The 286,663-nt window shown below is 43.7% G+C and overlaps 10 protein-coding genes across 30 annotated transcripts in view; 6 read left to right on the top strand and 4 right to left on the bottom strand.

Annotated features, from left to right (window-relative positions):
- The window catches only part of DENND1A (DENN domain containing 1A), a 191,089-nt gene extending 186,213 nt beyond the window's left edge, over positions 1-4,876 (top strand). For all 6 annotated transcript variants that reach the window (XM_084298882.1, XM_084298879.1, XM_084298881.1 and 3 more), the window contains 2 exons: positions 146-401; positions 1,292-4,876. In XM_084298882.1, coding sequence (XP_084155008.1) covers positions 146-401; positions 1,292-2,614 — 1,579 coding nt within the window. In that variant the 3' untranslated portion in view covers positions 2,615-4,876. The remainder of the gene's footprint in view (positions 1-145; positions 402-1,291) is intronic.
- A 5,545-nt stretch (positions 4,877-10,421) lies between these two features.
- Positions 10,422-44,626, bottom strand: CRB2 (crumbs cell polarity complex component 2; the record flags this gene model as incomplete). Its single annotated transcript, XM_084298981.1, has 13 exons — positions 10,422-10,649; positions 13,108-13,234; positions 13,688-13,804; positions 14,932-15,799; positions 16,659-16,824; positions 18,616-19,160; positions 19,978-20,925; positions 30,315-30,428; positions 30,912-31,094; positions 31,571-31,710; positions 32,248-32,443; positions 34,746-35,447; positions 44,554-44,626. 13 exons carry the CDS (start codon positions 44,624-44,626, stop codon positions 10,422-10,424), a joined length of 4,407 nt encoding a protein of 1,468 aa, XP_084155107.1.
- A 28,005-nt stretch (positions 44,627-72,631) lies between these two features.
- On the top strand, positions 72,632-139,738 carry STRBP (spermatid perinuclear RNA binding protein). 8 transcript variants are annotated; one of them, XR_014619012.1, is made up of 20 exons: positions 72,632-72,717; positions 95,033-95,205; positions 97,941-98,155; positions 102,113-102,278; positions 104,932-105,076; positions 110,543-110,637; positions 111,073-111,168; positions 111,922-112,033; positions 112,628-112,725; positions 113,151-113,262; positions 114,126-114,218; positions 115,030-115,229; positions 117,633-117,791; positions 118,753-118,887; positions 119,261-119,401; positions 121,077-121,200; positions 123,274-123,318; positions 129,651-129,715; positions 131,108-131,179; positions 138,859-139,738. XR_014619012.1 is itself a non-coding variant. In XM_084299091.1 (19 exons), the coding sequence occupies exons 2-18, from the start codon at positions 95,203-95,205 to the stop codon at positions 129,671-129,673; spliced, it is 1,962 nt and encodes a 653-aa protein (XP_084155217.1). In that variant the 5' UTR covers positions 72,632-72,717; positions 95,033-95,202; the 3' UTR covers positions 129,674-129,715; positions 134,027-139,738. The 8 variants fall into 8 exon arrangements, 7 of the variants coding, with proteins under 7 accessions (XP_084155217.1, XP_084155216.1, XP_084155213.1 ...); XM_084299091.1 differs by lacking the exon at positions 131,108-131,179 and having other exon boundaries at positions 134,027-139,738; XM_084299090.1 differs by having other exon boundaries at positions 131,108-139,738.
- Positions 139,739-150,188: 10,450 nt separating this feature from the next.
- RABGAP1 (RAB GTPase activating protein 1) lies at positions 150,189-218,139 on the bottom strand. Its single transcript, XM_084298996.1, has 26 exons — positions 218,068-218,139; positions 211,835-212,036; positions 204,585-204,819; positions 203,860-204,064; positions 203,127-203,301; positions 202,630-202,787; positions 200,873-200,983; positions 199,676-199,742; positions 198,035-198,137; positions 197,673-197,842; positions 194,953-195,127; positions 193,071-193,164; positions 190,084-190,234; positions 169,332-169,445; positions 167,706-167,780; positions 165,661-165,786; positions 164,906-165,049; positions 163,266-163,307; positions 162,782-162,910; positions 159,057-159,149; positions 157,971-158,081; positions 154,843-154,947; positions 154,289-154,372; positions 153,452-153,523; positions 152,712-152,909; positions 150,189-151,929 (listed from the first exon to the last, which is right to left on the bottom strand). Exons 2-26 carry the CDS (start codon positions 211,982-211,984, stop codon positions 151,807-151,809), a joined length of 3,210 nt encoding a protein of 1,069 aa, XP_084155122.1. The 5' UTR covers positions 211,985-212,036; positions 218,068-218,139; the 3' UTR covers positions 150,189-151,806.
- Positions 182,437-183,483, bottom strand: GPR21 (G protein-coupled receptor 21; the record flags this gene model as incomplete). Its single annotated transcript, XM_084298933.1, has 1 exon — positions 182,437-183,483. The coding sequence occupies one exon, from the start codon at positions 183,481-183,483 to the stop codon at positions 182,437-182,439; it is 1,047 nt and encodes a 348-aa protein (XP_084155059.1).
- A 67-nt stretch (positions 218,140-218,206) lies between the features above and the next one.
- ZBTB26 (zinc finger and BTB domain containing 26) lies at positions 218,207-225,952 on the top strand. Of its 3 annotated transcripts, none has more exons than XR_014619014.1 (4): positions 218,207-218,253; positions 218,576-218,647; positions 220,578-224,816; positions 225,503-225,952. XR_014619014.1 is itself a non-coding variant. In XM_084299218.1 (4 exons), exon 4 carries the CDS (start codon positions 220,588-220,590, stop codon positions 221,902-221,904), a length of 1,317 nt encoding a protein of 438 aa, XP_084155344.1. In that variant the 5' UTR covers positions 218,239-218,253; positions 218,576-218,647; positions 219,639-219,711; positions 220,578-220,587; the 3' UTR covers positions 221,905-225,952. The 3 variants fall into 3 exon arrangements, 2 of the variants coding, with proteins under 2 accessions (XP_084155343.1, XP_084155344.1); XM_084299218.1 differs by adding an exon at positions 219,639-219,711 and having other exon boundaries at positions 218,239-218,253; positions 220,578-225,952; XM_084299217.1 differs by having other exon boundaries at positions 220,578-225,952.
- A 163-nt stretch (positions 225,953-226,115) lies between these two features.
- ZBTB6 (zinc finger and BTB domain containing 6) lies at positions 226,116-238,225 on the top strand. Its single transcript, XM_084299015.1, has 2 exons — positions 226,116-227,650; positions 238,212-238,225. Exon 1 carries the CDS (start codon positions 226,262-226,264, stop codon positions 227,546-227,548), a length of 1,287 nt encoding a protein of 428 aa, XP_084155141.1. The 5' UTR covers positions 226,116-226,261; the 3' UTR covers positions 227,549-227,650; positions 238,212-238,225.
- Positions 230,450-260,092, top strand: RC3H2 (ring finger and CCCH-type domains 2). 3 transcript variants are annotated; one of them, XM_084299012.1, is made up of 21 exons: positions 230,450-230,569; positions 238,212-238,508; positions 239,927-240,044; positions 240,498-240,731; positions 241,673-241,848; positions 242,789-242,989; positions 243,380-243,512; positions 243,751-243,869; positions 244,245-244,357; positions 244,985-245,293; positions 246,077-246,291; positions 247,399-247,826; positions 248,287-248,457; positions 249,654-249,809; positions 250,730-250,943; positions 251,149-251,233; positions 251,755-251,836; positions 252,215-252,349; positions 252,891-252,998; positions 254,029-254,177; positions 254,790-260,092. In XM_084299012.1, exons 2-21 carry the CDS (start codon positions 238,278-238,280, stop codon positions 254,986-254,988), a joined length of 3,576 nt encoding a protein of 1,191 aa, XP_084155138.1. In that variant the 5' UTR covers positions 230,450-230,569; positions 238,212-238,277; the 3' UTR covers positions 254,989-260,092. The 3 variants fall into 3 exon arrangements, with proteins under 3 accessions (XP_084155138.1, XP_084155140.1, XP_084155139.1); XM_084299014.1 differs by having other exon boundaries at positions 254,029-254,158; positions 254,790-254,967; XM_084299013.1 differs by lacking the exon at positions 249,654-249,809.
- A 215-nt stretch (positions 260,093-260,307) lies between these two features.
- Positions 260,308-267,027, top strand: PDCL (phosducin like). Of its 5 annotated transcripts, none has more exons than XM_084299355.1 (6): positions 260,308-260,334; positions 260,537-260,652; positions 260,842-260,885; positions 261,369-261,543; positions 262,676-262,857; positions 263,460-267,027. In XM_084299355.1, exons 4-6 carry the CDS (start codon positions 261,375-261,377, stop codon positions 264,009-264,011), a joined length of 903 nt encoding a protein of 300 aa, XP_084155481.1. In that variant the 5' UTR covers positions 260,308-260,334; positions 260,537-260,652; positions 260,842-260,885; positions 261,369-261,374; the 3' UTR covers positions 264,012-267,027. The 5 variants fall into 5 exon arrangements, with proteins under 5 accessions (XP_084155481.1, XP_084155478.1, XP_084155479.1 ...); XM_084299352.1 differs by having other exon boundaries at positions 260,537-260,663; XM_084299353.1 differs by lacking the exon at positions 260,308-260,334 and having other exon boundaries at positions 260,412-260,611.
- Positions 267,028-270,278: 3,251 nt separating this feature from the next.
- Positions 270,279-279,654, bottom strand: PTGS1 (prostaglandin-endoperoxide synthase 1). The gene is made up of 11 exons (XM_084298967.1): positions 279,529-279,654; positions 275,379-275,495; positions 275,131-275,271; positions 274,363-274,506; positions 273,997-274,178; positions 273,825-273,908; positions 273,435-273,681; positions 272,582-272,868; positions 271,735-271,882; positions 271,241-271,623; positions 270,279-271,164 (listed from the first exon to the last, which is right to left on the bottom strand). Exons 1-10 carry the CDS (start codon positions 279,638-279,640, stop codon positions 271,259-271,261), a joined length of 1,827 nt encoding a protein of 608 aa, XP_084155093.1. The 5' UTR covers positions 279,641-279,654; the 3' UTR covers positions 270,279-271,164; positions 271,241-271,258.
- Between the last annotated feature and the right edge of the window lie 7,009 nt (positions 279,655-286,663).

Here is a 286,663-nt window from a genome sequence, read left to right as displayed (position 1 = left end):
TGCTGTTCACAAGCCACTGTAATTTGCTACCCAAAAACTTTTTGTAAAGCCATCCAACTCCTTGCTAAATACGTGTTTTGGAAAAAAAATATATATATATGAAAAAGACAATTTTAAACTTGATTTCTGTTTTCTTGTCTCATAGGCCTCAGCCATACCGGGCCCTGAAAGAATCTGATAGTGCTGATGGGGAAGAGGCTGTCAGTCCAGAAAAGGCAAAAGAGCCTCTGCCTCCAAGTCCTCTCCTCTCAAGCAACACCACAGAAATCAACCTCCTTGAAGACATTTTCCCTAACTTAGAAGTAGAAACACAGCCTCAGCCTCTCAGCCAGGCTAAGAGCCTGGAAGACCTGCGGACTCCCAAAGAAGAGGGACATCAGCGATGCACGTTTGACTACCAGGTTTGGACAGGTTTTCATATGCCCTGGGGGAATTTGCACAGAACTAGGGCTGTCTGTTTTTGATTATTCTTTGAGAATTATTTTCTTAATATTGGTAAAATTTCCAGCCTTCTGTCCATGTGTTTTGAAATTCATTTCAGAATTAAGAAATTATTGAAATGGGCCTCAGTTATAAAACAGTAACTTTTTTCTCCTAGAACTACAGCCTTTACTTTTAAAGCAGAAAATACTTGTGTATTCCTCTGAATGTTTTTTCGTATGGCTATCACACGTTGTTATCTTTGAAGCTGATGCTCAAAAGTGAGAAGAAATAGAAGGGAATTTTCAGGTCTCCTTGAAACTGCATGTTTTTAATGACCTTATTTTGATGTGGACATTTTGGTGTAGGTATCAGCTGAACAAAATAGATTGTTGAAGAGGAATGTTCTTTATGAAGAACATCACTGAATATATGCATCTGAGAAAGTGACAAACTAAAGCAGACTAAGAGATATTCATGTGACATGAAAGAAAAGGATGTAATTTCTACCTTAAAATAATATTTAATTTTGTGTTGCATCGCTTCACGTATTTCATTTGACTGCTTTTTCTATACAACAATTAAACGTTCGCCAGTTTGGTACCTTAGATATAGCTGCATACTCCTTACGTGGCTCTCAAGAGATGCCACAAGATATCACAGCTGAACAACTCATTAGAGGCAAAGCTGGAATTAAAACTGCAGAGTCCTGCTTCTGCTTTCCTGTTTGTCCCTCTGGACTGCATGCAATTGTTCCTCTCCTTCTAGTGTTCACACTCTGCAGACAGATCCTCCTCCGCTCATAGCCTGTCGTCACTTTATGATCAGTGTTTTGAGAAGATCTGTGAAAGCTAACATTGTTTTCTTGCAGAGAATGGAACTTGGTGTTGCCGAGAGGAACAGGATTGTACCACCCATGAAGCTGTCTCACCCTTACAACAAGCTGTGGAGCATGGGTCACGATGATATGGCTATTCCTACCAAGTATTCCCAAAGCTCACCAGAACGACCCCTGACTGCACTTGGTAACATGCCGCCAATCACAAGGAGACCCCGGAGCAGAGACAGCATTCTGGCTCCTGTGGAAAAGGATGAATCAAATCCTGCCACTCGAGGGAATATCACCATTCCTAGGCCACAGGGAAGAAAGACTCCTGAACTGGGGATAGTGCCACCACCGCCAGCACCCAGGGCTTCCAAGCATCAGATTCCAGCCGGGCCAACAGAAACTCTAACCGCCCACACTACAGGACGTAGCCATTTGGTTTCAGATCTTATCCCAGAGCCCTTCGGAGCTGGTAGGGTGTCCTTAGACCCTGAAGTCCAGCAGTCTGTGAATTATTCCTCTCATTCATCTCAGCTTTTGTCCAGTGCTAGCAGCACTACAGAGATGCTCCAACCCGTCAAGGTGAAGACAGACAATACTGGTAATGAAAGTGACTACCTTCTTAACCTGCTGGATCCATTAAAAACAGCCAGCTGGCAAAGCAGTGGCCCACAGCAAGGCTCCTGCAGCCTGCAGAGCTCAGCCACTCCACCTTCTGGAGCGGGCTTTGCCTCAGTGGCAAGTGACTTTGTGCCTCCTCCAGCTGCACCATTTGTCCAGTCACTCAGTTATCCTTCCCCAGCGCTGCCACCTTTTTTACAGGCATCTCCTAATCCATTTACACAAACAGTGCCAGGAGCCCTGTCAGTGTCTCTTGTTAGACCCCCAAGGGGCTCTTTCACCCCCACCTTAGGTCATGCGTATAGCTCTAGCTTCATAACACCTAATTCTGGTTTCTACCCACCACAAAGACCTCAGCCAAACATTTCAACATTGTCCATGCCAAACTTGTTTAGCCAGGCTCCAGCTATGGCACAAGCTAGCTCCTTATTGCTGCAGAGCCACAGTGCTTCTCCAGCAAGCTCTCTACAGCCAGCATGTTTAAGTGGTCCTTCTAAATCCAGAACATTACAGGTGGGCAAGTCCAGTTCCAAGGTAGATACCAAGCAAGTACTAGCTCTTCTGTCTAATGAACCTCCTTTGATCCCTTCCAGGCCAGCTAAGGGTTTAGAGTCAATGTTACAATCCTCAAAATCTGAGGAGACAAAAGATCCATTTGAAGATTTGTTAAAAAAGACAAAGCAAGATGTGTCATCCACACCAGGTAAGGTTGAACAGCTCAGAAAGCAATGGGAAACCTTTGAGTAGTGTTCCTGATGATGGCCTTTTGATGTCCCTTTGGAATTGACAGAGATTTTGTTTTTTTGAGCCAGCATAAAACCAAGCATTTCTTTTATGGAAGTCTGAGCCAGGATGGCTGCAGGACCATCACCATGCTGCAATTCCCATGATTGCTTTTTGCCCAGAGTTTGTTTTGCTGGGGAGTTCCCACGTTGTCCTCATCCCTGCAACTGTTTTCTTACTTTCTGCCACTGAAAACCCCCATGACTTTTGCACTGACCAAAGCATGAAGGTAGTTGGGTTTTGGTTGATTTGGTTTGGTTTTCCACACGTAGCTTTTCACAATACTACTGATGCAGAAGTTACACCTGCCCTTTATTTTCAGTCCTTAGCACAGCCGGGAGCATGACATAGCACATTGTACTTGTGTTTTCTTGCTGCCTGTGTGAATGATGTTCAGTTCAGTTTTTCCTGTGTTGCTTATATGGCTGTATTTTCCTTTCACATGTAAAGTGCAGCAAACAAACCAGATTTGTGGACTGCACTGAGTTAATCCATAAGGCTTAGCCTGACCGAGTTTGTCCTCTCTTAGAAGACTGATGTTCATCTAGGTCATACTGTTGGGTGAGCTTTTGTTGCATTTTTTTTTTATTTCCCTCCCCCAGTAAACTTGACACTGAGAGGTACCAGAGACCTCTCTGGTGCAGAATTTTCGTAATTCCTTGTTGCAACAAAACCATAGCACAGAGCAGTTGCTCAGGGTTTGGTCCTGCATCTCTGTTGGGAAACCGGAAACACCAGCAATTGATTTTCTTTTATTGTTGTTTATAGTTTGTTTTCTTTTTTTGTTAAATACATCAGAAAATAGAGTCCATGAAAAGTATCCTAGTTCTTATGTATGTATATGTTAATATTATATATAAATATTATACATGGCAGTATATGAATGGGATGTAACAATATCTTACTTGATTATTAAAAAAAAAAAAAGAGAGAGAGAGAGAAAAAATGGGGTATAAAAGTCCCTGGCTCATGAATTGAAGTTAAAAGCATACTGACAGGATGTCCAAGTGCAGAGAGATTAAAGCCACAGTGCTTGTCTGCACAGACAGAAATAAGACCCCAAGTAGAGCTAAGTGATGTAATGCTGGAAGGCCAACGCATGGCAGCTGCCTGTCACTGCTGGACTTCAGAAGTGCTAACTGCTACCTTTAAGAAATGGGATTTCATTCTGGTCTGCAAGGCTCTCCACTCCTTCAGTCTGTCTTAAAACCCACGATCTTTATCCTGCTTTTGATGAGAACAGTTTTCTGGGCTAACGAGACATTAACTGGACCGTGAAATGGACTGCGAGGTCACAAAGTACAAAAATGCAACAAGAAGGTTAAAGGGTACGTTCATTCTGATTTTCTAAGACACTTCTGTGGCAATAGTATTCTCAAGAAATTTCATATTAGTCTTAGCAACTCCTTTAAAATTTGCTGTCTTTGCAGTTATCATTTTTGTTTTACTTAAGTGGTGCTTTTTTGTTTTGTTTTGTATTTTGGCACAGTCCAATTTAAAACATGTTACTTCAGAAGACATAATCACATCGCCATTAAGCCTTTGGTAAAGGAAATCATTTTGGACACACGGGGAAAATCTTGTAAAGCTTTATCTGAATTATTTCCAATGTATCTATTTTACTCATATAATCTTGGAGGTTTTCTTACTCTAGTGTATGAAAATGGCTGTCTGTGCGTTTGAGTCTGTGCAATACAAAAGAAAAATATTATCTGAAATGCCAACAGTTTGGGAAAGACCATAGTATTGCATTAATAATACTCTATTTCTGTAAAGCACTGTTACTCTTACGAGCCATTCAGTTGGATTTGTATTTTCTTTTTGTGTTGGAAGACAGATGGTTTTAGTATTGCATAGTAAAATATTTAAAGTCTAAGACAATAGCTCCATTTTATTTTATACAGTTTAGAAAATGAACATTATATATAAATGCAGTCTGTAATTTTCAGATTTCCTTCACTATGAGCTAGATGATAAAACTTTTCCAACTATAACGGATATGTACAAACACCATATAGTTCTGCATATAATGTGTAATTTGAATTTCACATACTTTTTTTCTTTTTTTGTCACACACTGAGGCTATACTCAGTAGGTGTAATACACATGCTTAACTAGATAGGAAAACACTCAGGTAATTCTGTATCACTGCAAATCATTTTCAATTGTTGATTATTTTACTCTTCCCATATTGTATAGTATAATTCCCAAATTAAATATTTTTCAAGTTGCTCTTTTTAGTCAAACAAGCACTCTTGGATTTATTTTAGGTCAGTAGTTTTAAGTGCTTCGTAACTAACGTTTAATATAAATGGCATTAATCACCTTTCATTTTATTTTGAAGGTGGGAAGGGTGGAGGTTGAACAAACCTCTGAGATCAAGGGGTACAAGGCAGCACGATGCTGGAGTTTGTGTCCTTCCTCACCTCCTTGAATAGTCGTCTGTCTTAAACTCAGGAATTCCTGGAACGATTAAGCCCTAATAGTGCCAAACATAAACAAAGTATGCCTGGGAGGGCAAGATCAGAAGTAAAACATTTTTTTTCTGTTGTAGAAGTATTTTTGATAGTTGTAGTCATCTAGTATAAGAAGTACTACTTCTTGTCTGTTATTTTTCATCAATGACTTTTAGGTCCAGCTTTATACAGTTTCCTGTACTGTCCATACTGTTTGCTTGTTTGGTACCACTTATTTACAGATGTTTTCCTCTTAGAAATAGGGGTATGTTTCTGACCCAGAGTTTAAGAACTGTTGTAAACCCGTATTTTTATTGTTTTCACTTCATTGGGTTTGGAAGCGTGTTAGACATTGGAATTGGAAGCTGTCAATCAGACCCACCTTTTATCTATTATAGTGAAGGCTACGTGTTATAACTTCTATTACTTTGAATTACTCTATAAAGAAAAAGAAAAACACTTTCCGTGCTGCAATTCAACAGGCTGCTCCCCAAGCTCTGTCCGCGTAATGCTCTCCTGCCAGGTAAGGGCTCGCAGCGTGCCCTGCAGCGGGCACATTGCTGCCTCCCACAGCTGCTGCAGCACTGCCACCAGACACTTACCAAGGTAAGAAGTCCAGCTGGTCCCAGCCCCAGCTGCTGCATCTTGCTGTACAGCTGGGGATTGCAGAAGAGGTCTTCAGACCACTGGAGGGGAGATATCTGTGTAGGCTTTTGATGTAGGAAATGGTCTTCTAAAAGCTTAAATGAGACTTGCCTTTGATATTCAGTCCTGGTTCTCTCCAGACATGCTGGGTCAGATGGGGTGGTACAGACAGGAGTGTTCATCCTCTCTGGCTTTCTCCCTTCTCTTGGAGGTTGCTGTCCCCCTTTTCTCCAGAATAGGATTTTTGCTGCTGCAGGTACCTGTCCTGACTTAGGCCAGAGATCTACGACGCTTAGGTATGTCACAGCTCTAAATGCAGTCTGACAGTGCGTCTTTGTCATAAATCCAAGGGTTAATAGTATCACGGCTAGCTTTCCTTAGCAAGTAAGTACATGTAGTATGTGTGTAATAACACCTAGTAGCACGTGCTTCAGTACAGGTGAAGAGAGAAAGCAATCACAGGTCATGATAACAAAGTCTATTTTTATCCATTTTTATTGTAAATTTCTTTTGAGGGACATTCTATTTTTTATTTATTTATTTTTTTACAACTTATAAAATTTACAATTACAAAAGATCAGGACTGTGACCATTAACTACAGCAAATCCAGTTTTGTGAAAAAATATATTTAAAAATTAAATATCAAAAGAAAGTTAAGTTCATTATTGAAAAAAACTTACTTTCATAAATTATTTTTGCAGAAATGCTCAAGACACTGACAAAAATATTTTAACACTTTTACTAGTACTGGCTTTGGGTGCTTGAAGTACAAATGTCTGCTCCTAATCCCGTAAAGTGACTGAGCAGCAGGCTTCCTGCTGACTACCCAGCAGCAGCAGGGGATGCAGACAGATTCACTGCTTGCAGTTTGCTGGGTTTTCAGGTGTCTTTACTATTGTGGGTTTTGTAGCTACTTGTTGCCTTTCAGGATAGGTCAGCAGCTTAGTAATATTCAGTTCTTCCAACACAATTCTGTTCTTCTCAAAATAACACAGGCTAGAGTAATACCGATTGATAATATTTAGATCCCATTGCTGCCTTCATTTTTCTACATTTTTATATCTATGAAAAAATGGAACAGAGCTAAAAAGTCAAAGTACACACCTCTCCTGGTAACAACCTGGAGTTTAATCAGGCCTGAGATTTGGGAAACCCAAAGCAACATACATGTATTCTAAGCTTGCTGTAGCTTTACTGTATGTCATTATGGGATAAAGAAAAACACACCTACCTTTGCATTTAAGTAAAGGTTTAGATGCAGCTGCACTCTGGCAGGACACAGGGCACTCTGCCCATGGCTGCTGGTGTGGGGTCTGAGTCCCTTCTCACCAGGAGATAACCCCAAACACCACCCTTAAGATGGGGCAGTCTCAGACCAAGAGTGAATTTTTGTTTCTCTAGAGACACAGTAACCAGCTCTGCATGTGGGGCCCTCCCCTTCAGACCTGCTCTGCCAGAAAAGCCCTTCCTGCTTCATTGCTTTAGTCCTGTTGCCCAGATGCTGCTGGGCAAAATTTTACTCATCATTTTATTAAGGTGTGCAGTTTAACTTGTTCCCCTGTAGCAAGGTTAGTGGGCAGTAGAGCTGTCTCTATTCTAAAAGTATGTTAGACCTTCCTAAATAGTATCTGGAACATACACAGAGCAAATCATCCATGTTACAAATAACAGCAGCATTACTGCTGATAAATAAATAAAAGTGATAGCAAGCTCCCTGACCTGAAATGCAGACGTGCACTAACTTATCAGTACTATGTCCAATTCCTTTCCAAACCACAGCCAGGGTGACATCACCACTTGCTCTTTTAAATTCTCCTAAATATTAGAGAAAAGTGACTTTAAAGACAAAATATTAATTGCTTCACCTCCTAATGACTTCTTGTGTTCTGCTTTTCCAAATATTTTATTCTTTACCTTACGTCCACAGTTGCACACATGCAGAAGACCTGTTCTTAATTGGACAGCCCTGATCAGTAGTTTCATCTCTTCCCTTTGCTTAGAATTACACCAAAAAAAAATGTTTACAACTACACTTTTAAAAAAATCTAAGAGCAAAAAGCATAAAACAGTATAGCATTGTCTTCCAGTGGCAATTAGCTACGGTGTGCATATTCACACCCTGCTTATTAATAGTATTTTGGAGATTAAAAAGCAGACACTGTTTTCTAAATATTTCTCACAGATATATGTAGTAATTATTCTGAGATGCTACTGATTTTAAGCCTTATTTGGCCTGCTCTGCTGTAGTTCTTTCTTCAGGCTTTGACACATTATGTTAAAGACAAACTTGCACATTCATCAGCTAAAACAGTAACAAAGGAGCAGTAAAGCCACAAAAATAAATATCCCTTTTGGAGCAAAGTGGAAAATAAATGCTGTCTCACTACAACAACAAACCAGTTTCATGTTAAAGTTCAGTATATTAATTAACTAAATTCCACTCTTCTGTATCGACAAGCCCAAACCTGGGTGTCCAGAAGGCTACAAGTCTTGAAAAATGTCTTTCACCCCCTTCTCACGCAAGTATCACTTGACATTCAAACGTTAAAGCTCTTACTAAGGACTATTGTGTGGTCCTGCTTTTTAATGTCAACGCCTGAGTCACCGCAGTCTGCTCTGTGTGGTTGGCAGATACTAGACCTAGGAACAGATTGAGGGGGGAAAAAAACAAACCACCCAGCCTGCTAATGTCAACATTGTAGTCTGATCAAAGCAAGTGATCAGTTTTTCTACATATAAGCATCCTACTTTCAAGAACATTAATACTGTAACCGGTGAGGCAGTCTTAGAAAGGCACTTAATATATTCCTATGGTTTAGTCTAGTCTTAGGAAAAAAGCTTTAGTAGAAGTGCACTATAGCATATTGGTATTTCACTGTGGTCCTCTTGTGGAAGGACAGCAGCTGCTCTAGGAGTTACCTTCCATCAGTCACCTGCCATGGCACAGGCACACTGTTTTGTAATTTCTTAATACAGTGAGTTGTTCCCCACCCTTAGACCTTCCTCACTTAGCTGCATGGTCCAGTGACCCTGACTGCCAGCAGTGACAGTTACTGCAGAAATGACGGATGGATGCAATGGGTAAGGCTGGCAGCACACAGCTGCCTCTACCAGCTCACTAGGGACCAGTGGCACTGTGTTCTGGTATGGGCCCACACACCTTACCTCTGCTGCGCCATAGCCACTACTTGCTTCCTTGCTGTCACCGCCTCCAGGGCTTTTCTTTTCTCCTCAGACTTTACTGCTCTTGCTTGCAGACCAATTTTATACAAAGCTTTTGTGGGATGAACTGGAATAACATAAAATTACCAAGTTCATTTAAGCAGTTGAATCTTACTGCCAAGGGTCCTGTAAGTAGCTTAAAGCAGTACAGACCTGTCCTACAAAACAAAAACTAAAACAAAAACGAGTTGGCCTAAGACCGAAATGCTGCAACAGTTCCATGACTGTGAAAGGACGACACCACCTGTGACCCCACTTGTTATATCAGCCTCTCAGTTGGTGGCAGCTTGATTACGTTCCACATTTCCACTCGAGCCCCGTCTTTTTCCTGCCGGCTTGGACTGTATCTTCCCTGAGTTGCTCTCCTCCTCTTCATGGCAATCACCGTGGCTGCACCAACTGCAAGGAGAAGGGCAGCCCCTGCAGCCCCGACAGCTCCCACAATGGAGGAGTTACTAAGGTGCGCCCACACTGGCTGCTGCGGTAGAACAGGGTGTTACTGAGAGCTTCCCCATGGACAGCACGGCATTCCACATCCCTCCTCCCCGTCCCCCTGCCTCACTAAACTGCATCGGTACTGTCAGGGTGATGACAGCAATGCTCGCCCTGAGTTCCCCCACCCCCTTTCCCTCACTAGGTGCCCTAGTCCCTGCTCTATCACACGAGTCCAGGCACTGCAGAAGTTTTCCTGCTCATCCCACCCACCCCCTGCCCCATGCAAGGCACAAGTTCAGTACTTGGCACCCCAAGACTGCAGCCAGCTCCAGCACTGGTTCACAAACCCACGTCATTGTGGCTGTACCTTTCTTGTATGGTACCCATGGGAATGTCTAACATTACTTCATAAAACATTGATTTGTACAATGATTTCCGTAATTAATGACAATTCCCTGAAACAGTGTCCATCACAGGACAGGAGGTCACAGCTGCTGTTGCTGTTGAAGATTGCTTTGTAAAAACCTCATATGCCTTTGAGTGTGTTCAGTTGTTAACAAAAAACAGAGCAGAGTATATAAAGCAACTGTAAATATCCTCCATCCAACTCTCCTTAAAACTACATAGAGACCTTTGGCTCTAAGTTAGTGCCCAATTTAACCCTGCCTTTTAAACAGATTTAAATGTGCCATTGCAGATTTAAACATGCCAACTTCAAAGCCGGTGCACTTCAACAGCTCCTACTGGGGTAAAAGTATGGGGGCAGCCCATGGGGCAGGACAGAAGGGGGTAAAGAGGCTCACTATGAGCCACTGGTGTGCAACTGACTCAATTAAATGAAACCAGCTGGAACAGCTATCGCATATAGAGTCTGCCTTGTACTTCTAAATCCAGGTCTTCATTACCATGCCTTAAGGAAACTGAGATAAGAGTGGATCTGCTGCTGCAAGTGCTGGAAAAAGATCAAGGTCAAAGCAGACCTCGCAGGTACATCTCCTTGTCAGGATAGTGCCTATATTAACCGCTCTTCAGGTGGCACCTTTAGGACACTGTCCATCTCCAGCCGAGCTCCTGCCACTTCTTGCTGACTTGGGCTGTAGGTTCCCTCTGACTGGCGCCTCTTCCTTGCAGTGAGAACCATGAATATGAGAGCAATACTGAGGAGCAGTAAAGAGCCACAGGCTACAGGGACAGCTACTTCAATTAGTGGGGAGGGGAAGAAAGCACCTGGAGTCCCTTTCTGTAAAAGAAATTAATGGAGAAACAATGAAACTCCAGTGGTTACAATAAAGTTGAAGAGCCCAACATGGTCAAAGTTGAGGAAGTAAAAAGAGGAAAAAAAAGCAGATGTGTACAAGGACAAGCACAAGGTTTGAGGGCACCTGCACAGAGAATGCTTGCTTAATCTCTCAGCAAAATGTCTTTTTTTTTTTTTTTTTTTTAAATGGAACACTTTTTATACAAAGAACAGCTAGTAATGACATCTGAAATTTTCTTCTAATTCAAAACTAGTGACATTCAGCAATGATATTCTTCAGCAGAAAGAAGTTGAAAACAACATGCAGCAGGAAGGGGATGATGCTAAAGTCAGTACATGGATGGGAGATGGAGAAGACTAAAGGCCCAAATACAGAGCAGAGAAATGCAGTCAAGTGAACGTTCTTCAGCTGCTGGTAGAATTAAGGATAGTATGGAGCACAACAATAAAGAATGAAAAAGAAAAAAAAAGTGGAATTTTTATCATTAAAGAAACCTTTAAAATTACAATAAGCCTAGAAATGGGAAATACTTCTTCCTGTTAAAAATAGTATCTGCCATCTCACAGATAAAAGCAACAGAATTCAAGCTCAAGCTCAATTATTCACAGCTTTTGGATGCCATGCAGTCTCTGCCCACGTCACACAGCAATACACAGAAGGAATAGCCCCAGACTACCTTCTGGGAGGTCCTTCTGCCATTTCCAGTGACTGAAGCTAAAGTCGTCTCTCTAAGACAGCCAAAATTCAAGCCATGTGCTACTGGTTAGTTCTCGTTTTGCACAAGCATGCAGATTAGTCACACAGTACCAGTGCTACAGGAGGTTTTAGAAGTCTGCTCCTACTGCCTGCTGCATGCTCCTTACTTGCTACTGTTGGTGGGAGGGAGGAAGAGCAAGAACGCAGCTGGCCCCTCTGCTTCTACAGCCACCGTTAACAGCAAACACCTGTAAGCTGCAGCGTGTCCTTCTCCCTGCCCCCCCACCACAGGAACTGTCCTATTAAGAGGGAAAGGAAAGACTGTTCTGCAAAAAGTCATGTGGATGATGAGAATGAACAGAAAGAATCTACAAGAAGTGTCTTTGGATAGAAGAAGCAGAGGTACCTGAAGGAATCTATGCACGTAAACTGGAAGTGTCAGGAGCGACCTCACGGCACATGCACTACGTGAGTCTTAGTAACAGCAACAGCAGCAGACCCCGCCTTGGTGCGCAGGCTGTTCCATGCAGTATGGGTTAGTGCATTCCCAGGTTACCAGACAAGCCACCTGTCCATGCAACATCTTTACAGAGAAAAAGTAAGCGTATGATTTAACAGCTTCCATGCAGGAAGGATTCCAGGCTCAGAAAACAATGCTTTGCTTATGGAGGAAAAGTAAAGCATCACAAAGGCTGCCCATCTGGTCAGAAGCAGACTCAGCAGAAAGAAGCATGCTACATTTTCACTTAGACTTGAATCACACTTAGCTTGATTTCACTTGACTTCCCATCTCAAACACATCTACTTCTACCCAGATGATTTTTGGAGAGACAGAGACTCTCATGCAGAAAAAATGATAAAATGCTAGCTGAAACCCCATGCTCTAGGAAACTGGGAGGCTGTGCAAGATGGTGAATGGAAAGTATTCCATTCATATTAAAAAAGTATCAGCATAAAAAAGTATTTGTAACCCTTTAACAACTGAGTATCTCACTATTGAGGCACTGTCCCTTTATTTGGTACATTACACACCTCTGTCACACCCAGTAACTCAGCTGGCCATTCCTGGTTTTCCTGCAATTTGTGCATTTTATATTACCCAACAACTTCCTATTTAATAGAACCTGCAGAAGTTTTCATTCACTGTTAACTGTTCCTCCCCACCCCTTCGTATTTTTTGTCTATTCTTACCTCCTTATTTATACTGTGAAAGTGAAAACAGCCTTAACAAGCCACAAGAATCAAATCTGCTGCCAGTCATTCCTGGCTTTGAATCAAATTTGTCTTCTTTGTTCTTATTTTAAAAATGATGTAACTAAAATCTCTAGTTTTCTTTTTGTACCACTGCTATGAGCATAAGGCAGATAAGTAATATCTCCTTTTTGTAGGTCCAACTGCAATAGTTTGATTATTGTCCAAAGTAAAAATCTAAGGGAAGTCCAAGAGACAGCCCTGGAAACCATCTGGCAGAACATGCAGATTCTGAGAAGTATTTGCTGCAATTACTTGTATGCTGAAGACTAACATACAACAGCATTGCCAAAAAATTATTTCTCTCTTCATTTTTTTGGTGCCAACTGTGCTTACCAGTGCGCTTTAGCCAAGACACATACAATACACAGGCAGTACCACTGATGTCCTACTACCAAGGATTCTGCTGAGCCTACTTCTGCTGCTTCTCACAACTCGAAGTTTGGAAGAACAGACAGGAGCTTCCAAAAGAAAAGACAAGGAAGTGCTTACGTTAATGTCACAGCGCTCTCCAGTGTAGCTGGCACTGCACAAACATTCATATTTGTTCTCAGAGTCTTGACATGTACCTCCGTTCTGGCAAGGATTTGGATCACACTCATTTATATTAATTTGACAACTGGAAAGTAAAAGTGTATTAGAATTAAATGAAATTTCTCATATATGTTTTTGTGCAATAGAACACAAGATCATACAGCCTACAAAAGCCTCATTTATTTGAAAAGCTCCTGTTGCATCGTGCTTTCTGCAGGTCCAGCATCATGGAAGTTTTACCCTTTTGCACCAATCCTCCTTTTGTCGTTTCTGGATGACTGAACCCAGTAAGGTTCTCTAGCACAGTTAACAAATCCTCGTGGGGTAAAAGAAATACTTAGAAGCATTCCATACTGTGAAATTGGTCATGTGAGCAGTATCATACCAAGCCCACCTCTTCTAGAAATAAAACCTGGTTTACAATTTTGGAGCAGTTGGCAAATGGATATATAGGAGGATGAAACATTTGAACCTTTTCAGCTATCCCATGGATGTGAGAATCAGAGCACAAGCTCCTTTGCAGAAAAATAGCACTTACTTTCTTCCAGTGAAACCTGGCTTGCAGCTGCAGTTGGCTCCCCAGGTCTCAGTGATGCACCTGCCACCATTCAGACAAGTGAAGTTCTTACCACACTGCTCAGGTGGGAACGGCCATCTGGGAAAAACAAAAAGCAGCCTTTAAAGCAGTCACTTTGGGGGAAGGTAAAAATATACTCGGATTCAGTGGAGACTGTGCTGACAAGGGTCATAAGCATAGTCATTGCTTTTTCTGGGAAGGACTTTGACATGAGTTGAGAAGGGAAAAGCGTCAGAAATAATCCATAATATCAGCATATGATTTTAAATGTGCCCAGAAACAAGTTTGTGCTGCTAGCACAATACACACAAGCATTATCAGTACTAGGACTCTTCTCACATAGTTTCCTATTCTTGCTGAGAAAAATATATGCAGAGACAGGAATACCAAACTGTAGTGCAGCTAGGCCACAAAAAGAATAATGCATGCACTAGATAATTACCTGCACCAGAAAAAAAGTAAAACAACAGGAAGTTCAACCTGGGTAGACCTGAAAACTGAAGTTCAACCATGTAAGCATCTATCTCAGTGTTCAATTTGAACAGGCATGAGTACATGGAAGTCTAAAGAATATGTTGGTTTCTGCTTCCTTTACCAATATGAGACATACCTTTGTGACTAAAATATGCTGGAGTTTTTCCAAACAAATACAAGTGCTACAAAGATAAACCTTATGTACCATTTTCAGCACAGATTAGATTGTCTCTCTCCTGCACACTGCCCAGAAACCCATCCTCTATGGAACCATTTCTAGCACTCTAGGCCACTCAGTACACCTGAAACTTCAGAACACAACCTGCCTCCATCCTCTGGGGGCCATGAGGCTCCTGTCAGTTCATAAGCATGGAAGTGGGTTGGTTTCGTTAAATCAATACAACAACATGCCAGGTGGATGTCAAATCCTGGAGAAGATGGATTTTTATAGGAATGCAAGATGGATGTGGCAACAGGCTATAGGACTTTCACTTTAAATGGCTCTGAAATGTAACATGAGACCCACATAAGAAAGAAGGCTCCTTATCCTAGGGCAAGAACCGTTCTGTGAGGATTTGGACCTGGACAGCACCTTCAAATTAACATCAGAATTTAGGTGCTTTTATCTACCAGATACCCACAGGGAAAATTTTTCCCAGAGTGTCCCAAAGCAAAAGTCCAATTTATCTGGGTGCTTCTCTATCCCCCTTCAAAACAAGCAAGGCACCTACTCGCAGCGAGGTCCTGAAAAATGGGGCAGGCACTTGCAGGAGTAGCCATAAACCCCATCAATGCAGGTGGCTCCATTTTGGCACTGGTGCCGCACACAGTCATCCACGTTGATGTCACACTTCTTCCCAATGTATCCCCGGAAGCAATCACACTGAAAATCTGCTACTGCATCAACACAGTTGCCATGAACACAAGGGTTTGGCTGGCAGTCATCAATGTTAGACTCGCAGAGCAGCCCTCCCCAGCCAGCACTGCAGGCGCAGCTGAAGGAGTTGAACAAGTCCTGGCAGGTGCCGGCATTGAGGCACGGGCTGGAAGCACAAACATCAGCCCCCGTGCAGCCCAGCGGGATGGTCCTTCTGCTCGACTGCTGGAACTGCTCTGGCTGAGGGTACGAGAGGTGGGCAGTGAACGGCAGGTAGATCCCCCCTATCTTCACTTGTCCGAGGCAGCCAGTGAAGTTTTCACCTAGAACAATCGGTGCATTGTTCTTTAAGAAGTCCAAGTTCCCAGCACTTCCCTGCAGAGTCACGTTAACAGCCCCATCCAAGTCAACCACCCATCTGGATGAAAGAGCAGACGGCTCTTCCATAGACACAGAGATTGTGTGCCAGGCACCATCCGTGACAGACTCCTTACTCAGGAAGCTGACACCTTCAATACTGTTCCCACTCCTGATGGCAACAAGGAGGGAGGAGTTCTTAATGGCTATCTGGAGGGAATCCACTTCTTCCACAGCCCGAAGCAAAACAGCATCTTTGTCCCTGGTTCTGAAATCCACGTGGAGGCTGCTCAGCGTTCTGGTCACTGATGTGTTGGTGGTAAATTCAATGGCACCGTCACTAGTAAATGTTGCATTAGCCAGACCTATAGATAAAGGGGTAGAGCATCAGGGATTTGTAAGACAGCAGGTGTAACATTAGAGACAGACCAATGGCAAACTCTTGGCAGGTTCCCTTCCTTAAGAATCATGTAAGCTTAGTGTAAGTAGGATTACAGGCCTAGCGGCTGGCATCATTAAAGCTCTTCCTGTTTACACTTACACTTCTAATAATAATATCCAGCTATTGCGTACCGATTTTTACTCATTAGTGTCACAGCACAGCACAAAAATACAACTATTGCCCTTATGCTAGTATAGAAAACTAGAATGCAAGTCAGGAAAGTAATACATCAGAGGCTGCTAAGAAGTGGCAGAGCAGGGAACACACCAACACCGAGTTCAGGACGTTTTGTAGCCTCTAACAACATTCCCTCCCCAGCAGGGAATCGTTAGCTAACTAGCTTTCTTCATTACTCATGGTTCTGTCTTAGGTGAAAACAGACACATTTGCAATACTTAATTGTGTCTTACTTGGTCAAACAACTGAGACTCTTGAAAGGGAGGAACATTACGGAAAACAAGATGGCCCTTGCATTGCAGTGATGATAAGGCAGGAGTAACAGTGAACTGGCTCCTCCCTGATACAGTCATGGCGACAGGAAAAAAAATACACCTTTGAGTACAGTCTTTGCTCTAGCACAAAGTGGTAGTAAATCCATAAAATGCATGCTGCCTGTAAGAGTGCATACTTGGGCATCATTCCCAGCTTGCTAATTGCAGCACTGTTATTGCAGCACGTGTTTGTATTTATTGCAACAGTACGAACTAGAAATACTGACTGTAGGCACTTTGCTAACACACACACAGACTTTACTAACATGTACACAGGAGAACAGTACTTACACACATATCCTGCTAGAACGTCTACACATGTGGTAGCTTCAGGACACGGGTCACTTTCACACCAGACTCTCTCTTCACAAAATTTCCCAGTGAAATTTGCTGGACAGCTACAATGGAAATCATTCCAAGTGACGATGCATCGGCCACCATTCTGACATGGCTCGGACTGAAAAACAAAACAGTGCAGTGCAGGAGCAGTGCCGTTCATGTTCAGATCTATAAGATTTTGGTGGAAGGAAACGTGACAACAGAGATTACTACAAGCAGTGAGTGAATGAGAAATAAGGGTAATTAAAATAGTGAATCAATGGTAGGAAAGGAAGCACAAGGGTCCCTATGCAAGCAATTCCTGAGACCATGCCTCTCCCCATACACACTGCTGATCGACAGAAACTCTAGGCAGAACTCCATTAGTGTGGAACAGGACAGCTGACAGGACATCTGCAGCACCCTGTACTTCAGAGAGCATCTCACCTACTGCTACTGGTCTGCACATGCTGACCTTCAAACTGTTGCAAAATCTACAGATTCAGGTGCACACACGCACAGCAGTCAGGGTTTGGGCACCAGTCCTCATCACTCTGTGAAAGAGGGGTTTTGTGCTTGCGTATCACCAGGCAGTACAATGTTACTACTGATGGTTTGTATTTAGTTATTTGAGAGAAGGAAACACATCCTTCCTTGCTACTATTTTTGTTGTTTTGGCCTCTGATACAAATTATCTACCAGAGTCTGCTATTCTTCAGGTGAGTTTTTTTGTTCATCTGTCTGTGTTCAAATCCAAGCAAACAGCTGCCCGGATCAGTAACATTACAGGACGTATGAGAGAGTTTTCCCCATAGTTTCACATTAAAGAAGTCTGCAGCTCTCAGATTTGAAAAGTTATCCTCTGAAAAAAGGATAGAGAGACAGGAGTTACATCATAAGAGTGAGGTCTAAGAGTACAGATGTCCTGTTCTGTTTTCCTTTCCCGCCTGAACAAAAAAAGGAAAAATAAAAATCAGACAGCATGGAAATAATGGTACTCTATCTACTAAGAAGCCTAATGAAGTCAGGTAATTGCTGACTAAATACATAAAATTGAGAAAAGTCATCATAAGCTAAAGGCAATTCTAAATTATTAGAAACAAACAGATCAGGCACCAATCCCTGCAGGTTCGGCCTCATTTAGTCAAAGTATTTGACATCTCATGACATCAAAACACACTCCAGCACCATTATAATCCTTAACACCCCTACAGCAACACACTGTGCAAACAGTGCCTAATTATAGCCAACTAAAGTAACCAACATTTCACAGAAGGAATGAAAACAAACACGAGACACAAGAGGAAAGGCGTGAAACAGGTGAAAGCAGCTTTAAGGCTCCTGAGAGCCTCGCAGTGTTCTGTCACTGGCAGGACACACCCAATGCCAAAGAAGTGACAACACTTCGTAGCACTACGAGCAGGAAGGACAAACACTAGGGAGCAGGGCTCCCCTGCTTTATGGTGGCATAAAGGAGAGGCACCTTCCTCTAAGGGCACAACGAGGACAGTTCCTTAAGCTGTTGGTGCTGAACTGATGAATTCTTGGTTGAAGAGGCTGTGCAACTGAAACAGGAAGAGGAGAGGAACTGGAAGGTTTACTGGTTAGAGGGTAGTGCCTGGAATGCCTGCGTGGGCTTGGCAATGGCAATACAGAGGTGGGCAGCAGGAGAGCAGAGCTGCCCAAGTTCTACAAGCTAAAAAAAATAAAAAAATAAAAAAAAAAAAGGAAAAGGAACTAGAGAATAAAACCTGGTGCTTAAACTGTGTGTAGGATATTGAGTGAAACAAGTGCATCTGGGACCATGTACCATTTCCTTCAATGCTTTAAAAAAAACTCAGTTTGCTGGTAAAAGCAGCAAACTCTTTTGTAATCACAGACCTATAATAAACTACTGCACACACGTAGAGAGAAACAAGAGACTTCTTACCTTGCAGGTGTTATCAGAGATGCATCCATTTACCAGATTCACATTTTGTTCCTGTGGGAGGCTGTAGTTCTCAACCTGAAAAAACTCTATTTCATGGTTGTTCAGCTGGATGTCTTGCAAACAGCCTTTGAAGTAGCCTCCCCACGCATCAGAGCTGCCTGGGTTCGGATGCCCACCGATATACACTTCATAGCCAGCTAAAAGAGGTGTTCCTACAAGGTGTCCCAGCTCCACGTATGTGTCTGATTGGTGGGCACCAACAATTCCTCCTTGGACAGACAGAGCTACCAAATGTCTTCTCCCATCAACTACATTTTCTGGAAATGTCACAGTATCTGTAGATAACATCTCTATCTTTAGCTTGCCATTCTTCAAGTATATCGTGAGGCAAGGGTCTGTTCCACTGCTGATCTGCAATAGCAAACCATTAGGTTTCAAACTACGAATGAAAAAGGAGATGTTGAAGTCAGCACCAAGGCTATCAGAAAGGATGAAAGAGGCAAAGCTGGTAGAATTCTCCAGGCCAAATGTTGCTGCTGGGCGCTCTAGAAGAGAAAAAGAAATGTGCATCAGCTCCATGACAAGGGCAATGCAGCTGGCACAGGGCACTGTAACCTCTGTGAATGAGACAAGACCTTTCTTCCCAACATTGTCAACATGTATCAGGGTGATTTTGCTTCCTTCCCACATAGGTCTAAAATTAGGATGTAGGTGAAAGTGTCCTTGCTTTCCCTGGAGGGGAAGAACTTAGAACACGCCAGTAGCAGAAGAGGGAAAAGCAGATCTAGCAGAGACCTTGCCACCCAGCAGATTTAGTCAAGGACTTCTAAACCACCAAGTTGCTTTTGAAACTTGTAAATTTGTTAACTGCAGAACAACTTTGTACTTGGTACGTTTAGGCTCAAGAATTAAACAAAAATGGGCAATGTTAATACAAGCCTTGCAGGAACACAACAGTGCAAATGGGTGTGGTTTTAACTGCAAATTGTCACAGAGCTTCCTTTAACGCTGTTATTTATAAAGCAATACATTCCCATTAACCCTAAAATCTCAAGCTCAGCTATTTGTAGTTCAGCAACTTCCCTGCCCTCCTACAGTCACTTAGATCTGATACAAAGTGGAAGTCAGAGCCTCTGGCTCAACAAGGAATCACGTCTGCACCACAAATCTGACAGTCCTTCCTGCAGGAGCAAGTGACAGACAAGGGATCAATGAGAATTTTATTTACAGAGGCATTTGCTTTATTCCTCTCTCTGGTCAAGTAGAAAATACTGCTTCTGGAGCTAACATCAGTGCTTATCTAGCATGTTTGAAGCCGCAGCTGACAGATGAGCTGGCAGATGTAAATCCCGTGGCACTTACCGTAGGAGCACGCAGGGCCTCCGTAAGGCCTGGAGCAGTCGCACCTGAACGTTGCCCAGAGGTCCACGCACAGCCCGCCGTGTGAGCAGGGCCCGGAGAGGCACCACTCCGTCCGCTCACAGCCCAGCCGCACCGGGGACGACTCGTTCACCGGGAGGTCCTCCGGCAGCACAGCTTCAGCATCCACCCACACGTCTTGCAGGCAGCCGACGAAGCCCTGCTGGCTGTGTGTGTTGCTGGCCATTGGATCCCCAGCACCTCCGATATACACGCTGAGGAAGGTGTGAGGGATGGAAGCCGTGCCGTGAGGGGCAGGAGAGCTCCGCAGGCAAACGCCTGCTTCACAAGAGTCATGCCAGAGCTTCAGCTGCACGGTGCTCTGCAAAACAACTTCGACTTTATGCCAATGGCCATCATCAACTCTCAGCCCCTCCAGGAGCAGCAGGTACCCAACATCCTCCCTCTTCAGTCCCACATGCAGAATGCCATCAAAGAGCTCCAGGAACAAGTATTCAGCTTCATGGCCTCGGTAAAAAAGGATGGCGCTGGGCAAGGTGGTTCGGAACCGGAGGGACACACTGGCAAGCTGATCTCCTGCTATCTCCCTCCTGCTCTGATTGTTCACGGGCAGCTCAATGAGGAGATACCCTCTGGAAGCAAAGGAAAATGTTGTTGGTGTTGAGCATGTGGCATCAGAGAAACCAGGCTGGCACTGGCACAGGTGGCCATGGCTCTCAGCTTGGTAGGTGGGGATGCACAAGGCCTCATTTTGGCAGTCATGCGTCTGGCACCCAGTGAGCTTGACAGAGCAGTTCTTCCCTCCCCATACAATGCCATCCTGGCTAGGGGCACAGTGGCAGGTATAGTCAGCAATGCCATCCTCACAGACAGCTCCATTCTTGCAGGGACCCTCCTCACACTCATTGATGTTAACAGCACATTCCACACCTGCGAAAGAGATTTAGAAACGGGATCTCACTGCAGGGGATTGTGACTCCCTTCCCCTGAGCAAGCCGGCGAGGCACAGACCGCCCTCCCCAGCACTGCCAGGCCCTGAGCTCTTCTCTTCAGGAAGCCACGAGAAGCCCTAGGGCTGCCAGTGAGAAGCGCCTGCACTCACCAGAGAGGCCTACCATTAACATGCAAGCAACAGAGATGATTCTGTGCTGCCCTTCCAGGTGCTGCGAAGAGGGTGCTGTCTGCAGAGCTTCATCCAGTCAGCCTGCCTCATCCAACAGCCCCACTGCCCTCTCCCAGAGGATCTCAGACACCACAGCTGATCAGTGTGCACAGAGAGCAAGCAGAGGATATTAAAGGGACAAGACAGCACAGATGAGGATTTTATGCCTTTCATGCACAGGTTTGGTACATTTAGATTCACATTAAGTCTACAGATCTGACTGGAGCATGTTCTGGGCACCATTGTTGCAGACAGCATCAAACTGGATCACCAGCCAAGGAAGTTATCGGGAAGCCTCAGTTAAGAAAATTCAAATTCCGTACTTTGGAAAACAATCCCAGACAACCAACCCTCCAGTTGTAAGACATTCACAAAACTCAGGTCATTACCAAACAACAAACAAAACATGCTCCACAGGCACTTAGTCATACTCGCACTGAAGCTGATTTCAGTTTCGTCCAGTCCTGCAGAAGTGAACTGGGTAAAAAGCACTGCAGTGCAGCTAGCACGTCTCCTCGAGGCACATGGATCCCAACAGGGCTGAAGTAAATTACAAGCCATTACACTCAAATCTGGTTAATGAAAATCAGCTGTCATTTTCCTGAGCATCTCCAGACTGACAGAAGAGCCCTCCTGAACCAGTTCACTGTTTATCTGGCCCATAACATCGGTTTTCACTAATCTTCAGAGACAGTCACACAGATAAGCCAAGCATGGATTATCCTGATCTAATAGTATTACACACAGAATCTACCCAGCAAGCAGAATGAGGACAGCAGAAAGAAAAAGAAGGAATTCACGCACAAAGGAGAGGAATCAAAACACAAAAGACATTTGTAAAGAAAAGCCACTAGCCAGAATGAGCATGTCAAAGAGATTAGAGAGTTGCCTGAGGGAAAAAGAGATGAGGGGAGATGGTGCAGTAGAAGTACTGGAGCTGGACTTGATGAAATGTGAAAAAAGAAATTTTAAAAGATACGAAGCTTCTTGAACCTGTATGCTGATGTTGGGAACCACCTCTCACCCCAGCAGTGACAGTCCTGCACAAACCCCTACAACCCTGCTGCCCGACCAGCTTACTCCTTTCAGAGCGAGCGTTTGGCTGCTGTTGGCACTGCAATCTGTGCAGATAGGTGAAGGCTCAGCACCAGCTCCAAAGTGTTCTTTTGTATCAGTGTAAGGCCCTAACACCTATCATGCTCTGTGAAGCATTGAAACAGAACAGGGAGGCTCTGGTAATTCTGCTCTTCCAGCTGTGCTGGAGCTGTTCTGTCACCAACATTACCTCAGATTCCTCTAGGACATGGCTGCACCTCTCTTCCTAACCTAGAAGAGAACTACTGTGTGCAGTGACTGTACAAAAGCATGGAATTTGGCCAGTAATGTCTGCCTTGAAGGGGAGCTCAGCTGATAGATAGATTCAGAGTTGTTAATACCACCTCAGCACAGCTTTTTTTCCCCAGCAATTAGTGCTCAGCGTACAGACCCTGGGGTGTGATCTTAACTGGCAAGAAAACTCTTGAGGAAACCGAGACAGTCAAGGAAGAAATAAGAGAAGAATCGAGATCCTGGGACAACATGCACTGAAGAAAATGCGTTGGAATAATGAACATACGGGATGTCTCTAGACCTGGAGAATCCCAGGGTGGGAGAAGAGGGGAAGAACTCAACTGGAATTCAGAAAAAACAGCAGAGCAGTAGAATTACAGAGAGTGGGTTTCCTGATTTATCAGTGGATTGAAGGACTCTCCAAGCTGCAAGAGGCGGATTTGCAGTCGGACTTAGGGGGAGAGGCTGTCAAATGTACTGGAGAGGCAGTTAGGTTGAGCGCAGTCCTGAGTGCTTGACATGCCGCCCGTTTGAGATCAGAGCTGTTAAAATTTACCAGGGCAAAGAGAAGAAAAGAGCATTAGACTGAGTAACAAAAGCAGAGATGCCACGAATTTTTGCCTTTCTGCGAAGGCCGGGCAGGCAGGCAGGCGCCAGCTGGCAGCAGGAGAGAGCCCCAGTGCCCCCTGTTCCCCTCCCAGCCCGACCGTGTCTCCTCTTGCCACTCTCTGCCCACGGAGCAGCAGCACAACTCCTGCCTGCGCTGCTTCCCAGGCTCCCAGCTGACACCTGTGGGTGAGCGCTGCACACCAGGTGGCAAATTAGTCCCCATGGGGAGTGCACAACCCCGGGCTGGTGGCTAATTAAACACCGAGCTCCCATGGGATGCAGCTGGTTTGATTTCTCGATTATTTGTTGGAAATGGGTGAAAAGAATGAGCTGGCACTTCAGGTCTTTACACGCTGCTGTCTAACCTCACGGCTCGCGAGCAGGCAAAGGAAACACCTAGCAGCAGAGCGAAGGGCAGCTTTTCCTAGAGAAGCAATAAACAAGCGTTGTCTTTCTTGCTGCCATTGTTCCTGCCTGCAAACAGCCAGCCTTCAGAGCGCTAAGGCAGGAGAAGGAAAAGGCCTCTAAAACAACACAACATATTCTGCCTCTCCTAGAAGCCGGTGCAGCATCAGCCTTGAGTTTGAAGCAGTTTTTAAAACAAACTGGGAACAGAGGAGACTGCACCAGAGTTCTCCAAATCTGGCTAACAACAGATTTTTCCTGGAAGCTGCCGTGAGCCCTTGCTTAGCAGTTAGCCCAGTGCTGCTTCCCTGGCTTGTTATGTGCCTGGTGATGATCAAACCCTTCGTCAGCCAGCTTTCTTGCCCTCTTTTCTCCTCTATTATCACCAATGATTTTTGTCAGATTTGTTTGAAGATCACCAGTTTGTCAAATTCTTCAGTTACACCACAGTAAGACAGAAGGAGATTTCTACTGCATATTGCTTCCTAGGTGCTAGTTTTATCTCAGCAGAGGGGTCTGTAGTTTTGGGTTTGGCTGCAGAGAACCGGGTGTAAATGAAGAAAGGGATTCCAGCAAAGTAAAGGAACTTTCCCTACTTCAGGAAAAAAACAAGATTTTGAAAAAGGAAGTTTAAAACTAATTTGCTTCTCTAAGGAAAGCCTAAGCATCTTTTTCTAAGTATATATTAAAAACAATTTACTCTTACCAAGTCTTTTATGTACCATTTACATTTCTTATCTCAAATGTTTACTATTGTTCTTACTCTTGATAGTAAGAACAAATAAGGCTGCCAACGTGATTCACTATATCATTAGATTTTAAAATATGTAATGAGTTTCTTATAAAGACTAAAAAATGCAAAATAATGGAATTCGTTATCTGAAAAATGAGACAAGTGTTAGTTAAAAGGCTGCTGCCTGGAGACAATTATTTTCAAACAGTCCAGCTAATTTAGCAGCATTCAAGCTAACAGTCCCAGTAACCACAGGGGCTGGGTCAGAAACATACAGCCACAAGTTGATGAGCTTTAACAGTCCGCATTATTTTCAAATAGGAATCTATTCTCTAAATTCCGAAGTGTTACTGATGTGGTAAGAACGGTCTTGTTCCATAGCTGTGTTCTGCAAATCCGAGTGTTCAGCACTGACTGTAGGTCAGGATTTACTGGTTGCTATCAGTGAGCAGAGATTCATTGAAGTGTGTGACTCCTGCAGTACGCTCAACAGATACATAAATTAAAAGAAAAAACTCACATAAACAGAAAGATTCTAATTTATCTGCCACGTGCCAAAAAACCTGAAGGATGAGGACTATTCATGGGCACAGCTCTTGAAACATGCGAGTTCAGCAGGGCTTCCCGGCCAGCGCTGGTGTGCCCTCTCCCCGTAAGACAACTGAATTCCTCACAACCTTTCCCTGGTGCATCCTAATTAGGGTTTGTATTATGACCAAAAGAAAAATGGGGGGGGAGGAAGGGAGAGGTGGGAGGAGAGAGAGAATTAGCAGCACCAAACAGACCCAGCCACAATTATATTTGCACAATTACTGCCATTTCCATGGCAACTCGCTGATTTGACCTCTCTCCCACCGTGCACTACTGCTCAAGGAGACAGTGGGGGAGGAGATAGAGAAGTGCACAGGGCAGTGGAGGGTTTGTCCCCTGACTTAAAACAAAAACGACTTCTCAATAGAAGAGTTTAAAAATCATTAAAAGAAAAAGGGAAATTGCAAAACGATTCTCTGCAAAGCAAATGTAATGTTTCAGAGAACGAGCAGGAGACACCGGCATGTTCACAAAGGACACCTGAGCACAACCCAGGGACCCGTGCCTCAGAACAACTCCCCGACTGACTGCTGCAGGCTCCCGGCTTTCCGAACAAGTCAGAATTGTAGCACAGATGCCTACAGAGCATGCTGGCTGCTCTGCGTTTATCTTGAGGCAACGAGGAAATTCCTGGCCTTAAAGTTTCCAAAACAAAACTTCAGGTCTCTTCAAAATAAAAACATTCTGCCTTCCTAGTGAATTCAGTCCTTCGCATGCCGCCAGCTACCACTACGCGCACGACCAGCCCCCTGCCCTGGGCAGGCACGCAAGCATTCAGGACACACTGCAATTACTGTACAGAGCTCGTTACCTGCTAGCAGAAAAACTCCCTTCAGGATCACGCCAATCAGCACAGATTTCATGGCCGGCTCCTTGTGGACATTTGTGACAGTAAAGGAAGAAAAGTGGGGGCGAACGGGGGTGGGGAATGGCAAAAAGGCTGCACTGGAACGGCAGGACGTGTGTGAGCTCCCCGATGCCAGTCAGACAAAAAGGGATTGGAGATGGAACCGGCCAATATAGCAGAGACCTGCGCCGCTGCGAGATCTAATCCAGCCCTGCTCTAAACCTCCCCAGCTGGCCTCTGTCAGTGCTGACACGAAGAATGTGTATGGCAGGGGGTGCGCGCTGCATTACGCTAATACCCTGCAGTGCCCGCAGCATTAGCGCCAGCAGCAGAGAGTCAGGAGACAATCTCCTGCCCTCACCACCCCTCAGGTGAATCTGCCAAGTTCCATCATCAAGGCCAAAGTACGGATTTTCCTTTTAACAGGCTAAGACCAAAAGCTGCGTTTCCATCCCCAAACCACACGGTACGGGGAGTTCCGAAGGCAGCGCGCAGCCCCTGCTCTGCAGTGCTTTCATTGCCAGGACCAGGGGACCAGCACTTTGTGCAGTTTTCTCCCTCCATCTGCCCCTTTCTGTGTGTCTGCGTGCACAAACATTTCCACTGGACAACAGTCACAAAGACAAGTCTCAAGGTTTAACTACCACAATCTGTGTCTCTGAAATCGAATGGAATGGAAGGAAATACCCTGCTCCATGCTGAGTGCACCAGCTCAACCATGGGACTGCAGAATCAAAGCTCGCTCTCTCCATTAGCAACCTTATCAAATCAGATGTTGCAATTTCATTTTTTCCTCTGTGGATCTGGTTTTGGAGAAAAAAAAAAAAAAAAAAAGAAAAAAAAAGTGGCTACTCTGACACTGTAAAGTTTCTAGAAGAGGAACTGCACTTCCATGTTGTGAGGAACATGGAGAAGGTTGTTATTTCTGTGAAGAGATGTTATCTGGGAGCTTCTCCCCAAACTTCAGGATTCTGTTAGTATCAATTTCAGGTCCAAACAAACACAAGCTCCCAGAAATCAGAGTATTAGCTGTATGACTTTGAGGTATTAAAAGAAAGCATTCCAAGAACTCTGGCTGTTTGTTTACTTTCTTCTGAGTGAGCTCAGTCCAAACATACCAGTCAATTTCATACATATTTGAAGTGGGAGGGATATGGTGAGTATTTGTTTGGAGTTAAAACTTCCCAGATAGTCACAGCTGGTTGTATGTATGCATCGTCCTATCCCAGCCCCAATTTTAAATGCTATTTATAACAGCTAGGATGACCCTTCTGTTCCTGTTCAAGAGAAAACAAGAGTGGTGCTTGTTCAACTGTGCTCATTCAACTGTCCACTGCAACAATAAAGTATAACAGTGTGAAGACCAGAGAACATTACACCTCTTCAGGAAGATCCAAGTTTTGATTTCTGTACACGCACAGGTATGCATTTACATACACACACAGCCTCTGTACACTGCCGATTGGAAATACAGATATTGAACTCATCCGTGTAGCACAAGGCAGCACAGGTTCTGACCCCCTACTTGTCACTGCATCTTTCTAGATACATTACATTAAATATTGCTAATTACAATCTGCAGTTCCTTCTATTCCCGGGGTCAGCTTAAGGATATGTACAGACTAGGTTCTGTTAGAGACATATCACGAGGATGGGAAAATCCACTGTCATGAAAATTCTAAATAGTACAATGATATGGAAGATAAAATACTTAAATACGATGTCTTCCAAGCCAGCTTATGATGTTCTTTGAAACAGAAGGATTCTAAAGAAATTAAAGGATCAGGTGATTCATTTTCTAGATGTTTTAATTCCCCATTCTTACACGCTGGCAATTGTGAGAGTTACAAGATTAAGTCACGCAGTTTAAATTCAGAGAATTATTTTGTACCAAATCATTTGTAAAAATTCTTGAGGAAGGTCAAAATAACGTTAAATATTTCAGAGGGTTTGTAACAGAAAAATGACAGAAAGTGGAATGCGATAGATAGAAATTTCCAGTTTTCACACATCTTCCTTCTGCTCAAGCAATTGAAATGTTTTAAAAATAGCCAAATTCTACCTAAGTGGTAACATGTTGCAGGTTAAAAGTCAGTTCTCTTTCCAAGCAGAGGCACCAGTCTTTCTTTTTGTCCTGGCCTAAACTATTATATACGATATACATGATGGACTGAAATTATTCCTACATGTAAATAACTAATTTTGTCTTTTTTTTTCCTAAAAGATTGACATTTCCTAGTATGCTTTTTCTCTTGGCCACAACTGACATAATTTCCAAGACTATGCAAGACTCTCTTCCTCCTTCTCACTTCATTTAATACCCATGAAATCTTTTAATTCACACTTCTTACATCCTCTCAGGGCACATCCTCTATAAAGCACAAACTAATGCACTGGACTCTTCAGGACCTATTACGTACTTCTCCCAAGAACAAGGCACTGCTTCTGCGACAACCACATTTCAGAGAAAGAACTTTCTCATCTCCCTCCAATGCTGTAGCCTAAGACAGCACTGAGGCAGTTAATTTGCAAAGAATGAATTTCTCCTGACTTGCATTGTTATCCCAACACCCCCCAAATTCTTCAGACTGAAGAAAAAAAATGCCGAAAGAACCTCCTGCCGCCCCAAGAAAGCATTCCTCAGAGTAGCAAGTTCACTTTAATCAGCGGAGGCAGCTTAAACCCAAGTTCATGGCAGATCTAAGCTGCCACAGAAATTTGGAGCAGAAACGTTATGGGAAGCTTCACAAAGTTGTTCTGTGATCCTAATACGAAGTAATAAGCTGTTTACCCAGCATGACTGTACTGAGATTAATTGACAAAGGAGGGGAGATTAATTGCTATTATTTCCCTGTCAGCTTCACTCCTCCACATGCACTCGCCGATCTCACAGAGGCTGCTCCCAGCCTTTCACTGTGTTAATGTGTCAGAACTACCTCAGCTGAAACAAAGTCCTTCACCAAAAGCAATATCCAGAAGAGCAACCTGCTTCTAATCCCCTTCAAGTACTAATGAACCCAAATTTTTGATGCACCAGAATGAACTCCAGCACTCCTTTGCTCACCATCCTGTTCCTGTCAGCTTTTCCGCCTATGAGCATGCTAAGAATTGGAAAGGATTAAACAGATCAGTCTGGCAAGGCAAAATGAAATTCTGAACACTCTGAGGGGTACTGGGGCACTGCAGGAAGAAAAGGGAATAGGGCATGTACGTGAGAGGGAATTTTGACAAGTAGGATGAACGTTAAGCCATCACTTTGGACAAGATCTCAGTTCACGAGTGCAGCACGGTAACTACCCAAGAAGTAGCAATGCAGAGTTTAGGTAAAAACCTATTTTCAAAAGCCTCACCTAAAAAAAGCATTTTTTTTTCTTGGCCTAACCTACATCAGGAATCCAAAGCAAACCACATACACCACAAAACCATTCAAAGAATTCAGCCCACTAACAGAATGCGATAACTACGAGTGGACTTGAGATTCTGAGAGTGAAAGCCCCTGTGTAATGGGTCTTCCCAAGAAACAACTGGACAGACTTACTCCTACACAGCTCAACCATTATGACTAGAGAGGGAAAACAGGAAACTCTCCCATGTAATAAGGACCTAAGACCCTGGAATGCTGCTACCTGCTATTCCAAGAAGTTAAAAACTTCTTTACTCAGGTTGGAAATTTTTCTTTTTTCCCCACGAGATGGCAGCCTAAGAACACCACGGAAAGGTTACATCCACATCAACGATGCACAAATGGAAGATCGTGCTAGGGGCCACCTTCTACCTTCTTATAAACTATTTTGGTGTTAAATTGTTCAAAACAGAGTACATATAGAATCTGAAGATAAAGACGACTGAGAACAACTATTCTAAACTGAGATGAGGTTTAGTATCAGTCAGCAGTGCACCTTCCCAACAAAGCTGACGTGCAGTACTCACTATCCCCTGGTTTCTCAGCTAGAAAACAGAGACCCATTAGGGTCAGGAAGGGCATTTGCGTAAGAATCCAGACTCCCCACTCCCTTGTAAACAGAGGAGGCTTCATTTGCTCACATCACAAAGACCTTTTGACCTCCTAACATTGCAAATTACTGCCTTCAACCCCAAATCCCTGGCTCTTATTATCCAGGGGTGTTAAGGAATAGATATGTTTTACAGATGTTTTATGTGCCGGTGGATCCAACCTGCTACGATCAACGATCAGTGGCTTGTGACATCCAGAGTTTTAAGTTTTGTTTTTTTTTTTCCATTTATATTTTTTTATTTGAAAGTGTTTTTTGTTCACATTCATCATGCATATATACAAAAAAAAAAAAAAATAGTTATCCTGGTGAACTTTCACTCCAGGATACAGGCCTGCTAGATCTAAGAGTCTTAGACTCTTCTACATAGTTGATGTTCTCTCTCAAAATCTAGTCCATAGTCTAATCTACTTGCTTGATCAAAATCACATGATTTTCTCGTGGCATTTGAGCCCTGAACTGCAGAATTCCCTCTGCACAACTACTGAGCCCTCCACAATTTATCTCAGTCCTGCTTAGCAGCCTGGGCTACCCAAGTCTGGAGTCCAGTCCTGCAGCCAGGCAGTAATACAGCGACTTAGCATTAAACAGACTGACCTGATTCCAGCCACCCGCCTTCGCCAGCATTACCTGAATAACCTGGTAGGCAACGGCAAAGAAAGCCATCAACAAGGTCCATGCAGTGCCCTCCATTCTGACACGGCTGGGACTCACACTCATCAATGTTCGTAAAGCAGGTCTCCCCTTTGAAGTGAAAACACAAACACCCATCTTGAGTGCATGCATGCATCAGTGAAGGAGAGGATATGAATGACACCTAACATTTTGCAGCTCTTTTTGTCACCTCAAAAGGCAGAAGAATTCCTTGAACTATAGCGTGTCTCTGCAGACACTGGTTAATAGATACCATCATTGAAACAATTCTGAAAAATTAAGTAAGGAAAGGTTGAGTGATTTGCCAGTGTCATGAAAGGGAGTGGGGCAGGATCAGAACTTCTGAACCATTTCCCTCTGCACAACTGTGGACCATACTCATTTTTTTCTTTAAAAAAAGAATGAACTATTATTGTTAGCTCCTCTTTCCAGGGAATTTCCACAGCTCTTAAATCCATGTTTTATAGTTATTTATAAACCAGGGAAATGGTGGGTAGTATTTCAGTTGAACATCATTTCTATCTACTCAAACCACAGGTGCAGTGAGGATGCAACATGTACTGCATAGTTCACCTGCAAAGCCTGGCTGGCACCAACACTGGAAACCAGCTGCTTGGCTATAGCTGAAATCACTGGGGAAGTCAGGTCGTGTTCCATAGTAGGACTGGTTGGATCGTTCGAGGCATACACCTCCGTTGTAACAGGGATCTGCTGCACACTCATCCACGTCCTCTTCACAGTGCTGTCCTGTGTAACCTGCCAGGAGACAGTGTAAACATCATGTACCACTTCACTAGAAGTGGTCACCCAATTACTGTGGTTGCCTTGAAAGTGAGAATAAAAGCCAAATGACCCTGCAGCTCATCAAGTAGGGAGTCTCAGAGTCCTCCAGTTTCTCCAGTATGTCAAAGGCAAGAGCCAGATAGCCAATTTGCAGAGAACTATTAATTATAAAATAAACATATGATGGGAAAAGGCAGAAAAGAGGAGAAGGGAAATTTTATGGTTGAGAATCAGTGTGCCTTTCTCAACAAAGGGATCAATTAGATCCTGGAATGAACTGTAAAGACAAGTGGTGGCAGCCTCACTGTTTTGGATAATCAGAAAAACAATCATGCTGGACCATGCAGTACAATTGTTCGTTCCTTACTTTGTCAACAGGACAATTTATAATGCCCTCTCCATTGCAATGTGCCTACATGCTGGCATAACAGAATAGATTTCTAACCTACCTGGCCAACAGGCACAGCTGTAGTTCTTGATTCCTTCAACACACGTGGCATTGTTCAGACAGGGCTCAGAGGCACACTCCAGGATATCCAACTCACAGTGGTCCCCTTCAAAGCCTGTGTCACTGCAGTCACACTGGTAGCTGTGGGGCAACAAAACAGCAATGCAGAAGGCTCTTCATTTTGCTGCTGAGTCCCGTGTAAGAAAAGAGCAAACAAAGCTGGAGTTCATCCTCAAACCCACTTGGGGCAGAGGAAAAAGACATTTCCATCCACACAAACAGGCCACGCTAATGAGAAAGCAGACCAACCCCAGCAGTCTGGGAGCTCACAATGTCTGTGAAAAGGCAGATTCACACACACACAGGTATGTTCTCAGCAGCTGCTTTTGCTGATCAAGATCTGCAAATCACTTCCCTTTGCATCTGATATGTCAGCTGGAAGCAATAACAGGAGCCATCTTCTACCTTTCTTTGAGCATCCTAGGAGTTTTGCTACTGGTAGGGGTCCTCTCACATATTGCTATTAATCACTCTCAGGTACTGCCACTGGAACCACTGGGAGGTATGAAAGACTAAATCCAATTCTCCCAGTGGATGTCTACTCTAATTTGACAGGCTCCACTAAGCAGAACTTTAGATCAGTACCAGTATCCGACTGTCCAAACACTGATTTCTCACCTGTTAATGAGGTCATGGCATGTCCCGTTGTGCTGGCATGGCTGGCTCTCACACTCGTTGATGTCCACCTCACACTGGATTCCTCGGTAACCGGGTGCACAGGTGCAGGTGTAGAACCCAACGTGATCTATGCACGAGGCCCCATTCTGGCAAGGGTATGAAGCACATTCATCTATTTCAGCATCACAGTTTATACCTTGGTTACAAAAGAGAGAAATAACTGTGTTAAAAATCCAGCTAAGCATATCTGTGCTGCCTCCACTTCTGAGCTGGAATCACTAAAGCCATCAATCCTAAGGTTACCAACTCTAACTGGTTACCATAATGATCTTTTCTAATTTTGCCATAAGAACATTGGGAGCTTATGAACAGTATGCGATTCTTACAAATTAAGGACCTTTAATTTTTACTTAGAAACAAAATTGTTTTGTTTACGATTTTGGATTTCAGTCTTACAACAAAACTAAGAAAAGTTTCCAGAATTTATGAAGGTTTTGTTTCTTTCATGCAGATTCATTGAAGTAGTCAATCAATCAGCACTTCACAAATGACATCCATTTGCTGAATAAGCCATAAAATCTTGATCTTACTTGCCTGCACTCCTTAAAAATCTAAGGACAGCTGTTTTGGCTGGGGATCCTTTTGGGGGAGGGAGGACAGGGATGAGGAAAGAAGAATCTCGCTGCTAGTTAGCGTTATTTAAACTTCTATATATGATATAACCCTTACACTTTTAGTTAGACATGGTACTCTTCACTTGTGTAGCGCTGCTATTAACCAGATCCAGTGTTCTACATCAGAGGCAGATGCATTTTGGGAATGGGAAAAGTGATCTCTACCTGCTTCTCCAAAACACTGTTCCATTTATTTAAATAATATTTGTAATTTGCTTTGAGATACCTGGGAAAAAAGCATTAAAGCAATGCAAAATGCTAATTACAGTGATACTAGGTAATAGTAAGCCATCTAATTATGAAACGTTACTAAAAATTAGGCATTAGCTGTTGTTACTTGTGAAGAGTATTAAGTCAGGCATTTTTGGTCCAAAACCTCAGCTTTCACTGACAGAGTAAGACCTGCCATGCACACTGCTCTGCAGCAATCTTGCCGTACTGTATTCAACCACTTCAGGCTGTCTGTGGCCTGACATCACCTCCAAACATTAGTCATCGCAGTGGCACCTGCCAATCCATCTAATCTCTCCTGCTTGGTAAAGGCTAAAAACATGGACAAGGCCATCCTAATCCTCAGGAATGTGGGCCCCCTAAGCTGCTGTTTCAAACCTGTCAATACCCATACAAAACTTCCTTCACCCAAATTCCGGCTGAGAACACCAGGAAACAACCTGCCTTGGCAGCCAGTGGTGGCAGAGCCTCTGAGTTCAGGATGAAGTACTAGATCATAGGCTCGTACACAACATCAGAGTAACTCAGAGAACAAACTCCTCCAGCTACCTGGGTTATTTTATCACTTCCCTGGCAGGGGAATCCCACAATCCTTATTTGAAGATTCAGGAAAAGGTACAGAAGAAGCTGATTTGCAAAGAGAATCACGTTTAATACTCAAAATCAGTGGTAATTGTAAGGCCTACAGAATTCTGCTTTTTTCCTCCCTTGGCTCTGTTCAGTTTTATCAGAGAGTGACTCAGCATCACTGACCGCATTCCTGATGTTGTAACTTCTCTTCATTCCACTGGTAATCAGCAGCATTCCTTCGCAGCAACCTAACTCTTGAATCACTTCAGTCTGTGTCAGTGAGGAAGGCTGAGAAAGTTCATGTGCTAAGTGGTACCAGGCAGCCACGGGCGCAGCACAGCCGCATTCCTCTCCGATAAGCAGGGCTAGAGAAAGGAGAACCCCCCGCTGCCTCCCTCACAGATAACTCACAGGTGGAGATTACTCTCTGAGTCACCATTAGCACAGATGCACATAAAAGGGATACTTATGCCACATGCCAAAAACATTCTCCAGACATCAAAGAACTGGAAAAGAAATCTCCACCTAAAAGCCACTCTCTTCCAGAAAAGCCTACTCCCCTCAGACAAGTCCTGCAGGACAGGACAAAGAACTACAAGTCAGACTCAGTCATTCCTGTTGGGACTTAGTTATAACACTAAGCGTATTCTTCCTGATACTAAATCTCTTTCCTTGTACATCTCCCGTAATTTCCTACTGAAGCTAATCACATCTCTTTGGTATCTAGCACTCCTGGCTCAGGCAGCGCCCCCACCTTCACTCTTATATCCGTGTCTCTCAACATCCACACCATCCCTGGAAATCAAATTCTCAGCTACTGCCTGGGAGCCATGAAAACAAGCACCGTGCCATCATTCACACACAGTACAAAACGCTCAAAAAATCTGAGTTGTGCATCAAAGACTCAGCTGTAGAACAACAGCTTCTCGGGACAGCTCCTACCACGACCAGGCACGTTGTGGAGCACCAAAAGCAGCGAGATGTAACCCAACCACCAGGCCAGTACATGAGCATGAAAGGTACCTGTGTAGCCAGGGATGCACTTGCACAAATAGTGATCCATCTCATTCAGGCAGGTGCCATTGTTTTTACAGGGCCGGGACGCACACTCGTTGATGTCTATTTCACAGTTGTATCCTTGGAACCCAGGCACACAGAAACAGCTATACTCATTCACCCTGTCTCGGCAGATGGCTCCATTCTGGCACGGGTTGGAGGCGCACTCATCAATGTTGTCTTTGCAGTGGGCCCCGGTGAAGCCAGGCTGGCAGATGCAGGCATAGTCCCCAGGACCCTCAACACACGTCCCGTTATTTAGGCAGGGGTGGCTAGAGCACACAGAGCTTTCTGTTTGGCAGCCTTCTCCATCCAGTCCCGTTCGGCATTTACAGGTGTATCCATTTATACTATCTACGCATTCAAAACGAGGATCTTTACAGGGGTTGCTCTCGCACTCGTTAATATTAATGTCACAATCACTACCTGTAAAGCCAGGCATACAGATGCACTCGTATTCCAGGAGTCCTTCGGTCCTGTTGCAATTGCTGTGGGCAGGGCAATCATGTTTGATGCATGCATCATAGAGAATTTCACAGTTTGTGCCTGTGTAGGCTACAGGCTGCAGGGGGCAGGTGCACTGATAACCCACTTCCAAATCCTTGCAGGTCCCTCCATTTTCACACGGGGACGATGAACAGCTGCTGTCATTTTCAGAGGATGAAGTTCCTGTTGAGAAAACGGACGCTGTATTAGTCAGCATTAAGTAGCCCTACAGAAGAAAGCCCTTCTGCTGATCACCACGTGCATCTCAGGGGTTGCCAGCCTACAACCTTACACAGCAGGAAATCCTTAGGTGTTAGAAGAGCAGAGACGGATGAGGTTCATGCTGATGGCCCTAACTATTAATATCTGCAAATTTAATTCTTATAAACAAGATTACACACGTACGTGATAGAGAAAACAACAAAAAACGTTCAATGTGTGTATTTGTCAATGGAGAATGGCAGAATAGGGGGAATCCTCATATCTTTTCCAAATGAAATTTTAAATTCACTTTGTGAAATGATCTAACTGGTCAAAGGCAAAAATGGCCCAGGGAACAAGAGCTTGCTGCCTTGGTACTGGAGTTAGGATATACACCCTGGACTCGATGACACAATGATATACTTGCAAAAGAAGAAAAATAAAACTAGCACAAAGGGAGAAAGGCAATGCAGACAGTCCCCCCTCACAAAGACAGCAGTCATTAGCTTCCCATCCCACTGCAGCTTTCTGGTATCAGGCAGCTTCTGCTTTGGTTCCCATTACAGGACGCACAGGAGAGAAGCTGAGGGGCAGACCCCAGGCTGGTTCCCTCATAGCTGTTACAAAGCATCCGACATGGAAGTAACTCTGCAAACAACTATACAGCAGGTGTTTTGGAAAAAACGCTTCTCTCTTGGAAAAATCACTTCTTTTTGCATGCCATACTCTGCCGTTTTTGCTGTCGTGTGTGTACCTGCGTGCAGCCCGTGACAGGTCCCCAGCCACTGGCAGAGCACGTGCAGTTACTCAAACCGGGCCCGCAGAGCTCTCAGCACTGCAGCTCACTGCCCCCGGCCCTTGCCACGTTTCTGCCAGCACAGAGAGGTTTCAGCACGCTGTGCTCCATGCTGAGGACGTGCCGGGGTCACACAGCAGCACCACCACCGTACCCCTTCTGGGCTGACCTTAGTCATTCTCTCATTCGTGCCATCAGCCCCCCAGCCCATTTTTGGTTCTGTTTGCCGTGCCCTGGTGCACCTCCTACACAGCCAGCAGTTAATCTGCATCAGTGACTTTCTGTCAGCTCCGGGCCCCATCAGCTCCCCGGTCCCTTTGTGCACGAAGGTGGAGGCATCCGGCTTTAGGGCCTGAAAGGGATTTAGAGGAGACTTTGGTTTACAAAAGCCTGCCCCTACCCTGACCTCCCCCTAATTCCTCCCACCGAAGGACTGCAGTGTTTCTAAGTCTTCTTTTAAGAGGCAGTGCCGATGGGGGAGGGAGGGTGCTCAGGGATTTAGCCGGCCCCTTCCCCTCCTTCCTATCATCATCCCCCCCGCCCAGCCTCCCCTTCCTCTCCCATGTGATGCCGGGGATTGCTGCTGAGCGTGCACTGTCCAGCAGGCTCATTATTCTGCCGTGAACCCTTTTATTCTCAGATTCCCAGTCAGGCAGAAAACAAGGATGACGGAATCTGCCTGGAATCCCTGTAGCAATTAGAGTGGGAACCCAGGAAACCATTCCCAAAAGCTTTCCTAGGCAGGAGATCCGAGCCTTTGTACGCTTAATGAGGAGCCAGGCCCAGCCCGTGCCTTCCAGAGGCCAGGAGCCTGTGACAAAAAGAGCCCAAGCCCACTGCGTGCTCAGGACGATTTCTCTGGTTTGCAGCACAGGAATTGACATTTCCGCAGTCACCCCAGCACTGCCGGCACAGACTGGCTGCAGTCACTGCAAGGACTACGTGCGCTGTTCTGTTCCCATTATAAGCAGACTGGCTACACGTTTATTGCAAATAAAGTTAAATAGCAAATTCCTTCGACATTTCCTGTCGTCTCCAAAGCCTTTCACAACACACGTACCTCTTGGTCCCCCCTCTGAGTTGGTTCATCACACGGCTGCAGTGCTCGCTCACCTGGGTTAGCCGCTAACGCCTGTCCGTGGCACCAGAACTGGGTGAGAACTGCACGTCCCCACCTGTGCACACTTGGAGATAAAACAGGGTCGAAGAGATACCAAGTCCAGCAAACATGAAGCTTCATTAAAAAGTCCGAAGGCCCTCCTGGCTTACCAAAAAAAGGCAGAAGAGAGGGAGAATCCCAACTCCTCTGCAGTCACTATGGTTGTGAACAGCAGCAGCAGCTACCTTGCTATGTGTACTCACAGCCAGCTGTATCTTCACGTCAGGTATGTGCAGGATTGCAGAGAGACAGGTTCACTGCACTGTTACTGGATTACCTTTAGCTACATGTGACCAAATGTTTCCTGAGTTACGTCTAACAGTGGTGACTTCAGCAGGACCTTATTCTGCAGAGAAACATTGCCTTTTTGGATTGGTTATTAATGAACGCTCTGTGTTGTCGCATTGGTCCAACGCTTCTGATTCCATCTGTCAGGGGTCTCCATGGTTAGCAAAAAAAAATTCTGCTTTCTGGATTTAATCTTCTAATTGTAAATTTAAAACATTCGTGGCCTCAGGCAGAAAAGGCAGCTGGATGCACTGAGTGCTGAGCCAAGTTGAAAGTAAAAACCCTCTTCACTACTTGATCTTCCTAACTAGTCTCAGCTCGGGCTGAACACGGCAGTGGTCATTAAAGCACCGTGGCACCTTTGGAATTTAATATCAAACAGGTAATTAGTAAAGGCTCCTTTCCACTCCACTTTAGCCCCCATGAGAACTCTGCCTGGAGATGCTTCAAGCACAGCACTGGCACCTTTCCACATCAAAAGATGAACGTTACCTGTGTGCGTCAATTAACCTCTTCCCTTAGCACCCCGCTGCTAGGCAAGGAGACAGGTAATTACCAGAGACAGCAAAGTTCTCAAAACAAGAAGGAAAACACATTTCTATTTCCATCTCTCCCCCAAAGCCTGAATTGCCCTGCAGAGCTAAGCAGCTGGCCTCTGGCAGGGATGCCCAGGCAGCCAGCCACACTACTACTGCAATATTCCTGGACAAAACATGACCCCGTGTAAATACAGCACAGCCCTAACATCCAGCCAGTGGCAATGCTAAAGTTTTGGCCAAATACTTTGTCACAGAGGAGACATTACTCTTCAGCAGAATTTATTACAAAGCAATCTCAGAAAGGGGGACTTCAGCAGTGAGAGGAGCACTTGTGGCATCACCAGAGAGCTACACACAGCCTGCAAGAATCCAGTGTCCTGAACGGGTATCAAGGATGGAGGCTGCCACCTACACTGAGAACAAGTCTGATTTTTTTAGCTCGGTTTTTGATATTTTCATCAATCAGCCCAAGGGCATACAGTAATTCCTCTAAATTTTGGAATAAATTACTACGTGAATGTGAATTGCATATGAATATGCAACAAATGCTAATGAAGCATAACAAATGAATTAGCATTTCCTGCTGCACCACATCCATGTGACTGTAAAAGCATTCAGACCATGCTGTTTTATGACAATTGTGAAAATAAAGTCAAAAGAAGTCACTGGACTTTATAGCTTTCCACAAAAAGTTTCTGTTGCTAGTTCAACAGCGACATTCAGGATTTCTCCTTTACCTTTCACAAGAACATTACAAATCAGTGATGTTTTAAAGTGGAAAAACAATGACCACTATATTGCAGTCATGCCATCCTGCAGCCCTACGCTGGAATGAAACTGGAGAAGACAGAGTTTCTTTGAAGAATATGTTCCAGGCATTTAGGGGTGGATTAAGAGGAACTTCAAAGGCTATAGAGTCAGATATAAAGCATTCCTTGAGCTCTGTCAGGATAGGTCTGGTTTTGCACTTTAAAAGAAGCTGACAAAGGTTTTCCCTAGAAGAGGGGGTTTGTGACCTTTTGTATCACTTTAAGGCAAATGAGCTGCTTTTCTGGGCTTTAATAATTGGCTTTAATAGTTTTATACTTCATATCTTTATTAAATATTCTTGTCAAAAGGCAGTTGCAACAGCCAGCTTTATATCTATAAAATAAGAAATCAGCAATTACTGAGATACAGGGCAATCTTGTTTTTAAAGCCCACAAGTTGCAGTGAAGTGACTTCTTTCACAGATTGCCCTCCGTTCTGGTATTTTGTTAGCACTACCAGCTGAAGGCACCCCTTAACTGGCACTCTAGCACGTACTCACTGACAACGATATCGTGCCTCCCTGATAACTACCTTCGAGGTGCTCTTAGCAGTCACTTAAAATTCCAGCAGGGAAGTGGCTGTGTTAGGTTATCAGCCCAGAGACCGTCTTGTCTTCTTCACACTGAAGGACAGCACTGACATGTGACTACTGTCATTTGTTTGGCTTTTAATTATATTTAATGCTTCATTCAAATGGCACAACATCATCTCAACACACACTAGAAAATTCCAAGCAGTCAGCGGCACCTCCCCAAACACCTGTGCACACATGTGCCCTGCACCCAGCACGTTTTCACCTGACGACCACCTCTTACTAATGCTCCCAATCCTAGACACAAATGCCTTATGAGTCAGGATGCCAGAAAATTATTACCTGTCCTGGCAAAAACTCGATATGAGCTTAGGCAGGCCAATTCCATTTTCCTTATCAGATTGCCCAGCTTATACAATAGATACTATTACACATTCTCACAAGTCTCCTCTAAGATTAAATTATTCCAAGCCTTTAATGTTCTACGTCAGAGGTATTACAGAATTTAAAAGTTAGATTTTTCTCCTCTCCCTGACATACTTTATTTCTGCACATAATGTAAGTATCACAGCTGCCTATCACAAGGAGAGGTGGTCACAGAAAAGGGTGCGTTTTGTTCCTGTTTCTGGGTTCATACCAACACTACCAAATGCATTTTCACTAGTTCCAGGATGTGAAACTTGCCCACTTCTACACCTGCCAGCTGTGGCTTTGAGCATTCCCAGAGGCCTGAATCACCTCCAGAAACAGACAATGCCCAGCAGAAGGTAGGCTCTGGAGCCCAGAGCAATGTCAGATTGGGTACTTTACCTGGCCTAATTATGGGAGCACTAATGATAGAAGGAATTGTCTTTCCTACCTTTGGGTCAATTTGAAGTGGGGCTTTTTGAGACAAAAGGATGAGAACCTAGCCTGCATGGCTCTAACTTTTGTCATCCCCCTCAGCCTCCCTCTCCCAGAAGGCCAGCAGGGATGTGAAATGCCATGGGGAAGCTGCAAGGCTTCTGGCAGGGAACCAGGCTCCAGGCGGCACCAACAGCCTCACCCAGGTCCCACGCCAAGCACGGGTCGGGAACGTACAGTCAGCTCCTGGAGGAGCAGGGCTCCTACAGCGGGGAGAAAAGTTTACACACTTCATCTCCTAAATTAGCACTTTTGTCTTCTATTATTCAGCTTGCATCAGATAGGATTTAGGCATATTGTCTTAATGATGTACTTTGGGAAAGGACTACTTCATGCTTACAAGTCTTACTTTCTGTTTCCAAAGTTACAATCCGTACATGGAGCACTATGTATGTTTGTGCATGGATCTGCCCTGTTGAATTCCTTGGCCTTCATGCTGTTTTACATCTTACCCCCTCTGGTTGTCATCATTCATGAAAAGCTTCGGGAGCCTTGTGGAGAAAAGGGCTTCCTTCAGGCGGATTTCACCCGCCCGCTCACTACAACTCAAAAAAAGACAGATTACAACGGAGAGGAGAGAAAAGCAGCCTTCCCAGCAGCAGCCCCTGGCTGCACCGCAACGGCTGAGCTCGAGGAACCCTCAAGAGCCTGAGGGGTGAAGGCTCAGGAGCCCACCCCGATGTGACTCCAGCAGGGCTCCCGCTGACCACCCTGGCACGTTGCCTGCTGGGGAAAGGCAGCGAGGCCGAAGGTAGAGAGGAGCCCTCCACCCCGGGTATCCGAGAGCTTAGTTAGCGGTTGTGTCACCCACTGAAGGAATGGAAAGAGTTGGGTTTCCATGCCAACGGGAAGGCATGTGCTTATATTAGTAAATCCCTGCCGACCTCTGCTGATCTTTCCCTGTCCTGGTCAGTGTTTGGGATTAGTGACAGGGCGCACACCACCGCCTGCTCCCGGGTCCCACACAGCACAAGGAGGCCTGGACAGGCTGAGGGGGGCTTTGCTGCTGCTTGCCCTCCCTCCCCCGAGGCCTGCTAACTGCAGAGGGCGAGCCTATCTGCCGGGGAAGGCAGTGACCTGACAAAACCCAGTCCTTCCCTAGGAAGAGCCTTCAGTTTACCTGCCCTGGGGGCACACCGCCCCTCTTCAGGGGATGCTTTTTGCATCCTAGGCCCTTAGAAGCCCCACGTTGTTGTTGGCACAGCAGAATGCTGCCATCCTCACTACAAGCTAAATATTGAGGTGTTTAGCATGGGGGAGAGTGAGATTAAGCCCCTTCTCCCTGGACACAGTCAAAGCACGTGCTCCTAGTAATAGGAGCCAGAAATAATAACCAGAAAGCAAGGCCCTGGCATTCTCTGAGACCACTGACAAGTTTAGGAAACGCCAGCAACTGGCACTGATTTCACTTGACCTGAAGTATTCCCTAACTGATATCCCTTGTCCTGTTTGCCGTGGAAATGGCCATCTTTCTCATGATCTGTTCAATGTTTTAGCACATCTATGAAGATGTACCTCCCACTATCTTTCTCTAGAACCTAGAGAAAGACACAGGCTATAAATAACTGGGTTTGATAGTGTTGCATATATTGCCACAGTAACTCTTTGATCTGTTCTTACAACATCCCCGTATTTCCCCTCCATAAACACTCCTCCAAGCTGACCTTCATGGCTTACACTTCTCTGATCTCTCAGCCATTTCCACAGATCAAATACTGAGACGGGGGTTTCCTGCATGGCCAGTTAAATAAAATGAGTCATAAGCTTTAATTTCCAATTCTAATTTAAATTTACTGACAATCAACAGAGTTGAAAGGATTGCATCTCTTTGTTTCCATGTTTAAAAGAGCGTAAGGCTTAAACTGGCTGGATGTCCCAGCTAATCTCAAAAGCTCGCGTTAGAGCAAACAGCAAACTGCCAGAAAAAAAGTTTTGTCTGCACGTGTTCTCTCTCAATAGGCACCCAAAGCATTTTAAAGGCCAAAGGTACATGAGTTACTGTGCTTGTTGTTGCCTGGAGTTGTGGAAACAGAGAGGAGTAGACACTTGGTTCTGCTCTCCAGAATCTACTTTCCAACACACCTTAGGCTGAGAGCCGTCCTGTCCATTAAGCAGCAAGCAGCACTAAAACTGCAGGCACATGCGGAGGCTCCTCCACTCTCCCTCCAGAGTTTATGTTAAACCACTGGAGATAGCGTGGATCTGGGAGCCGGGTGGTCTTGCAGTTACAGCTTGCAACTGGCCATTGAGATAACCAGCACCATGACTGGATAACTTGGCCATACTGTGCCTCCATGGTATTTTGACTCAGCCCATTAGAAATCACAAAAGTAGTCCTATGCCTCACGAGGGCAAGAAAAGGCATTTCCTTATGGCCTTAAGAGCTCTAGAGGTGCCACATAAATACCACCAGTCGTACAGGTAAATCCTGGCTGAACTCCCCTTGCAAAATAGAGCAGGTGTGGAAACCTGGGCTTGCCTTCAGCTTTACTGGCTACGTTGATATGTCGTCCACCATCCAAAAGAAAAGGACATTCTCAGGAAAATACTGTTCCAGAGAAGAGCTTCACCCAGAAGAGGAAAGTTATTGGTGCAGCGGCCAAACAGCACCAACCCCCAAGCCCACGCCAACTCCAGCAGCCACATACGGGGTCTGTGCAGCCCAGCCGGCCTTCCCTGCACAGCACAAAGGCTCCATGACTGCCTCCCACTTCAAACCAGTAGCTATGGTTACTAGATACAAAAGACAGTCCTGCTGCTTCCCTGTGGCCAGAGGAATTCCAGGCACTTGGAGCCAACCCACCACACAAAGAAGCTGGTAGGAGGGGAAAAAAAGAACCCAGAAACAACACAGTTCGACTTTCATATTCATGGTTGGAGGTGATCACAGAAAAGTCAATTTAGGGAGGCTTCAGAGGAAGAAAAAATAAATTGTTGGGGAATAAAAAGAAAGCTGAAAAAGGCCATAAACATCACCCACTAGTGCAAGAAACACCCAAATGCAGCATCCAGCAGGTATGAGCAGAGAGAAGGCACTTGGATTGTAGTTTTATCTTTACTTTTTCACACCCTTGTTCATCGCTGTTCTGAGTGGCAACCAAAGAGGACTTGTACATACATGTATTGGCCTGGCAGTGCTGAAAAGAGCATAAGGAGGCCTGTTCAATCCCAATCATATTTTCCAGTAAAAGGTTGGACATGTTCCTGACACAACCTTATAATCCCTAGATGACTAAAACAGATGTCTAGGCCCAGCAGATCTCCAAGCACCCAATTCCAGAAGAAACAAATATATTTTTAGGGACCATAAGGAATTATATACAAGGGTGACTTCTGAAGCCGAAAGACACATTGCTGTGGAGCTGCAGGACCCCAGTATGCTCAAGTATGTTCTGTGGCTATAAAGTAAGTTTTCAATGTGGAAGAAAATACTAAAAAAAGCAAGCAACCAACCAACAACAACAAGCAGCAATGTTGTTACCTCATCACCTCGTTAGCTCTTCTGTTACCTCATCACTTCTTGCACTTTCAGGACAGATCTACTTTCTTCAACATCTCTAAGAGAAAACTCATGCACTGTCTTCTTCCTCCACACTTTGCACCAGAGATACCTGACACTTGAACGTACTGCTGTACTCCCCTAGATACACTCCTCTCCTGCCTTGACATATTTCTAAGGATACAGACTGGGAATAAAGCTGTGTTTCTTCTGTGTGGGCACAGCTGTAAAATTTAGAACTTTTCAGTGGAGCAAGTGGTTATTACAATAGCTGAGTACTTCTTTACACGAAAGTGCACACGCTTTTAGCTCTAGTGAATAAATGCACTCACAAGTGCACAGGGAGAAGGACAAAAGGAGACAAGAAATAAATAGAAGGAAAAGCTTATCTAGAATCAAATGTCTTTTATCTTCCTGACAAGAAGTTTTCAGCCTCCCAATCTAACCATGACAGTGGCATTTCGTTCAGTTACGTCTGCAATACAAGCACAGATCACAGACCTGATCTAAAGTTACCGCACATTATTTGGGTAAGAATCAGGCACAGAAGACAAAAACTTACCCCAAAACAAGAGGAAAAGTGGCAGCAGGAGCGCAGCGCTGCACACCCTGGATGTAGTTTTCTTTAATTCCATGACAAGTCTACGCGTGGCTGTCGTGAAAGCCTCCGGGAGGACGGGAGGCTGCAGGTCAGGCGCAGCAGCTCTCCCTACATCACGGGCTCTGCGGCACCCCGTCCATGCTGTGCCGGAGCGGGCCCAGCACTATGGCTGTGGACAGAGTCCCCGTGCGCCCTGCAGCGCTCCGCTGCCTTGCCGAGCACAGGGAAAACGCTGCCTGGATCGCCTGGAGCGAACTGCCGGGGGCACAGCTCCGGCCCCACGGGCACCCCGGCGCTGCTGGAGGCCAGAAGGGGCAGGACCCCGCGGGTGGCCCCGGCTTGTGGCTCCCCTACACTCCTCCGACTGAGGAAGGACACGAAGCTGGGAGCTGCACGGCTGGGACGGAGCCCAGCGCTGGGGGTACGGCCGGGTGCGGGTGCTGTGTCAGGCACCGTCCACTGTTGCAGGTGAGGACCAACAAGGACCTTCCAGAAGGGGATGACTTGTCCAAAGAGAATATAAGCCAAAAGACACAAAAAGCTCACTAGTAATTCCAAAGAGCAGAGACATCGGTCCTTACGGCTGCCTCATGATATCTGTGAGCCCCCGAAGCACACAAACCCCTGAGACGTACACGAGCCCTCTTCTCTGGTTAGGGAACGGTCACAGAGACCAACAGACACGGCCGTGTCACACAAGCACCAGATCACACCCCCACATTTACATGCATGTGCTTAGAGTTTTACAAGCAGAAAAAATTGTCAGGGTCCATCGGTTTTTGGGAGCCCCTGGAAGCAGACAGAGCTCACGCTCAGTTGTGACCTCCTAAGTACCTCAAATCCACATCACAATTGGATTAAATTAACCCTAATGAGAATTACGTACACTGCCTCACCCCTCCAGTGACAACTAAAAATAGAAGGCAGGTAAGATGCCGTACGAGCTTAAAAAAGCAGCATGAAAGAGAGCAAGGAGTCGGCGCGGACAGACCTGTGCTGCAAATCCATTGCAGTGCTTCATCAGTTCTCTTCCTTTCCAAACTCTTAACAATACCTGTACCAGACTTGGAAAGCAAGTGCAGAAAATGATGAAAAAATAGTTCCTGTTTTGGATAAGTTCCGTACTAAAGCATGGGCTCTTTCCCACAGGTATCCTACCATTAAATACAGGTTACCAGTACCACAAATAGGTCCCAGCTGCAAACTATCAAGGTAAAGAATTCAACAACCCCCAGAGCAAGCTCAGGTTCATGCAAACCTTCACCAATTTTAACTTGAAAATGCAGGATAATGTGGAACAAAATAAACACGCTTCCAAGTTGCAGTCAGTGCTCCGTATATTCTAAAGCTAAAACTAAGAGCAAAGGTAAAACTAGGGGTCAGTCTCTGGCAGGGTCTCTGTGACGTTTGCTGTGCACAAAGGTGTATGCGAAACTACAGCAGGGGTTCAGACAGAGCTGTGAGACTGCCCCGTGCTTCTGCCATTACTGCCATGTTTGTCCACTGTGAGACCTTTTATGGCAGGAAAAAAATAAAGGCAACCCCCCGAGAATCTGATGAAAGCAACAGGAATCCTGCACTGAGCAATTTACACTGGCCAGGCTGACAGGCAGTGCGGGGCAGTGGCTGCTTACCACCTTGTTTCTACCTTCAGCGAAGGCAGAACAACAGCACGGGCGTTTTCACCAGCGGCACACCACAGTTTGGTAACAAATGCTTCACCTCACTACCCTGCCTCGGATCGCTCCACAGATGATGCATCGTGTAATCAACCTTATCTGGACCACCCTGCCCCCACTGCCAGCTCTGGTGTCTCCGCTCTGTTTTCTCAAGACCAGCCTCAGCATCGTTGTTTTTTTTTGCCAGCTACGGCAGCCATCTGGAACTCATTTCTCCCTCCTTAGATTCTCATTTTGCTGCCAGGGGACGTAACCAAGCACTCACGTGCAGAATCTTTCTGCCCAGAATTTTTTGCCTCACCTGGGTGAATGATGCTGCCAACAGCTTGCCTTGTCAAAGCAATATGTGCGAACCCACTGCACGGCCACGCTGCAAGGAGCACTGCTCTTCCTCCGCCAGACACTGCCCCTTCTCCAAGCTGAATACTGCAATGCTCCACAACTACCCACAGTAACTGCTGGTTCACGTGTCTACCTGCAGGCCATGCATTGTTCATACAACAGAGGCAGTGTAACCAACTGGTAGAGGCCTTCCCCCAAAGGCTAAGGTCTCATGTGCTGCTGCGGCTGGGTCCTGACACCCCTGTCGGAGCCACTGGCTCCTGAAGACCTGGTACCTGCCAGCTAGACTCAAAGAGCAGAACAGTTTAGCAGAGGCTGAACAATTAAAAGAACTTGAGAGGAACATTCCTGGTGTCCCTCAGTACATTTCAGACAATGTTAACTGGTAGCACATCTAAGAGGTCTGCTGGGACTTAAGGCTCATTTAGCCCAAGCTACCAAAGCCTGCATAGGTCAAGACATCTGCTTCATTATCCTAAGTAAAATACCTTAATCCGGCATCCACCTATGCGGATATTAGAATTTAATTTTTCAACAGTCACGCTTGCAATTGTATGGGATTTTGCCAGCATAAATGGCAGACCACTTCTGTGCTGGGCCCTGGGGCATACAGCAACCAGTGCAGGTATTAACCAGCTTAGTCCAATTAAAGGACTTTAATGCAACTCTTTAAGGCCCTGATTTGTTAGGCTTGACTACATTTCCAAAGAAAGAGCACAATTGGGTGGATTTGTTATCTAAAAAATAAGCTCCAAGTCCTTAGTCATCCTTGCTAAAGCCTTCCCCACACTGGCCATGGTTTGTGCTACCTCGGCACTGCTGCAGCCCAACGCCAGTATAATCTGCTCTTTAACATAGTATTAAAATTAGAGCCAAAGGACACAGCTGCTTTCGTCTGTGTAACACTCATTACGAGAGACTTAAGGACAGCGTAACAGCGAGGCTTCTATTCTCAGCAAGCAGGCAGGGAACTTTGCAAGCCGGAAATGCATGCCAGGAAAATGGGGCAGCAGCGGGCAAGCTGGATTAGGGAAAAAGGAGAGAGAAGGTCCGGGGTACCCTGCAGAACCTTGCTGTTTTCTGTATTACCTCCTTTTCTGCACACTTTACAGAAAACAATCTTACACATTTCTCCATGAACAGTTCACAATGAATGCACAGCAAAGTACCAGAGCAAAACAGCCTGTGCTTTCCATTCCAAGAACTATGCACGGTGGCATGGTTGCACTATTTTTCCTCACACAGGGCTTAAATAGTGCTAAAATTACAGACTGGATACTAGAGACTACACGAGTGAGGTGACAGTCAGTATCACAGACAGAAGCTGGTAAGAACAGGACCATCCACGCCTCCTGTCCTACGCACATCAGGTACTTGCTGCAGAGCCTCACCTTCCCTCCTTCCAGTTCTGGAACCTCACTGAACAAAAATTTCTGCTTTTCTGAACTGAACGATGCAATCTAACGGGATCAGAATCTTCTGATTTTTTTTTCATCAGCTTCCTCTGAGTGTTATTAGGCACAGCCCTCGGTGACTGCAGGCCTGGTACAAGGGAAGTTAAGCTGGTTAAGAAGCAAATGTCCAGTTCCACTCAAAACACTTGTGAGAAAAAATCACTACTTTGGTACACTCCTCTGCTCTCAATCACAGCTGAGAAGTGCCAGATATATTCAAAAAGACTTAAAGTTCTCGAATTTCAAGCTTACAGACCCACAGGCCAATTCTGTGTACGGAAGGGTTCAAAGACCTTACGGTGATGTAATGCTTGAGGGTTCTCGGGGGCCCAGTCTCTCAAAATTCGCTCTTTCTTGCAAATCACAATTACCCTTAGAATTCATGTCACCGCTTTTCCATTTGGCCACTAGATGTCCCTTCTGCACTGCATGAATTCAAGCAAAGGCCACTGTGTGAGAACGGGAGTTGAAAAGAAATTCCTGTACCAGCAGCGCTGTCAGCCCAACGCCAGCAGGCACAGGCTGCAGCGCGGCAGGACGGTGCCAAGCCGCACAGCGAACGCTCCGCGAGCCGCTGTAACACCCACACGGCAGACGAGCCAAGCTTTGTCTGCAAATCAAAACCTCGAAGATGCTACTAAAAGTTGGGAACAACCACACAAAATTTACACTCTCAAGACATACAGACATGTAGAAATATGAAGGATGGTCAGAGTTTCTGACCCAGTCTCACTTCCCTGAACACAGCAATTGATTTCAGCTAGAACTGCGGTGTTAAGGCAGAGGAGCAGACCTGTAAAACGAAGGCAGAGCAAACACGTATGGGAATTTCATCGGAAATATCTGTGTGAGTTAGGACTGAATATAGCACACATTACACGTAGGTGTGTGGTCTGCCTCCTCCCACACGTGCAGCCCTGAAAGCCCGGCCAGCAGGCGCCATCCTGTGGCAGCAGACTCTCAGTCCTGTGATGCACCAGAGACTGGCTCAAACACAGAAAGGACTCCTGGCACTCACAGCACAAAGTAGCAAGAAAGCCTCTGTGAAATCCTGCTTTAACTGAGAAACTGGGACAACACCAGGTCCTCTTAAGAGAAGTGACATCTTAAGCCTCAGTTCTTCTAATCAGCATTACCGCCCAGTTCTGGGAAGACCCCCCCGGTTTGTCTGCAGACTACGGAAGGTCTGAGGTTAGGGTGTGAGGGGACAAAATGGAAGCAGAGTGCCTGAAGCCTGGAATCACCTCCTCTGCCTTGCAGCATCAGCTGCCTGTGCAGAGATCCCCAGGACATGTCTCATTTCAGAAATGAACAAATTGGAAGAACCGGAACAAGGATATCCAGTACACACAACACTTTATGGCTTCCCCTCCAGCGTGTGAGGCCATTCACATTACGTGCAGCCTAGGCCATCATAAAGACAGAGCCAAGCTTCTGCCAAGTTATCTCCACGAGAAGTTACAGAAGTCAGGCTCTAGCCATGGACGTCTCTTTTGATCTATGTGAGACTCTGCTGGAGTGCTACAGGTCAAGTTGAAGCCCCTTTGATCCTCTTCCACTGCTTACAGCTGCATCAGTGGAGGCGAACCCCTTCCAGGAGGCCTCTCTTGGCAGACGGGGCGATGAGAACGCTGAGCAGCTAACAGGCAGCAGCTAACTGCCTGGACGCCCCTCAGGAGGATATTCTGTACGTAAAGTGCTAGAGCTGGGAGAAGCATGTGTCCAATATGCTGCCTGGATCCAAGAGGGTTTTGAAGGTTGAGTATTACAAGGACTTTTTGCTGCTGTTTTTGTCAAAATGATCCAACATGCTTGTAAATGAAATGTCTTTATGTCTTTTTTTTTTTATCACGACCAGCACTGCCCAGACAGAGCCTTTCGGGCCACGAGAGGGCAGTGCCGGGCAGCGTTCTGATCTGCCAGCCAAAATCCAGCTTTGAGAGGCACCCTCCTAGATCGATCAGCATGTTTGTTGCAACTGTCTGCATTGTTGGCAACCCTGGAGTCCCAGTGCTCCCTAGGGGCTCAGCAGGCTCCAGGGGAAGAGTTAAATGCTCAGCCAGAAGCAGCGCAACCTGCAATCAGAGCCAAAGGAAAGGAGTGAGTAAGTAACCTCTGCAGCAGAGTCTGGGGGAAAGGAACCTTTTAATGCAAAATTTAGCACTTTGTGGAGGTCAAAGCAGGGGGTGGAGAAAAGGGAACTTTGGGAAAGCTCCCAGCTGGACCTGAAAAACAACTGCATCTAGCTGCACTGTGTGAGCATGCAGAGCTGCTGTGCTCTGAGGCAGCCTGGCCTCAAAGGCCTGCTGCACTGTGTTTGACAAGTGTGTCACGGAAATTACACCTCTGAAAGCTGCATAAATCAGCAAGCACTGCCTCATTTTCCTTCCAGATGCAATCTCTGTGATCTCTCACAGCCTTCATGCACACATTATGCTCTGTAATTGGGGCTCCACAAAATGTGTGTTCTTACCACAGTCGGTAGCAAGGAGTAGAATGGATGCAGACCTCACATGTGCCAAATGCTGAGGAGTGAGTCATTTTCTCCAGGACGACAAAGATGTGGGGCTCTCTTTTGCACATTTGCATCTCAATAAACACTCCACTCAATATTCTCACCACCTCCTATTCTAACCCAGGTAACTAAACAGACATGCCTGTCGCCATGAAGACACGGGACAACTCTACTGAGAGCCATTTTTCCACTCACAAGCTGGGGACATTGCCCAGCTCTCTCAGTATCTCAGGCCTGCACACTCATGACTTTCTAGGCCATCAATATCATTATAACCACTGACTGAGCCACAGCGAGACAGAGCAGCAAACATCTCCTAAGTTACCTTCTATTTTAAGAATAGTTCACTAACTGGAGCTCCCATTTGAGTCAATTGTTTCTTCTTCCAAGCTGTCCCAGAAGAATGGCTGTACCTATACGGGGTGTGCAACAGCTGCTGGATCCACCATCGCTTGGATAAGAGAGTCTGCAAGTCTCACAAGGATTACTGCAGTATGCACTGGCACGTGGGCAGAGACATTTCATTTTGCTGAGATGCCATACCCTGTGATCTCCATCACCATCCATTTGTCAGATTGCTTAACGAATTTCAAGAACGACAAATACAGAGCTTTACACAACTGTCAACACGACAGCATTCAAGTGTGTTTTCATGATCCTCAAACGGTGCTGCATCCCAGTATCAGTAACACTGAATTTATTTTGTAATTAGAACCTGAAGAATTATCTTGTCATCACAGTGGCAATGACACTTCCAGACCTCCTCTGTACATGTACATCTCTATTTAAGTAAAAAAGAATTATCTAAGCAAAATTAACTTAATAAGGACATAAGCTTGCACTCCTGTTTTCTTCTGCTATAGAAATGTTTTGGTGATGACCAACTTGGCAGCACTGATGTCATATCAGAACAATAAGAGGTGAGAGAAAATCCCCCATTTAGTCCCTCAAATCCTTTTCTGAAAATATCTTTATTTGCTACTAGTTGCCTAACTGGACCGGAGATACAGGTAGGCTGAAGCTTTTAGGACTTCAGCACTTCTCTGTCCCAAGAGAAGCTCTAGTTTGTTCCACTTCTCTTAGGGAGCAGTTTGTGTCCATTTCCTACTCCATGCCTTCCAACAGCAGGCAAAACAAAGCCCTGCAGAGGCTCTGCTAAAAGGTGCCCGTGATCTGCTCACAGGTGTTTGAACCCTTGGCTCTGGTAACTGGTGTGCTGGATGTGCACAGGAGCCCATCTGTACGTCGGAAACAAAAACTACTTCGTGGACTGAACAAAATGAAAACAAAGCTGCAGTAGCATGCTGAATTAAAACACAATCTATAATGCTGATTTATAATTCAGAAATACAACGGTGATGTAAAGCAAGGACCCAGCACACCGCACTGCACGAAGTCATTACTGCTTTGTGCTACACTGGGCAAGTGGAGGCGCGGCAGCTAAGTGAGGCTGTGCAGTGCACCAGCGGTGCTGACAACGCACCGAATCCGAGGGAGTGCGGCAGTTCTGGGTGTCTGACTGAGCGTTTTATTAAACGGAACATTTTAAGCCGAAGGACTCTGCTGCTCATGCACCAAGAGCAATCCGATCTGTGGCTGCATTGTCAAAGGCTTCAGGCGTGGGAAGTGGAAGCAGCAGCAGCAGAGTCTGAAGCAGAAGAGTCCATCTCCATATGAATGCTCAAAAACTTCCAGTAGAAAGTGACCTCAGCAGATGGAAGCAGACACACTGGGAACCATTTTCAACTCTTCCAACATACTTCTGAACACAACCATAGGAACAGAGCCCTGGTAAATCCTTGTTAAAGCACAACGGTAGCTACATCACAAGTATGATTGCTTCAGTAAGAGCAAGAACAAGCAGCAAGACACCTCTCTTTGACAGGAGACATGGAAGGCTACTTCTGAGGTTGTATATAAAATATTCAAGAGGATGGATCCAGAATCTTCCCAAGAACTACGGCAAGAAACATGGAAAGCATTCTATCACTTTAAATCTGAACTGATGCCAGTTCAGCCTTGCCATTCACCAATGATACATGTCTCTGGAAAGAAACATGATAATTGACAGCTTATTGGAACACTATCCATTTTCTCCCTGAGAAACTCCACTGCAACTAAGTCACCCCTATATTTATCACAGCAAGAAGCAGCATCTTGTATCTTGAAAGATTTCCATGCCGAGGCCAGGTTGCCAGCATCATTTATTATGCCTGAATGCCTTAAGAGACAGAAGTCACAAACATGACAATTTAATTCTCGTTCGCTTTGGGAATGGCTGAATGCACCAGCCTGGCTCTCCTGTTTGGGCAAACGATGACTCTTTCTGCTTCCAATTCAGCCTTAGCTCCTCCTCTTTCTATTAAAGGACTTGACTTCAGAAAAATTTTGTTTCCTGTATCTGCAACCAGAAGGCAAGCCAAAGTATATATGGCTGAGCTTCCCGTAATAGCAGAACGGGTACAGAAATTTCGTTTCACTGCATGGTATTTGGATCAATCTCTGGATCTTTAGCTTGTACATTCAGTGAGTCACTGATGTTTGGTGAGGGCCCATCAATGCTTTCCAGAAAATGCCTTTGGTTGAAGATGTAAACTCCATTTGATCCCAAGTCTTTTTTAATGCATGACTGAACCAAAGGACCTTGCTTATTTCTGCTCGTCTGACTTCTGGAAGTCAGTAGGGCAACCGCTCTGGAAAAAATGGAACCTGAGAAGTAAGGACAAAACCTCCTCAGAGAAAAAGACAAAATCACTGTCACTTGGAGTACAAGAGATTAAATGAAAATTTCTTCAGTTCTGGTTCCACCTCCCTTTGCAAAGCTTGTTAAAACACATTCCCTTTGCTTCTGCATTTTCTTTGATTCAGACCAGACGATGTAACATGGGGATTAATCATTACAGAGCACCTGGGATGTCTGAGATTTCTGAGATTTCATTTGGCTTAGAAAGGTAGAAAGACAACCTGCAATACTGTCAACTGTCAGGGCTGTTACATTTCCTCTTATAACCCGGGGAATGCAGCTACTTCCCTGAAATCTTGAACGAGGTAATGATTACCGTGAGCTTTCCTTTGTCACTCAGACTTAACCCAAAGTAGCCTTCAGGAATGCATGCTTCTTGTGAATGCAGCCAACTTTCAGGAATATGTGAATGACCAAAACGCACAGGAGAAAGCTAGGAATGTCAACACATTGTTTCTCTGCCTTGGAACAGTTTCTTCTCATTCAGGAAGAGGCTATGTCCTGTAAACATGAATTTAAAATTATGAATCCACTCCTGGCCATTAGATACATCAAAACTGCTACATACTTAACTCCAATTTCCTTGTTTATTTCCCCTCACTCACTTAACTCTACTGTCAATTTCTGTTTAAACCATAAAACTGACACTTTGTATTCCCACCATCACAGGTCCCTTGGAGTTTACACTGATGTCAAAACCAAGGTTCCTCCCCTTTCTATGACTTTAAGCTCATAACCCACCATTAAACTAGCTGATTAGCTGATTCTGCCCAGCAGAGGACTTGGTCTCCTGTCTTTTTCTACTGCTTAACAGAATTGGTACTTCAATTATCAGCACATCCTCATGGGCTGATGGAATCTCCCTGTATGGTCAGAACAAGTACCTATGGTTTAGGAACCAGAAGAACTTATTGGGCATCAACACACAGGAATTGCCACAGCAGCAATAGACACAATGCCTCCTCACTCATTTATCCATCTTCAGCTGAAACTGAGCTTCCAAGAGCAAAGAAAAAAAGTCAAAACAAACTGAAGAGTGAGATGGAATCCATCCTCTCAGCAACAACCAGCCAGATGTCAGGTGTCCAACCCACAGAGCCTGACCAAGGACAAAGTGGTCATTCTCTATTAGCTGCGGTGGGATGTTGGGAATTTTGAGCAGATGTTAATAGGATGAGTACATCCTAGTTGTACAGTCTCAGAATGATAATGCCTGTGAATACCAAAAACATATTGATCTTCTGAAGTGCATAGTTAGAACATCTAATAGCTCTAGAGAGAGCAAGAGAAACACTCAAGGGAAAAAGGAAGAAAAAAAAAGCTGCTTTAAGATTGGATATTTTATCTGTCGAATCTCTGGGGCACACAGGGTATGTTAAAATGCTACAACCCAGACACGCATTGAAGTGTGCCAAGAATGAACACTTAGTACATGAGAATCAAAGAATGAATTTACAGAACTGTGAGACTAACAGGTTTAAACCATTTCTTCGAGGTATGTTAGAACCAGGAAGAACCTAAAGTTGAAAAATAATCCTCACTGTGCTGCCCTGGTGGAGCAGAACTGTATGGGGAGGAAAAAAAAAAAAAAGAAGAACCAGTTATGCAGAGAATACAGACGCTGTTCAGAAGAAAATCAAAGGGAAATTCTTTCTATTTTAATAACCTCCTCTGTTATTAGTAATGCAGATCAGGACTTTGTTCTAAAAGGAAATCTAATTTCTAACCTACAGTTTCTTTTTCAAGTGCAAGACATTTGAAAGCTTTTTTAAACAAGGGCTATATAACTGGAAAAATTAATTCATTCTCCTCGCTTTGATATCTGTTTAGATCAGCATTACACACACTGTCAGAAGGGAAATGATGTCCTCTGCTCTGCACCAGAGGGCCAAACAGTCTGACAGTGTAAGCTCTCTGCTCCATGGTACTGATCCAGTTTGTTTTCTCCATCTCACAGAACAGAGCTCGCTGAAGAAGGGTGAGACTGCAGGATGCCAGGCCTGCAGATTACCAGCTTATTCAGAGGTGTTTTCCATTTCTATTAGCTATACATCAGACTAAGCTGCACTAACAGAAAGATCACTGTAAAGCTGGCTCTCAGCAGTGCCACCATAGGAGCATATCATAACTGTAAGAACTCCGGTCAATAGCATTACATATCCACCGAACCACTAAGGACATTAAGCAAACACTTTGAAGAGCTGAGAAGAGATTCCAGTTGTCCTGAGCTTCCCATTCTCCGACCGCAAAACCACGCTCTCATATCAAATGGGGAATGAAACTCGGGGGACATTTTAATCCTGCACCCCTGCTCTAATTAATAATCCTACTTTATCAATATTTGATGCAGCTGTTATTGTGTCTCCTCTCACCATTGTACTTTTCATACAATGCTCTGAATTATTCTGATCTGCAGCAGAGCAATAGCAATGCACTCCTTCCAGAAATCACGGCAGCTCCTTTCCTGGCACAGCGCCTTTCCAGAACTCCTTGCTTCGTGACTAGCCTGTGAGATCGGCAGCTATAGCATAAGCCAGCAGGTAACAATTTATGCAGAAAGGTATACTGACACACTCCTTAAGGACACCCCTGCTTCCTGGCCTGCTACATCACCATTATATGGAAAAAATACATCATTTCCTGAAAACCATACCAAGGCATAGATGCTGAGCGCACCAGAGGACAGTCACTGTGTATACCAGCATGGAGAACCACAATTACTAAGGTACAAAAGCAACGACAACAAGAAAAACTTAGTTTTTTTTTTCAAATTAAAGTGTTGAGGAGGAGGGGGTGGACTACCCCGTGCTAAACGTAACAGCAATGCCCATCCCTTGCCACAAAACCGTCGTTCAGGTCACACGAACCTATCCAACGAGTACATGATGAGCATGCTGCGGTGGTCCTGCTTCCACGGCGTTAGGGGAGTGCTGCTACCCGGCTGCTCACCACCCAGCTCCACAGGAGGGCTCCCTCTTGGCTCCACCGGCGTAACTGCAGCTGCGATACCTCCCCGAACAGATGCTGCTAACATGCTCGAGAATATTAACTCAGCCATTGAAAGTGCTTAAGCCGATGTGAATTGCTTCGGTAAAAGGCGGCTCAGGAACAATTACATACAACTACACGAGAGGTAAAACATTCCACAGCCCAGCTCTCGTGCTTTAAAATGCAGAAGCCTCTTTGAAAAATAAAACACATGCTCAAAATTCTCCATCAATGCAGAATCACTGGGATTCGTTCCTGCTGCTGAAGAATTGAGACGCGGGGAGAAGCAGCACAAACCCATGGATATAGAAAGGGCTTGTTCTGTAGGTTCTTTGGTCTCTCAATTTCTACGTATTGTGCCTTTCATCTACAAGGCGTCTTATTTAAAATGAACAAGCAAAAAAAAAAAATAAAATAAAAGTAAAACAAACATTTAAGAGAAAAATAACCCTCTGGTAGATGAGAAACACTTCGCTTGTGCACTTTTTTTGTGCTGCCTGTCTTGTTTCTCTACAGAATGACCACTCTCAAAGCAGAGTAGGGCCCAAAGCATGGCAGCCTACTGGAAGGTTCAGACTCCCCTCTTAGGCCCCACGTTTCTCCAATCCCAGCCTTCCATTGCACTGTGACATGTTGGTATCTAGCATGCAAGTATCAGCCCATGAAAAAATAGGAGGGAGCAGAGAAGCGAATCTTCATCCCAATAAAAGGCTGCGCGTTAGTGGCCTCCCTGCCTGGAAAGCAGTTGCTATTTGCAGAAGAAAAACAGGAAAAAAGTACTTAGACATGCCCAACCGCCTGCCATTAGAGATTAATCACAGAAGTATGGCATTCCTCTTCCCTAGTTCCCTAATGCAGTATCAGGATAAAGACCACAATTTAGACTCCCAGTAGTGAGGGCAAAAAGGAAAGAAAGAAGTGGGGTTGAAGGAAAAAGGAAACAAGTCACAAGCAAGTTTGGGACTCCAGATAATTACGTATTTTGTGTGTGTGTGCACGCATGTGTATCCCCAGCCAGTTCTGTCCTGAGGGTGTACAAACCTGTAACTCCACCACCTGGAAGAAAGCCCCCCCAGGTGCCAAAACCAGACAGGATTTCTTGTGCTGACATTCAGCATGGAGCCCAAAGCAGATTGAATTTCTGTGGAGGTCAAGGGGAAGGGCTGGAGTGCACAGAAATCACATCAAAAAGTTTGTGCAGCTTTAGCTTGCGGAACATAAAGGCAGAGATATTAAAATAGGAAGATTAAAAGAAAAGTAACAAAGAAATGTTGAGGTGTTCACAGGACAAGGGGTAGAAGTCAAAGGACCAGAAAAAGCCTGCTAGTTACTGAAGAGTCTTCTACACTTACCATCTGACTCAAAGGCCAGAGAAGTAATTAAAGATCCCTTGCAATTACAGCAGGCTTTGGTTCAGGCCCACAGAGACTACACTGCCAGGAAGCTCAATCCTTCCACATTGCAGCAGATCCTGACAAACATGAGACTGCCAAAGGCTGTAAAAATAACTAAGAGACAGAGTAAGGCCTGAATAAGCCTCGGTCAATGCATTAGAACTACCAGATAATGTAAACTTTGTGGGAACTTTTAATCTCATCTGTTCTGTCTCTAGAGAAAAGACATGGTTGCATTTATTTTTTTCACAGTAATTATACAAGCACAGTACAGCAAACAGATGGAGGTGTCATAAGCAAAGTGTGAAAAAGGAAAGGAAAAAAAAAAGAAAAAAGTGAGAGTCCCACTGCTGGAGATTATCATGCTGTGAAGTCTTGCTTGCAATGATCTGTCAGGAAAATGGCTCAGCTCCCCCAGGTCGGGACAAGCAAAAGGATAAGCCTAAATCCTTAACCTCAGAGGGAAGATGTCCTGGGATGGACTGGTTTGCCACTCCAGAAAGCAGGGCACGGCACAGCACAGCACGGCACGGCACAGCACAGGGCTGGCCAGGCCAATGGCCAGCCAGCCAAAAAAAAACAACCGTGGAAAGCACAGAAGTGAAAACGTCCTCTAAGTGGAAGGAACTAAATAACTGATGTTATCAGCACATAATGGGAAGCTTTAATGATAACCACATGGCCTATAAAGACTATGGATCTGCACCACAAAGTGCAGAATCAAGTTTTAACTGAGCAGTACAGAGGGACACACTGGGTTATCTATTAAACACATGACAAGATGCTACAACTGAGTCTGTCTGCAGGATGTCCTTTGCTAACGCCACTGTGAACGGTCACTTGATCAACTACAGAACACTTCTGCCATGCAGTATAAAAGGACATTAAGTTTTCAATTCTGCTTTTGAATTACGTTTCAGGTATTGATTTTACCTCATGCTCAACATAACTGATGTTTTCTTCATAGTTACAGCCTAATCTTCTGGTGCTCAGAGCAGAGAAGCAGCATTTGCCACATCTTCGTCAAGTGTCTGAAGAGTTTTTGTTTGTTTTAACAGACTGATCTCTGAACAGATCTTCCCAATGCTAGTTTATCCCCAATCCCAGCAGCCAAAACAAACCAAAATATTTGGCAATACTGCATTGTTCAAAGAAAGGAGGCTTTTTTGTTCATAGGTGTCTGAGTGGGTTGTGAAAGCAGAGACATCAGTCACTCAAAATAGTCTGTATCCGATCACTTTGCTTGATGGTGATTAAATATAGGAAATGTTACTTGTCCAATGTTTGAAACAAAAGGCCCAGGGCACCTAAAAATGCTTTCCTTAAAGAGCCCTGCTCCCAGCCCAGCCCACTGAGTCCTGTAACAGGATCAGTCACAAACCTCTGCTCCAAAGGGAAGAGAACAGAACAGAAAGGAAGTGAGGAGGTTCAAGAGGCAGGACTCTTTGTTCCTCTTCATTTCACATGTAAGCCACTCTTCGTTGCAGACCGCTGTGAGACAACAGATGTTACACACTCATCTACTCCCTAGATGCTGTTCCTAGGAGGGGTGCTAGTCTAAGTGGTTCAGTGCAGGGTTTTTTACCGTTTCTGCAAGATCTTTACACTTCGAGTGGAAAAAAAAGTTAGGGTTTTTTCCTAGCTTTGAAAATGCTGGACTTTGGATGGTTCTCATTCTTCAACATTCTACAGGAACAGGCAAAGCAAAGCACAGACACGGCCAACACCATCGCTGCCTTACCAAGTAATTTAAATACACACGAGTAAGTGCTGCCTTATAGTCCTTTAATTATGCATCGCGTCTGAATTATGTATTGAACAGAGGGCACACAGGAATTCTGCTGGAAAAAAACAGCCCTGTGCAGCAATGCCTCCTCACCCAGGGTAAGACAGGAAAATGCCCTACGACGGGTTTGCCCTGGCTGACCAGGCTGCTGCCGTTCCCAGGGACGATCTGTGTACCCGTCCTCACTGCAAGTAATTGACTGCAGCCCTCTCAGAAGAAAACACTTTGCTGGTGAGCAAAAACTTCCTCCTGTATCCCGCTGTACTCTTATTTAGCCCAAATTCTGTTCAAGAATAACATAACATGTAAGCACTTTACACCTATAAGCCTACAAGGCCTAACCTGTTCACCACTCTAGCAGCCTCTCTACAGTAGATGCGAAGTGTTTAAATACAGAATACACACTGTGTTTTTCACATCAGGCAGTGGTTTTACAACATATGCCAAACCCCAGAACTGTTCAGATTATTTTGGGACTTGCTCTAATCAGTAGTTTTACTATTCTGTTGAAAAGCATGACTGCTCTTGCTATTCTAATTCAATATTTACATCTCTGCCATTTTCTGTGAAGGACAGAAATGAATCAGCTCTCATAACGTTCATATAATCTAGTTCTACTGTCACGTGGAAACAAAAGTTTTTTTTTTTCTTTTTCTTTTTTTTTTTCCAGTGTTGTCATGTCAGCATCACACGCAGTGGTGCTAACACCTACATTAATCACTGTATCAAGTTCTGCCTAGAATGAATCTATAAGTACCATACACATACACAAATGATCCCTTCAGTATAAAAGCTCCCATCTCTGGTCTATCCTTAATCCCATCCCTTTCTTTCCATTTCTTCTGTTTTTCGTAGATAAATGATTAACCCTCTGAGCGTTTTACAGGTTGATCTCTCCTCGTCCATTTCATCAGACAGCAGCCAGAAGCATTCTCCCCACCCTGCTGCCTCTCTAGATTAGGTCTGTACCCTGCACTGAGCAAAATACTGAATGCTGCTCCCCCAGCACAAGTTTGAAGCAGAAAACAGCAGCTGTCAGAGTCACACATGCAGGCTGGTGTTCGCTTTGCGCTGAGAAAAACTTCTGAAACTTCAGGTCTACTTTTGCTTAAAGAATCTGCTTTTGTCTTCCCCTTAGCACGATGCCCTTCTTCCCCTGAAACCACGGCCGTGCTGGCAGGCTGAGCAGCGCAGCCCTGCTGCCAGGCCTCCTCCGGCTGGGGCCAATGCCGGGCAGTGATACCCCGCTGCCACTTGGTGGCAGAGGCTGGATACCATCAGCACGTTCCTGGTTCCCAGGAATGCATCGTGCATGCTTATTCTCTGCTCAAGGTGACTCTGAAGATATTTTCTTGCCGCCGCATTAATTACTATCCATATTTATAGACAAATTAAAGATTCAAACAAACATTTATTCAATTAATCACTTCGAGTTGTAGTAGAATAAACCGTATTAGCTCGGGGGTTCGTGATAATTTAACACATCCATTTTCTGCCTCCTCTCTGCGGCAGCACGTCTCACACGAGTTAAAACATCAAACACCAGCAGCTATCTTTGTACAAGAAAGAGCATTAGAAGTTCTGAACCACCAAACTGTTTGCTGCAAGTCACAATGAACAGAAAATGGATTTCCTGCAGTTATGGAATTAAGCTTGTTCCACACCCTCTTCCAAAAACATCGTGTCTGATCTTTAAGCCTTTAGCAGATAATTCGATTGCTATTTTACTGAGAGCAATTGTAAGCACGGTGTATGTTCCTAACTGTGATTCCTTTCACAATGTGAATAAACAATATTCTCCAACCAGACGCTGCTGTCAGCTTCATGAGACCTAGCTCATCATTCCACATGTGAGGAAGCTGCATATTTTATTATACATATGCTGCAAAAGTTTTTGATTCTATGGCCACAACCTTCTTTCCCCTGAGAGGAGCAACCCCATGACTGCAGTGGTTTTGCCCAACACAGGAGCAAGGGAGCAAGTCAAGGGACCTACCTGAATTTACATGACTGAATTTACATTTCCTTTTCTGCATCTGTGTTTTCCCCTTCTTGTTTCAGAATCTTTTTGAAACCATCACAACATTGCGAACTGATAAATGCACACAGCAATAACTACCCACCTGATCTACAAGCGACAGGGAGCAGACAAATTCACCTTTGCAGGACTTTTACAGAAGGACCAAGCTGAACCCGGAGCTGAGTTTATGCCTAACTTTGGCCACAGGACTTTCTGCTCCCTACACATTTGGGACCCCGGCATTTACTCCTCTCTACCCAAGTCTCCAACTCCACAATAATTCCAGTGGCAGTCAGAGAAAGTTACACACACGGTTCCAGAACATCCCTGCTGACAAGCTGCAAGCCAGAACGCTTCCAACTGGACGGTATTTAGCAGAGCAGGATTAGGAAAAAGGCTTTTCAAGGCCAAGTCACTTCTGTCAACTGTTTTTTTTTCTGACAGGAATCTTTGTACAGATTGTACAAGTTGAAGTTCAGGACAGAGTTTATAAACCACAGGCATTTAACCTCAGAAATAAATAACTCAGCCTCCTGAATAATGATAATTTCACCTAACCATAGCTGTTACTGTTTGTTTAGTCCACACAAACAAACTCTAATCTAGAAACACTGACATAATTAAAGATCATCTCAGTATAAACCATTTCATAAAACTTTAATTAAACTTCATCTAGCTGACTTACCAGGTTAGCCAAGCTGGCTCTGTGTATACCAGCTGCACTTCATCAAATAGGAGTGCTCTATTTACAAAGCATGCATTAATCCAAATATTCGGGGCCTCTTCTGACACACTAAATGGTTGCTGAGAAAAGGAGCATGAAAACACCAAGATGTTTTGATACTGGTAACCTTCAGGCTCTAGAATAATTATTGCTGCTACTGAAGATGTGTTAGCTTTCCATGAAGAAATAAATATGAGCTAAAATTCAGAGCAGACTAACTGCGTACATGTAGGAGAGAAACCAACTCTTCTGCACAATTCACAAATTCGCAATGGGAGTAGTTACTGCAGGGATCAAACATGCCATCTACCAAACTTCCAGTAATTCAAAATGATGTCACTTGGAACATTATTACATAATACAATAAATCCAGGATTTGCTGAATTGCTGCAAGCCTTTCTTTTGGAAAAGCTCAGGTGAGAACACAAATCTGCACGGAGGAGTTCCCAGGTAATAAAACATATGTTTCCTATTCATATGGCTCTTAGCACCAGGGTATCCAAGCTCTTAACTTATGATGCCAACAGCATTGGCCTCTGCATCCATCCAAAGCCTCTCTAGCTTCTTCCTACAACAGATCTGTATCTTCATAACATTTTCAGAAGATGCCCGTATGTATCCCACACCAGTTGCACCCAGTCAACCAAAGAGCTTTTCCAGTCTCTGCTACACCCCTCATAAAATCCCTTCATTCTACCCCGAGGATTCCAGTCTGGCAATGCAGTTTGGACTATTTCCCTTACTCAAACCTTGTGCATTCTTCTGCCTTTCATATATGTAAGCACTGATGTTTCACTAATGCACCTTTTGATTTGCATTTCTCCCATGTTTCTGCTAGACCAGACACATGCAGCATGCTACACAGCTTTAAAAAAAAGCACGTAAATATCCTTAGAATGGCTCAACAGCGTAACAGACCGTATGTGGCCCTGGAACACGGGCTGTGCTCATTGTACTGCTACCTGCCGAGCACAGCCGCCAGCATTCAGAGCACTGTAAAAGGCGCATTACTGTAACAATGACAAAGACAGTGAGCACTACTTGTACAGTGTCTAAATGAGCGATACAGGCTGGCATTTGGAGACTGACAGTTCAGGTATTTTGTGTTTTAACCAAATTTCAATCACCATTCAAACAATAAAATGCTTGAACGAATCAGTTGTTCCTGAGGAAGCAGAGTATGATTTCAAGCCCTTTTGCAGAAAGCACACCTGGGTGTCTCTGAAGACCAGCATGATGACAAGCCTTCTGCAAAGAAAACTGGAGAAGATCAAACTGTACTTGCTTAGAAATCGTTCTACCTTTACAGGATTTGAACTATACTTAGACTGCTGATGCCCTGTTAGAACGGAGACAGAAGCAGAGTTACAGAGAGAACAGAGCAGCTTTCAGGCATCACTCACAAACCCAAGAAACAGGTCACAGTGGGCAAACTGCTGGTACCGGTTCTATCCAAGTTTTAGACTACTGCAGAATTATATTTATTTGTAGGATCTTTGATTATATTTATAAATACATATTTATAATATATATATTAAAAAACCAGCCCGTGTTATGTACTTCTACTCTTTCCCTTTAAATTTTCCACAGGACGTTGGTTTTTTTAGCTGCCAATTCTGTGACCTTGCTGGAAGTCACCAAGCCAGAGATCAATTAGTGAGTACAGAATAGAGAAGCAGCATTGACTGCATTCTGCCTGTCCCTTGGGAAGAACAGCTATGCTTCAGGGTAAAAGCAGCACAAACCTGGAAGATTGTTATCCAGTGGGAGTGCTGATACTCAGGCTGGTTACTAACTGCAGGATGCAAAATGGAGGACGGAAAGGATACAGGAAAATCTCCTCTTTCCTTTGTCTTCCCCATTTACAATTTTCCAGTAATTTAAGAACAGTTTAATTTTACATACAGTGAATCTTTGTTACACTAAATATCTACAGCAAATACACCATGCTGGTTTCAAGCTATGAGTGTTTGTTAGTGCCCCATAGGAAATTATCCTTTAAAATATTTTCTGCTTTTCACACATCTCACTTAATCACTTAGCAAACTTGTGATTAGTTAGTCTGTAAAGATTAATTGTGAATATGCAAAAATAAATTAAAAGAAACCTTTACTGAATCTCAGAAAAGTTTTCCTGGGTTTTATTAGCAAAGGGAGAGTAACATTATCAGTAACATTTAAGCGTGATCAAAATTGCTAAGAAGATTCAATGGTGGACTGTCCTATAGCTGTATTCCCAGTATTACATGAACTCCAGCTCTTTAGTATTTAAATCAGTACATAAATATTTCACATAGAACTTAGCCTGCGATAAGCCACTTGCCTTGTTACTACACTGTTACAGCAGTCTCTCGGCTTGCCTGAATTTGCAGGCAGCTATCATGCGATTTGTGTGATCCACTGTTCTGTGCAGCCCCTCAGAAGGAACCTGAGAGATCAATAGCCCTTAAATAAGTAATCAGAAGAGCTAAAATCATGTAGGTTATCAAATAGCAAGTGGGATAAATAAAAAGTCACAGCTCCGTGAACATCTGTGTATAATAGGATTTTTACATTCATTTATTGAGTTAAATGATAGGACACTGCACACCGAAGCGTAAGAGGCAGAACTGACAAACAGTATCCAGAATAGGAAATAAGATAACAACACATATCTACATCAAAGGTACTTGGTACGTTAATTGGGGAAAAAAAAAAAAAAAAGAAGATATAACGAAAGCCTTCATTCTCCCAGTCTAATGCAAGACAATCTGAAATTGAGGACTTGGAATCTATCTTCTAATCACAGAATGGGTTGGGTTGGAAGGGACCTTTACAACCATCTGGTTCCACCTTCCGCTAGCCCAGGCTGCCCCCAGCCCCATCCAGCCTGGCCTTGAGCCCTGCCAGGGACGGGGCCTCCCCAGCTCCTCGGGGCAAATCTGAGCCATGGAGCAAAGACCACGTGCAGCACGAGGCACTTCTACACTCACAGATGTGCTGCACTAACAATGAGAAAATGAATGTAAAATATACTCTAGTGAAAATACAGCAGTATATCTGTTTGGATGTCTCAGGTTTAATCTATTTTATGACATCTACCCTACTCCAGCACATTGCCCTGTCATACCTAGAGGAGGTACCTGCCCCACTGCCTTACCCCGTTACAGAGACAGCTTGTCTGACTTTAAAGTCCTTTACTGTCTTCCCTCAAGGAGGCCTCCAACCTGCAGTCTCTTCAGCCTCAGCAGGGAAATTGGTCTTCTACATTTTTAAACATTTAATTCACTTATTTCCACATTTTTACACAGTAACTCCACCTTCCACATCTGTACAGGCTCCTGCTTCCTCAAAATGGCTTAGGAGAAGAAAAAGTTTCCTACCCATATCTGGTTGGAAGACTCTAAATTACAGCTGATTAGACTGCTGAGACTAATGACCTGACTGCTTCAGGCTTGCATTTGGGCAGGTAAACCCTGGGAGCTTCTTTGCTGCTGTGTGATCGTCATGAGGGTATCTGCCCTACCAAACACTTTGGGCTGCCCTGAGGATCGTCTTTACAGACTGGGCTCAACTTTCCCTTAATGGGGAAATCTGATACACTTCAAAATTGATGATCAGCATTTCCATCTACATAACTCATATGACGCAGACATACAAATCTTCCTGCTGCTCCAGCAGCACACACAACTCGTTCGCTAGTAAAGGCTTACTGAAATCTCCAGCTACTGCGTACTCTACATCTAGACAACACCTCAGGATATCAATTGAAATTTACGAAATTTTGAGGCACACAACTAATGTCTGGAAGATGACCCGTACCTGTTGCAGATCTCTCTCCATTTATCACTTTATATGATAATACCAGGTAGTTAAGCAGCAGCATTTTGGGTAAATATTCTCTAACACTGACAGGCTGCTTCTAGTTTATACAACACAAGGAACACATCACAACATCATGAAAAAGGTAAAACATTATAAGGTATGTCTTCTCCCATGATTCTAGTTAGAGAGAGATACATATATATATGTATGTATCAATACTCATTTGTCAGATCTAGGTTTTGGTGTACAGGACCACATCTGTTTGCTCCAAAGTTTTACTACTCAAGGATGAATAAACATCAGGAACTGTCCTGTCCCCATGCTGAGCTCCTGGATCTGGACAGCACTCCATTCAGGAAATACTCGCACCAGCTTCAGCAAGGCCAGGATTTTATGCCAAGGGAATTTTATGCCTGTGAACGTTTTCCAAATGCTATTGAATTCTTGTTGTAGTCTCACAAATTTTTTAATGATGTTGTAAAACTATTGCATTATAACCACAGTCCTCATTACAGCAAGACTTTTAGACTGGATTTCTGAGCATGGTTCAAAGCTTTTTATTTTTGTCTGACTACTCTTATTCCTAAGAATTCTCCTCTTTCTGTTGATGAAAATGAATCTTGGTAAAAGCTTTTTTCTTCTGCTTTGTTTCTTATTATGACTGTATCGCCAGCTGCACTCACACAAACTCTGACTCCGGCTCTAGGCTTCAGGGTCATTGATGGACACTCAGCTATTGCTTTCATCAAAAAATACAGACTGCTATAGACAAAAACAGATATGGGGAGAAGAAAACATGCAGTCACAAAACAAAAGAGAAAAAAAAAAAAAGCACTGAAAACAAAAACCTTTTGTACCAGAAACAGATTGAAAACGGAAAGAAAATTAGCATTTAAGAATGAAAAAGCCTATTCAGTGTTGACGTTACATACAACACCCGCGGAGATGGAAGCTGGGTTTATTTTTGATAGCAGTACAAACATTAAAGATAAGCCACAAGCATTTAGAAAAATATGGGCGCAGTAGAAAGGCTCACGTGACGATAGATATTTTGCTTTTAATCTTGACCTGGAAAACCTCCTCTGTGACAGGGTCTCTTTACAGTGGAGGCACGGTCCTGCCCAGTTACTCTGACTTAGTGATAAAAAGGCCACCCAGGGTGTTGCTACTCTGGGATGATGGCAGGTTTTCTGTCCTAAACTTCAAAGATATAGGAAAACAAAACCAAGAACAATGTAATATATCAAACTGAGACCCTTCACCGAACTGCTGTCTTCCTTTCTCTTGTCCAATCACATTCCTCCCTGAAAGTCATTACCCTGACAACTGTATAACCATTTCTCTAGAAAGACACAAATTTTCCTCCGAATGTACATCAAAATATTTATCTGTGCACACAACAGGTGAAAGCACTTCCTTTCATGATAAAAGACAAGTGTTAGAAGTCAGATCATATAACACCCCATTTCCCAAGGGAGAGATGCTAAGGATCAGGAGACTTCAGATGATTACTGCCTCACCTTTATCAGAAATTTTAATTAAATGCTCATTTAAGGTTGTTACATGTTTTCTGTTTTCCCCTGAAGGTCCACAATTGTTGTACGCGTGATGTCAAACGCCAGTAACTACTGCTCCTTCTCACTTGCCTCTCAGTAGGGACTGACACCATACTATCAGCAAGAATTTAAGTTCTACCAACTTGCAGAAACACTTTGAGACAAGAATCAAAATTACTTTTTTTTCCTCCACACTGACCTATGTTCACACGTGACAACATATGCAAGTGATAAGCAATACTGCAACAGTCCTAAAAAATTCTCTTTCCCCTCTTGGGGGACGCTACAGGTATTTAAAAAAAAAAAAAAGTATTAAGTTAACTCCATAGCTTTAATTTCTCAGGAAACACACCTGGAATACCTGCCACAACAAAACAACCTCAGCAGAAAAGACGTCTGCATAAGCACGCTCAGTTTCAAAGCCAGCTGTTCACTGCTCTGCGTTTTGTCATGAGCACCAGTGGAAAGTTGGAGTTACAGGCTCAGCAGCTGCCAGGGGGCAGTGAGGGAACAAGGGGACTGACGGCAGCACAGCCCGCAGAACCAGCTAGATGTTGGGATGCCCAAGACTAGCTACACTGCGCCGTGTCCTAAACAGCATCTATAAAGACAAGATGAAAGCACTTTTGGTTCAGGAAGCTGCTGATGTGCAGGTTCACTATAGACAACTTCACCTGGGCTGGTTCTAGCCAAAGAAAGGAGTAAGGGATGCAGTGATGGGGGCAGACCAAAGGGACTGATATGCTGAGTGCTGGTACAGAGCTCAGAAATTCACTTGTTAATAGGAGGAGCACTACATCACAACACTCTGCAAAGCTAAGACATTAAACAAAGACGTGGAGTCAGAAGATTAACAGGTAGAGTAGCACAGACTGGAATATGCACCTTTTTTTTTTAACCTAGACCTTTGTTGTTTTTAATAATTGATACAAAATAGCAAATGACTCACTAATTGCACTTCTAAATTGTAACCCAACCTGGAATCAATCACACATGGCATAGCTTCTGTTCTTATTTGAAGCTAAATCCACCTCAGCGCATGCAGTAGTCTCTAATAATTGCATTAGTCATAACCTGAAAGTGTTTCCCACTTACTTGGTTCCAGTTCTGCTTGCTTTTCAGGCTGATCCTCATCCCTATCGCTAAAAAGATCTCTGAAATGTAACCCCACAGAGCCTGCTCTGGGACCTGAAGAGCACTGTGGCGCATTTCACTGTATGATTTCTCCCCTTGGAGTCTGATTTTCCTCCAGTACAATTTTATCTCCTTTGCTTCCAGTCCAAAGTCAAACAACTAAACAACTATTGTTCAGGATTACACAAGATATTAGCGAGTAATCTGTCAAACTCTTAGTAATGACTTAGGTACACAAAGAATCAGATTCACACATACTGTCATTTGTTTTGCAGCATAGATTTGAGATTTTTAAGTACCCTCTACCCCAGAAAGTCATCTGTTTGATTCTTTCCCTTCTTCTGAGATGCTGGTTTTTCCCTTCCCGCACTCCAGACCACAACCACAAATTGACTACACAGATACTGAGCTTTTGATTTTAATGCAGATTTGCAGAAATATTGGTTTTAATATCTGCACAGTTGCCCTACAAAGATAGGGACTTTGTTTTATGTTTACCTTTCATGACTACAGCTTTAATCCACTCTCCATCTACTTCATGCTGCTTATATTACAACCCTTTAACCTTCACCTTCTGCTCTTTTATTTTTTTTCCTGTAGAAGCCAGATGACATCATGACTTTCCACTTTGTTTCCTGTATCCTTTGGCATTCTACTTCCCTTCGTTACTTTTCTCCTTACAACCAAATACACAAGATGTAACAAAGCTCCAGACGTTGTTTTACATTATATGGAATTGTTTCTGACTTCATTCCTATCATTAAAGATGAGTTGCTTTGTCAAACTTCAGTATTTTCTTCAAAATACTTTGCAGTTGCAAACCATCATCTTAACTTATCACCTGTCTAAATCCAAGTCTCCTGTGTGGAAAGTATTCAGACACTGCCAAACTTCAAAGCATGCAAACGGTCACATTAAATGTCATTACTCCCACTGAAATTAAAGTTAAGCACATGAAATTATTTGGTTTTATAGGTTAAAAAGATGTAAAGTCAAACAAGTTCGTTTTCAAATTCTCTGTTGTTTTTGTTTGTTGTTGTTGTTTTTTTTTTTATTTCTTAGAACCTGAAGAAACTAATTGCACATATAAAGAGTTGTTTTTTTTTTTTTTTTTTTTTTTTTTTTCATGAAGATTTCTAAAATATATGCCTCAAACAGCTTTTTTTTTTTTCCAATTCAAAGTCTGTCCTCAGATACTTTTGCACAAATCCCATTAACTTTGGTACATATGTCTGAAGGCAGAATTTGAAACCTGTAAAGAACTGGGTCACTGGACAATGGCAAGTCTCAAACAGAGATTTCTTTTCTGTGTTATAACAAGAGAATGCCTCTTCCCTCAGGCACTATGTGAACATGCCCATTTGTCTGTAAACAATACCAGACACTTGAAAATTGATAGGTTACATTTCATCCTTGCTCACGTAGGATTTTTCTCTTTGCTACAGCTAATAGCCATTTAGTCCTCAATGTAGCATTTGTAGCTGATGCTGGATCATCCAAGTACACCGTCCCATGGGGCTGCCTCACAGGATCTCAGTGCCTGGTTCATTCCAAGCTTAAAATCAGTAACTATCAACAGCTTCTTGCAAAGAGTTCCTCTGTTATTCTGGCTTTTGTTTGGTTGGTTTCGGTCCCCATGAGAACTGTTGGTCATATATACCAACCCCTTCCTTTCCTCTATTTTTTATTTAATACTGGTAATAAAATTATCAGATGTACAGAATGCAACATAACCACATATGAGATCTGCAAGCTGTAAAATCAGTCTCGGCATGGATATTTTTACAAGCTAATTCTATATTAAATGTCTCTGAAATAAATAGAAGAGTTCAGTCACTTACTCTGTGTGCTCTACATTAACATCTCAGATTGGTATGTTTTTCCATATAACTGGTTATATCCCATTATATACTTGTCACAGTACAAAATCTACACAGCACAAGTCAGACCACCCTCAGCTAGTCTGACCATTCAGGAGAAAGAAGAAATCGCTGTGCAGTACTCAGGCTGTGAGTTTCCTTTCCATACTCAGCTTGGAATTCTAACCCAGACTACATGAGTTGGGCATGTTACCTCTGGCAAAGTGCTTCAGCTCATTTTTTGTCTCTGTGTCTCTACAGCCTTTGTGATTCCCTCAGTTGTTTAGGGGATGCTGGGAAAATTCAAAAAGACCAGATAATGTTCAAGCATCCCCTTGACACCACAGCCTTGCAAAGAAGCCTACAAACTATCAGCGGTTCAGTTTGAACAAGCTAGGCCTCCCACTACATGTAAAGTTATTCATGCACGTGTGTTTTCTACTTCTCTTTAGAATGAACGTTACTGCTTATCTTCAGCACTGCAGAATTCCAAAAACTACCGCCTTTTACCAAAGTTCCCTCACAGGCTACTTTAGCACAGCATGTTGCACGTTGATTAGTTTGGCATGGCACTCCCCAGTCAATTGCCTTTCATCCCTGCAGCCTATGCAAAATTGGTTTTGAAAAGTGTGAGAAATTATATTACATAGTACAATCGCCATGAACTAATATGTTCAAAGCTGAGCCTGAAAGGCACTTAAACTAGAAAACCTTGCAGAAATTTTGAAGCGCTCGCGCAAACAGCTCTGGAAACATTTGTCTCTTACATTGATCCTGGAGTGCCAAGTCTTGAGAGGAAAAAATAATATTTTTGCACAAATTATGGGTCAAATATCCTCATTTGAGGCACTCAAATGTAATGATATTGGCCATTTGAATGTTGAAGCAGAAGCACTGAGGTTCTTTGACACGCATACCAACAAACAAAAAAACCCAGACCCAACCTTCCCTCCTCATACTTAAAGGTTTCAGCATGCTAGCGCTGCTCTGAAGCGTTTGAAGCACATTACTGGAACTCTCCCTCTGACTTTGTGTTAGTGCCCGTGGCAGATGGAGCTCTAGAACCGTCAGATGTCTGGGGCTGGGAAGAATTACCACAGGGCAGCTGAAATCTAACTGGAACTGAGAACGTGAGCCTTTGTCTTGATTTCTAGAGGAGAAAGACGTGTATTACCGCACGCTGTATTCCTTGTGGTGCCCACCCTGCCCAGGCTCACCCACAAGTCCTGATTTTAACGGCCCGACAGCCGCTGCGGGATCCGTGTGGCGAGCAGCCCGCACGGTCACCCCGCTCCTCAGCGCAGCGCAGGCCGCTCCCTCCCACCGAGGGGCTGGGGAAGCGCCGGGGCCTCACCTCACACCTCACCCCGGGCCGGGCCCTCTCAGAGCCGAGCGGCCGGGCGGGGACGGGACGGGCACGGCCCGGGACCGGCCCTCACAGGGGCGCCCTGAGGCGGGGCCGCGGCGCCCCCGCTCTGAGGGGCCGTGGCCGGGGCTCCCCGCGCGCACCTGCGGCCGCCTCCGCCAGGCCCCGCCGCGCCGCTGGCGTACCCTGCGCACGGCACGCCGGCACCTACGCCACTTGCGCAACGGGAAGCCTCTCAGGTGCAGCGCCCGCCTCGGCGGCGTTACGGAGATTCCGTAAGGAACACTGCCCTCTTTGAGGGGCTTTACGCAAGCGGCGTACCGAGCTGCGGGCTCGGCCGCTCCCGCCTCGCACGGCCGCGGGAGCTCCCTGAGGCGCCGGGAGCGCTCCCCGCGGGCGGCGGCCGGGGCTAAGGCGGGGTACGCGGGGCGCGGCGGCCGCAGGTAGGGCCGGGCCGAGCACCTTTACGTCAGCCCCGCGAGGCCGCCGCGGTGAGGGGAGGGAGAGAGGGGAGGAGGAGCGGGCGGCCCGGCGGGGCTCCGCTACGCACTCTGCGCGGCGGCGCGGCATCCCTCTACGCCGGCGGCGTAAGGCTCCCTCTCAGGTGCAGGCAGGGGGCGGGCTCACGTTGCCCGGCAGCCGCAGCCTATGGGGGCGCGGGGCGCTGTCACGTGCCCGAGCCCCGCTCGCCGCTGCGGAGCCGGAGGAGCCGGACGGGGCCGGGCCGGGCCGGGGGCTGCGGCGGGGCCGGCGGCCGGCGGGGTGAGGGGGGGGGGGGGGGAAGGGGACGGGGGGGCACTGAGGGTGAGGGGGGGGGGGGGGGGGGCTCGGTGCTACCCTGAGGGGAGGCGGGCGCCGGGCACCGCTCCGCCCACTGCACCGGGCACTGCGGGCAGCAGGCAAGGGCAGGACGGGGGCGGCGGGGCCGTTAGGGCCGGGGGGGGGGCGGGGGGGTTGTGGGGACCGTTAGGACCGTTGGGACCGTTGGGACCGTTGGGGTGGGGGGGGAGATGTGAGGGAAGGGGGGGTGCGGCCGCGCGCCCTGAGGGGCCGTTAGCGCGGGGGGGGGGGGGGCTGGGGGCGGCGCGGGGCCAACGGGGGGCGGGGGGGGGGGAGCCCGGCCCCGGCCCCCCACCCGGTGCGTCCCCGGGGCCCCCCCAGCGCCGCAGCCCCGCGGGGTGCGGGAGGAGCCGTCCGTGCCCTGCCCCGCGCTGGGGTTGGGGTCGGGTTGGGGTCGGGGTTTGTTACCTTTTATTCCCCTTCCTGGGTTCGCCCCGCGCCGGGGGCTGTGGAGCCGCTGCTTGGTGTGCAGGGGAGAAGTTCTGAGGCTGGGGATCCGCTGGAGGGTCCCCAGGGGGGCAAAACGCCAGTTCTGTGTGGGGCTGGATGTGCCGCTGCCCGGCCAAAGGGCTCCCTGGTGATCCCACGGCGCTGTGCGATCCCAGAAAGGACGGGGAGAACGTCCTGCTCCAAAGAGCACAGAGCAGAGCGTTGGAAGGGCTGGTAAAATGGTGGAGTTGGGATGGGTCTGAATTTGCGTGGCTGTGTCCTACAGACCTTTCATTTTCCGTACGAGGCTTAGGGTATTTCTTACAGAAGACTTAACGTTTCTGAGCGTGGTTAAGGCGAGGGAAGACTGAAGTGCACGCTGCTGTCAGGTGGTCGTAACGTGACGTAAGGTGTTTCAGATCTCCAGTTCTAAAAAGTGCTTGCACCACTGGAACGTAAGTCAAAATAGTTGTGCTTACACAGCCGTGTGTCCTGGCAAGCATCTGAAACCCAGTAAAGGCAGAAAGTTAACCTCACTTCCTTTACTTGTGCAGAATAATTATCTGTTCTTGGAAAGAACAGGGAAGGAAGGACTCTGAAAACTTCGGTCTCGCTGTATTTTGGTTTTGAGGATGTGATGACCTCTCTTTGGGAGACCCAAAGGAAGCAACTGAGGAGGCAGAGAGGGCCTGGTGTTTGCAGCAAGGGAGTGAAGATGGAAAAGTGCTGCCTGTGCTGGGGGACAGGGGGAGGCCTTGAAAATATCTGAGGGAAGGAGTAAGGCCAGGCTGTGTCCGTAGAGGTTGTACTGGTGTTTTCCTTTACAAGTGTGTGCTGGTTGCTTGCAGCCTCTCAGAAAGCAGAAGAGTTCTCCAAGAATTTGGATAGTCTGCCTCTTAGATGGGCCATCAAAAATGTGTAAAGGATGGGTTGAGGTTATTTCCTGCCAGTCTGGAGAAGAAGTAGTAGAAGGCCGTGTCAGCAAACGGGCTGGCTGTGACTTGTACTACGTTCCTGGTCATTTTTAGGAAGTTGGACTCTGGAAGTTCTTGGCGTGTGTCATTTTGTCTCTCTGGAACTTTCCAATCATTTTCTTCTGCTTCACATTAGTGTAGAATGAAGGAAGGAATACGGAAAAGAGTGGGTACGGATCGCTAATGGTCAGGTTTTAATATTTTGTTTTCTGTTTCTCATTATCTTGTCGTTGATAGCACAAGTCTAGTGCTGTTTTCGCATTCCTCGTAGAATCTTTTGTTCTGGCAAAGTTTCCTACTCCTGTTTTATAAAAGGGCCGTTCGTCCACGCCGATCGCTATTATTGAACTATTGACAGTATTGTCGTCTCCTCCCAAAGAGGATGCTGAGGAAGCACCAGGTCTTGCTCCCAAGGGTTCACAGGCTAAATGGAAGGTAGGAATCTAGGACTGAATTTCTTGGAACTGGATGAAACTTCTACCTAGAAATACCCCTGTGTTTGGGTGAGCCCCAGCTGGTGACTGAAGGTTGCTGAGTCCAGCCTTGTGGCTTGTCCGAGAAGATGGAATTCCAGCTGCTTCTGGTTGCTGCTGCTGTAAAACCAATTGCAAGTGAGAAGAAGTGGTAGGCAAGTGGAAAGGTGTAAGACAAGGTGGACCTCGTGTGCAGATCCCTACAACAGAGTCTTGAGCTAGCTAAGCAATCGTATAGAAAGCCATTGGGCAGGGAGAAGGAGCAGTGTGGGAGCAGAGGGCAAAAGGCATTCCTTCCGTAAATATTAGCGTAGAACTGAAACTCGGTGCAGATGCAGAGTTTGGGAACTGGTTTCCAGCTTGTGAGCAGAGTCTTTCCCATGGGTGTTCATTCGGTAGCAGTGATGCTTAAGGTTGCAGAGCTCTTTTCTTTTGAAGCCACTCTGTTCCTCCAAGGTCTGTGGCTGGGCAGGCATTTTTTTGAACTGTCTCATCTAAAAAGTGAAGCCTGTTGGGGGAGGAGGGGAGAGTAAAGGAAAAAGGGGAGGGGGAAGCTAGTCCAGGCTGCTTCATCTTGTGAAAAAGCCTCACTGTAGAATCATAAAAGCTGCACTTTTTCCACGTTGCTTTGGAAGCAGCTGAACTTTGTAACTTGGCATGTAAATAGAGCTCTTTGAAGAGCACGTCCATGGCTGGAAAGAAGGGAGAGGGAAATGCCCTGGCTGGTTAACAAGCTTGCGTGTGTGTAAAAAGCCACCGTGAGCGTGCTCGCTGACGGACCTGCTGGAACAGAAAGAAAAGTTTGCAGGGTCTCGTCCTTGGCTGTGCTGATGTGTGTAGGCACGCTGGCTGCTTCTAGGGGTGAGTATAAATATGGAGCTGCAAGAAAAGCAGGCAGTTTGAGGATTTCTGTAGCTTGGGCTGGATGAGGGTAAATACCTGGAGCCAGGGAGGGGAAGCATCCCCCAAGAGGTGCCAGCGTTGCGGAAGGCGCTCGGAAGGTGTGCAGGCCGGGGTCCTGTCTGTGCCGAACAGGGCAGCTGGCAGCTGTTGGTGGGTTAGGGTTTAAGGTAAATGTAGCCATGCCAGCAGAGGACTGGAGCACCGCATTTTGATTTCTGTAACTTATTTTGTATCGAGGTCAGGGAGAGGAGGCTTTTCTGTTCTGACAACATATGCATGAGGAGCACTTGGCTGAGGCAGTGTCCTGGATTTGCTGTAAACTGAGCAATATTGGCAAGTGAAGGTGATTTTACTGCTGTATATGCCGCAGCCATGAAATTAAAGGGAAAAATCCTGCTTAAAGCAACATGAAAATTACAGTTACAGATTTAAATGGCAGAAAAATGCAAATCTCAAACGTTTCTACAGGAATCATAGTTTTACTGCGTATGTTGTACTTGCAGTGTGCACTTGGCAAATAGAAACTTAGCACTTTATATTTAAGGAAAGAGAAGCCTGTGCTGTCCTACCTGAAAATATTTGCTTCTATTTTTATTAAAAGCAATGATTAGTACAAACTACAAGACAAGAGACAGTATTTCTTCAGTCGTCCTTTTGCATTTCTTGGCAGTTGTATAGTTTTTCCTTCTTATGTACGAGTCTTTCACAGCGCAATGATGACAGAAGACATAGATAGTGGCGCATGCACTGTGTCAGCTCACAGACAGTGTTTCTATTTAGCTTTTTCAAAAAACTTTAAATTGATGTCCCTTTAAGAAAAGGCATGCATAAGAATTGTTGCGAATGATATGAGTGAGTTAGACTTCTCGCACTTTGTATTTTTGGACTTTATTTTGTAGCTATATTACCTTATGTTTCTAGTCCTTTAATGTTAAACATCACGGAATGAAGGAGGGTTTGGACCTCGCTCCGTGTTGGTCTGTTGCCTTGTACTCATACTTCGGCTTTGCAAGGCATATACTGACCTTTCCGTTAATTTCCTATGCACTATAGGAATGTAGACAAGGTGCTGGGTATAGGAGAAATGTTACAAAAAATTCGGAGTATGTGGTTTGTTCTGCTGCTACTGAAAGGTATGTAAAGCATGGTACTGAGCTGCTCCCTCCCTCCTGCTCTGCCAGCTAAAAGCAAGAATTGAGCCTAATCCTACGCGTGGATTTTCCATGCAGCCGAGCGAGGCTGCTTTGTTACTGGGCCATCTGCACATTTGCTGATTGGTTTCTCAAGTGGTAAAGACCATGGATTATTAAAACCCATGCCCTCGTTGTTTTACTTAATTGATTTTTTTCATAGCTAGGCAAAATTTTTCTCTTTCGTAGTAAAATGTTTTCTCAATGTGCTGGCAAACTACAGGTGCCTACAGGAGGAATAATCTTAGGAAATCCAGTTGCTGCCTCAGTTTAGCAGATCTCTCAGACTGGAGAAACTTAAGTGATGCTGCTGCACGGGTTGAATTAAAGCAGTGCTCTTATGTTGTGGCTTGGCATACTGCTTAAGAGCCTCAAGATGCTACTTGTGATTGACATAACAAAATGTAAATTATATGCTGTTTTACTAGGCTCTAATTTATCTGTCGTAAGGTTTGTGTACCAATAGTACTAAGCTCTTTTTACAGCAATGCTTCTCTTCCATTTAATATCTGCATAGGGGAATTGAATTACTCTTAATTGTATGCTTAAAAATAAAATAAAATTGGGGCATGTCTGGCTATCACAGTAAATTAAATTTTGCTGCTTCACATTCTTATTGTGCATTTACTTTAAATTGACTTTATTGAAAAATTAAATGCTTGAATAGCTGATTGGGAGCAACACTCTCACTAGTGGGTGGTCAAGAGATGTCAAAGAACCTCGAGAAATCTTAGAAAACAATATCCATTAAGGTTTTAGACCTTGAATTTCCCGATGTAGTTAGTGGTGTGAGAGGCGAAGCAGTGACCGAAGCTGAGCACTCAGTGAGCTCAGTGGTGAGGAGCTGCCACCGCCTCTCAGGCATTCGTGTCCCATAGCAGGAGCAGAGAAGCACAAGTTGGTTTGGGAGGCCTTTACTTCTCTCCTTCCTCTGATTCCTGGGAGGGGAGACACTTTCACTAAAGGTACTTCTTGTTTGACTTGTAGCACAGCAAAGCAGAGCATTAGTACAGTGTTTTAAGTGCTGGGCCCGGAGGTGTTTTTAGTGTTCTCTGAGCCACAGGTATGTTGTTACATGGGGAAATGTTTCTCCCAAGCTATTGCATTAATTCAGATGATTATAACCTTAACCAGAGTCTTCCCCTAATCATAGCTCTCAGCTGGCAGTGTCTGTCTTCCTGGAAAAGCACAAATGGGCTCCAGGTGAGCGTGAAGCACAGACACGGGTGCTGTGCAGAGCTGGTTTGGGAACAAGGGCTGCCTGTTCCTACAAATGAGCCTTGGCAAAGCAGTCACACACTTGAGGCTTGGGAGCAGGATTTTCATGGGCACGCAACACTGCTGATCTTGTCTAGTGAGATTTCACTGCAGAAGGGTTTATCCTAGTGGCAACAACACTCTGAAACTGAAATATATATATATATTTAGGGGGAGGATCTTTAGCTGTGGATTTTGTAAAGTCACAGAGTTAACCTTTGAGGAGGCATGAAAAATTTTGCTATTTGTTGCAGGGCACTGGCTTTTGTTATGAGGTAGCAGCCCAAACTTTGTTACCTGTCTACCTATTTAACCTGTCCCATAAACGTGCTGTCTCTTGAGTGTTCCCATCTTTGTTCTTTTAAAAGCATACACAAAATTGAGCAAGAAAAGAAGCCAGCATGCTGCATCCCGCTGAATTTAGTTGCTGTTGAAATGGGTGAAGCTTTTAAAACTGCTGGATAGTATGTGCAGGACTAAAGAAGGCATTTAATTTGAACAGCCGCTCTTCTTACAGCCTGCTTAGCAAAACCCCGAATGGTGGTACTAAATGCATCACCTGGACATTGGATGGAAGTCTACAGTAAATGTTGCACAAGTCCATTTCAAAAAAAAAAAAAAAAAAAAAAGATTATAGCTTGTACTAGACAGAAAAAAACAACATTTGATTTCTCTGTGGTAGGAGATTCAGCTGTCCAGAGCGCTGCTGGGTCTGTGTGTCTGTTAGAGCATGTAGCGTGGTGATAAAGGGTCCCACCGGGCAACCTTACAAGATAAGATGAATAGAATTGGGTTGTGGATGTTTTTCTTAACCCTAGAAACAAATAACGTGTAATCAGTTGATGTAAAAGTGCTGACTAATGTGTGTTAACATTTAATCAATTTGGAGCCGAGTTTAAGGGCCAGCTGTTTATGTTCTTGATGACCTGGTCCTACGCCTGGCCTGGAGCTGGGCAGAGGGCAGCGCGCTGTGGAGCAGCTATTTAATGTCCTAAAGCTTCATGATCTCTTGATTTGATGTCTGGATAATTGGACTTAACAAATACATTAGGGCTTCTTTGGTTACCTAGTCATGCTGTCCCAGTATTTAATCGTATAGAGATGTAATTTGTTGCCTCAAAGTGGTCAGCTATGCCACTTGGATGACCTTAAGGATGGGTGGCTGCATCGCTGTAGAAGTGCCACTTGTTATGTATGGAACAGGGGCTGTTGTGTTAGGCGCATCACGCTCAAGCCCAGGAGAACTGCGAGTGTTCTTTCTCCAACTGGACATTGATAAAAAGCCCGGAGAATAAACTCTTCAGAACCAGGCACAGAGCAGCACTGATCTGGTGAAGAAGTCTGGTGATTAAACTGAAAGTATTGATTATGGGAGCATTTGGCTCCTTTTCAGGTTCTGCTGTGGATTTACCACATGATTTCATTTCTTCATGTCTCAGGTTCCCCTTTAAAGACCTGAAATGTTTCCCTCTGTCACAAAAACTGTTAGTTTGAAACCACTAATATATGTACTTGGGTAAATATGGTGACAAGTGTTCTAGAAAAGCCAGAAAGAAAGGCAAACACTGGGAAAAGGGGGGTTGGAGACAAGGCTGATAACTTCTCCGCTTCTGGTGGGTGAGGGTGAAATTGGCGGCTGCCAAAAATATGAGCTCAGACAAGTCGCTTGTTCTGCTCGGAGCCCACATCTGCACACACCTCCCCATCTCCACAGATGGCCAGGAGGCTGAAAAGAGAACACAGTTGTCTAAATTTGTGTAAGAGAAAAGAATCATGACTCCCACCTTGAAGGCGAATAAGAACCTCTTGCAACTGTGGTATTTCTGACAATTTTAAAAGTTTGGTTGAATTTTCAGTCTTAGCAAATTACGTGAAACCTGACGCTGTTGTAACTTCTAAATACATAATTTTTACACTGTGTTGTGTTAAAAGATGGTTGGATGCAACTGGACTCCATTCCTGTCAAAACTCTCCTGCTAAGGAACCAGTTGGATTCAGAGCACTTCTTTGCATGCTTATGCTGTAACAACTTACCAATATGATAATTTTCCTTTTGAGATTTCACAGTACTACACGTTTTAGAAAAAAACAAGTGTCACCATCTAAATAGTGATGGTACTGTTTGAAACAATCATCAGAAAAGGCACAAAAATAGAAATAAACTATTTTCTTCCTTATGTTTCTTTTCTTCTAACAGTATTGTGGGAATGAGATTGTAATATTTAGTAGGTTGGCTGTTTCCCTACCATCTGCTTTATCTTTTGGGGGAATCTAGTAATTTTTCTCTGTTAGCCCATGGGATGTAGGATGTGGCTTATTCCAAGTAGATGGGAGTCATTATTATATAAGTAGTGAGCTCTTGACCAAAAGTCTGTTTTTGTGGACGTGGCCTTGTGTAATAGACCAATAACAAGAGTACTTTACCAAGTGTGCCTTTAGCAGGTCTCTGATTAACTTTGCAGATAGTGATTGAGAACTGAATGCTTCTGAAGCTTGACATATATTGTTTCTCCTCAGCCAGAACACTGAAGAACTGAAACTGGAGACTTCCTGACTCTTTCAAAAACAAATGAGCAAAACTGTGTTGTTTAATTTCTTGCTATGGGTCGGGAGCCTGAGCTTCGTGCCAAGTTTCAGTAAGAAACAAAATAGGACTGCAGAGTTGAGGGGAGAAAAAAACTTCTCGTAAGGAGGGTTTGAACAGGACTGCTGATAAAGCCACAACTTTGAGAAACTTTGACTTTAATAAAGAAATTCTTAAAAGGGAGATGAGATATGGCCTGCCTTAAACATCGTTGGGTGAACTACAGTTCTTAGCTGAACAACTTCCCAAGTGCGTAAGTGCAGTGTTTCAGGCCACTTAATAGAGATTCCACATTAGTGTTGGAATAACTGCATGTTACAAATGAATCTGATTTTTCTGTGTAGTTGAAAAATAACACACCTCTGTTTTGGTTTCCGTTGAGATGTTTCCAAGTGTGCTTTTAGTAAAGCAACATAAGCATAGTGTCATTGTCATAACAGCATTCCACCCCTGGTGAGAAGTGGCAGCAGCACTGTAGGAAGGTGCCATCGGTCTTTTCCTTACAGGATGTCAGTCATTCTTGCAGCACCATGTCTGCAAAACTTTCTGTGAAGGCTCTGTCAAGTTCCATGAAATTTTGGAAGAAGCAAGCGTTCTGAAAGAACGTTAAGGTAGAAGAGAAACAGGCGAGCAGAGAGTTGAATTAAGCTGATTTGGATCAGTGATTTGCCTGTAGGTAGGTAGAGTCCAGATGAAGCTGCCAGAAGTTCCTTCAGTAGTTTGAGTATCCGTTTGCTCCTGATGCTTGTACAGTTACTGCAGTGTTTGACTATCACGCCGGTGCTTCTGCAGTTGCTGAAGTTGGCTCAGCCTGCCTCCCTGCAGTTCTTCCTTGGAGGAGCTGCTTGTGGAGAGCTCATCTGGGCTTGGGACGGACTCAATGGTAGGCTTACTGTTTGCTTTCACACTGAGATCTGTAATCTTTATTTTAATGTGACCCCCTTGGCTGGGTTCTTTTCTTTTGCTTGTAAATGTTTGATCTGCACGTGGAACTCGCCATACTCTTGTGCCAGAAAAATAAAAACTGGCTTTCTGTTTGCACTGGGCACTACTGATTTGCAGGAGTCGACTGATTTCACTGCCAGCTTTAGCAGGTGCGCCGTGCCTGAATGGGGGCTCTTCACCCCCTTCGTGCAGTACAGTAGCAAGTCTCATGCTCGGTACAGAGAAGATTCAGTTTTGGCTGAGAGCTGAGGAGTACAGGGATTTGCTGTACTTTTCCTCTCTTTTCTTTTTCTTGTTCTGTTTCTATTTGTGCTCCTCTTGTGTTCACAAAGTTTGGAATGTTTCCTGAAAGGACTTTGTGTGTGTTTAGCGTTTTTATTGGCAGATTGGTTAATAATTGGATAATGTGCATGCACAAAATACAGCCCTAAGTCTCCTTCATACTTCAAAATGTTGGAACAGATCAGAAAACTGTCATCCTGGATGCTGTAAGAGGGCCGTGGCTGTTCAGCACTGCAGCACAAGAACAGCTTGCAGGTATTCAGCATAGGAGTGATGGAACGGTGGCTGCGGAGCCTCGTGCGGGGGGAGGAGAAGAGCAGGGAGCTCTGGAGGCGCTCACTGTGCTGCTCACGGGAGGGAGAGAAAATTGCCCAGAGAACCACATGTGCAGAGTGCGTGGAGCCCGAGGGAAGCGGTAACTGTTGGCTGTGTTTGCTTTCCTTTTGTTTGTTTCTTAGGCGCCTAAGAGATGTTTTTAGAAGGAGGGTAGAGTCACATAACAAACAGCGATGGAAAGTGGTGCTCTGGCAGAGCTGGGCTTCGTGTAGGGATCGTGATATCGAAGAGATGCTGTTTGAGGTGTGTGATGTGGGCACAGGAGGGGGAAGCGAAGTGCTGACATCTGCTCTCCTGGTCATCCTGGAGTTTCGGCTTTCTTCTTTAGTTCGTAAGAGAGGTGCTGTCAGGCTGATGGGGTTGGGGCCACATAGAGGGCCAGCTGGTATCTAGTGTGAAGGCTGCTTTTGTTGTTCTGAGGGGAGTGAGCTCCCCTATCTTCTGTAGCCTGTGCCACGTAGAGCTTCAGAAATGCCGCATGGCAAAGCCAACCGCCTGATTCCCTTGCAGTGCTCTCCGCAGTAACCACAGGCTACTGCAGGCTAGGATCTGCGCTGGTCTTTTGATCTTTTCTTGTGTGTGGCTCTAATTCATCGCATCCCTGTGCCGGGGCTGCTGGCAGGCTGCAATGTGCTGTGACTGGGTGACTGCGAGGACTCAGAAGTCTTTGAGGCCTAAATTGGTGTGTTGGTGACTTGGCTAATAGGAGAAATTAGTTGGTTTTTTACATGTGCATTGTCTGTAGGCATCTACATATACTTGCATGACTTTGGTTTCCTTTTTTGTTATTTTAAAGCAAAATCATGGTGACAGTGTAAAACCTGACGTTTGCCAGGTGACAGAAACAGGCATGTCCCAATGAAAGCAGAAGTTGCTTCTTTTCCTCCTTTTCCCAGCAGTGGTGCTAGGAGAGGAATTTGGAGAGCCTTTAAGGTGCCAATAGCACACAACTTTTAAAAAGTTTAGCCTTTTGTCTCTGGCAGAGTTGGTAACAGCCGTGAGATGTGAACATGATGTGCTGCTGGGTTCTTACTGCTGCCTTTGAAGTTATTCCTGGGAGGCTTGTGCAGTGAAGCCCTCAACGTGTGTCCATGCTTGCAAGAAGCAGCATTTGTAAGATTTAATCTCAACATTTATGAGCTAAATGCCCCAGAACTGGGGGCAGGGTTCCTCCTGCCCAGCCTGTTATCAGAGGAAATCTTCTGAGCTCAAAATTTGGGGGAAAACGGGACACCGGTCCTTGAATGACAAAGATTTTTTTCTGTGGTTTGTGTCTCATGTCAATACTGACTTGGATTCAAATTGTTGAGCGTGCCTGAAATCAATTTCCTTCAAAACCAAAATACTGTGCTGGAACTTGGTGTCCAGGGCGCGATGCGTGATGCTGAGGAAGGGGTTGCTGGATGGAATGGGGCTGCAGAGCTTCCCCTCACCTTGCTGAACGGCTCATGGCCCTTGCTGGTGTCCTGAGATGTCCTCATTTTGCTGGCTTCTGTTCTTCCCAAGAACAGACTGTGTGCCTCTTGCTGCCTAACAAAAGAGGGACTCCATTGTCCTCTTCTGAAAAAGACGGGGGGGGTCACTGAGTCTGTGTCAGTCTGACTTTCCAAAGAGTGGAGTGCTCAAAAAATCTGATGTCTGAAAATAGGACACATTCTGAATTCAGTTCCTGAGATTAATCACCCCATATTCAGATACTGAATTGCTAATTTGGATGCCATGAATCTGCAGGTAATTGTTGTCAAGCATTTAGCTGGGACTCTTTGCCAAGCTGGCCTGCAAAGGATGGCTCCGCTCCTGCGAGTGAGGGCAGCCAGCAGCACAGCGTCTGTGCAAATTGAACTAAAGAAGGCTGAGTAAGGGGTGGAAAGCTGGTGGGGTGGGGGCTGTGGCACACTCCAGGGCTTAGTGTGTATGGTAAGTGAAAAACTAATTTATTTTCCAAGTCCTGCCATAGATTTACAATGACATTGGGAATGTCACTTGAGTCTTTGGAGATGGGGTCTCTTCTAAATGCAAACAGCATCAAAAGTGTACCTGTTACCAGGGCTGGGGAAGTAATGGCTAGGAAGTGCTGTGAAATTCTTGCACGCACAGCTACGTTCAGGGAGCGTTTTGCTCTCTAACGAAAAAGCACATCGGAGCTTCCTACTGCAATCAAAATGGAAGAGCTTATTATGCTTCAGTCCCTGCTGCTAGGTTAAGCCGAAGATTGCTGTTTCCCACAGGTCAGCGGTGGAGCACTGGGTAGTACTGTCTGTTTACCAGTAGATGGAGAAGTAATGACCCATATTTCTTTAGTTTGTAACCTCCGAGCTGTTTCATTCAATTTATTGTTCATGGTGCTGCAAAAAAAAAATCTCTTGAATGGCAGCAGAGTGCTAGGGACTCGCAGGGGCTGCAGGGAACTTGCGGGGACTGCCGGTCACTTCCACAGAGCAGCCTGGTGACACCTGCCTGTTTTGGTCCGTGTCAGCTCATCAGATTTAAGAATGAGGCCAGAGTCTAGAAGTGTGACATATTTGCCCCGTGGTACATGGAAAAAAATTACCCCAAGCACTCGAAATGAACCTAGTTATATAAGTAGTCCTATTGAGCAACAGTGCTTGGAGTGCCATGGAACTGCCTTTGACTCCTCTATTAGCTTTAATTTTCATGGTGTTTTTCCAAGAAGAAAAAACACTAAAGTTTTGTTCTCGGCACAGGGATAAATGGAATGTCTCTGTCACTTGTCTGAAACCATGTGTTGAAAGGCATGATTTTTTCCTAACAGTTTTGCAGAGTAATAGAACAGAATATGATTTGGATTACAGCAGACACATGCTGGGTCAGTTTAAAGTCTGCCAACTTCTAATTTGCAATTTCTAGAAAATTTAGAGCAGAAACATCTGAGTGCCTGCAGAAATCATCATTCTAAATTTAACTTGCAGATTTTGTCTTGGTAAAGCAGGAAACTGTCTGGTAAAATTTGTCCATTGAATTCCAGGGAGTAACCTTTCTTTTCTTGTGCTGAGAGGTCTACGTAGGTAGAAGCAGTTATATTGAGAACATTAGGATCTGATTTTTTTTTTTTCTTTTTACCACCAGAAGTATAGTTCTAGACTGTAAAAACTAAGGAGATTCTTTGTGCTCTGAAGATTAGAGTTCAGTGTTCATGTCCCTCTTTTTTTTTTTTTTTTTTCCCTTTGCCGTGGTATCCTGTAATAATGATGGTGTAGTGACATGGCACAGACACAGATGGCTAAGCAGGTAAGCAAAACATTAGGACTGTAATACAGCTCTGTCATAACGGCTGACTGATGGCTGAAAGGTTTTGTATCCTATTGCCCAGCTTAGGAGAAATTCCATTGATTTATAAAGTAGCTGTTTTTCTATTTAGGTTTTGATGTTGCCCTGTGCATTTGATCTGTGCAGTCATACCCTGACGTGTTGTGGCTTCCCAAGTACACCTTCTTTGAAAAAAATAAAATTAAAAAAAAAAAAACACATTCACTGTTGCTTTTGGGAACAGCAGGTTCCCTGTTATCAGGGGAAGCTGATGTGGCTAGACACAAAATAGTTAATGACCCAAAATAAACAAACTTAGTAGATTGTTTTTCTACAGTCTTTCCCTCGATAACAATTTCAAGTGTTACTTCTAGCAGCTATAGTGTACAGAGGGGGCTTTGGGGAGAAAGTGAGATTTTTGTTGTTGTTGTAAATTGATCTTCCTGTAAAGCTGAGAGCATTTTGAGTGCTGCTATCGATTACACACTCTATTTGCTTCCCTCAGAGAAGAATGGGCATGCACCCTGTTTTACATTGCAGTTGCTGTCACGCACTTCTGTTTCCTAACCTGGATGTCATCTTCCTAACCTCCACAAACCCCCCAAATGGCTCGGTCCTTTGGCTTGTGGCAAGCAAGTTGCCTCCAAGCCTCTGGTGTTGGTCATAGCCTTATATTTTGATGTTCAGAGGTGTTGCTTAACGTTGAGAGAGAGAGCAAGGTAGGTTGGCAATTACAGGGCCTAAGGAAAACAGTGGGGAATGGTGAAGATGAGGGAGCCTTCTGGTAATGAACCAAGAACCAGGAGTGTGCCTGCTGCTCCGAGTGAAGCGGCACTGGAGATGACATTGTTACCTATGAAGAGAGATTAAAGGAATTCATGGCACCATGTAAAAACTTAAGGGAAGCAACGAAGCTGGATCCATGTTCTCGTAACAACATCCTGGGGGGTTGCTGGCTTTGTGCTGATTGCTGAGGTCAGGCTGACTGTTCTTCTCTGCCATCTAATGTGGATGTGGCGTTGGTTTTTATTCTCATCATGGGTGTTGTTGCTAGCTTTCATGCCTAAATAAACTACTTCAAATATTTTCATAGGTTTATCGTGCCTTTGAAGTAAATCCATCCTGAGGCTGAAAGGAGATGGCAGCCAGGGCACTCTGCAGCGCTCGGCCCTGCTCCTCTGGGCAGCTCAGACTGTCTGCGGAGCTGCAGCATTGTGAGGGAGAGTTTCCAAAGAGGAGGCTTCTGTTTCCTAAGCAGCCTACAATGGTAGTCACAGTTTTTGTTTTAAACGCTTCTGTGGCATTACATACTGTGGCACTAAGCTTCGGGCTTCCCTGGAAATAATGATCTAAGACAAAGAAGAATACTGAGACAATGCACGGTAACAGAGGAACAGGCTGAAAATACCAGGACTGGAGCATTGTCTGGTCATCCAAGTGGCACTAGAATGTGGTCAAGTCTGATGGCAGATGTGGACTGGCAGAGACCACAAGAGCTCTTTGCATAACGCTAGCAGAGACTAGCTAGCAGTCTTCTCTTCCAAATTCTTGTGAATCTTTTCTCTTTTTTAAAAAAAGTCACCAAGGCAGCAAGACTGACATACTAGAAAATGCATTTAAGTGGAGAGTCATGAATGTTTAAACTGGCTAATGTGCACCATATCCAGCATGAATTTGCAATATTGAAAATGCCAGCTTCCTCATGTGCTGCCACTGGGGACCTCAAGGAAGAAATTCTAGAGGAGAAGCTGTTGGTTAATTTTGCTATTAAGAGTTGCTGGGATTTAATCAGAACAGCATTTATTCTTAAAAACTTCTTAATCCTTTGAAATTAAAACTTTTTGTTAGCATTGGAAAAATACAGATCTCAATGCTGTCTAAAATACAGTATTTACATTCTTATTTGTAAGACAGAATTACTAAATATGTATTATCTACAGCACAGACTTTTGTTGTAAAAAAAGTTGTTACTTTTCTCCTTCATCTCGCAAATTGCTGAGTTATGTATTCGCTTGAGACCAGGAGCAGGGATCACCTACTACAGCAAATGTGTTCTGCTGCTGAATGGTTTTGCAAGCAGTTTTAACTGAACGCTCTTTATTGAAATAAGATCTTTTGAAAACTCACAGATCTGAGCATCCTCTACAGTAAGAAACTCGTAATGAGCAGCATTGGTGCTTGAGAGTTTCTGTGGGTTTGGGGCAGGACCTGGCTTGAAGGAGAATGCCCCTAACTTTGATGCTACCCCACAAAGCACAACCACAGCCTTACTGCTGCGCTGGGTGTTTGTCTGTTCACAGTGCCCGCTGCAGCTGACCTGTACCTCAGCTCTTTGTGTCGTTGCTCTTGTTCAGCAAAATGTTTTGGATTGGATGCAGATGGAAAGCTGATGCAGGAGCTGTTGGGGAGTTCTTGCTGTCGTACTAAAGGGAGAGGCAGATCGTGTATTGTAAGCAACCTGTATGTGTTGGTGAACTTGTGAACGTGCTGCTGTGGCTGTGCTTCTGTTGAACAGGGATTGGTAACGCAGACAAGACAGGGGAAGCAGGACATGGTGCTTCAGAGTGTGCAAGGAGAAATTTTTCCATGGTTCTTCCATGGTCTAACCTACTGATGGAGGAACTAGCGGGTAGCTCAAAGGAAAAAGGTCTGCATCTCTTATGTAGGAATGTCTGAAATGCTTTCTTCTACGTTGGTGAGTGGTCACAAAACACCAACCTGTTGGAGAGCCCAGGAAGCGGCTAATGATACTTCATGGCAGTAAGCCTGTATGTTAAATGATACCTGCAGAGACTATCTTCTAGGAATTCAAATTGAATAGATATTTCCTGGGAGGGTTGTGTTGCCTTGTTGTGAGAGAAGCAACTGTGTGAGATACCAGGTACGTTTCATGTATAGCCTATTTGTGAGCTTGCGTGTGTTTCTTTTTAACGCCTTTACAAATATTAACAGATAAGATCGTTAGTCTTTTAGAATAAGCTATTTTATCCTATCTGATGTGCCTAGAATAAAAAAAAAAAAAAGTCTGCTCTGATTTTAGTTTGAAGCATAAGAGTGTTTTTGATTAAGTACAAATAGGGCTTTTCTGAATATGAAATTATACAGGAATAGACTCATTGCTGAGATCTAGCGTGTCACCCGAAAGGCTGTCCTTGGGTGAGGTAAGAAGTTACTGCTTCATGCAATTATCCTTCCTTCACTTGATGAGAAGTGCAAACCACCAAGCTGATCTAGTTCTGTTTGTCTGTCTCACTCCCCGTTTCATTTCCCACATGGGGAAGGAATGCCGTGATTTCCAGCATGCAGGCTGCAGCACCTGCTGCTCCGTGTGTGTGCTGCTTTGGCCTCGCTGTCCTGCGGAGAACTCATTCTCCTGGGTTGATGAGTGACCTCTTGGTCTTTTCCCCATCCCGGTTGTGTGTCAAATGCTGCTGGTTGGCAGGCTGCAGCGTAGGTCAACCCGCAGTCTTTGGGGTGTGAATCACAACAGGAAAGAAACTGGGGCACTGCAGCTTTTTGAGTTAAGCTGGAGGATGCTAGGGAAGGAGTGTCCCAGTTCTTCTTCTCCTCAATATTGTGGCTGCTTCCCGCTATGGTTCTGGAACAAAAAGCCTCGAAAGTAAGGCTGTGGACAGAAATACGGGGATGGAAAGTGGCTAGGAGATGAAGGTCTGTAAAGGTGCTGGGATCCGAGCGCAGGGCAAGGCTTGGGCAGTAAGAAGCCCAGCATGGCGCTAAGCTGCGCTGTGTGCTTGAGGAGGTAGAGCTGCGATTCTGTTTTGGGGAACGTGATGTAACTTCGGGCATAGATCCAGAACTTCGCTTAAGCCAAATCTGTCTCTGGGAAAACTGACATTGCAGATGGTTTCATTTCAGTGTAATGTAATTCTTTTTATTAATTTAGTTAATTCTTCAACTGTAACTCAATGTAGTCTGTTCTATGGAATTCTCTGATTCTGAATGTTGATGTCAAATTCTGACTGCTTCACTAACAGGTGAGTACTTCAAAGTAGCTTCTGGTTTCCAGCACTCAGTTTAGCCAGAAGAGCAGGAATGCCTGCTGGAAGTCAGAAATCAGTTTAACATTTCAGACGTGGAGAGTCTAGTAGTGGTTTCTGTCTAGTCTCAAGATGAATGCTTCACTATTAATTATTTATGTACCATCTAATTGCGATTTTTTTAAAGATGCTGCCAAGAAGTTCTCCTTTTAAGATATTTTAGTTTTTATTTATAGGACTCAATTTCACAGGCATTCTGTTTTGGATGTTTCTGACTGGTTGAGCCCTCAAACTATTTTTTTCTTTTGTTACATCATAATTTGATATCTGCAGTTATTCCTACTGATGTGCGTTCCTTTCTGAGGTTGCCTGGTGTGGTTCTCCAGAACACGGTGTTTTCTTTCTTCCAAGGATTGTGCACTTGCTTACGCCGTGCTTCCATGTTCCTTTTTAGCCTTCCTGCTAGGGTAGTGATGTTTTCCTCTTAGACCAATCTTTTTATTTAACTTATCCACGAGCTAAAAATGTGAGTTATGCTCTGTACATTGCTGTTTCCTTTTACCTTAATCAATTAATCTAATGAACTGATTGATTGGTTTTAATTCTTAAACTTGGATTTCTTTACTAGAGTTGACTTATTTTGGCTGGTGTTTTTTCTCCCTCTTTTTTTATTTTTTGCTCTACTACCTGGAGGAATCCGTGTGTTCACCTGTTTGCAGTTACACATACTTGTTTGCATCACTGCAACCGAAGGTCCCCAAGTTCCGTCCCCATCTCTGTCCTTCTCAGTGCAGCCAAATCCTCTCTAGGAGCTCTTCCAGTAGCTTCCTCCCCAGTCTTGTCTGAACGCTGCTGTCCTTGCACTGTGAGCATTAGCGCCGGGAGGTGGCTTGGGTGGTTCCTGCGTTGTGGTGTTATCACTGCACGTCTGTTTACCAAGTGTGTGCCTGCCTGGCTGCTCCTGAGAACCTGGAACACAGGAGCCTTTTCTCAAACTGGCATGAGAACTGAGCAAGCAGGAGCAATGCTAGACTCAGTGTGTGTTGTGTGCAGTGTCCGGGTTTGCTGTGGGAAGTACCTTCCCAGCTCTTAGCTGGACTGTTGCTTTGTAATTATTTATTTGGCTGGAAAATTCCAGCCTTCTGAAGGCTAAACCAGATGCAGCTTTGCCAGGAATTGTATTACTTGGAAAATAATAAAACTCGTATGGCTGTACAGTCTGCAGGTGAAGCTGGATGCTGAGCATGTTGGTAGAAGCGATCTGAGTCTTTTATTAGGTATGGTTCCTAGTGCTACCATCGCCTTCCTTCACAGGTGGCTTATGTGATGGTGAGCGGCAAGGGTTTCTCTTCAGCGGTGAAGAAAGCAATGCTGTACAGCATGCAGGGTGTCAGGATCTAAAATAGCAAACATCTGCACAAGTTGAAGGCTGTTCATACTCTGCAGATATTTATGCCCCATGCTGCATTCAGTCCCTGTGAATTGTGGTTTTTATCTGTATCTCTTGGTTTGTTGATACTTTTAACATGAGGGAAAACTATTTTGCTATTTCTCTGTCTGTTATTTTGACACTAATCAACTTTGCAGATCTTGTTTTGTTTGGTGTCTGGGTACATCACAAAAAGAGTTGCTGAAAGAGTTCAATTATAATATCAGCATCTCTGCCAAATGTATTGAGCCGTTCTGAAAAGCGGCTTGTCTTTTCTGACCCAGATACACAGTTTCCAACTGTGGGAGATGCTGCCAGAAAGGCTCTTGGCAGAAGGCCAACAAAAAAATTTACTGCAGAAAAACACAGCATATTTTCGGCAGCACCATGTGCAGTGTGACGAAAACCTACCTGTCTGCCCAATGCGAAGCAGAAGTTAAAATCAACCTGCAATTTCAAGTTGCAAGCCTCTTATTCCGATTTGTAAAAGTAACAAAAAGATAGGTTACACCTTTTCTCACCCACTCTGTGTAAATCCCAGTTCTGCTCCATTGCCTTGTGTGATGCTCCCCAGTCTGTGCTGGATGCTCACCCGTTTGTTATGAGCACCCTGCGCTGTCCTTGCTGTGCTGCTGACACAAACGTGGAGCGATCTCAGGGTGGTGTGGGCTGTAAGCTGTAGTTTCCAGGAGCAGCCATCGGTAAGGGGATAGGCTGGGGGGGGTGGTTTTGCTTCAGCTGGCTGCTACCTCGCTCAGGGCCTTCTAAATCTCTGGGCTTGGGATTTACCGGTCAGCTTTTACGGAGGGCAGGTACCTGCTTCTGCTTTTCACTTGCCTGCACCTAAAGGTAGGGGAGCAGGTTTGGTGCTCCTGGCTGTTTAAACGCCTCCTTCCCAGGGCACAAGTGCCAGATGCAGGAATGTGCCCTATGCAAAGGCCTTGTCTGAAATTCTTTTCCTTGTTTGTCTTGTGCCAATGCATAAACTGCCTCTGTGCGGGATGGGATGTTTAATGGAAACACTGAGAGACTGTCATGGTGTTTTAGTAACATTTCTAATGTGTCAGATCCCCAGTGGCGTAAAACCACCCTGCAGACTCTGCTCAGCTCCTCCAGATCAGGAGACAGCGAGTGTTTACTCTGTTTTGTGCTTTAGGTCAACATGATCTACAGGTAAAGTGACTGTCTTGAGTTCACCAAGGGCTCACTAGCGCTAGGAGCTTTGTCTAGAAGTTTTTTGCAAGGGGAGGTGGCAGCCCTTGCATCGGACAACCGTGCGTTACGCTATTGTGCCATTAGTCTGGGCCTCAGCTGCTGCTCCCTGAGGACGCGGGGACACGTATCCTGCTGTAACCTGCAAGTAAAATGGGGCTGTTGGATTTATGGGATTGCTGCTCGCTCCACATAATGCTTTCTGATGTGTTCAGTGCTGAGCCGTGTTCTGCTGCCTTGGTCCATATGGTTGGAGCAGATTTGATTTTTAGTTTTCCTTAATTCTGCGTGTTGTCAAACGTACTTTGTTCTGTACGTTGCGTCTGCGTTTTTGTAGTAAACTTCCTGTTTAGTCCTTTATTTTAAAAAAATCTCTGAAGTCTGGACCAAATTAGGCTTTCATTCCGTTGCGTGTTTCTGTGAAATATTCTTAGGATGTCAGTGACTTGCAAGTCATTAACGTGACTTTCATGTATGTCAGCTTCAACTCAGCTTGCGGGATTTTTTTTTAGTTGAGTTGTTATAATGACAGGCACTAGTGGAAAATAAAGTCCCTTTTTATTTCAGCTGTGTATGCCCAGACCTCAGCCATTCACTGCTGAGAAAAAGGGTAGGTAGAATGGAAATCAAAAATGTCTTCATGCAGCTATTGCTCGTCACTGAAACTTGAACCTTGTCTCAAAGGTTTTTTTCTTAAAGACAAGATGGCTATGGCCCGTTTAAGGCAAAGTATTGGGAGATGGTGGTGGTTTTGCTTTGTCTTTCTAGTAAAAGATTCACAGCTGTGAAACATTCCTTTTCAGCCTGTTTCAGATTTTCAAAGAACACTGAAAAGCTCTCAATACACGCAGAATTGCACCCTGAGGTATGGCAGTTTTCAGAGCTTGTGAGAGAGCCTGTAGACTTGCCCTCTAGACAGCAGGCTGCTCAGTAACGTACTGAAGCACCAGAATTTGCTCAGCCAGCTATCCTTGTCCATCTGCTTTCAATACACTGCACAAGCTGATAAGCAACAGCTTGCAGTAGTCTTAGGAGGGAGTCCAGGCTGGGGTGTTGCTTGGAGTCTAGAGACGTCGTGCTGGGCATATGCTAAAGTCAGCAACACATTCCAATGCCCTTCTCTCTGCCTGGAATTGCCAAGTTACAGTTACCAGAGAAGACAGCAAACTGGAAATGTGAAATGTAGGAGTCGCAGGGAAGAACGGGGTATGTGAAGGTGGTTCTCTCTTCAAACTAAATCCCATCTAATTCGAAATAGATGATCTGGAAACATGTCTGGTAAAAGTCTCTCTAGCTTGCCATCTGCTGACTCAAAAGAATATTATTTATTATTACTACTGCTGTTATAGAAGAGCTAAGCAAAAAGACCTCAGGGTCTGGTCAGTTCTGGAGATGGTGTAAAGCTAGTGAGTTTGGAAGTGCTTACGACTAGCTCATAGCCCAAATAGTGCCAAAGCAGTAATCCTGCCTTGTTTGTGCTCCTGGCTGACCCTGCTTGGCTTTCAGGGTCTCTTAAGGTAGGAATCCGGTCCCATTAAAGAACATCTTCCTTGATTGCTTCTAGGAAGCGATTTGGTTGAGTGTTAACATAACTTGGTAGGATATATAGCCTTTGTGAGGAGAAATTAGATCCTTCAGGGTTTTTATTAGCTTGCTTTTCCCAAGCATTTTTAGTATGAGTGCATTTAACTCTCTTGGGGTTTCTTCCCTGGCAGTCTTCAGCTGCTGAAGCAGACAGGCCTCGGCATAGTGTTCTTGTCTGGCTGCTTTTTTTTAAACTCAGATTTGCATCCTAAATCCTGTGGCATGAGATACAAATAAATAATTATAAGGCACTTACTATCAAAGCTATTGGTCCTGTAAACCCACTGCATTTCTTCTTGATGGAGAAAATCATAAAGAAGAATTTGTGGTTGCCTTTGCCCTTCCCTTGGAATGCTTAAGTCTCTATCAGATACAGTATTTTAATTATTTCCTGTTACACCTCTGAAGTTTAAACATCTACTCAACTTTCAAGTCATCTCACCTATACCTGTGTAGCTGCCAAACTTGCCTTTAATTTCTAACTAGAGAAGCAGGACTGACATAGAAGAAAAGTAAAATATTTGTGTGTGTGTTGAGTGCGTGTCTGCGGAAATTTACTGACAGGGCTTCCAGTTCCTTCAAGATGTTGCTGAAAAGCTGATGCAACAGTATGTGCAATGAAAGGAAAACAGTTTTCTGCAAGGACTTGCATGTTGTGCTGTGCAGTGAGCTTAGCCTTTCTTCTCTTGCACACCAACCACTTGGTCATTCTCCCAGTCTAGTACAAGAGGGCTGCTCTTACAGGCTCTTTCAGCTGTTGTGTGCTGCAAAAAGACATACAAGGGCAGAAAAAGCAGTGCGAATTATTTCAGCTGAATGTTGTCACAACTAGTATGCCTTCAGTTTGTTGTAATGCACTTAGTTTTTTTTTAATAACAGCGTACAGTTATTGCTACCTGGAGTCTTAGCTCATGTTGTACAGCAGCTGACGCACTCAGGATCAAACGATGCACTGGGAATTTCAGCTGATAATTACTTTTTGATAATTAAATATAGTGTAAAAATAGAAGTCTTTTCAAGTTGCTTTCATACAGAACATATTTGAGACTTTGGATTTCCTGTCTTCCTCATAACAGAAACTGGGATTGCCAGTTGGCTGACAAACCGTGCTGAGGGGAGCTCTAACTGGCATGGGACAGTGGTTACATACGTGTGGGCACCTCACAGAAAGTTTCTTTCTCTAACATCTTGTATTGCTCTGAGATAAACAGTTCAGCGAGTCCTTCCCCACCATGCATCCAGCTCGCTTTATTCTGCGGTTCGATATCGTGTTCTGCACTGAGCACTTTTTGGAATTACCATGTTGTTTCTTCTGGTTTCAAGTTCTTTTTTCGTGTCTGTTTGTGTTTTGTGTGTTGTTTTTTTTTCTTCCAGGTGAATTACAGAAAGTGACTCTCAGAGCATCTTGGCTTTATGAACTCTTGAGCTGTCAAGGGACTGAGAGGCTTATGAAGAGGTTCTGTCAGGCAAAACAGCGCTTAGCAAAGACACCAAGGAGGAGGGAAAAGGAGAAAGGAAGAGAAAAGCTGAAACACTAACAAACCATGGTAGGTATCTGTCATCTTCATAGGGCTGCTTTAGTAATATTCTCTGCTGACAGTCTTGCGTGGGGCCTGATAAAACAAGACTGAAGGGATATTCTGACCTTGCACTAAATGAGAGATGGTACTGCATGCTTTGAGCAAAGCAAATGAGGTTTGATATTTTGTCAGCCTTTTTAAACCAGAGAGTTGTCTTGTGAGCCTGCATTACATGAATTATTAAATATGAATGAAGGGGATGCTCATAAGGTTTTCTAATAAAACCAGCATTGGCAAGCTGTAGCAGACAGCACGAATGACCTTGAACTTGCAGACTGCGTAACTGAATGCTGCTCTTCCCCTTCCACCCTCCCTCACAAAAGCGAGTGTTGATTATTCATACTTGTGTGTGTGTGTGCATGAAAAGCTGACTGCAAGTAGTTCTGTGCACGCTTTGTTAATAGCGTAGATGAGATGTGTGTAAACAGTACACACCGAGTGTATCTGACAGGCTGAGGGGTCGTTTCCTGTCTGCCCAGTATTAGTTGCAAATTGGGATTGTGTGAGACAATGGATTGTGATCAAGGATCGCGATGATAAGGTCCTAAAGTCACGTTCACAAAAGGGCAGCATTACTGCTGAGAGAAACAAAATGAGAGTAAATGCAATAAACTGTAAATGCAGCTAACATTTGTGTAGCTGCTTGTGGATGATATCCAGGACGTGCGTTTATATTTAAAAGCAAAACAAACAAACAAAAAAAACAATGTAGAAGACCTGAGACAGGATTTTACCTGTTACAGAGCACAGAGAGGATGAACTTGTGACACACCAGAGTTGTCAATATGTTGTGCTTTAAAAAGTCTTGTTTTGCTATTATTTTTGGCTTAAATTGTAATGAAGAATTGATTCTGCCAGTCCCTGTCTGTTAGAAAAGAACACAAATGTCTTCTAAACTGAGTTACTGATTTGACTGTTTTCCTGATGGATATTTCATGAAATAAGAGATTGTGTGTGTGTGTGTGTGTGTGTGAATTAGGAACTCCAGCTTGTCAGTTTTCACTGCTGAAGTGAAACGCAGCTTCTTTGTGTACCAGGCTGCAGATAAGCCTCAGGGGGGGCCTTCTGGCAACATTTTGCAACCTATGAAAGTGCTGGGGATGACACCAGACTCCTGTCTGATGAGGTTTTACTATCTGAATTGTCTATTTGGGTAGGAGTGCAGAAGTTAGGGAGCAAATTGTGACATAGACCTTTGAGGGACCTACGGATGTGATAAGCCAGGAAGCCTTGACCAGTTCCTTAACAAGGATTCAACCCAGAGGCCTTTCAGATCTTTCACAGCCCCCAAGAGTGTGTGCGGTTCCAGGGTATGTGCTGTTAAACTCATGAAGTGGAGGTACAACTGAGGTAAAGCAGGTCCAGGTCCCTGTTTAGATCAGCTAAGTCTCACTTGGATAAGTGTGTGGCAAACCATAACCTCCTGGCACAAGTCACCCCATCAGTTACATTTACCTCTCTCAGCGCTGTCACTCAGGTATTACAGTCTCACTGTAAACTCTTTAATTAGCAGTCTAATCCCTTTCTATTCTTTCAAATTCTTAATAAACTATTTTTATGTCATTTCTTACCAGCTTCTCTCTGTCCTAATTTTCATTCATGCCTTTGTAAATCCCAGTGCAGTTTGCTAAGCCTCTCTCAGTACTAGGTGGTGCCTGTGACTTCATGTGCAGCAGCAACAAAACCATACGGGACTGGCTATTTCACTGCCTTCTAAAGGGGTTGCCATTGGCTCTAGCATAAACTGAGGAGAGGTACAGCTGCATTCAGCCTATCCTGAACGAGCAAAGTTGTATTTGGTGAGCATTGATGCCTTCTGTAAACAGGAGTGTTCTCCTCATCTGCCCTCCTCTACATGGGTATTGCCCCAAGTGCTTTCACCCTGGACTACTTAAGTTCTGAATTTCCCTGCTTTGAAATGTGATTACCTTTTGGAATCAAGGCCCTAGTTTTTCTCTATGCTTTGAGCTATCGAGCCACTGAAGCTTGAGACAAGTCAGCAAAGATCACTGAAGTTCAGGATCTTTTGAGTTCCTGCAAGTATTCCCGGGCAGGGTGTTTCTCCCAGTTCTGTTACTCAGCCTGTATCTCCAGGATAATGAAGATCTTGCTTTGAGCAAGATCAGGGCCTACGTCTGTTCTCACTGGCTTTGAAAACGTAATCTAAATTAACAAGCAAGTCATCCCTAGGATGAGGAAAGTCAGAGACACTTGAAAGTGAAGGGAGTTGCCCAGGACCCTGGATTGGCTGTTGCAAAGCTGGGAATGAAACTCAGGTTTTTCTGGTCCCCTGCTTCAGCACCGTAGCCTTATACACAGCTTCTTCAAAGTGAAGGGGGATAGGCAGGAGAGGAGTGCACTTCTGAAGTACAATTAATTTCATCCTAAAGTGGGATAAACATGAACTGTGCTCCAGATGTGACTGTTGGAGTTGCCAACAAAGTGATTCTAGAAGAGTTGCTTGTAGGCATCTAATCTAGGTGCCATAAAACCTACCAAAGGCCTTATACATTTTACCAGTTTAATGCTGATTCTGCATTAGTGTTTGGTCTCTCCCTCCCTCTGGTAATCTTCCAAGATTATAATCCATGATCATGAAAAAACACCTGCCTGCATCTGTCAGAGAGGATTCCCCTTCAGACGATGTCCTTCTGTTGATAACCCAATAACTTTCTTTTCCCCCCTTTCCCACTTTGTAACAGAGATCTATCCGATCTTTTGCTAACGATGACCGCCATGTTATGGTGAAACATTCAACCATTTATCCATCTCCAGAAGAACTTGAAGCTGTCCAGAACATGGTATCAACAGTAGAATGTGCCCTTAAACATGTCTCTGACTGGTTGGATGAAAAGAACAAGTCTGCAAAATGTGAGGGTGACGTGGAAGCAGAGGAAGCTGCAGAAAGCAATGCCAAGTGAGTGAGTTGAACCTCATAATGTGTTACTGTATGGCTTTGAATGAGTTCTTTTCCTCCTAAATAAGTGTTGTAGTGTTCCTTGATTCTGTTGCATACGAGTATTCATAGAAGGAAGTGGATATATTTGCACTTTTTGAGGTGGAGCACACAGGATGAGTGCAGGGAATAGTAATACGTCCAATGTAGGCAGCAATTGCTTTCTATTTCATTATTTATTTTAATGTGATACAGTCGGGTTGCATTTTAGCAGACAAACTTCTCAGCAATTATAAGTGAATATATGTCCCTGTAACACACGAATGCAAATCCACAGCTGTGTAGCTTAGGGACTCCATCAGTTTAAGAAATAAAAGACTTTTTTTTTTGTAAACTCTCATTGTTTATCCAGCAAACTAACTTTTCTAAGGATTCATTATCTACTGTTATGTAGTGCTCTCCTGAGTGAAACATCTGTCTGCAGTATTTCTGAGTCAACTCCCTGACCAGGTGCCCAGTTTTGTTGTTGTAGCATAACTCCAGTAGTTGAGGAAGAAGCTGAAACAAATGGCTTCTTATTTTAGGTTTCTTGATGTATGACTTCTTAACTTGGGTGCTTCCAGTTCTTCAACACTTCCTGGCTAATCCGTCATGTGCTCTGCAGCTCCTGTCAGTGTTCTCTCAGGTCTGTGGATGAGGAAGTGAAGCACTAGTTGGCTACCTGCACAAGCTGGAGAATTGGCCCATACAAACCCAATGAGGCTCAGCAAGTTGCAGGCTGCTGCACCTGGGCCGGGGCAGCCCCAGACATGGGGCTAAGATCACCTAGGTGATCTTTAAGGTCCCTTCCAACCCAAGGTGTTCTTTAGCTCTCTGATTCTGTGAGACTAACAGCAAAGTTGTCATGACTTGAAAAATCTGATTTCCTGTTCTCTTCCTGTTAGAGAATTCTTCTCCACTGAACTTAGTCTGGTTACATCTGTAACATAACCTGCGCCAAAGGTGTAGACAAGGGCTCTTCCAATCTCCTTTCCTATGTTGTGTGCAGTATTAAGAATGTCTGCTGCTACATGGGCTTTGCCCACTTATATTGTGTTCTGAAAGCTGATAAATAAAGTGTATTCTTTATCCATTTGTATTAGTTACGTTTTCTGACACCTTTTACGGTAGTGAAAATTTTATCGAGGCCTTTTAAAAATATGTATTATTTACCAGGACACCAAAAATTAAGTTGTTCACATTTGGGGGCAGGAGGAGGTACAGCCTGCACTAGCAGTAGGAAATGGAAATGCAGATGCTCTATGCTATGTGCTTCTGGAGTAGGATATGGTTCAGTGCAGATAATGGAGGAAGAGCTAACTGAATCGGGAAGACTGTGTCAGTTCACAAATTGAAAATACACTTTACTGGCTTAAAGTGAAAGACACTGATCACTGCTGTATTTATCAGTTATTTCTAAATTCATAGTGATGTATGTCTGAAAGTATAAGAGAAATGTTGCTTCCTGTTTTTTAACATTGGGGTTCCTACTTCTTGCCAGGCCTCTCAGATTTTCAGAGTAGCATTCGGGAAATGCAGTATAAAGCTGTGGTACACCTCACTACGTGAATGTACTTCAGTTTGGAAACAAGAAACGTGCTAGTGCATTAATTCTAGAGGGGTGGAAGAAGCAGATAGCGTCCATGACTTGCTATTTTGCTGTTCTGAACAGCATTGCGGATTCTACAGAAAATTCTTCAAGTAAAGTAGCATTTTTCCACAGGTTTCTTTCTTAACGTTCAGGCTTTTCTTTGATTACCTCTACTACAAAGTTATGGGTTTGGGAACTATTGAAAGAAAGTGCTTGCTCTGCATGAAGTTTAAATGGAGCACCACCTACTCAGGATACACTGATCTACATCAGAAACGGTCAGCAGCATGAAGACCATCATATGATAGCCTTGAAAAAGTAAATGTACAAACAGTCCCTCATTTTGATTCTGTGGCTTTCTGTTTCCCCTAATAAATATTTAACAGACACACTCATGAACACTGGCATTTTTGTGTTAGGCCGAGCTGTGTTATATCACTTTTTTGGTGTGAAATCTATTCAAATAGAAATAGCAAAACACTTAAATTCATGAATATTTTTACATAAATTAACGTGCAAATTGGTTTAAGACAGAGGGATTGTATTGCCGCTGGAGAATAATTGCAGTAGACTGATAGGCTGCTTCTCCACAGACGGACAATTAGGTTCTGTCATCTTCTTGAGAAAGGTTCAGTGTCCTGCTGAAGGACTGTCTTTCTTTCCTTTCTTGCCATGCAGTGTACTGTATGTTTTGTGGGTGATTTCCTAGCATTACTGGCAGCATATCTACATGTCTTCTAAAGGGGATAACATAGGCACAGGATGGATTCTTCAAAAAATAAAAAATTGAGGACCTGCATTAAATGCTTTTGAGATAACTGGATAGCCTTCTTGCTTTCACACCTGTGTGTGCAGGATGTTTTGTGCTTGAGCTCTGTTACAAATCTGGAGTAACTATCCATGTAGTATTAGATTTATAAAATAGTTTGTGAATTTATGCATTTGCTTTGGGGCAGATTATTTTACTAATCTCTTTACAAGCTAAGAGGGGCTAAAATAGTATATTTCCCCACAATGTAAAACATCTTTATGGCAGTTACAAACTGTATCTAAAGGAATTCTACGTTTTCACACTTACTTGCATCAAGGTACTGGTAAAGAAGCAGAGCATGCTGGAAGTTGAGAGGCTGTTTGTTTTTTTAACAGTATTTGCTTGTTTGCTTCTGGCTGTTTCAAGAACAGTGGAATTACCCTTGGTTTTCCAAGTCCTTTTATTTTCTACTCTGTTGTGTAAGCATCCATTGCTGCATTTCCGTTTAAAATGCATAGGCAAAGTTAGTAAAATGATTTGATGAAGATACTTCTGAGTGAAGCTTAGGATTTCTCAGGATCTATTTGATGATCATTGATCACAATGGGATTGGTTGGTTTAGTTTTGTTTTTGTTTTTATCCAGTCTATCCTTTTGGACGGTAAGAATGACAGGAGCAGGGTGCTGTCCTTCTGGCAGCAGTGGCTTGCCACTTTCACTGATTACATACTTTCTGTGGTTTTTATAACAGAAATGTGCCACTAGTTGGTGCCACAGTGTTTGAGATGCATCATGTGGCAATACCTGGCTTTGAACTATCAAAGGTGCTTTTCTTGCATTTTTTTCCTTGCTGTTTTTATGCAAGTTTTGTGTTTTTTTTTGTAGCCTAATAAATTGTTTTTTGTTGCATTTTTCTTCTTGATACTCAGAACTAAAATGTTCTTATGTTGCTCTGAAAGTTGCTTGCTGTGATCTGTAAAAGTTCCCCTGAAAGTTAGTGGGGAGTAGAACCGAGCATTCAGGCATCTGTTCCTGTAGGTTTCAGTAGTGAGACTTGTTGAAGAAATTGGGCCTGGAAGTCTTTCTAGAATTAGAAGCTTTCCTGAAACATCAGTTTGTACTATGTGCTAAAACTTCAGAAGTTGGTTTTACAATTTTTAAGATAAAAGTTTGAGTTTATGGATCAACTAAAGAAGCATTGAAAAGGTATGTGGCCATGTTTGGAGTTGAAGCATTGCTAAAAGACAACTCAGATCACTTCTGCTAACAGGAAAAACTTTGTCGGTTTAATTATTGTACTCTTGGTAGATATGCAGATAGTTAATTTTGGTGTTTTTTTGTGTGTGTGCTTTGTGTCTTAAGCTAGGCAACTTCTGCATTCATGTGAATTGCAAATCAGTGTTTCAATTTTGTCCTTTTTTTCCATAGGAGCTACTTGTATAAAAGCACTCTATGCTTTTCATTTTCTGATCAGTGGTATGCCACTTTAGCACTGTAATCAGACCAATCCATTCGTCTCTTCACTGTGATAGCATAATGCAAGTATTTTGAACATGTGAAAATACCATTTTAATTACTCAGAATTATTTCGTTTCCAGGGATCAAAGTGGTCGGACCTTGTGTGGTGTTATGAGAATTGGCTTGGTTGCAAAGGGCTTGCTGATAAAAGATGATATGGATTTGGAGCTGGTTCTCATGTGCAAAGAAAAACCCACAAAGACGTTGTTATGTATAGTCAAAGACAATCTCCCAGTTCAAATTCAGGTGAGTTAATTTAGGGTAGTCCTGTAATAATGACTGACAGCACTGCAAGGTGTTTTGGGGTAAAGGCTGGAACTTCTTCCAGCAAAAGAGGCAAATGACAGAGATTAAAGAATATGCTTTGAATCTAGGACATCTAAGGAATGTAACATCTTTAATGGGGTGTTATGAAGTAGCTATTTACAAAACTTAACATCTTACTCCTGATGCTGCCTAATCCCAATTTGTGATGTCAGTTTTCCTGTGCTGGCAGCTAACCTTTCTATTTGGTAACTAACCAAGCTGATTTTTGTTCTCTGCTCCAATCCACTAACGTGAGCTAAATTGCAGTCCCAGAAATCTTCCCTGCTCAAGCATGTGAGTTGGTCTACGTTGTTGTCCCCTGTCCCCCTGCCTGAACTAAGTTCTACATTGCAGCAGCTTTGCTTTGCTTTGCTTAGGCTTTTCCAAAATAAGTGCCTCTCCACTTCTGAAGTGAGAACAAGACAATTTAGGTGATCACTCATTTTAGCTTATGTTACTCATGAGCTCATAATTCTTTTTTATCTACAGCTATTTCATTCTAAAGTTGGCATTCAATAGGCATCACTTAAAGCTAATGTTGGTCTCTGTAAAGCAGCCAGGGTTAATACCTTTTTGACAGAGTTCTGAGCTTGAGTCCAGCTTCCAGATTGAGACGTGCCCTGTTCATGAGACACCGTGCCCCAAAATACTCCAGTGCAGGTGCCTCTCTCCAAACCAGGTCCAAAGGGGATTGGTTTCTCTCCTGATCTGCTTTTCTGCCTTGTGTTTATTTTTACATAGACAATGCAATCTGCCATTTTTGACAGTTGTTTGTTTTCACTGTTCATTTGTTCACACAAAGGGCTTGTTTTAATGAGGTAATACCGTGCCTGCAGATGTAGCCCTATCCATAGCTGAAAATGATAGGAATATATTGAATGGTAGAGAGTAAACTTCACTGTTTATATTCAGGTGTGAGTTGAGAAGGGTTGAAAATAAGAAAAGTTGACATATGCTTGGTTTTTTTTAATAAAAAAAAAGGCAAGAACAGCAGAACAGCCATAACTATAAGACATACAGACTGCAATAAACTCTGGGGACAGCAGGTAAGGTCTTATGGGGAAGCAACCTGATGGAAAGGATTACAGAACAGTTGGGGTAAGAGGAATCTAGTGAAACAAGCTACAACTATTATGGCAATAAGGAGAGGTTCTGCAAACACATTGGAGAGATGAGGAAGGTGCAGGTTCATTAGTGGGCAAAACCAGCACATGATGTACAGAGACATAAACAACTTCTGCTTTATCTTTCTTTGAAAGCTAGCTGTGAGCATGCTTAAAGAATTTCATCCCAAAAATAAAGAAGATGAAGTGCAGGCCACAACAAGAGAAGCAGTAGTTAGAACACAAGTTAAATACGTTCTAACTTCATAATCTTGCTTAAACATACAAATACAAGCAGCTGACTTTAGGATTCATCTTTGGTTATCTCTGTACTTCTGAAGGTTGAGAGAAGACCCAAAGGGCACTGAAATACCTTTCAGACACAGATCAGTTGAGAGAGTTCTGACACAAACTAGTGGAACACATTATTAGGCAACTTACATTACTATCTACAAAAGAAGTCTAAGCAAGAAATAAAATGCTTGAGAACAAATCAATTTTAAAAATGCACTTACTGATGTCTTGTCAAGAGAGGAAGGTTAGGTTTTCCAGGCGTTCTCAGGAATCTTCTGGGGCTGGTATTAATGAGGTGGGTGACGCTGGAGAGTCTTGCATTCAGTTTCAAGTGCTGTGTGAAAAGGGAGTGAGACAGATGGACAGTCAAGTTGGAGAAAATCAAAAGAGAAGACTGAGAATGAGCACCTAGAAAAACACTGAAGAAAGGTGAAAATGATTGTGTTTGGAAAAAGGCAAGATGGAATGCAGGTGTAAGCTTCAAAAAGACATTAATGGCTTTTTATAAAGGGACAGGCATTCAGTACCTTGCATGGCTACCAAAGGTAATTTAAAGTGTAATTTAAAAAGTAATTGGAAGTATAGCAAGGGGCAGTTGTGTTGTTTAAAAAAAAAAAAAAAAAAAAAAAGCTGTCTATATATGTGGGAATCAGAATAAACTGTTTGGCAAAGTGGTGAAATCCTTTTTGCTGGGGCATTGAAGACTGGCTTAGACATGGTAAGAAATGAGCCAGGTGAGCCACTGTGGCTCTTGCACTGCAACCTGCTGTCCGTTCGCACTGGCAGGCACAGTTGTGTCAGTCATTCTGCATACGAGAGCTTTTACGTTTAGAGGCAGCATTACCAGAGGTCTCTACTTCTAAGAACAGAAGTTGCTGGTGGTATTTCACATACTGGCAGCTACAAAAGTTAGCTTCTATCTTTTAATTAAAAAAAAAAAAAAAAAGTGATAGTAGTGCCTTTGTAGTGGGACTACTTAGTACTGCCATTACATTTGCTGTAGAATTTTCTTAGCTTTTTTAAAAGTCACGTTCCTGGGGTTTTCCAGTTTGTTTTTAATGAAGGAGGCAGGGCCATAGTTGCTATTGCAATGTTTGCAGGCGTCTCACTAGTTCAAGAGGTGTATGCACGTAAAGAGATTCTGCGGTTTTTCAGTTGATTAGGAGATTCTTGAAATCTTTCTTGGTGACTTTCAGAAACTTACAGAAGAGAAGTATCTCGTGGAGGAGCATGTAAATGAGGCAGCTATTATTATTCGTAACACAAAGGAGCCCAAGCTAACCTTGAAGGTGATACTTACATCCCCTCTCATTCGAGATGAAGCAGAGAAGAAGGAAGGAGGTACATGGAGCGTTTTAACGTGTTTCTAAGACTGTTCTATCAAAATGCCCTGACTGTGCAGCACAGGGATAATTAGGAAATAGGTTTTTAATTGTGTATTCTATACTAACTAGACTGGCTTTTGCCACAATAGGTTACGTTATTTGTACCTTAAAAAGATAGCAGCCACTTAATTGTCCTGTAAGTATCCAATGGTTTTCATTTGCAAGCAGCATTGCTACAGTGTTAACTTTGACACACAACCAGATCTTAGTTCTTTCTTTCAGACTTAGTGGTTAATTCTGGAGCACCCTAGCGCTGCACAGTCTTGTTTTTAAATTCAGTCAGTCAAGTGGGATTGGTTCTAGTATCTTGACAAACTTGTAAAATTGTTTCTCTTTTTGCATAAAATAACTGCAAAGCTCACAAGTATATCCTCCTGGCCCTCAATTCTTATCAACTGCTGATACATGTGTATGGTTCTAGCTTTGAGTTTCCTTGTCAATGAAATTAGGGTGCTATAATGCAGTACTTTTGCTTCTGAGTTGAGTATTGTTCCTCATGCCCCTAGTCCCAAATAGATTTAGAAAACTGTAACTTAGTTTCTTTCTATTCCTTCCCCCTAACTGCCTGACTTCCAATCTAGTCCTCAGCCCCTTGGTAAGGACGGGTAGTATCAACGAGGCTGGAAACAAAACGAGCAATAGAGAAGAGCAAATGTAGCCATATTTTATTTTATTTTTCAAATCTTGTCAGTAATTTCTGCTTCCGCTTCCCAAACCTATCCCTAGAAACTTTGCCACCGGACGATGTCAGACCTTTGACCAACTGGCCACTCTCTGTCATGACAACTGAGGCAGCTGGGCCCGCGTGGGCTAGGGAACTCCCTGTCGCTCTCTTCCCATTCTAGACTTGCCACAAGCCCTTTGCTTCTCCCCCCCTCCCACATGAACTACCGATACAATGGGAAATGTTGGTCAGTTTCTCTTCACTTTTGTTTGAGGCGAGGGCAAGAAGGATAACCTTGAAAGGAAACAGAGCCCTCTGGCAGCAGTTGGATGCAGAAAAATCTTACAAAACAGATGAATGGCAAAGATTTCCTAATTGTGATGTCTGTTTTATTCTCAAATTAGTAACCATGCTCTTTTGCAAGACCATTAAAATAAATTGCACATTACTTCAGTTATTCTTCAACTTTCTGTAAGATGTTGAGGTCAGGCCTGGTGTTACTGCAGCTGACGGATGTTTGTAAGGAGGAGCACAAAGTGCAGAACAAATTTTAATGATAAAAGATTTCTAAGATTCCCATAAGGGAATAGTTTTGTGCAAAGGCTTCCATCCAAATATTTTCTTGCACCAAAATGATAGCATTGTGGCAGTAAACTCTCAGGACTCCTGAATTCATCCTAAAATGAATGAGGATTTGAATTTTTATGCTTTCTTATATTTAAAGTGTATGTGTCCTATTTTCAGTGTCTTTGAATATTTTTCAAAATATTGTACTATTTTTTAAAGACTTAAAATGGTTTCACTGCCTTTGTTAGAGCAGCATTGCACTATCATTGCTGTAAAGCTAGTAAGTATTTGTAGGGTAATTGGATCCTGTCAAAGTCCAGGTGCTTTGATGTTGATTCATCACAAGTGCAATTGGAATTTACTGTATTCCTTTATCAAAGGTATGTGAAACATTATGCAGATATCACTAAATGCAGGTTTTAAAGAGTTTAAAAAAATACTTTTTTTCATAATATTTGCAACTGTTTTTAGTCACTTTAACTTGGGTTCAGACCAAAAAAGTTTTCTATCTATCAATGGAAAATACTCAGAGAAACCATCAGGTGAAAAAACCTTTTTTTGGGAAAGATTTCCAAAGTATTGCCATATTTTTTCCAATGCTCCCAAAAAAATGCCAACCAAACATAATACAGCTTCTGTGCAGTTCTAAAAATGGCCTCGAGTTTATTCTGTACATCCTTCTGGATGAAGGGGCTCTGAATGCTGGTCAGCTTGCCGTTCATCTTCCTTGTAAGATAGGCCCTTTGGGTCCAGGTGCTGCTGCGGGTTTGCCCTAGAGCCTGCGGGCCCCTGCAGCAGCTCCCAGTGAGCAGAGGCTGTGTGAAACTGACCAAGGTTTCCAGCAGTTCGGTGTTGGTCACTAATCTGTCCTCTAACCAAATCAGCAAGGTTAGGTGCAATGACCTCGTTACCAGTGCTCCCATCTGTTCTGTAGGAATGCTGTGTGTACCTTCATGCCCTGATGTCAGAATGTATCGAAAAACGTTCCTGGATTTCTCTTCAGTCCCCACCTCTTTTGGAAAAGTGTTCATGTTTAAACTGTGGTGTTTGCCCTATTTGTTTTTGCTGCTTGTTAGCAAAAATAAATAGCAGACCTGTGTGTGTGTGTGTGTGTGTGCATTTCAGTGTTTCTCACAAATGGCTATCCATAAAGCTCTGCTTTGTCATGTTAAGAAGTCAAGCATCTAAAATTTCTGCATTTTGCATCAGTTTAAATTTTAAACTTAAGAAACTAAATTTTTAGTCACAACATCAAATGCGAATTGGGCTTTCCAGGCCAGAATGTGGTACCTTGCAAATCAATTCTTGTTACTGAGCACTACAGTAAAACAAGTTTATATAATTATAATAATAAACAAGTTCAGTCACTGAAGTGGTGCTGAAATCAGCCTTGCTCTGGAACTGAGCAACTACTGCATAAACAGCCTGCCTTTGCAGGCAGCCAGCGATGCTCCAAAGGTGCCAAGCCCCTCTGAAGGGGCAACAAGCCACTGATGTACCTTGCCTCTGTGGAGAAGGCAGCACTCCTTGTGTGGCTGGCTGTAAGGAATGAAGTTGGCAGCCACCGTATGAAGAGAGTAAATGCAGCAAGTGGGGAGAGAATTACTGAAGGATTGGTTCTAAGTTGCAGAGTGTGAGCTAACGTCAGGGCTTGATTATGAGCTGTTTATTAAACTCTGTATCTTTGCCCTTGTTAAAACCACAAGAGAAAAAGGAAAGCTTTGCAATCACGTTTAAAAATTTTGATTGGGTCTCACTTTCCTGACTGGCAGAGCATGAAGAAACATGCCATTCTACTGAGGATGTCGAAAGGGAGTCTGCTGCAAGCCGCTCACCCTCTTCACTGCCTGTTCTCTTCATCTTTCTGTTTAATAGAATCTTGCATCAAAAGCTGGCTGACTGCAACATCTGCAAAAGGTGTTCACAACACTAGTATGGAAGTTGCAATTGGCAAAATTCTCCAAGTTACTTGTAATTTAGACCTTTGGAAATAGCCTTGATCCTGCTGGAGAAGTAACATTTCAGTCTGCTGAAAACAATTCTTATGAGAACAGAAAAGGCCTTTAATTCACCGGAATGACTGATAACATTCTGTTTATGGCCTTGTACTTTAAAGTCAAAATTAATTTACTTTGTCAACAGCTGCCACGTGCTTTAGCAGTCTTGTACAATACTAAGTAAAAGTCCCTAGGTATGTGAAAATATTGCCAAAAATCAATGATTTTGCAATCAGTCATCTTTGCTAATTCTAACGTTTTAAAATAAGATTCTGATCATTCATTGACAGTAGCTGTTTTATACAGTACGTGAGCTTTAAGCAGATGTTTATATTGTCCAAAATAAAGGTTTTTTTATGCAGCCACATAGAAGTACATTTAATAATTGTGTGCCACAAAACATTACTCCTGAAAATAAATGAAACTGCGAAGGAAACTTGGAAGTAAATTTTGTTTCAAGGTGACCTTTTGTGCTCACAGAAATCAAGTGCCTTGAGACTTTGCAGCTTTTATTTGAATAGCAGGCAAGACGAGTGATTAAGCTCAATATTGTAATAATGTTGGTGAGGGCAATAAGAAACAATGCAAATATCTGCTGTGAAGTTCATCAGGGTCAGAAAATAAGCTTATAGCACTTTAAGTCTTCATTCTGCAGACAGCAGAGCCAGCAGGTACAAAATGCAACCATGACCAATCAGACCTGCTTCTGTTCAGTTTTACACTTTTTTTTTTTTTTTTTTTTTTTTTTTTTTTTTGCTTTGGGTTCTTTTATCCATCGTAACATAATGTGATTTTACCAGAGTAACCTTCCTGGTAAACGGCATAGGAGCTAGAGTAACTGAACATTAAAGATGCAATTACATTTGCAGTCAATACTACCCAAATTAATCTATGTAAAGGTATATTGAGATGTAACTAATAAATTATGCATATAAACTGATTTTACTTTTTTCTCCTAACAACCTGATATTTTAAATGTCTTTCTGGGTACTGGATTTTGCTTATCTGGCAAAGATTTTGGACTGAATGCTGCATTTCAGTGAGGCATTCCAGGATCTCTCTTGAAACCTGCAGAGTTGTCCATTGTGAATAATGAAAAGAGAGTTTTTTCCAAATTATTTTGAAATTAAGAATAATCGTGTATTCATAGAAAAATAACATATTCATGGTTTTAGTTGAGCCATGGATTCATTTAGCTCTTCCGCTATGTTCTTCTCATGTCGGCTGAAATCTAAAATCCTTGTAACCTGAACTCTCTGATATGCAAAATTTGTCATTTGTACATAGCTTCCAGTGAATCTGAGTGCTGATCACACATTTAAGAAAAAATAAATAAATACAAATCGGGGAAGAAAGGACTGTTGTATAATATCCCTCATTACAGAATTGCTTGTGACTGCTAAAAGCAGTTTGTTGCGTGCTGGATAAAAAAGAAAAAAAAAGAGAAAGGGAAGGGTGGAGAGTGTAAAGCTCCACAGAAGATGTCTTGTCTCTAAAACCCTTCTTTGAACTTCACGTGTCAATTTTGGTTGCTGTTGGGAAGAGAAGCTTTATATAAGTGGAGACTACATCTCAATATATTAATAATCTGGTAGTTAACAAAATTCTTTCATACGTTCTGCCTATATGAAAGATTATTGTTAGCATTTACATATTTCTTTCATTGAATTATATTGACTAATACTATTCAAGAAAAAGTATTTTAAATGTACTCAATTTTTTTTAATTCTCAGCAATTGCATGGGAATAACTTCAAAGTGTTTCTACCTATTATAATTTTTCTCAATATTCTGTGTCCCTCAAGAAAATATTCCCCTTGTCAAAAGAAGCATGTTTCTGAAATTCTGTGCTACTTTTTGCACTTGGAAGTCACAAAGAAGAGAAAAATAACAATGAAAGAAGTGCTATATAGCTATTTTCTGCCCTGAAATGTTCTACATTTTTAATAAGATCCCAGATTGTCTGTAGCAGTGGCCATCTCTATTATTACTATTATTGTATGAGGAGTGAATGCCTTTGCTTCTGTTGCACACGTGCACATTTACTACCTTTAACGGCTTGTTTAAATTAAGTAACAGTGCACTTAAATTCTGGGAGTCTTATTACCTCATTGAGATGCTGCCGCTCTTTTTGTATTGTGACAGAAACCCCTTGGTCAAATTGTATCTGTCTCTTTTTATCCCATTTTTACCAGTAGATAATGTTGCGATGAAAGATCCTCCGGACTTATTGGACAGGCAGAAATGCCTGGAGGCCTTGGCGTCTCTGCGGCACGCCAAATGGTTTCAGGTTGGCTATTTGTTCTTACCTTGTTGTTACTGTAGCCTTATGAGGTTTAATTTCAGATATTTAATTTTAATGCCTCTTTAACTTCTGATTAGTCCCTAGTAGAGCAAAGGTCTAGATTTCCGAATTCAGTGCTGTACTGTATAAGGAGCAGGCATGACAGGTAGACAGCCAACTGGTCTAGAGTTGTCATGAGGCTACGAGAGCAATCTTGATATCTTGCTTCCTTTTCTTTGTCTCTCTATAAGTTGAAATATTTTACTTAATATAACTGTTGTTTTGCATGAAGCTGATTAAGTATTAAATAGTTATCGTAAAAAAAAAAAAAAGTCTATCCCAGGACTCTGCTTTTTTTTTTTTTTTTTTTTTTTTTAAAAAAAAGGCAAAATTGAAGGCCAGGTCTTTGCAGGTATATTGGAACCCTTTTGTTTGTTTTAGGCCAGGGCAAATGGACTAAAATCATGTGTAATTGTGCTTCGTATTCTACGGGATTTGTGCAACAGAGTCCCCACATGGGCACCACTGAAAGGATGGGTAAGTACAGAAAGAGCTGAAGGCAACCTGGTCAGATCTCAAATTTTCTACGGATTGTAGCGGTGTTTGGACTGGGAGAAGCAGTGCATTGTATGACACTCCTCCCTTTAACCTGCCTCCCTCCCCCTTTTCTCCCCGCTCCTCACTAACTGCAAGCTGTGTAGAAAAGTGCTTACCGGGAGGAAAGAGAATGAGTCCTGTTCAGTCTGTAAGATGTACTGACACCATGGGAAGAGGCGTGACATTGTGGGGCCTTGCACGTCCTCATGGATTAGCAGTAGAATCCCACTTGTTGCTTCCAACCTCAGTTTTTCAAGTCTTCTGCTACCATGACAGAGCTGGTCCTGTCAGAGCAGCCACTTCATGCTAGCAGCTCTGCGGAAGGCAAAATGCTCTCTGTGTCCAGAGAGGAACACTTTGGAGGTCAGCGGAGGCAGCATTTTCTCTTGCATAGAACTGATGTCCCTTTGACAGGAGGAGAATATTCACGATTTGGCTGTAGAAGGCTTTTCCTTTTAGACTAACAGTGCAGTTAACGGAGAGCAGTTGGTTTCCTCAAAAGGTGACTCAAAGCAGGGAACAAATATATGTGCCGTAACTGTCCTCTGAGATGGCAGCCTCTGTCAGTTAGACCTGTAGTGGATTAAAGCTGAAGTAAGCTGATGTGAATATTCTTCCCCTCTACCTCTCCATATTTAACTGCAGTTACAGTTACCCTTGTGTCCATACTAATCATAATTTAATGTCTTCTAGCCACTCGAGCTTATATGTGAAAAATCTATAGGTACTTGTAATAGACCTTTGGGCGCTGGGGAAGCATTACGACGAGTGATGGAGTGTTTGGCATCTGGAATTCTGCTTCCTGGTAAGGGGCCAGATTAACCTCAGGAATACAGACTGTTGTTCGGGCAGCCCAAACCCATTTAAAAGTACGCTGCTGTATGATTAGATGAAAAACACCCGCCTTGTGCTTCCCATCTGCAGTGGAACTGAATGAATATGGCTTATTATTTAAAATTGAAAGATAAAAGGAAATTGCATGGTCAAACTGAATGAAGTACTTCCAACACAGTTAGGAGTTCATGGGGAATGTTAGGTTTGTTTATAAATGAACCTTGATCTCATTAAGGGGTTCCAAACAAATGTGGACCTAATGACTAGCTACTTCATATAGATTTACTGAAATCAGCATGTCTACCCAAAACATCATTATTTCCTTTTAAACCTCCTGCTTTTAATTCACATTGTTGTACCCATGCAGTGTTCACACTGATAAGTTCTGTGGCCTCTTGCTTCATGGGTTAGCTTGCTTTGTATAATATTTGAATCCCTTATTGGGAAGGGTGCACTTCCCACTCTGCTGAAGATGAAGGCTAGCTGTTAGAATATTCATTACTCTCTTCTTTCATGTTGCTTCGTGTTTACTCTCAATAATCTGTTTTACATTTTTCCTTCCCAGGAGGCCCTGGTCTGCATGACCCCTGTGAACGGGAGCCAACAGATGCTTTGTCGTATATGACAGTTCAGCAAAAAGAAGCCATTACGCACAGTGCTCAGGTAGAAAACTCACATGGAGGAGCTAGGTGCTATAATACTCGAGATTTCAGCTAATTAATTCAACTTATTCTCTGGCATGATAGCTTATTTTAGTGGTGGTCCTGATGGTTTTTACAGTGCCCTGCACTGGAAAGATGAAATAATATTTTATGAGTGCAAGAGTTAAATACAGATGAAATACAATCCTTACACGAGGCAGCCTAATGTGTGTGCACCATTTGCATCCTACTTCAAACACTTAAGGCACAGTCCTTGGGTAGGCTCCCTGTCAATGTGTCCTGCACTTCATATTACAGAAACTGATGTGTTTAAGATTTCTAGAAATTAACATTTTCATAGAAGAAGTTACTTTGTGTCTACAAACTTAGACAACTCAGATAAAATAACATTGTGATGTAACTTGTATTTCTACTGTCATTTTATAGCATGCCCTCAGATTATCAGCCTTTGGTCAAATCTATAAGGTTTTGGAAATGGATCCTCTCCCATCAAATAAGTCATTTCAGAAATATTCCTGGTCAGTAACTGACAAAGAAGGTAGGTATTGTATGCTCTAAAAATCACTAATTTGGAAGTAAACTAGGGGGTTAATATAGAATGAGTGAAATTCCTGAGTTCCGTGCTATGAATTTACAGCAAAGATTTTTCTTTGTCAAATGTTTTTTTGTTTCATTTTTTTTACTTGGTTTGTTGTCTGTTTTTTTTTTTTTTTTTTTGCTGTTGTTGGTTGGTTGGTTTGTTTTAGTTGTTTGCCTTGTTGTTTTGTTTTGGTTGGTTGGTTTGCTGTTTGGGTTCTTTTTTGGTGGCTTGGTTTGTTGCTTTTTAATATACGTATTTTATTGTCAGGAGAAAATCTGAATGTTCTGTTCTCCAGAAGTACCAACAAAGGAGCAGTTAGGGAATAGCTGATGACTTTCTTTAAAGCACAAATCCTTTTGGCGTCTGAAGAGTAAAATTAATATTTACGATTCTTGTGCTGGGGAAGGAGAGACTTCAGACTGGTCGAAAAATGTATAACGAATGTCCATAATGAGAATTACTCATGTTTTTCCTAGAAAATAGTATACATCTAACAAAAAAACTTTCCATGTATTTCTTTTTTGGAAAAACAAAATTATTATAGGTCTTGCCATAGACTAAATATAAAACAAACAAAAAAAGTCACTACAGAATTACAGTACTTACAGTACACGTAATATTAGAAACAGACATCTTGCATGGCCTGGTGCAATGAGTAATGAGCTATTATTGGTTTACATGTAACAGTAACAAAGCTTTGACTGAAGGTTGAGTTCTTTTCTTAGTTATAAATGTGGAAAGAACAGTATGGGACTAATCAGATTCCTGCAATGGAATTTTTTTAATAGTTTATTCATATTACAAGGAAATTTATACTCTAGGTACAGGCTCATCTGCTCTCAAGAGACCATTTGAAGATGGTGTTGGGGATGAGAAAGATCCAAATAAAAAGATGAAGCGTAATCTGAGGAAAAGTAAGTGCAATGCTCCTCCATTCTCTTTTCAAAGACCCATTGTACAGTGGGAGCTGGCTTAAAAGCTTCTCACTGTTGGTGTGGAATAGCATGCGAGGAAGTCTTTGGAACAAGAAATGGCGCCTCTCTTGCCTCACATTGAAAATATACATTTCTTATGGGGCATTTGAATTTCCCCTGACATGTTTTACTAACTGAATGATTTGCAATCTAAATAGGATTGCTTGTCAGGTCATAGGAAAATTTAAGTTGTCCAAGCAACTGAAATATTTTATTAATTACTATCCTCTACCAGCTTTTTTTCTGCCAAATACTGCAGTGATTTTGCTGTGTGAAGATTCGCCTTTTTGCATTCTTCCCTTCTCAAGAAAAATAAAACGCTTAATCTACAAAATGATGATGAAAATGCACAGACTAAAACTCTCAGCATTTCTGGGATCCAGTCAATTCCAGAGGCTGTTTTGATTGTGCTACATTGGTGCCAATTCTATGTCTGGTTCTTCACTACCAATGAAACTTGTTACTCTGATATCAACCAGGAAAAATACAGGTAGCTGCAAAGGAATTGTACTAACAATATTAAAAGATGGGTAATTATAGTTACCCAAAAGTGGAATGGCATATTACAGACTTAACAGTGTCATGACTATCCTCAATCTTTGAGAGGCTGAGGGGTTGTTTTGCTCCTTTATACAGACAGAAAGCTCTTAAATGCAAACTGTTTCATTTTGCTGTTCATTTTGTTTTGTTCATCTCCCCCCACCCTTTTTTTCCCCCCTTCTCCCCTTCCTTCCCCACTATCTTGTACTAGTACTAGATAGTAAAGCAATAGATCTCATGAATGCTCTGATGAGGCTGAACCAAATCAGGCCAGGGCTTCAGTATAAGCTGCTGTCACAGTCTGGTCCAGTCCATGCCCCAGTCTTCACAATGTCTGTAGATGTTGATGGTACGACATATGAAGCATCAGGACCTTCTAAGAAAACAGCCAAGCTCCATGTGGCAGTGAAGGTAAGGCAGCCTAAAATACTCTGCTAACCCCAAATCTTGGAACATAGAGCATGAAATATGGTTAGAACTAGTAATACTAGTAAAACTCAGTAACAAATAAAATTTTAAAACTGAATTTTAAAAATGGATGAAGCTGAGGTGCTACCAATGTACTCGAAACAGAGGTTCAAAGGGCACCACTCCTTTTAGACTAGTGGAGAGGGACAATGTGGAAATGTGAAGGAAAAACGTCCCAGGGCTCTGCAGGTCAGCTCATGTGCCAGAGGACTGAACGCAGTGTCTAAGTTCTGGATTGGGGGGGTGTACGTGCTGGTTTTGTTCTGTTCTCCTCCTTTCTCCTGTTGGCTAGAAAACAGCATGTTGATGGCTCCTTCTTTCTCCCCTTCCTTCTCTGTCTGTCCATTCCTGGGTTGTGAAACTCCTTGAAACATGGAGTTGTTTCCTGTCCCGAGTGTTTGAAGAGTACCTTTGTGCACTGGGCTGAACGTAAATGATTGGTCTCCAGTCAGTTTTTCAGTAAGACTAATCTCATGCAGTCGCTAGTCAACCTACTGTTGCTTCTTGTAGGTGCTGTACATGGCAGAGCTTTTGTCTGTTAAGCAGTAATAGACTGGAATGCCCAACATGAACACCCTTGTTGTATGGCAAGAGGACAGTTCAGACTGCTAAAGCAGACCGAGCCTTCTGGGTTTCTGGGAAGAAAGGAAAGTTTCCTACAGATTTTTCATGTGAAAGAGAACCTCTTCTAATAGAACTGCACTTATGATAGGAGCAAGCGCATCTGTCATTCTGTGCTTCGTTTTGTGTTTTTAAGAACTGCCTTTTTAGAAGCTTCATCTGGCAACTTTCTGCTTTCTTTTGATTTCCGTTTTGAAAATCCCATTGTCCCTTGTGCTTTCAAGTTCAAAGTGTCCAGAACTATCTGAGGGAATGTGTTGTTCCTCAGGAAAAGCATCTCTCTGCATGTATGTCCTTCCAGACCTTCTTCCTCATACTTTTATTTTACCTCACTCCCTGCAGTCGTTTGGAGGAAAAAAAAAAAAAAAAAAAGAAAAAAGATGTATCTATATATAGAGAGAGATTTTTTATTTTTTAACAAAACTTGCCCTGAAAAGCTGCAGTTTCTCTGCCACTGAACCTCTCTGTATCTGCCATATCTGCGCTGGTACACACCCAGCTCTGTTCTCTCTCAGTCTACACGTACACAAATCCTGGGTTGAATTTCAAAACATCCCCGATTCAAGCCAAGGGCAAATGGATGGTGTGTAGATACAATTTTTTTTTTTTTTTTCCCTGAGCAAATCTGGGGCCTTTTTTCGCAGACTTACAAGAGAGCTTAGTGTAACCATTTCAGTTTCCAGATCTGATCTTTTTAAAACATAGAAGCCTTGAAAATTCACCTAAATATACAGCAATTGTACGGGAGCTGAGGCTGGGATAACCTCTGTAGTTTTCAGTTCGGTGTTTAAACAGTGATTTTTGCACTTTCTTCTTGGGACTGCGTTTTCAGTGGAGCTTCAAGTTGGTTTCAGATTCCCGGGTGCTGTGTCCGGTACCTCTGTCCAGCTAGGTTAGGTAGCTGGTTAAAGGAGAGGCTGACGTTGCTAGCTGAGGATGTTTTTGAAGGAACCGATTAGTACCTTAATTGGAGAGTAAAATTTCATTTGGTGTGCAGCTGCTGGAAGCAACAACTAGGAAGTTGTGACATGCTCCACTAAAATTTACTGCAGATGGAGTGGTTTGTTGCTCTGCCAGCTGGACCCTCCTTCATCTCACAGCTCAGGACACCCGAGCTTGTTCCCTGTGGAACTTTGGAAGCATCTACCCTCCAGTGTTCTGAAAGATGCGAGCAAGGAAGGTGATGTCAGCCCTGTAGCTCTAGGGATACACTTTGCATGACCAGCTGTCACTGCACTTTTCTAGGAAGCTCCAGAAGTGCCATCTTCTAGAAGTGCAGTGCTTTGATTCTCATGAGACTGTTTGTCCTGTTTGCCCTGCAGTCAATCTGTTCACCTGTCCATATACAGAGAGAGAGAGGAAAAAGTATGCAAAACAATCTTATCATACTGTTAAGCAGTATCATGGAGTGGATGAACTTTTTAATTTTACCCTATTATTTTGCATGGAATTATCAAGATGAATGATGCTCATGAGTAATTGCTGTCTTTGAGACAAACATTTCTGTTTGTGTTGATTCCACTTCTGGAAACCTGGAACTATTTCCCCCATTGCTGCTGTGCTTTTCTCCATTTCACACAGGAGAAAATGCATTTTCTAAGCAATCTGCCTTTATTAAGTGTATAGTGGCCATTCTTTTGTGTTGTGATTAGGCCTCTATTTGTTTATACTTGCTTCGGTAGCATTAGCCTATTTTACAGTTCATTTCATGTGCTTTTATTGTAGGTTTTACAAGCAATGGGGTATCCAACTGGTTTTGATGCAGATGTTGAGTGTGTAAGTTCTGATGAAAAATCAGATACCGAAGGCAAAAATGAAACAGTGTCTTCAATCTCAAGCAATAATACTGGAAATTCTACATCTGACACCTCCACTACCCTAGAGGTAAACATTACATAGAAAAGTACAAGTGATGGAGAGGTGTGGGGTTTTTATTTCCTGTCTTAAAAAAGGATGATGTTTTCTTTATGGCAGCAGATAAGAAACTGAGTTTCCAGTCTCAGACCTTCCATAGGCTTTGTCACTGTGCACGAATAGCTTGATTTTTATGCCTCCTTTCCTAAAATTTAAGGTAAAGTAGCCATATTATGCTTTTAAGACCATAAACTCTTTGACAGGTGTTGTCTCTTCTACTTTGCTCACATACAGTCCAGTCCTAGGAGTGGGACAACATAATCTTGTTTGTTACCTTTGGGCTTTGGTAATGCAATTTTGGTATTTTCTTTCATGTAATAGGTTTGTCAAAAATGTATAGTTCTGTAGACGGTATCTTACTGATACACATGAAGACCAATGAAAACAAAACAATTCATCAAGGGATGTTAGGAAACGTAAAACCTAATACCTCTGTGCATATTGAATGACCTAGAAAAAGCCACACTGAAGATTACATTGAAATTGGATCATTTACGTTAACTTCAGCACTTGTAGCTGACTGAAGTCGCTTGCTACGAAGCAGTATGCAGTGCTTGTTTCCTCACTGAAGTTGTAAGAAATATGGTATTCCACAAAGGACAAAATTCCAGTAACTTTAGCAGTCTTGGCAGAATGTCCCCAGAAATCATGCTAGGATCACAGAGTCATAGAATTGCCTGAGTTGTCCACTATTCTGGTGCAGCATGTTCTACTGAAGCCAAGGCAGTGTTATCTGTGATACAGGTCTGCCACTGGAACGTCCAGTGCGGTGTACGTACTGGGAACAACGAGCTGTTGCAGAGGCTTGACACGGTGATAATGCCAGCCTTCTCCAAGGGGCTGGCCGTTTGATGCTGTAAGCTATACCACTGTAGATGTCTGCCATATGAAGATAAAAGGCTCTAAAGCAACACCATAAATGTGTCTCTAGGTAAGAACTCAGGGTCCTATACTGACAGCAAGTGGCAAAAACCCAGTGATGGAGCTTAATGAAAAAAGAAGAGGTCTGAAGTATGAGCTCATCTCCGAGACGGGTGGAAGCCACGACAAGCGCTTTGTGATGGAGGTGAGTGAAACAAGCTTGTAGAGTTGGTAGGTGGTTTTAGCAACTGTCCTTCAGTCTTTGGGGTTCTTGCTGCTATGATTGTAGATTTTTTTTTGTTGTGCTTTTTGCACCGCACAGCTGTAGTGATGTTTTTCAGGCTTTTGTATCTCTTATTACAGCTGTGATGTGACTGGGGAAGGGAATGTCTTATGCTTTAGGAAAATAAAATGAGAAATCTGTCATACAGAACATGGAATGGTGTTTAGTTGTTTGTTTGTTTTTTAACTATTGAGGCTCTCTCATCACTGACCAGTAGGTGCAGCATGGTATTCCCAAGGATAAAATACTAGACATAAATTCATATCTTAACATAAATTTGTATCTTAATTTTCAGGTAGAAGTAGATGGCCAGAAATTCAGAGGTGCAGGTCCAAATAAGAAAGTAGCAAAAGCAAGCGCTGCATTAGCTGCACTTGAGAAACTGTTTTCTGGGCCTAATGCAGCAAACAACAAGAAGAAGAAGATTCTTCCTCAGGTAAGAATCGTTACTTGCTTTTTGGATCACTCTGTTACCACAGCTCTTGGGTGGTTTTATGACACATGACCTTCTAGAGGAAGCAGGTAATTTCATTTTCTTGCCTTGTGCACACACTGTAAAGTTTCTATTTTTATTCTTATATAGTAATTGTTGTAGCATATAGTATGGTAGCTGGGACTGTATTGCGCTAGTGCTATTACAAAATATTTTCCTATTTATTATTAAGGGGTTTAACCTAGAGGACACAAGAGTAGAAAAGGAGGCACAAAGAGAGGTGGTGATTAGCTAGAGGAAATACAATCAGGTTTGCTGATGACATGGAAGTCTCTTGTGTGTAAGGCCAGAGCCATACTGTGCTCCTCCACCATCTAAGATACATAGAGAATAAATCATTTATAGCTTGGCAAAGGCATTAAGTCTATGTTCTGGAGTAAGTTGAGATTTTTGCACCAGAGTTTTCAAATGAGACATTTTATTTAGTCAGGACGCTTCTGTAATACAAAGCTTGGTCTTGTCCATTAGGTTTAATAGCCACAGTGATTTCTCAAGTCTATTAAGTTTAAGGTTGAACAGAGCAGAAACTATCAACAGTGTTCCTCCTCCAGAGAACTGTTATCAGGGAAAAAAAAACACCCTTGAGGGTTACCATTTGGTTCTCTTTTGTGCAAATGTGTTAGAATTTGGATTTTCTTATTTCACAGGAGCAGAATGTATCCCCAAATACACTTACAAAAATTAAAAGTCAACTCTATTTTTGTCTGCAATTACTAAGTCCTCCTCAACTCACTAAGACTTTTGGTTAGGAGTATTTCAGTTTTATTACTGTGTTGAAAGTCTAGTAGATCAGAAGAAATGGTACCTCACAGGACAATGTTCCATAGGCAGCTAAAATATGAGAATGACTTCTGATTCTGGCACTTAACTAAATCTTTTTTTTTTTTAAATTTTTTTCCTCTGTGTTTATGGCCAAACTTGTCTGAAATACCTAAGATATGCTTGATTTTACTGTGTTTTCAGAAGGTAGCCGGGGGCCATGTAGTACAGCAAAGCTCTGCTCTGATGCAGTGAGCAACACCAGTGTCTGCAGCTCCTTGCTGTACTCTGAATTCTTTCACTCGTGACAATGGGAAAGGAAGATGGCATTCTAGAAGAAGCTGGTCTAAACTAATCCAGCGTTGTCATGAGGTGGTTTTGCTTTTGTGGTGAAGTCCTGGCTCTGCTGAAAATTTGCAGATTCAGGGTTGTAGGAAAAAAGCAAAGACCACGTTGTAGATCAGGGAGAGGCAGTTTGTAAGGATGTGGAAAAGATAGCGGCAAGGCACATCAGAGAATAGGGCAGAAACTAGTCACGTTTGATCACGCTCACACAGCCAAAACTTAAGGAAGGAAATAAATATGGCCTGACTATGCCAACTGCCAGGACACAGTGAAGTGACCACGCTCTTAGATTCAGACTGCTACGCAGTGAGCTCTCAGAAAGGACTCTTTCTGTCAGTCTTTTTTTTTTTTTTTAAATGTTACTTCTCCATTTTGTACTCTGCCTTAAATAAGGCTTGTGCAGCAAGCATTCTTAAAGAGATTTGGGAAAGGTGGTGATTTAATGCAGATGGCCTTGTATTTCCAGCAACACTTCCACCTTCTGAATTGCTATTGTTTTTATTACTCTGAGCAGACTAAAGGGGTTGTCAATACAGCTGTTTCGGCAGCAGTCCAGGCTGTTCGAGGTAGAGGAAGAGGTGCTTTAACACGAGGGGCATTTGTTGGGGCAGCTGCTGCTACTGGATACATAACACCAGGTAAGGCATGGAACTAACAGCTAATACTTTAATTCTGACTACTGGTGTGCCCTATTCCATTTGTCAGTCAACTATGCAAGTGACCTCTTCAGCTTCAGTCATCTGAGATGAAGCAGAAGAGAGAATTCATGGGTGTTTTAATAAATCAAAGAGCTGAACAACTGGCGGTACCTATCCTTTATAAGTCTGCAACTTAAAACTCCATGTGTACAGGGCATGAGTACACAGTTATCCCCATAATGGCTTTCCTGGCTTTATCATTCTATTATCTGTCTTTGTAGTTGACTGCCAAACAATTTCCTGAACTTTCTTCCTGGGTCAGGAACCTCTTGCATCACATGTCCTGTAGCAGTAGGATTGGCTTGCCCAATAAACCCTTGCAGGGATAGAACTGGCAGTCACTGTGATCCCAGAAACTTTCCACGTGAATCAGGCATGCGAGAACAATATCTATCAGTAGCTTCTATGCTAGCCTAAAAAAAAAAAAAAAAAAAAAAAAAAAAAAAAATTTGTGTTCGTACTCTGTTAATTCATCTTCATCATCCGTGCTGTATTGTTCTGAGTAGCAAAGGATCTTTTGAAAACCAAAGGCCTTGTGGTTCACATACGTGGTACTTTCTGTACACAGCAGGTGAGTTACTAATCAGGTTATTTCACTGCTGACTCCTCAGGGCAGATTTGCAACCATCAGAGGCAAAACTATTTGAGCTTCTGAAGAGCTTACGTGCTCAACTATTAGTGGCTGGTCCAAAATAGTGATGGTTTTTATTAACCATTAGGTTGCAAGCAGATACGAAGGGCGTACAGAGTGTAAGCTGTTACAATCCACAGACAAGAAAACTTTAATGAAATGTTAACATTCTCCTTACTTCTTAAAGTGCATTGTTTTTTTTGTGACTCTGCATCAGATCTGAGGCTTGCAAGTAACGTAAAGGGAGTCTAGACGTTGTTTTGACTTTGAATATGAATCACAGATTTTTAAGAATGAGATGCTTGGAGATCACTTAGTCAAAGCAAATCCAATAGCTTCCAAAAGTAGTATGTATACTCATACTCAAGTTTTCTGAATACAGCAGGAACTCTAATTATACTCTTCATCCATTCACACATACTAATAGCATAGCCCTGTTGTTTGCTAGACCTGCTTTCTGGCACAGTCAACAGCATGATGTCTTCATTGTTCCTGTATGTTGATGTAATTATAAATATTAAAAACCAGTAATTCATTTTTAATGGCTGTTAACATTGTTTTTGGAACTGTCTTGCTGCCTGAGGAGTCATTTATGAGACATTTTAACCTGTCAAGGGCATTCTCCTTGCCAGCATGGAATTACTCCAGAAATAGGTTTGATTTCCAAGTCATTGCAGTAGTTAAGCTTTTATTGGTCTTGGCCTACACAGATTATTTCTCTTCATCCTCTTCTCAGAAATCTATTGCTTTTTCTGATGGACTAAAGCGATTCCAGCAGGTGGGGCGGGGAGAGGACACAACCCTGTACAATCTTAATTACTGAGATACAGTAACCAAGATTGGTGTTCTCCACTGTTCCTGTTTGACTCACTCCACAGTAACACCTAGCCCTTTGGAAAAAAGATACTGTTTCTGTTTGCATCTAGTTGTTCCCATGTCCTTTGTCCTTTTTGGCTGCAGAAGTGGCAGAGCACGCTGAATTCACACAGGAACTTTATTGATGACAATGTGGTATCTGCTGCAGGCATTCCCCTCTTTATAATGCAAATTGAGGACGATGATTTTTCTTTGCGTCAGACTGTATTTGTACTTCAGAGGTAGCATAAGCAAATACGGGATGTGTAACTGGATCCATGCTCTGACAGTACAGACTCAAGAGCTGAGGTTTAAGAAAGTCATTGGGTAGCTTGTTCTTTAAGACACTGTGTAGAAGGATTTTAGTGTTTTCAGCAGTTTTCACATGCATTAATATGAGTTTTTGTTTTTTTCTGTGGTCCTTCTTTGTATACCAGAAAGTGTCCCTGTGTATTGATACGCGAATACCAATTGTCTTCAGGTATCACAAGAAATGAAAACCCATTCCCCATCTGTTTATATTGCAGGCTATGGAGCACCATATGGGTATAGTACAGCTGCGCCAGCTTACGGTATGTATAGCCCAGTGATTGACAAATTAGAAATTATACAGAAACCATTGTGCCAGTCCAAATGTGGCAGTCCAAGTTGGTTTAGGTTTTGCAGGAGAAATTTAAGAGATTAAAGCTCTTAAACCATGATGACAACACCTTGCCATAACCTTGTGGTTCTTTTTTGGTTGGAGTAGTTTTTTGCCTATGCTTTGCCTGATCTGTGGAAGGACCGCTTGTTCTAATTGCCTGTTCCCTTTCATACTGAAACTGAACTGAAACAGTTTTCTTACTTTTTACAGCCAATCTGTGCTCCATTCAAAGACTACCTAAGGGCCTATGTCAGCATCTCTGAGCAATATTTATCTAAATGGCTTTACAAATAATTGGCAATGTTTGCCTACAAGTTTTAATTGGCCTGTGGACCAAGCTCCCCTAGTGCTGTCAACTACTATATCAGAGATTATTTCATAGAGAAGTCTATGTGCATACAATCCCATCCCTGCCCCACCCCGCTCCCCCTGCTGCAGGCTAAACCACTGCTGCTTGGGACAAGCAGAACGATTTTGTGTAGCTTATATCGCTGGTGATTAGACTGCAAGGAAGCTAGGATACAGGAATTTGCCACAATGATTTTACTAAGAAGCATAGTGAAATTAGGCTGGCAAAGCATTGGTTAAGACTGTAAAATAAACTAAAAATCAGCACTGATGGAAAGGTTTTTCTTACCTCAGCTTCTCCCTACCAACCTGCTTTTTTTTTTTTTTTTTTTTTTTTAATGCTAGACTAACAAAGTGTATTTACCTCTAACCGGCCCTTTTGGTTACTTTGAATGAGGTTTATGTGGCAATGGGAGCAAAGCAGTTTGGAGTCAGTGATATGTCCTGGCACACAAAAAAAACACCAGCACCTACCTACCAGAACCCATCCCACTGTCCTCTCCTGTCACAGGACGGGAGGGAAATCCTGCTACTCAAATGACAATAAGTACATTTCAAGGCCTGCAGTTTTTTCATATGGGAAACTGAGCTTGCAATTTCCTACTCATTTTCTAGCTTTTGTAGTATTTGTAATACTTATTCCTCTCTAATTTGTATAGCTTTTATAGCTTGGGCAATACCAACTTCCCTGATAGCATTATAAAAGTTAGAAATATTTTCAAATGTTTATTTCGTTACTTTCTTTTAGAGGTATGAGCTATAGAAAACAGAATGCTGCTGCTTTATTGAAAACATTCTCTTTGCTTGACTAAGAGCAGCCGGCCCTATTCTGTACTCATGCAGTGGAGAGGGGAAGTACAATGGGCCAACAGGCTGCACTTAACAGTGGGAATTCTCCCTTCAAAATATAAGCAAACCTCACTAGTTCTGCAAATCCTGCCCCGTTGACCGGCCAAGTGCTTTGACAAAATGGCAGCTGACAGCTGTGCTTTCCTACAGAGTGTGCTCTACATTGTCTTCTGTGTTGTATTACTGAAAATGGAAGGAACAGTTATTTGTTTTTCAAGGAAAAATCAAAGGAAGTTTAGTTTATGGCTTACTTCAAGGCATGGATTTTTAAAAAACCTCTAGTTCTTTCCAAGCTGTAGTGACTGGCTATAACCACGATCCAGTGGTATATGCACTTGTGTATTTTTATAAGCCAGGGGCTTGCAGTGATGTAACATGAATCTTTTTCGGGCTGAAGAAGACAGTACAACTTATCAATGCTCCTGCAGCATGAGTTTTACTTACAGCTTTTTTTTGTCTTCCTTTACTCCTTCTGCTTTGTGTTTTTTTTTTTCCTCATGATGAGTATTTTGGAAGCTAGATTTTAATCAACTAACTGTGTACATGTGACATATCGCTGACTTCAAAACACTGTGGAATTGAATGCCCCCATTTTTCACATAAAGAGTTTCTGTTTTTAATGTCTTATGATTGTGATGCAAAGTACTGGGATAATGCTTTTTGGCTGTAAGGTAAACATGTCTCTGCCTTTGTAAGCTGTTGCATGTTGGGAAACTTCACTTTGATCATCTGGTGCTCTGGAATACCTGCTGTTGCTGCTTTGTGATTTCTAAATGGACACATAGGATAAACACTAGAACTTAAATAGGAAAGAATTATTAAAAAAAAAAAAAAGGATTTAATTGTGCAGAAGCTTGTGAGGCCACAAGAACTCTGTAATAACCATGAAATCAGGCAAATATTAATCTTTCCAGATTTGCCACTTCAATACAGGATAGCAAAAGCAAAATAAAGCAGCAGATACAAAATTTACTGTAGGTACTGAATTATTTGGCTGACCTATGTGGAAGCTTATCAAAACTGCTGGACAGTTTCTCTATGAATTTTCTTTTATGCATAGCAGATCCTGTCAAGAGTATCTGCAATTGTTACTGGCCTGTGAAATACGAACACAGAACAAGGTAGTAGAGATTAATTATCATAAAGATTATGAAATAGCTTCAAGTCCAACCTCTTTTCAACAAAACACACTCTATTTTTGAGACTACTGCTTGCTTTAATTTTAACAAACACCGGGACAAAAATAAAAGCAAACTTTAAGCTAACCATCTGTTTGAAGTAGTACAAAGTGTTGAAGTGTTACTGTTTATGGGGCCCTGTACCCTAAAGTCACATTGACTGATCTGGAAAAGGTTAATGAGAACACTACTGTAAGCTCATATCTGACTTCCTTGGATCACTGAACTTATTTGGAGTCCTCTCCCTTTTTTCTCTCTGTAGGTTTACCCAAGAGAATGGTTCTGTTACCAGTTATGAAATTCCCAACTTATCCTGTTCCCCACTACTCATTCTTTTAGCAAATGGCAGAAGCTAATTCCTATTGATTGAACAACACAGTACAGTGCAGAATGTTAGAAGAAAAAAGAGCCTTTTTATCCTGTTTTCTTTGAACACATACTTGAGCAAAGTCATTTGTAAAGAAACATCTTTTTCCTACTTTTTGATTTTAACAAAATGCAAATTTAGTTCTCTAAAACTTGAAAAAAATGTTCTGTGAAATGTTACCTCATTTTCAAATAACTTATACCAGCCTTCTGTTATAGGGAAGAACTAGAAGCTTAAATCTTACGTTTTAAATGAAGTATCCGATTATGTAAAATTAAATTTGTGAAGGATGTATAGAATATAAAACACTGATCACAAATAAACTGTTTTGTTGTAACACAAGAGTACTGCCTGTTTCCTAATGCAGTCACACAGATTCAGTTAGTGACCTGTACTTGTTGTAGGGTTATTTAATGCAGGGCATAGTTCTTTAAAAAATTATAAAAATAAAAATTAAAAAAAGAAACTTCAGTTAAAATATAACTTCGTAAATATTATGGTGTGTAATAAAGTTAGTAAAATATGGGTTAAATATTGTTTTATCTTATAGAGCTAAGCATCAGTATGTGAGTTTTCTTAGAATCTTTAAAATCAGCATCCTGTAACTCTCAGTGACTTTAGAGTCTTAATTATCTAAGAAGGCTTTTCGTTTGTACACAGAATACTGAAAAACAAACAAAGCAAAGGGAATTAATCCTAGACAGCCTCTTTGTATTAGGTTACATTCTGTGAAACACATACTAAACAAAGGAAGTTCCCACAGAAGAGCTCATAATTACAGGGATACACAGTTCAGTCCGTATTGCCCAGAGAAAGGACGTCAATAATGTTACAATCTCGTTCTTTAGAGCTCAAAAGCTGCTTGTTTTCCTTTCTTTTGTTTTTGACCAAAAAAAAAATAAAAAATTGCACTTGTTCTTGTGGCCTTCTTCACTTTTAAGATTGTCTGCCCACCCTTGATTTTCCATTCACCATTTTTGCAGAAAGCATTTTAGTTGTCAATCTTGTATTAAAACAAAGGGTTCTCCTTTTTCCCCTTACATTTACAAGAATCTAAAGCAGCAACAAGGTCCCCATGAAAACTTGCTATTTAATTGTCCCAGTTCTTGTTGAGTGCTGCTGTGGAAAGTGACACACTTCAGCCATAGGCCAGTACTTTTCTTAAGAGTTGGTGCTCAAACCAAAAGAATTTCCTTTCAGATAAGGAGCGGGTGCACCTGTCAAATTCCAGGACAGGCCCCAGCTCTGTGCTGGCTCCATGTGTTTTAGACTCCTGCAGAAAAACTGCTGTGGGCTCTACTGAGGGATTCAAGTAGTCTTTATTAAGGTATCACCCCCACAAATAAGTAGCGTTGCTGGTTGTACTTCTCTACTCTTTTAAGTTGCTTTTCAGGAGGTTTGCTTTAGTTCATGCTCTTTCCAAGACTGAATTTATACACTCTGTTCTCCAACAGATTTTGCTGTTGAGGCAGGGGGAAGCTATATTTATGAAGAGGGTGTAAGAACAGTGCTTAAAGCCATGTAAAGTTCCTCCTCCCTTTCACCACCCATTACAGGGAAACAAATAGTAGAACAGCATAACAAAGGGCAGCTTATTTAACAAGCTGCTCTTCTTGGAATTAACTGCACCTGATAAACTAATATCTATGCTTAGAATTGTGTTCATATCTTATATGGTTTTCCTTCTGACATAGCTCTCGCTTTTGTTTGGTGTTGGTGGTACTTTAATAAAAAATGCAGCTCTACTGACAAGTAGCGGTGAGCCTGCTGTTCTCATCCATGTGATAGTGTTGAAATAAAGAGCAGGGTCTTGGGGATGTAATCAAATTGAGTGGTGCTCGTAAGTCACCAATACATTTTGCTGGCCTATGGATGAAAGGAAGCCATCACGGAGCAGAAAAAGCATGGCTGATAAGAGCCCATTTTTGTTAATCAAATATTCATTAAAGGAATCTTTCCTCTGCACATGTTCCACCCCCTCCCACCCCCCTTTTGGAGTTCCCCTGATTGGCAACTGTTTTCTTTTTTCTTTAATCCCTGGATTTGTAAAATTTCTAACAAAATATTGTCTGAACCAATTCTATACAATAAACATTTGTATGCCCGATAACTTGTTCCTTATTTCAAAAACAAGGAGGGCGCTATGCTCTTTTCCAACATGATGGCAGTCATTTCAGATGATTGATAGAAGTCTTTTTTTTTTTTTTTTTGTCATTTGTTGGGAGTTACTAACCACATTGTAAACTTGCCCCCTTGCTGCATATTTTACATTTCTCTGCTTTACTGAAATATGAATGAGCTGTCAGTTCTTTGTTTAGAAAGTGGTAACCTTGGAAGTGTTAGATGTTTCAATACCTTCACAGAATTAAAAGTGCCCATTTTACAATGAAAATTCCACTTGCAGCTGAAAGAGCAGAGAAATTTAAATGGAGCTTTAGCTTCAGCCACTCTCTGAAATTAACATGAAGTTTTTGCTTCTCTGCTCTTTTCCCACTGTAGGTGGTTTTTTCATTGACAGTCCCTATTGCCAGCCTCTCAGCATCGCACCTTTTATTATTCACTTGGGCCCTCAAGATTTCTTCTCTGACTTCTAGAACCATCAGGTTGTGTGGCTCCAAATGGCATTTTGTACATGTCTTAAAAGCAAGAACAAAACTGGCTCGTTTTGAGGTTTCTCAACTTCAGACATGGAATCTGAGGTGTTTTGTTTTTGTTTTTTTTTTTCTTTTTTCTCTCAAAAGTGTTTCTCACTTCTTGAACTTTGTTCCATTTAATGAAAAGCAATACTTACTTCAAGCCACAGTCCTTTCTTTGGGTACATAGCAATAGATGTGTATATACTTCTGGTTATTTCTTTACACTAGAAGGGAAGATGGGGGGAACAAAACAAGACTTTAAACCTCATAGGGTGCTTGCTTTAAGCAGTGAACCCACATTTACTTTCACTATTTAAGTATTTCAGAATTTTAATACTATGACTGTATTTGCATGTTTCCTATAAAAACTGCTACGAACAGTTGCAATGGTTGCTCTTGAAGCAGTAGTGCTTTGTACCATTGTACATGTCAGCAGACATGAAATGTAGCAAAAAGCTGGAAGAAAAAATAGTCTATTTTTCTCCAAAATATAACTAAATGTTATTCTTTCTCTCTCTCTCTCTCTCTTTCTTTACCACATCATTAATATGAGGCACAAAAAGGGTAGGCCTGAATTTGACTTTGAAATAGTTCTTCTGTGTCTCTTAAAATCATCACCAAATGATAGGAAATTGTAGTATTTGATAAATCTTCAATTCAAAATCTTTTCTTCTCTAAATTTACTAGTGAGTGTTTTTTTTTTCCTCTTAAACTTGTATGTTGATATTCTGAGATTGTGAATCAGTAATCAGCAATAACTAAAAGGTAAATGTCCTTGTTTATTTAAATGGTATTGGAACATCTGTATATTGCAGTTAAGACTTTTAAGCAGTTTTCAGCAGGTTAATACCACTTTATTCTCATTCTCTCCGGACCTTCATAGCCATATGCACTTGTATAAAATAAGCAGAAATGTAATGACTGTAAGCTGAGATCGTGATGTAAAAGGTAAGAAATTTTATTTTAAGCTTAAAGAATATTTTTATTGATTTTTTCTAAAAATCTCACATACCTGTGACAATCTTGTATATGGCAGATTTTTATTATGTTTTGTTTAACTGTAAACAAGTAATATGCAGTTTTGGATTCCAACTTCATGTTTTTCAAGGCCACTTCAAATATTCCAGTTTCAGTTAAAAATATATATATTTCTTAATACTTTTAAGAAATAGTTTGGTTTTATCAACAGACTGTTCTTCAAGTATCTTTCTCTAGCATAGCCTAAAAAGCTGTATTGATAATGCTGTGTATCAGGCACCGCATTCCTTGCATACTTGTGGAAAACATTTAGATAGGTACTAAAGCCTGGCCATGGCCCGCACTGAAAGCCATACCATGGTTACAGTTATGTGAAATAAAAATGTGAAGTGGAATGTGTGGTATTATCTAACTAACAAGAGAGAAATTATTTCCCTAAACTAATAAAGCCAAACTCCAAACGGAAAATGAAAGACTTTGATGATGTTAGTTTAAATCTGCAGAGATCAAATTACATTAGGCCAAATTAATTCATGAAGCAGCCAGGTTTGCTTTCCTCTTGTGGGTGCAGTGGGAGGAGAGGAAGGCAGGCAGGAAAAGATCTAACTGTGCATGAATAAATTGTTTGGCTGTAGTTTTCTAAAGCTAGAAATTAAGACAGGGGCCTCCATAAATAATTATCTTCAGTTCTGTAGTAAATGTTTTAGATGATATTTTACTTGGAGTAAAATGATTTTGGATTATGACTTATATGGTGCACATGATATGTGTAGTTTTAAGATACTTGTTTTCTTAATTTGCATTTATATAACCTTACATTATGCAAGATTGCATAGCACAGTACTGCACAACTGCAGTACCTGCAGTACTTGAAGTTGCTGGAAACAACTCTTTTATATTAAAAAAAAAAAAAGCAAAAAAAAAGCAGGGGGTTGATGATGTATTAGTGTTTTAGGGTCTCAATTCAGACATGAAAGCATTAAAAAACCCTGATTATCACGGTTTATACTGATGTAAAACAGAAAAATACTTGGTATGAAATATGTAGTAAATCGAGCCTAAAGCTTGTTGTTTTGCATCAAAATATAACAGCAAAAATAAACTATATTTCTTTTCAATATTGAAAATATCAAATTCAGTAAATAACTGCATGTGTAGGTTCTCCGTAACTCAGGATATGCCTGGATAAAATACATAGGTTGATGTAGAAAAATAGCTGTCAAATATTGTTGGTTTTAGTAATGTTGGAGGAAACCTGATGTTGCAAGTGGCCTATGTATCTGCACCTGGAGAAATTTAAGTTCAGGAACTTTACCAGTGACTTGCCCACCAAAGCACATAACTGTTTGATTACATTTGCAGGTGCAATTGATGAGCCATCAGCATGACCTCTCTGTTTGGTGGTGCAGATTTTCATCTGCTGTTATCTTCAAGGTATAAATATAGGGTTTGGTCTGAAGCTCACTTAATGTTCAATTATTTGTTCAGCCTGTAAGGCAAAGCAATCCTGATAGTGGAGCAGCAGGCTGCTCTGTTTCCTCTGAAAGACAGTGTTTTATATGCTTCAAGGCGATGTTAAGGCACATTATAATGAACTTCTCTTGAGTATTCCTTTTGTAGGTTTAACTGATAACAGTCTGACAAGCAGCTTATCTGTCCAGTTCAAGGACTGATTAATAACTTCTTAATTGACTTCTTTGATCTCTCTTTGTGGCCTGGATTTGGCAGCTTTATCCATTTGTATTGGTTTGCATCAGCATTGTTTTGACTGTGAATTTCCATATTTTTCTGTCATTACCCTTTTAACTCTTAGAATTGTAAGCATTCTGCCCTTCTGCTTTTTTGGCATTTTCACGTTCTTGGATCTTCTCCTCTTTTTCAATGAAAAGATACTAAATTTCTTTGGTATATTTTTGCTCGGTAGACAAACACTTAGGTCCCAAAATTGTCCCCTTGGCTTTGCTGCATGCCTTCGCAATAGGAAGGACACCATTTCCTGACATGAAGTACACGCTGTACTTGAAACTCCTAAATCCTGGTTTTGAAGCCATTTGGAGTTAGTGACAAGACCCTAATGTGGGTGCTAAGACTGCCTAGTGCCTAGGACTGTCTCATTCATGGTGGTACTTGAGCAAAACATTCACATGTTCTGAAACATCTTTCATGGAGGTTCCACAAGTGCCTAATACATTGGCATTTGATAGAACTGTTACGGACTGCATTCTATTCCAGCAGGTATTACCCTAACCAAAATACCAGGCTATTATTTGATGAGTGATTTGGATAACATCTACTTGATCAATGTCATCACAGCCACTATTTTGCTAAGGCAGAATTAGAAACTGCTTTCTTTTGCCTAACACTTGCAGGTTTCCTTTGAAAATCCACCTCACCAAGAGAATGGTCTGAAGTGCCTTTTCTGAGAAATTGAGGCCTGTTATTTGATGGCTACCAAGCTTTGTCTTTCTGGATATATGCAGCAGTCAATGTGGAAACCTGGTTCCATGTGCTCTGTGTAGCTGCTGCTATCTTTGCCAATTCTGCAGTACCATTTATGTGAAGCAAAAATATTTTACAGTTTGAATTTCTGGTTCATGGAAAAGAATTCTGAAAAAGTTCCTTTCAACTACTACATATCAATAGGACACTTGGGAAAGTCTGTATCTATTCACTTCCCACCTTAATTCTAGTTTTAGCTAACCAGATGCCAGTATGTATTTTGGGAGATGATGTCTGGCACTTAAAGGATTAAAAGAAAGCAGAGCTTTACAATGAAAAACTGACCTGTTTAGTGTGTTACCTGGACTAGAGATGAATGGCATTAACAATGACTTTGGAAGTATAAATATGAGCTTGGGTGGCCTGGTTGGTTGACATGGAGGGAAGTGAGGCTATTTACAGAATAGCGAGATTAAAATACAGGCTGTTCTTTGTTTGCTTTTATATAGCTGTTCTTGCATACAAATCCACAATCACACACAGTGGCTTTCCCTTTCTAACAGTTTGGATTTTCTGGAACCATGTGAGGGAGAAATGCACAAGCAGCCTTTTGAGTTGTCAGATTGGTATCTGAAGTGGCCGTGCAGGACAGCAGTCTTCACAGATGGAAACCTCTAAGTACAGTATACTGCTAGCCATACCTCAGCATTTTTCTTCCTGATGGTTGAGTGGCAGCTGGAATGGTTGTCATTTTTCCAGATAGGAAACTGTGATTTGTGAAGAAATAACATATTTGACAAGGGAACTTAAATTCTACTTTGCCAGCTACATGGAATTTCTACAGGCATGGTCTGTCTAAAGAAGGGTTTAAGGCAACAAGGTGACTTTGGAAGGAAAGTGTTATCTTGCGCTAGTGTCTTAATTGTACATGATACAAACACCATACAAAAATCTGCCTAAACCTTTTGAGACATAATTCCATCACCAGCCTTTGCTTGAAAGCCTGTACATTAAAGTACCAGGGTTGAATGACTGTGAAAGGACTTGGCGAGCTGAAAGCATGGCACACGATGCTTCCTGCCATCGTATCCTCTCTCTGCCAGTGCTTGCTGTCTACTTTACGCATGCATTCTGGAGCTGGAACATGGTGACCTTATTCCTGGGCATTGAGCCATACAGATGGAGGGAGGCCAGCCTATACCCATGAAGGGACTGTGTAACACGCGGCCTCTGTTGCCCAAGCAATTTCTCTTGGACACAGTACACAATCCAACCCTCGCAAAGGCAATTTAGTGCCTGGGTAGGTGGTTCCTAATCTGTCTAATTTGCTGTCATGCAGCCAATGTGAGTTAATTAGATGATTCAGCAATTGTCGTGGTTCCCAGTTAATGTGCTGTAAACCCTGCTGCCCTAAGTTTCACTGGAGCTGAATACCTTTGCTTCTGTGAATGCTGTGCTTCCCGCTGCCTTTTCTGATCTCCTCTAGCATTCCAGTAAATAACCAAGTCTCTGAAGTTACAGAATCTTTATGTAGCTGTTTCTAGATTGTTGAGAATTTCTAATAAGCCAATGAAAAGCTTTAGGGAACAAGTTTTCCTACAAACTTATTAATGTGCCAAGACACTACTATTTTTCCTCATATGCAAACATCTGTGAGAAATACTCTGGTATCTCTGATCACTTGAAAGGGCACTAGTACTCCTTCTTTAAGGATACTTGCCTTCTGGCAGAAAAAATAGATTTATTTAATGTTTGTCTTAGTTCTAAAATTATTTGTGCATTTTTCCTTTCATTGGACTACTAAGAGAAATTTCCCTGACCACAAGTTTCTTGTATTAATAGGAAGTAGAAAATGAAGGAGTGGCACGAAGACTTTTCAGGTGTTCTAAGAAAAAAATCTCCTTGTTTGGCTGTTCAACTATGGGACACCAATCTCCCGGCAATTCTAAAATTCCAAGATAGCAATAAATGTGAGCAGCTTCAATGTACTATCTTTGATCCAATCCAGCAATGTCCTCAGAGAACGAGTCTGACAGTCCCTGTGTTTTCAGTCACTGATCTCTGACAGAAACAGTGTAGAAGCACATGGGTCCCTTGCTTTGTTTTTAATTCTCCATCTGTACTTCAAGAGTCCATGGGTCATCACAGTCTAGCGATGAGATTCCCAAACATCTCACCAGAACTATGTAAATTAAGAGCTAGCACAACATTATAATATTTGAGCCTTAGACAAAATTCCAAGTTTCCCTCTGCATCCTTTGCTCTGTAGGCTAAGATACAATCATTTTGTATTAGAACTTAGTGCCTTTAGATAAATCCTCTGTAGTCAGTTGCTTGCTAATAAATAAAGGGAAAAATATGTCTTCCACCTTCAAATGAGTTCCAAGTCACATAAGCAGCTTACAAAAAAAAGGCTCCTACTTCCTGAGGCTCTGGGAAATAGCACAAGAACTCTGCCAGGGCAGATTCTTTTGGATACATGATGAGATACACAAATATAAAGTTTAGACTGCTGTTCTCAGTCATGAATCACACTGGGGCCTCTTCTCTGGCAACAAAAGAATGAAAATGAAGTCTCTGCTGGACTTACAGAGAAGTTCTGTTAACGTACAGTTGTACTGTCTTAAGAACCTGTAACTGAGCTTGAATTTTCAGGACACAGACCCTCTCAAGTGTCCTGCTGGAAGAAGTTACGGAAAAATTAGATACTTTGCTGACTTGTTTAAAGAGATGCAAAGGTATAGCATAGTTGCAGCCACTATTCTTAGTATATAGACAGCTTGTCTAACAGCTCATTGGTTCCAGTCTCCTGTTTTAGGAGATCTGGTTTGCTGTGAAACTGAGCCCTACTGTAAAGTAGAAATGCTGTTGCAGTCATTTTAGAGCAATTCACTGAAGAAACTCAGCACTGGAGTCCTACCCTTACAGGTTGTGGCAGCAGTTTTCACCTCTATTTTCTTTTGAACATTAACCACTTCAGCTGGTAATTTATTGTTTGACATTAAGAGAATTCACATCACAAAGCTGCTTTATTACTTAACCCCTGAAGTTAAGTCTCCTTAGCTTAGCTTCTCTCATCTAATTCCATACCTATCTGTGTGTAGGTTCTTTAGTGCCCCAAGACATCTCTCTGTTTCCCACTGTACTCACAGAAACAAGAGTGATTCAGTTATTTATGTGCAACTGATGCTCAAGATAATAAAACAGCATCAGTAGGACACATACAGACCTGTTCCATTAGCCTGGTGTTTTCTACGAGAGAGGATGCTCTTTCTGCTAGACCTGTCTAATACTGTGTAGGCAGTACAATAGCTTACTAAAAGTAGTTCTGTGATCTTTTTAATAAAAAAGTTCTTAAGACTTAAATTCAGTAGATTTTTCTCCAAGTTCTGTGGCTATGTGAAAACATTCAGACTAAATGCTTACCTTGACACTTAAGAGGAGTTGAGTGATCTGAAGTGCTAAGTAGAGATGTGCAGTTCTAAATCAAATTTCTTATGTTGTATGTTGTTTTAACGTGTATTCGGTGCCTTAACTCTGTACAATCTAATGTTATCTATACTGTACCACAGGTAGTTTAGTGGGTAAGTGTATTTTAAGAGAAGTCATCAAGCTAGGCTACAGAAACTGTAGCAAGGACAAGCCTTCTCAGTGTGAGTTCTCCTGCATGTTTAACTAATAATCCACTGATAAACAAAACCTGAAGAATTTAAAGACTATATAAACTTTTTAACTACGAATTGGGACTGAATGTATCCAATTTCCAACTTCAAAGGTTTGTGGCAATGAGATAAAGGTACAATCTCTTCTATGTTGTGTAAGTAAACTTCAAACTGGCCAGAAGTGTGTGTTTGTGAAAACCTATGGACTCTTATCTTTACTAGAACAAATTGCACTAGAAGGTATTAACTGAATGTAGTTTAGAAGGGTATTAATGGAATGTAGTCAATTATCCTTTATCCACTGGTACAGGGGGCTTGGAATGAGTCAGATTTGCAGTTAATGTTTAAGTCCAAAATAGCATGTGAACTTAAGCCTCATTCCTGCCTCTTACCTGAATCTAGAAGCTCCAGGTGCCTTATTCTGCTTTGCAGTTTGCAAGGTGTAGCACAGCTTCTACTTGAACACACATTTGCTTGCTGAATGCACCTGGTCCTGGTAGAATGGACTGAGGCAGAAGAGAGAGAGAGAGAAGAAAACAATGAAGGTAGAGTGCACCTCTCCAGTCTTCGGTTAAGTAGAAAAGGAAGTTGCATGGAAAGCTGCACTGCCTTTTCCAAGGCCATAAATACAGTCTCTGGAAAAAACAGGACGTTTGTCTATGGTGGTAAATCAGCAGCCTTAGTACACTAAGAGCAATGAGGAAGTGGTATTGTTTTTTCAATAGCTTGTATGAAATTAGGTAAGGGATTTAAGCTACCCATATTACAAGCTAAAAATCTGCTGGAGCAGATTACACTTTTTTCCTGCTTCAATAAACAGGTATAGGTTGGAAAGAGGAATAGGAGCAATCCAATGAATCACAGAAGGGTTTGAGTTGGAAGGGACCTTAAATATTACCTAATTCCAACCCCCTGCCATGGGCAGGGACACCTCCCACTAGACCAGGATACTCCAAGCCCATTCTTCATATCTAATCTAAAGCTACCCTCTTGTAGTTTAAAATTGTATTTGCTGATGCATTGCTATCCGCAACAGGGAGACTCCTCCATGCAGTATATAAAGCATACAACTGAATTTTGTCAGGGAAAGGAATACTAGTAGTTTTCCCTAAAGGAATACTAGTAACTTATTGATACAATGACCGTGGTATTCTAGACAACCTGCCTTTGAGAAGAGCAGCATGGTAACAAGGGAAAGCTGATACTGCTCTCACAACTACATGTTGTAATGTACATACTTCAGGTCACTAATACTGGCATAACTAGTTATGACAAGATCAGTTCATCTTACCAGAAAAGCTTATTTTGACATTTTATCTGCTTCTATCTTTTAAGCTACAAGGGAGTTAATTATAGCACAGTAATTTTTCTAAGGCAGTAGAGCAGAAGGTAAGTTTCAGCTTTGTGCTTCGAAACTGCTGCAAATAAGTCGATTAACAGTGTTCCATGGAAACAACCTGACGTACTTATTTATTTTCTTTGTGCTCATTTCTATGTTCTTAGAAAAGCACAAGCTTCTATAAGCATAATCAACACAAAGTTACTCAGGGTACTGTGTCATCTCAGCAGTGGACACCAACTTGCATCTTCAGTCAACAGGCACATATAAATCAAGCTTAATTAAGAGGAAAAGAACATCTTGGCAGGTTTGCTTTACTACTGGCACTGTTACAATTTAATGATCTATGCATATTGAAATGTGTGTATTCCTGCACTCCCAGTATAAGTTAGAGTTCTGCAAGATCATCCTGTAACAAAGTAAAATGTGGTCAGTGTAGAAGCAAGTATTATTCCCTCGTTATTTCCACAAAGGGCTGTTTATAAGCAGTTGCAAAGTGATACTACTCAAAGCAGAATAGCTATTGGAAAATTAGTCAGCTTTTGGAAAATTAGCAGTGATATAAATTTAATGATGAAACAACTCTACCATACAGATTATTTCTTGTGTTTTCAAACTAGTATCCCTGCTTCCCTGCTCAAAGTAACAGGATAAGACAAGTGTAGTTTTCCAGTAACGCGTATTGCATGGAAATGTACTGGACGAAAATGGAGGCTGTACTGCTGAGAGCATATTCTACTATTCAGAGCCATTCTCTGGGCAATGCTGCATAATTTAAGAGTGGGTAAACATGCCTTCAGGGACAACAGAACACCAAACAGATTTTTTTTTTGTTTTTTGTTTTTTTTAAATACACAAAAAAAATCAAAACAAAAACCAGAAAAAAGCCTCGAAGCTTTGTCCAGTCCTACACCTATTCTTCCCTGAAAAAAAGGGACAGGTACATCCAGATGTGCTTACTGAGTTACAAACCAGGTGACACAAAGGCCCTTAAGGATGAGTGTTTTACAGATAGTCTCCTTTTGGCCGGAAAAGAAAGGAAGTTGACGCCGTCTTCCAGTTCCAAAGCTCAGTGTCTTATTTCTGATCCTAACCCTAGAGCAGTATTTATTGATCAAACTGACTAAGCTTTTTAGGTCGATGAGCTCTCCGCAAAGCAATTCTGTTCTCCTCTCAAGCCTCTGCAGGGGCCAACAACTGGTGCTTAACTGCTGCTTCCACTGCAGAATGTCACCTGTCCTCCAGCTGGCCCAGGCGTTCTGGGACACTTGCACTTCTCAGAGCAGCGCTGCTGTGGGGGCACCCAGCAGAAGTGCTGCAGTAACACAGCAGCGCAACCCCCGCTGGGCTGTATGCTTTCTCAAGTCCCACCCAGGTCTTAGTGACAAAGCTGAGCATGAAACCTGTACCACCAAAACTCCTGCCCTTTAATGAGGACATCTATGGGAAGGAGATGTGAATCTGGTGACTTTGAGGAAAGGTTGGTGTCTTCCAAGTCCAACTCATCTCACAATCCTTTTGTTCCCCAAACAGTTGAGCTTCCATCCACCATTCACTGTCAGTCTAATCTGTTCAAATAATTACTGCTAATTTGGGCTAAAATATCCCCCTTGTGTAACCCAAACTACCACCACCAATCCACCTGAAGAATTTTTTTTTTTTTTTAAACAAAGGATCATCTGGAGGCAGATCACTGCTAAGAGTATGCATACTGCAAGGCAGACAGGAGCTCTGGCAATGCAGTGCAGTGCTCCTTTTCTGATGACAATTACGCCTACAAGACAAGAAAAAGACTGAGGCAGTGCTTTGGGGCAGTGTTTCATGCTCAGCAAGTTCGCAGAGGGAAGGAATGCAATTCTATAAATCACTTGTACTGTATTTCTGTTTCTAGACTTGAATGAATTTCACTTTTCCTTTGTGGGTCAGCATAGTAAACATTAAAGAAAAGGACTATTTTTATAAATCTCTTTCACCAATAGAGAGGTCTGACCTGCAGCCACCAGATGGACTTAATTATCCATAGAGGACAGAGTGTTTATTTTTACACTAAGATTACATATGATATTGAATAATACAAAATATGGCCTTTGAACTATCTAAACCTTAAATCCTATCACCAAATTCCATAAGTTAAGTAATACGGTGGACAATTCCATCCTTCTTCCTAATAAGTCTCCCTCTCAAAAGAAGTTACTCAGAAATAAATTTCCAAATGAAGTACAGGAGATCCTTGTGGTCTAATTACAGAATACTTTACAAATCAGGAGGCATCTTAAATATTTTTTAATAAAGTGAGCTGTACGTACTCACTAGCTAAAAAAGCCTGCAAATGTAAAGTAAATGGAATGCTCTTTGGACATGAAGTTGCTTCCTCATGTGATGCTGTACCCAGTACACTTGGCTTCATTTGGCTTCTGTGTTGTGGTTTATATGCCAGCCACTGTTCTGAACTGTACACAACACCGATATTTGCACTGTAACCTTGATTCATTTGCCACTGATTGTAACCCAATGCTACGGACTTCTCTGTATATAAAACCATAACCATGTCCCATTTGCTTCCAATAGCACACAATAAAGGCTTATCTCTGTAAATGGGAATTATGTCCTTATGACTCTTCTTTTAATTATTCTTTTTGTCTTCAGCGAGGAAATTGGCTTTAAGGTTTTTCTGAAGCCTGGGGAGCCAAACCACAGAAGTCCATTCTGCTTTAGGCAGGAGGCTAAGACAGGCTTCCAAGGCTGCGGTCTGATCAGAGGCGATTGTTAGCAGAGCTGTGTCATGGAGATGGAAACGTAAAGCACATTTACACCGCCTGTACCGAGCGGAATGCCTTCCGTCACAGAGGTGAATAAAGCATGCAGGACTAATGTCTGACACACACACTGACGTGAAGGGCTGCTGCACAGAAACACCGCCTGGTGTTAGCCAGTGGCAGCAGTAACAAAAGCTCAGGAAAGGCTGCGATGAGACTAGCCAGGAAAGCAAGCTGTACTTCAGAATAAAAACATTCATTTTCTAGCATGTAGTTAATTGGTAAAGTGGGATAGTGGGATGCTTATTTTCTTAAAATATAAATTACACAAACGAAGAACCAGTTAAGTTCTTTCTATAACTTCTATTCTTGTTGCTCTCCCTTCACTGCATTTCCTAGAACATTCAATTCTCATGGTCCTGGTTTGCCCTCTGAGGTCTGGAGCAAACCCAAGCCACTTCCCTGTCCACAGCCACTGAAGGCCCTGAGGGCAGAGGGAGAACTGTGTGCCTGTTTGCTTGAGGCTGAATCCCACAGCAGGCTTTACTGAACATGTGTATGTCCAGGTGTCTGCAGTTAGAGCACACGCTTTTAGTCTAGAAACCAAGATAGAGAAGGTGTTTTACCAGATGGCCTTACCTTTCCTTCAAAGTCTTTTCATGGTCTTTAATTCAGCTTTTCAAGTCTAAGTGCAGAGCTCATTAATCAAATTCAGAGGAGTTCAACCTCGAGGAAGGTTTTAAAACCACTGTGAGCTGACTATAGTTGAGAGCGCTCTTAAACATGAGAATTGTGGAAACCCACAGCTTAGCATGTATGGCACTGGGAGTAAGACATGGTGTGTGACTTCTGTACTCAACAACACAGTGGGCAGCCAGCTGAGTCTGCTGTTGTGAGGCAAACAAGTCAGTTGTGCACATAAGAGCTATTGAGGGACCTCTGTGCCAAAACTGACTAAACCATGTTTCCTTTTAAAAATGCAGAGCTGCATCAAATATTTAGCAAGTAAGAGCCATAAAGAACTGGCCTTAGCCATTTAAGAAAACACCATTAACACTTGGCTGAAACAGAGGCCGCTTTACCCTATACACTGACATCATACCGTGCCTCTGTACATGCTGCCTGGCTTACTGAGAGGTCATTCAGAAAGCTACCTCAGGATTAGCATCGCAGAGGTGCCAGGAAGGCTGACAGCTCTTCAGCCATAGCCTGACAAGTGCTGTTCAGTGCCAGCTACAGAAATGCCCTGGGCCTGCTCCAGGAGCTGGCGGATAGCTGTGGCCTCAGAGGAATGGAACAAGGGGTAGGCAGGAGAGTGGCACACAGGAGGCAGTATGATTTGGTTCCAGATCAATAAGGGAGGCTAGCACGCCACCCTTCCTCCCTGTGAAACTGCCTGAGGTCGCCGACTGATGTTCCCTGTCCTGCTGTAGCTAACCTGAACTTGTCGAGGCAGCTGCATGGAGCCTTGCGTAGGACAGGAGGCTGCTCATCGTGGCCCCATGGACACAACACTGCTCCACCTACTCCCCGCCAAACAACCAAAAGGAACCACAAACGAGCACCCAAGTCTGTCTGCTTTCTCTCTGGGTAACGCAATGTCTGTACCACGCCAACACCCAGTGCGACCAGCCTGGGGCTAAAGGCAGGCAGGGAACTCTTCAGCAGCCCACAGTCGCTGGACTGCACCAGCCTCATCCCTTGCAGGCACAGCACCGAAGGGACCATGCAGCAGGAACCAGCTTCTTAATGGGCAGGAAGCCCGGTTTCTCTTGCTGCAATCAGCATCACCTTGAAGAACTGTATTTGATACAAACAAAGCTGAATAAATGATTTATTGACTGATGTCCATGTAACTAGCAACCCAGCTTGTCGCTTCCACGTGGCCTGATGCATCTCTAAACCTGCCCCAAAGTGCAGAGAACCAGCTCTAGTCTCACTGTGCAATAAGCACACAACACCAAATAATGCACATTCCGTGTCCTACTGCCTCTTAACTTATTGATGCAGTTTGATTTATCTAGGCATAAGTTCCCTGTCCTCATGAATACAGAACAGGTCCCAGCTGCAAATTTTTGTCCCAGGCAGCGGGGATGCCGGTGGCTCCTATTTACTCAAGAGCACGCTCGCAGCCTGTGTACAGAGGCCACTAAACCATCCCTCATGGTGGTCTCCTCTAATGCTGGTCTGTTTCAAAAGAACTGGAAAATGGTAAGGAAAAGCAGTTAATGCAGAGTGAAGTAGAGATCTTGATAGTGCCTCAAACAAGGATGTCTGCCTTCCCCAGGCTCACGGATACCTCCCACAAGGCTGCTAGACACAACTCATGTTGCCAGGTTTCCTTGACAAAAGATCAGAAGGCTCTTGGTTCAGCGTTCAGGTCTCTGAAAACTTCCGAAGCCAGCAGTCTGAGCCACACCTTGCCAGCAGAGACGGGCAGCTTGGTTACAGCCCCCACGTGTCACCCACTGCAGATGTAAGCATGGGAGCAACCTGTTTTGTTCTGCAGGGAGCCGGTAAGAAGCCCGACCACGGAGCTACCCGCTGGATGCCGATGTAGTCCTCAAAATGTCATCCAACACACAACCTTCAGCACTCTGCATCCGGCCCACCACCGAGCCCCTGCTCTCCCCAGTGCCACGCAATCTCCCTCACCACTGCACAGCTCCCAACCAGAATTTGAGGCTTACTCGAGTACTACCCATCCTCACGGGGCTAGCTGTCAATAAATCACAACAGTAATTCCTTCACCATGCCTGTCCCCCCTGCCAAGCTAGCACCAATTCTTTCTGAACAGCACCCCTGCTGCGAGATGAGAAATGTCACCTCGCTTAATTGCTCACCACTTAATGCTGACTTTGGTCCTCTGCTGCAGATTGAGTTCCAGCAAGTCAGCTAGAAAGAGCTCTTTCCCTCTTGCCAAGCCGTAAATTATCTTTGCCTTTTGTCAACCCAATCCTTGGTACTCCACTGAAAGAAACTGGAGCTGCTAACATTTTCAGGGCCCTGAATTCATCCCCATTTTGGGGTATACGTTCCAGCAGATTTGTAAAGGTACAAAAAACCTGCGTGTACTCCTGTCACAGCAGTACAAAAAGGCCCTCCCTTGTTCCAGATACGAACACAGAGCAAAAACCTGAAGAGGCCTCTGGATCCCCAAAAAGGGTCACACACCCTAGCGCAACTCACACTTCCCTCTAGTGCCCCTTCCTTAGGTGCTGACACACACCGAAGATAGGATTTCCTGCTCGCAGGAAGAGCACACTCAGCCCCCTGCTCATTAGAAGTTATTCCAAAAGGATTTTTTTTAAACTAGGCAGTTCTTATTACAGCAGAAGACAAACTACAGCTCAAGCAAATGAAATTATGTTGCCCTCCAAAGCAGTTCCAAACTCCTACATGGTGACACTGCAGGGCTTGGTGTAGCAGAATCACTGCATGCAGCACAAAGAGCCTGGGGACAGGGCTATCAGCTGCAAAATGCAGGTCAGTTATCCCCGTTTTAATGAAAGATGCTGTTAAATGCTGAAGATACATAGCCTGCAGCCTGGGGACTGCAGAGATCTGTGGGTGCCTCCGTTTCAGCAATGAATAAAAAACTCCGAAAGACAAAGGTGAGACCCAGTCCCAGTGACCAGGTAAGTATGAAGAGAGCTTTCTCCATCTACTGTTAGTTACATTTACTGTTAAGACAGTTATTCAAAAAACCTTTCTTATGCTGGTTTCTTAACCAGATTTAAAAAGGTTGAAAGTTTGAAAGGTTTAAAACCCCAGACGAGTAGCCTGGTCCAAAGTGACTTTGAGGGCTTCGTTTCTATGTGGTCTAAGAGGAAAGGTGCTTCAGAGAAAGCCAGGAGGCACTCTGCAAGCCTCAGCTCCACCTGCCAGCTCTCATTCGGGGCAATTTATCTCCGGAAGAGCGAAAGCAGAGCCCTGCCGGCACTGTGCCTGGCTGACGAGTGATTGCTCTTACACAACAGCTTTGTACCTGGAGACAGAAGGCACAGAAGTCAACAAACCACACCAGTGATACCAAAATGTAATAAAATAAAATAAATAAATAAAATCTCTCCCTCGTACCTCTAGCTGTACAGAAAGCTGAGCATCACAACTTCTTTGCCATTATACCAATCTTTCCTTCACTAATTTTTCTCTGCATACAGCTGAGCTCCTTAAAGGAGGCATCTGTTAGAACACTGACAGAAGCCCAGTGGAACCAGCCCGCCAAGGCTGGGCTGCATGTCCGAGAAGCTATCTCAGGATATTTTACGCTCTATTTATTCTCTCACCTTGCTTGCTATGTTCACGAAGGGCACAAGGGTTACTCAGGGCTGTCTGGGACTACAACTGCTTTGTTTCATTACTGGAACAAAGTACAAATTAAGCACCTGAAGGAAAGACAATATCCTCCCCGCAAAACTCACAGAACAAAACAGGCCAGACTAGCGCACAGACTAGGAAAACAAAGCAGTGTTCAGGTGAAAGATGACGAACAAGTTAAATTCAAACATGTTAAACAGATCTCCCTGGGAACAAATGAGTGAAGACTTGGACAAGATTTGCAGCTTCCCAGTTATGCTACTCACCACTGGCCTTCTCACTCTGCCCTACCCATGCGCACCAGCAGTACCTGCGACATCTAAAGACATTGAAATGAGCTCAGAGCAGGCTGCTGAGAAGCTACCTGACTCTAAACTCAGTCTTTTACTGTGCTGCTGAGACTGACGGCACCCAGGAGCTCTACAGTTTGCTGTTCATGTCTGTACTAGCAGCAGCCATCTCATTCATAATTCACAGAAGTCTGGCACGGGCTTCCATAGCCCCTCTGGCATGCTGGGGTTTTCACCGTACCATGCAAAAAGCACTTTAAGGAGATGCACAGTCATCACCTCTTAGGAACACTGTCCCTTCCCCTCTGTGCTAGACAAGATCGTGTTCCACAAGTGATTCTCAGTGGGATTATGCAGCAGCCCTACTACGTCCCGGGCCGGTGGAGAGCTCAGACACACACTACTCTGTTAAAGCCTTCATTCTTCTCCTCTTCCCTACCCATTTGATCTGGTGCATTGTTATTAAATTACCATAAAACAACTTCTTTAAACTAGTACAAGCCTTCAGGGCACAGAAGGCATTAAGTCACTTCCCTCTTTTCTTGTCAGCCAAGAACTGTGCCAAAACCACAATGGGTTTCTACAGTATTCTAAAAGAACTGATAAAAAACTTTCACACTGTGAAAGCTGATAGCAAACACAGCTCTCAGCCTCATCTCAGCAAGTATTTTACTGCCTTTTCTCATGCACAGAAGCTGAGTGAAATCTGCAGAATTTTCTTTTCCCTACATGAGATCAACTGGTCACACAACAGATCAGAAAACCTCATCAGGAATCATTCCAGTGTCACCTCCCAAAGTTCATTTATCAGTGTGGCTCTGAGGCCCCCCCTTACCCTGGATCACAGACAACTCTGTGCATTAACAGATGCTCACAGCAGGGAGTTTAAACACACAACTTTGATTTATTCATGGTTTTACGCTAACTGCGCACTCTGCATGAGGGCTTCTGCTTCCTATCTGGCAGGCTGCAAATCTCATCACTTCTGCACCTTCTGGCGTCTGAGAGTCCGCAGCGGCTGTGATTCTACCTGAAGCACTACAGAACCTTGCTACAAATCAAGACATTTGTCTTATGAGCTGTTGATTAGGAGAAACTCTGCAACCTTGGAACAAAAACAGTGTGCTCATTTCTATAAACCAGCCGATACTCTACTTACCACCTCTGGAGACAGCCACGTACAGAGTTATCTGCACATGGAAGGCCCATGTGGCAGGATCACAGTAGAGCAAACAAACAACTTAGGTCACATCACACTAACTAACTCATCACTAAAGCTGATTAAAAAATACTTTTGTCTTAACGTTTTAATTAAGCTGATTTTTTTTATCATATTCTTTTTTTTCACTGTAACATGATAAAATGTTGCTCTAGTATGCTCTGCCTCATATCTAAAGCAGTACTCTTAAAGCAAGAGAGCAGCAGAAAAACTTATCAGTACGCTAAGCCAAGTCTAAGATGTGCTACAAATACATCTCACAGATTTACTTCATACATACTTAAATTTAATCACACTCCATCCTAGCAGATCTTTTTCATACAAGGCTATAACAACACAGCTTTCAGAACAGAAACTCACAGGACACTAACATGGAATGTCCTAGTCTTGTAAATACCCCCTGGTTATCTCACAGATTGTAGATTTTGGATTTGCTAAAAGGAAATGAGGGTTCACACAGAGGCTTTTGCTAATGCTGGGCACCTACTGTCCTCAGATTCCTTGGAAAACTCCAGACCTAATGATTTGAGCCTTTGAGAAGAGCCTAAGCACACATTAAAACTGTCTCTGCTGCTGCAGACTAACGAATTGATTCCATAACAAATAAACATCAGGCCATGGTTTTCCTTCTTCAACTCTTCTCTGATATCCAGAATTAATATGATATGCCAAGCAGACTGAATAATACGCGTAGTAAGGACAAGACAGCACCAAGATAAATATTATCTTGAAATCTGCATCTCTGGCTGGATGCTGTTTGGCATCCTGACAGATCCTGTCTTTTATAGTTCCATTGCTTGAATTGCCTAATTGCTGAATTTTATTGAAATAGATTTTAGCTCCCTGCAAGTATGGCAAACTTTTAATTAAGCATTAAAAGATCATTTAACAAAGATCATTTCTGTTAAGAATCTTGTTATTTAACATTGCTCTTTAGAAGTCTTGCAGGGTCCAGAATTTTTACAGTACCATCTGCAATAATTTCATCTATGCCAATTTGGGCCAAATCTCATAATATAATTACTCAATTAAAAACAAAAATAATTTCAAAGAATTGCTTAACAAACTGCTTCTGCAGTTCTCAGAAGATCTGATAAATCATATTCGCCTCCCATTACCTCAGGATTAGAAACAAGAAAAGTTCTATTTACAGCAGCTTGTACCCTATAGAAATGCATCTGTATGCATTAGATGTGAAAACACACAGGCTATTGATTTTTTACCTGTAAAAAATTAATTTCTGCATAGAAATAGCTTCCTTTTACACACCTGTACAACCATTGTCTCAGTGATTCTAAGATTTACAGGGGTAGGGCTTTTTTCTTATTCCAGCTTTCTTTACCTCCAGCCTCAGAACACAGCTGACACTCAGCAGAGCCCACAAAGGGTGGAGGAGACCAGGATCTGCCTCACCCTGCGCAGCAGCCAGCGACTTCCCTGGGTTCTCATCGTGGGCACAATGGCACTGCTCATAACATCACGAACCAAACGGTTTGAGCACACGGCGCTTTGCCAGTTCTCAAGTGCTAGTTCAAAGCTTGTCACGTTAGGAGGCCTCAGTTCACCTCTCAGCAAAGCTGACACAAGAGAAGAACAAACCTAACTGCAACTGTGACAAAATGACATAAAAACAACCCCCTGCAACAGCAGGTGCTGATCCCGCACCACACGAAGACCCAACCCGTTCCTCAACCCAGGGGGCCTACAGAGGACAAGGCAATATAAATGCCATGTAAGTTAGAAAATACGTGTACATACATGTCTTTTCCACAACAGCCATTAATGCCCTGTCAAGTTCAGCACGCTTTTCCTCTGAAGCGCGACCACCCGCGGCCCTGCCCCACAGCCCCCACCGCGCCTCACTCACCCCGGCCCCGCACCTCACAAAATGGCGGCGGAGCGGGAGCCCTGTGGGCGACGCCTTAGCACCTGCCTCACAAGCTGCCGTCTTCCATAGGTTGCTCCTGCCGCCAATCAGCAAGCGGCCTATCAGAGGCCGCTCTGCCACACGCGGGACACGCCCCCCTCCTCAGGCGGGAATCGGGAGCGCCCCTGAGAGGGCGGTGGACCCGGGCTCTCACTGCCCGTCCCTCAGCCATGTGTGAGGCTCCAAAGTGAACTCGGTTCCGCTTAGCCCGTGTTCAGCAAGACCTTACGCCATTGTAGAACACGACTTTAAACGCTACAAATATTAAAGATGCTTTCTTAAAACATAGTCATACCTAGTCCATGCTTTCCCACCATCTCTGTGACTGGACTGCAGCTGAGTGCCTGGATTATCCTCAGAACAGTCCTTCAGCATGGGATTACACTTTATTTCATTAGCATGCAGAAAATGCAGCCAAATCAAATTCTCATTCCTCAAAGTCATTTTGGACACGTAGCTGTAAATTCTAGTAAAACTCTAAAGGTTTTTGTACAGTCTTTCATTGCCCTTAGGGATAGTGTTAGGGTTAGGAAAGATAATGCACAGTAAGAAAAAATAAGGCGGAGGGCGGACACAATGCCTTATTTTCATTATTATTTTTTGATTTAAGCAGAGCCTTCATGCAGCTGGTTGCCATTAGCCTCCTCACTCAGTCACAGCGCAGCACGCGGGCCGGCATGCCCAGGGACTGCTGAGCAACCCAGGCCGATTAAGCTCTTAAGTGAGGCACCTCCGTGAAGAGTCTAAAGTTAGGTTGGATGAACACGAGCCAAGCTGTTGAACAGATGGAGTGAAATCCTCCTCTTGATAACAGGAACTTTATATCACTGCCATGGATAAGAAGGGCAGCTAAAAAAAGTCAAGGAGATGGTTATATAAATTTCAAGAAGGCTTACCAGCAACACTTAAAGGTAAAGATTTTGATAGATCTAGAATATTCACTTCCATCTGAAGACCCTGCACAGCCAAGAAGCAGAAGATCTGCAACAGAAAGGAGATCGTAACACTGGAGCTACCAACGCTACAGAACCCTGGGAACACAATGACGCAGCACAGAACATGCAAATCTGGAGCCTGGGCCACACCAAACTCTTTAAAAAAAGTGGCACTTATTTTCAGTTTTGTGCACAAAGCCAGCTGAGAGGCATATGTGAATAGAAAGATAATTAACTACCAGGAGATAACTAGACATCTTATTAATGCCAAAAATGCTAACTAATACATTCATTCTTTGCTTACATGCCTGTAAATACAAAGCTTATAGCAGCTTTGACACAATGTGTTTTTTTTTAACCTTGCTAATACATAGTTTCGAATATCTGTAAATTCATCTTCCTCATCTTCAAAATGACCTGTTTCCTTGTATTTCACATGTAACTAAGATTCAGAAGATACGCCTCTCAATGGAGGATCCAATTTTCTTAATTAGTTGTGAATATTTTAGATGGAGTCAGATGTGAAATATACTGGTAACATTCATTTCTGAGCATCAAAATCCACATTCCATGGCCATACTAAAAGGAATATATGCTGCATGAAGTTTTTAGGTTATGTTTACTTAGTGGAATAAAGCAACTTTTCCCCTCCTTTAAGTACCTAATTTTTGGAGGAAAGGAAGCTATACTATTTACCATTCCCCTTGGGAAAGGCAAATGGATTAATTCCTTTGGTCTTTGGTTGTTTCTTCTTCCCCATCTTTCACCTATTTGCCTTCAAACTTTCTCAAAAAGGTGTAATTACTGAGAAACTGCAGAGCTGAAATTGCCAAGGGATACCAGTCTGTGAAAGACAAAGCAGCAAAGACTACACGCAGCCTTATAATACCATTCTCTTACAGCAAAGTATGGTTAGAAAAATGACAGTGTGATAACAGCTTCCCAGAGTAGGGCTGCTTTCAGAGTCACCTTTAGTCATTTTGGTGACAAAAATACATTTTTACTCCTTGTTATCTCTGCAGAACACATGCAGTTAGGGGAGCCTGATCTGCACTGTGACCCAATTAGTGCATTCATCCGGTTGCACTGCTAAACCCTACATTCAGCTATGACTAGAAGATCCTAGTGAAGATGACGTGAACAACACTTGACCCCACAGAATTTATGTTCCTGATGATAAGCAGAGCTAGGCTACATTTATTTTGCAGATCCAAGCAGAATTTGGAGGGTCATGGAAAAAAGCGTTCTAAATTGGACATATTTGAGAAATACTGAGTCACAAGCCTCAAGCTGCACAAGGTCATTTTTGCAGTTTCTTTTTTCTAAGCAAAACCTAGATTTTATTATATAAAGCAGTGTTGGCAACATGAAGAACATGCAGTCTTTTTTAGCAAAGCCCTTTGCAGCATGAATATAGTTGTGGTCTTACAGAAGCTTGCAGATCCTAATGCTTCTATTTTAAGAAGAAAATTGGTTTCATATTGCAAAATATTTAATGAATTTCCTGTTAAAATGAAATGAAACAACAAAGTAGTTATACAATTTTACTAGTTTATATTTCAATTCATAAAGTATACACACTGCAACTATGCTACCACAATGTCCACGCATCTAATATTGATGGAGTTACAGGTTTTGTTTTGTTTTGGTATTAAACAATAGAGATAATGTATGCAGTTAAGGAAAAAAGCTTGGACATAGCATGTTCTATTCTGTAGTTACAGAGTACATTAGCTAGCATTAGTACAGTAAACAAGAAAAAGGTAGAAATACAAAATAAACCAAATATCTTTATATACAAACCAGTGCCTCTTATTGTTACCAGCTTATACTCACACTGCACACAAAATTTATCCACTGATGCAATAGATACTTCAGCATAACACAAACCATTATAAATTAAAAAAAAAATTACAAGGTGCAAACTCCATTCTACAGCTTTCTGGTGAGAACTCAAGACAATCCAAAGAATAAGAAATCCAAGCACGTTTAGCACCTATTAGTGCAACTGCATCGAGCGTGGAAAATGACCTACACAACCTCTGAACATGTTAACAGGGAAGCCAGTTGGACAGCTATAGATGCTCGCAGCTACACTCACGCAGTGATTTTTGCCTCATATATATCTCAGTTTATTGTTTCTTTGTCCCATTCATACCTATGTGCAAAACTAAATCCTGGAAGCTTTCTCAGAGCTTCACAGAAGGCCTGCTACAGCCAGTTAAAAACAAAACAAAACATCAACAACAACAAAACAACTAAAACAAAACAAAAATGGACAAAAAGAACAAACAAAAAGACTTAATTGTCAGACCATCCACATAACTAGTACTTATTAGCAGTTCTGGTGTTGGGGATTTTAACGCTGTTGATATGTGGATCAAACAATATGACACAGAAGTGAAACGGAAATTTGCCAAGAATTCCGATTATTCTTGTCTAGCACTTAGACAAGGCTCCCAACCTCAGGTTGTGAATTTGTTTGGCAGTCCATGCCAAAAAAAAAAAAAAAAAGCCCAGAGTTGCATAGAATTGATTAGTAACAGAAAGAAATGCCAAACACAGAGAGATGGATGCTGCATCTAACTAAAACAAAGTGGGGTTGCTCCGACAGGAATGCTGAAATCATCATCCCCATTCATAAAGCAAAACATGTCACCTCCTACTCTCCATATCCTACCTCTGGGGACTGCTTTCTGGCACTGATGTAGTTCTTGTTAAAGTTACCTTTTTTCTTTTTCTTTTTTTTTTCTTTTTTTTTTTCTTTTTTTTTTAAACTTTGTTAGTGACACTTTTCCTTTCAAATAAAATATTAAAAAAGATTATAACTGTAAAAAAACCTATCATATGTAAACTTAACGATTAGGGTTTGGTAAGTTCTCGTACCTAGTCTGTGAAAAGCCTCCAGCCAGACCGCAGAATGGAGTGTTTCTCTGAAGAGCTTCAATCTAGCTACATCACCTGTTAAATATCAGTAGTATGAAGATCCCGTGTCTAGCAATAAAGCCGTTTTTGTGTTTCCATCTTTTTTATCACTGACCTATTGAAATCCTGACATGCTGTGTTTCTATTGTATTTACATTCTGGTCCTCTCATGTCACAGAATTAAACATCTGGCCAAGGAAGGCAACAAAAGGTGTTGTGTTAAGAAGGTGTGTTTGACCAAACTGCTTTTCAACAAGTCTCTTTTCCTTGGACTCCAGTCACTGTTTTTATAGAGCTTATTGTTCTGTTGAACCATGTTTTCTTTGCAGCTTGTACTTCATTCAATGCCAGACCCAAATGGTGTTCCAAATCCTGCAAACAGAAGAGTAATTTCTTTAATTTGGTATGCATTCACAACACAAAGCTACAGGAGTTAAACTTAGAAGGCTATAGGACATCTACAATCTCTTGGCTACTGTAGAAGCTGAACAAGTCTTACATAAATTAGAAGTAATATAACCAGATTAAAAAAAAAAAAAAAAAGCTTTGAAAAGCAAAACAAGCATTTGTCATTGCCCACAGTGAAACATGCAGCCTTCTTTAGTACATGTAAATCCATTAATTCTTTCTATCTGAGAAGGAGGTGTTCCCACAAAAAGTGGACGTTCCTACAGACTCATTTTTAAGTTTCTGTGAAGAAGCACTAACATACCAGTTTTAGGCTAAAAGAACAACATTGTCATATTTTACACTAGTACCTCAAATACCTGGAGTGCTTTTCAGTCATGTTTTAAGAAATATGTCTAGCATTTGTCACATTAGCTCTTCATTTAACATTGTGAGATAAAGAAATGCATGGTTCAGTAGTTTGTCAGAACTTGGATTTCATCCAAGAAGTTGCAGAAGGTCAGTCAGTAAGTACTGCACTGCAGCCAGGCAAATGTCTGGAAGTTGTGGTAGCTGGTAAATACAGTTCATGCAATTTCAATTATTTTATCTGGTTTCAGACAATGTTTGGTTAAATAAGCCATACAGGAAACAGCAGGTTACAGTTTCAACCAAGAGGATCTATTCCAACCCCTCTACAACAAACACACTTTTCCAGGAATGCAGACACACCATACACACTACAGAATGAACCCCCAAAGTATTACCTGTATTTTACATTCTGCTTCCACAAGCTGCAATTTGGTCTGGGCCAGCTCAAGCTCCATCTCCCTCAGCTGGTTTTTCAGCGTTTCCTTCTCCTCATCTGTGTCCTCATCTGAACCATCCTTGGCAGAACTAGCAACCTTCACACGGCCTTCTTTATTGAAGAACTCCCGGCAATGTTCACAGTCATCCACTTTTTGCTAAAGTAAATACCTGATTGTGAATGCTTGTACTGAAGCACTGACGATATTATCACAGCCTTTTCCTGCCTCTGCTCTGGCAGAGCAGCACAATGCAAGGGACCACCAATGGCCTGCAAACTCTTAACTACCAGGGAGCACAGCCAAGTAGGTTCCAGCCATGCCCAGATCTGTGGGCTGTACAAACACTCCTGTATTTTTGGTAAAACTGGCTAAGATAGTGGGCTCTGGAAAAGATAGCCAGAGCAATCTCCTCCAATAAAAAAAATAATAAAATTAAATTTTAAAAAAAGACCCCTCGGAACAATTAACATTTATTACTGCACAGCATGAAAATGTAACCAATACAGCATTGGAGAAAGATGACAGCTGTCCATCCCTCCTCCAAGATCTCCCCCTCATAATCTTATTTCCAAAACTGTAAGTCAACAATGAATGCTCTTTCAACCATCATTTTAGTAATGACAAATTATATGCTTTCTGTTTATGATTTGGCTAAAAGATTTAAACAATGCAGACTGTGGTTCTATCTGGTCTCTTACCCGTATTTTCTCAATTTCAGCTTTATTTGCTGTTTGTTGCTTTTCCAGTCGCTCACTCAGCTGAGAACAAATCTGAAAGTAAAATTATGTTACCAGATCATTTATAAATGTACGTTTTCTCCAAGATGAATGCTAAAGCACAGGTAAGTGCTACAAGAATGTTAATATGGATTGTTTGAAGGCTCCGAGAAAAATCCGGAAAATTGGGATACTACATTAAGTTGTCTCATTCTATACATATTCTCCTATGCCTATAGGAAAAGGTGCAGTTTCAACAGAAGTTATTGGCCTTCTGTTTGGCCTTGCCAAAGGAATCCAAAAAGATTAGGAAAAGCATGGCTCTTCTTACTGTCTTTGGGACAAAAGGCACCAGCCAAGACCCAAAAACAGTACAAAGAAAAAGTCTAAAAAAAACAAAAAGATGCACGAATTCACTCCCCTGATACCTGATGATCAGGTGCTTGAATTCTAAAGCAAAACCTTTGAAAAGAAAAAAAGACATCTTTTTTTTCTTCTTAACTGCAATTACCACCTGATTGAAGAAGTGAAGATTGGAGAGCTTTTATAATAAGGTACAACTTTGATATATGAGAGCCAACTTGAACAATGTTAGGCTGTCACCGAGGCAGTGGTGACTGGTGATCTACAAATACCTATGTCAGGGGTAAACAGAACTGGCTATCACTATCTCAGCAAAATAAACACAAAGCAAGAGCAAGTTTCCTGCTTAAAATAGATAAAACATCTCCTTGAATGCATGGCAAAGAAGTCTCCTAATGTTCATGAGAAAGTCTTGGGATTAGATTGCCAAACACATAATCTTTAAATTGTGCTTACCTGTTTGTAGTCACCAATAATAGAGCTGTTCTTTTTGATCTCTGACTCTGCTTTATCTAGTTCCCTACGACACATTTCCTTCAGCTGTAGGAAAAAAGGTAAAAGATTTGTGACAAACTGAAAAAATAAATGGTTGGTATTTTCTCCTTCTCCTTAACCTCAATACTTTTTGCACAGGGCAGTACTCTATAGGGAACAAGGGTCTATCTCACCTACATGGGAACATGGAAAAGCTGGACTTTGGTGGCTCTCATTGCTAGAAAAATAACTATTTTAGAGAAGTATTAAATGTACTGACAGGTGAAGTCCTATGCTGCCTCTCTGTGCAGCAATCTCTGGCACAGTCTGCGCCTTCGCAAATTCAAGTTAAAAATTCACTACTCTATGAAGCACCTGACAGGAAAGCAAAGGATTCTGCTTTGCTGACGTCCTTTACACTACAGAAGAGGCACAAACATGACTTCGAACATTACGCTCTGCCCACGCTTGTCACTTTTTTTTCCCTCTCTCTCTGTACTGCACAGAAATGTGAAAATGACAGAAATGCCCCTAACCTGAGCTGATTCTTCTTCTAAGCGCCGCTTTTCTTCTTCTGCATCAATCAGCTTCTGCTTGGTCATTAGCAGTTCCTTATTCAGAGCATCTGCCTTCTCCTCCGCCTGAAACACAGAGAAGTTTACAGCACTAAAGAGATGCTTTCTTGCTGTGCTGATGCTGTGAGGCAGCCATGGGCGGAGGCTCCATTAGGGCACAACCAAGAAAACAGTCTTTTAATTCTTATTAATAAAAGTCTGTTCATTGTTACTAATAACAATAGCTGGATTATTGTGGTGGTGTTTTATTTTCATCATAAATAAATAAACATTTAATTGTAATTATTTTTCTGAAAAAGTACCATCTACAATGGCAAAGCAACAATAAATTATAATTAACAGAGTACACCACTATACTCCATCACCCCAAAAGCCTCTCCTGAATTCAGTGATTATTTTTAGCAAAACTGGAGTGGGGCTTGCTCCAAAGAAATCCAATTACAGAATTAAGCTTTGTTTTCTCATCCAAGCTGGAAGCTGACCAATACATTTTGAAGACAATGAAAGGTACAAAACAGCTCATAATGTGCAAGATCAATAAACAACTATAATCAGCTTAGACCTAAGTTCAATTTGCAAGCATCCAAACTTGTAATGCAAACAGAATTCATGAAAAATGTCTCTATAACATTAAAGACACACCTCTCTGACGCCTACCAATGGATTTGATACCACCTTAATGTCACCCAGAAAATGCATGAAAAAATTTAGCTGCCAAAATAAATGTCAGACTCCTCTCTTTTAAGAAAAGAGATGTCCCACCAGAAAGCATACATTTTTTATTTTTTAACTTTTTTTGTAATAAAGCTGTAGAGCTGAAAAATCTTGTGCTCTTCATAAGTCACGCAAAAATACCTCTGCAAAGTAAGACATCTTTTTCCAGTCTTATACACAGCAGCCCAGTACTTCCCAACAGGTGTACGAATTCTACATAAAAATAGATCAATAACTCAACTGATATATAAAATGTTCAGAGAGTAGCTGTACCATTTCCTTTCAAAGGAAGAAAATCAGAAAGCGAATTTTAGTCCCTTAAAGTCCTGCTGATCCTTTAAAACAGATGGCAAAGGCAAAGAGAATATCCTTTCATTATACATGGTTTTTAAGGCTGTTTTAAAGTTAAAGATAACTGGGATGGTGAGAGTCTAGCAACAGCAGAAAAATGAAGCCTATTTGCTGGTCTAGTGCAAAGGTTATTAAGGAAATTCTCATATTCCCAAATGCTTTGCTTTGATCTTTTAGGCTGCAAGATTTCAGACACACCATGAAGGTATTAGAAAAGGTGTGTTAAACAATGTCCTTTGGTACTTTTCTTTCAGGACATCTGGCTAGTAGAATGAAACTTACCATTTCAGGTTCCAATTAGAAGAATTAATCAGGGTCCTAAAGTGGGATCAAACCTACGTATCTCCTCCTGGGGGATAACCTGAATGCTACCAATCGTTTACTATCTTTGAAGGCATCACTGTTATATATCCACTGAGGTATCTCAAAGATTATGCTTAATTTTGTTCCTCTCTTAGCTCTCCACTTCAACAAATCAATATAAAAGCATAACTGGGTTACATGTACTGAAGCAGCCACAAACAACTGCTAAAAACAGATACAAAAAGCTTCTTCAGTACATTTTATTTGCCACAGTTCACCCTCTGAGTGCAACTACTGGGCAGTCTGTGTAGCCTTCTATGAGCTATCTTTAATGAAGTAAAAAAGCATAGGTAATAGGAAGAGGACATAGCAATGCTTTCTGAAAACCCTGTATGGAACATACTTCTATGATTCCACATTTAACATTATAGAGCAGTAGATGTAACAAACCTGAAAGTCACAAAACAAACCTCATTAAGAGCAACATTCATCCATTAGCGTCAACATTTACTATGAATATTTTTCTAACACCAAGTTTCCAGGAGACTGTGAGAAACCTTAATGTTCTCTGCAGCAGGTAAGTTGAAATGCTTTAAAGCCCGTCAACTCCTGCACTATATGATTTTTGAAAGTTATTTTCCTTTTTTTTTTCTGTACTTATCTCAGTACAGAACGAAAATGCCAAACACCAAGTACGTGAACTCTTCATGTCTCTAAGCAGATAGACCAAATGTGTTCTAGCCTACTACGTGCACTACAATGCCAGTATCTTGCTGCCTCTGCATGTCTTGTAAAAAAACATAACCTGATAAACTCTCCCAGATATGACTATGTAAAGAAGGGAATGGGAGAGCAAGCTTAAAAAAACCCAAAACCTACAACAAAGCAAACCTGAAGCTTCCTCCTGAGAGCTCTACTGATATGGGAAACAACCACTGACAGTGAGTGGGCAGATTTCATGGGCAGATTTCAACAAGCCAAACCCAAACCACAGTAACTTTCTCAGAGTTGCCTGAGGTATCTAAGAGCCAGACAGACTCAGACTTTCAAATTTATTAGCTACTTTAGAAAAGCCCATCTCCTGTGAGATCATACACATGAAAATACCAGTTGAAGGAAAACAGAATACATGCTATTATTTTTTGTAACAATTCAAAGACTTGGCTCCTGCCATACTTTCTTTCAATATACATACAGCAGAAAGTAATTACTCAAGTACAGGTTTAGAACCTGCCTTCTTCCTCAGATTACACTGAATGCTTTTCAGAGCAATCAGTATTTCAGTCAGCAGTCCTATTGCTTGTGGATATCTGACACAGGTCTATATATCACCGTTCTGCACGAGGAACATGGAGGAGGAAAGAATCCTATCCCATCCAAATCAATACCACCACATTCTGCAGCGTATCAGATACCCTGTAAACATGCCCCCCCACACCATGTAATGTGAAAACCTGCACCTGCTCAGCCTATGGACCTGACAGGACTGCAAGTAGCCCAGTAGTCTCAGAAATAAACATAAAGGCAATCCCTAAGCTGGAAGGCAAGACACAAGTGAAGATACATTCCGTAAGGAACAAAGAATAGAATTTATCAGTCCTGTGAACAGAAAATGTAAATTTACAAAGTGTGAAAACATTCTATGATACCTTCAACGAGAGGAGTAACTAGGAATTAGCCCAGTACTTTGTCTCCACTACAGAGCATAAAAGAAGTCTTACATTGTCTAAATCTTTTCGCAGAGCAATCTTGCTGGTCACCAGTTCATGTGCAAGATCATCATTTTCTTGCTCAAGCCTCATGTTTGCTTCTTGCAGACGACGGTTTTCACGCTATGGGGAAAGAATAGAAGTCAAGAAAAAAGTCTTACCAGGTATTTGTCTACAGAACACAATGCTTACTGTGGCTGAATCCAAAAGCTACCTTATATCTCAAGTATTGAAAGAGAACTCTCTACCTGCATTGAATTTACTGAGGACAAAAGCAGCTAGCTGTATTGTTAATATAAATTAAATGTTAGCCTTGAAAAGAAACCATATATAAATAACATTGCTCATCTATTACTTGTTTTCTTGGAGAACTGGTTTTGAAGAATGCAATGATAGGGGTGTCTTTCTGCCATCAATATCTTGCAAGGAGATTCCTACAAAAACTGATTTTCTTGGCTGAAAATAAAATTTGCATGCTAGAAAAAGGTGAGAGAGGATGGTACTGGGAAGGCCACTCTATACTCTCCTGCTACAATTTCCAGCACACAGACAGATGTTAAAGTTTATATACAACTTTTCAGCTTAAAATATATAAATGTACGCATGTATGTGTTGATGTGTAATGTATAAGCACACAATATTATATATAAAATATATTCCTATATTTTGCAAAACAAATATTTATAAAATTATATACTTACCACAACATACATCATTTAAAATCAGGCAGAGGAGTAAAGGCAAAGATTATAATCAATGGAAAATAGAGCTATAATCAATTAGGAGTTTTCTTTCTGTTCCTGACATTGGCACAATCAGCACGTTATTTAAGTGCCAAAACCTGGCTCTAGTGAAACAGTTCTATAAGCCCAAATAAAAATTCACACTATTCCTTTTTTCACTGAGAAGCTGGGCCCACAAGAACCCTGCCACAATTAACATTGCCAATACAAAGAAATGTACTTGATGTTCACGTAGTCTATTTTCCTGCTACATCAAAAACTAGTCACAAAACAAAGAAAACAGCTTGAAGAAAAAGCCCAAGTGGGAACTTGCAGGTACACTGTGTTAAAACAGATTGCAGTAGGTAGGAATTACCTCAAATCTTTCTATAGGATCCTCCTGTTGAGCTTGCTGCTCTCTCATGGTATGATATTCCTTTTCATATTTCTTCAGCTTCTTCTGGCTAATCTAAATTAAAGCAGCCCATTAGTTCCTGTCCAGAACATCAATAAAAGAACACACAATTCACAAAGGGTTATGGTACAAGCTTTGGGCAACTCCTGCCTTCTACAAAACACAGTTAACATGTTCACTCAAATTTTGAGTGTCAAACCATTAGACAGAGTCCAAAATTCTATTCCATTCCACTCAATATAATCACAGAAGTATCACTTTCTCTTACTGTTTTGTGAAACAGAAAATTTGTTGAAAGGGATCCCATGGAGCATCCTACCCAAGTTCTCCTTGGTACTGTACAATGTACAATGTATTTGATGCTCCAAATACTACAGTGGCTTAGCAAAACAAGATTGCTTTGAGGCCCACAGCGTGTGTTTAATTTCCAACTTAGCATGATGGCAATGTTTCTTCAGCTGTTTTTTCAGCTGTGACATTCATCATCATGCAGAAATGTTTGCTTTACTTTGCATGAGGCTGCAAATGCTGAAAGGGCAAGCGCAGGCTCAGCTGACTTTTCTGCTAGTGCTGCTCAAGCCCAGTAGAAAACAATCCAGTCCTAAAGCTGTCTAGGTGTTTCAGGCAAGCAGCAACACCTCAGAAGCAAATATGCTGTGTCCCCTGCTGCTCTGGGATTCAGAAGACAGGAATTCTGTTCTCATTTCTGACAATAACTGTACAACACTAGGCAGGTGAGACCCTCAGGGTCCCAGTTTCCCTTTCTGTGAGAGGGGAGAGAAAGGCAGTGTTAAATTCAGTATTTTGTGCACACTGTCCAAGTCCTTCAGGGACAGGGAGCACGGGATCTACAACAGATCCTGACCAGTGTATTTCCAGGGGTCCGCAGCCAGGCACGCTGTACACCACCATGGTTTAGCAGGACAGGCTATGCTCACACTGCTGCAAGCATTTCACATGCAAGGCAGCACCCATCTAAATTAAACTGCTAGTAAGAAAAGCTGCTGAGCCTTTATTGTTATCTTAGTAAACCAAGAAAACTGAATAGCTATGGATATGTTTTCTTCATAAAAACAGGTTTTGTCTGAGAAACATATTAAACAAACTTTACATGCATGAATGGCAGACAATGGAAAGCACACTTTAATTTCCCTTATCTGTGTTTTTTATCACTAACACTCTTACTTGAAATGAGCTGTAGATAACTGGTAGGTAGGCTCCCCCTAGTGAGAGTTGCACAGAAACATTTCGCTGAATGTACTTCAGGTGACATTTTTTTGGAGAAGCCAACCCATTTAAGTAGAGTCAGCCAGCCCCATCACAAGTGCAGAAGTTATTCTTACTAAGCAGCCCAGACAAATACTGAGAGTATTAACCCTACTGACGATACAGCCAGTAACTTCAGGAGGTTATGTCACTGTTCTGCCAAAACACTGCCCAAATTGCTGTGTTTCATACACCAAACCTCAAGCTGTGTAAAGGTTAGCTCTTCAAAGTGAGGCATCCAGCTGTGCAAGAGGAAGAGAAGGAAGTCACACCACTATGATTTCATCTTCAACTTTTCTGAGTGCATTAAACCAGTTTTGCCTCCAGATACTAATAGCGAGGTGATCATGAGAACATTTGCTGTTGTCACCGGTTCTTGACTCTGGAGCCCAAGGGGGTGCCGTGCTCTGGGAGTCTGCAAGGCCTTTGGGTGTGTGTGGTGATGGAAGGCAGAAACGAACGCTGGAGTCCCACCAGTTCTCCAGGGGCACAGAAGGCAGCAGTAACTCTGTTAACATTTGACTGCACCACTGAGGAGTGACTTTAAGGAATTAGTGTTGTCTCAAGCTCATCATTTACTGACCTCCTTTTCAGCAGAATGCTGTTGTAATCACAATGCCTTAGCCAAGCTACTTCTCCCTTCCTATAAATGATTTATTTTGACATCAGACCCTTTTCTGCTCAAAAACACTTCCAGACACAGAGCTGGAGATTTCTACTGACAGCAAAGGACTTGTATTTTAAGTCAAAGAAGGCTATTACGTGCAGCACTCCAATCAGAGGCAACAAACATGGATGAGATACAGAAGTGTGCAGCATCTGTGCAGAGCCTGCACAGAGCAGTGCAGCCTGCACTTTCTCCATAACTTTCCATTTAATCCCCTGAAAACATGAAGCACTCAAGAAAGCAGTGTACGACCTTGACTGTTTGCCTTAACTACTTCACACAGCACTGAGAACGAAGGGAAATTTGGCAGAGTGGGAAGAGGAACAAGTTATTTGGAAACACGAAAAGCAAATGCACCCATTACACGATCTTAACCAGATGTATATGCAATGTCTAATCTGTGGCTAACATCAAATGTTTGGATGAGCTAAAACAGTTTGCTTACTTCTCAATGATTTCCTAATTTCTACACTAGTGTCATTTAAGACATGCTTGAATTCTATGGAGAATATCGCTACTACTTGATGTCTTGAATGTTAACATACTAGGGAAGATGTGTACTTATAAACTGACGCTACAAAAGAATTCCTCCAGTGAATTTAAAGAAATATAAAAATAAAAAAAAGAATCATACCAGTATATTTGACCAAACATTAATCTATGTGAAATTATAAAGAAAGAATCACAGCTTCCTTAAAATATACAAAATAAATTATCAAAGTTCCATTTTAGAACTCAATCATCCCGTCTATAAAGAGGAAAGGATACATTTCTTACAGTAACTTCATTCTGAAATTCTATTTTAAGGGCCTATTCCAAAATGCCAATATAAAGCTTTAGCTAGAGTATTTATTGATTATAAAAGCAATTGACTTTCAGCTACAAGATAATGCAATACTTGATGTATATAACTAAAGTCTTAATGTCAAAGGCTAGAACTTTCATTTCATGTAGTTATACTTAATAAATAGGGCTTAATGGGCAACTGAAATGTAACAAAAAACATCAAACAAAAGAACTCCACTGTGTACCTCGGCAATTCAAACACACAAGGAAGCCCACAGAACTCTCTGAATAAATTATCTCAGAAAACAGGAACTATTGAGATTAATTCATTTACAGAGAGAAAATTTCTGGGACAACATCTCTCCAGTCTACAGTACATACCAAACTCTAGCTTCTATTCTGTCCAAAAGAAGGCTCCGAAAAGGATCAGAGATGACATATTTTCCCGTGATACACGTTTTCTGTTCTGTAAGTCATAAGGCTAACCATTCTCAGTATTTTTTTTATTACAGTATCATGTGTGTCCAATTAAAAATAGCCACACTCTGAAAGATAACACTTTGTTTGTGCATTATATACTCCATTTTAAATAAAACCTCCCCCCTTCTTCTCAGTTAAAGATACTACCCTTTTTGCACCTACTACTAGATGAGAACTTCAAAGAACTGCAGCTATGTCAGTATTTTATTTTAGTGCCATTAGTGGCGTTTTTGTTGTTGTTGTGTTGTTTTCTGTTTGTTTGTTTTTAAGTCTGATTTTAGTAGCACTGAATATTGCTCTCTGAAAGCCAGTCTCTTATTTCTCCATGTGGGCCTCTATCACTGAAAATCTCAGGGCTTTACTGTATTTCTCTGCAAAAAAATCTGCAATTATTTTCACTTGGACAAATAAATTGTGAAGTTACATATGGAGACTGAAATTGTACCCATTCAAGATATAGTCACAATTGCTATCACCACATCTTTACCTTCATATTACAGGCTAATTCCATCAGCTTCTTTGCATTTTCCTCTGAACGGTATCTCTTGGGCAGCTGTACACGGAAGAATTTTAATGCCCCTTCAAAGTCAGTCAGTAACAGATCATCCTTGGTAGTCTGGAGACAAGGACAGAAGACCCAGTAATTGCAAAGCAGATTTTGAACAAATACTGAATTCCCAGAGACAACGCAACAACAGTTTTGTAAAGCTCCCAAGAACATATTTACTTTTTAACCTTCTAAAAACTCTGTTTGTTTCTATTTCTGCAACCTTCTATTCCCTGCCACCCCATCCCCCAAAAGCACCCTGCTGCACTGAGCAAGCCACACAACAGCATATGTAATACAGGAAGTTGTTTGCTTTAAATATATATAATAATTATTATTATTATTAAATAGTTTTTAATAAACATCTTAAGTTTTGATACTGTGAATGATGTAGCATAAAACACTTTAAAAATTGGATACTCACTTTTAATAATCCCAGTGCAACATTAAAAATAACACTTATTCCCTAAAGAGAAAAAGAATAACAAAATAAATTAATTTCTCGGTATTTACAACTCTAGTTATTTGGTGGGTTTTGTTGTTTGTCTAGTTTTTGTGAAGTTGAGAACCAGGATACAAGTTTACACTTGTAGGTAACTACAGGTACTACATGAAATCAAAGGCCCTGAGAATGACTTTGCAAAAAATGAGGAAGGTATTTTACTGGACTGACATTATGTGATAGCAAACCAATCTTTCAGCACAGGTTTTACTATCTCCTTAGTAGTCTGAAACTCCAGAATGATGAGAGCACTGTACTTTATTTTTAATGACTAGTCGGTCAGCTCAAGGTCCCTTAATTTTCATATAGCAACTTCAGAAAACACTGGAGTCATATGCAGCAATATATGCATGAATACATCAATTTCTGGTATTCAAAACCTGGAATAATTCTTTTAATGACAAAGAAAGTCATTAATGACAAAGAAAGTCATCACTTTAGGACAGAGTCCTACATCATCTAACCTTTGCCACTACTTTTTAGAAGTGTTTTATTTAAATTGAGCAATTAATTATGAAAAGTCAACAGCAGCATGCAATTTAAGTGGTACCTTCAAAAATCGAGACACATTGCTGATATTGTTTCAAGATTGTCTTTCTCTTCCCCAATGAATTATTTTTTCTAAATGACAAAGAAACCCCTAAGCCTTCACTATGAACACATTTACTATTTATGAATTTAATATGTGTTTCTAAACAAATAAAACTGATTTTCTAGATACCATCTGTTACTTTCTGTTTCATTGGCACATGGACAAATCAAGCAGCAGACAGATAACAGTGAAAGGGTAAAAACATTGACCAGTAGGTTTATGAATGCTGAAACCCCTCCGTGTAGGGAATGCAGACAAACTGTGCCACTTCACAGCAGCAACTGCAGATCTGGTGAAGAATGCATGAATAATATTAATCAGCAAGTATAAAAGTAAATCATTAGTTAACTCAGGGATGCTTCAGTACAAAATGTGAATTGTTCATATATTTTAATAAGCTCCAACTGAAACTACACTACTTACCAACATACCATCAAATATATTGTTTTAAACATGATTATGTACAAAACCTCAAAGTAAAGAATTTGCTTTCCTCCTTATATGCTGGGAAGTATAAAGAGACGTCAAGTCTCCTGGAAAAAGAGCTCCAAGCTTGTGAGGTTACCAGCACAGAAGTTAGCTGAGCAATTTTATATGCAATGGCCTTCTTGCAACAGTGTTCTACAAAAAAAATGGTATCATGTATAATACAATTTAACCATGAAATAAATTTGGAATCTTTCATCCACATATTTGTAAATTAATTTCCATTCCATGAGCACTGTATGGAATTATACATACAGATTAAACAGTATTCAATGAAATGGGATATTATAATCACATATGTTCCCAATTCATACCTTTAAAACGCTGAGATCTCTTTTCCACTGCAAAAACATAACACTTCTACATAAAAATAAGTATCACTTGCCTAGCTCTGAAAGAACAGATAGTAACAAGGACATGAACCAAGATAGTAAAAAACTGTCAAAAGTTACTAGTAGTACAAATCTCCAATTATAACACGTACCTCACATAAGAGTAAGTCGATAATATGGAAGACCATGTAGAGAGGGAATTTTGCAGTGAACAATGTAAGGAACCACTGGGAAGCATACATGTGTGCTTCAAGGCTAATGTCCAGAAAGTGGTTATAGAGATCAGGAATGTATTCCTAAGAATAATATTACCAAAAAAAAAAAAAAAAAAGTTAATTTATACTATTTTGGAGCATTAGATAAAATCCCAAAGTAACAGAAGTCGGGTAGAGCCCTTACAGTGACAATCAGTGCAGATAGGCAGGCTCTGTATCCACTCATGCCTGACAAGCCAGCTGTATGACTTGTTAAAGAACCTTCCAAGGATGCTGAAGGCATGTCCCAGTGCAGATGCTCAAAAGGCCACTGTATTACATGCACAATGAGCCCAGTCTCCATGCTCTCACCCTAGCAAGAAACCCGGACAGGAGATGTGCTGACCCTGCAAAGCCACTCTGCGGCATGTCCGCAGTGAGCTCAAAAGTCACTGGCAGGACAGTCTGTACGAGAGCCACTCCAGCTCTCACACACCTCTGCCTTCAGACTTACTGCACGTGGCCAGTGCTATCCGACTGTCTCAGGTCAGCACTCTCTAGTCTCAGAAAACCTCCAGCATGGATAATCCTCACTCTTCATCCTTACTAAGAGGTTACAAACAGCATTCATGTGTAAAACAAATGGCTGATTTTGCTAACCGTTCGAATTGCAGGCTCTGATCCATTCAGTTCACACAAGTTTGAGCACCTACCTGCATGAGGCGCTCCAGCTGGTAAAACTTGCAGTGCAAATCTTCGAAGTTTTGTTTGAAAAGTTCCCTGAGTCCATAATCAAACATGATTTTGACCAGAACACTGAAAGCTTGCTCTTCAGGCATCTGTAAGAGGAAAGTGTATTTATCACAGAGCATTTAAATCTTTCATACTGGGTCCATTTGCCCTTGCTGTTTCTCCTCCCTCTAACAGAATGCCAGATTATTACTACTATTTAATCTGGCCCAAACCAGTTTAAAAGTAAACAAGAGTATTAACACACAAAAGGAGGCCTAGCATTGGAAACTGCCCTTCATTCTTATTCTGTGGAATGAACCATCTCCCAATGCCCAACTGAAAACACGTCTTTCAGACATCGAGACCAAAGAAGCTTCTTGCCATATTTTTTCCAAATTGTGTCAGAATCCTACAGATTTTAAACAGCCTAACTTTGTCACCTATGTAACCAAGAAAAAAGCAATATCAGATGATGTTTAACTGGATCTTTCCCTTATTTTTAACTATATATTTACCTTTTTAAATGACATTATTACATTTGATGTTTATTTTTCAGATACCACAATTACGAGAGACCAGTAACTGCTACCAAAAGCTCTATTTATCACAACTCAGCATTGGTTTGGGAATGTTCAATATCCCTTTCCTGCCAAAAACTGAAGAAACACTCATCATGGCTTGTCAGTGTTTAGACATTTCTCCCAAACATCAAAATTCAGTAATAGTGAAGGCTGGCTTCAGGTCGATCACTTGTTCCTGTAAAGGCCAGAACATCCATCTCAAGTATTCTATTATTAATCTGCAGATGGAGTCTGTTAAAAATGAAAACTTTGCTGAGACATGCCAAACTGGTAGTGAAGGGCTCCTTCTCTGCAACACTTTCTTAATATTTATTTTCCCTAGCAGCCATACTCCAAGGACTGATTTCAAAGAGAATCAAATAAAAAGAAACTTATTTCAAATTCAACCTTTTTAATGCAAGCTTCATTCCCACAGGCAACAATTATTATTAAGAAAGAATTCTGGAATAACTCATGGTCTGTTCTTGACAGCCACTCTCTCTAATGCAATGGATATTCAAAAAATGGACATAAGACAATGAAAAAGATAAAAGAAAGCACGTATGTTTCAGTAAAATGGTTCAATTCTCCAGTCAGAAAGTATCATCCTTCTTGATCTGATTCAGTACAGCAGTAAAGGATTAATTGGTCATCAAGCAAATATTTCAGACTGCAGTCACAAAGAATTAAAAGGTTGCTCTGCTTAGTCATTTGCTTGATGTCTGAAAAGAATGGAGTTTACAGTATCTTTGACATCCTCCACCGACTTCATAACATTGTGGAAAACACTACACCGAAGATCAGACATCCCCTTCCACTGGAAACTGCAGAGAAGACTTCATGCTCAGTTCTCACTGGTAGCAACTAAAAATCAACTTGGGAAAAGAAATCTCAGAGCTCTGCTGGGCTTAGGAACTGGTCAGTTTCAACTGCCCATGGCTGCAATACACACAGTGATAAAAAGCAGACCTTCCTTTAAAAAAGAACGGTCTATAAATAATTTGTACAGATTTCTAATCCTCTCATATTTCCCAAGCATGAGTGAATCTAAAACTTTTTCTGATTTACAGTAACCATAAATCTCTTGGCTTCTGAACACGCAAGCAATTAAAGGATATTACTCTGCCGAGGTCACTTTTACCAACAATTAAGTTTAAAAAAAGTATTCTTGAGTATATTAACAAAGCAAATATAAAAACTATTTTATCCTTCAATAACCTCTAAATCCAAGAAGTACAAAGCCCTACAATGCCTCCAAATAAAGGCAGCATTTGTTACGAATATCCCAGTAAGTTTTAAACAATTTACTCTTCTCAGTCTAAAATCACATTGTTATTGACCAACATTTAAGTGGATAAGCAGCCTGCAATCCCGCTAGTTCGGGAGTTACCAATGTCTGTCCCAGACATGTGGAGCAATATTTATTCTTAAGCTTAAGACAAACTGGAAAAAAAACCACCACTTACATGTAGAAGCAGCACAGCAGCAAGAAACGACTGGCCTTGACAGTAGCCAATCTCTTCATCATAGACAGAATAGGCCTAAAAAAGGAATCAAATTTTACAGCATATCTGTCTCAACCTAAAAGCACAATGAGAATGAATGCTACATTAAACACAGCTCCATGAAAGTTTCATGAGGTGTACTGGTGCCAGTAGACATCATCTACTGAGGGGGAAATGAGGGGACAACCCATGCGAAGAATCCAACCATGGCACGTAGTGGCAGTGGCTGATTACAGCAATGCACCAGGACTGCTGCAGCCTCTCCGTTTATCCCAGTGCTTTTACCTCTGACCAGCTGCTACAGGAGTGTTAGGAGGTCAGATGTGGAAGATGGAGAAACACAAGAAACACAAAAGAAGGAGTGCTGGAAGCTTAAAATATTCTGGTCAAGACACAGACAAAAAGCTGCCCACTTGTGCTGCTTATTTCTGCCTTTTAATAAACAACTCCAGTGCATGCCTGTGGCTTTATAGCATAGCTATCTCCAGTCTTAAAGACCACTGTGCATTTTCCCCAACATCTTTGCTCTTTGCTAGACTAGCGTATCTCAGATGACACCCTACAGGTTCATTAGTCAAATTTTGGAAAAGTTTCACCCCCTGTTTGGATTTCAGCTTTTTTTTTTTTGCTTTTTTTTTTTTTTTTTGATGTGGAGGTGTGATCTATAGAAAGGCAGTTATCCACATTTGCCCTATTCTGATAAAAACTCTAAGATTTCTTACCGTTTCTTCATGGCTGCATTTTGCCTGTGTTTGATGCACTCAAATCACTCAGGTGTTTCTGTTAGAATAACTACCTGTAGTAGTGTTGGTCAGGGAGGCCTGTCACAAACACACCTACAGGTTCCTTTCACCATCTCTAACCAACTACACTGTGATGAGCAGCCTTCCTGCTGCTACAGGGAAGGGGTCACCCATCTTTGTGAAATTACAAACTGGTCTCTTGAATTAATTTGCAAATGTTCACCATCTCCATTTTAGATCCAAATATATTCATTAAAGAATGCTGAGAAAGCTGAACAGAAGAAATTCAACGTCTTTCATTTATTTCACGTAGATGTTGCATTCACACTTGCTAGTACACATTAATGTAAAATACATTACAATGTAAATGTACATTTACATTTACAAATGTAAAATACATTAATGTCAATCAAAATCAAATTCAAGAGGCAACATCAGCATGATTTCCTGCATGTGTCCCCAACTTTGCTGGAATTGTTTAGACAATATTGACAACCAGGGAGCATGCTAGAGTGACGAGCAGTTCTTGATCACTACGGAATTAGTCCTCATCTCCGTAACAGCATATAATTTGTCCAGACCAATCCAGACTGACATGAAGTTTCAGTATGAAACAAATTAGTGTTCAGGATCCAGAGGGCTTACTACTTTAGATCTCCTACCTGAATGTAACTACAACCAGACAAACATCTACAATTAAGGACCAACCTAAGCCTAGCACCAGTCTGTCTCCACGATACAGTTAATGATAATACCCTCCAGACTCTTCTCAGGTAACAGTTACATCTGTTAATGATTTTAAACATAAGTTACCAAAATAAGTGAAGAAGAATTTAAAGAATACCTTGCATATTTTATACAGGGAGTCCTGACCATCTCCCCCGGTATCTTTAAAATAATCATGCGCAGGGAACGTTCGATTGATGTCTCGGGTGATAGCACTGTCTTGCGGAGATTCCTATTAGACAAAAATAAAACTTCAGGTAACGTAAATGAAAACACATCAAAAGAGACTAAATTACAATATGCTAGGACTGAGAGTTAAGAGATTGGCATTGTGTTCAGTGCACTGTTCTAAATTTAACAAAATACAGTCTACTCAGCCAGAACAGCCTGCCTGCAGGCTGGCAGCTCCAGATCACAATCTTGATAGATTTGGTTACCTAAGCACATCTGGGAACAGTCAGTGAGTGGCAGAAAAAGCGCACACACAAAAGCGTTCCAGGACGTTGCAGTGCAGACAGCAGCCTTCCCTCTCAGTCTTCTGAACACAAATGCTGCCTAGTCGCATCTCATTTTTCTTACAACTGCAGAGGGTAACAAGCAATTGTAAGCAGCTGCACGCTGCCATCCTAAATTCTTTCATTTATTCTCTTAAATGTGTTAGCTAGAGAAACCACTCTTCATCCTCCCCCAAAAATTAGGCAATACAAAAATAGAAAACTGAGTATGAGCCCAAGGAAGACACTAACCACCCAGAGCTTAACACATGGTGCAACAGCACCACACACCTCTCAGAAGCCACTTCTAAACTCACAAAGGTCGGAAAGGTGACTGGGAGCAGCAACGTGGATGTAACAAGGGCAAGACACTCCTAACCAACCTCCTGGAACTAAACGGTGAGGTGACAGGAGCTGTGGATAAGGAGAGGCCAGCAGATTGCAAGGCCTTTGACACAGTCTCCCACTTTCTCCTTAAAATCAAATTAGTGAGATGTAGGCTAGGTAATTGGAGCAGAAAGTGGGTGGAAAATTGCCTGGGCTGCTGGGCTCCAATAGCTGTGAGCTGCGGTGCAGGTCCAGCTGGAGGCCAGTAACTGGTGAGAGCCCTCAGACCAGCGCTGGCACCAGCACTGCTGGACGTGGCTCAGGGACGTGCACGATGGCAGGGAACACCCCGCAGCAAGTCAGTGACCACCACCAAATCAGGAGAGGCCATTATGCTGGAAACAAAACAGAAACGAAGCCCTCTTTATCTGTAGGTATTCCTTTTTGCCTATAACTGGTCCCTCTTTCTGCTGCCAAAAAGAGGGCTTTTCCTAGGCATGGAACAAGAGCTCCTTGGTAGGGGGATCTCGGCAGTGAGAAACTCGCTGAAAAGATCCCACAACAATAAATCAGCAACCGTTGCTCCGGGAAGGATCCAGGCTCCCTTACTAGGTGGCACTGCCGACTGGCTGAACTCTCAAATAAAACCCTGGTCGGCTTCACACCTGAGACCATCACAGAGCAGCACACCAGGCTGCAGCTGCAAACATCCATGGTGCCCCGCGGAACCCCACTGGAAGAGGTGGGTGGTTGTTGTTGGCTGGTTTACTACAGCCAGATAACTTGTGGGTTTGTTCGACAAAGGGAAGAAAGTTCAGAAGTAAAGTAACTTCAGAGAGCATGAAATAATCTGCAGGAATATAGATTTTAGTTGATCTTTTTCAATGTTGCAAACAGGAACAAAACTGCAGCAGTGGACTTCGTTTTCTCTTCAGATTTTATCCAAGTTTAATGCTCCTCTCTGTGGCTTAATACAGACATTTCATTAGGAAAGCATTACACTGCTATTAGAATCAAGTTATTGGATTGTTTTGGAAATGATATCAAAAGTACTGTACAGCATTTCAATTTGGTAATAATTAATATGCCAAAGAGGCCCATTTCATTACAAGGAAATCAGAAGCAAAGAGAAGCCAATACTAAAGAAATTTCATATTTATAAATATACACACACACGCATTAAAAATCCTTTTAAGTCAACAAAGACAAGTCAGATGATGGCTGGCTGTCAGCTTCAGCTAGTTTCACAAGAAGGGAAAACAAACGCTCAGAAATAAATCCAGAATTTTAAAGCATGCGAATAACGCCTTTGTGATAACTTCCAGTTTCTTAGAAGTTTGCGAGGCTGAATTACAGCGAAGTGCCCTTCTTTGCAAGGGTGCAGACAGTGTCCACTGCTGATAGCAGTCTGTGGCACCAAACAAGTGGATTTCCTGGGAGTTACATGTGGTCTGCTGCAAGGGCACAGATGACAGAAAATAACCTTAAATCCACCTGTCTTTTAATTCCCTTATTTAATAGAAGACACAAAAGCGTCTGGTTGGAAACTCTTAGGACAGGATTCTCAAAGAAATCACTCATTTTGACTAAAGAGAGCAATTAGTGGTCCCTCTGACTTTGCGTGACTTGTTGAGCACTTGACTCCTGTATTTCAGTACAATTCCTCAAGTAATCTGGAAAGCTAGTTCCTGCAGCTCAAACATAGCTTGGTGAGAGAAAAATTAACGGAAATGATAAGGTTTTAAAAATGTTTTTCAAACCGTGGCTTTGAAATCTCTCCGTTAGTACAAACTGCTGCAATCCAAGCATTGTGTAACCTTTTCTTTACTCCTATTTTTATACCTTGCTGTGAGAATTGGCTCAATGGGCAATTTCTCATGCTTTCAGGGGACTGGGAACTGAAGGAAACCCTTCTGAACCCACACCCTTCACAAACTGGGATTGAAAAATAGAAAGCTAAGAATGACAGGAAGAAAAAGAAAGTAATAAAGAAAACAGAATGGAAAACAGCCATGAGAACTGAGGCAAGCGCAGTAAAGATTAAAATTCTCACAACAGTTCACTGCTCTGAAGGAAAGCAGGGAAATATGGATGCTCTGAACACAGCCTTCCTCCCCCTTTCATGCACTTTAAAATATTAGTGGGGTTATACTAAAAACTTCCTCTCCGGGTGATTGAGCATCCCAGGATCTGCAAATTGCATCGTGCAGTCACAATCTCGATCAACATCTTCAGAGTGAGACTGGGGCACTGGAAGCTTTTTCAGGAGCTTAAGCCACACTTCAAAGATCTCGAAGAGCTGGAGTCAGGAGGACCTCTTCACAGGGCTGAAATACTTGTAGTTTTCAGTAGGTCAGATTTATTCTTCCTAATCCCCTACATAAAACTGAAAAGACAAAGCAGCAGCAGCAAAGAATTGCTGAAGGGACAAGAGCTGTGATGAAAGAAAACTGAAATGAACTACTGCAGTAGAGGAAGTCACCTGCTCAAATTGGCTCACCACTCGAGGATCAACTCCTCCTGTCACACCTGGAGAAATCAGGTGTGGACATAAAACAGAGCCCTTACCAAGACACAGGCTGGCTTCAAAAATGACATAAAAATGGAAAAATTATAAGGGCCAAAACTTAAGACCATCTCCCCAAAAATTCAAAATACAGTTTGTTCACTGGGGTGACATATCCGCCCAATAAATGATTAAAATTCTAAACATTTAAAGCTTACCAAAATTAAAAGGTTAAAAAAAAGTTAAGAGAACTAAAGAAATTAAAAAGATTTAAAGAAAGCAGTCCAAGGAAAAAGCCGTCTGGACATGTCCTGGGCAAGCTGCTCGAGGTGTCCCTGCCTGAGCGTGGGGATGGACCAGATGACCTCCTGGGGTCCCTTCCAGCCTCAACCATTCTGTGATTCTGTGAAATGCCAAATAAAATACAAAAATGAAGGAAATTACGAATTTCCTTGGCATAAACCTGAATTCAAACACCATTCCCGTTAGAAAACAAAACCCAAACTCTGCTCAATTCTCACTCTTGGCACCATGGAGTAAATTTTCACACTGCAATTGCTTCTCAGGAGGTCGCGCTGACTTTGCAGAGCTTTTGTCATACAGGCAGAGATTATTGTGAAAAGAAAGGCCTAAAAATCCCATCCGTCGGTCACATTTCAGATGCTTTGGCCCAGGGCTGATCAGCATGCGGCGCGGTGTTGCAAGGCGTATTGTATCGATGCAAGGCACACACAAGACATTGAAGGAAGCAGCATCTGCTGACAGCTTCCAGCAGCTCTAACGAGCGGGGAAAACGAAGCTGTCAAACTTCCATGGGCAGCATCAAGGGTAGTGATACATGCTATGGGTACGTTATTCGGAGATCTGTGCATTTCAAGTACATCCTGCTATATTCGAAGGTCTTTCAATGGCTATTTTGGATGTTGGTAGGACACCACATCACCAAATTCATTCTGCAGGTTAACGAGGTTAATGGCATTCCCACCATTGCTTTTGACAGGAACATTTACAGTGAGTGCATCTCCTGCGTGTCCTGGACCAAAGCACTGCGAGGATTTAGGAAGGAGAATTGCACCTGTTACCGAGACCTTGAGGAAGCCCCACAGATCCCACTTTCAAAGCAACACGCTGGTTAGCTTCCCACAAGAAATGCTGTCCCCAGAACACGGGTGTTACCTGGAGTCAGCACTCACCCAGAACACTCCCAAATAAACAGCTGTATTTGGGGGAAAAAAATTGAATAATTTAAGAGAAATTCGGAATGGGCAAACAGCTGCAATTTGATACAATAGTGCATTGATACAGCATACTTTCAGTCCAAATATGGCAATATAGTGCACTTCTAAAAATAAAAGTGAATCCCTTGTGATATCCAGCCCTTTAGCTGTGTTCATTTCCTTTTAGGGCTCAAGTTTCCCACAGGAAAATTATAGAGAGAAGCTTGCCTACAGTGCCCTGCATCATGTATGGATAACGCATAAACACAAAATGTATGATGGAAGGTTTTCCTGCTCTTGGCACTTACGTAAAAAGCAGAATATTTGGAGCAGTAAAGATAAGAGGGAAAAGCCACCCACTCCAGAACGAACACACCTTTATCAGCCCGGTTACACAGAAGTCATCTGAGACAAGACATGAAAACATGTGACATATCATTTATTTCTTAAATGTATTTATGATCCATTCAGACCTTTCAAATAAAGTGTACAAGTGCATTTCCGAATAAAAAACTACACTCTTCACACAGCTCTGTAGAACACTACATTTCATCAACAAACTTGAAGCAAAAACTTCCTATTAAACCACCCATGCATCCTTTGGCTACAATAATATCACTGATCAACGAGTACTGCTATTCAATTCCAGGTTTCCCTTTAAAGAGAAGGAGCATCCTAAAATACGCTACCCCTTCCGACGAGCTCTCTTTAAAGAGAGAATGTTAAATAAATTAGCTAGGCTTTTAGGCAAAACAGTAAGGCTACGTAGTACTGTTGATGCACGATCCATACATTTGGAGAACAGGCAATCCCAGGCTATGTGAAATGCGTCAACAGCCCTTGAAATTGTAGTAGTATCAAGATTACATCAATCCAAAACGAATGGCAGACAAAAATGTAACCAGTGGAACAATCACTGAAATATGTGCAGTTTTTCTTAGGATGGGAAGTGCTGATAACAGATTCAGAAAAGTGTTTATAAAATTCGCTAAGAACCACATTGACATTCTTAAAATTACATATTTTACAAAGCCCTAAACTGTGTGACTGTACAATTACTGCCACGTTAAATCGCTTACTCTGAGATACATACATAGCTATGTATGTACGTACATCTACAGCAAAAAAGAAACGAACCAAGAGATGGATGACACAGCTAGAGTACAGGTCGGCTCAAAGGGAATAATACATTGCTTTGAGTTTCAACAGCTCATAGCAAAATTATCTCTTGGAAATAATTATGCAAAGACTGAGGATCAGATATGTACATACTTCGCTTTAATGCGGTTCCATTTCATCTTTAAAAATACGTAGGTTATTTTAAATCAGTGACATTTGTAATTTTTGGCTTAACTATAGTTTTTCCTATATTAGCCTTAGCTGAAAAATCAGCTACAGAAATGTCTATTAAAATAATTGGGCAGAAGTACCTCTCCCCCCTGTATTTTAACAACAATTCTGAGTTGGCACAAAATACACATTTTTGGACCCACAACAATAACCGTTCCTCAGCTGCCGTGAACATCAAAATGCCCATCTTCACTACTCCCCCCTTCCCCTGCAGGGTACAAAACAGAACAAATCGGGCAGAGGTGGGGAACATTAAGGGGCCTAGGCCACCCCAATGTTCCACCCTGTGTCACAGCTACACACAGCATCACCGAGTCTCACGGGTTGGACTGCCTCGAATTCACCTGTTTGCTCTTCTCATCTGCTTTGGTGGATTTTTTTTCCCTGTAGTTTTTTCATAGCAGGGGTTTCACACTCACACCTCTTTCTCATCTTTTAATTAAAAAATAAAAAATAAAAAAATTCCAGCATTAAAAAGGTGCACAAATTTCTTACAAACACACATACACACTCTTACGTGTGATTTTGTCTATTCCTGGCCTTTTCGCTGACGCTCGGAAGAAAAGTACCAGTTGTAACACTACTCATGTACAGAGCTGGATCATCTCCCCCAGAAAAACTCCTCGTGACAGCCCTCAGGCAGATGCCCCATCCCGCAGAACACTGAAATTATCTGACCGGTGGCTTCTGCTGTCCCAGTGACTGTGAAGGAGCAGACACAGGTGGAATGTAAGGACAAGAGAGCATCCGTAAAGTCAGATCGCTCCACTGCATTTTGTTCAGCAAAGCAACCTAGAAGCACATGCATGCATAGCCTCCCATGCTTGCAGGTTAATTGTAAACAGCATGTGGGAAAAAAAAAAAAAAAAAAAGAAACAATTAAAAAAGGTACTAATACAATTTTGAACTCCCTGAAGTAAAGACATACCCACGAGTATTAAGAACAGTAAGAAAGCTCATCATTAGCAATTGCAAACTCATTTCCATCCTGTTGCATTCATTAGAGGAATACAAAATTGAACCTAGTGTTTACATGCTAGAATTACAATAGAAACTTGATTCCAAAGGTTACACATGGAGAGAAATTTATCAGCATAGCAACTTGCAAAACACTGTGCTGTACAGCATTGCTAAAGACATCAGTCTATGAAGACAATAAACGCGATGGCAAATCCTTTCAGACAGTTCAAAAGCATGGCTGGAGGTAATGCTGCTTCCTGTAGCTGAAAGGATTAACTGCACCATTATTTTAGTAGGTTTTAACGACAAAAATTTATCCCAAAAAATCCCTGATCCCTCAAAAACTGAGGTGATCAGAACCACACATGTACCTTACAGCCCTCAGGGTTTTATTTCTTTGTACACTAAACATCAACTCCTTTGACAGCATCTACAGAAAATGTTTTAAAAAATGTTTTTATGAAATACTTTTAATACCCAGTAATGCTAATATTTAAAAATACTTCACAGTGTTGTACTAATGTAACTTCATAAAACAAGCAACTTTAGTCAGCTAAAGCTCAAAGCCTTACATTATATTAAAATTGTCCAAAGTTTTCACGCACACAAATATCACTAACACTATAAATAATACCTAAGCCACTTTAGTGCAAAGTCTGTTTTTGCTTCCCCTGACAAATCCCTCTATATTCCTGCCAGCATATTAAAACATCATCCTTTACTAATCTAATTATTGATTTTTAAGGATTCATGTACAGTTGAAATCCTGAAAGAACCTTTGTTTCCCCCAATTTGGACAAGAAGTGCTGACTTGTTGTGCCACCCATCCGGCTGCCTGTAGCACACCACCCTCAGGATGCTGGAGGATGACCTACGTGTGCACAGCAAGACTTGTCCGAGTTCATCTTTAGGAAGGGCTGCTCGAATTTGTGTAACCTTTTAACCGAAGAACCCCAGCAACGCCTGAGAAGCTGAGGATTTGGATTCCAAAGCCCTCATCTCACATGTTCACACAGAGAAAGCAGCCCAACGAGGAGCCCAGGCCGCCCTCCCAGGCCGTGCACGGGAATGGGAATAAAAACTGGAAGGCGACAGAAGTCAATAACGAGCAGAAAACTGTGATGTAGCTGTCTGTGTGACCAACATCTCACATACCTAGAAACCCCCGTGCCACAGGAAGGAACTGGGAAGCTGCCTCAGCCCACACAACTGCTGCAGATGGGATCCGAGCGCTGCAGGCGTGGGGAACCCGAGGCTTACACGAGCTGTCCTCAGAGCACAGCCCAGCAAGAAGGGTGACCTCCATCCTGAACAAGCGAGCCGTAAGGGATACACCCAGGTTAAATACTCCATTGTGTTAACAACTTACATCATACCGCCAGCGCAGACACACTGCTGGCCCACAGGCTTCTTTTGTTTGTTTCCAACAGCTTTCAGTTTCTTTCTCTAAATATAACGGCACCTGTTTTTACACGTACTAGATTTTAATTTAGAAGACCTCTCCTCTTCCAAGAGCATTTTACTGATATAATTTTAGCATTAAATCATCTGCCTTTGCTTATCTGCAGAAGATGTCTTACAGATTGGTAACCCTGCAATGCCAGGGCAGTAAGGGAAATAACATGAAAATAAGGACCAGGTCAGCAAAAGTTTAGCAGGTGCTTCAAGTACCCAGAACTAAAGATGTGTTAGAACAACAATAAGCTAAAACTTCCAAACTCTCCATCTCCTCATAGAGAGTTATGATTACCTACAACAGATGAAGAAAGTCACTAGAAAAATTTTAATTGGATGCTTTGTTTGTGATGTCTGAAGGCAGGCTCCTATGCTCAAGTATTAGTTCCTACAAAAAATACTTCCTAAAGCACCAGCCAGATTAGAAGTAGAAGCTCAATCAACTTCAAACCCTGATGAGGAATAAGAACAGACTGAAAAGTTTCAGGCCTCCTGGCTCAGGAAGGTTCAATGCTGCTGTTAACATCCAGCAGCCGGTGATACCACAAAATAAATACAAAGACTACTCATCAATTTCACATACTGAATATTTCCACCTGACATTATATATATGCTTTGGAAGTGTTTTTTTCAGAACAAACAAGCTGTTGAAATTGAGGACTTAAAGGTGAAAGCTTTATGCAAAAGGGAAAGGGGTGCTGCCACAGAGATGCAGGGCAAGACTGAAATTCGGGAATTCTCATTTAAGTCTTTGCTCTGTGAAAGACCCTTCATGCAACCTGAACTACTGAGATTCTCCGAGCCTCAGTACTTTATACCACCTTCTTCTTGTAGATTTATGACAAATATTCAAAATTGTGGCACTCTGACACTGAGCCACGTCAGAATTCCAACTAGGAGAAACAAATTTCTGAGTAATAAGCAGCTTAAAAAATAAAAAAAAAAAGTAAAAAATCCCTAACAGCAAATAATGACTGTAGAAACCAGTAATATTTAATATTAAAAATAGATGGTAGACAACAACAATAATTTTGCTTCACACAAATTAAAAAATATTGTCACCTGATTCAAGATTATAAAATTAATACTTCACAGGTTTTCTCCCAGCCTATTTGGAAAATGACAATATCATCACTGCCTCAACACCCAGTAAACTTTTTTTTTAATCAAGAGTACTAGATGAAGCAAATTAATCACACTGAGAAGTTGTGCGTATAGAAATCCTTTCCCATGATACTAAAAAAATGCCACTGAATTCCATCCCGTAAATTGAACCTTCTAGCAGCTTAATTTGAAAGTAAGGCAGATAACCCTAATAAGAAATAAATGTCGAGTCTGAGATGGAATTTCAAGATTAGTTCATTTAACTGTACTCCAACATGCCATTTTTATGAAGACAGAATTTGATTTCTATGTTCTCTTCATCGTGGCATTCATATGTGCAATGCTCTTGATACCAATTTCTAAATCACTAGGCACACTCGGATACAAATAGAGCCAAGAAGGGATTAGTTTCATATGTACAACGATGAAAGCGATCCGGCTGGAAAGTTAGCTGCCTAACAATTCATAGCACATATTGTGATGAAAAGGACTACAGTGCCTCACGTTAAGTCCATGGCAAAGGATGTTAAATGGAATGCCGAGCAAACAAGGTAATGCGTTTCAAAATTATTTCTTCCACAGCTGGCACCGTGAGCAAGATCCACCCCTGTGCGGTTTCACTGAAGGCAACAGGCTCAAATGTTGTGAGTATTTAAAACATCTAATCACCTACTAAACTCAACCAACCTTAAATTAACTGACAGGGGAAATTAAAAAAAAAAAAAAAAAAAAAAAAAAGATAAATGAACACAGACAAAACTAGAAATATCTGAAACTAAATGAACGAGGCTACTGAGGCAATTTCAGAAGTGCCTCTGGACATACCGGACGGAACCTGAGCACATCAGCTGGCCGCAGCTCTGCCCTTCATCTCGCAGACTTCCAGGTTCTGATTTTCACCTCTTATGGAAAACACCTGAGCCGATGAAGACTTTGAGATGAGTATGGCGACTGAAGAAAAACCTAGCTGTCAGGAATATTGACTAGAACTTTAGCTGCAAAGCAACAACAGCTGCAAAAATGCATCCACATCCTAACAACCACTGCACCGAGCACAGCTCCAGGCTTACAGCTGAAGTAGCAACTGCTTCAACTCAAGTTAAATCTCCATGCCATCGTTTACAGCCCTTGATTTATTTTAAACTTCCCAACTTTCTCAAAAACTAACACACAATACTGCTACATAAATCTTTTACTCATGCCACAAAAATTGAAATAAAAGCCACAATATTTGTAGTCCAGCTCCCACTTAAACCTGGAACTGCCATTTTTAGGGTTTCAGGCCCTAGCAGATTAGTTTCTTCTATTAAATTCATTCAAGTGTTATTTTAACACGAGATTGCATCACTTCAGAGACATGGAAATGTTAGCTCAGGTGAAGAGTCAGAGAAAAGCTACTGGGGAGTTTACCTGAGATGCTGTTCCAAAAACTGCCACGCAGAAATGCTTTGATACTGGTGACTCAAGCCCTTCCATTGCCCCCCCATGCCGTAATACCTACAAAACACTAGGAACAATTAGCCAGCTGGTGTGCCGTGAGCTTATTACACCGTTTATGAGTGACTCACTACACCGTTATGCTCGGCTCCCCCACGGCTGTCTGGCATATTCAGGTGCCTCTAACCAGAAGTCAGACTGCAAGAACTGCAAGAACCACCTCTGCTACGTCTGTGGGAAGGCCACGGCGAACGCCCTCGCTCTCGACGCTGTCTTAATACAGAAGATCACAAGTAACGTCGTGAAGGAATCAGGATTTAAACAGCCTTCATCCTCAAGATTTCAGATGAACGAAGGAGGAAGCTTATTTGGAGAGGTTTGGGTGATGGATGACATTCTGAACACCAACCACGACATGACTTAGACACGGTTTGTAGCAGCAGCTCTCAACCCAAACTCAGGAGCAGCAGTCGGGGTGTCCCCAGGAGTGGGACACACACCGTACTCGCAGGGGACTCGTGCATCAACGCCTGCTGCTGAGCAGGACCAGGCACGCCGAGAGCACCCTGGTGCCCTCTGGCAGTGCCCTGCCATCCTCCGGGCACAGCGTGGAAAACCAGGGGCCGGAGCACGCAGCACATCAGAGCAGGGTATGTAGACGCTTGCGGGAGGGGCAGGGTAGACCACTTTAAAACAGATCATCTCAGTCAATGACAACAGTAGAGCTGAAACTAATTAACAAATACACAGAGTCTTCCCTTCGGCCAAAAGAATTACCCTGCTTTGAAAATATTCCTCTGAAATTTATTTTCCCTATTTTTTTTTCCTTTCCCCGTATGGCTAACAGCATCCACCAACAGCAACTCTAGCACAAGAGCTCCAAGGATGCCCCCAGGTCACAGCAGTGGGGCACAGGGGGGGAGCACAACGCGGTGACCGCGGGCGCAGCTCCAGCTGCAGAGCAGAGCTGTGCCTGCCGGGGACCCCCCGAGCCGCAGAGCTGCAGCTAGGAAAGGTGATGCAGATGTAACCCGTTATTACAGGAAAACATGGTTCACAAATACTTTCATATTCCAATATGGTAAAGAGACAGAGATGTTCTTTAGAAAAACCAATCAGCTGAGGGCCGCACTGCATTCTAACAGCATCACAATACTCGGAAACACCTCACCTAAGCGAGCTTGGAAAAAGCCGTGGTCAATGAGACTTTGTTTCTCAGATACCGTACGTTGTTTGACCAGTTAAATATGCGTTTGCCAACAGGATTTAGCTCCTGCTATATTCGAACCATCTTTAATCCCCTGCCGCCTAAAGAAAAATGTCTCTGATTTAGCTCTGTGCACTTATGAATAACTCAAATACTACAGTTAAATTTACAACATAGTTCCCTTAGCTGTTTAGAAGACAATTGTTTTCTTTCCTTTCCCCTTAAGTTCCAGTATGTAAAATATCAGAAGAATTTAGATTAAAAAAAAAGGGGGGGGAGATGTTATTTTTAAAGTCGTTCTTGAGAAAATTTCCACACAAAAATGTGGCATTTCTCCACTGTTTTGGGAATAATTTTCACATGTTGGCATCATCCTCGAGTGACTGCCACAACTCTGCTATCATAAAACGACAAGTATTTTCTCTTAGCTTATCAAAACACATTTTATTTAACTGCTAGATTTGGTCTGATCCAAGTTTTTCTTCCTACTTCACAACAAATAGGAGAACGCAGATGCCACGCTGATCGCACGCAGGCAGCCTACCAGAGGAAGGGGCACAGAAGCCGGATCACTCCCCCTGCGCGTACGACTGCCCAGACCAGGCTGCTGCACCCATGGCTCAGTAAGACTTTAAGTTCATGCTGCAATGTTCACATTGTTCACTACTGTTCTAGAAATCCTGTCTAGGTAGCACTGAAAAACGAATTGTTTGGCCCCTTCTCTTACAACGCTGGAAAATTGTGTCGATATACTTTGGCATATATTAAAAAATCCCTGTAATACACCATATACCGTGACATTTCCACTTCAGATCTATCATTTACATGTGAAGCACGAATCTCCAAAGAACCTAGTAGAGCTGTAAGAAAGACTACATTTTGCTGAAGCTCTCAGACACCCACTCCATTCAGTCACACCAGCTGGAGAGGTAACTGTCAAGATACAGCTTTATTCTTAAAAATGAACATGGAGGTGAAACTCCACGGCCGCCTCCACAGCAATAAATTTTTAAAAGTGAAATCACAATGATATGTGCTCCTGATTCTTCTATGTCAGCAGCATTTCTCAGAAACCTTTTTGCAAATCTGGACATCTTAAAATCGTATTTAATTTTTTGCAATCTACAGAGTTGTCCCTGCACTTCCCAGTCAAGCTGATAGGTGTCTTAGACGTGACATCCATTGGAAGATCTTTTGCTCCTAGAGGTAGAGGAGTCCTTAGCCACCCTCTGTCTAGCACAAGAGGCACAAATAGCCCCCGAGAGACGCTTGAGCCCCTTCTGAAAGACACTGTTGGAGAGACTGTAAATGACACAGTTGCAGAAACTGTTGCTAATGGCAAGCCAAGTGGTCAAGAAGGACGCCACGCGGTTACTATAGACATTGGAGCTCTCCAGCAGAAAATAGATGATGTAGGGCAGCCAGAGGATGTAGAAGACACTGGTGATACGGAAAAGAACCATGGCGTAGCGCTTGTCCGGGCAGGGCTGGGCCTCCCCAGTCTCCCCGTCCTGAGAGCTGAAGCGCACTCGCCTCTCGTTGATCTCCTTGGTGTGCTGCTGGCAGATGCGGAAGATGTTGAAGTACGTGAAGCAGACGGTGAAAGCAGCCGGGGCGTAGAGCATCACCACGATGAAGAGAGTGAAATAGGGATCGGTGTTCCAGGAATTGGCACACCACTGGAACACGTCCCCGTGATATCCAGGCTTTCCCCAGTGGAAGGAGGGTAAGAAGACGAGGCAGGAGTACAGCCAGATTATCAGGATGCAGATCCGCAGTCTCCACGGGGTGACCAGCGTGTTGTAGGTCAGCGGCTTTGTGATGGCGATGTATCTGTCAATACTAATGCACGCCAAAGAGGCCATGGAGACGCTCTTCAGCACCGACACCACGTAACCGAAGATTTGGCAAACCAAGGACTCACTTAACACAATAGGATAGTGCAGCAGAGACAAAGAAGGCACCAGACAGCTCACGCCCACCAGGAGGTCAGCATACGCCATGGTCTGTATGAAGTAACTGGTGGTGTGGTGGTTCAGCAGAGGTGCACAGTGAAAGACAAATATCACGATGATGTTGCCCGAAATAATCAGCACCATGAGGAACACGATAACGACCACTTCCAGCAGGCAAAAATTGATGGTCTCCAGGTAGCTAATGGCCAGGAGGCAGAAGGGCCGGCCACTCTGGTTGCCGACCAAGGAGGAGTTCATCTTGAGCACTGCAGTGGTCTCCTCACTTCATGCTCCTGCCTGCTGCCTGCAGCCGCTCCAGGCAGCCGCTGTCATTGCGGCTGGTGCCGTGTGTGCAGCAATGTCAAAGCCGGAGCTCGGGTCCCCGGGGCTGCTCCAGATGCCGCCGCGCATTGTCTGCAGCACAATCCCCCTCGCAAGCCGGCTCCCCGCCGCCGCCGCCGCACCGGGACCGGGCGGGGGGCATGGCAGCAACTTCGGGCAGCCGCCCCGGGGGGTAGGGGGGCTGCTGCCGGCCCCGGGGGGCTGGGGGGGGGGGGGGGCTGCGGGGCCGGGGGGCAGCAGCAGGGACGATCCCCGGGCCCGGGCGGGACTCCTCCCGCAGCTGACAGAAGAGAAGGGGAAAGCGTTTTACAGCATCATCCCCGCCCTGCTCCCCCGGCCCCCTCCCCGGGCGCTCCCCGCCGCCCGCCCCGGCCCCCCCCCCCCGGTGCCCCCCCGGTGCCCCCCCGGTCCCCCCGTTCCCGGGATGCGCGGCGGGGCGGGGGTCCCGGCCCCTCTCCCTCCTGGCTCCATCTTGCCCGCCGCTTTGTTCCCGGCTCCCCCCCGCCGCCGCCCGCTGCCCCGGCCCCCCCCCAGCCTCCGGTGTCCCCCCCCCCAGCCTCCGCCGCCGCCCCCCGCCCCTCACCTGCCGCCGCCACCCAGCCCCGGCGCGGCCCCGGCCGAGCGCGGCGGCGGAGCTCGGGCCCGGCACTGCGGAGCCGGGAGGGAGGGGAGGGGACGGGAGAGGAGGGGAGGGGAAGGGAGGGGAGGGGAGGGCGGCAGGAAGGGGAGGGCGGCGGCCAGGAGCGCGCCGAGGGCGCGGCGCCGCCGGCGGGGACCCCGCAGCCTCCCCCCCACACCGGTAAAACCCCCCCCGGGTCCCCTCCCGCACGGCGCAACCCAGACGGAGGGATGGATGGATGGATGGACGGACAAACGGATGGATAGATGGACGGACAGACAGACGGATGGATGGATGGACGGACAGATGGATGGATGGACACCTGCCCTGCCGGCTTTGAGCAGCCCGAGCCTGGGTGTGAAATGAGCACCCCGGGCTCCGTTGAGGCTCTTCCCCAGGGCACAAGCGCTCATTCAGGGGGAGGAAGGAAACCCATTCTGGGTCTTCCTGCCTGCCGCGGTCTGCGTTGCTCAGGAGGCACCTGAAAGTGAGGGCACGCAAGCCCCGAGGTGGTTCACCAGCCTGGGGGGCTCCTGCAGGCTCCCAGCCCCACGGCCGGCTGTCCGACCGCTTATGGTGCACCAGAAATCCCAAACCAACTGCTGATGGAGCCCAAAGCAGCTACACGGACTGGAAAACCTGAGGGCATTCCCGCGGGTAAGCATGCAAGGGATTCACACCAGCACTTTTAAGTGACTTCGCACCACACGCTAACGCATCACGCAGATGTACGGCGAAAAACCTCGTGTACGCACACAGGCACTGGTGTCACAACACGATACAGGCACCCCGTCTGCAAGGCCAGAGAACAACACCCAAGCGCCTTCTGCTCGCTCAATGCACTGGAAAACACATCCCTATAAGATACTGAAGCTCACTCTGTGACACCAAACCGACTGCTCCACAGCCACGATGCAGGCAGGCTGTCCCTATGGGAACTGGGTGTCGAGCCCCTCAAACCAGTAAGGGACTGGAACGAGGCTCTTCAACAACTAAAGTCCTTTCACAAAAACACAAGCACGCAGCCATTGTGTACCAGTGCAAGTCCACACACCCAATTCCATTGGTACCAACAAGCGCAAGGGTTTGGTTAACGCAAGCCAAGTGCTTGTCGCACTGTGGGATCTCTAATGGGAAAGGAATTAGCCAAAGGGATGAGTCTCGGGGCAATCACACTGCTGCACCTGGGATTTCACTTGACCTGTAGGTAGAAAAACCATTCTACAATGTATTTGTACTGCTCAAAAACCTTGGCTGGACAACACCGTGACTTGGCAAATCCATAGGCAGTCTCCTGCAAAACTCTCAAAACCAAAATCTCATTTTTGCACCTTATTCCACTCCCCAGCCCCCAAAGATCACTTCACTGTTGTCCTTCATTTCTGTTATAATTTATGGCATTTCTACTCATGGAAAGTTAAGTACTAGAACTGTAGCTAGGAAACATAAACTTTGAATTAAATTTAGGCAAGTGCATTGTGGTTGTATAAAAAACAAGCTCTGATTGAATTACTGCTGGAGAAATGATCTCCTATCTTTCCAAAGCGGGGAATGATTTACATACCAATTGATTCACATAGTATTTCTGGATCCTTAAGCATGAATAGGCACATTATAAACATCCTTAGTAAAACAGCACACATTGAACCTTAAATATATCTCAGATATAAAAGTAAGGTGGTATTGGAAACCCTGAGACTGCCCAAAACAACATCTGCTTGCTCGAATTTCAAAACAAAAGATGTTCCACCAAATCAAAATAGTCTTCAGTGTTTTATTTTTATTACTATTTTATTAAGTCCAAGCTTAACTCCTTTATAGCTGACAGGTATTTCTATGTAAAAAGTTTTTTCCCTTTAACTGACAGCGCGTTGGTTCTTAACAGAGTGACAGCTCAGCCCAGAGCCCAAGCCAACTCACTGCTGCTCCATGAAGTTACAGCGAGAGCTCCTGGGAGACCTCCTGCTTCTAAAAGATAATTAAACTTTTATCACCACGTGATCAAAACTAATCAAAGAAGGGAGCTACAAGTTCAAGCGCACCAACACCAAGACTGTCATACTTCTCTTATGCTGCGACTCACAGATGTGTGTTAAGGTTCATTTTGATGGATCACACACAGTTGTGGCCCTCTGCACTCCTGAAAACTCAATGGACACTTCTGAATTAAATGAACACGTGGAAACCTGACTGTGATACACATGGAAAATAAATGCCAGACACCCACAGGTAAAGTACTGTTACATTTTACGCCACTGATGAAGCAACAAATTCAGTCAAATAATGGTAGTGACACCTCAACCTATTTCTTCCTTAAAAATTCGTATAATTTGCACCAAGACGCAGGGTGCATTTGGTAGAACTTCCATGTACTACAATCCTCTGCTCATGGAGACAAAAAAGGGGGAAGATGAGAAAGGGAATAGCAAGAGTGCTGCTCTAAGAAAAATCTAACTAGGCGTAGAATTTCTATCAGAAATGTTACTGCAGGGTAACATCCCAGGACACCCATTCTGCCACTGTTTTATTATTATTATTATTTAAATTTGTGCCACCAGATGTCCCTCTCATGTTGGATTTTTCTTAATATAGTTTATTTATCCGGTACAACAGTTGATTGTTTTTTTTTATTTTTTTTTATATTTTAATCTTTCAACCTTATTTCCTCCCACACAGACCTATATGCAGAAGCTTTTAGTTTCTCCTCAATATTGTAAATGTCAGGTTTTTAAATTTTTCGTATCATGGAGTACTTATCCACTAAAAGACCTCCACTGATCTGAGAGATTCAGTAGCTGTATTAATCCTCTTTAGAAACATTGTCTGAAAAGTAGGTGATGTCTATTTTGCTTTGTATCATGATTTATTTTTTTAAAACTTGTGTGGTAGCTTTACAAGTCTTCCATCCAACAATACTCTCCATCCATCTATGGCTGTCAAAAACATTAAGTATTTCTCCTTCAGGTACCCATTAACACCTGGAGCAAGTCCCCATCTCTCCCCTCCTACTGTTCAGTGGCTGAAAGCCTAAGGATTAACAGCCGTAACCACGACTGCCAAAGTCCTATCAGGAACAGATGCCTCTCAAAGGATTGTCTAGATCGTTTTACCTAGAGTTTCCTTTCTGTCCCCAGTAGGGACATGACCTTAATTCATTGGGCTGGCTTTCATCCACACTCCCCATCACGAGCATGGCAATCTGGAGTTGCTAAAAGCTTTGTTATTGCACACAGATGGTGTGCAAATTCTCAAAAGTAATTTGAAATACCACAATGGTGCAACACTTCTGCAATAACAAAAGCAGAGAGCACAAACCCAACTAGCGCATACCAAAGAAACATGGAACAAATAATTAATAAACATGGTCACCATGGCTAGGACACAGCACTGCACCTTGAGGCCTGGTTTCAATGCTGGGTTTTATGCACAAGTCAGATTCAAGAAGAGAACTAGATACAGCCTTCACTGGTGAAACCCACTGGAAGACACTTCTCTTTTCATCACTCAGTAGTCACACTTCAGTAGTAAACAAGAAATTATTCTTGCAGCAGTTAATTTGCAAAAGAAAGCTAGAAGCAGTCCTCCAAGCACCAGCGACCAGAATTCCATTGGAAAGCATCAAACATCAAAAGAAATACTGGAGAGCCTGCATCCAACACCCTGCTCACAAGAAAAAGAAATAAAAAAAATCACTGAAAGAGGCCAGACGCTTTTGAAGCGACTGTCAACACAGATCCTTATTAATTTGGGACTGTTCTGCCACATGGGGTCGTGAAAAGCATGGCAGAAATCAAATGCAGCTACAGAAATAGAGGTCAACATGAAGAGAGCAGGGGCACGGGATCAGGAGTGCTCAGACTGGCTTACTGCACCTCCTACCTGCACTGAAGAGCAAAGGTTTTGCATCGAGTCATGCTTCAACTCTGCGCCACAGCAGCTATTTCCATATAGAACATTTTCAGTGGATGTTAGCAGAAATAACTGCACTCCTGCCAGAGCAGGATTAGCCTTAGTGACATGCAAAACATGACTGAGCATTACGAGGACGGAACAGATCAGAAAGACCCTTGCCTTCACATGACTCATGACTTTCTTTTTTGGACATTCTCTCGTGCACTGGTGCATTTTGACTACAACTGAGCTGCTATTTTCAGAGCTGTAAGAATAACCAGTCACATCAGAACTCCAAAATTATCAAATAATCTATGAAAGATATGAAAATAATAAAAAAATAAGGCCAAGATGCTATTCAGCATGATTATACTGTCCGTGTATAGTATATATGATGGGTCTGCAAGCATCATCTTCCCAGGTCCTGAACTCATGGCCTCCGTGTACGGCAGAAATCATATGACTGCAGCAGAGTCTGAAAATAGACATTCAGTGCTCATTTTCTTTGTTTAATTCCTTAATTAGTTTACATGCTGAATGACCACTGCAAGTGTAGCCAGTTCTTTGCTGATCAGTTCTTTTCCCCTCCCTTGTACTTGGACTCTAGAGATGCTTCCAGCACATTAGATCCAGGTTATTTCCTTTGTGTCTGCTAAATGTGAGTGAGTGGAAAGGTTTCACAGATTTAAAAATTGTTACACAATTCCTTTTTAGATCACAAAGATAGCACCAGTATGTGTCATCAACTGTGCTACAGAGATCACCTTTTCCATTCTGATACCAAAATATTCAAACAGAAACAAGGGACATGGTCACCTACTCACTAGGCAATTAAAACAACACAGCAAGAATATCTCTGGTATGCTCCTTGCAAGAGCACTCAACCTCTGTAATATTTGTATGATTTATGTACCATAGGTACAAGTTCTACTATGCAGGTACCAATATTAAGGAATTCACATCAAGCTTCTCCTACGTTCAGTAAGCGTGTGTGAGTATTTATGGCAGAACATTTTTAGCTAATCTAACATGATTCATTTGAATCATGTAGGATCCTTCCTACAGGATGCCAGCAGAAACCAAGTTTAAATTCAGAAGCCCTCTTACCCTGAGAATAAGATCTTTAATTGCTCCCTGTGAATCTGTGCCATCAGAACATAAATATACAGCGCCTGATTCAGTTGTTTCGCTTTTTTAGCTGGTGAACAATTAGTTTGTTATTTTAGTACTAAACCTGCATCATTAACAATGTCTAATATAGTCCTTCTAGACATGCACATTTGATGAAAGTAGTAAAACAGCTTATCTATAAAGATCAAATCCAAACCAGTGTATTGGTAGGAAAGAGAGATTTGATTTTGTGACACATTTGTTACTCTAGAACTCTGAGAAACACTGAATGATGTCTGTGTCTGTGTTTTTTTTTTTTTTGTTTCTTTTCTTTTCCTATATTATTGAGGTCAGCATTCAAGATGAGAAGTTAAAAAACTGCTAGTAATGCAAAATATCCAAAGTGCTCTGTTTTTTCTATCTTCAGAAAACAAACAAACAAATAAACCAACAAACCAACCAAACAAACAAAAAACCACCCTGCCATTTCAACCAGCACTGGATTTTCAGCATAAACATTAAGACAACAGAAAAAAATTCAGCCTTCTTTCAGGAGATCCAAACAAGCACAGGAAAAGAGCTTCCTGAATCTCTCAATTACGAATGCAATTAATAGAATATTAATTTTTGACAAACTAATTCAGAAGCAATCCAAGTGTAACAGAAGCAAAACTATGAAATGAAAGCACTCTACAAATAATATAACAACTATTTTTTATTTTTATGTTTTTAGGGAGAGGGGGGTTGAATTATTTGAATTATCCTCACTAGTTCACATATATTCAGATATACTCATAAGCCTTTAAACAAGAGGTTCCATACTTGGAAGTCTCTGTACTTCTATTCATTAACTTATGGGCGTTGGGAGGAAGATGAAAAATAAAACAGCACTCTACCTTTGTGATGAGAATTCGGTACTTCTCCACCAGGTGATCATTGTTATGACACCCTGCCAGCAGCTGCCACACTTCTCCTCTCAGGGCCTCGGGGACACCACTTCTCACCAGCGCTGACAATGTCTTTGGCCTGACGCTCAGATTGAGGTGCCTGGGCGTGGGGGAAGCGGTTGTTACTAGTATCCAGTACAAATAAACGAGTACATGAACAACAACTGATGTGCAACACCTAACATGACAAATGACAGAAGCTCAAGATACTCCACATGTTGTCAAGAGTACATGAAATTTTTCTGAAGAATAAAAAGTTATGAAAAAAAAAAACAGATTTAGAGAAGCACTCTGCAAACTCTTTGATTCCTATTAAATTTAAATACAATATAAGCATAAGCTATAAAACACTCAAGAAGACAGAAGTCCACAGCAAAAACTAGAACTGGAGGACAAGTACCACATTGTGTAAATCCCAAGCTGCACGAACAGAAAGAGCTTGCAGAAGCACGTACTGCTCTCTGGTCCTTCTATGCCAGAGTAGGCAGGTAACCAGCTAACCTGTTTTGGTAGCAGAGCTATCAAAAAATCTTGTAGGGCTTTCTAACTGCATCCACACATTTGAACAGCTTTCACTGTTACACAAGCTAGTCCCATCTAAACATTTTTTTTCGAGTGAAACTGGTTGACAGCCCATAAATTACAGCACTGCAAGTTGTAAAAAACTGAACTTAATTTATGCAGTTACAGAAAGTTAAGCTGAACAGTCCATTTGTGGCTCAAACATTAAAATCCCAAAAAACAAAGTCCTTAAATCAAAGAAATCACTTTTTTTTTTCCTACTGTTATTGAAAGAAAACTTCTTTGTAAAATGATTAAGAGGAGTGATAGACAAGCCAGGCAAAAACTGAACTTGTCAACATTGACTGCATTCTATTAATAATAAACTCGTGCTTAACAATTTTTATTAACCATCCAACATACGTGGCTGATAATTTTACACATGCTGGGAATCCTTGCTGCTTTCTTCCTGCCTACAGTGTTCCCACACAATAAGCTGGAGCCCAGCCATCCTGGACACTTAAATCAGCTCATACCGTAAAGTCCACCTTCACTTTGTTTTCTCTAAACAAAATCAACTATAATCAAGATAATATTTCTATAATAGTTACACTTATATCTATATATACATACTGATATTTCCTATTTATATGAATATTTATATCAATTACTCACTATACAAAATACTCAAATCACAGAGTGGTTTGCAAAGGCCTGTTCAATGAAAGCTTTACCTTAATCTCAGGCCAGAACAAATCCAACAGTAACTCTAATGAAGACAGCCATGAGCTATAAGGCTGTGGCCATACACTACTAGATTTTTCCAAACTATTTTGAGATGAAAAAACTGACTCACCAGTTATAAAACGAGCCAGATATTAAGAAATCACAAAATACCAACACATTTAATTGCTATACAAATCTAACAATAGGATTCTAAAAACCTAGCATGAAACTACCTGAAATCTGATTTTTATGATTTTCAATCCTCTTATGTTAAAAGCTCAAGGATCATTACTTCCAAATGCTTATTGTTAGTTAAGAAGGAAAGCCCTTTAACACATATTAAAGCTGTTGTTGCCAGCATTAGCAAAGAAGCACTTCATATCCTCTTAAAGCTGCCAAAACATTTTCAATGGGAGTCAGGTGGCTTAATTATCTTTCAGCCCTTGGAAGAATTACAGAAAATGCAAGTTGAAAGAAACTTTCCCATAGCAGCAGATGCATACAGCTCATCTGTTAACGATGTTCCTACAAGTCTAAGAAAGGGAAGAAAAAGGGATCGTGTATCTTCTTAGCACAGCCTTCCCCTTCTTACAAAGGTGGCCATATCAGATGTGCCCTCTCCTATCAAATTAGTGCAACACAGTACTGCAAAACCAAATGGTATCAAAAGTACTTATTTAAATAAGCACTAAGCAATAGCAAAAATAAGAAATAATACCACGTTGTGATAACCTTAATTTAAAGGCTGATGTGACCTCTCAGCCAGGTCATTTTCCCTCATCTGAAGTGCATGACTTCATTTAATCTCTGCTCTCCTTCTCCTTAGATCTAATACTCTGCTAAGACCAGTTGCTGTACGCTCCTTGCCCTGCTCAATAACATTAGGAAGCAGAAGGCAACAACTAAAGCAAGACCTGAAATGTAGCACATTGGAGCTCAATCCAATGTTGTGCTTGTTGTCCTGTTTTGCAAAAAAAAAATAAATAATAATAATAATGAATTTTTCAATGACTAGCATCACTTTCTTAAAACCACTCAGGCTACTTCAAGGTGACTAAAAGATCCTTCATGAAGGGAAGGCAGGTGTTGCATTAGCAACTTGACTGTTGAGAAATGTGCTTCTTGTAAATTGGCATTTTGGAGGAAAAAAATAGAAGAACTCATATACTTCCTTCTTGGCAGGCTCTGGAGCCATCTCACTTCAGAGAAGGGAAGAAAAGCATCTTCTGTCCAAGTACAAATCTCCTGTACTCCTAAGCTGCAGTTACTAAGATATGACAGCTGCAGGAAAAATGGCTGTGAACTACATAAGAATTACAGACAGGAATGGAAGTGATCTATGCAAAATAAAGACAAAAGAGCTGTATTTTCTTTATACTACTTAGTTTAGATTTTTCTTCAATAGAATTCTAGTCAAGCTTACATATAAGTAACACTTATTTTAAGAGATAACCATCTAAAGAAGCAGCATAAATGAATTTCTGTACTGTATTTAAACATGCACTCAAAAATGAAAATACTTGAAACTCTCTCTGAAGAAATCAGAAAACACAAAGCCAGAGAATATGGAGTGTTGTGGGGACAAAAGAGGACTAAATCCACACTAAACTTAACTGGCTTCTGGAAATACTAAAAAATCCAGGCAGAAGGAGCAAACAGGATGAGAATATTCAGAATTTTAACTTTCAGAATGCAAATTTGCAACTTACCATTTGGACAGCAGCTCTCCCCACGTCTCAAGAATTTTTTCTGCACACTCTTTGGAAACATCTCCAGAACCACTCAAGAGAGGTTCATCATTGTCTGCCAGCAGAATAAAGGAGATGCTATGAGACCAAGAACCATAACGCTACCTCTGCAGATATAAATATTGCTCCCCTAACTGCGTGTGGCAAGAATTCCTCGTTTGCGGATGCACTGCTTGTGCACTCAACCCAGAAATGCCAGAAGTCTTTTCAAAGGAGCACAGATGTGATAAAACACAGAAGACAAGCTTTAATGTGAAATTCTGGTTAAAAAAAAAAAAAAAAAAAAAAAAAAGACAAAAAAATTACCACAAGGGTGTCAAAACACCTGGACAGAAGGATCCAGAGAGGCTGCGGAAACTCCATCATTGGAGGCTGTCAAAATACTACAGGACAGCCCTAAACAACCTAACTAGCTGGACCCACACTGAGGCAGGACTAGAGACTTCCACAGGTCCTCTCCCATAAAAGTACTTCTAATACTCTATCCCAGAATTTTGGAGAATCACAAAAATTCTCAAAGAGCACAACTTTCTGTATAAAAAAATAAAATAATAAAAAAAGCTAAAAACACAATAAAAGCAATATGGTTCCGCTGACCAGCTGCAGGCTCAGCCCTGTTGTTGCAGATCCATGACAGTCCACAAGCTATTTCATTTTAACTGTTTTGTAGTTTTCCTTTGAAACCTGGTACTTTCTGATAACATCCCTGACTTAAAGTAAACAGCTTTCTGAACCAAACATTTTCAACTGGGGGTGGAGGGCGCACAGATCAGCATAATCGCAGTAATTCTTTTTGAAACCAATATTAAACTGATGTACTCCCAGATATTTTAAAATGCTAATAGCGTGTATCACACACAAAAACAATTTTTCATCAATAGAGCAGTCAACATTGCTTTTGCATTATTGAAGAAATCGCACAGATTTAGTAAAAAAGACTGTAGCTCAGCTGACGCCTGAAATTGTCAGCAAACTCTTGCAATGCTGCAAGTTCTGTCTTCTGTAGACAAAATATCTATGTTCCTGGTCTTGAAAGGAATACCACTGTGGTAACACAGTGGTTGGAGATTCCTTATGAATATTACTTTGCAAAAAGGAGTTAAATTTCAAACCTTTTTTTTTTGTTGTTTGTTTGTTTTGTTTAAATAAAGGGGAGGTAAGGCACAGAAGCGAAACAATTCACCTAAGGTCACATAGAAGGCCAGCAAAAAAAGCAAAAAAGCATAAAGTCATCTGCACTTCAGCTCAAAGCTGTAAAACCAGATGTTTATATACTCAGAACTAGTCCATATTTTGGCTTAAGAGAATAAAAAAATAAATAAAGAAGCCAGAAAGATATATTGAAAATGCATTAGGGTTCAGACTAGGCTGCTCCTGATAGAGTTTTATGTATTACAGATGTCTGTATTTTTCTCTTCTCTAAAAATGCTGCTTGCTTACATTTCTAAATATCAGCTTCTCATTTTCACTCTCAAATCTTTTCACAGCTGCTCAGGGAGGGGCAGAAGCTACATGATAATCCCAAATTTTTAGCAGCTTCTTTTCACGTTGTTCCAAATATATCACACACGAGGCTTCGTGAGGCCTGTGCTGAGCAAAGCACAGACAGAGCACAGAAGTGGCAGACGGAGAGGCTGATCCAGGAATGCAGGGGCACTGGTTACTGAATACTCACAGCACTAAAGCAAAATTTAAACAAGAAAAAAACAACCAAACAAACAACAACAGCAAAAACTCCAGTCAGACTCTGTCCTGCTGATAAAATATTCAACAAGTTTCATAGCTATTACTTAAAAGCTACCCTTTCTTTTGAAGTATACAAATTACACAATCCAAATCTTACCCTCCTCTTCATCATCCTCTGGAGGAGAAGGAATCATCGAGCCCTGCGACCCAGACTGGGGCAGGCGAAGAGAAGGGCTTGCTGTAGTTTTTCTTCTCTCCCTCTCTGATTCGCTTTCTAGACACACAACTTCATACAGGGTGTCGGAGTTATTCTTTCTGTCCTTTTGCTTTATCTAGGAAAAAAGAAGTTTCCTTTTACCAAGAAAAAGCATAAGAATCTCCGTATTACTTCATAAGGCTCTACCTCCTCTTTTTAGAATCGGAGAGCTAAGAAAGAAACAATTTTCATCTCATTCTGCAGTGAAAAACGTTCAATCCTTGCAGCACCCTCAATGCATCATGCCAGCCTGCAAATGTTCCCATCCCTAATACTGTGTAACAAACCCTAAGCATACTTTCATACCTTTCAGGTGCAGTCTAATTTATCTTTTTTAACTTTCTGGGGATACTGGTGGGAGAGCAAAAGGAGAATTCTAATAAAAATTGTTCACATTTAGTTTCCCAACATGACAATGTCCTGAGCAATACCTCCAAGTCAGCTATCTGTGCATACGTATTGCTGGGGAGAACACGGACATACGAACTGGGGGGTCCCCAGGCTTATTACGTGGACCTGCTTCATCCTTAATTTTCAATGTTTCCTTTAAAAGGAAGGCCATTCTCTGTGAAATTGTTTCAAATTTTTGATGCAGTCCAAGAATTTCATTTTTTTTGTCATAAAGTAATAAAATAGAAAATAGAAAAGGAAAGGTGAAGAAAAGAGGATGATAAGATTTATAATCACACTCTACACTAAGCTCCCTGTGCTCAGTTTTATCCCTTGTAGTACTTAAAATGAAGAGAAATGCATCAAAACTAAACAGGACTAAATTACTAAATGTACTCTGAGAAAATAAAATCCCTCTGCTTTCACCATTTCCGAATAAAGAAACACTGCCAAGGTAAGATAAGCCAATTCTACACAGCTGTATTTTAATAGGCTAATCATGACTCCATAGAAACAGGTTTCCCTTCCAGGCTTATCAGGCAGTACATTCTATATTTGTTGCTTCCACTATGAATTTTGATAATCTTCCATTAGTAAACACTGGAAGTTGGACAGCCTGACAGTGCCTGTGGAAAAATGAGAATTAGCTAAGATAAGTCACAATGCCTGTGAATTTGGTGAGACAAAAGATACAGAATTAGCTAAGTAAGATAAACTTCCTTTAAACTACCAATCCAAGAAGGTGTCTGCTGGAGGTAGTAAAATATTTATAGTTCAGCAGCTCTATCAGCTCAACATCTCCATGCTACACCTCACAAACATTCCAAGTAAAAAGACTGATCTCAATCATGAAGATTTTTTCCACCTTACGTTGTGAAGGAAATTTTGAAGGAAAGTTTCCGAAGTATTTATTCATACTTTACACAAAAGATAGGACACGCACAAAAAATGAATCCTTAGCAAACCTCATCTTTGTTACTACAAAGAAAGAGTGCTAGCACTTTAAGACAAGTGCACACACACACACACACACACAAAAAAGCTCAGAAAAGCTTTCAATTTCATTCAAAACATCATTAAAAAAAAGAATATCAAGAAATGAGATGGACTCCAACCTTGCTTTTTTGAGCTTCACTCAGAATTATTAAACCTTGAGAAAGTACATACACCCACACAGATGTTTGTTTCTATCTTTCAATTCCTTTAAACAGGACTTTCAGTTCAGAACAGTGACTTTTAAACCAGGAGAACTTCAAGTACATCACCTCTTCAGTAATGTGGACCTTCAACTTTCCAAACTTATTTTGAGACTAAGTTATTGCCTTGTATTGTTATTATGAATATTATAGACAGAAATATCCTCTCCTTTTTAGTAGATACGGTTAAAAAAAAAAGTTGGAAGAAACAGTAAAAATTTTTAACAAGTTCTAGGGATTTTTTGTGGTTGCTTAGATTTTTTTTCCCCCAGGGGAAACTTGGGGTATGTGTGAAATCTCTGCTCTCAACCATGTACAAGTGGGAAAAGAGGCTTTCACATACGTCTTTTTCCCTCCTAATTTCAGGTGGATGTTTGCTCATATAAAAAAAAGTTTAATTTGTATGATAAAATCATCCTAGCGTCATACTGGATAGCATGTCACCAGGATTATGTTAAAAGCTTTTTTCCCCCATTAACCCTTTATTTTATGTTTGCCCTATGTAACCCAAATGCAACCAACTCTTGGCACATCCTTGGACTGCAGATAAATTCTCTGTTCCTTTTATTTCTGAGGTTTGGCTGGAAAATCCATAAGCCTATGTATAACTTCACAGCCTCGTCAAAGCTGTCAAAATTTGCTTTGAAATGAGGACACCCAGCTCTTTATGGGAAGTTTTGATAACCACCAACAATTAGCGTGATGATTTTAGCTTTTCTAAAAATCGAAGACCACTTATTACACGTCTATTTCAGGAGAAAAATGTTGAAATATAAACGTTATATTAGTAAGGGTTTTTGATGCAGTCCAATCCCAGGGAGAAAAAACTGTAGTGAAATTTTGATCTGCTAACAGGCACCAGTAAATACAATTCTTTATCTTCAATGCATTTGCATTTATTCAGCATTACGCCGTAAGTTTACCTCTCAAGTTCCCAAACAATATAATCGACTGCACCAAAATTAACCTTGAAAATCAGCCCAGCCAAATCCTACATTAACTGTAGATTATTATTATTGTTTTTCAAAGTGTTACCTGTTTCAATTTTAGGAAAAAATTTTCAGTCGAGCTACGTTTGCTGAAAGGCCAGAACAATCTCTCGTTAGGTGAGCAAACTCTGACTTTAGTCTCCAGAATGAATCGAACAGGTTCCTGAACCTCAGTTATCACCAAATCCACAGCTGTAGTCATGAAAAGTACTTTATCTAGAGAGAAGAACCAAAGCATTAGTATCAAGAGAAATATTTCAAACAAAGTACTCTGTAACCTCTTTCCTAGTAACACAAAAGAACAGAATAATTTCTTTTTCGTTCATCTTAAAGAAAGGAGAATTGAGCCAATGCTGCCTAGATAAGTCATCTGCCCTAACTAGGAATAAAATCTGGCAAGGTTCATACCTTTTGGTGTTTCTTCATTTACAAACTGGAAGTGTGGAGATTTTTGATTCCAGCTCCCAGTGATCACGTATGATTTCCCATCAGAACTTTTACCCATGGACTCCTGGAAACAAGGAATTTTAATGCAACTTTATTTAAATTACAACAATCTCTACATTACAAGAGTCTCAGCTGCATAAAACAGCTCCTGCACTAGCAAGAGAAGGGCAAGCATGTGTAGTCCATTTTACATAGTCCTGTAACAGAGATCATCTCTGAAGGTAAGAGCTGAGTTCCCAAAGAGTCTTTCCTCCTTTGCTGATGACACAAAAAGGCCAACTACTGATATTTGTTTTGTGTGTACGTAGTACGAACACCTGTCTGGTGACACCTGAAGATCAATAGCTCATTTTGGAGGTGGCTATTTGACAGCAACTTTAAGCTCACAAAGCTGTAGGTGCAAGTACACCAGCTGCCAAAGTTTCACAGGTTTTGCTCTTACTTTATTTTTCCCTTGTTGCTGCTGTTGTTTGGGGAAAAAAACAAAAACAAATTAAAGTTTTTCAAACTTTTTAAAATTTTTTTTCTGGAAAATCCAAGGCAATCCAGTTCTGGCCTTATTTTGTGTTGTGAGTCTCTGAATGACAGCTGCTTGACTGGCAAAGCATTTAAACACATAAAGCTTTAATCACGCACTTAAGGAATGTAGTTCGTTGCTTCTAAAAGAACAAAATAAACCAGAACACTGTCCTACAAGCTACTGAACTTGTAAACTTGGCAGATGTTTCACATCAACATCTCTCTACTTCGCTATGATGTTTTAATAAACTAGCTGTGTTTTATTTTATCCTAAATAGCTATTTTATATAAGTAAATTTTACTCTAAAACATCTTGAGATCCAGCTTCATTCAGCAAACAAAACATGTTGCTCAGCTATTAGAAACTGAGTCAGTATTTTATCCTTAGTGTTCAATGTATCTGTCTTCCCATCAACCTTATTTTCTGAGCAACTCAAAGCCTGGTAAAAAGCAAAATTATTCATGAAGTATGGAATCATTTGGGGTAGTCACTACTGCAACAAGTATGTACTTCATAAACTCTAACCAAGTTTGTTTTTACAGCACACTTGTGAAGTCAGAAAACTTCTAACATCGTTTTATAGATGAAAAAGTGAGTTATAATAACAAAGTGCCCACTAATTCTCAGAGTTATACAGGAAGCTCTTGGACCTTTTTTTTTTTACAGCAGTGAGTATGCTGTAAAACTTTCGAAGCTCAAGGCACAGCTCTTCAACATTCAGTACTTCCAAAAACAAAATGAATCACAGAATGGCTCAGTTGGAAGGGACCTTAAAGATCATCTAAACCCAACCCCTGCCACTGAGGGGGATGCTTCCATGTTTCTTATTCCAGGCCCCTAAACAAGAACAGTCATGGCTAACTGCAGAATTGGGCAACTCCCTTGACCGACATTATGTCATGTCATGTAACTCTAGCAGCAGTGATTCACCCCAGTTTCACAGGGCTACACTCAAGAGCATACACTACAGCAGCAACCCAAAACAAGTGTGCCTAAGAAGCTCAATCTTTTCTGTCTATCCAGAGATCACAACCAATTGTAATAAAAGTTATTATAGAATTTTGTTAATAAGAGATCCTTACCAAATCTAAAAGGTGCATGTCACCACTCCGAACATCTTTCCCACGGCTCAGGAGGAGGCCAAAACATCTGCAAAACCAGACAAAAAAATTAATCTGCAAAAATTACTACTTATAAACAAACCATTAGCATTCCTTATCTGAATATTCTGTCATACACCACAAGCAGCCCACGAATGCACTAACAAATGTGAACAACTCTTGACATTTGAGAGTAGTATCAACCATGTACACCAAAACAATGTTAAGCCAACATTGAAAATGTCAAGAAAGATTTCACGAACATATTTACAGCGTGATTGTATCCTGCCTTCAGATGCCTCCAAACAAAGATAACTGTTTGTCAAACAGACTCTGCTGATGAGTTCCCTATCCTGTAGGTAGGGCAACATTGCCACCATTTCTCTTCCCTTAGTTTATTTTATTTTTGTTGTTGTTTTGTTCTGGTTTTGCTACAGATTTGCATACAATTTAACCTTTTAACAGACAAGAATCAGGAAATCCTACGTGAAGTGCATAGACCTGTCTTCTATGGGTTTAATTTGGAAACACCTTTGGCCCATAGAGATATTCCACCTCACCCTGTGGTTTACCACACTTTCTGAAGTTCCTAGGTTTCATGTCAGACTGCAGAGTCTGGCAGAAGATGCATCTTTTCTCTGTATTGTGAGCAGCGCAAAACTCTGGCAGTAACCAAAAATTGCTAGTTTATTTCCAAGCAGCGAAAGATTTGAAGTCTGAACTCTCCCTTCCCTACACAGGTGCTTCATGTTCTAGAATTCCAGACTGCAGCAGATTCTAAGTGCACATACCAAGATATTCTCAGATGCAACTGAGAAAAAAGGAAAGCAAAATACTTTAAATAACTCAGTTGCTGATTACAGCCTCTGCATTTTAGACATATTAACCATTTAAAATGGAAATAGTACATTTTTATATAAAGTTTTTGAATGGGCTAGAGTAGATATGACACTGACTCAATAATCAGATCCATGCAGATTCCACTGCGCCTGCACTGTGTCTTATCACACACGTGCTGAACAAACCAATCAGATCTTCTGCACAATCCCACTCAACACAGAGGTGTCGAAATAAATTACATAAACGGAGCATTAATGAAACAGGCAGTAAGCTGCTGCCTCAGAAGAAAGAGCACAAAACATCAATTAAAGATGTATTTTTTAAAATCTATAAAATTACCTCTCAATAGCAAGTTCTTTATTAGTTGTCTGTTGGACGTAAATCACTATCTTCTTATCAATTCCTTGGCGGAGTTTAAAGCATTGCCTGTCCTTGTCTTTGGGAACTGCGCTGTTATTTACCAAAAAAGGAAAAAAAATAAAATAAAATTCTCAGGGCATCACTTAACTGTATTCCTTTTATGTATTAAAAACAGCATCAGACACTCGGTGAAGCCAGCTTCTTACACTAAAGCACTTAAGACCTTTCTTCCTTGCACACTGCTAACAGTAACTTGGGAAGAAATAGACGCATAATAGATGTTAGTATTTTATCACAATTAGGTGAAACCAAGGAAATTTAGTTTTCAAAATAAAAATTGTATTTTGTATATCGCTTTGCTTATTCTTGTGAGACCTCCAGCAAGGCTGAGATTCAGTGCAGTCCATGCTGACATACCTGAGCTGGCTATGACTGAAGCAGCTCTTGGCAGCATGGTTTCTGAAAAACACTCCAAGTGCCAAATCCTAGGGGCAGCTTACAGCACCTGCACAGCTGTGACTACACTGCTATTGGTACCGGGCCAGAGAGCCTGAACATCACCTAGAGTACCGCTGTGTGCTGCAGCCACGCACCCTGGCGGCTGCTGCTGCGCCCAAGCCCAAGAACCATCAGCAGCTTTCATGCTCAGGCTCTGAGCTAAACCATCTTTCTGTCGCTAGCACATGAGCAGTCTTTTGGATTGTCTACAATGGAAGGTGCTGAATAAATATTGGATTATTAGATGTGATTTATTTATTTATTTAATAAATAAAGCATGAGCTGGATGCAAATCCAAGAGGAGAAACACTGCTGAAGCTGTGGCTAGGAGCCAATGTTCTCAACAAGTCAGAGTATTTGGCAGACATGTTGTACTGTAATAAAGACACTTCAGCAATTACAGAACACTATAAATGGTTGCATAAAACATCTAAGGGCACTGTGTATAGGCGAAGCAGAAAAAAACTTTAGCAAAAAATTAAAAAAGTCTTTTTAGAAACCAAGGTTATCCATTAGCAGACTTAACATGAAAATGGCACTAACTAAAACAATGTGAAAAGCTGCTCAAACACCCTCACCCAATACCACTTGCCATAACACCTGGATCAGGAAACAAACAAACCTACCTGGGAAAAGATTTATGGTATTTTGAGAACTGGATCAGAAAACAGAAACGTTCAGGAACGGAAGCGACATTTGTTCATAAAGCTTTTTTGATCCAGACAAGAAAGCACTACTTTACAGATCAGAACAGGTGAGTAATTTAAATAAATGGACCACAGCAAAACCAAAGAGAATCTATATTGATGATTTTTGATAATAAATTTCATTTCTGCCTTCTTTTCTGCTTTCAATACCTAATATACAGATCAGCCCTAGGAAATCACAGGGAAAATGGATAAGGATGACCAATTTGGCCTTCTTAAGCTTGCAAACATGAGGGGGAAATAAGGAAAGCTGGGTTCTTCCTAGGATAAAAAGTAACAGCACGTCTACACAGGCCATGTTATTCCAGACATTTACCTTTACTGAGCAGCACTGGAAGATCAAATGTTGGACTAGATGATCTTAGAGGTCTTTTCCAACCTGAATGATTCTATGATTTCGGCTTGGACTAATGAGCTGAACACCACTTAAAACACATTGCACAGAAAAGGTTTTGAAGACAAAAGAAGAACACAAAATAGAAACAGCACTTTGCAGGTAGCATCAGGTTCAAATGAATGAAGAATCTATACCTGAAATAACCTTTGCCATCATCTTCTTTGATTTCCAGTGACACAGAGAAGGTAAAAATATCACTGTCTGGAGTCTGTGGGGTGGCGATGGCTGAGAGTGGAGTTTGTTTGGCAGAACGACGGAAGGCAGTGGCAAAGCTGTACAGTATTCGGCTCACCTGCATTTAGACAGCACCAAAGAAAGTTCAGAAAGATACAGGTGTACAGAATGTAGCAGATGAAAACCTACCTGAATCTTCACTATATAAAACAATGAGAAATAAAGATGCTGGCAGCTTTAGCATCTAACTGCTTTTCTACACTTTTTTAAAGAATAAACCATTAAATGTGTTCTCATTTCATATCCAAGATTTATAAAATTATCTTAACTTGGGGTATAAAAGGAACAAAAAGTCATGAATTGAATTACTTCTGAAGTGCCTGACATAATTCTGCTCTATCTCAGTAATAACTTTTACGTTTACATAATAATTATTTGACAAAAAGATTCAACTTACAGCCTCTTGGATTTCACATCGGAAGACATGAATCCTAAAGAGTTCTGCATTGTAGTGGCTTTCAGTGAAAGCAAAGCAATCACTTTCAGGGGTTCCATCATGCCCTCGTACACAGAAAAGGATTTTATAGATTGGATAATTTGCGATTTCTGTGTTTGTCTGAGGATCTAAAAGTCTGTTAAAAGAGAGAGAAAAATTGGATAATTTGTGATTTCTGTGTTTGTCTGAGAATCTAGAAGTCTGGGGGGCAAGGAAGAGAGAGAGAGAAAGAACCTGCACCTTTAGAAGAATTATTTCAGCCAGCCAATAACTTGCAAGCCTCGACAATTTCATAGCTACTGGAGAATGTACGTCATGAATAAAATAATTAATATACAGCAGTGGATAGCCTCATCCCTGCTAAGCCTAATGTACCAGCAATATTCCAGCCCTACAAACTAAACACTTCTCAGGCTATTTCCAAAGTGTTCATTAATAACCACTCCCACTGTAGCTTTTGGGATGCCTTGGATCATCACAGTATTCCATACGGATTCTTGGGCAAAAAAATGCCTTCAGGAAACAAAATCAAAGCATCACTTTCCACAGATCTCTTTAAAAACCACTTTTTCCACTAAAAGAAATGCTAAGTTGCTCATGACTCCTCCCAGATAAATTGGTAACTTGTTTCTGTTGCTAAAAGAAAGTAATATTAAATGCACAAAGTCAGAGTACTCTTGAATTAACTTTGTACCTCACTGTTCCTTCAGAGACATTAGGCACTGACAGAGTCACATCTAAAGAAATCTGGCACTGGCTTCGTAAGATGCACATCATTCTGAGGGCTTCCACTTCACTCCGAGGAGCATTCACAGAGGCACAGCCTAAGTAGGTGAGCTTGCTGAACACCACACTGTCCTCATCAGTCACAGGTGTAAAAGGGCTCAAATCCTCACAGTCTAGGGTAAGACACAAAGTTGAACATAAGAAGCAAGACCAGGTTAACAGCAGTAAATTACCAGAGATTGACTAACTGCATGCAAAAAATGACTAAGGAACATATTATAGAAAGTCAGGTCAGGCCAAAATACTACAGCAAAACCTGCCTGAAAGGAAGTTACTGATTGCTAACACTGCTACCCAAACTCTACAATCAGTTCACTCAGACAGCTTTTCAATATGAGTGCACCAATTTTCACTACAGCAATAAGATGCACAGACAAGCTAAACAAATTAATACTTTATACAGCCAGGCAAATAACCATGGTATTTTTGCACAAGGCCAGTAGAGAAAGTGTTTTCAGAAGAGACAATGTTTCAGCACATGGTAACTCCTGCATCACATAACCTGCACTAGGTGATTATAATGGGAGAAATGGGGAAAGGTAGATGGACACAGCTGTACCTAAATCCTCCTTCCTTTCCCCAGATAAAGCTAGTTCAGAAGATACCACCAGGCATTCCCCATTTTTTTCTAACCTCCCTGGGATGGTTTCACTGGCAAACTCATTCCTGGTTTCTGGAGTCCTGCCACCGACACTGGGTTAATGGTAGAAGATGCTGAAGCTTCGAGGACAACGGGTTCTTCCCCATCGCCATCTGTCCTAATTTCTTCTCCATGGTCCCGGTCACTTGACTGATCTTCTATGGGTGGATCCATCAGCACGTCCTCAAGTTCCCTCTGCAGCTGCTGTTCGCTTCCATTCCCCACAATCTAAGAGCATAAACAGAGTTGGGACACACACACAAGAAAAAAGACTGTTCAAATGAAAAAGGAAAAAAAAAAGCAAAAAAACAGCTTTTGGGTACACGGTCATTCATTTGGCTGCCTCCACCAACCAAAACAGCAGGTAACAAATTTCATCTAGTTACAACCGTAAACACAAATTGCAATGTGAAAATGTTCCCCAGTTCAGATTCTATCCCCCTCACTTTGAGCTCCCTCTGTTAGTCTGTTAAAGCAGGAATCTCCTAGTACTACAAAGACTAGCTTATGGCACAGGAGACTTAGAGAAGTCCACAGTTCATCGGTCTATTACAATTCTCAGAATAGTTCCAGAAAGGACCAAATATAATTAATATGCAACACGGTTCATGGGGAAGATAGCAAGGTTTCACAGGAAGAGAAGAATCTGGAACAGGATTATGCCTGAGGAGCAGTGTTGGTTTATTTCCTGGCACTCATCTGCAGCCTGACCTTGCACTCGCTGAAGTCAACAGGAAAAAGTGCAGCAGCCCAGGTGGTGCGAAATTAGGTCCTAAGCTAGGAAGAGGATGAAGATATTAAGTGCTACAGTACTGGTTTTGTTCGGGGTTTTTTGTTGTTTGTTTGTTTGTTTGGTGGGTTTGTGTTTTGTTTTGTTGGTTTTGTTTTTAGTTTGTAGGCAATATGCAGGGAACTGTTCATGTTCACTGAAGAGAGAGAGAGAGAGAGAAAGAGAAGAACTGGAATTCCTGCACTACCTCCTGCTGACAAAGACGATCCAACTGCATTGTTCTCTAGTCACATCTGGGCAGAGATGTTCAATCTTTGTGCAAAAAGACCAAAGAGACTCCAGGTTCTGTCCCTTACAGAAGATCAGCACAGGCTGTAGCAGCAGTGGGCTATGCTAACAGCAGCACAGCCAGCAGCCACAGGGATGTGGCTTTCTCCTCTGCTCAGCTCTCCTAAGACCACGTCTAGAAGGCCACATCCAATTTTGGATTCCCCAGTGCAAGAAAGACACCCGTGAGCTGCAGCAGGTCCCAGAGAGGGGCACCAGGCTGGACAGGGAAGGAGAAAAGGCTTTGGGGGTCCCCAACAGCAGCCTTCCATAGCTGCGAGGGATGACAGAACCAGGCTCACAGTGCTGCACAGCAGGAGAAGGAGAGAAAGTGGCATAAAAAGCAAGATGTTCCAGCTGGATAGCAGGACACATTCCTTCACCATGAAGACAGTAACATATCGAAGCGTGTCACCCAGAGAGGCTGTGCAGTCTCCATCCTTGGAGGTTTTCAAGACCTGACTGGGTGACAGCCACGACAGCCTAACCTGGTCTGACCCCGCACCGCACGCTGCTTTGAACAGGACCTGAGACCTCCTGGTCCCTTCCAACGTGACACGGAGACCTGTGCTCTCAGCAGTCTTCCACTGTAACAAGCGATCCCACTGGAAGGATGTGAACATTTTTGTCTCAGTGGACAGGAGCTCTCTAAGAGCTTGCGTACCAAAGTCATACAAATGCAGGACACCAGTCACAGCAGCAGGACTCTGCATTCCTGTGTTCCTGCAGTTTCACAAAACCACAGAATGGCCGAGGTTGGAAGGGACCCCTGAAAATCATCTGGTCCAAGCCCCCTGCTGAGCAGGATCAGCCAGAGCACGTTGTGCAGGATGGCATCCAGGAGGGTTTGAGTATCTCCAGAGGAGACTCACAACATCCCTGAGCAGCCTGTCCCCGTGCTCTGTCACCCTCACAGTAAACCCCTAAATTCTTTGCCTGTTCGTTTGCAATTAATAGGAAGTGAGTGATGCTTTACACAGGTCAGAAATTAAGCGTGGAAACTGAGTTTACTGGAAGTATTTTACCAGATGGCAGCCAGAGCAACGTACCTGATTCCAACACTTCAGCTGCTGGCTGCTGGTTGTTGTTGTTGGCACCAAAACTCGCCCTACGAGCAGATACACATTTCTATGCCCTTATGTTTCCCGAAGCTTATTGACTTAGGGCACTACGTGCAAGCTAATAAAATCCAAATTGTGCAACTACCTAAAAAGACTGCCAGACAAACCCTATTAGAGAAAATTTGGGTTCTTTCTTTTTCTCTTTAAAATAAAAGAGTTAAAAAAAAAAAAAAGGAAGTAGTTAAAAGCAGGAGGAAGAATTCAGGGCAAACAGACATCTACCCATAACACAATCTCAGTATTAAAGCAAACTCCATCTGCCTCAAAACCCACATTTCATCAGAGAAAAATAAATTATCTTGAAAGTATCTGAAACAACGGACAAGGTTCTCATATTTTAACAATAAATAAACAAATAAATAAATAGAGTAAAAAAAACGAACGTTTATCCTCCTGAAACTGACGCTTAAACAGAAACCAACTTTCTAGTACGTATTAAAATGTACTGACGTGCTATCTGGGATCACCTGCCAGGAGCAGAACAGCAACTGCTTTACTCAGCTGGAAACACACAGAAGCACCTGTAACCTGTAGCTAGTTACAAGCACAGATTCCCATTCCCCCCCCCACTAATGTTAGCATTCTTTTCTGTGATTCATCACAGAAGCAATGAAAAAATCTTGCACAATATGTGGTCAAAGACATAACCTCTGTAAGTATCAAGTTTATTATTCAGGTTTGTGCACGCTTTCCTCAGAAAGGTGGTGATGATGATGGAAGATGCTACATGTTGTTTTACTGTGCCCTGTTTATGTCTTGCAGCAAACTATAATGAATCAATCAGTGTTCCACCAGCCCCACTGAAGCCTGTAACTTCTATTTTACAGGGCTGGGATTCTAAGGAACAGGAATTCCCAATTCTGGCACAAACCTGCTCCTCACATGCTTTTGTTCACAAGGATTAAACAGACCACAGTCTGGGGAGGGCTGGTGGGGAATTTCTATCCAAAAAGAATTCAATGTTGTAACGGTCTTAACTTGAAACACAGGTGAAAAACATTCCATCCCATCAGGCTTACAAGACAGAACTCCAAATGCTGACCCACTGTATTAGGTACAACAAATTGTATTAAAAACTATACCTTGATACTGCCCTATAAAACATGATCTAAAAAAAAAATCATAAAAGCAGCAGGGACAGATAAAACGTGAGGCCACGTTGTTTACAGTGAGACACTGAACAGGTACAGGAAAAAGAAGAAAGGGCTAGGGGAGATTTACATAAAATGCAAAGTAGCCAACAAGCAACAGAACTTGGCTCTGAGGCACTGCTTGGATCCAATTTAACATTTAAGCTCTCCATAAAGACAAGCAAAATTACTGCCTGCCTCCATATATTCTAAGATCCAAGGTAAGTCTAGATTTAACTGTTCTAACAAAGATAAGTAGACAAAAATAATATGACAGCAGACATGTGAAGCCCACAGCATCAGCAGAGAGCAGCGCAGCCCACTGAGGAGCCTATCTAGCAAAAATTCTAAAAACTCCAACTCCTCATTTAAAAAGTAATGCCTCCAAGGAAGCCCTCCTTCTCAAGCCAGGCACTGCCCTCCAAAACCAACTCCAAAAGCAACATCAGTGACACTTCTGGACTGGAGGCCTCTGTTCTCGCAGCTTAGCAGCCAGTTGCAACAAAGCTGCCCAAAGGAGGCCAAACATCCAAAGTCTGGCTGATTTCGGGTGCAGCAGAGTCTTTTACACAGCTGTAACCACCTTGTGGGGAAAGCGAGCGTTAGGTGCTACCCTGTCTGAAGCTCTGCTGCAACCCCAAAACCAGTAAGATGCAGCAGGACAGAGTGCAGCAGAACCAAGGGCAGAAGGGGAGAAGAATCCAAGTGGATCTAACAAACGTCTTCATGTAGGTCTGCTTGAGATGGAAGAGAGAAACCATTTAGCCTAGACGGCTTTTCCCCCATTTCTCACAGCACTGAAAATGAGTTTGACTTAACTTTGAAACAGTACGCAGCCTCCTTCAAAACTTCCTTTATGACAGCACAAAGGATCTGTTAGAGATGTAGTTTATTCCCTTCTCCTTACTCATGCACTGCTGGCCTCTGCTGTCAGAGAACTCGAGGAGTTAGTGGGCTCCAGAAGCAAGGCTTTTGTAAATCCAGCTCAGTCCCACTGGCAGCAAGCAAAAGCAGACACAGAAATAATACTGGAAAGCAGAGACAGCTAGCAAATGATATTTCTGCAAACATATCAGTGACAAGCCTGTTCTGTAATTGTTGAATCATGTTTTTCTATATAAAAAAGCCAAAGAAAAAGTACAAATTACAACCAACTAAAGAAAAACATGACTATTCCAAAGAAATATTTACCTGTCCGGACTTGAGAAAGACCAAGAATAAAACTGTGCACTAGTTCAGTCCACAGCACTATTACTTAAAACGACAGCTTAGCAAAGAATGCACAATGAAACACTCAGATTTGATCTACAAATCTGACAGCCTACTGCATTCAGCCAACACAAGCCTAAACTTCTAGCACCATCGTCAGACTGTGCTCAGCAAATGTAAACCAGCAGGATCCTCAAACTGCTCTTCTAAAGCAGCAGAAAAAAGACAAAAGCTCAAATACAAACCGAAACTTATTTTCTGCTTTTCTTGGTGGGCTCATCACGGCAAATGGGTTTTAACATCTACAATTTAACTTAGTTCCACATACCAAAGTAATTGCTTCTCCTTGAAGAGCCCCTTCTCCCTGTTTGTCCCCATGAAATGCATAACCTCGTGCTCGTTTTGTAGTCACATTAATTTTCCATATACCACTTCAGTACTTTTACCTATCACTGCAACAGTACTTTTAACATACCTGACAACCTTCAAAACTCCATTTATCTATTCCCAAACAGGTCAATAATACAGTAAAAGTGCCTGCTAAATGGTTATCAGCAAACTAAAACCAAAAAGACATCAAGAACAGAGGTGCTTTCCAGGGCAGTATCTCTTTTCTTGCAGAACAATACCAGAAGACAATTTCTATCCTTAAGGCCAGCTAAAAGACCTTCCATTCCTGATGGTAATTGTTCTTACAACCTTACCCAGAAGAAAGGAGGTTAACAGGAAAATTCCTGCATGAGAGAACTTCCACTGCTTATCTCAGGTGTAGCGCTTCCATTAACCACGCCGACTGCAGCCACTACCAAACCAGCACACGCTCCCAACCGGCAGAATATGGAAAGGCTCAAGGTGAAGCACTCTGTTCAGGGATTGTGCTCAGTCTTGGCACCAAATTCATAAAGAAGCTTATCTTTAAGACCTGTGAAGCTCTGTGACATTCAGTGCCAAGCCAGGGAAGAGCGTAACTTTCCTGTTCAGCTGTTGTTCAGCTGGGGGCAGCAATGGCAACGGCCTTTCCTCATCGAGAGGAACAGCACGCCTGCAGCCAGCGTTCTGGGACTGCTTTGGAAGTAAACACGAAGAAAATTTTAGTAGTAAGTTTTGGGAGTTGGTCTGAAATTGATTAAGGATATTCTTCACAAATATTTGTGTGCTTTAATGAAGATGGCTTCGCATACAAGTCTCTTTGAGGTCTGTGACTGTACTAAACAAGATACGTCCTGTCAAACTATCACAACAGGACAGCCACAACAAGGCAGTCATTACACGAACAGCTCAAACAGCTCCCTCGTGGAGCAGGGAGTGTTGCAGACTAAAGCATTTCATGTTTCCAAAGCTTCTTTAGGAATAACAAGATTGAATAAAAAGTTTGGTAGACCATGTCTGTCTCCTGGGGTCTCAAATGATGGATTTTGACTTTGGGAGCTAAACCAGACACAACTTCCACATAAGTGTTCTCGAGGTAAGGACCACTGTGGAGACTATTCTGAATTCTTAAGTATTTTTAACTGCTGGTATATGCAGCATCTAGAAAGATAAGCATGAGGTGACAGTCTTCCAGCAGGTTTTACAGAACATCAGGCTGATTATTCAAGAAATTTTCAAATTTTTGTAGACTATCCTTCCATGATGTGAAGAGAAAAATCAATCTTCTGCAACTGCAATAAAATATGAGTATTTTTGCCAGATTAAATAAAAATATTGAGACTTAACTCACAGATTTAGCTGGAAGTCTTATGTAAAAGAAAACAGACACTATAGTGGCCCATCTTGCGTGGGACTCAAGTCAATGCACAAAAAGCAAGTAAGGCCACTGGATGTAAAAGCAAGATGAGCACAGACATCAAGGAATGTTCAGTAAAGTCTCTGTTCCAACTACTGGTAAGGAAAAGAGGAATGTACAGTCTACCAGCAGAACACAATTTCTTATCATCTCTGAAGACATTATTCTGAAGACACAGATGTGACCGTAGGTTTCAGCTTCTTGCAGTGGTGGAACATCTTTCCATCTCCCACAAAGAACACACCAGCTTGACTTGCTCTAGGAAACATCTGGTTTTCAACAGGTTAAAAAGACAGAATTCTGAGTGACCACCTTACTAGTGTCACTCTGCCTAAAGGCTGCTCAAATACGTACTGGAATGGAAGATTTTCTTAAGTAGACAAAAAAAGGAAAAAGAATGGCGAGGGTCTCTTTCCAGAACAGCACTTTTAAAAGCGAGAAGACGTCAATACCCTTCCAGTTCACACAAGCCTACCCACACAGGCTTGTACTCTCAGTTTCATGCCAAGTTGTTAGTTATAACTACACTTCTACGGTTCTTAAAGAGAACATTTCACATTGGGGAAAACTTTAATAATAAACTTTGAATTAACAGATACGTTCAAATCAAGTGTACGTTAATACTGCTTTCTACCTGAAATCTGTGCGGAAATCACAGCTCCAAGCTCTTGACAGTCTCTTTCATCCTAAACACTTCATGAAGGATTAAGTGAAGTGGGAAAAAAAACCCACAGGTAGCGATGGAGAAAGCTTTTACTCAAAACCTAATTATCACCTTTCACATCAGCAAAAGCAATGCAGAAACTACTGGCAAAATCAATTCTTGAATAAGCTCTCCTTTCTGTCAAGTTTTCCACAATAAAGAAGTCCCTCTTTAAGCTCTTCTATGGTTAGTTAGGTTTAGAAGAATAGAGAACAAACTCAGGTTACTGATTCTTACCTTCAGTCCTGTTTTTTCATCATCACTACCATTATTTGTAGATGGTGTTTCATCCCCTTGCCTGGAAACCAAGACAAAATCTTCACTGTTAAGAGTGGATACCGAGTCTGATGAGACACTGATTTTTCCAACAGAAGCCTTGTCATCCATGACTTAAAAAGGAAGTTCGACTCATGAATGAGATTAAATATTTTATAAACTCCTGAAAAACAAAAATCATAAAAATACTTATATAAAACTTCATGCTAAAATGCTCAAATGTTTCTTTACAGAAACCTGCGGACTAGTTAAAAAAATAAAAGGAAAGCAACACATCTGACAGCACAACCATGTTACAACTCTCCTGCCAGCGCACACTCATTGTCCTGCGTTGGTTTTGCTAAGAAGCACACTGCTATTTGATCACTGGTTTCCACAGCTCACAGCTGGGACGTTAATAAACCTTTTTGCAGCATTTCATGACTGTGTCAGGCACCGCTCAATCCCAGCACAAAGCAGGCCCTCGGAGCACCTGCTACACCTGGTGACAAGGGACTTGTCTTAGGGCCGGAACTATTCAGTCCATTTACTTTCTGAGAAGGCAGAATCCCTCTGCCTTCATCTACATTCATGCAAAGTATTTCTGTAGGTACTGGAGCACGCTGCATGTGCAGTCACATTCAACTCCCCTCCCCGAAAAAGAGTTGGATCCAACTCATGACGTTTTGCACTGAGGCTGCTCCAGAACCTCGGGCCGAAGGGCTGTCAATCTGTGCTGAATCTTCTGCGCTGGACGGAACAATAAAAGATTCCAAGAAGCAGGAAGAACAGTGTGGGCTGGATCAGTACTGAGAATCGGAGCCAGCAGAGAATTTTAAAAGCTGGAACTGGCACTGAGAGGCAGCTGAAGAAAGGAACAAAAGGTGAAGTTCAGCTGCACACCTTGAACTCTACAGCACAGATTCTCAGAATCCGTGGCTCAAAACAGACGGCCGTGATAAAAGGGCCGATTACATTTCCCAGAAACCCGATTACACCCTTATCGCATAGGCTTGGGTCTTTACTTACTCCCGAGCAGGACCAAACCCAGAGGCCTTTTCCACCTCAAGCTCGGCCTTGCACTCAGGGAGCGCTGTCCCAGCCTGGCTCCAGCACAGCAGCGACCAACAAAGGCACCTGGGCTAGCCACAGGCACAGCTCATCACATTCCTCTCTGAACCAAGAACAATGCATCTGAAAATAGCAAAGCCTGCTTTTATTTCTGTCAATACCCGTCTCCGCAGCTACCAACAGGACTTGAAAATCGGCCAGGACGACAACAACATTTTTTTCCTCTGAGTTATTTTTAACCTGATTACTTTCCCAATCCAGTCACTTCGTGGTCCTGAAAACGTTCAGCTGGACATCTGAAGCTGCGCGTAAGATGAATAATGGATGTGGGTTGTTCACGAGTAACAGCATACCTGTGATTACTGTCTTGCCTTTTCAATTGCACGATGTTCACATATCCCTTTCAAAACCATTTTAAGCTGCACTGGCTTTTCATGAAAGTTACTGGCTGGGAAACACAGACAGTTTGAGAAGTTTTACGCACTGTGTGTCTCTGATATTATGAGCAGCAACCTTAAAGGCAGGGCATAGTTCTCATTTTTAAGTTGGTGTTGTTTAAAATGTCAGTATCAAAACGGTTCTCAAGAAGCTCCTTATCGCGCCATCTACATCATACACACATTATCTGACACTAAAATCAAATGTATTGAAACACCGAATAAAAATAAGCTTAAAACACTTAACATGCCCCCAGCTTTACTGCTTTCATTCAAACAGAGCAAACTCGTTTGCCACTCTAAGACACGAGTAGAAGAGCAGGCTTTGATCACCAGCAGCGGTGAAGATCACCCAGGCAAGGATCAATTCAGCAATTTATTTTGGCACAGCGTGCCTGTCTTGAAGTGTTAATTTCGCCTGCTTCCAAAGCCCTTCAGTCTGTCACCTTTCACCAGCATTAACCTCAATTAAGGAAAAATTACACTGTGCTGTTGTGTACTCCTTTTTGTGGTAGCGTGGTGGAAACACAGCACCCGTGGTCCTGGAGCACAGCTGGCTTAGCCGAACCCCCGCAGCGGTTGCACAACACAGAATTGCAACAGCAGAAGGCCCTGATTAGCCCAACTTCGCCAACCTTACGTTGAGCAAAAGCCTTACTGAGATTACACAAGAAAGCACAGGAAAGGGGAGAGCGCAGTAGGTTGCTGGACGAAGCTTCTGTCCCGCAGCGACGCACCGGCAGGCGAGGCTCGGTTACCCAACCCTCTGGAATCAGCAGCAGAGGTTCATCAGATTGACACCAAATGGTGGGGTTGCAAAAGCACTGCCTTCAAATGCTACCAACACTACAGCATTGCCTGGAGTTAACCCGAACGTGCACAATCCCATACCTCGCTCTGCACGCGCTTTATTCCCCTGGTGCTTGCGAGCACTTTGTTTTGGGCAGATTTCCTCGCGGACCGTCGTACCCGAACCAGGAAACCGAGCGCGGCAGCACCCACACCCCAAAGCCCAGGAGCTCCTTAAAGTGCCTACAGAAGGGCGCGCATCAAAGAGCAGCAGCAGAGCAATTACGTGTGGCAGGCTTACGGCTCCTCTGGAATCAAAAGAAGAGCCAAGGACAGGGACAGTGCTCATTAGTGCTATCTGCAGCTCCTGGCGAACCAAAGCTTTCTCTGCTGGCATTTTTGGGAGTCAGGAGAGAAGACCTCCAGCCCAGCACAGGCCTCAAGCTGCAGCGTTTCCCAGAAGAAGCCAGTGTCTCATCCTGTACTAGGAAAGGGCCCGGTGTGTCTCAACACGAGGAAAATGGGAGCTTTCAAGTTCAGCACAGCTTAGGGCTGGACACAAACCTACACCTCAGCAATGCATTTGCCCGAAGGTGTCTTTACACCTCCATGGGAGTCAGAATGTCTGGGTAAAACGCAGACCAAGAGGCAAATTTTTATTAACTTCTTTGCTTAGCCATTAATTAAAGGGGTATCCCGGCCCCTCCCCAGGCAGAGACCATTGGAGAAGGCTGCGAGCTGAGAGGCACCACGGCCGCCTCTTGGGCCACTGCCTTCAGCTCTGCTTAAAATTCTGGTTCAGGACAAATTCAGGACAACTCACCCTCACCCTGCGCTTGCTCTCGTTGCACAACGCGTGCCCAAGAACCAAGCTCTCCTCCAGCAGCAGTCTCATTCACCACCGTAGCAGCCAACCAGCTGAGGCAGCCCACCTTACTGTCACCATTTAAGATAACGCGCACACGGACAGCAAGGACACCCTGCACCGGGTAAGATCTCAAGCAAAGGGGAGACACCTATGACATTTCAATGATAGTTCAGCAGATTTATAAGACATTTATCCTTTCCTTTCCTACCCTTTTCCCAAGTATTTGCCACCTGGCCTGCAACTTGAGATCTAAATTCTCCTCGCAAGAACTTAGAAGAGCTTCGAGCCAACAGGATACAGAAGATAAAACCTTCCACCTTACAGTGCTGTGAGACACAGAGGCCTGAATGCCACCGTGAGAGCCGAGCACTCGTAACTGCGGCTGGTTTCACTGCACGGAGCGCCTGTTCTCCAGTGTTTAGGAAGTCCAAAGCCACACCAAAAGGCAGGAGAGCAGAAAATCAATGCCGCAGCTGTGAGCTTCCCTGGCTGCTCAGAACAGCATTACCTTTACGGCAGCAGCGTGCTCAGCACTGAGTTTGGACACGAACGCAACACAGAACAATTTGGGGAGGGGGCTCAGGGCAGGAGAGAGAAGCAGCATGAGAAGGGTGTGCAAGCTGGAGACAAAAGGTGATTTTTTCCCCATTCCAAACCTCTCGGCTTTTACCCGTCAGCAGCAGCTCCTTTAGCAATCCCACGGTGAGGGCGCAGCTGATGAATGCACCAGGTACAGGAGAATGATACGGTAACGTTAATTAAATTACTGAAGAAGATTTTAATTCAAAAAGCTACCTGAAGCAACAAAGGCAAAAAGCTCGTCATGCAGAACAAACCTCTACCCTCTACAAATAAAAACCCAGTAAGTGTAGCATTAAAAAACATGAAAAAGGAGGTAGCTTACAGCCAAGAAGCTGAGGTGACTGACTGAGAACGGATTCATTCACTGAAAAATAACATCTTTTCTGGTTCTACTTCTCGGCCTTCACTTTCCTGGTTTTCAGCAGCAGCAACTCGGTGTGAGTGAAATGTGGAATTTGTTGTAGAGTTCAGCAGCTTTAAGGTACACATCCCAAAGCTGGTTTATGACGAATAAGCCAGCATCCTTTAGGATTTCTAGCTCCTTACAGGCTTTGACAGCTGTGATTCCTCCTCCTGCTCAATTCAAATGGGCCATATTTATTATTTTTCTAAGTACAGTGAGTGAAAGAGTGTGGAAAATGCTACAGCACAATGCTGCCACTGCAGGCAGTCATCCAGATGTTTCTGTCTGAGCAGCCTAAGAAATTTTCAGAACAAAACCGGTGTCGCACTGACAGACGTGGGAAAGGAGCTGCAGGTCAACTTTCCTTGAGCATATGCACAGAGCCTGGATTTTACTGCAGCTCTGGGAAAAAAAATCATACAAGGAAGATCAATCACTAGCAACCTTTTTCTTCTCACGTATCATATGATTAGTCTGCATAATCGCACGTTTGATCTTTACCCACCGCTCTTTCAAGGAGACAGCTACAGCCTTCCCTTCCCTGGGCAAATCCCTCTCAAAAGCACCGGGAAGTATTTTTGCACTCCAAGTGAAGCAAGAGAGGCAGTGGAACGCTGCGTGTGAAAAATCAAGATTTAGGATAACTGAAGAGAGCAATTAATCAGCGAAATAGCAACTGCAATACTAGATTTTCTGTTCATTTTAAAAGACTCTGACAGCCACAGATGTTCCCGCTAACCTCCAGAGACAAGCGGAAAGGTTTTTATCTGCAGATAACGCTGCCTCCGATGTCACCGCCGCTCCTCGAGAGCAGAGCACAGCCACCGCGGGGAGCTGGCGGAATCACTCCGCATTCACGCAGAGCCAGGAATTTGGACAAACACAAGAGTTAAGATAATGCAATCTTTGTTAACAACCCTTAGCAGATTCCAAGTTGGTGCCAAAATCATTTTGCGTTTACCCTTACTTTGAGCCATTTGCTCAGAGGACAGCACTGTCATTTCAGGCTCTTGGAAGAGGCCGATTCCCCAGCCCCAGGAACACGCTGCAGGTCCTGGGGAGCCGTGGCTGGTGACAGAAATGCTGACGCTGCCTTAGCTCGCCCGTCACAAGAACGTGGCCGGGATGAATTAACCCCAACATCCACACCCTGCGGCTGATGCTTTGCCAGCATCGGGCACATCCAGGGGCTGCCTGTGCAGGGCTGGACACACGGGAGGGATGGACAGACGGACGGTCTGGTGGCGAGAGGCAGCGCAGCCGGTGCTGGGCACGCTCTGATCACACTCCACACACTTCTGTGGTTCCCCTCTCACCAGGATTCAACGAGAGGCGCAGCGTTACGCTCAGCGGGCAGACACAGCGCTGGGAAAACTCTGTGAGGGAGCTGGAGCAGGAGCCGGGCGCTGCTACAAGCTGCCTGCGCTTGGACGTGGAAAGCGAAAGGAGAGCCCTGCGCCAAGCTCAATTTGTTAATTTATTTACTGTGTACACAAAACGCAGTTTGTTCAAGCCCTTGACCTTTTCACGTTCAGCAGAGACCTTTTAAAAAAACCTCAGCGTTTCTGTAACTTAACCAGCCCCGGGCAGGCGGGTGCAGCCCGGCCCTTTTTACCGACGCAGCCACAAATCTCGGCCGGGCTCAGCAAAGCCCCGGGACCCGGCCGGGGTGGGCAGCGCGGTTTCAGCTCCCCCCACCCGCACACCGCGGCAGCGCCCGGTCCCCAGCGGGGATTTGGGGAGCCCCGCGCCGCTCCCCGCCCCCCCCCCCCGGCCGCTCCGTGATGGATCCCGAGCTGAACGACCGGGCCAAGCGGGGTGCGGGGCTGCCCCCGGTTTTACAGCCCCCGCCGCGGTTTTCTCCCCGTTGCCACCTTCCCCTCCCCTCCCCTCCCCTCCGCTGTTCGGGGCACGGCGAGGCCGGGGCGGCTCCGGCAGCGGGGCGGGGACCCCCGGAGCCCCGGGCCCTGCCCCGTGCGCGGCGGGAGGGGGCGCAACGGTACCGGGGGAGGGGGAGGGAGAAGGAGGGGAACGGAGGGGAGGGGAGGGGGCGGCCCCCACCTACCCCGGCCGCCGCCGCCGCCGCCGCCTCCTCCCGGTGCCGGGCCTGGGCCGCCGCTGCCGCGCCCCACGTGACCGGGCCGAGGGGCGGGCGCCCCGCGAGGCGCTTCCGGGGGCGGGGGGCGCGGGGCCGCTTCCGGCGGCCGAACAATGCGGGCCCGCGGCGCGGCGGCGGGGCCAGGCGGCAGCTGTAGGTGCAGCCGCGGGGGCGGCGCTGGGGGCAGCGCTGGGGCCCGGCCCCGGGCCCGGCGGGCGCGCGGCGCGCGGGGGGCGGCCCCGAGCGGGGGCCCGCAGCGGGGCGCGGCTGCCGCTGCCCCCGCCGCCGTCCCCCCCGGCCCCGCCGCCGCCGCCGCCGCCGCCTCCTCGGCCCCCCCCGCCGCGGCCGGGCCCGTCCGGGAGCGCGGGGGGGCGCGGGGCCGGCCGGGGGGCGCGGCCGGGCCCGGCGCTGGGGCGGCGCGGTGCCGGCCCCGGGCGGCGGCTGACGGCGGCTCTCCTCCTCCTCCCCTCTCTAGGTCCGTAGCCGGAGCCCGCGGCGGGGGCGGCGGCAGCGGGTGCCAGCGGGGGGACGCGGCCAGACGCTCCAGGTACCGGCCCCGGTCACGGTTCTGGTCCCGGTCCCGGCCCCTTCCCTCCCGGGCCGTGCCGTGGGGTCCCCCCGGGATCTGCGCGTGGCCGGGCCCGGCGGCGGCTCCCCGAGCCCGGGGGGACACCGGGGGGACACCGCGGGGAAGGGGCTGGCACAGTCGTGCTCCGGTAGCCGGATCGGCACTGCCGCTGCCTCGGCCCGGGTAACCCGGGGCAGGCTCACGCGTAGGGCTCGGAGCTTCCTACAGAGTAACGGGAAAAAATCGTTTGGTAATTGCTGAAATTCACCGAAGTTGTTTGCTGCAGCCTTGTTGTCCTGCAGAGCAGATGAGGCAGGCAGCGCTGGCCGCAGGGTGACCGAGAGCCCCGTGGCTTTCCCTTCTGTAGGTTTAACAGAATTGTGCCTCAAGCGGTGCTGATGCTGATTCCGAGCTGTCGGTGCCTTGTTTCTGAAAACTCTTGAAATCTGTTTGTAGTTTGTGTGTGTCGTACGCTGGAAAATAGACTTGATGCATCCGAGTAGCGAGGTTCAGAATTATGCCTGATCTGGAAATTGAAACAACTCTGACAACAGCATCACCAAACACTGCTAAAAATGTTCTTGGTCCCCTGTCTTGTTTATTCGTTCATTTACCCTAGGCATGACTGTTTCCTGTTGTGTTCATTGACCTAATATTTCATGCCCCAAGAGAGCAGCATCTGCTTTTATCTATAAACTTCAAAGCTTCTTTTCAAGCTTTATGTGGTGTTCGTAATAGTGGTGAGGTGTAAGTTTTGCTTTGTTTTGTTACTTTATCTCACCAAACCTTGCATCATTTAGTCTCCTGTGATTTGTTCACTTCCTGCAATCCCAGTTCTCTGGCAGGATTATTTAACAGTTTCATCAAGAATCAGTGTAGCCTTATGGGTTCTTAAGAGAACTGTTGAAAGACAAAATATTGATACTTGTCTTATGAAAGGTTACTGTTCTTCGTTCCCAAATACTATCAGAGAAGAACAAACTTCCTAGAGGAGTGATCTTTCAAGGAAGAAGACAAGAAACAAGACTTCCTACATCCCCCAGGTATTCAAAGCAGGGAGGCTAGAAGGTGTGATTTATATAATGAGGGGTCATACAGGAGATTTTTTCTTAAATCTTAAAAAACATCAGGCTTACCCCCTGCCTTCCTCCCCCCCCCCCAAAAAAAAAAAAATCATTAAAAAAACTTCAGGGCCATGTAAAAGTCACTTCAACCCAGTGCTGCAGATACTGAAGTGCCTGTGTAGTCCTTTCTATAAAATTCAGGTTAGCCAAAGTTAGTTTCTTCCAGTGAGACAATTTCTCCTATATCAATACTCCTGAAAATCATGAAGTGTCTTAGAGGAACTGTAACTCTTATGAGTAGTATGTAGTAGATAGACAACTAAGAGGGAATTCTCTGTCTGGCAGGTTCCAGGTTCTATCTCTCCTTGAATTAATGTGTTATGAAAGCTGCTTAGCGCAAAAGTAAATCAAGCTAAAGAAGCTAAGGGAACATTGTTGTATTTGGTAAAGACAAAATCTCAAGAGTTGCAATGTGGAAGCAAAACTTAAAAAGAGTTAAGACTGCTAAAAATACTTCCAGAGTTTCCTTTTAAATTCCATACAAGGAGTGTGGAAAACATCTTAACTCTTTAAGATACTGCCTCAAGAGGATTTCTGTCATCATTTCTACTTCATATTCAGACTGCATCAAATTAAAAACAAAAATGTAACTGCAAGGCAACGTGCAAACCTGATTTTTTTTTTTTTTCAGTTTTAAAGTCTAACATGCTTGACTGTTTACCTAGGGCAAAACATGGTGTCTCATTGAGCACGATTTACTTTAGAACCTTCTGACTTGCATTCTAGAAACTTTTTAGTTTTTAGTTTCTCACTTGCTTTTTTTTTTCCTTGCTGCTTTTCTTTAGGTGTGCCAAAATGTCAGAAAGATCAGACATTCTTCACTTCAAGTTTGACAATTATGGAGATTCAATGTTACAGAAAATGAACAAGCTGAGGGAAGAAAACAAATTTTGTGATGTTGTGGTCCATATAGATGATGTTGAAGTTCACGGGCATAAAATTGTATTTGCTGCTGGCTCTCCCTTTTTAAGAGATCAGTTCTTGTTAAACGACTCCAGAGATGTAAAAATCTCCATACTGCAAAGTTCGGAAGTGGGGAGGCAGTTGCTTTTATCCTGTTACAGTGGCATTCTGGAGTTTCCCGAAATGGAACTGGTGAACTACTTAACTGCTGCAAGCTTTCTGCAGATGAGCCACATCGTGGAACGCTGCACACAGGCGCTCTGGAAGTTCATCAAACCGAAGCAGCCATTGGAGAGCAAGGAATGCGAACAGCAAAGCGACTCCTCCGAGCTGAAGGAACACCCAGAAGATGAAGACTCTCTTCCACAAGATTCACCTTGTATCCAGCCCTCAGAAGACAGTATGGACATGGAGGACAGTGATATTCAGATCATCAAGGTGGAGTCCATTGGGGAGGTAACGGAAGTTAGGAACAAGAAGGATCAGAACCAGTTTATTTCATCTGAACAAACTGCTTTGCATTCCTCAGAGCCTCAACACTTTCTAATCAACTCCACCGTTGAAAACAGAGCAAGTGAAATAGAGCAAAACCACCTCCACAACTATGCCCTTTCGTATGCCGGCAGCGATAACATCATTCTGGCTTCTAAAGATATGTTTGGGCCTAACAACCGAGGTATAGACAAAGGCCTCCAGTGGCACCATCAGTGCCCAAAGTGCACGAGAGTATTTCGGCATCTGGAAAACTATGCTAATCACTTAAAGATGCATAAACTATTCATGTGTCTACTCTGTGGCAAGACATTCACTCAGAAAGGCAATCTCCACCGGCACATGAGGGTGCATGCAGGCATCAAACCGTTCCAATGTAAGATCTGTGGGAAAACCTTCTCTCAGAAATGTTCCTTACAGGACCATCTCAACCTGCACAGTGGGGACAAGCCCCATAAATGTAACTACTGTGACATGGTTTTTGCGCATAAACCCGTTCTGAGGAAACATCTTAAACAGCTACATGGTAAAAATAGCTTTGACAATGCCAATGAAAGAAACGTTCAAGACATAACGGTGGACTTCGATTCATTCACGTGTAGCGCTGCTACAGACAGTAAGGTCTGTCAGCAAGCTGACGCAAGCCAGGTACTGGATGCAGGGAAGCTGCCTCAGGCTGTGCTCGGTTTAAGAAATGATAGCACCTGCGTCAATTAAGCAATTAAAAGCAGCCCTTTGTGGGGATCATGACTGAGAGGAGCAAACAGTTGGCTTGGGCTCTTACCTAAACTAGTGGTTTGCTCTGAAAGGCTACGGATAGATGGATGGATGGAGGGTTGGATTGCAGAAACTGGCAGGTCTTCAGCCATCGTTCTTAGTCTTACTTGATACCTTCTGTGAATAACAATCTTCCTTCAGGTTTCTGTCTGTGTCTCTACTGTGGATTAAGGGGTTAATTGTTTCATTTCTCTCTGATCAGGAGACTCGAGACTAACACCTTGTGAGAGACTGTTGCTGTGGGCTGCAAGTGAGCCATCTGCTGTACAGTCAGAGGCTTCTCTGTGTCTGGGCAGATGGAGGAAAGAGCAAAGAGGACAAGTCTGTGAGATAACCCAGTTATTATTTTTTAAAGCACTGGATCACTGAGAAAGCACTCCACATAGTGCTAATTTGTTTTAAACTTACCTCTTAAAATTATCTTTTCCCAATCTTACCCCTAGACCCCTACAGTTGAAATGAAGTATTTTTACGTCACTTTTTTTGCCCTTCCTACACTATTTCAAGAAACTACTACTGCCAATCAACACTATCTTAAAAGCTCTCAGGGTTTTTAATGTTGGCATGTGTTTTGAAAAAGGTAAAAACCCTGAAGGATTGGGCAGGGTTAGCTGATGGTTGCATAGGACTGTTTGAAATAAGTTGCAGCTCTGAAATCTGCGAGCGTGGCACCTGGGGTGCCGGTGTGACCGATTTCACCGGCCGTCATACCGAGGGTCGCTAAAGGGCACTTACGTTGTATGTACTGAGACAAGCTAAGCACTTCAGAACTAGAAGTTATTATCTATCTTCCATAAATTTTGCTTCAAATAACCACAACAGTTGCTACTTTCCTAATAGGTTTTAGAGCAAAGTTGGAATGGAGAAATACTGCTTTTTGACACTGTGAAAATACTCTGTTTTTTAAAAGCTGCAATGTATAGTAACTCCATGCTTTTCCTTTTTTTTCCTTAGTTCTTGTATATCTCTCCTTGATAACTAGTAAGGGCCACATGTCAGTTTAAAAAAAAAAAAAAAGGAAGAAAAAAAAAAAAGTACCTGCCACAGGAACATTAACATGAAGTTTTTTGATTTCTTGGATACTCAAAGAACACTTTTCTTTTTTTTTTTGTGACCTACATAGTTCATGACCATTAGTGTTTTACAGAGCCTACGATGAGGTATAGGTAGCACAATTTCCATAGTTTAGTGTATCAGCTATTGACTGTACTCAGCAATACCTCTTGTATACCGCCTTAAACATCAAATGTAGCGGGAATGGCATATTAATTGGGATTCTAGGATGATACTGTATTACTTCTCAAAAGTGCCGTGGAATTATCCACATCCCAATTGGGCTGAAAGAAACTAATTTCTCATTTGAAGGACACCATTCCCAGTAGAAGAGCACTCATTCTGTTGAAGTGTAGCATAGACTAATAATCAAGTGGCATATCCTTGGTGGAGAACTGCTGTGTGTATGTGGAATAAGTATTTCTTCCAATGCAGCTCTTTTCCTCAAGGTTTGCCATGAGGCTGAGATAATGCTTCCTACCTAAAAGTAGTACTGTCTGTGTGTCTGAATGAGGGGTAGGGGTGGGGGGAGGCTGCTACTGTATGGTTAAAAATGCTAAACAGGTATGACCAAAGGTGTGTTAGAGCAAAAAAATGTTTTGTACGTACTTATCAAAAGTTGGTCTTGATCTTCAGATACGTGTATGTAGAAACCAGGATTTCTTTATGCAGACATTTCACTGATGGACAGTAGAAAGTGTTTATCTTGCAGAACGTGTTCAGAAATCCACATACCTTCGAGTAGCAAAGCAAGGTGATTCTGTGAATCAGTTTTTGCAATTGAGTTTTAAAACTACTGTACTTGACTGTTACATTAACTATTATTACATGGACAGCTATGAAGTAAGCAATGGAAATGGAGTCAGGGCATTACGTCTTTCAAGTTGTAGCAAATATATTTAGGCCTAAAAAATAACTATTTGGGACTTTTAAGAAGTATTGTTCAGGTTCCAGGGGCAAAAAATGGGTAGGCATGGGAAGAAAAGCTGTTTTCCTTTTCAGTAACCTGCTTCCAGAATCATTTTGAGCTAAAACAGGCCGTGACAGTCCCTTGTATTCTGACTTCAGGCAGAATCCTCTGTGTTGTAACATTTTTATAATGTTACCTGCTACATGGAAATAAGTTACAGCTCTAATGTCAAAAAGAAGATAGAAATGGAGAATCAGAACTTGCCGGTCAACATACTGTAAGGGTTTAGTGACAAATCTAACAATACATGGATACAGATATGATAAAGAAAATGGTCTTCTGCCAGAGAAAGGAATAGAACTGCAAATGCTAGAGGAAAAGTGGCAGCAAAACGGACAGTATTGAGAACTTTGTCTGGGAAGTTTCTTCATGGAATTACCAAGCTGTAATGCTACTGCAAGGAGGATGGATATAGCTTGTTGAAGTAGCCATGGGTGACCTGAAGCTGACTTGAAGAGACAAAGGGTTATCCTAAGAAACAAAAAAAATGATTTGATCAGGACATCCAGGTTTTCCATCCACCCTGTGCATTGGTGATACCAACTTCTGAGAAGGCCGAGACTGCTGGCTGTTCATTTGAAAGGCTGCTTGTGTCATTTGGTGAGACCACGGCAGAAATAAATGGGAAAAAGCAGAAATGCAGAAGACTGCTTCTTCAATGAAAGCAAGATCTGTTGGATGAAAAGTGTCTTCTTACAAATGTCTGTGCTTTTGGCCTGGCAGAAGGGTGCAGACCAAAAGATTTATGCAGGAGACAGCAATGTAGCTCCAGAAGCACTAGAGATTAAGAAGGCAACGTGCTGATGGCACAATGTGAAGTGTGCCAGTGGTAAGAGTTCATGTAAGATTTGCCCCCATATGGAACAGATGAGTGAAGAGTACAGAAGAGGTATTAGAAAAGCAAAATCTGGCTATTGCCTCTTCCCTGAATTAGATTAAAGTGGAATGAAAATGATTATAAATGGAATATACAGAGGCAGTGTGATTATAGAATGAGATGAACTTAATTGTCCACGTATGTAAAATGTTGTCTTCATTGCAATGTTCCAGTTAGTGAAAGACTAGATCCAGTGGTTGTTGCTGCTGATGCTGCGTATTCAGACAAGGACTCTGGCAGTTATAATCTGTGTGTTAATGTGTAGAATACTATTTGCTGGTAAGTGGATAGTCTCACAACTTAATGTGCTGTACAACTTCCTGCATATCCTAAAAATAACTGGTCTATTACAAAAGTATTTTAATAACTCCTTGAATATAATAGGATTTTTTATGTTGGCATTTTATTTATTTGATATAGAGGAGAATTCTTAGAACTCTTAGATTTACCAGAGGCTGAGGCTCACCGCCCTGCTGAGGGGTGGTAGCTCGTGCAGCCCACGGCCCCACTGAACGTGGGGCAGCTGCACGGCCTCCTGTAGAGATCAGGGATGAGTCTTTCTGTCATTTTTTCGTTCCGAGGACGTGTGTTGCAAGTTACTAACTGATGTAACCGAAGCGTCAGTCTCTCTTCCCCAGCTTTGTGGCAAAAACTTGGAAAGCTGCCGCTGAACTCCTGAAGTAACTTACAAATGGTGCGGGGCCGGTTTTGGTTCTGGACTCGCTGGGAGGAGCGAAGGCGAGGAGGGAGAATCAAAACTCGATGCCGACCGAGCCGTGAACGGATCTAAGGTTAAGCCTCGCTTTCGGAGAGAGGAGAAAGAAGGAGGAAAACAGCCGGCGCTCGGCGAGGAGCGGAGGAGGCCGAGCGACGCCGTGCTGTGGGACTGCCCCCGGCGGACCGAGCATCAGCTACCTCTTCAGGGACCGGGCAGGAGGCTCGTCCCTCGTCCCCAGCGGCGTTACCAAAGCAGGCGGGGCCGGGGCCGCGGGAGGGGGCCGCTGCCTCGCTACCTCTACCGGGCGCTGCGCCCCGCGGCCGCCGCCGTAGCAGTGCCAAGTCCCGCAATAAACGTGCTGCTAACTCTGCCTCCGCCGCCTCTCGTTTGTCCGCCGGGGCGGGACGGGACGGGACGGGGCGGGGGCGCTTCCGGAGCCGGTGCCGGTACCGGAAAGGGCGGGCGGGCGGGGAGGGGCCGGGGGAGGCGGCTCCAGCGGGCGGCGGGCGCGGGGGCACCGGCGGCGAGGAGCGGGGAGGCTCCGAGGGGCTGCGAGGGCTCCGTGAAGCTCCGTAGAGCTCCGTGGGGCTGCGAGGGCTCGGCTCGGCCCGGCCCAACCCGGTCCCGGCGGAGAGAGGCGGCCCCGGTGGCGGCGACCCCCCCCCCCGGGAGCTCCGCCATGGCTGCGGACTCGGAGGTGCTGCACTTCCAGTTCGAGCAGCAGGGCGACGCGGTGCTGCAGAAGATGAACCTGCTGCGGCAGCAGAACCTCTTCTGCGACGTCTCCATCTACATCAACGACACCGAGTTCCCGGGCCACAAGGTGATCTTCGCCGCCTGCTCCACCTTCATGCGGGACCAGTTCCTCCTCAACCAGTCGCGGCAGGTGCGCATCACCATCCTGCAGAGCGCCGAGGTGGGCAGGAAGCTGCTGCTCTCCTGCTACACCGGCGCGCTGGAGGTCAAGAAGAAGGAGCTGCTCAAGTACCTGACCGCCGCCAGCTACCTCCAGATGGTTCACATCGTGGAGAAGTGCACCGAGGCGCTGTCGAAGTACCTGGAAATCGACGCGTCCATGGAGAACGGCGGCCAGGCTGCGGAGAGGTGCCACTCTTCGGACACGGAGCTGAGGAGCAGGGAGGACGCGGTGGATAAAGATTGTGAAATAATCGAGATTGCGGAAGATAGCCCGGCTAATTTAGAGTTCTCCATTAAAGAGGAAAACGGGGATGTCTCGCAGCCTACAGCAGAGAGCGTGGACTCGGAAAGGAAGGAAACGAAAACCCCAGAAATATCAACGGTTGAAATAGGATATAAGGATGACGAAATTTGTATCTTCAGGATGGACTCTGTGAGTGTCCCTAGCGTAGAAAACGATCACTTTCCTCAGCCTTGCACCTCCTCTAAAACAAATTTATACTTTCCAGAAACCCAGCACTCCTTGATAAATTCTACGGTTGAAAGCAGAAATACTGAAACATCAGGAAATCACTTCCAGGCTTTTGTCAATGACAACCCAGAAGGGACTTCGAGTCAGATGAATGGGTTTCAAAGTCTGAATGATTCCGGTAATTCATGGCGGCACCAGTGTCCAAAGTGTCCGAGGGGATTTCTGCATCTTGAGAACTATCTGAGGCATCTAAAAATGCACAAGCTCTTCCTGTGTTTGCAGTGTGGTAAAACGTTTACTCAAAAAAAGAATCTCAACAGACACATCCGGGGGCACATGGGTATCCGCCCCTTCCAGTGCATGGTGTGCTTGAAGACGTTTACTGCCAAAAGTACTCTCCAGGACCACTTGAATATACACAGCGGTGACAGGCCCTACAAGTGCCATTGTTGTGACATGGACTTTAAACACAAGTCTGCTCTTAAAAAACACTTAACATCTGTTCACGGGAGGAGCAGCAGCGAAAAAACAAACCTGAGCGCTATTACAAAAATTAAAATTGACTATGATGAATAGATGGACGGCTGTGGAGCTGCGTTACACCAAACGCTCCCACCTAGTGAAACTCTAGATGTTTTAACAGATTCCCACGTACTGGAGAGGACGGATATGTGACTGGTGAGCAGAGACACCTGAGAACAGCGATCTTGCTTGTATTGAGGCTACTATTGCTGTAGGCGTTCAAAATGCGTTTACTGGTTGAAAGTAAACCATAAAATAGGGGAAAATGTTCCATGCTTCTCTTCTAGTGTCCCTGAAATATCTAATTTTCATGCAGCTAATTATGTTCTACGCTCCCGTTTTTCAAGGGTGGGTGCTGCCGACTTCAAACTCTTACTGACACTGCAATAAGCTGAAGCCTGAGCCACGACGCTCCTGATCTATAATTGCTAAGGGAAGGAGATTCTTGTACTTATTCAGCGAGTCATTCGCTCCCACCCTGCTCATGTGTCACTTATGGTGAAATCATCTCCTTAACTTGACCAAATTTTGCTGGATCTTTCACCAAAAGAAAGGCACAGTCTCATACTCAAATCTGTGATATTTAAAAAACAACACCCAACAAACAAAATCAAGGAAGCTTTCAAGTTGCCTTTTGCAAATAGGGGAAAAAAAAAAAAAAAAAGTATTGCCTTGCAGTTCATTTATTTTTTTTAAACTGGATAGTCTCATAAGACTGACATGCATTCAGTTTTATGAATGAGTTCTGAATTGTTCTAAACTTTTGGTTGATCTTTTTTTTTTTTTTTGTCATACCAGTGTTTAGTGCCTGTATTTGACTTACTAAGTTAGTCCTATCTGCTGAGTTATAACATTTGTCTTTTTTTCTTTTACAGATCTTAGATACATATACCAATGTGAAAACTTAAACTGTATGCTGTTATGTAACAACATTTGCTATGTTCATTTTGAAAAACAATTCTTTTATATCTTGAAAGGAACAACATAGACATAGAAGTCTTATATACTCTGGTTCTGTGATACAGTAAAACAGTAACTGCGTGTGTTTGGATAGCTGTGTTTGTACTTTGTCAAAGGTCATTTCAGTTTCATCATAAGTAGTGAAGGCCCTGTAATGCAGAATCTTTATCCGGTACCTGTCTTTGACTGGTATATGTTTCTTTCACTTAACGTGATATGAATAAAGAGTCAATTCAGTTGCAATTCAATTACAAGATAATGGTACTCACATTAGACTCTCTCCAATTAGCAAAAAGCAGTCGTTCTTAATCTTGTCTGTATCACGAGGGTTTGCTTTCCTTCAAATGTCAGAAGTGCTGCTGTGAAGTTCTTGATGAGTCCAGAAGTGTGACGCTTGTGCTCCATAGCTTGGCTCTTTTGAAAATAAAAGACAATTTTTAATGTCAATTAACAAGTTTAACTTAATTTACTTAACTGTGACTGTACCAGTTGTTGTTTGGGTTTTAGTTATCAGTAATGTGAGGGGTTGGGTGCAGTTTCCTGGTACTACCTGTAATGGGAACAATCAGCCACACCAGCGTTAGCATTGCCATTGTGTATTAGAAACTTTAATTGAAGAGTTTTTAAGAACTTGCTTCACAAGATGTTTTTCAATCTCTTAATTTGATATTATTCAGTACTTAAAGTACATATTAGTTGGATTGTAATATTTGCAAGTCCCAGTTCATAGTAGGCCTTTTGTGTGTGTATGCCTTCCTCCAATATCATGGAGTAAAAATGGGCAAGTACTGTGTTCTGAAGCTGAGTGAGCCACCAGTGTGGTATTCCTTCAAAAATTCACAAAAAGTTTTAACTTGTGTAAGTTTTCTTGTGAGTGATTTGATTGTATTGATCCATTGGAAATTCAAGTCATACACGTGTGCAAAGTCTGCCTACCTGGGTGTGTACGAGTAGAGACAAAAAAGATGCACCCAAGGCAAGTAGCTGTGCAACTGGATTAAAGTCACCTGTTTTATCCAGTACTTTGAGCATGAGGCCTTGCCTTCAAAATCTCTGTTCTTACTTAATGTTAAAAGGTGATTGTTTGTTTTATTTTGGTGATTTTTATCTGCAGTAATTGTCACGCTGAGGTTTGGGAGCCATCTTGTTTATGGTGCAACTGCCTCATGTTTGGGAGAAAAAAAGCATTTCTGAGCAATGTCTTCTGTTTGCATTCATTAGTCTGTCACTGTCAGCCTTTTTGACCTTGTGATTAATATTGAGTTTGCTTGTTTTTCACAGAAAAGTATTAATTTTTGGTTCTTAATTGCTTCAAAATTACGAGCCTGACCTTGAAAAGCATGCTAATACCCTGCACTCACCCTTCCTGTATTTACAGGTATTAACTGGGGTATATGTACAGGTTTGTATGTAACTTTTCCTTTGTGTCCACATCCTTATTTTAAATAAATTTCATACTTGAAAGAGGTCATAAAACAAGGAAAAAGCTTATTTCTCCCCCACACCTCAACCTTTTACACCGGGCTGCCATTACCGTTCAATAAATGCGCAGTTATGGCACAGATTCGTTTCAAATGTGGTTAAATTTGTTCTGTGTGTACTCATTTTTGACAGACGTATGGCTATCGCTGGCAATCAGACCAATGAAATAGAAGGAATGATGAGGTGTTTATAGAGGCGTGTGAAGGGGATTTCCCTGCCTCAAAGGGAAGAGAGGGAGACTTTTGAAGCGCACCTTTGTTGGGAGCCACCGTGAGGCGCCTGCAGCGCCGTGAGGGAAACATTTTGTGCCCGCGTTCACCTGGAGGACGCCTCCCGCCCGTCACAGGCGGCGCCGCCATTTGGCGACGCGCCGCGGGGAGGCGCTGCCGGCGGCCGCTCTGTGGTGCCGCCGCTCCCCCCCCCCCTCCCTCCCCGAAGTCTCGCGGGGGCCCGCGGCGCTCTCGCGAGAGGGGCGGGGCGGGGGCGGGGCGCTCCCGGCTGTCAGCGCGATGAGGCGGCGCCGCCGGGGCCCCCGCCGCTGCCTCCGCCGGGCCGCGCCGCGCTGCCCGCCCCATGGCGTCTGAGAGGCCGGCCCGGCCCCCAGCTCCCGGCCCCGTCGCCCGCGCCTCGCAGGTAGGAGCGGGGCCGCTTCGGCCGAGCTGCGAGCCGGGGCGGCGGTGGTGGCGACGGGGGGGGACGCGGTGACCCGGTAGGGCCCCGCCCGCACTGGCCCCCCCCCCCCCCTCCCTCCCCGGTTCCCGTCGCTGCGGAATCCGGGCCCTAACGGCCGCCCCCCCCCCTCCCCTCCCCCCCGTTCTCCCCCTTCCCATCCGTGAGGCGGCGGCGGCGGCCATTTGGGGGCGGCGGCGGAGCGGGGCCGGGCCCGGGGCAGGTGCTGGGGCCGGGCCCGCGGGCGGCGGCCTGAGGGAGCGGGGGGAGGCGGAGCCCGCCCGCAACGGCCCCGGCACGGCCCCGGCACGGCCCGCGGAGCCCTGAGGTGCTGAGGCGGGGGGGGGGGGGGGGGGAGCGGGAGCCGCCCCCGCGGCGCCTTGCTGAGGGTGAGGGCGGAGGAGCCGCGGTGGGAGGCAGGGCCCGGCCCCGCGTCGCCATTCAGGGGCCTTTTAAAAATAATAATAATAATAAATAAATAAATAAGGGAATAACCGTAGGCAGGAGCGGCGGGGATGGCCCTTGGGGGGGGGGCCGGGGGTTGCTTGCCGTGAGGGAACGGCGTGGCCCCGCTGACAGGGCCCCGCTGTAGGATCGGCCGCTGAGGGGTTTTGTGGGGCTGTGCTCGGTCCCCTGCACAGCCGCGTCCCAGCGCTGCAGGGCACGGTCAGAACAAGCCTCAGCTTCACCGGGGTGCGAGCTTGCGATCGTGGCAGGGTTTTAATTTTCAATCAGAACGTACCACTTACATCTCCTGAATCGGGATGCTGTCATTTGCCCTTTGCTCTGTGTTAAGCATCTGTGGAATTTCTAGAAATTGAAGCTTGTCTTGCTGGCACAGGTATTATTCCGTCCAGCACCAAATTCTCAATTTCTGTAATTAATCACTTTCCCAAGGGCTGTGCACGTTTTTAATGAAATTTTTCTTATATCTGCAGTGTGGGCAAAGCTTTCCCCAAGAAAAGGTTTCTTATTAAATCATGTTGCTGTCTTGTTTGAGGTCACAGCCATTTCTCTCACAAATATTAAATTCTAACAATTTTACTGACAGTTCTTGGGATATCCTGAACTTAAGTCATGGTCTTGAATATTCATCTTCTTTTATTTAAGGCTTTTGCTGATTTACAATATTTACAGTGTCCAGAGGGTAATAGCTAGGAGTGTTTATTTTGCCAGGTGTGTGATACGAAAGCTTCCAAAAAAAAAAAAAAAAAAAAAACCAAACAAACGTAATTCTCTTAGTGGGATGAAGAGAAGTGGGCTCTCTTTACTGGCTGGACCTGAAGAAAAGAATAAAATTTATATCCATGGGAATATTAAGCTATTTGTGCAAATTTTAAAAGGCTTTCTGCCCCTTATGGAAGCCCTCCGTTTTCTTGCTAATGTCTCAAAATGGCATTAGTATTTCATTACAATTGTAATTGAAAAACGTTAGAGCATGGAACCTCTCTTTTGTAAACTTAGAGTTGAAGCATTGCAGTGGAGGCGGTGTTTAAAAAAACAAACACCCCAAGGATTTGAAAGACCTGAGGAACTAAGCCACACGTGAGAGTCCTCATTCTCTGAAATTACGCGTGAAGAATAAGGAATCCTTCAGAGTATCTCTTACCGAAGTACTTGAGTCAATGTGGGTCTGTTTAGAAATAGATTCCCTTAGTCTGCGTCCAGTGCAAGTTCAACCAATTTTAGTGGCAAAGAAAATTTTTCGTTTATTTGCCCTTCAGTTAGTTCTGAAAAGTCGATACTGTCACAGGAGCTGAATTCGTATCATGCTTGTGGCAAGGGCAAGCTCTCCTCTCAGTGACACCTACAGAGCACAAAAAATCCACGGTAGCATTACATAAGTATGTAGGAAACTTCAAATCCAGCGGCAGGACTTCTGCTGGCAGCACTTGAACAGGAACGAGCAGGTGTTGGCTGCTGGGGATGCACTGACTCCGGTGCTGAGCAGGGCGGGGAGATTTCCATCAGAACTGAATGAACTTTGGCCACCGCTGAGTACCAGCAAACCGACGTTTCTGTCGGTGAATTGTGCTGCTGTTTGTTGTGAATTATTCCTCAGCCACGTGTTTAGGGAGGGAGAGGCGATCTGTTTTAGTTTCTGAAGCTGGCTAGCGAAGTATCTGGTGGGTGTTTTAGCTAAATGTAGTCCAGGTGAATTTATAGATTCAGAGATGTCACCAGGTTTTCTCTTGATGGTAACTTTTCTGGAGTTGAAGCTAGGCTGTAGTATTCCCAGTACCATTAACGTTCAGTGGAAAAAAGGATTGAAATGCCGCCTCCAATGGTCAATTTACCTGTGACAGATGCTATGGAAGGTAGAAATAAGCAAGTCTGCTCTGCAAAGAGGATTTGTTTTAATTTCAAGTCCACCGCTGAATGGTGCAAAGCTATTGCGAGGGTAGCCCCTTTCTAAGCCTTTAATGAAGCTAGTTTTGTAGATCTGTAGATGATGGCTGCTGAAGAGAAACGAATGAAAGATTCTAGCCTTTGCAGAGAATAACGTAATACCAATAACTTGATTAGGCAGACACTCTAATTTTTTGACCCAGGCAGGATGCTCTCAGAACTGCCTAACTTGGGAAGGAAGGCTTGAAGAAGTTACCTCCTTGCAGTGAGAACAATCTGAGTAAGTGGGACGTTAAAATGGGGATTTAAAAAAAAAAAAAAAAAAAAAAAAGAAAGAAGATAGCATGATCTCTGCAGTCAAATTTAAGAGCAAGTCAATATCAAAGACTATTTAATTTAGAGATTAAAAATCAATTTATGTCTAAGACTGTGGATTAAATCCACAGTGGGCTGTACTGTCTTTGTTTATGACAGCTCCATATAATGAGCCGCTGTAAGTTTTTTAAGATTTTTCTTCATCTGCAGAGAAGACTCTCCTCCATCCAGCCCCGTCCCCTTCTCATACAAAGTCGGCTTTTGACATTGTCCCTTGTGGGTGTCCCACAGGGGACATGAGTGGCAGGCCAGGGCAGACCTCACGTGGCTCTCCCAGGCTGCTGCTCTTTTTTCTTCCTAGGCATTTGCCTGGGCTGTGGGGAACTGAGTTCAAGCCTTTGACCTTCCCCTTGACCAGGGCTGGTACTTGCACACCCTGCGCTTTGGACAAAATAAAGCAGTTGCAGAACGAGACGCATGCTCACCGTGCCACCCAGGAGTTGGGGCACCTAGCTGGGGAGGAGGCACTGGCTCTTTTCTTCCTTGCTCAAAGAACTACAGCTCGATCTGGTGCAATGGCTGGCTGGTCAAAATGCTCAAATAATCTTTAAAATGAAGGAAAATCCAAGTCATCTGCTTGGGCAGCTGCAGACGAGGCTGCAGTTATCTTTGAGTCCTTTGGCGTGAAGAACAGCTTCAGATGGAGGGGCTGAAATTGCTCTGTCTTGAGGCATGTGTTTGGCTGCTTTTTTGGAAGGTGGAAATGTGGGTTAAAAGCACTTACAAGGAATTGGGTTTGTATCTCTGTGTGGGTGAGAAACCTAGTCAGTGAACTAAAGCGTAAGGCAACAGCACGGCTACCTGAAGCGTGTCCCTTTCTCTTCCTGTGTAACGGCGTTGGCCTCCTCAGGTCGTTAACTTCTGCCGTGGAGAAGTGAATGGCTCCTGGCGTGAGGGCTCCCAGTTCTGGATGTGGATCGACTCCCAGATAAAGCGCTGGCATCACAGTTTCTAATTAGCAAGTCCTGAGCACGCTGCTCAGCTCAGTGCCTCGCTGTCCTCGCGGTTTGAGTCCTGTTCTGAGCACCAGGCATTTGCTGCTCTTCTCCACAGATCCGCCCTGCCTTCACAAAGCCAGAGGTTGCCAGTACTTCTGTGACAGGACAAATGTTGGAATTCCCATGGAGTTGTCCCAGCCCTGCCTTCCAAACAGTCCTGTGCCATACTGGGTGAAGTGGGGTGGTAGGGCTGGGATCTGCCTGGCAGGCCAGGCAAGTAAGCGCAGGCAGGGAGCTGCTGCGCATGGTGCCATCGCCTGCCCTGAGATGTGTGCGGACTTGGATCGGTCTCTGGATACCAACTTTGTGATGTGAATGCATTTCAGATGTGAAGCATCCCTGTCGCATTTATGTGAAAGCTGCCCGGGGTGCCAAGGCTCCTTTGGGAAGGGAAGCTGCTGACAGAAGTCTGGTCACCTAAGCTTGGCTTCCCTAGGAAAACAAGGCCTGCATGCTGCCTGTGGGGCCGTATCAAGAGGTTGTTGAATCCGTACGATCACTGTGATTAGTTGCAAAGAGTGTCATGGGACTAGAATTAGGTAGCTACAAGTTAATGTAAAATAAGTATGTCCAAATCTTAAAACTTCCATTATTTGTACACTGTACCGCTGCTTGGGAAAGGCTTTGGGGCTTCGCACCTGCTCCCCCCATCCCTGCTTTCAATTCCATCAAGCATCCCGTCTAAAATACTGATTAATGCCTGACTTTCTCCTGATTGTTATTGTGCTCCATTGTAACCTTTACTGCAATGGGAAGACGTTATTGTGTTACAAACAAAATGACTCAACTGTAATAGTTTTTATTTATTATGTAACTTTGAACTTAGGCACTTGTGTTTTTCAATTTGTTGTCCGAGATTGCTCTTAGTAGTAATAGTATGGCATGTATTGGAGTGATAGTATGTAAATATATTTTAGGTAAAAATTACCATTTCTTTTTAAAATCTTTACTTGTATATTTGGCCAGTTTCTGTGTCAGCCGTTTCCTTTTTGGAGGGTGCTTCAACTTTGACAGGGAAGAGAAGCCTGGTGTTGTGCGCTGACATAGCGTATCTAACAGAATGAATAGGTAGACCAAGGTGAATTCTACCGAGTATATTTTCTGTTTTTTATAGCAAAACAAAAAAAAGTAATGCCACTGATTTCTCATTCACCTTCTATATTGTGTTCCCTTCATTGTCTTTGTTCAGTGTAGAGCACTGGAGCAATTTGTTCTTCAAGAGAGCATCCCTGAAATACATTGTTTCTGACAAGGAGCAAGAGTCTATTAAACATGTGGCTTATGCTTTTTGTAGAAGTCAACATGATAATTAGTAGATATGAGATTGTTTTCTTAACACGCTGGAGTGCAAGAATGGCAGGATATCTGGCATGTTTAATAGAGTATGGAGACTTCCTCTGTCTATGGCTGCTCAAAGTTTTCAGAGTTGAGAGCTTTCCCCAGCTGTTTGCTGATTTAATTAGACTTTTTCCTGTCAAGAAATATGAAGGTCAACACATGCTTAGAAGAATCTGTCATTTATGATGATTAAATACTCAGAGACAGATCTTCAAAAATCAGTGGTGCTCTCTTAAAGGATCTGTTTTGTTTCAGTTCTGTGTTGGCCTGGAAAACAAGCGGCTATATTGTAGGAGCTTGTAAATAGAGAGGTGGCTGTTTGTGCAAGGCTCTGAAGTATCTGTGGAAACTGAATGTGGCTACTGTGTCAGAGAAGGGATTCCTGCATTCGAGTTAGTTAATGAGTGGTGTGGAAATAGAGACTGTTTATTAGGAGATTGTCAGTGCCCAACAGCATGGTAGCCATCGAGCTGTGTGTGTGCTGGCCTTTCCTTAAACTTTTCCCTCTGTGAGTCACGGTGGCAGCACGCCTCCCCACGTAGCCTGGGCCTTGCTGCTACCTGTGCTGTGCAGTCAGCTGGCTGGAAAGCCACTGAGAATTGCTCTAGGTCAGCAGTAACGTGGGGTTAGTACCTTGCTGCTTCTGGTAACGCTGGCAAAAAGATTTAAGTGTTTACTGCAAGGCTCTGCACTGCGATTCTGTGCATCTTGTCCTGCTGTTTTGGTCGGGAAGCTGGAGGAAATGGTGGGATTCTTTACCGAGGAATTGAAAATCTTCCCAGGCACGTTGGCTCATTGTTTATTTTTGCAATTATTTGCTTGTCTTCTGCATTTCCTTGGTTAAAAGATAAATGTAGCAGCAGTGGATTAAAGATGAGCGCCTTTTTCACCTCTGCAAGAGCTTTGCCTGTGCTTTTGTAGAAGTTGGATGAAAATCTATTTTGTCCTGTGGATGTGAATATTCTGGCTGATGCTGCAAGCGTTGTCTCAGCAGTCTGGCTTTGGAGGGACAGGTTCAACTTTCAGTTTTTGTTTTACATTTACTATGGGAATTCATTTGGGGAGGGAAAATCTCTGCATAATATTGAAAAGCTCGCTGAGATAAGGACATCCTGTACAAGTGTCCTGTTACTTAAAGGCCACTGAATGTTCATAGTACTAAATAGGATTTCTAAACAGATGGTCATAATTAACATAAAATACATCCACACATCAAGTCTATTTGGTGTTCTGGTAATTATTTCAATGGTCCGATACTTTAGCATTAATTAAACTGTAGCACAGCCAACAATGGGATCGCCGTGAAAAGTCACTGAATTCAAATGCAGAGGGGAGAGCTCAGCTTCCCTTTTTCCATCATTGGAAAAGAAAAATAGAATCCTAAACGTGTAATTAAAACATTTGTGTATTTGCATTTCTAACAAGCTGCTAGGGTAGGCTTGTTCATTGCCTTGAAGTGAACTAACTGGTCTCTAGGTTGCATGGAAAGTCAACATCGCGGCACATTGCAGGGAAGGGTGGGGCTGCTCAGCTCCTAGATGAAGCTGTGAATGTAAATCTGCCTGACGAAAGCTTCAATGGGAGCGGTTTCGATGAACTTCTTAGGCCTGTTATCTTTTCTGTAGAATGTAAATTATATAAAATTGTCTATCTTTCAGAACAATGTCTCTGTTTTTTCTCTGGAATACAATTACGTGAAAGAATTGCATGGTACTGCTAGACAGAGTGCTGATTTTTAAGACAAAAGACTTAATAACAAGTCAGCTGAAGTTGTTGCTTGCTTTATCAAGACTGTTGTCCAAAATGCCTGGATGTTCAGTATATCGGGTATTTTCTTTCAAGCTTACTGAAGTTGAGTCGCGTTGTTGTCAGGTAGAGATGTGACAAGCAACACTGAACACCGATATCTCTGCCTGGGAGAAGAGCCCTTCTGAGGGGTTCTCAGGAAAAAAGGGGAAAAGGCATAAGAGAATCATAAAACTAATCTTACTCCTTTAGTATCTTCTAACTCTCAACAGAAATGCCTTAGAGAAACAGAAAATGCTTCTTTAAAAAAGTGAAAGGCAGTGTTTAGTTTGGTGTCTGATTAAATCCGAATAAGAACTTCAGAAGGAAGGCATTGTTCTACTTTAGATGAAAACATGTAATGTTTTATACTCCCTCATTTTGTGTGCCGTCTCCCCAGGCCCCTTCTGCAATCAGGGAATGTTTTTAGCGTTTTGAAAATTTGAGTTTAGATGGGATTGATTCATGCTTACACACTTTCTGCGCCAATAAATGTCTTCCTTTTCCTCCACCAACAGTGTATATAATCCCATGAGAAGAACTTTAATGCCGTTTATTGTGAATATGTTTAAATTTAATTTCTGGTAGTCTGCGTTGATTCAGTTCATGAGCCTTTTTTCGTACAGTTACTAAAATTAAGTTGTTGTTTTTTTTTGACATGATTCATTTTTATTCTGTAAAATACTGAAATTGTATTTTTATTAAAAATTATTCTAAATTATCAGAAAGCATGTTTTAAATAATCTGTTATTCACTTACAGCTGCCAAAACGTAGTACAGTGAAATAATGGTCTGCTAGCCTGCTAAACAAGTGTCCAGCTTCCACAATGCCTGTGCAGGCAGCTCAGTGGACAGAATTTCTGTCCTGCCCAATCTGCTACAACGAGTTTGATGAGAATGTGCACAAACCCATCAGCTTAGGTTGCTCTCACACTGTCTGTAAGACCTGCCTGAACAAGCTTCATCGCAAGGCATGTCCTTTCGACCAGACTGCCATCAATACAGACATCGATGTGCTTCCTGTAAACTTTGCACTCCTCCAGTTAGTTGGAGCCCAGGTATGATTTAAGCAGCTTTTTGTTTTGCCACTCCGTGTTATTAACATTTACGTGCAGTACATGTGCTGATATTTTCCCCTCATTTTAGGCTGAGAAATGGCAAGGTTTTGACTTTGTGCTATGTTAAAGTCCATGTGTACCCTAAAAGGAGCTACACCATTTTCAGAACCATCCACTTCTCAGGAAATGAAAACTTATTCTAGTTGTAAGCTGAATTCTGGTTTAAAAAGGCTCTTGAACTGTGACTGGAGAAAAAAGCCTATTAGGATATAAACAATTATGTGTCACTAGAAAAGGAAGCCTGCAGACTACACTCATTCATTCTAAATTTTCTTGCAAGGAGTCTCATTTCTACATGTCACACGTTCGAAGTAGCTAGCTGTTCAACCAAGTTCCAGAAATGTGTGTGTAATTTTTTTAAATATGCATGATGGCTTTTCAGTTGCATTTTCAGATAGTGGCTAATCAGGCCAGGAATGTTCCCAGTGCTGTCTCGTAGCAGTGGCAAAACAGCGATTATATAATCAGTACTGTGCTTTATGGGGACTAAATAAGTCTGTTCACCTTCTGCTGATTCATGTGCTTTTTCGTTTTACTCTGGTAATAACACCTAGGTGATGCAGTAAGGACGCTTTTTACTTTCCTTTTTAATGCCTTATCACATGCCTAGACACAACGATTGGTAATAACACTATGTGTCAGTGTTCTCATTTCTCAAATTCATCTGTTCCTTTCTTTCTTTTTTTTTTTGTTTCTAAATTTGTGTCTAGTCACTGCCTTGATCTTACAACGTTTGTTTTCGTGGTCTCCTAACTTCTTGCTACGTCTTTCAAACAATTGACTGTATTATGACTAATGTTCCTTCTATTTTCATAGTCTGACCTTGTTAATCCACTTTGAGTTTTTCCACCAGTTAAGTTTGCTAGTTCTTCTCTCTGAAGACTTCAAAGCTATTTGTATGTCTATGTGCCTTTGTGCTTAAATTATTTTTTTTAACTTTGTTTTTGACTTTTTCATACTGTATTCTTGCCAATTGAAGTATAACTTCCCTGTTTGTAGTAAATCATGCTGGTCTTGTACACTGATCATCTCACAAATCTTGTGTTCTTCATTTATCTGTTAACTACATTCTCATGAGGCCTTGGTTATTGTTTTTTTTTTTTTTTTTTTATCCTACCTTTGTTTTTCATGTGTTAAATACTAACAAAAGTAATCTTTTATTACCATGATCTTTGTCTTTAGTCCTTTCTGTTATTCCTTATTGCATTCCAGACAACATGGGTGGGTCCTGTCTTCTCTAAAAAGCATCGTACATCTGCAGTGTTATGTAATTAACAGTAGTGATGTTGGTACCATCATAGGCTTGTCAGATGGATATATTTAATTTTTTTTCTACCCTCTTCCTTGCATTTTTGTAGGTACCTGATCATCAGACAGTAAAGTTGAGTAATGTAGGAGAGAACAAACATTATGAAGTAGCAAAGAAATGTGTTGAGGATTTAGCACTCTACTTAAAGCCATTAAGTGGAGGAAAAGGTGAGTTTCTCCTGAACAGCAGAATTTTGATGCAGCAGATTGGCTTACTTTTAACAGCATTATGTTTTCAGCATTGATTTTAGGCTTCAGTGGGATAATTCTCATTTTCAGAATAAAATTTCCCTTATGTCTTTAAAAGCTTATTCACACCTGTCACACTTGGTTCTTAATTTCAAGTTTACAAAATACTCTTATTTAATAATATTTCCATGTACTAACTTTGTATTAAAGCAGAACTTTCCTCAAAGGAAGGGTTTGACGTCAATTTAAGACTCTAATTAAAATTCTTTTTGATAATGAGTTGCCCAGAATTGCCCAAGAGAAAGGAAGATACCTGTGATTAGATTCAAGTCTGAGAGACATACATATACTATTAGACATTTTTGTTTGCCTTGTTTAGATTAATTTGCCTGATAAAAAGCAGTAGTTTACCTTTTCTTTCCTTCCTTGTAGGTGTTGCTAGCTTGAATCAGAGTGCACTGAGCCGTCCAATGCAAAGGAAGCTTGTGACACTAGTGAATTGTCAACTGGTAGAGGAAGAGGGTCGGGTTCGAGCTATGAGGGCAGCTCGATCACTGGGAGAGAGAACTGTTACAGAACTGATCTTGCAGCACCAAAATCCTCAGCAGCTTTCTGCCAACCTTTGGGCTGCTGTCAGGGCACGGGGATGTCAGTTTCTAGGGCCAGGTAAGGTAATTGCAGAATCTGCAACAGAGTATGTTCAGCTGTACCTTTTCCTAATGCAAAAACTTTCCTTGGAAGTTTCTTCTGTGCAGCTGAAAGTGCCATTACTTCTGGTTTTCAACTTTAAGCTAAGAAGAAAGGGAAAAGAAAAAAAAAACAAAACTACAAGTTAATAGAATTTGCTTTCTTAAAAGGTTTGGGTTTTTTTCTGCCTTATTGACTGTTCTTTGAAATGGTGAGGAATTATTTAAAAACTCCCAGCAAAGAAGAGTAAATAAACATGCTTTCTGCACAGCCTGTAATGCAGTGCAACTAACATAGACTAGTTGTACTGCTACCTGTGATCAGAATTTGATAGAAAACTGCAAATGTTCTCCTGTTCATCCAGTAGGTGTAAGTACACTCAGCCTAACTTTAATTGCAGCATACTTTATTTTTAAATTTTATAATGATGGTGTTTCTATCTTCAATACAAACAACAAATTCTTAAAGTATGCTGCAAAAGTAAGCACGGAGATGGGAAGGAAGTTGCGTTTAAACTGGAAGTATTCCTCTCACGATTCTGATAATTGATGGTAGCGTTGCTGTGCCATTCTCATATTCTGTACAGCTTCATGGTGTAGCGTTGTTGAAATGTCCAAAATGACAAAGGCTATAAGACTACACAGTAGAAAAAAGTATAAAAGGTGCACCAGTGATACTTTTATTACTGAAAATCAGTCTTAGCTCTTTAAATTTGCTGTATAAGTATTGTTCTAAATAATCTTTCTAAATTTCTTAAAATATGTTTACAAAGCTTTTTTTTAATGATTAGTGAAATAAAGTAGTAACGAGTTAAGTTTGAGATAATTCATATGTTCCTACTTACGGTGTTAATGTATGGTAGCCTTACTGGTTTCTGGCAACGTATTTCTATGCCTATCTTATGTTTTGCTGTGTTAAAGCTATGCAAGAAGAAGCACTGAAACTTGTATTACTGGCATTGGAAGATGGCTCTGCGCTCTCAAGAAAAGTTCTGGTACTTTTTGTTGTGCAAAGGCTAGAACCAAGATTTCCTCAGGCCTCTAAAACAAGCATTGGTCATGTTGTGCAGCTACTGTATAGAGCATCATGCTTTAAGGTAAAACACCTCAATTAACTTCAAAATATTTGAAGTTTGTTACTGTGAACTAGTGCAATTCCAAAGAACCCTTCCTGTGATTAATCCTTCATCTATAAAATGTTACGTAAATTCAGTTTCTACACATTGGAATAGTGTAGAGAATATAGCATAAAACTGACACGAAGTAGTTTAAATATTGAAGTTCTCTGCCAAAGGAACAAATAGTCACATGTGGAAGTAGCTGGAATCAATTCTGGAATTACCACTCATTCCTAATTGCTGTTCTTCCTCTGGAAATTCTCTCCTAAATACAGAGGCATGAAACATGACACTCCGAGCCTGTGTCAGGAAGAAGTAAAATATTGTCACTTTTGGCTTTGTTTTTTGTTTGTTTTTGAATCACAGTTAAGAACACGGTTATCATAATATCTAATATTTAATGTCACTAAACAAACATCGTGAAATCTGTTGCCGCCTTTTATGACAACTGTCTTAATATTTATAGTGGCCTCTCAGGTTAATATTGTACTCCTTAAATGCCACTATCTTCAATTTTTTCTTCTTCTGTATCATTTAAGTCAATTCTGGAGTCTTTCTTGTTTCTTTGTCATCTACTATTGCTGGGCAGCAACAGCTACTGGTAGAACTAGTAAATATCTTATCAGATAACTGATTTGTATGTTCTGTGACTTAAGCAAATCTGATTGACTACTAAGTTGGAAGTAGTGGAGTTGATATCACAGGTTTTTTTACTAGTGACCCTGTAAAATCTTGAAGAGCTGGCTGTTTTGCATGTATGCGCTGCAAGCAGATGAACAAACACACAAAAAAAAAAAAAGCATATGGTAAATATCCAGCAGTAATATACTTCTGTGTTTTGTGCTGGGTAGCTCTTTTTCTGGTAGTCTTAGAGATTTTTTTGTTAAAGAAGGAGTGTTTACATATCGCTGTTTATTAGGTCACTAAAAGGGATGAAGATTCTTCTCTGATGCAACTTAAAGAAGAGTTTCGGAGTTACGAGGCTTTGCGGAGAGAGCATGATGCCCAAATTGTTCACATTGCCATGGAAGCAGGACTTCGAATATCACCAGAACAATGGTCTTCCCTTCTTTATGGTGACTTGGCACATAAATCACACATGCAATCCATTATCGACAAGGTTTGTCAAGGGGATGGTTTTAGTATCTTTGTGGTATTATATTTGACTGTTAAATGTTATACTGAAAATCCAAGAACTACTTCAGTTACTTTTTTGTCTTTGGTTTTATCAAATATTGATTAAAACTAGAATGAAGACTTTTCCTCACTGTAGTGTACTCTTCATATGAAGACATTTTGTTTTCTAGTATAGTGTTTTTTTGTGTCTTATGATGAAGCTTCATAGGGCAGATTCTGAGTTGAGAAATGAAATTTCTCTCCACTGATACTTGCTATGTACTATCTGAAGACACTGCTTATTGCATTTAGGAACCAATGTAATGAAAATCTTCTTAAAATTAGCAGTTCACAGCTGTATGATGCAACACACTAATACTTAGTTTGTTTTCAGCTCCAATCTCCAGAGTCTTTTGCGAAGAGTGTACAAGAATTGACAATTGTCTTGCAGCGCACGGGCGATCCTGCAAATTTAAACAGGCTCAGGCCTCATTTGGAGCTCCTGGCAAATATAGATCCAAATCCAGGTATGCAAATGAATCTTATTTTAAGATCTCTTCACATTCTTCCTATCTAGCAAAGTAAATTATATAAGATAACCTCTGTTCCTAGTTTCAAAATTCCTGTTAATTAATGTAGCGTATCATAAACTCTTCTTCAGGATTCTCTGAATTCTATGCTACTTTAGTGTTTTGGTAGAGTTGTCTCATTTATGATACACTTAGAATTATTGACAGAGACAAGCCTGCTTTTTAATAACTTTAGATGCAGCATCTCCAACATGGGAGCAGCTGGAAAATGCAATGGTGGCTGTAAAGACTGTGGTACATGGATTGGTGGATTTCATTCAGAATTACAGTAGAAAAGGACATGAAACTCCACAGGTAACTATATTTGACTATTGTATGATATGTCTTAATCTACCACTTACAGAAAGATGCAATTTTGGAAAAAAAAATAAATTAAAAAAAATGGTTAACCTGAAATATTAATGGCATTTTCTGTGGAATAATCAGTGGTACTGTTAACTGTTGCATTCAGGTTTTGAAAACGTAAAGTTTCTGAATATGGAATACAGGAGAGCTTACTGAAGTGAGATTCATACAATAGCATAGTACTTAACCCATCAATAAGAGATTTCCTTAGTTTTCTGATTAAAGATGCAAAATTTTAAAACTTCTTAAATGTGTGTATTTTTAGGCTATTTTTGTCTTTTCATTGGTGTATAAGCGGAATGTCTTTTATTTGTGTTTCTTAAGCCACAACCAAATAGCAAATACAAAACAAGTATGTGCCGAGACCTTCGACAGCAAGGGGGATGTCCAAGAGGAACCAACTGTACTTTTGCTCATTCTCAGGAAGAGCTTGAAAAGTGAGTATAGGAGACTCTTTTTTTTTTTTTAACCCAATTTAAATCCAAGCAGTTTTCCTTAGAACTTTGAAAATGGTTTCTTCTATGCATTTATTCATTCTAAATGGGTTCATGAATGTCTTGAAGTGACAACTTGTAATGTGAACTTGAAGGTACAGTAAAGCAATGCCTGGAAACTAATTGCATTTTTTTTTTTAATAAAATTTTACTTTATATTATCACTATATATTATGAAACATTGTAGGTTCAGTCTGTCAGGGATTGGTTATACTGTCCACAGGGGAAAGAATGTTAATTATATTTTAATTAAGTAGTAAATTGAGTTTTTTAGATAATATGTAACATATGCATTTTTAAAACTGTTTTCATGCAAATCCACTTCCAAAGAACTGCAGAAGTGAATCTTCTTAGAGGAGGTGGTTTTTGGTTACAGGGAAAACACTGATGTTCTACTTGCAGATTCGGCCAAACTGTTGAAAATAAATACCAGTGTAAGCTCCTGTAATTTTTGGTTATAATATTTATCTCAATCCCTCTCTTTAGTCAGTTTTACAAATAAATCAAACTGTACAATAAGCATTTCTTTAATCATCTGTCTTTTCTGTGTTTGCATATGTTTGTTTGTAGATACCGCCTGAGGAACAAAAAAATCAGTGCAACAGTGAGAACGTTCCCCCTTCTAAATAAAGTTGGCGTAAATAGCACTGTCTCGACCACTACGGGAAACGTAATTTCTGTCATAGGAAGCCCTGAAGCAACAGGGAAGATGGTGCCGAGTAGTAATGGAATAGCTAATCTAGAAAGTGGTGTTCCCCAGCTGATCCCTCGCTGTGCAGACACCTCTTTGAGAGCTTTGGAGAACACCAAGAAGGGAGGGAAGACTGGAGCCAATGGCCAGAACGTTTCGGGATCCCCTACAGAATCACTACCTGAAAAGTTGGTAACATTTTTTTTTTTTCATAAAAATAACTAACCACAATATTTTGTCTTTAGATTATCAAGGCAAGAAAGCTTGTGGATCAGAGATAATAGGTACAATTCTGGTCCTAGCTTACTGTTGCTGGTGTTGCTTACTGACTATGGAGTTGTGCAAGATCTTGTACTGCAGTGCGGACATCATACAGAATTTGGATTCAAGCAGTCAGAGCAAACATCAGTTGTTTTAGCTGTTGAATAGTTCTATGTAATATAAATTTTGCAAATCTCTCTCTATATCTTTTACTCTGTTGTTCTCAACTGATATATAACTTAGTATTGAGCTATTACATAAAAACAAAACAAAAAAATGGTACTCAAAATTTGATATTCATGCAGAAGTTTGTGTTTTTTTTCCTTAAATCAAGAAAAATCTCTTTATAATAAATCCCTTTATAGTCCTGGAAACCTTCCAGGTTTCGGGTTTTCCCTTAAAAATGCTTAGGTACTTCTTTAAGAAACACTGAACCTCTCAATTTTTCAAAGCCTTTGTCTTTACCAGAGTACGCTTAGAAGTAGTACGTAAGCTTATGAGGGTATACCAGAACCATCTATATATGCTTTTGAGTTCTTTTATGAGAGTCTGAGATTTGATAATATCATCAGTTTGGGGTGTTAAATTAAAATTTCAGAGCAAATGACTTCACCTAACTTTTCACTATCCATAGGAGTGTGTACACAGAATGCTGATTACCTGAAATAAGTTAAGGTCTGCTTAAAAATTCCTTGGTAATCCTTTTTCAGTAAAATTGGTTCTCCACCCAAGACTCCTGTAAGCCAGGCGGCAGCTACCTCAGCTGGTCCTCCCAACATTGGAACAGAAGTGAACTCTGTGCCTCCAAAATCCAGCCAGTTTGTTCCCAGAGTACCTGTCTACCCTCCACATTCTGATAATGTTCAATATTTCCAAGATCCCAGGACTCAGTTGTCGTATGAAGTTCCACAGTACCCCCAGACAGGTGAGTGAGATGCACACCGAGACGATAGGTCTGAATTCTCATCTAGATAAACCTGCGTGTTGTGTGCTAAGAAATAACTGGTTTCATTTTAGTGGATTTCTTTCAGTTTTGTGGATTTCATATCAGCTGAATCTTCATTTGGTAGAATACTGTTCCACTGCTGAATATGGGAGGGACCTGTAGTCTGCTTCCAGTATTGGTGATTCTTGGTTTTGAGTGCTGTATATTATGCAACTTGTACCTTGATAATCCAGAGCTTGAACCTCAGTATCTCTCATGTACTTCTTCCTTCATTAGCATTTAAACAGGTTTAGTTAGGCTCACTCACCTTGTGCCCTATCCATGGAGGATAGCTGTAGCCAGGATTCAGACCCAGAGGCATTGCTTGCTTCTAGTAGTGTTTAATAAACAAGAGAAATGCCCTGCTGGATTACATGTATTATTAGGAGTGTTTTTTTTTTCCTGCTTTAGTCATTCAGAGTCATGGGGAAGAACAGTGTTTTCATGTACTATGATGCTCTTACCTCTTTGTATTTGCTCAGATGTTTTTGAAAGGTTTCAATTATCTTTTTAGGTTGCCATATGCATGTTTATATTCAAACTATTAAGACTTCGTTCTAGCATCAGGTCATTCACAAGCTATCAGAACAAATGTTAGAGGTGTTCAGGCAACTCTCTCCAATGAAAAGGAGTAAACCAAGTGTGAAATGGTTACTTAGAAACCTTTGAAATTATTTATTTTTAGCAGTATAGCTTTTATTTTAGAGGTGCTATTTTAACTGTGTATATAAAGAAGTGTTTAAAATGCTGACTTTTTAGTTACATAGACAGTTAAACTGCAGTATCTGGGAGCAATGGCAGAGAAAGTTGGTTTTCCAGATTGGGTCATGCTAGTAAAGGGTCAGCACTGCAACTGCAAATGTGGTTGTCATACATGAAATTATATTCCATTAAAGAGATGATAGGGTCAGTAGTGAGTTTGTAGAAATGTTACACTTCATTCTCTAAAGGTGTAATGCTTTACTTAATGCTATTTGCAGTTTTAGAAGGTGTAAATTTATGGGTCATTTGTGGTCACATTAAATATACCTTTTTCCAATTTTCAAGGCTATTATCCACCACCTCCAACAGTACCAGCTGGCGTGGCTCCCTGTGTTCCTCGCTTTGTGAGGTCCAATAATGTTCCAGAATCCTCCCTCCCACCTGCTTCCGTGCCATATGCCGATCATTACAGTACATTTCCCCCTCGAGATCGACTGAATTCTCCCTACCAACCTCCTCCTCCGCAGCCGTATGGACCAGTTCCTCCTGTCCCTTCTGGAATGTATGCTCCAGTTTATGACAGCAGGCGCATCTGGCGCCCACAGATGTATCCACGAGATGATATGATTAGGAGCAATTCTTTACCTCCCATGGATGTGATGCACTCATCTGTCTATCAGACATCATTACGTGAGAGATACAACTCTTTGGATGGGTATTACTCTGTGGCTTGTCAACCCCCAAATGAACAGAGGACTGTGCCTTTACCAAGGGTAAGTGAGAGCCAGAAAGGGAGAGATTAAGGCTTTATTCTAAAGGTCATTACTGAAGAGTTGGTAAATAATTAGCATAGGCCTCCTCTGTTTAGTTGAGGTTACAGAGATAAGAAATTAGACCTGGACAAAGTTTTTGTTCTGTTTTACAAACAAAATAAATTGAGCCTGTGAAATAGATTACTGTAATCTGGATTAGGACCAGAGCAGTGCTGCCTCTGGAATTCCTGTACAGGTCGATTGAATTCATTACATATTGATTGAGTTCATTACATATTTTAAGATTTGATTTACCATACATGGACTGGATTTTCCTCCAGATCCTTGCAGGATTCTTCTAGTAATATCACTGGAAAATTACAGTTCCAAGGGAATATGTTGTCCAGGTGTGTCTACTGCAAGTATTTACCTTTTGGTTAGAGTATGGCAGAATAAACAGAACTATCTTTATTATTGCTAGGAGCCTTGTGGTCACTTGAAGACTGGTTACGATGAGCAATTAAGACGGAAGCCAGAGCAATGGGCACAATACCACACACAGAAAACTCCTCTTGTGTCGTCAGCCCTTCATATGGCAACACCATCTCCAACACCACCTTCTCCTCTCTTCAGTGTAGATTTCAGCACAGAGGTGGGAAGCCAAAGAACTTCTTTATTTTCCCTTCCTATTTCTGTAAGAAGCCATTTAATATTTCTAGTAAAGATTTTCCTTCTGCCATCTATTGTTCAGAAAATGAATTCCTTCTTTTAGCAAGAGGAGAGTAGTATCTAATCATGAATACATTCAATTTGTTGTTAAGCTGATGCTAAACGTGATTGCTGAAAAACTACAAAAAGCGAAGAGGTCAATTCAATTTCCTTTCATTAAAGGAAATATAACTACGTTGAACTTGCTTTGTGAATTTCACAGAGTGAGTTTGTTGTTTTGTGTTTGTTTTTTTTTTTTATTCTCCACACATAGGAAACAATGGTTGTTTTCCACTAAGGACCTTCCTTAACATATTCCAAATTGGCATTATGGCATGATGTGTAGACTGAATCAACCTGCAAAAATGCTTGTCAAATCCTAGAGAATATATACCCATTAAAAGTGACAAAAGATACTGGCAGAATATTGTGTACCTATGCGACACAGTTCTGTAAGCAAGAATGGAAATTTACCAAATAGGAATTGTGTGCTTTAAGTGTGGGGGGTAAAAAATAAAAAATGAAAAAAATCATTGTTTTCTATACATGTAACTTAAATGCATCCAAGAAATTCTTTTGAGAATGAGAACCACTGTACCAAGCACTCTTTGCTGTAGATTACTGGTTTCACTGTTCACATTTGAGGCGTTCTACTGTAATTATTCAGAATAGGTCTTGTAAGGTAGATAAACCTGAAGTCCTTCATGGGTGTATTCAAGGTATATCAGGATTTAGGTCTTCATCCAGGTTGGAGTGTTCTGAGTCGTACTTCTATCTGCCACTGGCTTCTACAGTAAAGAAAAATGCATGGCTTCCTCTGAATTAACTTACTGTAGGTAATCACACGGAGAAACCCACTGCTAATATAGCGACACTGATTTCAGCCTCTTATCTTGGCAGGTCAGACAGTTACTTGTACTGGGAAAGCCTTACCCTTCTTGGACAGCTGTCAGCTGCACTGGTTTAAAATTTGATTGTTGCATGGGTTATGCTGTCCCTGAGTCAAGTCTTGAACATGGATATACCTCCTTGGTTGACTTTTGAGATAATATGATTAAATAGCAGTAAATGTCTTTTCTTATTTTAAGACTGAATTCCCTGTTTTTCTTATTTATTACTTATTTATTCCCTTTTCTGTAGTTCTCAGAGAGTGTCAGTGATTTGAGTGGAACTAAATTTGAGGAAGACCATCTCTCTCACTATTCACCGTGGTCTTGTGGCACTATTGGCTCTTGTATAAATGCTATCGACTCAGAGCCCAAGGATGTGATTGCCAATTCAAATGCCGTGTTAATGGTAGGGGTTTTCTGCATGTTATCTCATTAGTGTAATGATACTTACATGCTGAAGTGTCTTCTGTTTGATTAAACAAGCCTTTTTTTCTTTTATTGACAGCTTCTATTCTTAGTATTTTAGTTTAAAGTAGCTTGGCCCATCTGAAATTGTTTGGAGTACCTCTTCCCAGTTTTGTAAACAAACTACATGTTTATGTCAGTGACAGGACGTAGTGCCAGGAATAAAATTCTCAGACATCTGAAGCAACCATGTTAATAACACATCCCTCTAAATCAAATTTGTATTCAAAATGTTTTGAGTAGATGGTCTATAAATGGATTGGATTCACTAATTTTCTTTAAATGTATTCTCTAATTATTGGAGTGATGGGATAAAAATGTTGACTTCTCAATCCTGTCTCTTTTATCAACTTTTTATCATCTGATTTTAATGAGTGGGGGGAAAAAAATGAAGTACTTCAGGAAACAAAAAAAGAAATGTAGTAGGAATCGTGGCACACAGCTTACTTTTGGAAGGCTGAGAGCTTATGCTTTTTAGAGACTTTCTGTTATACAGTGTAGCAGGTTACCTTTATGTCCTGTGTAGAACATACAACCAAATCTTATAATTTCTCAAGTGTTTTTAATACTTCCTCCTAATACAGGAAATGGTACTGAAGGACCTTAAAGCAATAGTGGAACATTTTCTGCCTGGAAATACTAGCTTGGAAAAAAAATAGTTCTAATACTGGCAATAGCTTTCTTACGGTCAGTTTGCTGTTAAAAGGCAATAGTGAAATCATCGTGGTCCATCCTGGCTCTCTAGTGGAACTGTTTTTCTTCACTGTATTCAGCAACAGTAGTCAGAAAGTCATTTGCCATCTGAGTTATAGGAATGACCTCAAACAAGTCTGTGTATCTCTTTGTTTCTTAAATACATAGGATTTGGACAGCGGGGATGTTAAAAGAAGAGTGCATTTATTTGAAACTCAGAGAAGGGCAAAGGAAGAAGATCCTATAATCCCGTTTAGCGATGGACCGATCATTTCCAAGTGGGGTGCAATCTCCAGGTCATCCCGTACAGGTTATCACACAACAGATCCTATTCAGGCCACTGCTTCCCAAGGAAGTGCAACTAAGCCCATCAGTGTATCAGGTACAAGTACAGGCTTCCTATTGACAACGTAGCATATATCACGAGCATTTCTTCATGCTTATATTTATTACAGCAATGAAGATGTAAAAAACTAAAATACCTGTATGTTCTACTTCTTAAGAACAGATATATATATATATATATGTGTGTGTATATATGTATATAAAAATATGAGATAATGCAAACATATTTTAAATTGTTATAGATTATGTCCCTTATGTCAATGCCGTTGACTCGAGATGGAGTTCGTATGGCTCGGATTCCACTTCATCAGCACGTTATGCAGAACGGTATGGACTTGTCCTTGGTATAGTCAGTTAATTTTTTTTTTGTAGCTGGCTAATGTTTAATATCCCTGAATGTAATTTAAAAAAATATTTACTAATAGACCTTCTTAATTTTTAAAGCAATAGATTTTTTCTATCCATCATAAAGACTTTGAAAAACTAAGTTAAAACTTGTGTAGTCTTTAATACTAAATACAGGAATAATATCAGATTACTAGCAATGTTACTCTTGAGACACCTAATCAAAGAATTAGTCAGGTACTGCCAAGCTATCATGTCCAAATCTGATCTTGACTAGTTCAAATTTTCTTGCCACTTCTTACCAATAAGTATGTTTGCTTCATATGATGCTTTGGGGTACTGTTAATATACCCCTTTCCTCCCTTGCCATGAAGATGAAGAGTCATGTAGTACCTTAGTCATGTAGTTTGTCCAAAAACCTGATACTGATAGACTGTTTTTTTTGTCCTTTGATTTAGAAAACTTGCTTTTAATTCCCAGTTTTACCTTCTTTTCTCTTAAAGGGACAGATTCATAGTTACAGATTTGTCTGGTCACAGAAAGCATTCCAGCACTGGAGATTTATTAAGTATTGAATTACAGCAGGTAAGATCAGATATACCATGTGCTTAAAAAAAAAAAGATCAAATAAACATTCTTGATATAACCTACAGAAAATAGTGCAATTAACAAGATGATAAGTAAGTTACCTAGGCATGAGTACCACGGTGCTTCCTGGGGTGCAGGTGCATAAGGACAGCTAGTATGACCTGTTCCGTTGACATCAATAAGACCATTTTTGGGATAAAGTAGTGGACTTGGTAAATGTCAGTAGATAAAGAGCAAAATAGATGTTGGACATCAAAGGAATACATAATTACCCATCTGGAGTGAGAGCTGTTCATTTGTAAGCTGTTTTTATATTGCTGTTTGACAATGTGTTCCAAGTATACTGGTAGGTAACTGGTATGTTTCTTTCCATAGGCCAAAAGTAACTCGTTATTACTTCAGAGAGAGGCGAATGCACTAGCCATGCAGCAGAAGTGGAATTCTGTAGATGAAGGCAGTCGCCTTACCTTAAATCTTTTAAGCAAGGAAATTGATTTGAGGAATGGTGAGGTAAAGCAAGGGGTAATTGGGATTAAACAAATCTTTGTTGTTTTTTTTTGTGTGTATATATGTACATATGCACACACAAACACCCTCTCAAATCTAATGTTCTCAAACATTTATAATTTGTTCTGTGCAAGTTAAGTTGCTATTGTTATTACACCCAGTTGTTTCCCAAGATCAAGTAGGTACACCTGCTGTGCTGTTGCTCCAGTCATCCATTTGCAAAATGGGAAGAATGTGACCATTGATCTTCATGTGATACTTTCTCTTTGCTCTACTTGTGCATGTTAAAAATCTAAAACTTCTGTTAATTGGCTACAGAAATTTCAAATCAGTATTTGTTGTCTGTATCACTGCTTTGTGAACTTTATGCTGTGTGTCCTGTTTTGCCTATACCCAAAGTTTTGTGATTAACTAGCTCTTTTGTATCATAGAATTGTTGTGTCCTAGAAATGCACCTTCTGTTTTCACTTTAGTATTTAAGTGTTGTGTGAAGCAGGTGAAAAGCCAACTTGATATTTACAGAAAGTATTTTATTCTTTTCTAGACTGATTATACTGAAGACTGTGCAGATGCAAAGCCAGATCGAGACATTGAATTGGAGCTGTCAGCCCTAGATACAGATGAACCTGATGGGCAGGGTGAACAAATAGAAGTAAGTTAACAATCTGTGTCTAAAAAGGTCTCTGAATCCTTTCATTAATTAGTCAAAAACAATTTAACACTTTTCTTTGTGCAGTAGTAGATTATGTTGATAGCAAAGCCTTTTGTCTTACTCTTTGTACTGATATCAAGCATTTGTCTTACTTTAACACTAGGGATCTCATACTTCTTATTCAGATACTGTTAATATGTGGCTGTTAATAATAGCTAAGTTAAAAGCCAGCTGACTGTTGCTGTGGTAGCTTTCAGTTTTTTACTCTTTACTTTTTAATAGCATTAGTCATGTGGGAAATCTATTCCTTTCCCCTTCCTCTTCAGCATTGAAGCTATAATTTAAGAATGTTTTACATTGAAAATCACATTTAAATGTGATCTTAAATTTTTTAAGATCACATTTTATTTTTTAATCTTTTTTTTTCCTTTTTGATATCCTTTGTTTGAAAAGGACTGAAGAATTTGGAAGCTATTTTCCTTCCTTCTTATACAAATAATTGTGTAAGGACAAATAATTGTGTGTCCCTTGTGAATTCTAATAAACAGAATATGGTGCCTAAACTTCTGGGATTAGCTGTAATTTCAAACAGTTGATCAGCGTGTAATCTAGATATGATCTTATGATCTCTTCTGTAATCTGCCTCTTATGTCAGCTTTATAGCTGGAAAATGATGGAGATGGTCAAAGCACTCCTGAAATGCCTGATGAGGAGGTCACACCTGCAGCTAAGGAGCTTCTTGAAAAAGTTCTGTTTCAATTTCAGTCCTCTAAGGAATTCACAGTTTATATCACATTACTTCTATTAAAAAAAAAAAAAAAAAAGCTATGTTAGAGATACCTGAAGTGATAGGCAAAAATGAAACATGAGCACTTCTATATTAAAATGTGATAGACGTACCAATAGTCTGAAATAAAAATCAAAAGTCACATGGAGACAGTTTCCAGCAGCTTTATGTAGTGGAACATAATAGGAGAATTTGAAGTTGTTAGCAACAGTGTTGATGGACATTTCTCCTTTTCTCCTGTAGGAGATTCTGGATATACAGCTAGGTATTAGTTCTCAAGATGATCAGCTGCTCAATGGAACAACTGTAGAGAACGGGCATCCACTAAAGCAGCACCAGAAAGAATCTATGGAACAGAAGAGACAAAGTTTAGGTGAAGACCTTGTGATTCTGTGAGTGTTAGACAAAACAGCAGTGTCTGCCAGTCTTAGACAAACAGCAGCATCAAAGTAGTTGAAGTGTGGTTGTTTAAGGATGAACTACATACCTTCTCAGACTTGGGGTAGACATCTGCATTGTGTATACATGGTGAAGTGAGAAGAACCTGTTAAGAAATCAAGTTAGGTCACAAATGTGAAAGTCACAGGATGGTACCATTGTTTGTACGCATTGTTGTTATCATATATGCTGAAACGTGTCACAGCTGTTAAAAATACCTTTCACATGTTCAGTAAGCAAAAAATGCAGAAGTATTTTTATAGTTGCCAGAAATTTCGAAAAATTTCAAAAGGTTAAGTTTCAGACTGTTTGCACAAATCTCCATAGAGAGGTAGTTTTTAAAATACACTATTTTAGGTTTACATGTTCTTTAGTTTTTAATGTATAATGCAGCCCTTGAAAATGAGGCAGACTGCATTTAACATCTTGAGCATACCCTTCCCTAGTAAGATGTTATTCCTGTTGCTAAAATTGAGTTTGTCAGTATTTATTTAATGCACAGAAATTCAGTTCCGGATACTTGTGCATGTACTTGTTTAATATTTGTAACTTATTTTTCTCCTCAGGGAGGAGCAGAAAACAATCCTGCCCGTAACTTCTTGCTTCAGTCAGCCGATCACAACATCTGTTAGCAATGCAAGCTGCCTGCCCATCAGCACATCAGTCAGTGTTGGCAGCCTCATTTTGAAAACTGCTCACATTATGTCTGAGGATAAAAATGACTTTTTAAAGCCTGTTGCAAATGGCAGGATGGTTAACAGCTGAAAGGCATTCATCTTTCCAGCTTGTGACCACACCATGGAAGCATTTACACTAGCTTTTTATATATATAATATATATTATATAATGTATATTTTTTTTAAAAAAAATAATATTGGGGTCATGCATTTCCTGTGGACTCTTTGATACTTCAAGCCCCTCTCGCATTAGCATTCTGAAGAAAAAAAACTTACTTTACTAGGGTAAGGCGTTCACTTTCCACAAATGAATGGAATTTGGACATTGTTTTACTTAAGCTTAAAGCAGCTTTTTATGAGTTTGTAGCAATCCGGTGCGGTATCTGAGCCATTCTTGTTTAAAATGGCTTCTGTAGAAAACTAACAACTCAGTTATTTAAACTAGCAGGATCCTACAATGATACATCTAGTGAAAGGAAGACTAACTTATTTGTCTCTATTTTGTTTCATGAGAGAAGAACTTGTGTCTCGTTGCAGCTGCTTTTTCCTTAGTTGTGGAACTTTGCATGGAGTATTGTTTCCTGTTTGAAGACTGAGAGGTGGGGATTTGGACTTGAGACTTTTTACAGGGTTAACACACCATTAGCTTTGCACTGCTGCGTTATTTGCAGGTCTGTGGTGCAGTGCTTTGCTGCAGCTTTTTGTTTCCATCCCCCCACCCAGTTTCTGCTTTAGTACTGTAGATACACATACACAGGCTACTTGTCCAAGTAAAGTCACCAGAAGTAAACCAAGTGCCTAAGTCCTCCAGCTAATGTACTAGGTATTGATCTCCCCAAGTTATACATGAAACAATTGTCAACCATTTTGAGAGGTTATGCACTAATGTAACAGCATTTTTTTTTTTATTAATAGTTCTCAACTTGCAGATTATAGAATCCAGATGACTTGGCAAAAAGTATCAGGTGCTCTTGGCTTTCCTTTGAAAACCCTGTATGTAGTGTTTGCACTGACTAACAAGATGGTATTGCTGTTTTTGTACTGTTTTGTTTTTAATTTAAACTAAATATTGGGAATTTAAGGCAGTTATTACCTTTTGTTTAATGTTGTTAATCATTATTTTGTATTCAGGTTTAATTTTTGCTTGTTCAGTGGCAACTTATTTTCAAAGACCTTGAAAATACAATAATATAGCATTATCTGACCTTCAGAGTACGGAAAAGTGTATGAATTTATGCCCTGTTAAGATGTGACTGAGAATCATGTTAGACATGTCAACTGAAAAGAGTTTTTCATAAATACACACAATCTAGAGCCCTGGGCATATTTTTTTTAAGAAGCTTAAAAATTGACTTTTTTTCGGAAAAGAAAGCAGGACTCTCCCTCCTGATAATTACTATCTTGTTTGTCCTCTTACTTTTCTTTGTGACAAGTTTTACTTTTTTTTATGTTTTATTAACTTCTGTGAAGTTGTTTACTCTGAAAATTGTACTGGAATATTTTAAGCCAAGCTGATCTTTCACCAGGTGTACTGCATGTAAGGGCTTTTCCTGCTAGCAAAATGCTTAAAGAGGATCATGTTACTGGTCGTCTGAGTTGTTATTTTACAAAATCACAGCTATGTGGTCGGGTAAGATTTTGATAACTGTTTTGTGCACGTTTCTGGGGGGTGGGGGTTGGCGTTTCCCTGAGGGTTACTGATTAGACTAAGTAAATATTGGTGTTTGATATCTCTCCTAACGAACCTGTCCATGAAATAATTATGTTGTAAATATACATGAAAATCCAAGGGTTAGTTTTGATATTCTGGTGTCAGTATGGAAGATCTTACACATCTATTTAATACTCAAATGTTAAGGAATGTATGTAGAAAAACAGTCAAGTAGTCTTCTAGTGTTCTCTGGCTGTTGCTGTACCTTCCTATAGCCAGTGCCACCTCATAGCTAGGATTAGATTGATGCTTTGTTTCACTTGCAACTCAAAGTGAATGGATACAAGAACCAGACCACCTTTGTCACCTTAACTTATTTCCTATTGATGTTAAATTTAACTTAGAATGTTAGACATAAATATGATTGTTGTATATTTTATACCAAGACCATTCTGTAAATATGAATTTATATTACTTTTGAAATGCTTCTGAGATACTATTATTTGCTGTACAATGTAATTCCAAAACAGATATGCAAACAAGTATGTCTCTTTCATGGATATTTAAACAGTGAGATCTTCCATGTTGAAGGTGATGTAATTTTTTTAAAAGATTTTTAAATTTTAAATTGCTATTTTGTTACAAAAATAGAGAAAATATAAAGGTTTGAGAAGTCCTTATTTGCCCTCAGGGAAAGAGCCCTCTGTGCACCAGAACTCCACAGAACATCTTCAGCATGATCTGAGGGTGAATATATACTACATAAATTGATTGTGTATTTACCTTAACTTTTTAATTTTAAAATTGCAATTTTAAAAACTTGGTTGTGCTCTGCTGGAGGGGGATTGGGATAAGCTGCTTACACACATTTGCCTGTTTGTCCAGTGAAGTTACATAAGCCTAACATATTCCTGCCAACCATATTGGCATATTTAAGAACAAATGTATCTATATACTCTTGTCTGCAGCAGGAGGTCCCATGATAATAGTATTTCTCTAGGATGACCATACACTTCATATGGAAAGTTGGTTCTTAACTGAGGCTAGTTATTTTCTCAAATTTTTAATATAGAGAATGAAAGGCAAAAAGTTACTTGGGGGTTTAAATAGCATGTCAGCTTTTGTCTTGCAGTTTTAACACTGACTATGTGATTTTTGCCATGAAACTATGCCCTCCAGTGCCCTGACAAGTAGAATCTACAGGTGGGAACCTAGTTCTGGCTTTCTTCTTTGGTGGAGTTTCATCCCTTGACCCTATATAAACAAGTATGTATTCATTTGTCTAGTTGCAAATCAGGTGCCTTTGGGCTACGGAAGGGCTTATTTTCTGACACTGAGATATAGTGACTAATCTTCGTGCATTAATAGCAGTGATTCCCATTTAGGTTTTGGCCTTTGCTGTCAGAAGAAAAAAAAAAAAAAAAAAAAAGGCCCATAGCAGATTGGGGAAAAGAGATTGGCTCTTTTGCTTTGCTTGGACAAGCATTTTTTATTATTTTTGGTTTTGTTTGTTTTTCCCCACCCCTACTAGGGGTACAGCAGGGATTTCACATGCAAGAGATACAGGAGTTATTAGTATCTAAGTTAATTGTGTTGCCTCACTACCTGGATTCATTCCTTGTTTTGCCTCATTTCCCACATAGGTCTTAATAGAGACTAATGCTTGTGCTGGGAGAATGCTTGTGTGAAAAGTAGTTATCTGTACATTCTTAACGTGTAATTATAGCAGAGTGATCGCCCTGCTACTGATATTTTGTTCCTGTAAACAGGTGACAAGAAATGAATCTTAGTGTTTATGCAGATTTTGCATTGTAGAATGTATACTAGACCCTTCAAAGGAAAGGTTAGACTCTTTGCAAAGCAAACTGGCGTTGGTTCTTGGTAGTCTAGTACAGGGACGCTAAAGTTTGACACTTGATTTCAAAGAAGAAAGATTGTATACAGCTGATTATGTTAAATAAGCTCTTCATTGCTCATTGTATAAGTCTAATTTGGGAGGTTTTAGTGCTTTGATAACATGATTGAGATTTTAATTTATCCTGTACTCAAGAGCTGAATGCTGTTCTTGTATAATAGTGTACTAGGCTGGATGAGGTACAAAATAATGCACAGCGGTCATAAACAGCTGAGGAAAGAACACTTAAAAATAACTATCTAAACTCAGAATAGTTCCAAACATGTTTTCTGTTTGCTTTCTTAAAGCACAAGTTGTCAAGTTGTACCTGTTGCTGTACATAAACACTGTATGCCAGCAGCTCCTTGATCATATTTGTGAACAGATTTTTCATTATTATTAGACTTATTAAAGGAAGATGCTGAATTTGAGAGTGTAACAAAATGAGAAATGATCGACATATAGTATGTAAAAGTCCATTATTTATGTTGTAGCTTAATCCCTTTTGTCAGGAAATTCCCTCTAATTGAGGGACCTCTTCTGCAAGCAGAACACAAATGTGCTTTTTAAATGACCCAATTCTCCAGTATAAATGAACAGCTAAAATTGGCAGTAGTCGTCACTGTATCTCTTTGCTTGCAAGGGAGCACAACGAGGGAAAAGAACTAGCAGTGATGGGATAAAAACAAATGTGAATATTCCAAATTCCCTGTATCGAACCGTAGCGCTACACCCCGTTACTTGAGGAGTAGGTTTGTGGAAGCTTTTAATCAGTCAAGAGGTTGCTGTAAAAGCTGAAATAAAACAGAGCCTGCATTCACTACTGCCAAAAGCCAGGGTCATTTGCACATAGCCCATCAATTTATCCAGAGTAGATCTCAGTTAATCCAAGGCATGGAAATGCATGCATTTTCTTAGCTGGGCAAACAAGTACATTATACGGTAGTTGTGATACAACACACGTGGCTTTTATTTGTACTGCACATACCCACTGTACAGCCACTCAGAAGTATTGTGGTTAGCTTGCAGCATCTGCTGTCCGCATTTATACTGTTTACTGCGTATTCTTTTCCCTGGAAGTTTTAAGGAAATTTTTTTTCTTGTTGCATTGATTACATTTTATAAATTTGCTTAGCTGGAAAGTTTGGGAAAAGAGGCCTGTTTGTCAATTGTACAACCGATTGTGAAGCTCTAGTGTGAATATTTTTACGTCTGTATTAGACATTTTCTTTGCAAATCTATTGTTCGATTGAAATGTAAATGAAATAAAAGATGGTGTACACCCATCATGTATAAAGCAGGCACCATCGCTACGATGGATTTAATGCTCATTTTTATGGCGCATTCTCAGCTTCTATTTAAAACTATAATTTAAAATCTGTAAAATGAAATGGGGTTATATGGGGGAGTAAATTCTATTCCGTTTATTTCGGTTTTATTCCCGACTTGTACTGTTTCCCTTTGTGTTAGAAGTAGGGCAGGGCCCGGCGGGGCGCTCTGTGCGTGTTTGCTGTAGCACTGAAGTGAAGAGGTTTTAGCTTTGGCTGGTCACAGAGTAGAGCATCATGGTTTTCAGTGTTTGAGAGAATCGATGGAAGAAGTTTGCAGTATTGACATGTATTTGCATGCACAAATAAAAATTATTTGTCCACCTTCACCGCCTCCGTGCCTCAACCCGGGGAAGGGCCGGGAGGGAGGGAGGAGAGGAGGTGGTGCGGGCCCGGCTCCCCCCCCGCCGCGCGGTGGTAGCGCCCGGGCGGGCCCAGTCCCTGCCCGCGGGGTGGTGGCGCCCGGGCGGGTCCATTGGGCCGGGGGAGGGGGGTGCGGCCTCCCCTGCTCCGCCTCCTTCCCGGCCTGCCCCGCGCGTACCGGAGCGGCCTCGGCTGGCGGTGAGGGGGCGGCGGGGCCGGGGCTGGGGCCGGGACCGGCTGGGGACGGGAGGGGGGCAGCGGCCGCCTCCCGGTAATCCGGGCGATAATCCCGGTAATCCCGGCGGTGAGCCCGCAGCCGGCACGGAGCAGCGCTGCGGAGGGGGGCAGGAGGCTGTGGAGGTGGCGGCCGTTGCCTCAGCGGCCCCGTCCGTGCCAACAGGAGCCGGCACCGCTGGGACCATGGCAGCCGCGGAGACCTCGCCGGTGGTGCCCTGATCCGCAGCGCAAATCCCAGGTCCGAGCCGTCAGCACCGAGCGTCTGCCTGGTTTGTCCCGGTATTTAACACGTATGTGCTTCCTGTTCCAATAACGCATCTGTTTTTAACAGAAAAAGCGGTTGTGTTTTCTCTAAACGTCTTTCCTTCCATGCATTTCCTTGTGTAAATGCGCGGACTGGCTGCAGAAGTTCTCATGGGTTTGTCTTCAACAGCTTGAATTAATACAACCTGAAATCTCTTCCTCCAGGTTTTGTTGGAAGCTTGTTTCTGAGAGACTGGAAAGGAATAAAGGTCAGAACATTTGAATTTGATTAATTATGTTGAGCGTTTCTTAGCTTAGAGGAATCATTGTTAAAATAATTAAAATAATATTGGAAATTAAAATGTAAATAATTGGGAAATCAACCTAACGGAGCTGTCCTATTGGGGCTTTCAAGATGCCCAAGTCACGGTTAGAAAATTCATTCTCCACGGGTAAAAATATTTAGATATATACTAAAGTACACTGTAGTGCAGAAACGGGTTCTATAACAACTTTTTTTAGTAGTGAGCCTCAAAGCTTTGTTCGTAAAGGTTTTTAACTTAAATACATATGAAATTGTGACCAAGAATTAACCCGTGACTGACTGCTCTGTAGATAGTGGGCCATTACCTTCTTACGTGGCTAAAAAAAAAACATGAAAAAGTAGAGTACTATTGTTACACGTTTCGAGGGGTTTCTTGTGCTGCATGTTTGAGTAAGAGAAATGTCTGTTTTGTTAATTTATTTTTTAGAACATAATGACTGCTTTGGACGATAAACTACTTGGTGAGAAGCTCCAGTATTATTACAGCAGTAGTGAGGGTGAGGATGAAGACAGTGAGAAAGAAGATAAAGAAGGGGAGAGCTCCATTCCTGAAACTGTTGGGGAAATAGAGCTCAGCAGTGATGGAAGTGCAGTCAACACAGGTATTGTTATATCAAGCTAACTGTTTTGTAATGCTTTGCTTACTGGAAGTTTTGTGTGTTTTTTTTTTGGTAATGAAAATCCTATTTTTATGTATACTCGAGTCAGAGATTGATCATTTCCTGGCTATAGTCTAACCTTAGTTAATAGCTGGTTCTTTATTTTAGCGTTTGCCTTACGCTTTGAGAGGCTTTGGCTTTATATCTAGGGCAGTTAGTCTCTGCAGACTAAAGAGATTTATGCAATTTGGCTGATAATCCATAAATTTCTTTCCTGTAAACCGCCAGTTGTTAACCACTAGCAGTCCTGATGTGACAGATGTAGGTGCTGAACAAGTATGCGAGGAACAGAAAGTGGCCAGGCTCTCCTAAAGCAGCATTCTGTACGGGCACTGTCAGGGGCACGGTACTGGTCTTTGCAGACAGTTGGTGGGATCCAGAGGGTACTTTTTAGATTCTTGTGAAATACTGGCCCTCTGTATTTCAGTGTGTTTTCTAAGAACGATAAAAAACTTTTTTACGTATGTTCCCATCCATCACCTGAGAAGGAAGAATGGAAGCATTATGGTACTAAACTGGCATATTTAGAGAGGATCTGAAAAAGTACTTCTTTCCACAGGGCCCCAGCAGCATGGTAGCACATTGCAAGGTGAAGTCTGTGAGAATTAACGCTATTGTATGTCACAGAATGTACTTCTGTACAGGAATATCGACAAACTTGATTATAGTTTCCCATCGCATTCTTTTTGTTCTTATGAAAAGTCACACAGTAGTGGAATTCTTGAGGGCTGGTGATTCTATTTCAAGAGCCCAGATATTAATCTTTGAAATAACCTTTGGGACAATTATGAGAGTAGCCTAGTTAGATAAGCTTTAGTCTTCCCAGATGTACCGAAAAAAAAGAAAAAAAAGATAACCCAGCACCCAGATACGCACGCAAGGACATGTAAATGGCAAGCTACTTTTATTTCATTTAATTACAGCATTTTGCACAGTGTATAAAAAGTTTATGACAGGCCCACTATTTTACTGCTGCCTTATATAGTATGACTGTACTTTTAAACGAGAGATGTAATTGTATTGCACGTTACGAAATGATGTTTGTAATTTTGTAGTAAATGCCATTTAATTTCAGGTCCGAAAGGAGTCATTAATGACTGGCGGAGATTTAAACAACTGGAGACAGAACAGAGACAGGAGCAGCGCAGAGAAATGGAACGACTCATAAAGAAGTTATCTATGACTTGTAGATCTCACTTAGATGAAGAGTCTGAGAAACAGAAGCAGAAAGAGATCCAGGAAAAAATCAATGGAAAGGTAACATGGCCCAAAGGAATTAAAATGCCATTTAAATGTTTGACATTTTTTGTTTCATCGTTTGTGTATGTGAAGCAGATAGGAATCATTATCTGGTCAGCAGGTCTGTTTAGCAGAGGAGGTGAACAGACAAAATGCATAAAACTCTGTTCGTTTCAGTTCTGCAGACAAGACGGTGAATTTGTTTTGGCAAAAGTTGTTTACTGAAAAACTAAATGAAAAAGCTGATGAGAGAAGGAAGCTGTTTGACAGCATAGACTGAGGTCAGACACCTTACCCAAAGCGGTGCTCATAGCTTAGTGAAAGCACATAGCTGCCATTAACCTGAATTAAAGTGGGAGCAGCCACTTGTGTTATTAGTGCAGCCTGTGGAAACAGGAATACCCAAGGCTGAAATCACTGTTCCCACTGGACATAGTTCCTAATTAGATCAAAATGGAGTGTAATACAGAGGGTGCTTGAGCCTTCGTGGGTTGCACTTTGGTATTATTAAAGATGAGCGACCCACATTAATCCTCTTGATTTAAATCAATTATGTAAGTGACCCACATAGTGATGTAGACCTTTTCTTTTTGTCATATATCTTTCTGTGTATTTTTTAGATGACATTACAAGAATATAACATGATTCACAATGATGAAGATGATGAGGAATTCTTACAGCGATACAGGAAGCAGCGGATGGAGGAGATGAGACAGCAGTTGTACAGTGGGCAGCAATTTAAAAAGGTTTTTGAGATTACCAGTGGAGAAGCATTTTTGGACACGGTTGATAAAGAGCATAAAAGCACACTGATCATGATCCATATTTACGAAGATGATATCCCTGGCAGTGAATCCCTGAATGGCTGTATGATCTGCCTGGCTGCTGAGTATCCAACCGTTAAATTTTGCAGAGTAAAGAGTTCGCTCATTGGTGCCAGCACCCGCTTTACTAATAATGCTCTGCCGGCTTTGCTGATCTATAAGGCAGGTGAGCTCATTGGCAACTTTGTGCGAATCACTGACCAGCTTGGAGAAGATTTTTTTGCTGTAGACCTGGAGGCTTTTTTGCAGGAGTGTGGTCTGCTTCCAGAAAAAGACCTAGTGCTCCTGACTTCTATACATAACCCATCTGCGTGTTACAGTGAAGACAGTGATCTGGAAATAGACTGAACCACTTACACCGACGGGCCAGTAGGTGTAGTTGTACAGCGGGATGTTGTTGTGCTAGGGGCTGGTTTCTTCCTTTCTTAGCGTGGGTATATTATTCTTCCCCTCCATGCACTTCAACTTTTGCTCGTTAAAATTTTGTTTAAAATAATACAAGGAATTCCTAACATTTTCTTAAATTAATTCAGTAAAGTGCACACTAAAACTGTCTTGCTTTTATGCAGTTCAAATGTATTATACTAAACCTGAATTTCTAACACAATTCAGTAAATTTAGGAAATTGTGTATTCTGTTGTCATCTCTCACTTAAATTTTGTAAACATTTTGTTCTTGGATCAGTTGTTAATAGTCAGTCTCCTTACAAATTTGCTTAAACAATGCGAATACCAATTGGATCAGAAAGTGGGCACCTAGTTACTAAGACAAACGTGTTTTGAAGTGCTCAAATCTTTTATTAACCTGCAGTTGAACTGCTGCCAGCAAATTAACAATGCTAGGTCCCATCTTCCATTTGTAGTCCCCTTCTTGGAAGTACCATTGTTCTAACAATTGGTGTCATATTTTTGTTCTTTTCTCACTTGCAAATAACAACAGCTCCTGACTTGATACTGAAAATTACTTTTCAGCTGGAGAGGGTTCTTTAACCTTAACCCGAGACTTAAATGAGAAAATCTTCCTTCTGTTACAGCTCTTAATGTATTCTTGGGTTTTAAAATACCTACCATTAGTTCATAGTAGTTACTTCTGCAGAAAATAAGCTCTGCCTCTTAAGAGAAAGAGACCTTTTATGAAGAGCTCCAAAGGACATGCTGAATAGCATCAAGGAGAACTTTGTTGGCAAAATGCAGAATTAGAATTTGAATAGCCTCAGAATTTCGTACATCTCTAAAATTGTTAAATCACTGCTGATGGTCATTTCTGTCTGTCTTCAGATTATCTGCTAAGATGAGTCTTCAGCTGCATTTTGAATATTAATAACCCCTGGACCTGAAAGATGACTGGAAGGCTCTGTGGGAAATCATCCTTGAGCCGATAGACCAGGTCCCTAGGCAGGCGTTCAGTAGCACAGCTGATTCCCTTGTCTGAAGCACAGGGACTCATTCTTGCACAGAGGGCTTGGCTTGATCAAAACCATGGCCACTGTCCTGTTCTTCCTCTGATGGCAGTTCTTCAGGAGCTATCACAGCTCTTTCAGCTGCCCAGTGACATTGATCTTAAAGTTCTCTTCTCCCCCAGAACACAGGGGGGCTCCTACTGCTGGGCACAGGGTGAAAGCCGTGCAGCACTGGCTGAGCCCATTTGTCTTTTCATGATCATTATTGCTCCTGCACACAAGAGCTGTATATTGCGCTTTGTCATTACCATTTGTTAGTGGTTACGTTTTTATTAAAGTGTTTGTTTTGTTTATGCTCTACTAACTTTGTATATCAGAGGTAATATGGGGAAGTAATTTTCAGGGTTTCTAGTACGTTACAGTTCATCCTGACTCCAGCAAGTCTAGCGCTAGGTAGCCGTGAGATAACCTGAGTAGCATTAGAAACCATTAGCAATTTACAGTGAGCGCAAGCATGAAAACCTCCAGTGATGCAGAGCAACGCAAAGGTTTTCCTGGCCAGGTTATGGCTGAGTGACTCAAACAATGTACCTGGTACAAATGAGCATGTTGAATGCGTGCACTCTGTACGTAGTTGTTACTGAATTACGTGTCTTCTGCATACTTAATTGGATGTTACAACACTTCTGCTTTCTCATGCATTCCTTATGTTGCTCGTTATTTTTTAATTGTGAGGAAAGTAGACTATAGTTACCTGAATGTACGACCCAGTGTAATGCCATGTTTAATGATTAAATTTAATTATGTTTTTTTTTTTTTTTAATTTTCGTTGTTGTTGTTTAGCTTTTTTGCAAGTTGAAGGCACTTTGGAACACCAGGAAGAAATGCAAATGTCTGTGTAAGCTCTTGGTTCACAGTAAGACTAGATCTTAATAGAGAAGAATAAGTGTTGGCAATTGTATCTATTTGAACTATATTACTAAAAGTGCGATAAGCAGGAAGATAAGTAGTTTGTAATTAAAAATTACTGAATTGGCACAAATTGTAGCTGTTTTAAGGGAACTGGCAGAAACCCAAATTTTAAAATGTGATAAGGGATTCTTTTCTTTTTAGAATTGCGGAAAAAAAAAAAACACATGAAAGTTACGTGAAATTAAATCATTGAGCGTGGGTATCAGCACATTTAAGAAAAAAAGTCAAAGCAGCTGTAATTTATATTTAGGAGGAGGTTCAGTTAAGTCTGTAGCACAGACAGGGTGCATATTAGCATCATAATAAAATGATTTGGAGGGGCGAGAGCTGACTGCTTGAAGTGCTTTGAAGTTTTATTTGTACAAAGTGTTTTTTGTTTGTTTTTGTTTTTTAATCCCTACGTCAGTAAAGCTGTAATAGGATCAAAACCTCTCCTGCTGCTCTGTGTCAGATGGCCTGCAGCAAGGGGACTCGGTTATTAATCTTCAGTGCTCAGCTACATGACAGATGTTTCATGGTGCCAATAGCAAAAGGAAAAAAAAAAAAAGGCGTGTGGGAAAGAAGTCTGAATTCAATTAATCACTAATCTTGGAGAATACAATAAGCATAAGGGAGAGAGGGATAGAGAGAAGATGTGTTAGGATGCTGCTTCTCATTGTCAACACAGACAACACAAATCTGAGCAGTCAGAGGTTGGCTGCTGGAGCTGCTGAGAAGCGTTGTGGGCAGGGCTGGGTAGTGCTGCCGGTGCTTTTTAAGATATGTTAGCTATTTGTTTGTCCCCTGTCTGTTCAGTAGAACTCAAAACTACAACTCCTGTCTGTAAATGTTATAGGTGAAATGCTGAAGTCTATTTATTTATCTAATTTTAGGTAAGGCCCTGACCAGGCTAAAAACTGGAGTGTATTTGTGTATATATATGCATTAGAGGACTGAAAATAAAATGAAATTGTACCAACCCCTACATACAATAAAATAGTTCTGAAACATCCAGTTTGGCATTGGGAGCGTCAGGTTTTTGGTTTGGTGCAGGTGCCTCTCCTTGCCCCAAAACTATTGCATCCTGCCACCATCAGAACTCCATTTGTGTTGATGTGCTCTACTAAATGGTTTGGTTTTGAATAAAGGATGCTTTTTAATTTTGTCAGATATTTCATCTATCTTTTCTGGCACAGCAACTTCCCTAGCATAAAACATAGCTCCTGGCAGAAACGTGATGGCATTTTTGGTACCACAAATGGCTCTGGTGCAGGAGGTGGCAGAGAGAAGTTGGCTGCGATGTCTGAAGTGGGTTGTCTGAATTGGGTTATGCACTCAAATGTTTTGTCTCTAGCAATGCGCCTTATCTTGTCTGGGCCAAAAGTCCTCAGTGCTCTTAGGGACCAGCAGAAGCTGGGAAAGAGTTTGCCCAGCTCTCCCTGCTAGCTGAGAACTGCTGACCCTGCGCCTGCTGGGGGCTTGGTGGGTGATGCAGAGCCCGGGGCTACGAAGCTGGGCAGGTACCGGCCTGAGGGTGACGTCCCTTGAGCTCTAGCAGTTGTTCCCTGCCCCAGCTACTGCCACCAGCAATTCTGTTCCTTTCATTAGTGCGTCTGATGAAACTGGTCTGAGCTATAAATGTGAAAGTCGAGGGAGGCTGGAGTGTCAGTGCAAAGCGACCGGGGTTGGTTGCCTTTCTTGTGCTGTGGCAGAGCTTGTGCAGGCACTGCTCAGGTTTTAATGTTTTGGGATGCAGTTCTACCAGCATCAAATGAATGCAAGACTTCTTAAATCCATTATTTCAGTGGGGCAAGAGAGCTCAGAAGGAAAACAACTGGTGCTGGAAAACAAGGTTGGTACTTACTACCTTTAAATGTTTTGAGACATTTGCACTAGTCTGTGTATCTGAAATATGACAGCAAGGTAACGCATGGTGAGGATTTGGTGAGTAAGACTTCTACTGAGCTGTTACGTGCTCTGTCTGCAGTCTGTCCTTTCTGTGCCGTGTTTTCTGTCTGCTGCTTCTCAAGCCTAGGACAAACATGCAGATATGGCCAAGGTGATTTGGGCTTTTTCTGCCTGTTGGTGTAGCTCTGCTTAGTCCTGTGTGTACCCGTGGAGCCTGAAAAACCACAGCTCCCCTGACGGGCTGTCCGTTTGCTTGTCTGCATCTGTCTCTTCTGGTCATGCAGCCATGTTGCATCGCTTTTGGAGTGCTGGGGGTTTATTTGCAGGGACACCAAGAAGTGAATTAGTACTGTAAGGTTCCTTGATGTTTTATCGGAGCCAGATAATCAGGTTCTCACCCCAAGGACAAGACTAAAAAATCAAAGCTTGTGCTGATTACGCTTTTTGTCTTCAATATCATTGTTACGGATAAATATCTTAACATAGCTAAAAAGTGCTAGATGCTCGTGGATTTACATCTTCTTACTTAAAAGCATTCAAAATATGCCGTTCTTGAAAAATCCAAGCAGCCATTCCTGCTCTGGTGCCTGGTGAAGTGCCCCAGCCTGGCTGAAGAACTCATCAGATGAGGGTGAAAACGCTGCTGGATGCCCCCGATCCCACCCAGGTGATGGCCGTGCACAGCTCACACCTTGAGGCCCCCTTTGCATGCAGCAGCACTGCGGGCAGCTGATCTCCTCCTCCCGTCCACTCCGGTCATTGTGCTCGGTGAATCACTGCTCCAAAGGTCACACAAACACGGGCAGATGTTGGCGCTGCCGTTTCGCGCACCGCACGTACGCAGCGCAGCGGCAGCGGTCTCCTCTCCAGATCAGCCCGCGGGCAGGCGAGCTGCAGCTGTGCTCCCCGGAGGCACTTGTTTAAAAAATGGTGCTTGTATGAAGGCGTCTTCTGGGCGGGCCAGGAGCAGGGAACAGCAGAATGGAGTCTGTTGGAGCTGGGTGTCTGTCGGAGCTGGGTGTCCGGCAGCCCCCGGCTCCGTGGTGAACCCTGGATGCATTGGGCAGCCCCCCTGGGTGATGCTGGGCTGTTCCAGAGCCGCAAGCTGCCGCCGTTTGTACTCTGTCAGGTTTGGCAGGGCTGCCTCAGCTGCACTATTCCTGGCAGGATGTTCCCCCGTGGCGGCAGGGAGCACCTAGGCAGCTCTCCCCATGTGCCTGCCGGGCCGCAGCGCGCTTATCGGCTGGTAGCAAAGCCGTGCTGGCAGGCTGCGATAGCGACAAACAAAAGCAGGATGTTTGTGGTCTAACCGAAACGAGCCGAGCTTGTGCTGCTAACCAGATGCTGAAGGATGCTCGGAGGCTGGAGCTCTGCACAGCCAGGGCAGTCGTGTGCGTGCCCTGGAGGTGACGCGGGAGCACAGCGCACAGCTCGCGGGGTGCGTTCCCCTATGGGGAGATGCCAGCAGCCAGCCTGGGTGCTGCTCACTCTGCTTTTCAGCAGTGTTGCCACCTGAGTGAGGGCTGGGACCCTCTGGCGGGCTGGCAGCCCCTGGTGCATGAAGCCACCACATTTTGGGCTGTGGTGGGCTGGGTGTGTTGGTGCCCAGGCACGTCCTGCACACCCGTGCCTTCCTCAGCAGCAGCGTGTGCAGTGCGGCAGAGCAGGGGTCTGCAGGGGACTAGGACCTCCAGATGGAGGGATGTGGTGGGACAGCTTCTCTGGGCGGTTTTTCTGGAAGTTTTCTCACCCAAGAGCACCAAGAGCAGGAGCACTGCCCACCTAGCAGACAGTACTGCCAGGTTTCACTGGTGAATTGGCCGCATGCTGCTGTCTCAAGCCCCAGTGCAGGGGCAGAGCAGAAGCACAGGACCCGGGTCCCTCCAGCTCCTCCAGCCACTCAGCACAGCAGGGAGCTGCAGCCTCGCCTGCAGCTGGGGCTGTTTGTGCCCTCAGAGGTGGATTTCACGTGATAGAAGTGCCCCGTGCTGGGCTTAAGCTCTGCGTCACCAGCAGCAGGTTTGTGGGGCGCTGGTGGCCAGTGGGAAGCAGCGGGGCCAAAACCTTCATGGAGGCTGTGATACGGCCCCTGCTGAGGCACAGGGAGCCGGGAAGCTCCGCTTGTTTCTTCTCACACAGCTGGTTAATGACACGGGCACGGTGCTGGTGAGCACGGCTCACATCGACAGCCCGGCTGAGCACTCACCTTCCACCAGCGCTGCCGAGACGTCTGCTCTCCCAGCTCCTGCTGGCCCTGGGCACCCTACCTTGGCCTGGCTCTGCCGAGGGAGAGCTTGAAAACTTGCTGGAGGAAATGAGAGTGGTTTTTAACAATGTTTATTCGAGAGGTCCATTTTCTGGGATCTGACTGGGACCAAGGCCAGCGACCCTGGCTTCCAGCGATCGCATCACGTTGCTGGCGATGGCTTACATCTGCGAGCTGTGGAGCGGGACAAGCAAGTTCAGTGTGCCTTGGGGGACGCCATTTACTCGGCTATTAGTGCAGGGCAGTGTAACGAGCATAGGGTGCAAGAGCCTTAACGGGTGATTGGCACAGAGGTGGCATCGTGTGTGACGGGGCCAGCGTGGTGCCAGGGGCACGGGGGCCTGGGAATCCCACTGAGACGCAGGGCTGGGCAGCTGGCATGGCCACAGCGCTGCACCCAGCGTGCCTGGGATGCTTGTTTGTCCCAGCCCAGACAAATGAGGCTGCTGGGCTGGGCTTGGCTGAGCCAGAGCTGAGCAGGCTGCAGGAGAGCCAGGTGAGAGCGCAGCCCGAGCTGGGCCAGAAAGAAAGGAAGGAAGGACAGACGGACGTCTGCAGCGCACCATCCCCATCCCTCCCTCGTTGCCACGTGTGGAAGACAAGGCTGGGAGGGCTCCCTGTGTGCTGTGCCCCTCTCCATCCGAGCGGGGATGCCCCTGCAGAAGAGGGGCTGCTGGTGCTGGGAAGCAGCGGGAGCTGAGGCTGAGCAGGAGCAGAGGAGCCGGGAGCACCCCTGGGTGCTGGGGATCCCCGGAGAGCCCCGAACGTGGCTTAGCACAAGGCAGGGGCTGGGAAGAGGAACAGTTCTGCTGAGCACGGGCGATGGCAGCTCTTCTTCCTGGGCTCTTGAGCTCTTCCCAGAGCGGGCACCAGCCTCTCCCTGCCGGCGTGGGGCTGGGCTGGAGCCTGCCCAGGGTGGACGATCGTCGGTCCTGCTCCTGCCGGGCATGGGGTGGGTTCCCCAGCCCCACCGCTGCCTGCAGGGACAAAGAAGACACTCAGCACTGGGCGGGGGGCTTGTTCCCCTAAGCCCTGGACAAGGACAGACCCTACCTGTGCAGGGTGGAGGTGCTAGAGCTCCGTAGAGGGCCCACCACCCCGTCTGCTGCTGGCCGTGCCTCCTGCCGCGGCGTCCGGCACACGGAAGGCCACGTACGGGCACCTCTTCACGTTGAGGCACACCAGCTTCTCCAGGGATGCTGTCTTGACGATCTCAAAGCCAGTTGCTCCGCCAAAGGTACTGGGCTTCCAGTACTCTGGGGAGCAGATGGGGTTTCCGAGAAGCCCCTTCAGGGAAAAGGGAGCTCCAATCTCCACCATGCTTTCTCCGAAAATGCCGTTGGGTTGGGGTTTCTCAAGCAGCAAGCCTGGGTAAAACTCCAGCGCGTCAATGTCTCCATAGAGCTCCTCCAGCTCTGCAGCCTTCTCCTCCTCTCCTGCACCAGGTGAACACCAGACACGTCAGCAAGGGTCTGGCCTTGCCGTGGGGCACGGGGACGTGGCAGGAGGGAGACCTGCAGGCCCTGCTGGCAGCACAGTGCTCGTACCTGTTAGCTCCTGGAAGGACGTGTAGGGCTTCATGCCAAACCTCTTCCGATACTCATTGAAGGGCTGCAGCCTCAGCTGCCGCGACTCCATGATGACCCCGACGGCCACTTTCAGGACGTTGGCGTTGATGGTTTGCCCCCCGCCGATCTGGAGGGAAAGAAGACAAGGAGGGGCACGCTCACGTGAGACATGGGGAGGCACCAGCATCCATGGAGGCACAGCCTGGCCTCCCTGCCTGCATCCTAGGCATGGTGCGGCCACAGCAGGATGAGGGGGAGCCAGGGGCAGCGCCAAAGACTGTTTTGGCACAGTTTGGGGTAGAGCTCATCTCCTGCAGGAGAAGCCCTGGATGGCAGTGTCCCACCGGCCAGGAAGGAGGGAAGGGATCACTGGGTCTGGGGGCCAGGGGTCGCAGAGGGAGCCTGCACACCCCAAGAGCAGCAGGGCTGTGTGTCAGCAGTGTTGCTTTGCCCAAGTCAGAAGCGTTGATGTAATCACTTGGAAGAAAACATCCATGTGATGGCAGCAAAGAACAGCGTGAGGCGAGCTGTTCCCGTGCCCAGGCTGCACCCAGGAGGGTGCTGCACGCTGCTGGCTTCGCCCTGATGCTTATTCCAGTGTCCAGGGATCAAGTAAATGGGGCTGCCAAGACCCAAACTCACCCCACTGCTTGTGGGGAGGACTCCCAACACACACAGGCTGCCTGCTGCCCTTGGGAACTGGCTGAGAATGCTGTATACAACTGGGACATTCGTTATGGGTGGGCTGCAGCTGTGCTCTGACGACGCCTTGGGCCCAGGGTCCCGCAGCCCCCCATGGGACATGCTGCAGAGAGCAGGACCTTACCATCCCCGCGGTCTGCTTGGAAAAGGACTCCACCAGGGCCTCCACGCCATAGTCCAGGAGCATGGAGGTGTTGTAGAGAAACTGCTCGTAGCTGTACTCTTCCCCCTGGATGACGAAGGAGTCCGGCATCAGCCCGTGCCAGTGATAGAGCTGGTTGAACTCCACCGCGATGCGATTCCGGTACTGGAACTGCCTCCCGAACAGCAGCTCGGGGTCGAACTTGAGGCTGAGGAAGTACCCGCTGAGGTGCTGCACGTAGTCTTCAATGACGATCTTGATGGTCTCCCCTGGGCAGGAGGCGAGAGGAGGAGGCGTCAGCTGGCAGCAGGAGCAGCCACAGCCCCGGCTCAGCCCCGGCTCCCCCAGGGCTCGGGGCAGCCCCTGTTACTCATGTGCTGAGCGAGGCTCCCCGTGGCAGCCTGTCCCTGCACCCCCGCACCCTCTGCCGCCCGGACCTGCCTGACATCGGGCTTGTTGTTGGCTGGGAGTTTCTGTCATTTATCTTTTTTGCCGGGAAAAGTCAGCTTGCCAAAAACAAAACGGTTTCTGAGAAAGCTGAGCTCGGCCTGGAGCTTAGAGGCAGTGTGGTGGCATCGTGGGTCTTTCGTAAGTCTACTGTAATTCCACACAGTCGCCTCCATCCAAAATCCAGACCATTAAAATGGAATAGTTCAGAATGATGGCTGAATTGCTCAAAAGTAAATTTTCTGATGGACTAAAGCCAACGATCCCCAGAAGGCTGCCAGAGGAACTCCTCCAGCCTTTAAAGCCGGGCTGGCCCCCGCAGAGCCCGACAGCACCAGGTCACCGTGGGAGGTGGGACGCGGGGACCCGCGGTGCTGCCAGCCCTCACCGATGAGGATGAGCCGAGCCGTCTGGAAGAGCTGCTCGTCGCTCCAGGTGGGGTGCTCCCGCTTCAGGATGTCGCAGACGCGGTTGTGCTCGCGCAGCCAGAGCGTGGCGTACATGCAGAGCCCCGGCAGGAGCCCGAACACCTCCTGACCCATCGCCAGCTGCTTCTCCTTGGGGACAGCAGGTGGGTACACCATGTGGACTGGTGCTTCGGTGACTGAGGGGGGGTACACCTCTCCATCCACCACCTCGGGGAGACAAGAACGGGGTGGTAGAAAGGGAAGAGGGGAGAAAACCACCCTGTCCTGGCAGCTACCAGAGGGATGTGGGCTTCAAACAACCTTGGAGCACGGAACTGAGACGCATTTTGGCACATGGCGCCACGTGGTACCTGGAATTTGAGCTTCCCGTCCCTGAAGAGCCGCAGCTGGTGCTGGCGCTGCAGGTTGTCCCCGTACAAGTGCCCCAGGTCCACCTGCGAGACAGCGCCGTGTGACGGGACCACCAGTGCCCACCCCGGCCCCCCTCGCCCCACGCTGGCCGCCCTCGCATCGCGCCCTCACCCCGTGCCCCAGCGCCTTGGTGAAGCCTCGCCCCATCTTCCCGGACGTCTTGAAGAACTGGTGGGTAAAATGCTGGGCGAAGAAGGCAAACATCAGGTTGGTGCCCCGGGGATCGGCTTCGAACTTGTGCCGCAGCAGGAACCTCTCCGCCAGGAGCTGGGCATCGGGGAGCTGCTGCTTCCCTGCGGAGGACGGGGGTGACGCTGGTGCCCCGGCGGGTGCCAGCGGTGCCGTGCGGGCTCAGCCCTGCAGCCAGGCACGGGCACTGGGATGTGGTGGTGCTGCAGCAGGGACGGACCCGGTGCTGCTCTGCAAACCCAGCCGTGTTCATCGCCTCGCGGTGCTGGTCCTGCACCGGGCACGTACCTTTGGTCCCCATGGGCGTGGGGCAGTCGTCCGGCACCGGCGGGAGGATGCGGGTGTAGTAGCTGACATTGGCGTACGCCTCCCAGCTGATGTAGCCGTAGTTGGAGTTAAAGGTTGGGGGGCTGGGGATGAGGTTGGCACGAACTGGAAGGAGAGAGCAGTCAGTGCCATGGGGCAGCACCCAGACCCCCAGAAACCAGGAGGTGGTGGGCAGAGCCCGGCCACATCCTGCTGTGCTGTGCCCCCCCACACACACCCAGCCTTTTAGGGGCTGCAGTTCCCTGCAGGAGCAGGGGGGTTGTGCTGCTGCACTAAGTGGATTCCTGCATGATGAATTAGATGACAAACACACAGAAATGGGGAAACCAACAGCCGGAGCCTCGCAAATGTGTTCCTACAGCTCCAAGAGCTGGAACCTAAATATTTACGCAAAGTGATAAATGTAGGGACAGAATTAACATGGGCCAGCTCCATATTTCCACCAGCTGCTCCCTGTGTCTGCTGGAGAGCCCTCGGGAAGGGGAGTGCAGCGTGCCGAGAGCAGCTCATGTGTCTCTGCTGGCTCCCAGCCCAGTGCGTGCGGGGCTCAGCCCCCTGGGCCCCCCCTGCTAATGTCCCCTGCGGGCCGGCTCGCGGGGAGGTGGCCCCAAACTGGAGCCACCAGGAGATGCTCGGTGGCCCCGCTGTCCCCTGCCTGTGATGGTGCTGCTGGAGTCCTGCTCGGCCCCAGGACCCGTCCCAACCCCTCCCGGGAATCGCCCCCCGCACCTGTGAGCACGAGCCTCATCAGCGTGTCCCTGATGAAGGTGCTGTTGATGATGTCCCAAAACCACCTGAAGTGAGTGAGGACGAAGTGGTAGAAGGCGGGACTGGGCTTCAGCAGGTTGTGGAGGCGCGTCCAGAGCTCGGCTGGGGGGAGACAAACCCGGGCACACGGCTCAGCACTGGATGCTGCAGCGCTCACCCCGCTAGGGCATCCCGTGTGGTGCTGGGGCTCCTCCAGGAGGGGAACTTACGCGAGGTGCAGTTAGCCCCGAAGTACCCCGTCCGCGTGCAGTCGCACTCGTAGCCTTCCAGGCCGACCCGCACGCACACCCCTTGGTGCTGGCAGGGGTAATAGCAACACGGGTTCACTGTGGGGAGAGAGACAGAGAGGTCACCAGCCATCCACGGGGCCACCGCTGCCCCGAACGCAGCTGGGAAAGAAAGAAAGGCCGAAAGGTGCTGCCAGAGCATCCCGCATGGGGTCCCTGTGCCCCGAGAGCCCAGGAGCTGGCAAACCCCCATAAACACAATGTCAGCTTTGTTAATAATGGCAATTGTCTGGGCTGGAGTTTGCTTTGGCACGCGGCTGCTTTGCCCCGGCCCTGTGTGCTGGTGGAATGGGCTGACCACGGGGCTCCTTCCTCCCGGCTCCAGCCCTGGCCCTGCTGCTTCCTCCGCAGCCACCTCCTTGCCCGCGTGCCCCAGCTGCAGCCTCCAGATAAGGGGCTAAGGGGCTAAGGGCCCCGTCCTGCCCTGCCTGTGGCCACCGGGGTCCCAGCAGCTGCCGGTGCCCCCCCGGTGTCACCGGGCAGCGCGTTGGGGCCGGCTCCTGCAGACGCGTGGGCGGCCTGGAGCCGCTGCCCCCCCGCCAGGACCTTCCCCGGCCGCCCTGCGCGGCGTCGGCGTGGGAGGTCGGGGCTTGGAGGGACGCGGCTCCAGCAGCGCCGGCACCCCGCTATCTGCTGCTTTCACTGCCCCAAATGGGGGATGACAAAGCTGGAGAGGAGCAAAACCACATCTCGGTGGGATAAAACAGCCCCTGCGTGTACTGGAGGGATGGGGCACGGGGGTGGTGGGGACATGCGGGGACAGCCACGGCACCCACCGGGCTCTGCCCCGGTGCCACCCCGCAGAAGGCTCCGGGAGCTGTGACCGGGGGGTGGCTGCAGCATCCTCGGCCCTGCGGGGCTCAGCCCAGTCGGCTCCAAGTTCTGCTGGAGGCCGGAGCCAGGCTCTAACGCCGGGGGAGGTGGGCAGGCACAACGCGCAGCACATTTTTCCATAGGAAATTGAAGCTAAAAACGAACATCTTTGAAAAATCAAGCTCATTTTGCAAAGTCTCCCAGTTTCCCAGGCAGCTCGGGGCCGGGACAGGGTGGGGGCTGCCTGGGGGCTGGCAGCTCTCACAACTGCTCTCAGCCCTGGGATCCCAAACCCCTCATGCTACAGGGGGGCAGCTCGCAGAGTTCAGCTCCCAGCCCTTCCTTCGGGCTCCCTTTCATCCCAGCTCTTTCCATCCCAGCCTCCGTTACACATCCAGACGGGCGGCAGCAGGCAGGTCCTTATTTATCTCAGACAAATTAACTTCAGACCACCCGCCTGCAGCTTTTTGTAGCACGGAAACTTTTACCGTGCCGCAGCACAGCCAGAGCATCCCCGGAACAGTTCCCGCGCCAGTAGCTCCGCGCTTGGCTCCACCACAAACATCTGCAGGAGCGGCCCCGCTCCCTGCCCCGGCCAGCTCGGGGGGGGGGGGACACGGGGACGCTGCTGTGGGGCCGGGTGGCTGCTCCGTGCCAGGGCCCCGCAGGCAGCTGCCTCCTGCCGGGGTCACAGCGGTGTCAGCGCCGTGGGGGCCCCGAGGTGGGGCGGGAGCGGCATGTCCCAGCCACAAGGGCGCGAGGGGACGCGGCGTGTCCCAGCCCGCGACAGCCGCCCCCCGCGGCGCTCCCGGCCTCTCTCCACCCCAGGCAGGAATCCGGCCGGGACGGCTCCAGGTGTGGAGAAAGCTGCTCCCGGCCCCCGCGCTGGATCGCGGCCCCCTCCGTGACGGCTGAGCCGGTGAACACGTGCGATCAGCGCTGAGAAATGCCAGGTTTTGGGGGACGACATCCGCTCTGCGAACCGCAGCCAAAGCGACGCGGGGTGAATCATGTGCGGGCTGGAGCCGGGCTTGCCCGGTGGGACATTCCCGTCTTGCGCACGGCTGCGGGCTGCGAAGACAACAAACGGCTCACACGCTTGTTTTTCGGATCGGGGATGGTTTCCTTGGGTTTTCCGTGAGCTGCTCCCAGCCCACGCCACGGAGCCAGATTGTCATCTGCAACCACTTGTGGCCGCACCGCCAGCGACAGCAACCTGCCAGGGCCGCAGCTGCGCCGCACATGGGGCTGGCGGCTCCTCCTCCCGCACCTGCGGCCATGCACGGGGGCTGCTCCCAGCAGCGGGGCTGGGGGGGGACGTGGCCATGCCCCAGCAGCAGCCCCGTGCTGTGCCCGTGCTCCGCCGTCCCCTCCGTGCAGCGGAGCCGAAACCCCGACAGGGACGGGGGAGGGAACCCGACCGCAGGTGGCGGAAATGGGCACAAATCAAAATCGGCTCTGACGAAGGCACCCGCGGGGTCTGAGCCCGACCGACCTCCCCGTGGTGGGACCCCGGGCACGGTGCTGGCATCCAGGGGCCTCCACGGTGTGGGACCTCCACGAGGAGCAGCTGGAGGGGCTGTGGGGTTGTTTTGCTGGAAGGTTTGCTCTCGAACAGAAGCACAGCCCCGAGGGTAAGGCTGCAGACGAGCTCCCAAGGGCAATATCCATGGGGGCAAATGGAGAAACGCCACGGGACCAGGCTGGCTCAGCTCACAGCCTGGGAAAAACCTCAACGGGGAGCAAACATCGCTGCTCAGAGGCAAGGTGGAGCCTGCGAGGGGCTGAGAAGTGCTCAGAGCAGCAACCATTAAGCGGGCAGGAGGCTGCAGGCGAAGCCCAGCATCCTGTTATTCTGTCTTCTAGAGTAGATCTGAGCACAAGATTAAGGCCGTGGTCCTCCAGCTGCACACCTCCTGCAGCCCATCTGCTCTGCTGGCAGCCCCTCGGGGCACAGCACAGTTCCCCTAATTCCATCAGGTATCTCCCTTGCTAATTAGAGCTCGGAAGATAAGCATCCCTTTGCGTACATCCCAGCTACGGGTTCTTTCCCCACGTGGTGAGCTCTGCTTTGGCCCCGTCCTGCAGCCAGCAGCTTGGGGCTGCCCGTGGCTGCACCAGCCCAGCGTGTGCCCGTCCCAGCCACCATGGGTTGGGTGTCCCCAACCAGTCCTGGACCCATCCCGTGGCACCCAGTGCGCTCAGCCCTGCTGCCGGGACCCGCAGCGGGGTGCCACAGCCCCGTGTCGGTCCGGGCACTGTTCCTCCTCCTGCAGCACTCGCTCCCATGCCTCGAAGTGCCGTAACCCTCAGCTCATGTTCCCGTTTCGGACACACACGGTGCCGAAAGAGGGAAGTCTCCACCTTAGGGGCATTGTTTCTGGGCAGGAACAGCCGCCTCAACGCCGATAAGTCCCAGCAGGATGGCTGCGGGGAAGGGGTGCGGGGCAGGGGGAAGGAAGCCGTGCCCTGTTCCAGCAGCCCCCTCTGCCCTGCTCAGCCCCAGCCAGCTCCCTTTGGGTCGCTGCACCCACGTCCTGCCCCAGCCCCAGGCCATGGAGACGGGGGCAGCATCCATCACACCAAACGCAGCCTGAGCTAGTGGGGAGCTGCAAAACCCAAGAAGTTCCCTGAGCTGGACCCAGGGTGGGCTTTTCTACATGGAAGGGAGGAAAATCATCTCCTGGAAGCAGGACCAGAGGCAGGGTCCCCCTGGGGACCTGGAGGAAGCTGCTCCGGGGCAGCACGTGGAGGGAGGTGGCCCACGAGGCTGCAAGCAGAGGTGCCCCTCGATGCCCCGGGCTGCGGCCCCGAGGGGCTCCCACGGCCACGGACACGCGGGGGCTCCTCCAGCCCCTGCCCGTGGCCCCGGGGGTGGGCAGCAGATGGGGGGAGACCCCCGGGACCCTGCTCCTTCCCCCCTTGTGTCCCGATCCCACGGGGCCGGGCACCAGCAGGACGTGGGCACGATCCTGCCCCGGGACACACGCGTGGCCCCCTCGGACACAGCCAGCGCCGGGAGCACCGAGGGGATCCGGGGGGGCCCCGAGCTCTCCCCCCGTGCCCTTCCCGGGGGCAGCGCCCCCAGCCCCGCGCCCCCCACCCCCCAACATCCCTCCGGGTCCCCGGCCCCTGCCGGATCCCGGCGCATCCCCCTCCCCAAACCGGATCCCCCCGGACCCCCCCGCATCCCCCGGACCCCCCCGCATCCCCGCCCGGTCCCTCCTCGGGCTCCCCCCCCCCCCCCTCCGCCCCGTACCGGTGCCGGTGCCGGCGGCCGCGGCGCTCCCGGCGGCGCAGAGCAGCAGCGCGGGGCCGAGCAGAAGCCGCAGCCCGGCCGGGGGGGCCCGGGGCCGGCACCCACCGCCCATGGCGAGAGGCAGCTCCGCCGCGGGCCGCCGCTGCCCGGCCCGGCCCCGCCGCCCCCGCCCCCGCCGCGCCTCCGCCCGCCCCCGACGGGACGGGGCCGCCTCCGTGCCCCGGTCCCCGCGGCCCCGGCATCGCCGTGCCCACCCCCGGCTCTCCGCGTCCCCCCCCGGTCCCCTCGCCCCGAGCGTTTCCTCGCTGCAGCCCCCGCTGCGACAGCCCCAGGGAGCCTGGTGGCACCCCCAGCGTGGTGGCACCCGGAGCCTGGTGGCACCCTGAGGGTGGTGGCACCCAGAGCACGGTGGCACCATGAGCCTGGCACCGTGTCTGGCCGCTCGTGCTCTCCCGTGCTGGCAGAGGGCCGTGGCAGAGCCCCAGGGCACGTCCCGGGGGGTTTTGCCGTCACCCCCCGCAGCGCAGCAGCAGCCCCGGGCACCCCGGGGGTGGCCGCGTTTTTCCGGCACCCGCGGTGGAAGCGGCTGCAGCGGGGCGCAGCAGGGCCGAGCCAGGAGCCTGCTGAACTGGAAAGTGGAAAGGTGCTGCTGCTGGAACAGCCGGCTCCAAATTGCTGCTGGGAAGGAGCACGCGGCTCCACGGCGGCTTCGTGCCGCAGTCGTCCCTCTCGGCGGCGACCTGCCCGTGCTGGGGGTGGCCGGGGATGGGTGGCGGAGGGGTTTGTGAGTGCCCCGTGGGCAAGTGCACCAGCCTGACCCCAATGTGAGCTGAGCATGTCCTCAATGGGCTCCAGGAGGGTGGAGGTGCTGGCTGCTCCTGGTGAATGCAGTCTGGCACTGAGGGACCAGCACCGAGGGACTGGTTTTGCTGTAACGGTGCTGCCAGCACCCCACTGGGCAGCACACGTGCCAAGCTCGTGCCACGTTTCTGCTCCCCAAAACGAAGTGCAGCCACGCTGCACCAAACGAGTGCTGTGGGGCCCTCCTGGTGCGCCCAGCTTGGAGCCCTGGCAGCAAAGTGCTTCGGGCTGAGCCCTGCAGCTCAGCACCGTGGATTTGGAGGCTGTTTCTCTGCGCTCCATCCAGCAGCAGGCCACCGGCGTTTCCTGCCCCTCCGGCCCCCAGTGGCCCCACAGCACCGCAGCCCTGCGGGCTGGCTCAGGAAACCAAGCGGTTTACCCCATAGAGAAGCTCTTTTTCCCCATCCTGCCAGCTCTGGTGCTGTCCCCCTCGCACGTGCCCAGCACCCAGCCTCAGCACGTGTAGGACCTGGCCGAGCCCGCGGCCCCACAGCCAGCCCCACGCTGCTTGGGACCGGCCGACGCCGACAGCCCCACGTGGCAGCAGGGGAGGTGGCTGGAGCTGGCTGCCCACAGTGTTCACATCTCCCGCTCCCTTCCCTTTCATCAGGATTCAATAATCATTTGCTTGCACAATACAGGAAGCAATTGCAACAGCCCCAGCCTCACTGTCTCGCCAGGACTTTTTATAACCTGCGCCACGCACAGGCCCGGGGCGAGGGGCGCTGCTGCTCATCCCATGGCACAAGTGGGAGGGGTGGGGGGGCAGCACGCAGCATCCTGAGCTTCTCATGTGCTCTGAGGGAAGAAACGGGGCAGGGGCAGTGCAGATGTTGGAGCTGGAGCTGGAGCTGGCCAGCAGGTGCACCGACATCACTCCTCCGTGGCCAGGGTGGTGGAAGGGGAAGCACCAGCGTGGTGGCAGCGGGACGGTGCTGCCGGGACACTGCTGGCATCCACGGTATGTCACCCAGACAGGGGGTGGCCTTGGTGGGAAACCAGGGAAATTAAAAGATCTCTTTTGGCCTGGCAAGCCTTGTCTTTGAAGAGGGACCCCCCCCCGCCTCGCTGTGGGATGGGGGTGCCAAAGGGGGAGGCACAGGTGGGAGGGACCCTGGGACCCCCCAGCTGTGCCAGCCACAGCACCGTGGCCCTAGTTTCACAGGTCACAGGGCTGGGAAATGGAGCATGCGAGTTCCTAAATTGTACAAACAGCCTGGGGTTTGCACTGGGAAAATAACATCACCCCCCCACACACACCCCCGGTGACTTCAGAAAGGCCGCGGGAGCCTCCCTGGAGCCGGGCGGGCGGCGCAGATGTGGCCGCAGCTGGGCTGAGCTCGCAGCTGCAGTGGGGCCGTGGTGCTGAGCCCTGCCCTGCACCCTGTGGGGAGCGAGACGCCGTGGGTCCTGTGCCATGCCCTCTCCGTGCCCTCTCCGTGCCCTCTCCATCACAGTGCCGTGGCAAAAGGGCACGGCCCGTGTGGCACAGGATGCCTGGTGAGATTGGGGTCCAGCCAGAGGGTCTCAGCCCCACATGCTGCTCTCCTGAAAACCTCTGAGGAGCCCCAGGGGTCTCCCCTCTCCTCCTGCGCCCTCCCTGTGCTGTTTTCTCGCCGCTCTTCCACTTTTCTCAGCAGTGGCCAGGGGTCACAGCTTTGCTCCCGTTCCTCGCACGCCTTTCTTCCTCCTTCGGGAGGCACCTCCCAAGTTTTGCTTCCTTTTTCTTTAGCCCCCACGCAGGGGGGGCACAACTCTGGCCCCACTCTGTCTCCAGCTCCATCGGGTGCTTCCTGGCCACGTGTCCCCGGGGAGCCGCAGCAGCAGTGGGACACCCATCGAGCCCCTCCTGCGGAGCTGGGCCTGGGACCCCCCCACAGAGTCACTGCGTGGTGCCCCCACCCCATGTGCGTGTCCCTGGGGCTGGGACCAGGGCCCCCAGTGCGGGCTGGCCACGTGTGGAGGCCCAGCGCTGCCGGCTGCGTCCTCCCGTAGGGAGGCAGCAAAACACCGTCTATGGCAGCGCGCAGCCGGCCGGGGAACGCGGGAAGGCTCAGAGCAAAGCTCATCCCCAGCCGGCTGGGTTCCACTTCTCCCCGGGGTCTGCAGCGATGTTTTGTCCCCCTGTGCTGGGGGGTGGGATGGCAGGACCCCCAAACCCGCAGTGGGCTGGCACCACAGGACCCCTCCTGTCCCGGCTGCTTCGTGTCCCCAGATCAGCAGCAGTGGGGCAGCGCTGGGAGCCCCTCCTGGAAGGGTGACATCCAAGGGGGGCAGGCATCGAGACCCCCAGCCCCTGCAGGTCCCCACTGCCCCTCAGCCCCCTGCTCGGGGCGGCTGTGCCTGGAGGGAGCGTGGCCCCCCCACCGCCCTGGGAGCATCCCCAGCCTGCCCCGGCTTCGTGCACCCCCCTGAGAGGCGCGCTGGGTGGGGATGTGGCTCAGGGGCAGACCAGGGCCGAGGCGTTGCGGGACAGAACTCATCTGGTTCTGCCTCACCCCAGTGGAGGCTGAGGGGACTCGTGCCCAGCACCCCGTGACAGTGCTTGAGCTATCCTTAACTCCTTCACAGTGGCACGGGAAGAGCTGATGGCCACAGCCCGCCCTGTGGCACTGCTCCCATCCACCCCACATGAGGCTCAGCAAGATGTGTAGGGCATGGGGCTGGGCAGCAGAGGGACAGCTGGGGCCACAACCCTCCCTTACATCCAGGCAGGGTCTGAGGTGCCCACACTGTGCCCAGCCCTCACCTCAATGCCCAGCCCAGCCCTTCGGGGCACGGTGGTGGAGGACCGAGCTCTTCCTCCATCACGGGGAGCTGACGGGCGCTGTTTGGGGGGCTACAAATCAGAGCTGAAAAGCCCAGACTGGACAGGCTGTCTGGGAACTCGTAACCTGAGCCTCAGGAAAGAAGGACTCAGGAAAGCGCTTTCAGCAATCATATTCATCATCTTCAGCCCAGGCTCATTAGGCTCGCCGAGCCCAGCCCCGCCACTGCCAACGCCTCCCGCACGCAGATAGAGCTGCCGGCCCAGACAAATAAATGCTTCCAGCTTCCCGGTGGATGCGGCAGGTCAGGGAGCATCTGATGCCAATTACCTGCGGTGTAGGGTTCCCCGGCCGCTCTCGCCGGCCCTGCACAGCGAGGCTCTCCAGTCCCTGTGCCCAGCTCTCACTGTGGCCTTGGGGGTCCCGGCCTCTGCCCAGCCCTTGTCCTTTGGGGACCAAGGGGGGAGTCCGGGGCCCCCTTCTCTTGCAGGTGGAAGAGCAGCCCCGTGCCACTGGTGGTGGCTCCTCCGTGATGGGAATGGGGACCGGGGATGTTCCAGGGGACACCCCTCTGTGTGACCGTCCCCACCATGGCTGGAGCACATGTCCCTGCTAGGGCTCAACTCCCCCAGGTCATAACCACGGTAGGAGCAGCCACGGGGCCTTGACGAGTGCTGCTGTAAAATGGGTGCAGGCGGTCGTGCTCGCACAGCAGCTCTTCGGGGCACTGCACGTTTCCACCACTCCGGGCTGCCGCCGGCCGGGATGTCCTTAATGGGCCCAAAGGTCGGCGTCCCCGCACCCGGGGCCACGTGGCGGAGGGACCCCGGGCAGGAGCCCGGCACGGACGCGAGTCACTCAGCATCAACGCTGGGGGCCAGGAAATTGCAGCGGACACAAACCTAAATACACCGTGCGTTGCCCCCAGGTAATCAGGGGCTTGGCCAGATTCCGGCTGACAGCTTAAATGCTTTAATTCTTCGGACGCTGCGTTTCAAGGGGGTCCCGTGCGCCGAGAGCTTCTCCCAAACGGTTTTTGTGCTGGAGATTTGTCTGTAATTGGAGGCATGTTTCATTCCCCTGAAACTAGCCAGGTCCCCGCTGGAGGAGGGGGCTGCGGGAAGGCAGCAATTTCCCTTATGGAATTATTTACCTGATTAGAGAGTTTATTTTATCAAAATTGCTTCAGAATGGGGCCGCTCAGTGTGTCCAGTGTGGGGAGCTCCCTGGTGGGGCTGGCGGCCTGGAGACAGGTAATTTGTGTGGTTAATGGGACTAATCCACCAGGCAATTACACCAATAGATTTCACGGCTGCAAAGTGCTCTGTTCCCATTAATTAAAAATCTGTTAAGAAGATTAGCACGTAAAGGTATCAAAAGAAACCCAAGAGTTTCTTTCCCCACCGGCCCCCGAAGGCGAGTGTGGGAGTGCTGGATTGCTCGCATTAGCACAAAAATTATTCTTTTAAAGGTAAGGGCTCCACATCCAAAGTAACTGCTGACAGTTTTCCCTGACTTCCCCACCAAGAGGTCCTTTATGTTTAATTATAGTTTGTTTAAATTAGCCCTGATTGTTAGCATGGAGTGCTAGTTTAAATATATTCTGAAGGCATTGTTCGCCCTGCCGGGGTTGGGGGGGGCTGCCCCTGGCTGAGCCCTGTGCCTGGGGCAGGTGCCCCCGCACCCAGCGAGGGGATTGGGGACAGGGGTCCCGGGTGGGCACGGGGATGGGGGCTCCCAAATCGAGCATCCCCTGCCTGGGCCAGCCTCGATGCAGCAGCAGGAGCCCTGCAGGGGCCCAGCCACCGAGCACTGGGCTTCAGTGGGCATCCCCCTGGCACGTGGTGTTCCCATGCCCCCTGGAGAGCCCCGTGCCCCCCAGAGTGTCCCATGCCCCCCAGAGGTGCCCATGCAGTGCAGCAGCACCCACTGCATCGCTCCATGGTGCCGGCCGCATCGCCTCAGCCCTTCACTCCCAGAGCCACTCCTGGCCTTCGTCCACAGCCAGACAACAAGTGAAACAAAAGCGAATTCCCCGGCAGCTGAAGGTGCCATTTTTATGGCTTGGCTGAGCAAGGAAGTATTTTTTTGATCTCTTAAAATCCTGAATATTATCTGACAGTTTATCTTGTTTCTCCGCATCCGTGTCTTTGCAGCAACGCCAGCTCATTTACATGTGTATTGCGCCTGCCTCCACGGGTGCTGAGGTCAATTGAAACTCAAGAAAAGAGGAGAAATTTATGCAAAACTGTTGATTGCATTTGTATGTAATGAAATCATCCAATATTCATCTGACTATAGACTCTAATCTGAAAGGAGAAGTGAAGGACATAAGAGTCACTGGAAAGCAATAATGAGCTTCTGTAGTGATTAAAAAAGCACTTGAGCTTTCTGAAAATCCAGCCAGAAATCGTGTCTAATCAACACGGAATATAGGAGGCAGAGATTACATTGATACATTTTGCAAAGCTCACTGTTGAAAATGTATGCGAGCTGTAAACTCTGACATGCCATCCATGGTCTGTTTTATACAAATCCGGGAGGCACACAATCAGAGCCTGGGCTCGTCCCTGGCACAAAGCAATCTTGGTGTCTCTGCTCGATGACTCATAAGGAGTGCAATCACATCTATTTTGAAGAGCAATGTTGTTTTTTAACTGTGTCGAGAGCTTCCAGCTTCCTCGGAGTTTTTCCTGCCTTTCGCTTCCACCCTGCTTTCCCCGTGGCCGCGGCTCTCAACGTGCGGGTGGCAGGAGCCCGACGGCGCTGCTGCGGCTCCACCGAGCAGCAGCCTGGAGGGGAGCAGAGCGTGGAGCTGCCGTCCTCGGCCATCGTGCTGGCACCCACGGTGCTGGTGTAGGGCACTTGGGGGTCTGGGCAAAGCCCCCTTCACATCCCACCACCCTCCTGTGAACCCCCCTCTTGCTGCTGCTGCTGCACCCAAACTGTTTGATGGCCAAAGCAGCTTGCTGAAATCAGTGCTGTTACACCCAAATGTTTTCTGGCTGCAGTCTCTGTTCCTCCTGGGTTATTTGGCGCAGCTGGAGCTCCTTCTCCACCCTCCAACAGCATCAGCTGCAGCTTCTTATCAGCGCTGGGCACAATCCAGGCTCCAGCTAACTGAAGGGTTGCTGCTGGCACTGGTGGAGGGAGCCTTTTTATTTCTACCTTGCGTTGCTGTGTGCTGGAGATGCTGGGGCAGCAGCAGAGCAGATATTCAGCAGGACCAGCCCAGAGCCACCCCTGTGAGCCTGCTGGATGTGGTGACAGTGAGTGTGATGTCCTCTGTCTTCTCTCCTGGACTAGCAGTGACCCTGCTGCAGGCTGCCTGTGCTGTGGCAGGCATGGGGTGATCTCCCTGCCTTGCATGTGGTTGGTGCCATGGTGGTCCTGTGTGGCTGGAAGGTGCCTGTCCTGCTGTTTGAAGGACAGGTGAATGGTGTGGCTCTGGTCAGTGTGTGCTGCTCCCTCAGGGCTGGGGCAATGGTGGCTGCTGGTGGCACAGA

This window comes from Netta rufina (genome assembly GCF_964035555.1).
Source record: "Netta rufina genome assembly, chromosome: 20".
Taxonomy (NCBI): domain Eukaryota; kingdom Metazoa; phylum Chordata; class Aves; order Anseriformes; family Anatidae; genus Netta; species Netta rufina.
Note: the sequence above shows the minus strand (reverse complement) of the source record. Positions and strands in the feature narration are given on the sequence as shown.

Excerpts from the sequence above, each read along its gene's own strand:
- STRBP (XM_084299086.1), top strand. Across the intron at positions 110,638-111,072 it reads GGCACGCCAAATGGTTTCAG|GCCAGGGCAAATGGACTAAA; the intron begins GTTGGCTATTTG and ends TGTTTGTTTTAG. Across the intron at positions 123,319-128,630 it reads TACAGCTGCGCCAGCTTACG|GTGGTTTTTTCATTGACAGT; the intron begins GTATGTATAGCC and ends TTCCCACTGTAG.
- RABGAP1 (XM_084298996.1), bottom strand. The coding sequence starts at position 211,984 with ATGGATGACAAGGCTTCTGTTGGAAAAATCAGTGTCTCATCAGACTCG. Across the intron at positions 200,984-202,629 it reads GATGGCAAAGGTTATTTCAG|CGCAGTTCCCAAAGACAAGG; the intron begins GTATAGATTCTT and ends GGTAAATAACAG. Across the intron at positions 198,138-199,675 it reads ACATGCACCTTTTAGATTTG|GAGTCCATGGGTAAAAGTTC; the intron begins GTAAGGATCTCT and ends CCTTGTTTCCAG.
- ZBTB26 (XM_084299217.1), top strand. The coding sequence starts at position 220,588 with ATGTCAGAAAGATCAGACATTCTTCACTTCAAGTTTGACAATTATGGA.
- ZBTB6 (XM_084299015.1), top strand. The coding sequence starts at position 226,262 with ATGGCTGCGGACTCGGAGGTGCTGCACTTCCAGTTCGAGCAGCAGGGC.
- RC3H2 (XM_084299012.1), top strand. The coding sequence starts at position 238,278 with ATGCCTGTGCAGGCAGCTCAGTGGACAGAATTTCTGTCCTGCCCAATC. Across the intron at positions 246,292-247,398 it reads TCCACAGTACCCCCAGACAG|GCTATTATCCACCACCTCCA; the intron begins GTGAGTGAGATG and ends CCAATTTTCAAG. Across the intron at positions 254,178-254,789 it reads GGTGAAGACCTTGTGATTCT|GGAGGAGCAGAAAACAATCC; the intron begins GTGAGTGTTAGA and ends TTTTCTCCTCAG.
- PDCL (XM_084299355.1), top strand. The coding sequence starts at position 261,375 with ATGACTGCTTTGGACGATAAACTACTTGGTGAGAAGCTCCAGTATTAT. Across the intron at positions 261,544-262,675 it reads TGGAAGTGCAGTCAACACAG|GTCCGAAAGGAGTCATTAAT; the intron begins GTATTGTTATAT and ends ATTTAATTTCAG. Across the intron at positions 262,858-263,459 it reads AGGAAAAAATCAATGGAAAG|ATGACATTACAAGAATATAA; the intron begins GTAACATGGCCC and ends TGTATTTTTTAG.
- PTGS1 (XM_084298967.1), bottom strand. The coding sequence starts at position 279,640 with ATGGGCGGTGGGTGCCGGCCCCGGGCCCCCCCGGCCGGGCTGCGGCTT. Across the intron at positions 272,869-273,434 it reads GGCTCGGCTCATCCTCATCG|GGGAGACCATCAAGATCGTC; the intron begins GTGAGGGCTGGC and ends CCTCCTGCCCAG. Across the intron at positions 271,883-272,581 it reads CCAAGCAGACCGCGGGGATG|ATCGGCGGGGGGCAAACCAT; the intron begins GTAAGGTCCTGC and ends CTTTCCCTCCAG.